At 41.9% G+C, this 249,785-nt stretch overlaps 6 protein-coding genes and 1 pseudogene across 10 annotated transcripts in view; 5 read left to right on the plus strand and 2 right to left on the minus strand.

Moving 5' to 3' along the window:
- Nucleotides 1–13,683, plus strand: part of blmh (bleomycin hydrolase) — a 43,701-nt gene extending 30,018 nt beyond the window's left edge. The window contains exons 7-12 of the mRNA XM_083985851.1: nucleotides 102–257; nucleotides 1,030–1,188; nucleotides 1,304–1,371; nucleotides 5,192–5,309; nucleotides 5,636–5,702; nucleotides 13,384–13,683. Of these exons, the coding sequence (XP_083841977.1) occupies nucleotides 102–257; nucleotides 1,030–1,188; nucleotides 1,304–1,371; nucleotides 5,192–5,309; nucleotides 5,636–5,702; nucleotides 13,384–13,532 (717 nt within the window). The 3' untranslated portion in view covers nucleotides 13,533–13,683. The remainder of the gene's footprint in view (nucleotides 1–101; nucleotides 258–1,029; nucleotides 1,189–1,303; nucleotides 1,372–5,191; nucleotides 5,310–5,635; nucleotides 5,703–13,383) is intronic.
- A 10,892-nt stretch (nucleotides 13,684–24,575) lies between these two features.
- Nucleotides 24,576–55,891, plus strand: slc6a4a (solute carrier family 6 member 4a). The gene is made up of 14 exons (XM_083984518.1): nucleotides 24,576–24,734; nucleotides 27,982–28,983; nucleotides 31,707–31,841; nucleotides 34,194–34,416; nucleotides 36,845–36,983; nucleotides 38,630–38,764; nucleotides 39,571–39,674; nucleotides 40,180–40,307; nucleotides 40,440–40,552; nucleotides 41,695–41,826; nucleotides 47,250–47,349; nucleotides 49,895–49,995; nucleotides 50,983–51,150; nucleotides 54,176–55,891. Exons 2-14 carry the CDS (start codon nucleotides 28,503–28,505, stop codon nucleotides 54,248–54,250), a joined length of 2,034 nt encoding a protein of 677 aa, XP_083840644.1. The 5' UTR covers nucleotides 24,576–24,734; nucleotides 27,982–28,502; the 3' UTR covers nucleotides 54,251–55,891.
- Nucleotides 55,892–65,975: 10,084 nt separating this feature from the next.
- ssh2a (slingshot protein phosphatase 2a) lies at nucleotides 65,976–106,019 on the plus strand. 2 transcript variants are annotated; one of them, XM_083984875.1, is made up of 15 exons: nucleotides 65,976–66,134; nucleotides 69,978–70,021; nucleotides 91,874–91,989; nucleotides 92,529–92,593; nucleotides 93,146–93,267; nucleotides 94,356–94,421; nucleotides 94,596–94,661; nucleotides 95,289–95,483; nucleotides 98,582–98,675; nucleotides 98,876–99,004; nucleotides 99,713–99,759; nucleotides 100,273–100,419; nucleotides 101,366–101,566; nucleotides 102,385–103,351; nucleotides 103,743–106,019. In XM_083984875.1, exons 1-15 carry the CDS (start codon nucleotides 66,072–66,074, stop codon nucleotides 105,420–105,422), a joined length of 4,002 nt encoding a protein of 1,333 aa, XP_083841001.1. In that variant the 5' UTR covers nucleotides 65,976–66,071; the 3' UTR covers nucleotides 105,423–106,019. The 2 variants fall into 2 exon arrangements, with proteins under 2 accessions (XP_083841001.1, XP_083841000.1); XM_083984874.1 differs by lacking the exons at nucleotides 65,976–66,134; nucleotides 69,978–70,021 and adding an exon at nucleotides 82,652–83,229.
- Nucleotides 106,020–112,181: 6,162 nt separating this feature from the next.
- Nucleotides 112,182–173,566, minus strand: ankrd13b (ankyrin repeat domain 13B; the record flags this gene model as incomplete). Its single annotated transcript, XM_083985849.1, has 15 exons — nucleotides 112,182–112,383; nucleotides 114,788–114,864; nucleotides 123,667–123,830; nucleotides 125,557–125,745; nucleotides 126,480–126,637; nucleotides 129,550–129,686; nucleotides 132,091–132,158; nucleotides 135,957–136,038; nucleotides 137,905–137,971; nucleotides 142,841–143,081; nucleotides 145,744–145,887; nucleotides 146,344–146,389; nucleotides 149,980–150,104; nucleotides 152,788–152,923; nucleotides 173,459–173,566. The coding sequence occupies 15 exons, from the start codon at nucleotides 173,564–173,566 to the stop codon at nucleotides 112,182–112,184; spliced, it is 1,944 nt and encodes a 647-aa protein (XP_083841975.1).
- A 1,530-nt stretch (nucleotides 173,567–175,096) lies between these two features.
- git1 (G protein-coupled receptor kinase interacting ArfGAP 1) lies at nucleotides 175,097–209,658 on the plus strand. Of its 2 annotated transcripts, XM_083985843.1 has the most exons (21): nucleotides 175,097–175,331; nucleotides 183,531–183,664; nucleotides 184,040–184,152; nucleotides 187,660–187,765; nucleotides 188,265–188,351; nucleotides 188,487–188,617; nucleotides 189,785–189,879; nucleotides 189,968–190,010; nucleotides 190,806–190,832; nucleotides 191,548–191,596; nucleotides 192,098–192,170; nucleotides 192,943–193,040; nucleotides 194,761–194,872; nucleotides 195,940–196,064; nucleotides 198,070–198,222; nucleotides 200,272–200,667; nucleotides 204,003–204,083; nucleotides 204,971–205,047; nucleotides 205,176–205,352; nucleotides 208,141–208,204; nucleotides 208,326–209,658. In XM_083985843.1, the coding sequence occupies exons 1-21, from the start codon at nucleotides 175,280–175,282 to the stop codon at nucleotides 208,539–208,541; spliced, it is 2,409 nt and encodes an 802-aa protein (XP_083841969.1). In that variant the 5' UTR covers nucleotides 175,097–175,279; the 3' UTR covers nucleotides 208,542–209,658. The 2 variants fall into 2 exon arrangements, with proteins under 2 accessions (XP_083841969.1, XP_083841970.1); XM_083985844.1 differs by lacking the exon at nucleotides 190,806–190,832.
- A 4,194-nt stretch (nucleotides 209,659–213,852) lies between these two features.
- tp53i13 (tumor protein p53 inducible protein 13) lies at nucleotides 213,853–221,310 on the minus strand. 2 transcript variants are annotated; one of them, XM_083985847.1, is made up of 9 exons: nucleotides 220,832–221,310; nucleotides 220,254–220,331; nucleotides 219,938–219,973; nucleotides 219,590–219,648; nucleotides 219,278–219,356; nucleotides 217,944–218,072; nucleotides 217,029–217,244; nucleotides 215,905–216,907; nucleotides 213,853–215,103 (listed from the first exon to the last, which is right to left on the minus strand). In XM_083985847.1, the coding sequence occupies exons 1-9, from the start codon at nucleotides 220,931–220,933 to the stop codon at nucleotides 215,000–215,002; spliced, it is 1,806 nt and encodes a 601-aa protein (XP_083841973.1). In that variant the 5' UTR covers nucleotides 220,934–221,310; the 3' UTR covers nucleotides 213,853–214,999. The 2 variants fall into 2 exon arrangements, with proteins under 2 accessions (XP_083841973.1, XP_083841974.1); XM_083985848.1 differs by lacking the exons at nucleotides 220,254–220,331; nucleotides 220,832–221,310 and adding an exon at nucleotides 220,074–220,197.
- Nucleotides 221,311–222,980: 1,670 nt separating this feature from the next.
- On the plus strand, nucleotides 222,981–236,884 carry LOC310995772 (annotated as a pseudogene). The gene is made up of 20 exons (XR_014596488.1): nucleotides 222,981–223,181; nucleotides 223,593–223,703; nucleotides 224,929–225,036; nucleotides 227,361–227,451; nucleotides 228,551–228,603; nucleotides 228,692–229,230; nucleotides 229,357–229,485; nucleotides 229,941–229,983; nucleotides 230,083–230,144; nucleotides 230,732–230,771; nucleotides 230,870–230,985; nucleotides 231,628–231,741; nucleotides 231,840–231,929; nucleotides 232,403–232,486; nucleotides 232,607–232,672; nucleotides 234,960–235,064; nucleotides 235,173–235,268; nucleotides 235,360–235,458; nucleotides 235,552–235,593; nucleotides 236,504–236,884. The product of XR_014596488.1 is annotated as an uncharacterized misc_RNA (transcript).
- The last annotated feature ends 12,901 nt before the right edge of the window (nucleotides 236,885–249,785 follow it).

A 249,785-nucleotide genomic window follows, 5' to 3' on the forward strand; every position in this document is an offset into this window, starting at 1 on the left:
AAGAACTTAACTGACTGATGAAACTTTTTCTAACCATAAAGTCCAGATTTGTGATGTCTGTGATGGTTTTTGTTCAAACTGTGTGTGGTTGTTTTGTGCAGGTGTTCCGGGTGGCCAGCGTTTGTCTAGGCAGCCCGCCGGAGACCATCAGCTGGGAGTACAGGGACAAGGACAAGAACTTCAACCGCATGGGACCCCTCACCCCCCAGGAGTTTTACAGGCAGCACGTCAAACCCCTATACAACATTCAGGACAAAGTAAGTGGAGCCACGACCGCGACACGACACGACAGAATAGACCGAATCGCCTACTTCCGGGTAGAAAACCAGCACGTAATTTGAATGAGAACAGTAGTAATGAACGAGAGTTTAGCTATATATATCATATTTTTCATGCCCTATCACCGTTTAGACAAATCTGAAATGATTGAAGAAACATTACTATTTCTCTGTGTGTGTTTTGTGTTGCTATGTGTGGTATTTATTCAGTTTGGGGGAAACACCGTGTCTAGAAAGCATCAGTGGCTGCAGCTGACGGCAGTAGCTAAGCTAACGGCGGTAGCTAAGCTAACACCAGGACATCAACTGTTAAAACCCTCCCGTCGGACACGACATGAAACTACTCCAGTTAGCTCAGTCATGTTGGAACTCAGATATCCGCTGGAGAAAATATTTTTTCATGAACCGTTTATTGAGTCACTGAGTTATTAAAGTTAAACAGGTAGCTAACGGTTAGCCCAGCTAATCTCTGATAACCATGACTAATTACAAAAACATGCACACAGAAATAGTAATGTTTGTCCAATCATTGGTTTTATAAACTTTACAAACACCAGATTAGTTTAAATGGCGATATAGTAACATGAAAAATTAGATATATATAGCGAAACTCTCGTCCGTCACTATTGTTCTCATGCTGGTTTTCTACCCGGAAGTAGTTGTAAACAACAAGGCGATTCGTTCTATAGCAATTACATTACCGAACCCTTTTTGCTAAATGTTTGCGCTGCGACTTTTCCCCCGTCGTCAGGTCTGCCTTGTGAACGACCCTCGACCCCAGAACCCGTACGGGAAGCTGTACAGCGTGGAGTTCCTCGGCAACATGGTCGGGGGCCGCAGCACTCTGTACAACAACCAGCCCATTCAGCTGCTTAAAAAGGCTGCGGCCGACTCCATCAAGGAGGGAGAGGTCAGTTGGGACAAATACTTTCATACTTGTGGACACGAGTATGCAGACCAAAGATAAAAATGTGACCTTGGCTTAACTGTCTGTGCAAATTCGACTGTCTTTCTTGTTTTCCCAGGCGGTGTGGTTCGGCTGCGATGTCGGGAAACATTTCCACGGCAAGCTGGGCATTAACGACATGAATGTGTGAGTATAATTACTTATTATCTGGTTTGTGTAGTCATGAAATTCACACGATCTGACTCGGCTGAACTCCCGTGTGCTGATGCAGTTCCACCTTTAATTTACCGTGCATACCTGCTTCCTGTTGGCTTCCTGTGACAAATACACCGTCTCCATACAGGGCAGACTTGTTACAGCACCCGTACATTCCTCGTCTTGTTTTTCTTATTTGTTTTACGTGCCTCCATCTTGGTGTCAGTCCATCTTCAGTGCCTGCTACATGTTCTTCAGTCTGAGTAATAGTCCGGTCATTTTATGAAAAAAGGTTGAACAAATTGCAACAGAAGCAAACTCAACTGATTTTGTATCCTCAACATGTCCTGAGTGAGGGAAAAAGAAGCCCCGAAGAATCGCATTAGGGGAACGTTTTGAAAAAGACCCAAATATAGCCCATTCATACGCCTATTAATTATTTTTCTCACGTGAATAGGGTAAAATTTTTAACCTTTAGATATCTCCATGAAAATTACTGAGTTGATTAATTACATTAAAGCAGAAGTAAGCAGAATATTTGTGTTAATATGAGTCTTAAATAGTTATATCTTCCGACGGGAAGCACTTATATAGAGTGAGAAAACAAAAGAAAACAAAAGAAAAGAAAAATTCCAAGGCACTCTCTTACCTATAAAATGCCTTTATTAAATTATGGCATGGTCAACATGACAATTAAAAACTCCGACGCGTTTCGGCGTCTAGCCTTCATCAGGGAGTCAAATGGAGTGGGACAGGAACAATGGTTCTTTTATACAAGTGTTTGTCCAATGACAAGTGTCCACCTGGTTGCCACAACCCAGAGTGGGTGTGGTCATCAGCCCATTAAAGGGACATATCCATGGCCCAGGCCTCAACTAAGCTGAATGAAAGAATAAATAACACTTATATAGAGTGTTTGGTCCGAAACACGGGTCTGTCAGTCACTCTGCTCTGCTGTAAGCCGAGGAGAAAACTTCTTGTATACTTCCTTGTATCCTACAACCTTTATCCAATGAGGAGAGAGAACGGCATGCAGGGCTGTGTGTGCAGCCAAGGGATGCGCCTGAATGTGGTGACGTAGGGACGAGGACCAATAGATCCATGACGAGGGCGGGGGCTGCTAACTCCATTGGCTGACAAGAACGACCGGATCTCTTACTTCTGCTTTAAGACAAACAAAACAAGTTTTTTGAAATTCTCTGTTAACATGAGCAGATTTCCATACATTTGCATAGATTCCACCGTTTTGACGGCACATGTGAAGGTGCTGTGGTGGTACCAACATGAAAATTGGAATGAGTTGACTCCGGAGGTTCATAAAGGGACCTGTGTTTACTTTCACTTTTGTCAACTTACCAACTGTCGCTTTAATGAGCTAGGGCGCTTAGGATACCATGTAAAACGAGTGCTTCCCGCAGCGACGGATTCAAATCCAGTCCACGTCCTTTGCTGCAAGTCCTTCCATCTCGCCATCCCCCTTTCAAATATCTCTCTATCTATCATTAAAGGCGAAAATGCTAAGTTTTTTTTTTTTTAAATAACTGTTCAATCAAAACAACCATCAAAAGATAAGTGTCCTTCTCCTTAAGATAGGAGGTGGAGCATGTCATACCTGCTCTACTAAGGATGTGGCTGTCTTGAAAAATAGCAGTCATCTTGAAATTTAAAGTGGTTTCTTGTCGGCGGACCGATGGAGTCAACTCATTCCAATTTTCATGCTGGTACCACCACAGCACCTTTTTATATATACATGTGCCGTCAAAACGGTGGAATTTATGCAAATCTATGCAAATGTTCTCATGTGAACAAAGAATTTCAAAAAACTTGTCATACATTTTTTGTTTGTCTTAATGTAAGTAATCAACTCAGTAATTTTCATGGAGATATCTAAAGGTTAAAAATTTTACCCTATTTACGTGAGAAAAATAATTAATCGGCGTATGAATGGGCTATATTTTGGTCTTTTCGAAACTTTCCCCTAATGGGATTCTTCTGGGCTTTTTTTCCCTCACTCAGGACATGTTGAGGATTCAAAATGAGTTGAGTTTGCTTCTGTTGCAATTTGTTCAACGTTGACCCCTGTTTTAATTACTGGACTATAAAGGGAAGTAACCTCTATAACATTTACAGTATCTATGTTACTGTAGAAAAAGCGAGCACTGTCTCCTATCTTAGCTCTTGTCACACTTTGTCACATTCTTGTTTGTGTCACGTTTATGGCAAAGTTCGCACACCCCAAACCACGGTTCATCTGCCTTCGTGAGGTGTCGATCGACTCCACGGGGGAAAAGTTACTTATCTCTGCCCTTCAGGTGCAGCAGCACATGTGTCTGAGTCGCTGGCGCCAGGCTTAAATTTGCCCACTGAACCTAAACCAGCATGGTGCCGAATGTCTGGTACCATCTCTGCTGAAGCTCATCTTTCAGACAGATCTTTTCTTGTGCCAGTAGATTATATTTGGAATGAGTCTGGGGCTTAATGGAGCCTCATGCTAGAGACAGGAATGAAATGGTAAGCTGTCTTTTTTAGCCCATTCAGATTTCTGGGCTTACAAAGCCTGTGCTCTCCGACTTTTTATGGTCATCATTGCCACTCTTTTCCCCTGCACATAGAAAAAGAAACCACACATGCCACATTGTAGCATTGCTGGGAAGTTATCAAAACATTTTCTCTTCTTATGATCAGTACGGAGGTGACATCAAAGACAGAGCTTGAACTTCTTATCCTGAAATAAGAGATGTCACGATTACTCGTTTTCACAATTAATCGTATTTAACGCCACAATTAATTAATCGTAAAGGTTCATAAATACCGTTACTTTAAAAGACAAAATGATGTTGAAACCATATCGTCTTTCTGGGTCAAACTGACCCAATCTGTTCCCTTCCTCCATCCTTCCTTCCTTTCCACAATCCTTTTTCCCTTCCTTCCTTCCTTCCCTTCGTCCTTACTTCTTCCTTCCTCTTTTGATCCAATTGACCTGATCTGTTCCCTCCCTCCATCTTTCTTTCCTTCCTTTTTCCTTCCTTGAACGAATCTGTTCCTTCCCTCCATCTTTCTTTCCTTCCTTCTTTCCACAATCTTTACCCTCCCTCCCTCCCTTCCTTCCCTTCTTCCTTCCTTCTTCTTCCTTTCTTGAACGAATCTGTTCCCTCCCTCTATCTTTCTTTCCCTTCCTTCTTTCCACAATCCTTTTTCCCTTCCTTCCTTTTTGACCCAATTGGCCCAATCTGTTCCCTCCCTCCTTCTATCTTTCCTTCCTTTGTTTTTCCCTTCTTCTTCACTTTGTCTTTCCTTCCTTCCTTCCTTCCTTCCTTCCTTCCTTCCTTCCTTCCTTCCTTCCTTCCTTCCTTCCTTCCTTCCTTCCTTCCCTTCTTCCCTTCTTCCCTTCATCCTTCCTTGACCCAGGAGAACAACAGGAGAGTTAACTAACTAATTGAATTGGTAGGAATTTAGATGTTAGCGTGTCATTTTTAATTAAAAAAGCAAAACAAAACAAAACAAAAAAGATTAAGATAAACATAAACATTTGGTATAGATAACAATTTATGACCTGAATATTGCAAACACTTCCCCTGGAGGGTTAATAATTGGTCATATATTAATAGATACTGGAAATGTTTTGTGTAAACAATGAGTAATGTAATTATATTTTGACTATATTTGATCTTTTTACACATTCATAGTGTTGTGAAATTAATTAATGCATAATAATCGTGATTATTTCTCTGACAATAAACGTACCAAGAAAATATATAATCGTGACATCCCTACCTGAAATGTGTTTTTTTGTCTCGTCGTCTGTGTGTAGGTTCAACCACGAGCTTGTGTTTGGAGTTTCGGTGAAGAACCTTTCGAAGGCAGAGCGACTGATATACGGAGACTCTCTCATGACCCACGCCATGATCCTCACTGCTGTCACAGACAAGGTACGCTGGCATAAACACACGCGCTTACAGTACAGGTGTGTGACTGTTCAGTAAACTCCTGCAAACATACAGTATGTATACAAGCAGAGCGACAGGATTACACACGTGCAGAGTTTCCCAGGACTCATTGCATCAAAGCCCTGCTGCGTGTTTATGCTGCTTTAATCGGCTACAGTTTTTCATAGCGCTGTCAATTTCCCCCTCATAAGTAACCCCAGCTGTCAGGACACTTTCTGTCCTCTTGTCTCTGCTTCTCGTTCTTATCTCCTCATTATTTGCCTTTATTCCTCTCTCTCTCTCTCTCTCTCCATCTCTCTCTCTCTCAGGATGGGAAAGAAGGCTATGAGAAGTGGAGGGTGGAAAACTCTTGGGGCGACGATCGTGGGAACAAAGGTAATGCAACAACACATCACAAATAAACGGGCTAGAAAAAATAGAAGAGACTTGACCTTTAATGGAAAACCAGCAAAATGTTTTTTAACCTGCAGCCACATGAAATGGTAGGAAGGTATAATGTGTAGGAATTCCCCCCATCTAGCAGTGCGGTTGCATATCAGAACGTATTCTTGATGTTGCATTCACGTGAAATCGGGCAGACGTCAGACAGACAACAGACGCTGCATGTAACAGGATAAACAAGCGTCTATGTAAACAAGTGGTCCGCCAGCACGAGGCAAAACAATACAGGCGTGACAATATGTTGTCATGGTGATGTCGTATTGTTTCTACCTGACCCACGTTTTACCGTCTTTCTCTCGTGGAGTAAAATGACATCCGGTTGGTTTGCCGACAGCCGTCTGCCTGACTGCACCTGAATGCAACATCAGTGCATTTTTCCGTGGTTACCTACGGTCACGCTGCCACTGAAAGTAAAAAATGCCGATGCAACATGGCCGCCTCGGTTCTGTGCGTCGCCCACTTATGTATTTGTAACGACTTGTAACAACTCATTCTAAGGTACGAGAAAGCTTTCATTTGTATGCAGGTGTGATTCAACTAAAGTGAAATACGTATTTATGAAAGCAATATTTGATTTTTGCTAATAAAAAGCCAAATAAGTTACATACTGGGGCTTTAAGAAGGCACTGGTCGTTGGATGAAAAACATCTAATCTAGTTTGCTTCACTTGGGTCGCGTCCTAGAATCATATTCTTACTTTGACAACAAAAGCTCCTCTCTGTGCTCTGTATCTCTCTATCACATCTTTCTCACACCACGGTGTCTCGGGACAAACCGTCATCTTCCTGTTTGTGTCTATTGAATTATGAAGAAGATTAGACTGAGGGGTTACCCTGTGATGCTGCTTTATGAACTTGTAATTGGCTGTGTCCTGTTTCATAAAGTCTCACAGACAGACACACAGACACAAAGCCCCCTGTGTGTTTTTTCTTTTTTTCTGTTTTTCTTTTCTTTCCTTTTTTTTGTAGCACAAAGCCTCAGGGTTTAGTTGCATAAACATAGTCACAGAATAAGTTAGTGAACCCACCGTAGCTGGTGACACCCTAACCTCCAGCCACTAAAGCCCCGTTTCCACTATGTGGTACGGTACGGGTCGGTAGTGGAGAGAGAAATAAGCGGTAGCCTACGCTTATTTCAGCGTTTCCACTACCATGGAATCGTACTGGTCCCATGGTACCCGTTACCATTTTTGTAACCCTTCTGGTTGGGGTACCTAGCACACAAGACCGGTTCCCTTGGGGAGGAGCCGAAGCACTGCGAGCTGGTGACTGATCGAGCATATGGCGTCATCGCGCAGCGTGACGGATATCTGAAGCACAACAACACAGAAAAAGTCCGCTGTAGCGCTGTTAAAACGGCACTTCATTAATTTTTTATGTTTTTTTAATGCGAGAAAGTCACAGTTTAGAGTCCGAATCTGTGGTCAGTTTACCCAGCTGACGTCTGTTTGGAAGTTTGCTCCAACGTTTTGGGAGAAGTGCAGAGCTACCTGGGAGTAGCCACTGGGAGCTCGGCTCCTAGAGGAGCTATCCCGGTGGAGAAAGCGAGCAGATTGATATATGGTCTCATTGATTAGTTTGTGTAAAGCAGCGCTGACTCGGCGCTGTCTGTATGTAAAAATGGCAGAGAATGGGTTCAACTGGACCGCGAGCCAGTGTCGCTACGTAAGTCAACGTAGTGACGCTTCGACACGCACTCCGCCCACCCCTGAAGGTCCCCTTTATACAATGGAAACGCAAAGCTGACCATATCCGACCAGAACCGTACCCCTACCGATCCGTACTGTGCCGTACCGTACCGTACCGACAGTGGAAACGAGGCTTAACATGAGAGCACTAGTCAGTCACATTACCTCACTGAGTTTCTCTGCCTTGTGCTCTTTTTACTCTCCCCCTGAGAGACTTGGTTGGTCATCATCACTGTGTATTGTTTTCATTCAGAGTTACTGCAAAGCAAACAAGCTCACTCACAGTTAGCGTGCTCTTTAGTGCGGTTATTAGCTCGGTCGCTCAGGAAACGCAGTCCTCGCAGACTGATTCGCACCATTGACTTCATAATTCTGCATAACTCTGGTTCAACGCAGCCAAAACAAAGGTTCCTCAAATTGGAGGAGAAAGGTTTTGGATGATGGACTTATTTTGCCCCTTGCATGCAAACCCAATGATAGTGACGGTGATAGTTTGCTGGGAATTATCTGATTAATTCCCAATGAAATGTGACTGTTTTCAATGCTGGGGTGCGCTGGTCTTTAGGTTTCTGCAGAATAAGACTTTATATGGACAACATAAACATAAAAACTGGCCTCATGATGACTGGGAACTCTTGAGCCTGGTGGTTTATTTCTTTTTGTGGTCGGATTACCGAGTTCTTTTTTGTTTGTTTGTTTCAACCACACATCCAAAATGAATTTAACAAACTAAGTCAGTCTTTGGCAAACTCCCAGTAAGTCATTTGATGCAATCAGGGGGGGGGGGGGGGAATGAAGGTGTTTGTTCTTAAGTAAGAAGGGATGGTTTGTCATTTATTATTTAGCCCCACACAACACAGCAGGTAGCTTTCCTGTTACTGTCTCCGTCTCTTTCATCTCTGTCTCTCATCTTCCTCCGAGTCTCTCTCCCTCTCCTCTCCACATTCCACTGCAAATTATAGGAGACTATTTCAGGTCAGTCATGCATCGTCTGGCAACGCACACATACACAGGACGGACGGCATGCGCACGCACGCACAACGAGACGGAGACGCACACATTCTCACAATATTTGCTTGAACCCACAAAACCATAGTAGTCACTGTTGGGAAAACATGTGAAAACCCCCTCAAGTCAAATCAAATCAAATGTATTTCACGCATATCTTATTCCATAAACACCACTAGCAGCCTGTCCGCGGGCCAAATTAATAAAGTTATTGAGAACAAAAGTTTGAGAAGTGGATTTTCTCTTGGGAATCTTTGGTTGTTTGACAAAAAGCCCGAGGGGGGAAAGTGGAGAGAGAGCGTACAGGAGTAAGGAGAGACGGAAGAAAAATAAAAGTGTAGCACACAGGTAGAGATCAGTTAGAGAGAGAAGGAAAAACAAAAGGCAAGTATACGGAAAGATTATTTTGGAAAGATCACAAAGGAGAAGTTGGAAGAATAGCGGTAATAGCCACTAAAAGGAGCAGAGGGAGAGAGCGGAGTGTGTTTATAAGGTCTGGCTTAACGTCTCCCTTCAGGCCTTTTAATATTCCTCCTGACCCAGAAGGAGTCTCTCATGAGAGGTTTAACTTTCTGTTTCCTCCGTCTCTCAGCCCTCACACAGCTGCTGTTATGACTCCTGCTCACTCCACATCCCATACTTTTACACTGTTTTTGACAAATGCCTGGCAGGAACAGTCTGAGGTTTTTATTTTATTTTCAATTTGACAGGAGGTTGACTCCTTTTTTAACATTTGTCATGATGAGCCCTGAATGAATTTGAACTATTAAACTATTATTTCCGGGCCATTGTGGCTCTGTTGTTGAACAAACACAGGTCGATGATGTTAATGTGGATGGAAGGATTTCCAAGGAAGTGGACGTAACAGAGTCTCTGGAAGAGAAGCTTCATTAGCTTTTAAGTATGCTTCTAATCTGTTGCCATTATTTTCTACCCAAACATCGGTTACATATCTGTCCCTTCACCTCGTCTGAAGGTTCAATTTCAGCGCTTCTGTTTTTTTTTATCTGTTTGCCATCTACAGCTCTGGAAAAAATGAAGAGACCACTCCCAAAATGATCAGTTTCTCTGGTTTTACTATTTATAGGTGTTTGAGTAATATTAAAATAAAAAATGTTTGTTTTATTCTATCAACTACTGACAACATTTCTCCCAAAATTGAAATAAAAATATTGTCATTTCGAGCTTTTATTGGCTGAAAATGACTAAACTAGTCTCAATAAGACCTTGAATAATAATAATAATGCAAATACATCTTTCTTAAAAGCATCTCTACATGTATGACAGTCATTCTTTTCTTTTCTTTTCTTTTCTTTTTTAAATACCAACACAAACACAACTCATTCTACTTAGAGCTGTATTTACCACACATGAAATGAAATACATTTGCACATTTTTTATATCGGTAGTAGTAGTAGTTTTTTTCTGTGATTTCTTTTTTCACAAAGATTTAAAACTGCTCTCATTCAGTAGGAATTAAAAACAGACGTCTTCCATTCACCGTTGTCATGCAAATATTCGGAGGGTGCATTGAAATTCTATATTTGGTGGTGCCAATTCTCTGTTTGGACTTCATTAGGCCAATAAAACCATGAACTAGAAGAAGGGAGCACAACAACATGGTTTCATTAAAAATAGCTCCAATGTGTTTCTCATTAATACACCAACTTTTTCCATCCATAAAACGTATTTGTTCTTCCACAGTATTCCAGCGTTCCCACTCCAACTTACAAATGCTCTTGAGGATTGATGCTGAAGCTGGAAAAAAGCAACATGGCTGCTCCTCTTTTCTTCTTTCAGCTTACACTGAATCCATCTGTTCTTCTGAGACAGGACAGTCGGCCTATCCCTAAAAACAAATAATGACACCCAACATTCGCTGCTCGATCTCACACACCACCACCACCGCCGCCGCCATGCCACCCAACGCGCGGGTTCCAGGAAGCTCCACATCAATACACACACACACACACGGACGCCACAGTGAGAACCAGGCAACGTGCCACCTAAGATTTGCGTACTTGGAAGAACACGCATACACAACAACACACACTGACACGTCATCTCGGATACATTGTTTGGAGCTGTGGCACGTTCTTGCGGTTCCCCTGACGTCCTCGATAAGTCTGCTTGACGGTGGGAGGGAGGGATGCTCTCTCTTTTTTTTTTTTTGCTCAACTCCGAACACATGAGGAGGAGGAGGAGGAGGAGGAGGAGGAGGAGGAGGAGGAGGAGGAAGAGAAGAGAAGAGACGGAGCGAGAGGTGGCATCGGGGGGGAAAAAAGGAGTAAAAATGGGCTTGAATTCACCACAATCTTCGTGTACAAACTGAGGCATAACAAACCGTCTCATCCAGGTTTTCAAAATATGTTCCAAGGCTTTCGCCCGCCGCTCTGGTTTCACGTAACGTTTAGTCTTTGTTAATTACGTTGAAGTCCCACACACACACACACACACACAGACATCTTTGATTTTAATTAATCATTTCAGCATGGGGCTTCATCCTCTTCCAAAAAAGAGATTACGTTATCCTCAACATGTCTTCCATCCACCAGCCGAGGTTCAAGGTACGCTTTCATAACCAGCCCAGATTTGGCCACGTTGACCTTGCATGGCTTGGCTACTACACACTCCGCACACTCGCTACACACACACACTCAGGGAGGGAGAGACGCACATTGTTCAGTTTTTATCAGGGTGGACGTGCAGAGGTGATGGCAGGGGTGTTGAATACATACTGCACCCCCTCCCACCCACCCAACCTTCTGCCTGTTGAAACAATAGACTTCAGTGATAAAGAGAACTGTTGAGCAACTGCAACTCATGTGCATAGATATTACTATATCTGTGTTTCTGTTGAATTGTTCTCAGCAGCACTTCCTACTCCTCCCCAATCAGAAATAGAGGAGGGAAGCGACGATAATCGGTTTAATAAACCATTTTCTTAAAGCTGTACAGAAAAGAAAATTGAATTTGAGCCCACTATGGGTCATAAAATTAGTGTAATAACTCATCTGTCAGACGAAGTAGCTCAAACAAAATTCTATTTTCGAGTAAATCCTGGATGAAAGTGGGGTAGTTTTCTTTCGCATTGGATAATGCAGGCACATGGATTATGCGTCACACTGCTCACGATTCTTCAGCCACTGATAGTGGATCCATCATCCGTCAATCAAACGTCTGAGACACACACTCGTCTTGCCCCAAACATTGAATATGGCGCCCGCTCGATATCGACCAATCAAATTCGTTTTCCTTACTCGGGTAAACTCGTGCGGCAACTCGTGGAAGAAGGCGCCACAAACAGGACAAACGTCCATTTCTGAACACCTTTAAATCAAGAAAGAAAGAACAAAGAAATGAGTTTACGGCTTTAATCTTTGACTCTGCCCTCTTTCCTCAAATGCTGCTATTTTTATTTTATATTATCAAAGACCAACTTCAAGGGTGGAGCATTCTCACTTTTAAACTTTCTAAAATTAGGAATGCTTCGACAGGATTACCTTCATTTTGCAGTGATCGCCAAATTGTACTGGGTACTTGGCTGCATTAATTTTTATGGAGTGACCATGTTGGTTTGATACTATTGATTACTATCTGATACGAAACAAAATTGAAAAGCATACTGTATAAGAGTGCATCTCACCGGGGATTGTGAGCTCAAAGCAATAACTGGAAATTTTAATTAAATAAAAAAAACTAATTTCTAAAGTGTAGCTGTCATTTTAAAGGGGAAACATTACATTTGCGAAACCTTCACAATGAACTCTGAGTTTGGCTGCACAACATGACAACCCTCTGCTCCGACTGCAGACCCCTGAAAAGGAGGAAGGGTGAAAATCTTGGAAGACAGAGGAGAAGGATGCAAACAACACTCACTCCCATCTTAATTTAAATAAATAAACACACGGGTCTTTGTATAAATTCACTGTAGATGATTTTTTGGCCGGGATAACATAATCGTTGTATGGAATGAATTACAAAGCATTGGCAAGTGCTAATTCAATTCTTTTTTTCAGAAACAACAATTCTTATTCCCTTGTTATATACTGTATTTGTTTCTCTACAGCCATCTGCTCAATTGCTGTGTCTATGATTTTATTATTTAATTTACGCCAATATGGAGGTGGTGAAGTAGTTAAAGGGATAGTTCAACATTTTGGCAAATTGTCCTATTGCCATAATCCCTATAGTCGTAGCAGTAGGTTTGTTACCTTTAATTGTTGGTGCAAGCTATTTTTAGAACGGCAGAGCAGAGCCACAAGCTGCTCAGAGCTACGCTACGGAGGCTCATGGGATTTCTTGGTTTCCCTCATCAAACTCATCAAATACACAATCCAACAACTCCAAAACGCTCTTTGTTGTGACCTGCACATTCACCACGCTATGAGATAATAACAGAACGTTACCAGACAGAGTTGTTTTAGAGGTAAATGCAGAGACTGCTTGATGAAAAACTGCCCCTGATGGGAATGCGCATCAGCAGTTTTGCACGAATTTACCTCTAAAACGACTCGGGTAACAAACCTACTGCTCTGACTATAGGGATTATGGCAATGGGACAATTTGCCAAAATGTTGAACTATCCCTGTAAGAGCATGTCCCATGTATTTAGTGTCGGTCCCCCAGTCTCTCTCCCTACTTTCCTGTCTTTCTCCACTGTCCTGTCAATTAAAGGCAAAAATGTCAAAAAAAAAAAAAAGTATCTTTAAAAGAAAATACCAATAATTAGCTCAGTCAGTCGAATTAGGATCCCATTACCGAGCATGAAGCATATTAAAAGGTCACGTAAAACACTTTCAACACCAGATTGTGATCCAGTTCGTTCTGTCCGACTGTTGTCACTTCAGATGAAAACAAACCTAGTCCAACTTTAACAAACGATTGCTTGTCTCTCTCCTCTTGTCTTGTCTCTTTTAGGTTACCTGATCATGACAGACGACTGGTTCTCCGAGTATGTATACGAGGTCGTGGTAGACAAGAAGTTCCTGGCCCAGGAAGTCCTGGATGTAATGAATCAGGAGCCTGTTGTACTTCCTGCCTGGGATCCGATGGGAGCCCTGGCGTAATTGCAGGAATCCAGGTTTTAGCCCCAACCTCTGGTCTGTTTGACTCCGCCCTATTCCTCGGCTGCTTTTACCTCTTCAACATTTCCCCAACACCTCCTTCCAAAACAGCCTCTTCTTCTAGACAAAATAATAAAGATTTTGTTTTCTTTTTTACTGGACTGCCTGTGTCTTTTGTGTACCTTCATTTCCTCCACAGAACGGACACGTGCACAACAGAATGCTTGTTTTTTTGGGGGGGGATAATGGGAAAACCTAAACTGAAAGGTGAATTTTGTGAGAGAAAATTTGAAAACAAGCTGGCAGTGGATTTGAGGGTGTAACTGCACTTTTTATTTGTATTTCGTAGATAAGACTGAGGTTCATGTCTTATGCTTGAGCTTTCAGTTTTTCCACCATGCCAACCGTTGGGACACAAACAAAACAGCAATTCTTCTTATCATAACACTTAACACAATTCCCAATAACACGCAATCTTCCGGTGACTTCCTCTCTCTCTCTCTCTCTCTCTCTCTCTCTCTCTCTCTCTCTCTCTCTCTCTCTCTCTCTCTCTCTCTCTGTGCGAAGAACATGTTGCCCAGAAAAATACAGTAGCATAGGTGTGCATGTGTGAGAAGAATGAGTGGTTTGGTTTGGTTTTTGCACACATCCACGTATTTGTTATTATGTCCTCTGTCTGTATCCCCCCTGATTGGCTATCTAGGAATGTTAAAAGCAGGAAAAGGTCATACAGTACTTCAACAATGCTCGCTCATTTTGACACAGAACAGCTACACAGCAAAGCCAGGTGAAAATGAATACATCCTGCGAGCACGATGGGGAAAATATTCCTCACTGACTTTCAGTTCTTGCCGGTTTATTTTCTACTGTTTTAACAATAAATGCGTCTATTTAATATCACTGGTGGAAGGTGGATGGAAGACCTGTCACAATAACAGCTGTTGTCATGCGTGTGGTTTAGTTATTGAACCTTATTTCTGCAACTCACTCACTCTTTCAATAAGTCTTTGTCTGTCCTGTCACACTGCGACATGTGTTGGCGACAAATTGCCTTTAGAATAATCTTGAAAACATGAAAACAGATAGATGGGTTAAGCCTACTGCATTAACGTCTTCATACTCCTACTACCCTTAAGCCCGCATTTTCTATCAATTTGTCATCTTTACCTCTTCTGTCTGACCCTGTGCCTGGCACTGCTGTTTTTTTTCTTTGCCCGTTTCTGCAGCTTATTTACTTTGTCCTTATTTCGTATCACTTCTTCTTTATCTTTATTCTCTCTGCCTCCATCTGTCACATTCAGAAATGGTTGCGGCTGGGTTTTTGCACCTCCAACCCGAGATTTTGATATATGAATTGTATGGACACAGTGAAGTAATACAGAAAAATGAACTTGCTTCAGAGGTTAGATTGATGGTGCTATTAGATTAAAAACAGCTGACTTTTGGTAAACTGATTCACCACCAGTGAAACAATTCATATCCTGGAAATCTTCCCTCAGTGGAATGGCATTTTCTTATCTCTTACAGTATATCTCAGTTTGATTTAGTGACCACTCACTGTAAATCTCAAAGGATTTGTTAATTTAAAAAACTGTATTTGAATTAAAAGGTATGGAGGCTAAGCTGGAGTGTGTTTACCCTGTATTCACATGGTGTCCAGATGCAGCTCCTGATATCAGCTCACCAGGCTGAATGTCAGAATAAAAGGAAATTATTTTTATGTGACTCAAGATAAAACTTTTATTAAAGGGATAGTTCACCCAAAATTCAAATTTCATCATTATCTACTCACCCTCATGTCAACTAAGGGCTGGGAGAATTTTCAGAGTCCTCCGTGCCTTCTCTGAGTTACGGGGGGGTCCGCACAGCAGTATTTGATAATGGTTGTGAATGGTGCTCACTTTTCTTCGTCCAAAAAGACACACCAAAAAACATCCAAATACCTCCATAGTGCTTGGCTGTAATGTCCCTTTTGTATTGAAGCCCCGACATGAGAAATTGTTCCGAAAAAAATTAAACAAGTCTATATTTTAAGCTTGTTTGTAGCGGAAGCTCCCAGTGTCTCAGTTCACCTGCTCTTCCTGTGATTTGCACTGACCGGCGGAACAATTTCTCATGTCGGGGCTTCAATACAAGAGGGACATTACAGACGAGCAGTATGGAGGTATTTGGATGGTTTTTGGTGTGTCTTTTTGGACGAAGAAAAGTGAGCACCATTCACAACCATTATATGGACAAATACTGCTGCGCGGACCCCCCCCCGTAACTCCGAGAAGGCACGGAGGACTAAGGGCTGGACTCTCCCAGCCCTTAGTCGACATGAGGGTGAGAGAATTTTGAATTTTAGGTGAACTATCCCTTTACTAATGTTATATTTGGGTGGATTTCAAAATAATGTACTGCCATTGGATTTTTTTTTTATGCAGCATAATTCTCCCCTTAGTCTTTGTTGCCACTGTCACTGACACATAAATTATGTATGAAATGTTGAAATGAGCAACAACAGCTCTTTCCCAGGTAAACATGCACCACATCCAATGGTGGGAAATGTTTGCATTATTTAATTCTTTGCCACTAAGTATAAATAATCATTGTTATACTGCACAACACTGCTCTACCTATAGACCCTTTCAGAGAGTATAAACAAAGACAGGTGTGGCTCATTAGAAAACGCTCTGGTACACTAAATGGAATGGAGCCTTAATTAGTATTCTTGGTAACACCTGTCTTTGTTTATACTCTCTGAAAGGGTCTATTTGCACGGCAGGTGTTTGTTGTGGTTAATTAATTTAGATTTAAGCCGGTGAAACTGAGCAGCCAATCAGGAGAGAGAAGGCAATGATGCTTCTCCGTTTAAAAGTTAACGGTTCTTTCTCGTGGGAGTTCATGTCTTGACACTTAATTTAAGGTAATAAAGAGTCGGTCAACACTCAACACTAACGCTGCCCTGGGGATAAATCAAGGTTTGTGTTATTTTATCAAAACAACATTTAATATTAGCAATATATTTAGTGGCTGTTGTCACCAAACTCACTCATAAAGGCTACAGTAAGTTAGCTATAACCTCATTTTGTTGATTAGCCTTAGCTACAACAGTAACATTAGCACCAAAAATGTGTGGCCTGTTTTAATTGTGCCTTAAAAGCTGCTGAAATTATTTATTTGTAGTGATTTGTAGTCTTATCATTTCCAGAACTCTGTTTTTGTTTCACATACACAGAAAAAAAAGTTAATTATCACTAGGCTACAGGAAATAAGAGCATTTTGTTATTATTACATGACCACAGGCAAAGATAAACCGTCTTTGCCACAGGTGCGTTATCATGAGCTTTTGTGTTTGAGCCATGGATAGGTTTGACCCTTGTCGGCCACCATATTATAGGCCAGTTTTAAACTAATTTCAGGTTAAAAAAACAAAACAATTGTGCAAGCAGAAGCAGCCATAGTGAGCTTTTTAAATTAGCTAAAGGCTCTTTTTTTTTTTTTTTTTTTTTACAGTCAGTTATTAAAAAGCAGAGGTGCTCAAATCCTATGCACAGTGGATCTTGAGATGCATGACTTGATCTTGGCTTGGCCTTTAAATATCCAATAGTCCAAATCAGATTTAACCCCTGAGAGTGTGAACCCCCACATTGTGTGGTTATAGGCTTAAGTTTTTAAAAGCTTACATATAGTGGCTCTCACATGTTGCTTCTCATGCAACCCGAGGCTTACTGTTGTGGCTACTATATATTTCAGGTATGGGATGCCCGAACAAAGCAGGGTTGTGAACTGACTTACCCACAGTCGGCCCTGCATGGCTTACGGGTCCTGACGTCAAAAAGGAGTCTCATGATGGTTCCCAACTCCAGGTATGTGTGTTTGACAGCTGGAATTAGCCGACAACCACTGAACCACACTGTTCATCGCACACCTGGGCTCATTATTCTCTTCCATTTTTCCTCCCTTCATCTCCTTTTGCTGAACTGTGTGTGTGTGTGTGTGTATGTGTGTGTGCATTCCTGGTGTGGATTTGTGTGTGCTGCAATGAGGATTAACCTAGTACTTTAGCTGATGCTGATTGGAATGACGTTCAACACTGGCTGTTAACAGGAAGGGGAGACTGGACCCTAGTGCGAGATACTGTAGAGAGAACGAGGACAATGATTGTAATTTAATGTCAGCAACATGATTGACAGCAACTGTGTGTGAATGAATTAATGAATGAATGAAAGTTTATTTGAACATGGAATAAAAAATAATAGAATACAAGACAACACAAAATGACAACAACAAAATTCCCATCCCTTCTCCCTATGTTAATTCAATATACTATAATAAGTTATAAAAAAAAATAGCAATATCATACAATAATATAAATATACAGTACATATATATACATAGATACAGTATGTTAGCCCGCCCTCTTTAAATGTTATCTCACTCCCAACTCTTCAATGTAGGGAAGTGCGCTGACTGTGCTACTGTACATGGCATGCTGCCTTTTGGCACAGTCAGATGCAGGTGCAGGTAAATGGGTTAGTTAGTTAGTTAGTTAGGACAGAAGACAGACAGACAGACAGACTGGGACTTTAATAATCTCTCTCCTCGTAACATACACATTTCACCTTGTTGATTTTCTACATTTATGTATTTGTGTTCCCGTCTTGCTCCTTTGGCTTTCCTATAAATATGCATCAAGGAGTCTTGGATTAGGGGCAAGGATCCGTTTCTATGGCTCAGCATGTGTGTGTGTTTGGGTGAGAGTGTGTTTGTGTGTGAGTGCAGGGTGCATGCATGCTTGAGTATGTGTGTTTGTGTCTTAAGCCAGGCAGAGTAGAATACGGCCCGCTGTAAGCCCGAGCGAGTGTGATTTGTGTGAATGGATTTAGTCTGCTGCGCTGATAGACAGCGTCTTGGACACTAGATGACCAGACGCTCCATGGACAACGCAGGCTCGTCCTGCTAAAAATACCAAGGTAAGACCATGCATTGCTGCCTGTCTTTTTTTTTTTTTACCCATAATTTCATTCCCAGCGTGTTCATCATTTACAATCACTGTTCATTTCAGGGCTGTAAATCAATGTTGATGGCTATCTCTGTAAAATACGCACATATGTAGCACATGTTACTCATGGTTCACTGGTTCACTGACATACGCCATGATTTACTAGGTGAGACATGCTTTTTATTTTATTCATTTTTTTAAATGATTAATTTCCCTCTGAGGCCTCTCATATTAGGCATTTATCCTCATCTGTAATATTTCCATGAACTCTAGGAATTTGGAATTGGATTTATTAGTATAATCTGCCAGATTTGGGAAACAAATGAGAACTTTTCCGGATTTGGGAGTTAGTTATTCAATTAGATGTTTTATACTTTAATCTATTATTTTGCATTTTCACAGATAAAAGCAAACAAACTCCAGAGTCTAATAACAACTATTTTCATTTTGATTTGAATGAAAGAAAGAAAAACAGGGACCATATAGGATAGTTTTGAAAAAAAAGAAGGAATGGCTCATTTACTAATAGTTTATGTTTTATAGTGCACAAGAGGCTCAGAGAGGGGAGCCCACATAAAAGCTAGTTGTTTTACTGATTATCTAACCTTCAACTGTTCCTCAGATAAGATACATTTGGTTAACGCTGAATGAAGAATTGTCTGTGGGTTTTTTCATATTATCTGCTGCTTAACAGGTCAGCTGCCACGGTTCACTTGAGCACACAAAATGTCGGCATTAAGCTGTTAGGTTTTCAAGAAATCCCAAAATAATTAACACACTATAAGCCATAACAATCAGCCAAAACCCCGCAGGTCAAGCCTCGGCCACTTTTTTAAAGGGAAAGTCAGTTTTTTTTTTTTTTTTACAAAACATTTGAAATTTTCAGCTCAGATATCTATTGGACGAGGAAATACTGACTTGCAGGCAGCATAGTTGTGTCATCCATCCTGTTACTGTACTATATCTACTGGGAATAGTTACAGAACAAAGCTTTATCTGTCTAATAATCGTTTGTCATATACATAATTAATGAGGTGGTGATGTTTTGCAACTGAAGGCGGCCTGCAAAATATCTTGATATCTCAGAGATACTAAAGATCACTATCATGATGTAAGGGCATTCATTTTGGTTTGGGAAAAATGCGATATAGAATACAAGGTTCACTTCTTACCCTCTTATATACCATATTATCTTCATTTTCTTCAAGTGTTTATGCTTCAGAAAGAAATCCGGTGCATCACGTAACATTCTCCCGCATGCATGTATTTTTTTTTTTTTTACTTTACAGTAAAATTATGTAATGTTTACTGCATTTGCTCCTCCTGCTGAATCTGTAGTATTTCAACCTTTGTCGTCATCAGACTTAGATCAGCTGTAATCTGTCCTTGCTTGCCCCAGGGGGTTGTCTTTATTTTTAGTAGCTGCTGCGTGTCACTGTGCAGATAAGTTGGAAGATACTAGTCCCATCATAGAGAATTCATGTTTGTAATTAAGGTGTAAATAAAGTTGTGTAGTGGGGTGACAGTTTAGTGTTATCTGTGATAGCCCAGAGTTTCGAAGCCGTTTAGCCACTGCAGCTAACTGAACATGTTTTTGTTTTTTTCTTTTTTGCACATTTTGCCCTTTGTTAGATAGATGACAGTAGAGAGTAGACAGGAAACGGTGAGGAAGACACAGAGGAGGGATGACACGCAGCAAAGCTCCTGACTGGAACTGAACCAGAAACACTGCAGTCATGTTATGGTATGCATCTTGACTCAAATGAAAACTGGCCGAAATGCCACACACTTAACCTCCTAAACTTTGTCATATATAGTCTGCGTTAGAATATATACAGTAATATCTCCAATATGCTCATGACATGGGAAATAATTTGTAAGATACATGATCAGAAATGAACCGTTATCTCATACCATTTTTCTGCCGGATCATAATCAGCATTTCTCAGTGTCATTAGTGTACATGCACGACACGTTTTCAGTCATGTTATCAGTTTCATAACGTCTCCAGAAGGCTGTGATGATTAGTCACAGTCTCAGTAGGTAGACGTGTCCTCGTTGGGCCTGTGGGTAATGTCTGCTTAATGCATCCCGTTTTACCTCACGGATTACTGCTGCTTGTAGTTATATTGGATTATTTGGATTGCAATTTCATATTTAAGCTCAAACACAGAGGTGGTTAGAGGTGCAGTACAGGATGGCGGGGCGGGGGGGGGGGGGGGGCACAGTAATAGTTCTTCAAGTTGATTCTGAAAAAATGATGAGCTGAGACGAATGAAGACAGGATCTCGTGAATCCGAAACAGTGAGGTCTCTTTCCGTATAAGATGGATGGCACGAACATGACCGCAGGAGTACAACAACAACAAGAGAGACTACAGTAATGATGATAACTCCATCAATACACACAAAGTAAAAGCCAAATATACTGTAGAAAGCCCTTTGTTTCCATGACCACACATAATTTAGCCAATATGTTGTTATTGACAACCACAATTCTGTGTTGACTTGAAGTGTGATTGTTGTTTATATAGTTTGGAGCTGTCTAGGTTGCGTGGCACGGCCAAATAGACGGATTTTACACAGTCCTGGTAGACGTGAAAGGGCCATAATTTCTAAGTGCCCATGTCGACATTTCTCCACTTTTCATGCAGCCGTGACACGACAAATGGAAGCAGAGCCTTCCTTCAGAGCAGGTTATAACTCGTGGCGTGACAATTTGCCGCTTCAAATGTGTTTGCATGTACTTATCAGACTGCAACTCAATGTAGGACATGTAAAAAAGTGTTTTTCTTCTCTCCTGGGAGTAGTTTCCTCTAAAAGCAATAGGCTACAAGTTCCAGTGAGTTACTTAAGTGTTGTTTGCGCAGATGTAACGGGAAGTGTAAAGGCTTTCGGACTGGCAAGTAATACGTTGAATGGTTTTCTGCCCCGGTGTCTGGCATGCACTGTTTATTTTTCAATTAGCAAGGGCTCAAGTTGGCATGATGTCAGGTGGGCATGGGGAACTACAGCCCACATGTGGAGCACAGCAGGAACTCTGTGAGGACATGGATTTCATAAATTAGGAGTCTTCAATTGTTCTGTCAGGTTAGTCTCTCTCTCTCTCTCTCTGCACTCTGCTGGTCTCATTCTCTAAAACTATTGAGGTTTGAGGGACAGCACATTCCTGCAGCAAGGAATCACAGACATCAAGTTAACTTCTAAATGCACAGTATTAGTTCAGAGGACCCTCTGTTAATATGCATGTTTTATATGCTTTGAACACGTTTCTATCAAAACTACAATTATACACTAATAATAATTATAATGATTCCTTCATTGACATTTGACTGACAGACCCAAGTTCTACTGCTGAAGGGTGGCCTTACCACTAAACTAGAAACTTACAGTAAAACCCCAGTATGTAACTTATTTGGCTTTTTATTAGCAAAAATCAAGTATTGCTTTCATAAATACGTATTTCACTGAAGTCAAATCACACCCGCATACAAATGAAAGCTTTCTCGTACCTTAGAATGAGTTGTTACAAGTCGTTACAAATACATAAGTGGGCGACGCACCGAACCTTGGCTGCCATGTTGCATCGCCATTTTTTACGTTCAGTGGCAGCGTGACCGTAGGTAACCAAGGAAACTCACTGGAGCTGTCGGCTCGGCCTGTTAAAACTGTCACCACTGTGTAGTGTGAGGAAGGACGAAGGCACTGATGTTGCATTCAGGTGCAGTCAGGCAGACGGCCGTCGGAAAACCAACCGGATGTCATTTTACTCCACGACAGAAAGACAGTAAAACGAGGGTCAGGTAGAAACAGTACGACATCGCCATGACAACATATTGTCACGCCTGTATTGTTTTGCCTCGTGCTGGCGGACCACTTGTTTACATAGAGGCTTGTTTATCCTGTTACATGCAGCGTCTGTTGTCTGTCTGACGTCTGCCCCATTTCACGTGAATGCAACATCAAGAATACGTTCCGATATGCAACCGCACCGCTAGATGGGGGGAATTCCTACATACAGTATTATACCTTTAAAGAGATTAACTATTTTTAATCACTTTTTGCCTGTTTTTTAGCTGCTTGTAATGACACTGGTTGTGTGAATTGATTATGGCACAAGAACCAGAGGTGAAGCTTCATTCTGTATTTTTACAACATGTAACAGTGACACTAATTACATTCAATAATTCATTGTTTTTATGAATGTAATCATATGTCTGTATCTTTTTATATTTTTTATAGCTTTGTTATTTATTGATATATGGGCCAATATTAGCTTATTGTGGCTCTATATCGGTGTAAATGCTAGCCAGTAAGAAACTACTATACAAAAACTAAATCGCGTTTGAGGTGATTTAAAAACATTACATCTCCATTACATATTTTATTTCTACCAGAGAGCTCTGATAAGACTCAAGAAGCCATGTGTGGGTGAGATAGCACATTCTTCTGTCCTCTATCAGGTATTTCACATTGAGATTAAAATAAGAGCAGGAAAGTTGGCTAATAATGCTGAAAATCTACAACTGTCAAGAGTCCAAGAATGATCCAGGAAACCCCCCCAAGAGCTGCCAGAGACTCTGATAAGCACATTTTATTCAACCATTCCAGACGTCTTTATCCCGGACTATAGGGTGTTGGTCTCTGTTTAAAAACAGCTAGGTTACAAAGCTGGCACAGAGCCCGAAGCTTTACGAGTTGTTTTAGAGTAAAAGATACACTGAACAGACGCCCTTCTGGGACCTCGTGGGGATTTCAGAAGCAAACGCTCCCGAGTTGATGTACGGCTCACGATGGGGAACTTTCAAATTCCACCGTGAAATATGGTTTAATTACTCGTTCAACATTTCATAAATGATAACAGGGATGGCTCTAACTCAAACGTGTGATTGCAAATATAGTTTATGGGTATGCGTGAGAAAGTCATATTACGTTCATGCATGCTTTTTGTTTGTCTGGTGTTCATGTCTGTCTGTGTGCTCGAGTCAAGATTCAACACAGACAGAAAAAAACTTGTGGCCTGGTTTACATTTGTCTCAAATGTCTATAGTGTTTGTTTGTTTTTTTAAAATCTATATCTGTGGGTGCAGGTACTGTCTAAAATAAATAATCTACTGGTTTAAAGAAACACAGCGAGTTCATAGGGAACAGGGGTCAAGGAAGCAAAAGCCTAATCTCTCTTTAGCAGGTGTGCATGATGACATGAGGAAAGAACTTGAAAAGTAGAGGAGGAGAAGTGAGAGGAGGGAGCAAAGATTGAAGGATGAGAGCAAAGTGGAAGCTTTATTTATTTTTTTATTATGCAAAAGTTCCAGTTTATTCAGCATTACAGATACATGAATATTGTAAAGTTTTACCACCTTGATCGGGGTTTCCCTGTCCATGTCAGTGCTTCCTTAGTCCGAAAACATTTTTAAAAAGTGTTAATCTATGACATTGACAACTTTTATATTTTAATGTGGTGGGTTTCCATCAGAATACAAGTTAATTAGGCAAATAAATACAATCTACACTGTAAAAAAGAAAAGAAAAAAGGAATAACTGGACTGAATACATCCTTTGTGTTTAAAATGCTTAGTCCAGCTTTACTAAATAGCCTCAATTTGAAAAAAAAAAAAGTGGAAGCTTTATGAGTTTATGAGGAGGACAGCTACTCATGGGTAGGACTTCCCCTGCCTGCAGTGTGTGTGTATGTGTGTGTGTGTTAATGCCCACAATGTTTTCAGAGCTGTTCCACAGTTCATTATTGCTCTTTGTATTGTCACTTTATCAAAACAAAACTTCAAAGTGTGCATGTCTGTGCTCGCATAATGTTCCCCCCTTGCATCTTCTTTGTCTGGGCGCGTGCATCCACCTCTCTCTCTTTCTGCATACTGTACTGTACGTCTGCACGGCCTTGCGTCTGTGTGTGTGCAGTGTGTGTGCAAGTGTACGCGGTTGCAAGTCAGTGAGAGAGGGACAACAAGGGAGGAGGGGGGAGAGAGGGAGGGAGGGAGGGAGGGAGAGAGAGAGAGAGAGAAATGAGGGAGGTTTGAGAGCTCAATGGGCAAACACAGTGTCGTGATGTGTGCTGCTTGCACACCGTTTCTCTGGCAAGTTTTTTTGCAACACCACAGGATTCTCTTGAGTTTTGAGTAGAAGTTGCTGCTGCTGCTGCTCTTTGTGCAAGTTGTAGCCGCCACAGGTTCGACTTGTTCTCTTTGACCATCTCCAGACTAGGTAATGTACGATGTGGATTGGGATGAAATACTGCTGCCCTTTATACTGTGCTGTTTATTTTAAGGGAATTACCTCAGAAGTGCGAGTGCGGCGACTAATGATTTGTCTGTGGTTTAAGCGGAGTTCACCGAGAGGATGAATTGCTCGAAGGAATGCCCACATTTTTAATTTTGGTTGTTGAATAATGTGTGATTATATTTTCCATGCATGTCCTCTTTCAGTCAATCTATGAGGAAATCTTGATGTTATCTCTTTCTTTATTAAAGTCTACGCAGTGGAACAGAAAAATATAAGAAAAAAATGATAATAACTTATTACTTTAAGGTTAACTAAACTAAACTTTATTCAGACTGGTTACTGTAATGACACTTGCATTAAGGCTATTTACCACTGTTTGCTTTCTTTATTTGTATTGTGAGGTATAATGTGACAGCTGATACAGCATGACTTATTCAGATATCTGTGACTTTACTGTAGTTGGGAAGATGACATTTTACAGCTATGTAAATTTTGATAAGATCAAGATAATGAGCAGCAGCTTTCACTTTATTCTCACGTTTCTTTGAAGTCGCCGTCCCTCAGGCAGAGATGTCAGATTTCTGTGAAGTTTAATCTTACGTTGTGATGCATCATAGACTTCATAGGCAGAAAAAAAAATATTTGTGCGGTTGTTGAGTCAGTGTTTTCCTCTTAGAGTCCAGGTACAGGAGTTTTGATTGTGTGGTCGTCAGATGTGGATATCGTGCCGTGTAAAACAGCTGGACACTCGTTCTTAATTAAGATAATGGCATTCCATGTAAATTGAGTCTTCCTGCATTCTGGCATTCATTACTAATTGAGGTAACACTATAAACAGTCTAATCCACTTTCAAACATATCTCTCAGTTTGAGCCATTACTCATATGACAGCTTTGTGGGTCGCACATTAAGTATTTGTAGATTTTCTGCTGCAAACAATGTTGTACCTGTAATTTTATTGCCACTGTTAAAAACTATGAAGCTGCTAAAGAGTAATTCGTACTCCAAGTATTTAAAGTTCCCTCCGCCTCAGTGTGCTCTCACATAATTCACAAAACTGGATAAAAAGGTATTTTATTCAGGGATTCTGACATGGAATAACACTTCATGCACTGATGTTGACAGAGATGTAGGTTTTTATGGTCTTGTGTATGAATTATGAGTTAATGTGCTTCACTCCCACTATGCTGTCTCCATACTGTCTGCAGATATCTGAAATCCAGTCTTCTAAAAGCATAAAATAGTATTACCGATTGCGGCTAAAAACAGTTGGTTTTACAAAGTCATCATCATCTGCCATGTTTGAATTACAGTAAATGAGCTCATTTCAGTTTCCTGCTTTGCTTTGTCTGCATGCCACATCTAAAATAATAATGTCGACATTTATTCTTTGATATTTCGATTTTTTTTCTCAGTGTCTTTCACTCAGTGTGACAATCTGTTGACCACATTTTCACGCTTGTTTTTTTAATTTATCATTCTAAGTGTTTTCAGCCTTCACATGCTGCTGGTGCTTGTATTTATTCTCTTTATTCTCTGTCTCCCTACTTTATGGTTTTTATCAGATAAGCGTGAAAACAGGTTATGCAACTGAGAGAAAGCGTGCGATGAGAAAAACACAACACAATTCCAAGTAAATTGGCATGTCCCGGCACAATCCCCCTTTTGATTTCCTAGAGTTTTCAATGTGAAGTGTATTTTTCTTGCAATATCTGCGTTACCCGAAGCAAGAACATGACTGACGTGACTTGATGGTGCATTTCAAAACTTTTTTCCATCAATCATCGTGATTCAGGCAGTTGCGGCATGTGTAGAAAAACAGGAAGACTTTATAATCTGCACAAGCTTACCGTAAAAGTATTTATTCCAACCAAGGCAATTACACAATTATATCTAGTCACATATCTAATTATTCTAGAAATCTGTCACTGAGCAACATTCTTGCCATAAAACATACAAAACAAAAGAAAAGAAGAACAACAACAACAACCAATCAAACAGAAACAGAGCTTCAAGTTGGCATATCTGTCAGTCACTGTAGTCTTACCATAATGTGAACAAAACAAGCTAAAACTACTGGTCAAAATTGACTCTGTTACAAATAAAAGTAGCTCAGTCGACATGTTACTCCAGTAAGAGTAAAAAAAGTACTTGCTCTTAAAGGTACTTAAGTATCCAAAAGTACATGCTTTTAAATTTACTTTAAGTAAAAGTAAGAGTAAGAGTAAATTTCTTATTTTTCACATCAATGAATTACTATAATTTTTTCTAAATGAATTTAAGGACCTTTTAACTCTTGTTTCTGAGAATTAACTCTTTGAAACCACCTGCACTGATGTGCTGCTTTTAGGGGTTAGGGTTTCCTTCTTTGACAAACACAGCTTAAAAAAAAGAAAGAGCAGACCTGAAAGTAACGAGTACTTTTCAGCCTTCCGAGAAATTAACTCGAGTAAAAGTAAAAATATTTGTCTTGGAAATGTATTCAAGTAAGAGTAATAAGTACCAAAGAAATCTAATACTCAAGTAAAGTACAAATCCTCTGGATATGTAGCCACTTAAAGGGACAACGAGGAGTTTCTATTTGGTTATAAAAAAGTATCACGTTAATGTGGATGAATCTACGTTACCCACACTTGTTAATGGCTCCATTTCGATAAATATATCGTTTTGTCTCTATCGTTATTTTGTTATTATTAGTGGTGGTGGAAATGCTGGTCGAGCCGACCAGCGTTTCTTTACTTTCGGTTTCGTGGCGAGTCATGAGAATATCGCCGCCGAATCGCCGTTTATGGTCAGAACTACGACGGTATGTGATCGTCTTCGAACCTCTGACTTTAATTCTTGATGAATGAAAACATGAGTCTGTCTTGCGCCGGTCAAAGAATTAAATGACTTGAATTTATTACATAAATGTAGTGTGAAAACGCTTTGCTTTTCCAAAACTCCTCGTTGTCCCTTTAAGTACAGTACTCAAGTAAATTTACTCCGTTACTGTCCACCACTGAAAAACAAAAAACAGCATTTCAAGCTGACTTTTCTACAAGAATCATTGGCTACTTTTGTCATAATTTCTGATTGCTATTTCCTTTAGCATTTTCTTGGCTTGGAAAACATAAGTACAGGTCTTCAATTCATTACTTTGATAGTTCCATAGTTTGACTCCAACTCAGAGTCTTGACTGTGTGTATTTTCTGTGTGTGTGTGTGTGTGTGTGTGTTTTTTTTTGCAGTGTGGCCATCTCTCTGTGTGTGTCCCATCCCATCATCATCGCTGAGTGTCACAGAGAAAGACAAAACAACCATTTGTGGAGAAGATCCAAGATTCTTGTAACTTTTCTGCCGGCCACATCCTGTTCAAACACATCTCCTCTCCCCTCCTCTCTCCTCTCTCCTCTCTCTGTCCTCTCTCTGTCTGCTCTCAGCCTCTTCTTGCTCAACACGACTCCCCTGACTCTGGCCCCATTTTCTGCTTTTAGCTCTCCTCTCCTGTTCCCTTTCTCCTCCTCTTACCTGTCCAAGAAGGACAACCCCCCACATTGGTTTGGTTTCCCCCCCCAACATCTGTCCTACACCACTACTACACCACCACTACGGCACAATTACCCCCATCTCTCCTCCTATAACCCCTCTGTTCCCCTAATGGGCGCCATATCACTGAGAACCTATCTCCACCCCTAACCTAACCTAACCGCCTTGCCTTGCCTCGCTAACGACGACAACGACAACAACATCATCATCAACACCAACCACAATGGAGACAAAAGAGATGATGATGACCAGCATGTTGACAACAACAACGGACAAGGGCGAGAATGAGGGAGACAGGGACAAAGGGAGCGAAGAAGAGGTCGTCGGAGGAAGAGGAGAGGAAGGTACACAGCAGGAGAACGGTCGACTGATGCTGGTCGACGGCCTCGGACCCAAGACCTCTGGCTCTCAGCAAGTGTCCAACGGCTTCACTACTACGTCGAACCCTCAAAGCCCCAGGGAGGGAGCGCCGGGGACTGTGGCCGCTGGGGCAACGACCTCCTCTGGCGGCGGCGGCGGCACGGGGTCGTCCGCGGCGCCGCTGACGACGGGCCTCAGGACTCTGGTGGTGCAGCAGACCAGCTTGGAGAGGCCCCGGGAAACCTGGAGCAAGAAGATGGACTTCCTGCTGTCCGTGATCGGCTATGCTGTGGACCTGGGGAACGTCTGGCGCTTCCCGTACATCTGCTACCAGAACGGAGGAGGTGAGGAAGCAAAAAGGATGTTTGAATTAATTAATTAAAGGGATAGTTCACCCAAAATTCAAATTTCACTCATTATCTACTCACCCTCATGTCGACTATAAGGGCTGGGAGAAGTTTCAGAGTCCTCCGTGGCTTCTCTGAGTTACAGGGGATCTCGGCGTAGCAGTGCATGTCCATATAATGGTTGTCAATGGATACCAACTTTCTTCGTCCAAAAAGACACACCAAAAAACATCCAAATACCTCCATACTGCTCGTCTGTAATGTCCCTCTTGTATTGAAGCCCCGACATGAGAAATTGTTCCGTGTCACAGAGAAAGACACAGGAAGAGCAGTGAACTGAGACACTGGGAGCTTCCACTAGAAACAAGCTTAAAATATAGACTATATATACTAATTTTTTCTGAACAATTTCTCATGTCGGGGCTTCAATACAAGAGGGACATTACAGACGAGCAGTATGGAGGTATTTGGATGTTTTTTGGCGTGTCTTTTTGGACGAGGAAAGTTGGTATCCATTGACAACCATTATATGGACAAATACTGCTGCGCGGACCCCCGTAACTCCGAGAAGGAACGGAGGACTCTGAAACTTCTCCCAGCCCTTAGTCGACATGAGGGTGAGTAGATAATGAGTGAAATTTGAATTTTGGGTGAACTATCCCTTTAACAAAAAATGGGTTTGGGGGGGTGGTGGAGATAAGGAGCGGGTTAGAAAGGAGATAAGAGAACATGAAATCCCATTCTAAAGTAAACAGGATTTCAGGGACTAAAGGCTCTTTCATGGTTTGAATTGACTATAATTCGCAATAGCTGAGGGAAGTCAGTTTACTGCCCCGTAACTTTTTCCATCATTAAATATGGAGATAGATGGAGGCTATCGCTGGTAGATCATCAGTACAGCTGGGTCCAGACAAAAAAAAGATGTTGATGTGCAAGATCTGCCAGACTTAAAGGGATAGTTCAACATTTGGGCAAATTGGCCCATTAATCCCTATAGTCCTAGGAGTAGGTTCGTTACCTTCAATTGTCGGTGCAAGCTATTTTTAGAACGGCGGAGCAGAGCTGCGAGCTGCTTTCAAGGGATTCAAGATTCTTTATTTGTCACACGCATAGTTAAAGTGTACACTTACAACAAGCAGTGAAATGAAATCCTGACTACACCCCCCAGACTGTGCTGTAGCGATCAGGTAGGCGTCTAGGCTGAACCGCGCCATCTTGCTCATTTGTTCTTGCACATTCACCACGCTATGAAATAATAACAGAACGTTACCAGACAGAGTTGTTTTAGAGGCAAATTCATGCAAAACCGCTGATGTGTGTTGCCTTCAGGGACAGTTTTTCATCAAGCAGTCTCTGTATTTGCCTCTAAAACAACTCTGTCTCGTAATGTTCTGTTATTATAGCGTGGTGAATGTGCAGGTCACAACTTGTCCACCAGAGCGTTGTGGAGTTGTTGGATTGTGTATTTGATGAGTTTGATGAGGGAAACCAAGAAATCCCATTAGCCTCCATAGCGTAGCTCTGAGCAGCTCGCGGCTCTGCTCCGCTGTTCTAAAAATAGTTTGCACCAACAATTAAAGCCAACAAACCTACTGCTATGACTATAGGGATTATGGCAATGGACCAATTTGCCAAAAATGTTGAACTATCCCTTTAACAAAGTTGTTTATAAATAGCACTTTATTGAACTTAGTTCAAGATGAGAATGTGTTGTAACCAGGTCCATGTGGTCCCTCTGTTACCACACAGTCCTCACCTAGCAGCAAACAGGGCCTCCCTTTCTGCTTTTATTGAATTTGCAATAATAAAATCTTTGTAATTTCCTGTGTTCTGTGTGTCTCTCATGGAGCGAGGTAGAGATGGGGACTGGGAGACACTTGATAGAGGCAACAGTATTAATTGTGGTTTTTTTATGAGAACGCCTTCAGTCTCTTTCTCCTTGCTTAATAACCTGTCTCCCAGGCAGCTGCTCAATCAACCCTTATCTTTCCTTTCATGTCACAAAGAGACACAAGCGCACATGTACACACACACCACCAGCACATCTACATACACAAATGCACGCATGCACATAATATAGGTTGATAATCTGATGGCGAGAAAGAAAGAGGGAGATGTGTTATCGCACTCTTAGGCTGGAGAGTCCCAAGGTCTGGCCGTCACCCTGCTGCTCCTCTATTTGTTCTCTAGTGTTTGGTTTTCTAAATCTCCTTTCATCATTTTTATACTTTACTTACTTAGCAATAACAAAGCCAATGTCGCAGTAGTACTAGTATTTGTCAATGTAGAATTTAAGTGAAATGACCCGGAGCACATTAAATGCAGGGTAATATAAAACTGGGAAAACAATTCCTTGTTGTTTTTGAATGGACTGCGGCTATGTAAATGACAAGGTACTTGTTGAAAATTGTAATGATTTTTACAGAGTGCTTTTTAATGCTTTTGGTTCTTGTTGATTGGGAGTTATTGAGAGGACTACTGAGAGTTACAGATGGAGTGTGAACAAGTAGCATATCCCATGAGTGTAGTCGACCTTTTTACTCTTCCATAACTCTTTCTTCCTTTCAATTTCTTCCCACTTTCTCCATGTGTTCAACTTCCCACATCTGCCCCTGCATTTTTTTTCTCTCCCTCCCCACTTCCCTCCACTCGGATTTCCTATTTTTTACTGTAAATGGCCTCTCTTTTATTCCCCAAATCTTCCCCATGCCTCTGTCTAGGTGCCTTTTTGCTGCCCTACCTGTTGATGGCGGTGTTCGGAGGAGTGCCTCTCTTCTACATGGAGCTGGCTCTCGGCCAGTACCACCGCAGTGGCTGCATCTCCATCTGGAAACATATCTGCCCCATTTTTAAAGGTAACAGAGGGAAACACTTGGAGAAGAAACCAGTCAATAAAGAAATGGCTTGAGTGAAAAAGGAAGAAGAGAAAGGGGACCAAGAGAAAAAAACAAAACACATTTAGCTGCCAGAGTTTGAGAGACAGCTCATTTAACCTTCTTGTCCCCATCACTACGATTCCAGTGAAGAGCATCTCTCACATCTTGTACGTCTAGTGAGATGTACTGACTCTCTGTTATGGAAATTGTCACATTTCCATGCCAAATGCCAGATGCTCAGAAATTTGATAGTATGTAAATTATTGTTGTTTGGAAATGTCACCCACTTTGCCCAATAACAACTTGAATTCGCTTGAAAACACCAAAGATGTTGTAGGTGCAGCTGTGTCTGGGGAGTGGCTGTGACACTAGTCTGAATTTTGACAAGTGAAATTTCGGTAACACTTTATTTGACGCCTATCTCTATAACGTATTATAACCATATTTATAATGAGTTATAATGCAGTTATAACACTGTATAACTATAGTTATAAACACTTGTAAATGGTCATAATGCTTTATAACAATAATCATAACACACTATAAAGCATTTTATCATGACTTATAAGGTGAGGTATTATAATACGTTATAATTGTTAGTAACTCGCTGACAATGACCACATCGATAATGCGTTATAATTATAATGTGTTATAATTGGCTTATAGACGTGTATAACTATATATATAAACACAAATTATCATCAGGCTTTATAACTAACCTTATAAGTCATGATAAAATGCTTTAAACTGTAGTGTGTTATGCTTAAGCAATATCACACGAGAGGGAGTGCTGTTGTACTGTATATCAGCACGGCTGTGATTCGGTCGTAGGCACGAGGCCGCAGGCCGAGTGCCGCAGATAATCACACCGTGTCAGGTCCAGGTTTTAATGTTCAGGTCCGTTTATAACTGTAGCAGTAGCAGCAGCAGCAGCAGCAGCAGCAGCAGAGAGATGGGGCAGCTCCTGTATGGGGAGCTGGCTCTGACTTAGCTCCTGTCCAGCTGAAAAGCGGAGTGATTATGTCTGTAAAAAGTCGCAGTGCTGTATATCAGCACTGTGGAATGTCTCTTGTCCAATCAAATTGCTCGGTTGGGACCGGTCGGAACTAACTGTTGTATAATTATTGTTATAAAGCATTATGATCATTTATGAGTGTTTAAAACTATAGTTATACAGTGCTATAACTGCATTATAACTCATAAGTATGGTTATAATGCGTTTTAGAGATAGGCGTCAAGTAAAGTGTAAATGTACATCCAAATGGTTATAACAGGAGAGCCCAACTTCAAATATATGGATGTATATCACAATGGACATTTATAAAATTCGAGAAGATAACAATTTTTGTTAATCACAAATTGGAGAAATTCACATCATATTGGGGAAACTGGGTCAAATATGTCACGCCTCATAGGCCAGATTTTATTTTCACAAACCAGTGGCTATGATATATGAGAAAGATCACTCCCTATCGGTACATAGTTTTTTATTTAATTTAGTTATTGTTGTTGTTATAGTTGTTCGTTTTTCTTCTCATTACTTGAATATAAACTAAAATATTATTTCGGCATTTAGGGCAGACAACAGATGCGAGAAGTATGCTCACATGATGTATATGTTGTGAATGGCTGATTCGGAGTGTCAATAGAAAATAAATTACAAAAAAGAAATGTACATCCATGTTCACAGAGATGGACAGAGTACTCGACCCCAGTACTTGAGTAAGAGTACAAATACTACTGGTCAAAATTTACTCCGTTACAAGTAAAAGTAGCTCAGTCGTCATGTTACTCGAGTAAGAGTAAAAAAGTAATTGCTTTTAAAGGTACTTAAGTATCCAAAAGTACATGCTTTTAAATTTACTTTAAGTAAAAGTAAGAGTAAGAGTAAATTTCTAATTTTTCACATCAATGAATTACTATAATTTTTTCTAAATTAATTTAAGGACCTTTTAACTCTTGTTTCTGAGAATTAACTCTTTGAAAGCAGCTGCACTGATGTGCTGCTTTTAGGGGTTAGGGTTTCCTTCTTTGACAAACACAGCTTGTGTCCAATAGGATTTTAGAAAAAAAAAAAAAAAAGAGCAGACATGAAAGTAACGAGTACTTCAGCCTTCCTAGAAATGAACTCGAGTAAAAGTAAAAATATTTGTCTTGGAAATGTATTCAAGTAAGAGTAATAAGTACCAAAGAAATCTAATACTCAGGTAAAGTACAAATCCTCTGGATATGTACTTAAGTACAGTACTCAAGTAAATTTACCCCGTTACTGTCCACCACTGCATGTTCATCATTCAGGATTTTAATGTTTTTTGTTTTGCACTCATCCAGGGATCGGCTTTGCCATCTGCATCATCGCCCTCTACGTGGCCTTCTACTACAACACCATCATGGCCTGGGCCTTGTACTACCTGCTGTCCTCGTTCCGGCCCACGCTGCCCTGGGCCACCTGCACCAACAGCTGGAACACGGCCAACTGCAACCAGTACCTGTCCACGGACCGCAACGTGTCCTGGTCCAACTCCTCCACCTCGCCCGCCGAGGAGTTCTATACGTAAGTGCATGTAAGTCCGATGTAGAGGGAGTAACAGAGGCAAGCTACACAAAGGAGAAAGAGAGAGAGAGACAGACGTCAAGTGAAGGAGGAGGGAGGATGACTTCCAGAGAGCGATCGCAGGGTCGGTTCTGGTGTTTAAGAGTCCTGACAGATTTACCACCAGCAGTCTCTCCAAAATCCACTTCCCATCACAGACTGTGAAGACATTGTAGGGAGGCTAGCTTTTCAGAAAAAGAGTGAATATTGGTCTTCTGAGATGGTCAGAAGTACAATGAATAACACTGAAATAGTCATACATGTACGATGTGCCACTGAAGCACCTGTAGGATAGTTATTGTCAGTGGGAGACGGATACAAGGTATAGGGTATACACAAGCTTTATTATTCAGGATCAAAAAGCCTGCAATGGCACATCTTAATTAGTAAATTTGAGGACAAAATACTCACTTATCACATAATTTATGAAAATAAATTTCTTAAAATTCTATTTCTGATTAAATCCGGGATGAAAGTGTGGTATTTTTTTTCGCATTGGATAATGCAGGCGCACGGATTATACGTCAGCCTGCTCACGATTAATCAGCCACTGATATTGGATCCGTCATCCGTCAATCAAACGTCACATAATTGGGATGAGGAAATTTTGATGCAGAAATGATACCTCGCATTCCTAACTGAGTTAAACAATGCATTTATTGACGGTTTAAGAAGCATTAAGCATGCTGCTGCTTACACTGTAACTCACATGGTAGGGTCGGCCAGGATGTTAAAAAGTGTCTGTGTCTGTCCTGACACAAGTGTATTTTACTGTACTTAAAAATGTGAGGTCTGTGTGTCAAAACAAGGTCTTTCTTATTCCTGCCCGTGTTGGCCTTATCAGCTGCTCGCTAGACCGCGTCCATGTGTGTCCAACGAGACAGATTCGCGGTTTATCCGTAGTTGACTTTTCCAAATACAGGTTTCACAGTAACAAATTCCATAAGTCAGAGTCTGGCGCCAGAATTTCCTGTTTTCAACATAAATCATGGCTCTGCTTTATCGTCCAAGCTCTGTGTGCTTAACCTGTGACCAGATGTTAACCCCACTGTTCTTCCAGAACCTTTTTTTTAACCCCCTTCGTCTATTGACATAAATCAGCTATAAGTCAGTCAAGGTCCTCTGGTCTCGCTGTTTTTTTTTTTACCTCAGCTGAACTTTAATTTTAACTAGATATATACAGTATCATGAGCTGTGGGTCTGTGTGTGCTGCATATGTCAAGGAAAAAGGCTTTATCATTTGTATATTGGATATATTTTTTCCCCTCCTCTGTGCACCCTGTCTTATCTCTCTTTTTCCGTCTGTTTATCCTTTCGGTATCACATCTTCTTCCTTCCACACTCTTTTCTTTTCCTCTGCTTTTTCCAACATCCCATCTTTGTATTCTTACTTTTTGCTGCTCTGTCACTTCTCATTGTTTTTTTGGCATGATTCTTCCCATTCACTTTTACCTTCCTTTTCCTTTCCTCCTCTTCTCTTCCCCTATAATTTCTTCCTCCTCTCCTTGATTTTGCAACTCCCTCTTCACTGCAAAAACCAAGAATATTTGACTTATTTCTCGTCAAAATGTCTTATTTCTAGTCAAAACTAATCTCTTTCCACTTAAAATAAGACTCATTACCTAAAAATTAAAGGGATAGTTCACCCAAAATTGAAATTTGCCTTCTCTGAGTTACAGGGGGTCTCGGCATAGCAGTGCATGTCCATATGACGGTTGTCAATGGATACCAACTTTCTTCGTCCAAAAAGACACACCAAAAAAATCCAAATACCTCCATGCTGCTCGTATGTAATGTCCGTCTTGTATTGAAGCCCCGACATGAGAAATTGTCCCGAAAAAAATTAAATAAGTCTATATTTCAAGCTTGTTTGTAGCGAGTGAAATTTCAATTTTGGGTGAACTATCCTGATGACGGATGAACTTGTTTTTTGATAATTTTCACTTGTTTCAAACTAATTTTCACTTGTTTCAAACTAATTTTCACTTGTTTCAAACTAATTTTCACTTGTTTCAAACTAATTTTCACTTGAAATAAGTAGAAAAATCTGCCAGTGAAAGCAGGTTTTTTTGTGCTTGTAATAAGGAAGAAAAACTTGCTCCACTATCAGATTTTTCTACTTATTTCAAGTAAAAATATGCTTGAAAAAACAAGCTACTTTTTATGTGATGAGTCTTATTTTAAGTATAACGAGATTAGTTTTGACTAGAAATGACATTTTGACTAGAAATAAGACAAATATTCTTGGTAAGATATTTGAGTTTTTGCAGCCTGTGCTCTCCTCTTATGTCATCTCCCTGTACATGTGTTTCCATGTAATTTTATCTAACCAACATTTTACATCCCCTCTGTGTCCCCTCGTTGCTCCCTCTCGTCCTCTCTCCGCCAGTCGCCAGGTGTTGCAGGTCCACCTCTCCCCGGGCCTGCACCAGCTCGGCTCCGTCAGCTGGCAGCTGGCCCTCTGCCTGCTCTTCATCTTCACCATCGTCTACTTCAGCATCTGGAAGGGAGTCAAGACGTCTGGAAAGGTAACCGAAGGAAGGTGGCGCCTGCATGGCTGATGGAGGTGTCAGTTAGAGTGGATGGATGGAGGGATTGATGGAGACGGAGAGGCAGAGAAGAGACAGTTGTTCTCCTGTCATCTCTTTACCCTCATTATCATTCATCATCATGGTAGAAAAGTTGGTTAGAAAGGCCGTCTTACAGTTAAACAGTTTGTGGTTCAAACCTCCACAATCAAACCTTGAAAGACCTGGCAGGCCTAAATATTGAAGTTTTATTTTTTAATTGGGGGCATCCTGTACCTCTCTCTTTCCTCCACGGTTTGATGTATTACAGTTTTTCTCGATTGCTAAGACACATTTCTTGAAAGCTGCTCTCCTTTTCTCTAAAATGTGAACACAAACCCCAATTTTCAAGCAACATTCACAAGATCCTCAGACTCTTCTTGCAAAACCAAACTTTCACCTCAAAACAGTTTAATGTGCTCAAAATTGAAGTATGTTGTCAATCAAAGTCAATCAGAATTAAAATCATTATACTGAGCAGTCACTAAACACTACATAGAAAAATAGAAAACACAATGCTCAGGACATGAAGCTGTATGTTTATTGTTCACTGTGGGCTAAATGCATGTTGCAAAACAAAAAAACCTGTGCATTTAGCACTTTTACATACATAGTAAATAAGCACAAAAAACAGAAATCTTGTGCATTCACACGTACTGTAGCACTTGTACAGCACAAAAACAAACAGACATCTTATGCATTTAGCACTTGTAAACAAAAATATACAAATGAGAAGTGCATTACTCAGCCACAGCATCATTCACAGCATCACAGCATTTCTCCATACAGGGTTGGCCACAGGACTTTATCCTGAACTGGCTTACTATATGTTCCCTCACATTAGCCACAAGTGTGATCAATTTTGAGTTGTTGTGTTCAACCGGTGAAACCTGTATGATTGACGTCAAGTACACACTGCAGTTCGCAACACCCAAACCTTCCAGAAAACTCTTGTAGTTTATGTTTATTTATATTATTTTGAAAGAAAAGAAAGATGTTTGAACATGAGCAAGTGTCAGCCAGACACAAGAGTTCATTAAAGAGATAGTTCAACATTTTGGCAAATTGGCCCGTTGCCATAATCACTATAGTCATAGCAGTAGGTTTGTTACCTTTAATTGTCGCTGCAAGCTATTTTTAGAATGGCAGAGCAGAGCCGCGAGCTGCTCAGAGCTACGCTACGGAGGCTCATGGGATTTCTTGGTTTCCCTCATCAAACTCATCAAATACACAATCCAACACCAAAACGCTCTGGTGGACAAGTTTTCACCTGCACATTCACCACGCTATGAGGTAATAACAGAACGTTACCAGACAGAGTTGTTTTAGAGGTAAATGCAGAGACTGCTTGATGAAAAACTGTTCCTGAACGCAGCGCACATCAGCTGTTTTGTATGAATTTACCTCGAAAACAACTCCATAGCATAGCTCTGAGCAGCTCGCGGCTCTGCTCCACCGTTCTAAAAATAGCTTGCACCGACAATTAAAGGTAACAAACCTACTGCTAAAAATATAGGGATTATGGCAATTGGCCAATTTGCCAAAATGTTGAACTATCTCTTTAATAGAATGTTAAACCAGTGTGTATTCCTTCGTTTCTGCATCAGGTGGTGTGGGTCACTGCCACCTTTCCCTATCTGGTCCTTCTGATCCTCCTCGTCCGTGGGGCCACACTTCCAGGAGCCTGGAGGGGCGTCGTCTATTATCTCAGACCTGATTGGGAGAAACTGCTTAACCCTACAGTAAGTGAGAAGTTTATATATATACAGTATATATATATATTTATACCATGGTCTGGGTGAATCCTCGATTCTGATTGGCTGCGGGGTGTCCATTAAAAAGTGATAATTGACACCCATGAAGATGTTCCGGTCAAATTGCCTGATTACGTTCTAAATATTACTGCGCTGGCTCAAACGCTTGTTGGTAACCATGGCAACGGACACTCGGACCATAACAACTTTTTTTCAGCGCATCATGGCACTGGAGTCTGTAAACACACACAAGCGGTAAGAAGTGCACTGGCCGTCTGAAAAACTTGTGTCGCGTAACATTTAAGCCGTCACCTCACCTCCCTTCACTGATCAACTATCAGGCTGTGGCAGAGTCACTGGCTGCACGCTGCGGTCACAGCGGGCCCCTCTCTTTTTTCTTTTATCGCCGACTAGAGTTACTGTATTAAATAGTCCGCTCAGCCGCTTATTGTTAAACGTATGACTTTAACGGTAAAAAACAACATTAAATCATGAGTGAATGATTTAATATGTATTTTTCTCGTAAGTGACCATGGTATAAGCGGGATAATGCCCTTCGAGGTGTCCATTATCAGAAATGAATGGACTTCGCGGAAGCAACCGTCCGACGCGACGCCTCCGCGTCGTCCATTAATTTCTGATAATGGACACCTCGTCAGGCATTATCCCTTACATATAAACTTGCAGTTGCATGTCCTCAACGCACACTTTCTCTTACCCTACTCTTAATTCTCTCCACCTTTCTCCGTGTCCCTTCATCATTCACCATCATCGACCATCTGTGCTGCCTCAAGCTGTGGATCGATGCAGCAGCTCAGATCTTCTTCTCTCTGGGCCCAGGATTTGGCGTACTCCTCGCCTTTGCCAGCTACAACCCATTTCACAACAACTGCTACAAGTGAGATAACACATTTTACACATTGTTAGAGTATAAACAGGGTTCCTACACAAGTATGGAAAAGTTTGGAATTTGATTTTATACATTTCCAGGTCTGGAAATGTATTGAAAATGGGAAACTATTGCATGGAAATATATTTGTCTTCTTAATACTTCTGGGTAATAATCTGAGTTTGGTCTTCTTATCTGAAGTTATTTAGGTTAATGTGCTTTTGTACCATAGTAGCTATAATTATTTTGTAACATAATGGCATACAAATTCAGAATAATGCATCTAATCACTCAAATGCAACACATTATTTAAATTTTATTTACTGAGAAGTCTGGAAATTAGGGTCTTGAAAAAAGTATGGCATTTTGAAATTTCAAATGTGTAGGAACCTGTATAAAGATAGTTAGTTATAAGTCTTTGCAGAGGGTATTTAGATTTATGTTTTTCACAGTCCACCTCTCTAACGTCATGTTCCTGCATTACAACCTTTCACTTCCTCCCTCTCCCTCTCAGAGACGCCTTGGTCACCAGCTCTGTGAACTGCTTGACCAGCTTTCTCTCTGGCTTCGTCATCTTTACTGTGCTGGGATACATGGCTGAAATGAGGCAGCAGGATGTGTCTGTTGTGGCCAAAGATATTGGTGGGATGTCGCTCCGAAACAAAACAAAACACACTGAACGACAATTCAAACTCAAGTGTACAATATTTTTATCTTGGAAGAATGGAAAAAGCATGGATGAATTCAGCATCATGTCGTTTCTTTCTCCACCAGGTCCCAGTCTGCTGTTCGTCATTTATGCAGAAGCCATAGCAAACATGCCCGCTGCCACTTTCTTTGCCATTATATTTTTCCTCATGATCATCATGTTGGGTCTGGACAGCACGGTGAGTTTGTTGTTGTCGCTCTTTCCTATGCAAAAGTGAACTGTCTTGCATGTCCCCCCTATTTCCATCTGTGTTTTGTCTACTATCTCAGCCCCAGAGACAAGAGGTTTCATATTTGCAGATACTTAATTCTGTTTTGACTCGTACTGTATGTGTCTTCTGCAGTCATTTCTCCATAAAGAAGGTGTTGGGCATTATTTGTCCTCGTGGAAACAAGGAAAACAATGTGACAGGACTTTCATATCACTGTTGTTGGGTGGCGATCTTGTCTCTCCGTAAGCCTGTGGTTATCTGCTCTGAGGCAGCCAGCTGGAGAGACCTGTAAGGCTCTTATCACAGGCTGATAATCAGCGTGGAATCAGCACCGGGGTTTCTATGCCCCTTGATTCTATGACTGAGGATATTACTCCAAAATGTGCTGCGTACGTGTAGGACGCAGGATCTCCTCAACATTTTGTCTCTTAGTTTTTAGGCAGCCATGGATTTTTTTATATATACTTTATTGCAGGATTGCACAAGTCGTTAGTTCATGTTCCAGTACACATCACATTTTAAGCCATTGGAGCATTCCTACAATGTATGCAATTTGTAGTGAAAAACATCAAAAGAAATAAAAAAAAAAAGTTAATAGAGAAAGAAAAAAAAGGAATAATAATAATAGAAGGGGAAAAGAGGTGGGACAAAGACAGTTTTTTTAAAAAGCACAAGATAGAACAAAAATATATGTATTTATACATACACGTTCTCTTCGGAGATCTAGTAAACATTTCTTCAGGGCTGGACTCTTCAGTTTTTCTATTTATTTATATAATCAATCCACTTATTCCATCTTTTCAGACATTGTGGTTCTTGATTTCTGATTCTATATGTATTTTTTTCCATTTCCAAAATATTATTTACAGTTAATTCTTAGCTATGGGTTTTTGATGCACTGACTGCTGAATAAGTATTGACCTACTGCTGGACTGATCGACATCCCAGTGGCACTGTACAGTAATATGTACATGAGAAATGATCCAAACAGCGTTATGTAGTCAGCTTAACTGGCCTTTTCTCACCTTCTACCCCTTTAGTTTTCATCTAAGTACTCTAATAAGTTCTTTATTTCTTCCTCCATCTTCTACCTACTCTCCTCTCTCCAGTTCGCGGGGTTGGAGGGCGTGATCACAGCGATGCTCGACGAGTTCCCTCATATCCTGGTGAAGAGGCGCGAGTGGTTTGTCTTTGGCCTGGTGTGTGTCTGCTACCTCGGGGCTCTCTCCACTCTCACATATGTAAGTTTACAGTAACAACCGCATAACTATAAAATGCTGCTGCTGCTTTCTCTGACTCAATAAGACAAAAATAGTTTAGTAAGGTAGATCCAAAACGAATTTGTGTGGTTTGACGATGCTGAGAAGCTAAAACATCTTTTTCAGTTGAATACATTTGCATTTTCTTTATTTTGTGAAAAGGCTTGGGCAATGAGACGAAGAGCAATATATACAGTAGTTGAGTACTGAAAGTAATCTTAAATTGTTTATTTATGTCACATCTGTGTGGTAGGTAACACCAATAGGAAGGACTGTGTCTAGTCTTTTTTTTTCTTGTATTTGTCAGTAAATGTGTCTTGTAATCCCATATGGGATGGGCCACAGTGAAGGCATGACACGAAAAAAAAAAAAAATCATTAATTCATTAATGCTAGTAAGTAACATGAATTCAAGACTTTGATTGGTCATATTCTCAAATGTCATTCAAATATATCATAAAACAATAAAAAGGGTTGTGCTTTTGTCAAAGGCATCTTCAGTGTTGCCACTGAATGAAATGAATTTAGAGCAGCATGAATAATCCGTTTATCTCCAACCCTCATTACAGTTAAGTACTGACTAACATGCATCCCTACTCCATTAGACACACAACATGTTACAGGCCTGTCACGGTCAAAACATTTCTGATGAAACTTGTTGCACAAGATTCATTTGTAAATTGCTTTAAAGATCATTCTTCTTAGGTTAGGTTTAGGTTTATTTATTTAGCACATATTTATATTCAATGGTGCAAGGAGGGAACGAAGCCAATTGGCTTGTCCATAAGTTCCACCCCTGTCACAAATTACAACAAGACAAATTTCTATGGCTAACAAATAAACATTGAGAAAAAAAAGAGGAGATAAAGTGCATACAACGTTATATGAGCAAAAATGAGAAAAAATGAAGAGATAAAGAACAAAGTGATCAGTAACAAATAGAGACAAAATAAATAAGGTACAAAAAATTCATGAATTGAAATCATAAAAAGACAGAGTAAGGATGTGGGATATAGTAGTGGAGTAGATAACAGAAAAATCATGCAAATTATGATACAAGCATGAAATTTGGTCTGGTTGTTCTCTAGGGTCTATTGATGAAATCTGTCCGATTGGACATGTGAAAATCCAAGATGGCGGCCATTTTTCAAGATGGTGGCCAAATTAGCCCCCTGAAGTTCCTTTTTTTCATAGCAATGTGTGTAGTTGACTAATTTGAATGACATTAGTGATACATTGTATTGTATTTGTATATAGACACATGGATGACATTATTAACTCATTGAGTGCCAGCCCTTTTATAAAATGGTCAGTGCCATGTGCCAGCGTTCTGGGGCATTTTGAGTAATATGTCAAGACCCAGAGAATATTTTGTACTATGACTCTGAAAACACCAAACAGCTCAAAGGAAAGAGGAGACTCTCTATTTAACTAGGGAAAAAACCATTTGTTTGTACCTTGTTCCATTCTTGATTTATCTTAAGTTGAATAGAGCCTGGTTGCACCAAAAAGACCACTTTTTTTCTAGAAAGCTGAGAAAAATGCATTTTTGTGAAAGAGAGTCTCTCAAAAAAAATAGTGATTTATCCGTTTTAATTTTGGCTTCAAAAACATGTAAGACATCTGAAAGTTTCATTTCACATGTTTTTTCATTGACCCCCCCCCCCCAAAAAAAACAACAACAACAAGTACGAGCGGTTGCTGCCCCCTCAGCCTCTCCTACGCCCCCCTCCCCTCCCCGCCCTCTCCTCCCCCTATCCTCTCCTCTCCTCCTTCTCCTCCTGCTGCATCCCCTCGTCTCTGCAGTAGGGAGGGAGACGTCGTGGCGTCTTCAGCCTCTCTGCTGGACGCGGCCGCGGCAGCGACTCACCCGCTGATCTCTCGGTTCGTCGTCACGTCGGTCACTGACTCCGCGATCCGCCTCCGCTTTCGCTTCGGCATTTCGGTGCTGATCATCTAGATGAGTTTACCTTTCCTGCCTCCTCTGATCACTTCATGCTGGAGCTATGCTAATAGCATCTGTGGCTAAGCTTTCCTCCAGCTCCAAGTTACACTTGTTCCAGGCTCTGCCCGTCGTTTTCTCTAGAAATAGAAACTTTCCCCAACTTTTTTTTATCTCTGTACCGATCGCGCTCGTCTTCTCCTTCTTCTTCACTTCTTGCTCTGATCTACAGTCTCATTCGTTCTACACATCCCAGAAGCCCCAAAATTACTCAGAGTGTGCGCGAGAGCGTCCCCATTTACCAGCCGCAGAAAACTGCATTTGACGTCTATGGACGTCAATGGCACTCAAGCGTTGGATTTTGATTGACGTCCATAGACGTCAATGGCACTCAATGAGTTAATGGAAAAGGGAAAAAAAAGATTAAAGCAGAAGTAAGCGGAATGTTTGTGTTAATATAAGTCTTAAATAGTTATATCTTCCGACAGCAATCACTTATATAGAGTAAGGTGACCAGATTTCCGAAATGAAAATCGGGGAGATTTTCAGCGCGGTGGTCCAAATTTAAATGTTATCATTATGAAATGAATAACAGGGGCAATTACGTGTTAATGTATTTTACAAAGCAAATGAGTAGCCAATAAGAAGTTACCCTTAACCCTTCCAACCTCTCAGTCACTTCCAGCTACCTTCACCCTGTAAGGACGGTGCCCCTAAAATAAAAAGGAGGCGCTCTCCAGCCGGCTCCCCCGTCACTCACCTGCAGCTGCACAGACGAGCAGAGAGAGCTCTGCTGTCTGCCGCAGCACAGCGGGAGCAGCGCGCGTGTGTTTTATAAAAAAAATTTTTTTTAAAAAGAGACCAGCCGGTCGGTACAAGCCATTTACCGCGCACGTAACGTCAGCACGCTAGTTATACTGGTTTAACCCTACAGTTTAACCATAATAACTGGAGTTTGCATCCATACGCAACTTTTTTTCTCCCCCATTCAAATCGGGGACATTTTCGGGGACAGCTTTAACCGGGGACAGGTCGGCTAAATCGGGGACTGTCCCCGAAAATCCGGGACGTCTGGTCACCCTAATATAGAGTGTTTGGTCCGAAACACGGGTCTGTCAGTCACTCTGCTCTGCTGTAAGCCAAGGAGAAAACTTTCCTTGTATCCTACAACCTTTATCCAATGAGGAGAGAGAACGGCATAAAGGGGCGGTCCTCTCTGCGTGTGCAGCCAAGGGATGCGCGTGAATGTGGTGGTGACGTAGGGACGAGGAGGGCGGGGACTGCTAACTCCATTGGCCAACAAGAAGTTAGCCAAAACGACCGAATCGCTTACTTCTGCTATAACTTTACTGGAAAAGTTACGAAAAAGGACACCAATAGGCTAATAGGCTGTGTAACTTCACACTAAACACAAAAGTCCCTCAAGCTGCTACTGGTCACATATGCAGCTGCAGAGTGCTGTGCAAGGAAGCCCTGATTTGAAGCTATTGAACAATGTTTGATTTATTAAACATAAACTGGTCTTTCCTGTAGGATTTATTTTAGGCTACAAGCCTGTTTCTCAGCATAGCCACCTATTAACTATCATGACAACAAAGCACTGACAAATAAGACTGATGTGATCATTCATATCGAACTCTGTAACACTCATGACACAAGCCACACATGCTCTCCCTGTGTGATGGCCTGGGTAGTGGATAGTCTGAGGACAGAGAGCTTTCAGGTTGAAGTTAATAATAATGAAATGCAGCGATGAGACTGTGCTAGGTCTCTGCTGTACGTCTTGACCACATGTCAGCTGTTCAGCTGTAGTAGAGGAAAACTCGGCTTGTGCTCCAGTCATTAAAAAAAAAAAACTCTGGTTTAGCGACCGGGCTAAAATGTATGCGGAAGGACGCTGTAGGCTACCACTGGTCCTGCTGCATACCTGACGCGGTGTGGCACACCTGTCGCTCAGCAGCATACCTGACTGACGCTTTTATTTTGTTAATTGGGATAGTTCCACATGAGCCAAAGTAGTGCTACATTCAGCCGAGCCTGAGACCAACATACAATACGTAACACTCAGTACGTTTTTACATGACACTTAAGAAAACCGAATGATTGCCTTATCCGACTATAACTGGACAACTGAGTTCATGTAAACGCATTAGTCCAACTAATATTGGAGTTCTCCAACTCTGATTCAGACACCCAGATAATGCGATTGGAATTGGACTTTCTCCGACATGTATAAAGCCCTTAATCAGAGTTTAACTGGACAGCGCATGTGCTCATGCTCCACACCCCCCGCACTGGTGTAAGACCCCGGAATAGAAACATCCAAGACAGCCGGTGGCAGAAGCTGTTGTTGTAGCGTTACGCCGTTCTTGTCTGCCCCTGGAAAGTCACCATGACCACGAGTGTGCACCTGATCTGCACAATAAGTAACGCGCACATTACGTACGAGATGAACAAAGCTGTACAGCTTTAGTAGAGGAAAACTCGGCTCGTGCTCCAGTCATTAAAAAAACAAAACAAACTCTGGTAACGACCGGGCTAAAATGTATGCGGAAAGACGCTGTAGGACGCTGTACCACTGGTCCTGCTACATACCTGTCGCTCAGCAGCATATCTGACGCTCTATTTTTTTTAACTGGAATAGTTCCACGGCCAACATAGTGCTACATTCAGCCATAAAACACGTAACAGTGTGGCGTTGTTGCCTTCTCTTTTCACTGACAGCCCCATTCCCCCTTGTTTGCATGACAAATAACACTAGAGCATAATCGCAGCCTGCGTGTAACAAAATCGCATTTGATCATATTGCATTATAATTGCAAATGCAATTAATCATTGAGCCCTTTGTGCAGGTGACACTTCACTCATCTTTTGTTTTAATGTTTACAGTTCTTTCTTTCTCACGTCATGCCCCCCCTTAAAAACTCTGGCGCCCCCCCACAGTTTGAAAAACACTGTTGGGCGCTATACCTGTATAAAATCACAAAATCCAACTCAACAGACTTGAAAATATAGGAATTGACACCAAGATCAATAAAATAAAATAAAAACTACACACATTAATATAAAAATAGTGATTTATGATTTGGCAGCCATCTTGAACAATGGCCGCCATCTTGGATTTTCAAATGTCCAATCAGACAAATTTGATCAGAAGCCTCTCGAGAACAAATACACCAAATTTCATGCTTGTATCATAATTTGCACAATTCCACTCAAATTTTGCTTTTATCTGCTCCACTATAATAGAGAGAGCGGGAAATTCAAGAAAAGTTAAGATATATTTTTAGCTGCTTTTTAAAGAGTGAATAGGAAGATATGGATCTCTCTCCTGTCGACTCTCTCACCTGTTGACTGTGAAGCACTTTGATGCAAATGCTCTTTGCTTTTAAGGTGCTATATAAATAAATTAAACTTAAACTTAAACTTAAACTCTCTCCTTCCTACCCTGCGTCCTGCCTCAGGGAGGAGCATTTGTGGTGAAGCTGTTTGAGGAGTACGCTACCGGCCCCGCAGTCATCACCGTGGTGCTGCTGGAGGTCATCGCTGTGTCCTGGTTCTACGGTAAGCTGTGTAAGGAGTGGTGGCGATGATGATGATGTTGATGTTTAGTTAGTTTAGTTGGTAACACTTTACTTGAATAGGTATTCATAAGATTGACATAACACTGTCATAACCATGACATAAACACCAATGAATACTTATGACAGCTGTCGTTAAGTGTTATTCGGTAAGTTATGTCACTTTTAATGCAAAGTTGACATTGTTTGAGATGTTTTTGTTCTGACAACTTGACATAAAGACAATTTAAACTGTCTTAGCAGACCTAATTGCCAAACTTTAAAAATTATGTCAAGTTCTCATAACAAGGAGATCTCAAATAATGTCAACATTACATTAAAAGTGACATAACTTACCGAATGACACTTAACGACAGCTGTCATAAGTATTCATTGATGTTTATGTCATGGTTATGACAGTGTTATGTCAATCTTATGAATACCTATTCAAGTACTGTAAAGTGTTACCGTTTAGTTTAGTGAGTTGATTTCGGTCCTGTGAAACACTGTTGTTTCTATCTTGTTCCAGTCTCGAGAAATTGGCGGTTGAATATAGGTTAGTTTAGCCCAAATAAGCCATTTTGGCACCAAAATCTTGAGAAAAAGAGGTTTTGTGTTGGCCTTCTCTGTGGTGGCCCAGACATTGTGGAACAGCCTACTGTACCTCTGCATATTAGGACTGCACAAACACTCGAGCACTTTAAGTCTCTTTTAAAAACTCATCTCTTTTCCATGGCATTTTAGTTAGGTTTTATATGTTTTATATGTCTTTTGTTTTATTGTTTTATTGCATGTTTTACTGTACTGTAGCTACATTACCTGTAATTAGTTTTATTGTTACTAGTTTTGCTTGTGTGTTTTATTGCACAGCACTTTGGACAGTATATACTATACGATATAAATAAATATGTATTGTATTGTATATTTTGCTTTAGTGACACCTCAACATCTGTACAGTTGTTCTCTTGTACAGTAAACAACCACAAAATCAACACTGACAAATAGGGCCCGACCGATATGGATTTTTTGGGGCCGATGCCGCTTACGATTATTAGGGGGGAAAAAACCCGATAACCGATTAATCGGCCGATTATTATTATTTTTTTAATTAAGTTTTAAAATTGTATTACTATAATAATATATCTATATATATTATATAATATATAAATTAGGGCTGCCTGGTCGACCAAAAAATCATTAGCCGACTAAAATTTCATTGGTCGATTGGTTGCATGAAAAAAAAAAAACATTTGAAGCCCTGTCTTGTCAAAATGAAGTCAAAATCAATATGGGCTTTTATTTTGAAGGGCCAAATACAGGAAGTCATGACACGTGATACTTTTTTGTTGTTGTTTTTTTTACAAGGCACGGCGTCTCTCTCTCCCTCTCTCTCTCTCTTTTCAATTAAAAGCGATCAGCGGTTGCTGCCGTGCCCGGCACCGTGTCAAAGCGCTCACCGGCGGTCAGTCTCACGGAGCAGAGACATGATAGTCCCCGCTGCAGTCAGAGTCCCGCACCGCTCCACGCCGCCGCGGACCCCCGCCCCACCCGTCACACAGCCTCAGCTCAGTCACTCCCTCCCTCATCTACTGTGTTTATTGGTGATAAATGAGCATACTGCCGTGCCGGTATATAACGGTAAAACCCGACCCCGACCGGCTTGTTGAATCTCGGACCCAACACGGCCGGAGACGAGCATTAATTAATTAATTCACAACCCGACCGCGGTAAAAAAGAAGAAAAAAAAAAAAGGGGAAACAGAAAGCCAGTGGCAACACTGGTTTTGAGACAGATCAGTCACTCTGCTGTGTGCTGTGACTGAGGTGGTAGTGGATGGAGTTTGTCATGAGGTCGGCGCCGGTGCGGGGGAATCTTTTCAAAGTAAAACCAAGTTTTATTCCCTGCATTTTATTCCTGAAAATATCGGCGACAATCGCCGAGTTTTGGCCGATTACCGATTAGTTTCAAACGGGCTATAATCGGCCGATTTAATCGGCTCGCCGATAAATCGGTCGGGCCCTACCACAAATGACTTTTGATGACAAAAGATGATCTGTGCCCCCTACTCTTTCTTGTGTTAAGCATTTCCCATGATGCAGGGGGGATTTGGCATCCTAAGGGGAGGGGGGGGGGGGGGTTATACGTTATACTTTTACATCTCTCAATCCAAATGCGTTTTTCTGCACTTTATTTTGATGATACAAGTCTGATCTTCACAGAGGAGTGCGACAAGATATGCAGCATGACGTTGCAATTAAAAAAAAGTCGAGATAACTCAGTCAGAGAGTATAAATTGAAAACAAAACAAATGTACCTTGACATGTGGATGATGATGATGATGATGATTTGTGATGATATTATGAATTATAGTTATGGTGGGGATGAAGGTGAGGAAAGAGTGCAGAGGATGTATAGAATTTAATTTCCTCTCTTTGCTCCGTGTCCGTGTGGTTTCAGACACAGACAGACAGACAGACGTAGAGAAGAGAGATGGAGATGAACTCCTGATCCGTGGGGTTTTGTGGTGACTGTGTCTCTGTGTCTTCCAGGTACCAACCGCTTCTGTAACGACATCCAGGTCATGCTTGGTTTCTACCCCGGTTGGTTCTGGAGGATCTGCTGGGTGGCCATCTGCCCCTCCTTTCTGCTGGTGAGGCTCATGCACAGGATTCACACACATACTGTACACACAAAAACACACAAACACTCACTGTCGACCAACAAGCACATGGAAATAGAGGAGTTGCAGTTGCAGAGCAGTTGTCAGATAGTTATTATCTCATCAGCAAACTCGGCGTGCTCAACACCAAAGAAGAAAAGTGAACCGGGTGCCAGTCCCAAAAAATCAGCAAAGTACAAAAAAGTTTTGACAGCACTCACTATAAGTTTAACACTTTAAATCCTGAAACTGCACAGCAGCAAGCAAACGGACGCTTTCAGCAGTCAGCCGTCCTCAGCGTTAAAGGCTTAAAACTTTTTTGTTCAGACAGGCTTTCCTAGGTTGTTCCTAGATGTTTTTATTCTCTCTGCACTTTAATCTCCTCCTTTAGCTGTTTTATCTACTGCTGATTTTAATCGTGTCTGATTTTTCTCTTAGTCTTTTGTTTATTTTGTTTCTGGTTTCTGTAGCACTTTGAGATTACTTTATGAAAAGTGCTTTACAAATAAAATTTATTATTATTATTAACTGGTTAATGGTGTGTGTGACACCCTTTTTAACAAGAGCCAGCTGGTTCCAATTAACATTAACATGTCAGGTAAGATACAAGTACAGATCATTCATAAATAATACATCGAACAGTCGGGATACACTAGAAAAAAGTCTAAGCACCATAGCAAAATAGAAAATATTCACGTGTAAAAAACAATGACAAAAATATAAACCAAAAAACATGAGAAAATCCTTTTCTGTAAAAATCGACAAGTTGTAGACATGACCACAAGTGTCCCTACTGTCCAATAATATGCATCAAACAATAAGAATAAAACATACATGGGACCATACCAACGCAGATGACAGAAAAGTGAATGATACATCCGCTGCCTGTTAGATAGATAGTTATTATCTTTCATGACAGTTTGTCATGTGTATCCTGTAATATCAGACCTCTGTTTTTCTTCCTCCTCCCACGTCCAGTTCATCATCATCAGCTTCCTAGCCTTCCCTCCAGAGGTCACGTTGTTTCACTACCACTACCCTCAGTGGACCACTGTCCTGGGATACTGCATCGGGGTGTCCTCATTCATCTGTGTGCCTGCTTACATGGTCTACCACCTGCTCAACGCCAAGGGAACATTCAAACAGGTACAACTCCTTCCTTCTTGTGTCTTCATTTGCCTTCTTAAAGCCCCAGTATGTAACTTATTTAGCTTTTTATTAGCAAAAATAAAATATTTCTTTCATAAATACGTATTTCACTGAAGTGGAATCACACCCGCATACAAATGAAAGCTTTCTCGTACCTTAGAATGAGTTGTTACAAGTCGTTACAAATACATAAGGGGACGACGCACCGAACCGAGGCGGCCATGTTGCATCGCCATTTTTTACGTTCAGTGGCAGCATGACCGTAGGTAACCATGGAAACTCAGTGGAGCTGTCAGCTCGGGGAGAAAGTTTTCCAGGTAGCGCCTGTTAAAACTGTCACCACTGTGTAGTGTGAGGACGGAGGCACTGATGTTGCATTCAGGTGCAGTCAGACAGACGGCCGTCAGCAAACCAACCGGATGTCATTTTACTCCACGAGAGAAAGACGGTAAAACGTGGGTCAGGTAAACAATACCACATCACCATGACAACATATTGTCACGCCTGTATTGTTTTGCCTCGTGCTGGCGGACCACTTGTTTACATAGACGCTTGTTTATCCTGTTACATGCAGCGTCTGTTGTCTGTCTGACGTCTGCCCGATTTCACGTGAATGCAACATCAAGAATATGTTCAGATATGCAACCGCACCGCTAGATGGGGGGAATTCCTACATATTATACCTTTAAGTGCATGGTTTCTATTGATTTCCCAACATCTTTCCTCGTCCTTCTCTTTCTCGCCTGATCCTCTCTTGACCTTCGTTGCTTTTTCCGAAGCTGTGAGGCCTCCGTCCTTTCCTTTCCTTTCCTTCTAAACACTATCCTCTCCTGGCTGTTTTTGTCTCCCTGACACATCTCAAGTGACAGACAGGGATTGCCTCCCTTTTTTTTTCTTTTTTTTCTCCGTTCACTGTCAGGGTCTACCCTCCCCTGTGAACACATGACAGGAGATCAGGATCAAAGGAGCAGAGAAGGAGGCGCAGGCCAGAGATCGGCAAAAAAAAGAAAAAAAAAAAGCCATGATAACTTCCAGGCCCCACAGATCTTGTACACACTTACACACTCACGTAGGGTAATACCTGATGAAACACACACACACACGTAACACTCCTCACTCCCTCACTCATATAGACACACAGTTACACATTCTGCAGTGCATGTGGGTGGACGGTCCTGTTGCCAGGTTTGAGGATGAAGAAGTAAAGGCCATCAGCATCAGAATACCCAGCCTGACAAACAATAATAATAATAATAATAATAATACATTTTATTTATAACGCTTACATAAAAATAACAACACAATTAAAATACAGAAACAATGTAGATGATTAAAAGAGATATGAAACGGGATAGACGAGGATAGAAGAACAGAAAATTAGACATGTTTAATTCACAGATTAAAGGCCAGTTTAAAAAGGTGGGTTTTTAGGAGTGATTTGAAGGTCAAACTCAACTCAACTCAACTCAACTTTATTTATATAGCACTTTAAAACAACCGTAATTGAAAACAAAGTGCTGTACAGAGACATAAAACAATTAAAGACAACAATTAAATAAATAAAAGTAAAACAGTTGTTTCATTGTTTTTAAAAGCATTTAGAAACAATAAATAAAAGCACCATTGATTACACGAATCCCTAAAATACATTTAATAGACAGGTTTTAGATTCCAGTTTGTTATATTGTGTTGTTCTCTGAGCTAAGCATCTTAAATTTTTTGCTCCCGTGGAGCCACATGACAACATGTCTGCTCTTTGCACTGTATTTTAAGAACCTCACAAGTTACATAATAAATACGATTTAGAAAACAACCGGTAATTATCCGCATTATCGTGATCATTATTACCTTGTTATACCCTTTGTGAGAGCTGACAGAAGGTAGGAGGACATCACACGGGCCGGTCGACAGATCGCCTCTGGCTGCTGTCCAATGTTGACACTGCTGCCAGGCCGCACAATACACTGACGCACAGTGTCAACGCATGAGAACACACGAGGCAGAGCAGGGTCAAAATGTTTGAGTTTCTCTTGGTAGTACAGTAAAACAAGGACTGTGTGTCATTTGTAACATTTGCCCACACTCTCCCTCAAACTTACTGTAAGTGTGCGTACAGTGCAATGCTCTCAACCATTCTGTAGCAAATCCCCTGCACCGTTTTTGATAGTTTCATTTTCTTTGACAGATTGCAGCTTCTCAAATGTGAATATACAGCTCTGGAAAAAATTAAGAGACCACTCCCAAAATGATCAGTTTCTCTGGTTTTACTATTTATAAGTATGTGTTTGAGTAAAATTGTGTTTTATTCTATCAACTACCGACAAAATTTCTCCCAAAATTGAAATAAAAATATTGTCATTTAGAGCTTTTATTGGCTGAAAATGACTAAACTAGTCTAAATAACAAAAAACATCAAGTCTTTTCAGACCTTGAATAATAATAATGCAAAGAAAAAATGTTCATATTTATTCCTAAACAACACAGCAAGAATATTTTAACTATATACAAATATATAAATCAGTTTTTGTGGGATAATGTCAATGTTTAATCCCAGCAGTGTTTTTTATAATCTTCCTATAAAACCAGATGTGGTTCAGGTGATGACCTCATCATTAAGGAGAATGAGTTGTGTTTGTGTTGGTGTTTAAAAAAGAAAAGAAAAGAATGACTGTCATACATGTAGAGATGCTTTTAAGAAACATTTGTGAAAGTGGTCTCTTGTTTTTTTTTTCCAGAGCTGTAATTGATTTAGTTTTATTTTAGAGCACGTTTGAGCAAAACATGACATTTAAATGTCATAGACCAAACCATGGATCAACTGATCTGAGAAAGAATTGACAGACAAATCATAGTAATGAAAACAAATGTTAGTCCTTGCTTTTGTTTATCCTTGTGCTTTTCATTTTATAACATTTTTCAATCCTTCCAGTGCAGGTGGTTTATTCGAGCATCCCTACAATTTACTCTTTCTTTCCTTTTCTCTCCCCTCTGTCTGCCTCTGCCTCTGCCTCTTTACCCACAGCGTCTGTTGAAAAGCATCACTCCAGAGCCCGGCAGCGACGACCACAGAAACTTCATCGTCACCAACGCAGTCTGACCAAACCCTGACCAAAAGGAAGGCGCCAGTCTAGTGACCTAGAACGCCCTCTTCTGGACAAACTGCAAAACTACAGGACCAAGGGGCTACCTTTCACCGTCTTTGCCTCTTTTCATACATACATACATACACCTTCACTCATTTGTCCTTTCTCACACTAAAAAAACCTAGAAGTGGAGGTGTGGAAGTAGGTGGAGCCAGGCTGCGGTAGCTTTGTTTAGCTTCATTTTGGTTTTCTTAAGCTGGTTTTAGTTTCAAAAGAGTTTCTCTGGAGTTCAAACTCAAAACCCTAAAACTCTGTTCATGTTTCTAGTTCCTCCATTTAAAGTCATCAGCTAAGACAGTCCAAACTTCTCTTCAGGTAATAGCAGCCGTAGCAAATATTTTATACAGCTATACATTAAGTATGATACAATCTGTGCTCATGTAGACAAAATAACATGCACTCAACCTAGAGATACTGCACATTGAAAATCAAGCTGGAGATGGAAACATTTCAAAGCACTCTTCACTGTTTATGGTTGTACTTTCATACCATGCTGTTAAGTTATGCATTCTGATATGTAGCAAAAATTCAGGTATCTTTTTACATCTGTTACTGAAGCCAAATATATGATATCTGTTCTGTTTTGTATTTCTAAAGATGTTTCAGTGTTGTTATGTCGTTACGTTGTGTTGACTGGCATGTTGGACAAACGATGGATTTGAGTTCTCTACACTGTGAAGCACTGTCTGGTAGTGACGAGTGGAGTGTGTTTGCATGTGCGAGTTTGTGTGTGTGTGCGTGTGTGTGTATGTGTGTTTGAGAAAGACAGACTGTTATAATGTCCAGTGGAAAAAAGATTCACAGACAGAACCAACCTTGTGTATTCATTCTATAACTGCAATATAAGATGTTGTATTTATTTTATATATATTTTATTTTATTGCTCATTGTTTTGACTTCCCTCACACTTCAACCATTTCAACAACACATACAGTAGAGCTGATTGGTCCATGTTTTAATCTCAGTGGCGTTCTGCACTCTGCTGTCTTACTGCACAACTGTCAGTAACAGAAACCAAATATGGATCAGAGCTAATTGCATCGTCACTGCTCTTTACTTTCTACCAAAAAATAGGGTGTTTGTGTGAGTTAGTATGCACATGTGCCTGTGTGTGGGAGTGTATATCTGTATGTGTGTATGTGTGTGTGTGTGTGTGTGTCAGAGCAGGAGTTAAAAAAAAAAGGCGAGTACTGTACATCTACATATGTATTTACTAGTCAGTCTGGTATTGGTGTAATCACCTTGGTTAGTATGTTAGTGCACACGTGGATGGTTGTGGAAAACAAAAAAGGATTTGAGGCGTCCAGCCCTTTCATGTATGCATGCTATGGTGTGTGTGTGTGTATACTGTATTTCGGCGTGTGTGCGTGTGTGGGTGTGTGTGTCTGTAATGTGATCTCCTGTTGTCTTGTTAACGGCCAAAATATCTTATGAAGGAAGTAAACTCCCTCTTGCCTCTCTCTCTCTCTTTCTTGTACCTCTCAAGCTTATGTAAGATCTATATATGTCAATAAAAGACTGTATTGAGAAATACACCTGTATAGAATAAAGATATATAAATATATGGGAAATAACAGATAATAAAGATATATGGAAATAAATATCCTGTCATCTGTGAATTGTTTTACACATTAAAATTAGTTTTCTTTATTTCATCCTTTAACGTACAGTACAGGCTACAATTTGACTTTTGTTTTTGCAAAACAACAAAAGGATTTCACTTGTTGCCTATACATATTCAGAATTAGCACAACAAGCTAATAACCATATGCCAATGAATAGACTTCTGTTCAGTATAATAGTCGCTATTATTAGACCATAAGAGCAAATCTAAAAAGACAAGTTTGTTTGTTTTTTCAGATAAAAGCTGCATATCACAATAAAGAAGGACATTTTCAAGTTAGAAATTTGCTTTATTCTTGTGGTGGTTTGAAGTTTCAACCTCAGACCAACAACTCATTAAGCCAAGCCTCTGTATCAGACACTCTGATTGGCTGTGGTGTCACGCAAGGAGCCAATAGAAACTTCAGATGCGTATGAGAGACAGGAGGCAGGAATGGGCCAAAAAAAAGGGGGAAAAATGCTTTAAATTTTTCCCAATTTCTAATTGATTCAGTGTTTAAAGTCAGTGACACACTCACACCTACAGTGACTTGATTAAAAGCGCCTACAATCCAGTTTATATAGAAAAAAAAAGTCAGTCACTTTAATTAATCACAGAGGAAACAAGCTCCACAGACAACATGAAACATTGAACCATATTCACTCCCAGTTTATCCGGTCATGTAGAAACACATCAAACAAAACAACAGAATTTCAATTTTAATCACACACCATCAATTTTGACATTAACCTATGTACCAGCTGTGTAGATAGGCTATTCATTAATATCGTTAACATGCCCATGTAGCCTAGGCTGCATACAAGGTCTGATCTGATGCTGTAATAACCAGCTGACCACATTGCATAACATTTAATAACATCAGTAGAGCCAGCAGGCTGATGTGGGATTTAACGCATACAGTACATGTAACATACTGAAACATTGTATGTATAAGGATTAAAGAAAGGAAGGAGGTGTATTTTCTGCAATGCATCAAACAGGACATGACATGCTTGAATCCTGTCTGTCGGACAAACCATGTAACGGGCCAGCAACACCATCTTCAAGTCATCCCAAACCCATTTTAGGCATTTCAACACTATAGTTCCTTTAATACTTTAATATGCTGCTGACAAATGTGACACATGTGACTGGTTTGAGTGTTGCAGCTAATTTGTGTATCTTTTTTTAACCGAGCCATGGAAAATGATAGAAACTACTAATTAAGTTTGAAATCAAATTACCTTTAATTTAGATTTAAATCTTTAACCAGGCCACAGATACACACCAGTCAGCAACAACAACAACAAAAATGTCACCTGTTTCAATGTTATGGCTGATCGGTGTATATCTGCAGCAGGCCCACATTGGTGAGCACTCTGGCCCTCTAACCCCTAACCCTAACCCAGCTCTTAAAGGAATAAATTGATGAGTAGCCTAGTATTTGCCCATGTCTTCATTCAAGACAATTGTGTTGATAGTTTTAAAATGGCTACATGCCACAACAGCTGAAGGAAATTGCTCAACTTAAATCATTTGCTTCTTTTTTTTTTATATAAATAGACTGTAGCACCAAAATCTACCATAATGTTCTGGTTATAAAGAGGAAGTGGTGCTTTCACATAACCAGATTAAAACTAATACAGCAGTATTTCAACCAGATCAGAGGGTTCTTCTCCGACTCGCGTGGCGCTGCTTGTGAGGCTGCTCTGCCTGTCACTGTTTACAGTTACTGTGTTTAGAGAGAGTAACGACTCCATTAGCCGTCCTCAGTGGCTGTGTAATGAGCCGCCAGCTCAGATTTGGCGTACAGCTCGAGTGAAACAGGACAACATCTGGGATGCAACGTTTTATCTGTGGCAAACATATGGAAACAATTAGAGCACACTCAGTTATGGAAAATCATGTTCAGCCCTGTCTTATGACTTGACTGATTTAAAAGCAGGGCCGACGCAACAGCATGAGTCCCATCTTGATCAAAGGTTTCAGCAGAGCACGTAATCTGTCTGTGTCTGTGTCTGTACTTAGGTGCACAACATGATGGTTTCTTGTCAGCGCTGATTAATAATCCTGCAACTGAAATCTGCAATCAGCTGCTTCAGCAAACAGCCCTGTTGTCTTCACGCCAGGGGCGGCTCCAGAGTATTTTCTGGTGGGGGGGCACAAGTGGTAACAACAGTGAATCTGGGGGTAACAAAAATGAAGGCTGCCATTGACCGCTCTCTTGAATATTTATATTGTACAGTTACACACTGTTTACACGTCTTCATCTTGCTTTTACTGGCCACATTGAATCTTTGACCTTGTAAGGAAGATGCCTATGACATTTCCATTTTCCACTTGTAAATATTAAAATTATAACCAATTAAAGCAGAAGTAAGCGATATTTTTGTGTTAATATAAGTCTTAAATAGTTATATCTTCCGACAGCAATCACTTACATAGAGTGTTTGGACTGAAACACGGGTCTGTCAGTCACTCTGCTCTGCTCTGAGCCGAGGAGAAAACATTTCTCGTATCCTACAAGTTTTATCCAATGAGGAGAGAGAACGGCATGAAGGGCTGTGTGTGCAGCCAAGGGACGCCGTGAATGTGGTGACGTAGGGACGAGGACCAATAGATCCATGACGAGGGCGGGGGCTGCTAACTCCATCGGCTGACAAGACGTTATGGTGCGCTCAAGGCAACCCGTAACTCGTGTTTTTCTGACCTGTGAAGTCGTACCAGTTCGATCTGGTACGAGTTCACGGGTCGGAAGTTACGCGTGGCCGTGATAATGCACTTTCACAGGTAAAACAGGTCGGAAAAACACGAGTGGGTTGCCTGGAACGCTACAAAGTCGTAAGTTGTGACTTGAAGCTGTAATTTACGGTTTCAAAAGCCTGCCTGGAACGCAGCATTAGCCAAAACGACCGGATCGCTTACTTCTGCTTTAATAATCAACTCTATCTTGTAAGTCTTAGCAGAATAAGCAACACAATATTCTCAAAGTGAACATCAATATCTTATACTTTTACCCAGTAGTTAGAGCTTAGCTCTGTACAAACCTCTTAGTGTTTTGTGTAAGAGTCAGTCAGTTATGCAGAATAACCACAACAAGCATCACTCAAATGGTAAAAATTGAGAACAATAACAATCTTACTGTGCGTTCACACTAAAAGCGTCAAAAACGCTCAAGGATTGGAGAGGCGCGTGGCGCAGTGGGTAAAGCGGCTGCCCCATGTCGAGGCTACAGTCCTCGCTGCAGGCGGCCCGAATCCCGCGTCATAGCCCTTTCCTGCGTGTCATTCCCCCACTCTCTGCCTCCCCCTTTCCTGTCTATCTCTATTGTGTGCTATCAAATAAAGGCAAAAAGCCAAAAAATATACTTAAAAAAAAGAAAAACGCTTGACGGTGGGCTTCAGACAAGACAGCTCCCAAAACGGCAAATATTTTCAGCCGCTTTGGTCGCTCGTCACATGACTGATGTCAAAGTTCGATCGCGCTGGTCATTGGGGAGCCGAAATACAAAACATTTTTTAAAAAGGGAGCTCTCTATTCTGACAGGTTGCCGCCAAACCGCGTCATAGCTAATTACCCTGAAGTTAACCAGGGATCAACTTCTTTTCTGGTGACGCTTTGGTCGCTCATTTTTATTTTACCAGGCAAATTGCTTGAGATAAAAAAAATCTCTTTTACAAGCATGGCCTGGCAAGCTGTGTTTGCCGGGCTCTCATTGAAAATGAATTGACTTCTGGCGTTTTGACGCTTTTGAAGCTTTTGGTGTGAACGCACAGTTACACACTTTTCTTTATTTCCTACACAGAACACTGGGATGTTTGCTGTACAGAGTTGAGCCTTATAATTAGTGCTTATAGCTCTTTACAGTGAACATAGCAGTGGGAAAGAGCTTTACACAATGATTGACACTGCCACAAGTCAATGACCATTTGGGGTGCCTGTGCCACCATGGAAGACTCGCCCCTGCTTCACGCAGCACACACACACATAGAGAAAGGAACAATCTTCAGCTCACGCCAAAGTATACAACAGTTATATATTATGTGGCCATGCAGTGACTGCTGTGTGCACCCATGAGGTGGCCAAGAAACTTTCAGAGAGGTGTCATTATTTCAGAGAGTTATGTAATCTTTTCACACATCAGCAGTTCTATCTGCTGCCAGGTTTGAAATGAAACTCAGTGTGGCCTTTTTTTCTTATTTAGTTTAATTGCATCTCGACTGGATATGCATACACTCTGTGTGCATTCACGCTTTTGAGTTGTGTGCCAACATCTTCTCTCATATTTGTGTATGTGTGTGTGTGTGTGTGCTTTATTGTGGCAATTTCCTCTGCGCTCCCTTCCCCTGACTGACGGACACATCCTGTGTTCTCTAGTCTGCCTTGCATTATCACGGCCGATCTATATTAAACAGCGCAGCACAGCCAGCGTATCCCTCCACCTCTGCACTACCTGTCATCTCAGCATCTTTCTGGCTCTGGCTCCCTGCCTGCTGCCTCACTATCAGGTGTCTATCAAGACCTGCAGCTCATTTCATCTCTTTCTGTCCCCTCCCATGCTCTCATATCTTCTTATTTCTTCTTTCTTGTGTGCATCTGGGCGAGCCAACCTGAGCCGTGTGTTTATTTGTGTGTGTTCCTCTCCTCCTTTCAAATAAGTCTTATGATTTCTGTCATTTTCAGAAAACTCCCCATGGGATTTCATTTGCGCTGTGATAACAGTCACACTCCATAGCAGGAGTTCACTTTGACTTTCCACTTTCCGGGGGAGCAGCCGAGTTTGACATATCTTTCAACTGCCTTTCTGCTCTGTTCTTGATGGAAATATTTTTGACAGCAATCTGGAGGGTCACTCTTTTATTTCTGACGGAAAAAAAAAAAAAAAATCTGGCATTTACCTTTTCCAACTTGCGCCGTCTCTCCTCTCTCTGCCTCTCCATTTCTTCCTCCACCCTGCCTCTCTGCTGATCCCCTGATACTGCCGCTACCTCTGAAGAACAGGAAATGAAACTCTTTTTTCCCCCTTCCAATCTGTCGCTCCCACCTTTTATCACACAGAAACCTTGATTCCCCGCAATGGCTGTCTCTCACTCCCCTAATGAACTCATTTTGCACGAAGGGAGAATACCATCTTATCTCTGCAGAGTATAGGGCCTCTTCTCTCTCCCTCCCTCTCTCTCTTTCTCTCTTTTCTATATCGCTTGCTTCTCCTGCCTTCTTTAGTTCATATAATTGTTGCCAAGATACACTGAGAGGCCCTTGATCTGTTGTCTTCTCATTACAGGTGATGAAATGAGAAAGATGAGGAGCGAGGGGGAGTGAAGTGATGGTTTAATGGTAACTCTGAAATGTTACTCTACTTGTGTATTATGAACTTCAACATGAAGTGTTTGATGACCATCATCATTGAATTACACTCAAGGTGAGACTAATACTGCCCAACAAAGGCAAAGTGCAGTATCTGTAAAAAATGCCAAACTGAGAGAACAGCTTTTTGTGTTTTTCATTGTCAGGTTTGAGCATCAAATTATGAATAACTACCAAGTCTAGAATTGATTAGATAAAGGTGGACTGAATTAAATGTATTTTGTAGTTTGTCTTTCTGACCAATTTTGACCGTTTTATGGCAGATACTGCACTTTTGCCTTGGTTTTGGTGCAGATACTTCACTTTGGCTTGGTATTAGCTACAGATACGGCGCTTTGCCTTGGTTTTACTCCAACTGAATTATAGAGTAAATTATAGAATGTAGGGAGTACAGTACTCTCTGCAGATACTGCACTTTGCCTTGGTTTCACAGTGCTTTTTTGGATGGACAGCAAAATAAAAAGCCCAATAACTCTGGAAATTTTAGCAATACCAATATCAATTTCTACCAGATTGAAGCGAATATGCCACACTTTTGACAACTCTGTGACTCGCCTGGTAGAGCATGTACTGTACCACGTGGACCTGGTCCTATAGTAACAGCAGTGGCCTTGGACTGGAGTCGGACTCATGGCCTTCGCAACATTTCATCACCCCACTTTCTCATTGACTTTCCTCTTTACCGCTCACTGTTCAGAATAAAGGTGAAATATCTGAAAGCAGAACATAGCATATGTTTATTTGTAATATACAAATTTCTAATGGGCCTCTGATATTCTTCCATCTCTTTTCAGCTACACACATCCATAGGCTGCAGGTTAACAGCATATTTCTCTTTCCAGCAGATCTTTGGCTACATCTACTGTATATTCTCTTTTAACATGCCTGCTGCTGTGGCTTGAAATTACCTACGCACAGCATCACAGCACACTGAGAAAAAGTTCTCGTCTCAGTCCAAATAGGAAAAGAAGCACAAGGGAGTGTGGGCTTCTGCCAAGATTTAAATCAAATTCAAATTCACAGTTAAAAATCAAATGTGTTCTTAGGGTTAGAGGAGAGTCCCCCTCTGATCAGTGGTGTGACTTACTGGTAGACCTAGATGGAGACAAGCCATGGTTAACCAAATGAGTTGGTTTTCTTGTAATCGCTGCTAAATGCAAAACACAGTGAAAAGGTCTGTTGTCACGTTGACACAGTTACTCTGGAACAATTATGAAAATGATCTTCCACAGTTTTTTTTCTTTCTTTTTCATTACAGGGGGTCGATTTAAAGTTTGTTTTTTAAAGGTAAAGTTTGTTCTACTAATTTGAACATTTTCTCCAAATCCTAATTCACGCTCCTTCTAATATGGACCGGAACTAGAGCTGCACTAGTCTGTGACCCTCTTCACATGGGTCACAGGACGGTGACTCATGATCATACAGTAAGTGCAACAATTACCAGCTGTTCTGAATAATATAATACTGTAGCTCTGCCATAGATTAACTATCCATAGCTGCGTTGATGTCTTAGGCCACAAACTGTAGTCAAATAGACAAGAAATGCAGGTATAGTGGAGAGTGGGGTAAAATGAGCCACTTTTTATATTCAGGATCACTATATCAAGGCAATTGTAGTTTTGTTGCTAACTAACATATCTTGTGCATCCCCACAAACAAAGTTTTGCAATTTTGTTGCATCTTGGGAAGAACCCCTCATTTTTCTCTTTGGAAGTAAAGCTTGGCCTCACCATAAACAACGTACTTTTCCTGTTTTCAGGAACATACTTACTGTAATCATAAACATCCAGAACCTTGAATTAATAATTAGGACATATACAGACAAAATACATTCATAAATGTATAGGGCAGGTGGCTCAACTTACCCCACAGCTACCATATTGACTTCACTACTCAGATAAAATGGTGCAGTTTCATGCTAGGTATACTACCTCATAATGTAGTTCATAGATACCACAACTCATTTATAATTATCTCTTTTGGTCTAAACACAATTATCATGAAACTTACGATAGATGAAATTCATTTTCGAGAGTGAAAAATGTTTTTTTTTGGACATAAATGCACTTTACCAATGTGGTATTTACCTTCACAGACTCCATGAAATGATGCCTTCTTCCTAAATATTTGGTCACATGCTCATATTTTTGTTATGGTTTCCTAGAAACAAGGGGTGGCTCAACTTACCCACTGGCTCATCTTACCTACCCCGTTCTCCCCTATAAGCAATAGTCACAAGTTAAAATGTGTAGACCAGCAAGCAGCAACCTATTGTTAACTTCTTCTCTTGTAGGATCATGTGTTCATTCTAAACCCTGCAGTCTCCAGAGTAAGTTGATTTCAATGTGGTCATATCCCCCCCTGTTGGTGTGAAGGAGTATGGAGACGGCGTTAGAGGAGCTTGTGCTGAGGAGCGCTGACCACTGGGGGGACCGGAGCTCCACAGAGAGGAGGAGGAGGATGACGTGATCAGGGTGTGGACTCATGGAGCAAAAAAATAAAAAAAAAGAGAAATGGATGATGACATCAATATTAAATTGAAATCACATTTAACGTTTTTGCTAAAACCCATGCAGCCCAGACTGGGTGAAAATAACTGACAATGACTGACTCACTTCCATCCAGAGTGATTGATGATTTTGTCTGTACATTTACACATTTCTTTAAATGTGATTCTCCTATCACTTTTTAAAAAACTTTTTATTTCTTTTCCACACAGACTACCCACCCAACCTCTCTCTCTCTCTCTCTCTCTCTCTCTCTCTCTCTCTCTGTCTCAGTGTCTGTGATCCAGTCTGTGGGGAGCAGAGCTTTAATTATAAGGAGGATTGTCTCTGTAGTCCCATTGTTTCTGTCCTGGCATTAGTCCCTGAAGTATAGCCTCATCCTCTTTTCTAATCCTAATCTTGTTTTCTCCTTCACACCTGCTTCTTCAGTCTCTCCCTGCCTGCTGTGGTTACCTGTTTGCAGAAGCTTCATATGTATTTTTTTCTCCTTCTTCTCTTCTGCCCTCTGCCCTCTGCACGGCTCCTTCTCCATCCGCTCTTTTGTCATCCAACGTGCTTTAGTAAATGTTAACTGTTTGGATATTATGTTTTCTTTTAGCTAAGAGGAGGTCTTTCCTTCTGCCAAAATGTTTTGGACAGACAATTTGTCTCCACTTTTAGCAGAGACGGGATATTACCCCAAGAATTGAAAACAAATAGAGGACGTTTCATTCATACACAGCTGCTCACACACACAAACACACAGGCCTAATGGGATACACCCAAACTGCAGGGCTGAATATGTGGAGGGGGGAGGATGCGGGAGTCATCAATCATTCTGCCACTTCTTTATTTGCAATCATTTCTGCTGTGTGTTTTCTCTATTTCTATCTCAACTCTCCATCTCAGATTCTCTCATCACTCCTTTTGATGCGCCTCAAGTGCGAGGCAATCACTGCTTTTTTCTCTCGGCACTATACCTAAGGACCTCCTAATCAGTTTGTTTTATTTTGTCTCTCCTTTTCTCTCTTCTCTCTCTCCTGCGACTTCAACACAGAGGCTTATTGGATGATCAATAAAAAGGAACGGAGGAGAAAAGAGATGGAGGATGGGGAAGGAGGAGAAGGCAATGACCCAGATAATGCAATGGAGTGAATCAAAATGAGCCTCCTAGACCTCAGCTTCACACCCCAGCCACACCTTCCCTTCTGTCCCCATGCACTGCTGCTCCCTCCATCCCAGAGCATCTACTTTGATTGTGTAATAATAAATGAATGAAGTGCAGTGGCCATGAAAAGTCAAGGGAAAAGGTATTTGCTTTGAGATCTGACACCTGACATCAAGGCTGTCTGAGATAAGGAATGTGTTAGAGTGCTGTGTAGTGTGTATCCCCTCTCATCTTTCACTTCCTGCATGACCCTCTCCTGACTTTCCCTTCACCATCACCCAACACCTCCCCCCCAACCCACTGCATTTACACCCCCAACGCCATATCTCATCTCCCAAGAGAGGTGGGTGGGTGCAAAACATGGAAGCACTGAGATGTAAGGTCAGGTCTTTCTTGTCCTGCAGCTGATCATGTGTAGAAGCAGAGAAGAACACACAGAGAGATGCATTATTCATGATGCTGTATAACCTATCTAATAATACCACACACACATATACACACACCCACATTTTCACTATATTTGTATCAATCATCATTATTTCTAGTTTGATTAATCGCTTGGTAGTGATCTTTGGATGAATTGGAGTGTAAGTATCCATTAAACACCCCAGCAAACCCTATTTGACAGCTGGGTGCCATTGCGCATGCGCGTAACCGGCAAGACAGCTGCATCAGTTGTGTGAAGCCAGTCTGCGTTAGGGAAGCTAACAGCGGAAGTTTATTTTTACCTGCCAAAATAAAAGCGTGAAATTGCCCGCTCTAAAACAGACAGTATGAATCATCGATTAAGAGACTCGACAAACACTGGGTTCATTATTTTTACGTGTTTTTTAACACAATATAAAATCCAATCTCTTATTTAATCATGCATTGGCTTGGTAAATTCAGCATTTCCTGTATACGTATTTTATTTTGAAAAACGTAATAACCGGGTGGGTGTCATGATTCTGTTGAGCTCGACACAAGCAGGGGCAACTAAGCAACGGCCGGAGAAATAACCTCCGGAGCTCAAGCTGCTCGGTGGTGGTGGTGTTACTGTACAGTAGTTTCTGCCCCGAAAATAACCATCATGTCCGGCGGCGTCTCGGCGCTTCACTGTCCGATGTGAGGGAGTCTCTGACCGGGCAGCAGCAGCAGCAGCAGCCGCCGACATGGCGCTGGTCACCGTCCAGCGGTCTCCGACACCGAGCACTACCTCCAGCCCGTGTGTGTCTGTAAGTGTCCGTGAACTGGTTTGACATTTTTTTTTGGCTCAGTTGTTTTTAGTTTCTTGTCATATACACAGAGGGCAGAAGCAAACGGTCGGCTAACTTAGCTGCTAGCATCATACTAACGTTAACTTACATCCTGAAAGTAACGTTAGTCGCATACAGGCTGTGCTCTTCTAACTTTATTTAGCTTTGTGCAAAGTTAAGTGGCTCTGCTAACTTACCTTCTTCAACTTTAGCTAGATGGAGCTCATGTTTGCTAACTCACTTCCTCCCATAGTCGTTTCAAATTAGCAGTTGTACAGTATTGATGTCGTTATTGATAATGCGCACCTCAATGGCTGTATAGTATTAACATGATATTATGCTGCCTGCTGGGCTAAAAAGTTATGTGTCCGATTTGACAGTCGTGTCAGGAACCAAACTACTGTAGCCTACAAATTGGCTTTTATTACCACTCAGTCAGTGGATTGACAGTGAAGGGAGAGCAGATCCATAGAAAGCAGGTTAATGTGACAGGCCTGTCAGACCCCGTTGGACGCAGTGGGACTGTCCTCTTATCCCCTCTGACACTTTGAGGCTCTCCATGCCTGCTTCCCAGCTCCTGACACAGATCCATCCATAAGATCTATTCTCTAATAATGATGCTTTATTCTTTTTTTTTTCTTTAATGGAAACAGGCAATAGCATACACAATGTATACACGGACAATACACTAACCAAAACAGACAAACAGAAAACAAAGGACAGGACAAACCTCACAACATAATAAAACAGGACCAAAACAGGACAGAAAAGTAAAAAAAAAAAAGAAGAGAAACCAAACACAAACAACTACAACAAAAAGGGATGTAAAACTACTAAAATTAAATTAACAGTAACTACTTAATATACATTTACTCAAGCATAAGTTTTTCCAATTTTTTGTTATGCATTTCCACCTTATCTTGATTTGTTGCGATATTTTTTTCCAAAGGAAATTGGTGACACACTTTATTTCTAAAATAAACCAAGTTCAAAAATGTTTTTTTTTGTTTGGGTCTTAAATATAAATATTTTCCCCAAAAGAATGATCGTGTTTACAATCTGCGGGCATTTTGCATCCAGTAGCCTACTCCCAACAAAATATTCAGTGGTGTAAATTCAGAATTAATCTTTTTGGGTCTTAGCCACTTTTTAATATCTAACCACAATCTGAGTACATGTGTACAATAAAAAAATAAATGTAGCTGGTCCTCCACTTCTTCATTGCAAACTTTCTATTTTATTTATTTAGCCTTTATTTCGCCAGGTTAGAAACAAGGGGCTTGAAGTTGATGTTCAGATTGTAATTTGTTCCAAAAACCTAAATGATTATTTTTGCCCAGTTCAGTTTGTAACATTAGGAGCTACAGATTAGTTATATGTTGTAAGACACTGTTTATGGCTGAAGCGTTGTGTTTTGCATGGACCAGGGCCGCCCGAGGCATGAAGGCCAGTCTGATGGAGAATCACATGGGACAGCCAATGCAAATTACAGTGAATGGATTTAGGAAAATCCCCAGCAGAGAGAGAGAGAGATTGTTGACAAACATCAGAATAATATAATGGGAGCGGCTGCAGAACGACTGTATGATGGCGGCGGTGGTGGGGGAAATTTGATTAAAAAAAAAACATCAGACAACACACATGAATGGAGTCATTCACATCACACGCAGCAAAAAAACATAATTACAACATAACTCTGAATGGCATTACAGTTCAGAGAAGCTTTAATTTGATCATTGCTTTTTGGCGACATTTGAACACTTGTCCATTTAAAATCTTTGGGACCGGTCTGTGTGCCAGATCAAAGACACAACGACGAGTCCGACACACATGAGTTATGATTATAAGATGGATTTATACATAATTCTGGGACCCTGAAGGGAGGGAAGGGTGGGGGGGGGGGGTTGTAGCTTTGAGGTAGTGAAAGGATCTCATGCTGTGGTTACCAGCTGCTTGTCATGAGACCCATTCCTGATGGGAAGCAAGCAGCCATGTGAGATGTCTGGTGCAGAGAGAGAGGGAGAGAAGGAGTGTGTGTGTGTGTGTGTGTGTGTGTGTGTGTGTGTGTGTGTGTGTGTGTGTGTGTGTGTGTGTGTGTGTGTGTGTGTGTGTGTGTGTGTGTGTGTGTTTGATTGAGGAGGGGGGGGGGCGCAAACCTGGGAAAAGGACAGAAGAACAGAGCAGTGTGTGTAGAGAAGAAGCTGAGAAAGAAAAATGAAGAATCATGATGAGAGACACCGCTGAGATGACATTACCATTTGAGAATACTTTGTGACCCCTCCTCCCCAAGCTTATTATTAGCAACACTTTCCTTTTTACAGATTTAACACAGATTATTGACCCATCGATTGAAGCAGCCGGCATCGTTTGCCCTCAGCACAGTGGGGGAACGGACACCCTACAGTGTGCGGTGTAATCTGCCTAGTAGCAGCACACCAACACCAAGCCCCCCTCCTCTTCTCATTGGCTATAAGACCACTCCCTAAGTCCCTACACATCTACTGTATGCGGTGGCACGGTAACCATGGAGACCAGCCTGTGCATTACACCCTATAACCACGGCCCATGCAGGCTTATTATGGTATATACTACTGTTGTAAATCACACAGTGGAAAGTACATATAGCACATCGCGTCAGACTGAGTAGTGTGAGTGCTTTGCAGCGGTGTAATGGTATCTTGGTATCACAGTTGCCATTGAAATCTGCTGAGCTATGCATTTTTTCTGTGTGTGTGTGTGTGTGTGTTTGTGTGTGTGTGTGTGTGCAGGGAGGGTTTGGATTCATGCATGGAGTCCAATTTCTTCTGTGTCACCATATTTTGTCCTGAAGACAGGCTGTTGGGCTGCTGCTGCTGCTGCTGCTGCTGACGATGATGCAGAGAGCATCTTTCAGCCAGCTGCTTCTCCCCAAGACTAATCACATCTGTGGTGGCTGACACACACACACAGACACACCGACACACACACACACACACACACACACACACACACACACACAGGAATAGATGAACTCTATCCGTCCTCCTCAAGCCCCTGCTCCTCCTGACCTGCTGCATCCAGCTCTCCGCTCTAATCTTCCTCATCCGTCATCATCTTTTTACATCTCAGCATTAGCATCCTTATTATTGTTGTTCAGTGTCCCGTGTGTGTCTGTGTGTGTACAGTAGTGTAACTCTGTGGGTTCAAATGTACAGTTTGTGTGTGTCTTTGTGTGTGTTTTGTTTTTGCATGTATCTCTATGTATTGGTTTAGGATTGAGAGATTGATGCCAAAGAGAAAGTTCCCTGAGTTTTGTGAGGGATTACTGAGACAGGCTGGGATTAAAATTGTGTGTGTATGTGTGTGTGTGTGTGTGTGTGTGTGTGTGTGTAGTGAACTGTGCTGGTTGCAGTGGTGGGGGGAGGATGATTGCATTTTGGAAGAAGAGATAGAGTTAGGGGAGGGAGGGCATGGATGGACACACAGTCTGTTTCAGCCTTATCCTTGGTCCCTGCTCTGAGCCTCAGTTAAAATACCACGCCGCCCCTGCCTTGTGACTGAAGTCACAGATGAAAAGGTTTGATGTAGCCGCGGCAACTTTAACGCTCTTTAACACAAGGTTAATTGAGTCTGACTCAGCATATGATGCAAATAGAGACTGGTGTGTCTCTTTGGTTAATGCGATGCGGACAGTGTGCTCTTTTTGAAATGTTAGCAGTTGTTTCCAAGGTTGATCTAAAGTGACTCAGGCACTGAACATCCATTTCTGGTTTTTTTGTTTTTTGTTGATGATATATATATTTTTCTAATCGTCCGTCTAATGTCATCTGTCTGTCTCTCTAGGAGTCGGGCAGTGGTGAGGATGACCGCCGCTCCCAGCCCAGGAGGTGAGACCACTTCCTGTTTTGTCATTCTCTTGTGTGTCCAGTTTCCTGGAATATCTCTGCTGCACCTCAGTTTAACAGCGTCTCGAGAAAGTGCAGGTTGAGGTTCAGGCCACTAGGGGGAGGCTGTACATCAGATTTACAGGGTTTCCTCAATTACTGAATACAAGGAACTGTGACAGTACGAGTCCTTTGTCTCAGTTACTTTCCTCCATTTAAACTCCCACCAAAGTCAAAAAGTCAAAAGTACTTTTATTTTTCCGTTAGGAACTTCGTTGCACAAGAACATCATCAGAGCAGGAGCAGATATACTCAACACAATGATACCACACATAAGCACAAGTACTCACACAAATGGTTAAAAAAAACACATGCAAAGATACAAATTTGTTAAAAACAAGTTAATTGAAAATGTTATGATAGGAGTTAGCTGTTGAGAAGTCAAATTGAGGTGGGGATGAAACTGGATGATGCCCTCTTTGTCCTGAGTGGGAGCGATCTGTGTCATACGAGCTGTACCACAAGCACAGTAATCAACACAAAGTCAGTATTCACCAGTTTCTCATTGTCACAAGCACCTTGGCCTTGCAATAGTAGTATCAAAGGGAAATATGAAATGTCAAAACATGCTTTAACTTATGTAAATAGAGGATTTGAATAATCGTTTTCCCACTGATGACAACTTTCTTATACTGTAGATAAATACTAACCAAGGTAAACTGCACATTTCTACATATCTGTGCCTTTTCCCCCACAGTTGAAATAACACTGTGTCATTTGAGGTTTGTGCCAAAGCTACATGTTTGGCACTGTCTTTTCATGCTTTGAACAAATGGTGTTTTTATAAGAAGCCTACTTTAGTAGTCAATATTATTATGTCCGCTCACTGATGTCACAGTTGGGGTTGATTTGCATGAATCTCCCTGATGGTTGTGGTTTTGAGTTGATAATTCACTTTTGACGTGCGTCTGCGTGTCTTCATAAAAGACAAGGACGTCACCGCTGTACCTGTTTTGTTGGGATGACTCACAGAGGCGTCTTTGTCATCATTGTGCAGGATCCCGGGCCAAGGCCCTCAATTCAAATGAAATCAGAGGATTTATGTCTGCGTGTGTTTGACCCACTCACTGCCTATAACCCTTTACTATTGAACACAGAAACGCTGTCTCTGTCATTTTAAATGTAATCCCTATACACCACAGTCTGTCTGTGTTGACGTTCACATACAGCCATTAAATAGAGAGTGGAACATCAAAGCCTGAGCAGCCTTTCCATCTTTAATGGACTTTGTAAGGCGCTTTTGTTGACTAATCTAAGCTTTGAAGTGCAGTCCAAATAATTGGGCTTTGTCAATTGATTTCCTGCAATAAGCTTTTAATGTATTCTATTATTTTTATTTTTATTTAGCCTTTATTTAACCAGGTAAAAGACCCGTTGAGATCGAGATCTCATTTTCAAGGGCGACCTGGCCAAGAGGGCAGCAGCACACGTCGTCAACATTATAAAATACAAAATACATTACAATATACATTACAATATTACATTATATTAAATAGGGCCATGTTACAATAGAGGTTAAAACAAAAAGTGCAGGGAGCAGGAGGTCAAGGTGACAGGGTTGTTCAGCAAAGGCACCGCTCAAATGATTTTTGTTGTCGGACCTTTAAGAAGTGTCGAAATACACCAAGAGATACAAGTTCAGACAATTTCAGTTCAGCCTGGAGGTTGTTCCATGTTGATGGAGCGGCATAACTAAACGCTTTTTTCCCTAATTCAGTCCGCACTCTAGAAATGCTCAAACAATAGATATCACTGGACCTTAAGGCATATCGATTTTCTGTTCGACGGAGGAGTGAACAGAGGTAGGGAGGAACCTTACCAAGGAGAGCCTTATATATCATAAGCAACCAATGAGTTTCTCTCCGGGTGCTCAGAGATGGCCACCCGGACATCGAGTAGAGCTGACAGTGATGAGTGAGACGACCACAGCCAGTGAAAAACCTTAATGCACTGTGATATACAGTGTCCAGAGCTGCTAGGCTTCTGGACGAAGCACACATGTACAACACATCTCCATAGTCAACTACTGGTAGGAAAGTTGACGACACAAGCAATTTACGCACTCGCAGAGAGAAACACACACGATTTCTATAAAAGAAGCCAAGCTTTAGCCTGAGTTTTTTTACCAGGTTTTCAATATGCAATTTAAACGAAAGCTCCGTATCTAGAAGGAAACCTAAGTATTTATACTTAGTAACAACCTCGAATGGGTTTCCTTGAGCAGTTATTACAGAGGGTAAATTTTCAGTTGAGTAGGTAGCTTTTGAGAAAACCATTATTTTTGATTTGCTGGTGTTTAAAACCAGTTTGAGACTTTGTAGTCGGGCCTGTACAACATTAAAAGCAGACTGTAACAGCTCAAATGCATGCACAACAGAGGACGCACAACAATAAATGACAGTGTCGTCAGCATAAAAGTGATAAGCAGCATTTGACAAATTGACACAGAGATCATTTATATAAATAGAAAATAAAATAGGTCCAAGGACCGAGCCCTGGGGCACACCTTTAGTGATCTCGAGTGAGGATGATGTGACATTAGCTAACTGGACTGCTTGGGTCCTGTTAGACAGGTAATCAGCAAACCAGGTGGAAGCCTGGTTAGAAATGCCAATTTTTCTCAAGATTGTGATCAGTATCTTGTGATCAACTGTGTCGAAAGCTTTAGAGAGATCGATAAAAAGGGCAACACATACTTTTTTAAGATCAAGTGCTTCAATTAAATCATTAAAAACTTTCAGGGCAGCCGTGACCGTGCTGTGTTGCTTCCTGAAGCCAGATTGGAAATTATTTAAAATACTATTAGAGTCTAAAAAATCTTTTAGTTGTTCACTGATTATTTTTTCCAATATTTTAGCAACAATGCATAATTTTGAAATAGGCCTGTAGTTATTTACGTCAGAAGGGTCACCCCCTTTTAACAGGGGAAGGACAAAGGCAGATTTCCAAACTTTTGGGAGTGTATTGGTGCTGAGACTAAGATTAAAAATGTGTGTCAAGGGCTCAGCTATATAATTTGCAGCCACCTTCAGGAAGATAGGGTCCAATTTATCAGGACCAGCTGATTTTTTAGTATCCAAGCCAGTTAGGGCTCTAGACACCTCAGAAGCTAACACAGGTTCAAAGTAAAAGGAGTTCTCTGGGGGGCTATTTACAGCCTCATCCAAGGACTCCTTCGCCACGTCAGATTTTATTTGACTGGAATATTCATTATCGAATAAATGACCCACAGAGACAAAATGCTCGTTAAAGAAATTTAGCTTAGACAAATTATCTGTTAAATTGACAGAGCCATGGACCAAAAAATTTGGTAGTTCATTTTGCTGAACAACACCAGATGTTGACTTCACCACCTTCCAAAATTTCTTTGGGTCATTTAAGTTATTTGTAGTCTCTGTTAGATAAAACTCAGCTTTTGCCTTCTTAATTGATGCCGTACATTTATTTCGTAACTGTCGGAAGCAAAGCCAATCATTTTCGGATTTTGATTTCCGAGCTCTGGCCCATGCAGCATCCCTGTCTTTTATAAGATTTCCTATTTCTGGGTGAAACCAGGGATTATTACGCCCTTTCACCCTGAATTTCCGAAAGGGGGCGTGTTTATTAATTAAATTCAGGAAATCTTCATAAAAATAGCTCCAGGCCATTTCCACATCATCAAATAAGGAGATCCTGTCCCATTTACAATTATACACGTCACGAATAAAAGCTTGTTCATGAAAATGTTTAAAATCTCTCTTGTATATAATACGTGGCTTGGTCTTGGGGAGTTTGGCATTTCTAGTTATACTTCATACTTTTAAACTACAACTGGTTATTACTGCAGCAAGAAGACTACTGTTCAGCTGAGCCAAAGACAGTTTGATGTCTCCCCGCTGTGAGGAGGTCCATCGCAGACAGGTGTGAGTGATGTGTCCGTCCATTCAGAAGGCTGTTAGACATCACATCACATTCGCAGTCAAACTGAATACGTCTCACAAAGTGTGAGATATTTGTCAGAAGCTCTGTGGATAACAACAGAATCTCACAGAGTTACCTTCCTGTCTCATCTTTTAATGTCGAAGCAGAGTTCCTCTCAGAGGGACTCAGATTGAACTTCTCCACTGCGTCGCTTTTCTTTTTTCTTCCCCCCACTTCGGTTTTTGGCCGCGGCCCAGGATTACTCTCAGATTTCACTCATGCGTGTCTTGGACCCCCTCGCAGAGAGACCCTGCCTGGCGAAATCAAACGCAATCTGGAAAAAAAAAACAGGCTCCTTCTGGTCTACAGTTGTCCGTCCTGAGCTCATACACACAGCAGGGTATTGTGTGCAAACTGTCAGGCCCAAGAATCGTTTTTTTTATTTTTTATTTTTTATTCTGCACACATGCATTGCTAACAAAAGCATAATAACATTTTGTATCTTCTCAAGCTAGATGCTACAACTGACAACAGTCACAACAAAGAGCATCTGTCTTTCTGGGGCGTCCTCTCAGATGTGTCTGAGGATAGATATGTGTTTGTGCTGCATGCTCTGAATCCGTAGTACTGGATAGTTCACAACACAAAACGTACTGTGGTGTAACTATGGATGTTTTGGCTTTGCTGTTCACCCCACCAGGATACAGACTGGTGCCAAAATCAAATCATTTCTTCCTTGATTAATGGCTGCCCTTTTATACCAAATTGTATTAGTATTCATCTTTCATTTCCAAGTTCCTGAGAAGTCCTGCTCTCCAAAATACGGACAAACTGGTCCAAGAACATGACCTCACACCGGTGACAGAAATACTACCGATACCCCGGACAAACCGTATAATAATGACTCCAATTTATGACCGCAACCGGTCCAAGATGAGCTTACTTACATCACAGTAAGAGAGCAGAGTTCAACCCGATATGGAACATGCTAGAACAGGTTTTGGGCAATGTCACAGAAATTTGATAAGTGAAACATGACATCACTCCTAACACACCCCAATAGCGCTTAGAAGGACATGTGGTCCCAATTATCCGTTAGGTAATACAACAGACCAGCAGCTGGTGAAGTCATGTCCATGGATGTATATATATACACACACACACACACACACACACACACATTGAGCTTATTCCCCATATGTCTAACATTATCCTGTTTTACCACTTGGCGCAGTTACGTACTGTAGTTGCCATTTGCTCAGCGTTAGCACAAACCCACACACTGGGTGCAGCAAAGGGCCTCGCCGAGTGACCCCTAATGTGTTACATAAGAGCCGAGGTCCAATTAACCGTCTCCTCCCCACCGTCCATACAGTATGGACTCAAGTAGCTGCACGGTTCAGGCAAAGATATTCAATATACAGAAAGATACTCCATGAGAGGCTGCTCCAATGATAGAAATGGTATACACACTTCCTGTCTCTCTAAATGGGCGTGGCCAACCGTCACCCCACCTTGTCTGTGATCGTGTGTGTGGATTTATACAATTCGATGAAAGTGAGATGTTTATATTTTCTTATGATAACATTAAATATTTACACTACTAACAGTCATATTTAGCATGACAAAAATAATTTAAATCATTTTCACGGGAGTTCGCGGCCGTTTGTTTGACGTTGCCTAGGAGATCTGTACCAAATCTCGCGAGAGTGTGTCGTAGAGACAGAGACAGGTCTTGAACAAAGTGGATTTTCTCCTGATGTGTCCGTCTGAAAATTGACATTTTCGTGTCTGTCAAACTGTCCAGAAGAGATGTGGCTTGTGAAAAATGAGTCCAAAATTTACTTCAGTGACTGTGGGGAGAAAGAATCGATCGTAATCGGTGTTCACGTTAAATTGTCCCATTGGAGTCAATACACTCCAGGCTGCCTCTGGTCTCCCTAAAGGGGCGTGGCCGTGCAGAAGCCCACGTGACATCATACAGGAAGCTGACTCGTCATGGAAGGTCTTGGTTTATAAACCGTCTTTGGTTCAGGGGTCACGGAGAGTCCAGCTTTTGGCTTTTGCAGCAATATTTTCACTCTCTGTCTCAACCCTCCCCGCTGGTTTCCATCGTCTTTGTCTCTTCTTTCACTTATTTAGTGAACTCCTGACTGACTCACAACCCGTATCTCACTCTCTCTTTGTAAATGTGTCTTTCACACGGACTCACACACAAACAGCTGTCTGTACCCGCTGCACCACACCAACCAATGAAGTATAATGTTACTGCAGCACAATAATGAATCTCTGCCACACACTGCGCTGCCTCAGGACTGACGCTGTCAAGGACAGTGGAAGGCAGTTTTTTTATTCTACGGCAGTGTTATAAAACCAACATTTAACATTTAAAAAAAAAATTAACATTCAGAAAATTGTCAAAGCTACAAATACATTTTGTTTTGAGAGGTGCTTCTTCTTACCCCACCTCTGGGTGCCTGCAGGGCGATCAGGTGACGTGGCACAGCTGCCAAATGTCGCAGGATCACAAGATTGAAACATACTGTTTGTATTATATGGTGAAATGTGTGTTTGATTTCTGCCAGTGCACCGTTCAAAAACTTAATCAGTGATCATTCATTCACTTTAAACCTTGTGCACAAGAATATCTCCAGTGTAGTGGGATTTCAGAGATGGGGCATAAGACCTACTGTGCTGTGCATGCAACAGGAACATGAAGCAGAAAAAAAAAAAGATCAAACAAGAGGAGAATGAAAAATTAAAAACAACAGTTCCTGCAAGAAAACAAAATGTAGGCCATGAGGTTGTTGAACCCTGGTGTCTCTCTGTGTCCATTGTTTACATTGATGCTCTGCTTGGTGTGTTTCTCAGATCGCTAGTCTGATTTCTTTGCAGTATTTCTTATTTTTGCACCTGTTACCCGAGGGCGGAGGTGCGGAGGACGCGTACTGTACGAGCCAAGGGCAAACAATGGAAAGAGGAAATCGGTTTGAAAAGCTGGTTATGCCATTAAACGACATCATCAGCGCTGTAAAAGCAAACCTGTAACGACCCATTTGAAGCGTCCCCGTCAAAGTGACAGTTTTTGCTTTCAGTTCTTTTCTCTGTTTGGTTTGGAAAGTTTGTTGTGCGACTGCCTGAAGGGGAAGTTGTTGCGGAGTCGGGCCCGGGTCAGGGGATTGTTGTACCTGCTGTAGTCAAACTAGGCTGTGGAGGAGAAAAGAAAGAAAAGCCTCATGTGAACAAAGGAGCGGAGTGGTGTTACTGTTGAGTTCTTCTCGCTCTGACGTGGTTCGTCCATTGTCTCCTTACTGTGCAGCATTTCCTTTTACATAATACAATACAGTACAGGTCAGGCTGTTCAATAAGAGCAAAGGTCTTTGTCAAAATGTAGGCTGTTTGGAGTATGTTAAAGGGATACTTCACCCAAAACGCTTTAGGAGTTCCAGGAAGGGGTCCAGCTGGCAACGGATTTTCATATAATGGTGGTGGATAGAGTTCACTTTTGAATCGTCTAAAACACACAACATCCAAATACCTTACTGCTTGTCTGTACTGACCCAAGTGTCCTGAAGCCGCCACATGAAAAAGTTGTTCGGAAAAAACTAATTTGATCTCTGTTCTTAGCCTTGTTCCCAGTGGCTACGCGCGATACACATAAAGATGTTCTTCCGTGTTTACATCATACATCCGGGTCAGAGAACTCAACAGTAGAGGGACTGAAGGCTGCAACTGCTGAATTTGAGACATAGCGTCTGAGGCATTTGTTCTCTGACCCGGAAAGGAACAATGCGGAAGCCGCAGTAAGTCCAAATTTTGATTTAATTTAATTGTAAAGCGAATTTTAAAATTTAAATGATGGTCAAAAGGATGTTATTTGCAACCATAGAGAACAATTTTAAAATTAGTCCGGAGCCCATTAATGAACATTGAAAAAATGATAGATTCTTAAACAAAAACGAATATACATAAACATCCACACACTGCAGTTTGGAGGATGGATGGTATGAAATGAACTGATCATAGGTGACCTGATATCTGAGGTAAACATAGATAGATAGATAGATAGATAGATAGATAGATAGATAAATAAACTTTATTGTAAGTACAATTGTGCTACAAAAGAGGAGGGGGCTGTTAAAAGCAGCAAAGTGTTCACCGTCTGCTCTACAAGCCTTCTTTTACTCTCTAATATCAATGTCATGAACTGGTGCATCAGCTGTGACCCAGATGAACACGAGTACAGCAGGTTCATCAGGTCAACACCTCCATGGGCGCTGCTAGTACTGTAGAACAAGAAGCGAAGGGTGCAGCCAGCAACCAACTCCAACCCGAGGGCAAACTGCTCGTAGCATCGTGCGGAGACATGCCTCCTTAGGTTTATAGGGTTTTCCTCTGTCATTTACACCCAACGCTGGATACCACACCTGCCTCCTCTCTTCTCACACCTGCTGTTAGGACATGGAGTACTCCCTTTCCTAGATTAGTGACTACCACATGGGTTATGTACAGTAGATCAGTTTCCCACCACTAAAAAGAGAGACTGTACCTGTGCTGGATTTTCTGCACAGAATGTAGGTTATGCAGCACAAAAGGACATTTGTGTTTGCAAAAAATATGACACAGTTTGTGTGCTTTTTTCCTGCAGAACACAGAAAATGCTCACTCACACATTCATGTAACAACTTTAAATGGTACGAAAGAATTAACGGACTGCACATTCATTCTTGATTCTTGTAAAAATTGCCGTTATGCACATGCTTCATAGGACTATGTCACTCCATGCTATGTAAATAGTGTTATCCTAACAAAATCACCCAACTTGTAAATATATCTTTGCCAAATATGTGACCGAGCACTGGAAAATTACAAGTATAAGGTCTCAGACCAAGAGCAAGATTTTCAGCTCGTGCTTTTCAGTTGCAGTGCATGTCAGGTTACTGTGCACACAGGATACTAACACATCTGTCTTTGTCTTATCCGGCTGTTGCGAGGGCTCGCTGCTTCTCCAAGGTTAAGTGCTCCTATCGCAGCTGAGTGGGCTGAGTAGTCAGCAAACATTTGTACTGAAGGCGTTGCTGTTCTTCGCTTTTGTTTTCGCTCTTGAGAAGTGGTCGTTTGTTGGAGGTTGTGCGGCCAGTTGTTTAGCCACCGCTGCAGCTCCATCACACTTCGGAGAACGGTCGGCATTTTGAGATGGAAGATGGATGTTTGTTTTTAAAAGCAAGGCACATTATACATGGATCGCTTGATATACAGTATATTGCTGTAAATGCTGTATAGACTTAAAGGGATAGTTCGACATTTTGGCAAATTGGCCCATTGCCATAGTCCCTATAGTCATAGCAGTAGGTTTGTTACCTTTATTTGTCGGTGCAAGCTATTTTTAGAACGGCAGAGCAGAGCCGCGAGCTGCTCAGAGCTACGCTACGGAGGCTATTAGGATTTCTCATCAAACACACAATCCTAAAACTACAAAACGCTCTGGTGGACAAGTTGTGACCTGCACATTCACCACGCTATTAGATAATAATGCGTTACGAGAGTTGTTTTCGAGGTTCATGCAAAACCACTGATGCGTGTTCCCGTCGGTGGCAGTTTTTTGGCAAGCAGTCTCTGCATTCGCCTCGAAAACAACTCTGTCTCGTAATGTTCTGTTATTATAGCGTGGTGAATGTGCAGGTCACAACTTGTCCACCAGAGCGTTTTGGAGTTGTTGGATTGTGTATTTGATGAGTTTGATGAGGGAAACCAAGAAATCCCATTAGCCTCCGTAGCGTAGCTCTGAGCAGCTCGCGGCTCTGCTTCGACGATCTAAAAACAGCTTGCACCGACAAATAAAGGTAACAAACCTACTGCTATGACTATAGGGATTATGGCAATGGGCCAGTTTTCCAAAATGTTTAAGTATCTCTTTAACCGGTGGGATCTTCTGTTGCAGCCCATTTCCAGCTCAGTACATGGTAAACAGCTGCATTGGAGGTTTCTTTCAGCAACAGAAACATACACACTCGGCTCCATAGCTACAGCTGACCTGCATGCCTCTGCCCATTCCCATGAAGTGACGGACGAAAACATATAGCAGAAAGGAGAAAAAAAAAAAAAAGTTGTGCAACTTGTCTAAGCCTCAGCTGAACGCCACAACAGACTCTCACGTTACCACCAGCCCACAGACAAATAAGTTCCTACTGAGCGCTGGTAAATTTGACAACGCTAAACAGAACCACATGACAAGAGCAACGGAGCGGCCGTGTGAGTGTGAATTTTTGTGGTTACAGAATACAGACTAGAGCTCAGTGGACAGTCTGCCCCCGTGACACAAGAAGAGTAGTTATTAGGAAGGTGAGAGGAGGTAAAGTGTAGCGTAATGGCAGGAGGACAGGTGTTGGTATGTGTGTATACGCTTCCTCTGTGATGTAACCGGTGGAATCCAGCGTGAAATATACGCACCGTCACCTGCTGCACAGTCGTTGGCTTCTTGAAAATGAGGGAAAAAGCCTGCATGCTGAAACAGAACATGAATTATTCAGGGAGAGTACACCATCTGCGAAAATGTCGATGTATCTTGACTCGCTTAAATGACTCATGCATGGATTGTTTTTGTTGGGTCACTTGACTTGGAAAGAAAAAAAGAATACAATTATAAGTAATGAGTTCCCAATGGTGAAAGTTTTAGGTATGAAAACCAGAAAATGACGCTTTAAACTTTTTAGTATTTGTTACACAATTCACTGTGGCAAAAGTGAGTTTTGGTTTCTTTGGCATCTTTCCTTAGATATTCCTGTGTAGACTCAACAACTAAACCATTGAATGGTATTAGATTATTACAGCTGCATCAGTCAGTGTACGTCAGTCGACAAGTATCAGGAAGCTGAGTATCCCAGAGTATGTTTGAATTTCTTTAGAAACAGAGTCACAATTAAGAGGAAGGAAACACGATAATCTGTTCATTTATGGAGGGGGTGTCTGACACTGACATGATGCATGAAAGTGGTTCAAAAAAATACATTAATTAGACCTTATTGATGTGTCCTCAGTCTTGGCGCTCATGCCATGAGGTGAAAAGTCTAGGATCAATAGTGAGTTCATTTTCAGTTTTGTCCTCACAGTTCTCCTTTCTGGAGTATGAGCGTACATACTGAGGGGAAACGGCCATCAACAATGACCTGGAAAGTTTGTGAACTCTCTAGATCTGTGTTGTGTAACAGCAGCATGTTTTAATAGTGCCCTATTTTTTTTTTTTTCAGTCTGACTCCTCATTGATAATATAACTGCTCCGCTCTGGAAAACAGCCAGAACATAAAACCATGAACATTGTTGTAAAGCTTATAGCTGCTGCTCAGCCCTAGAGGTCATCGTGCTGCAGATGTTTTAGTTTATAATATAAGCCACTTAGTACGAGCTGGTGTGAAGTTGAAGTATGATGTGTGGGCTGTAGTTTTTGTTTTTTAAATGTTGTCAGCTTACAGTACATAGGGCCCTACGCCTGCAGCAGAATATATATAAAAAGAAGCTAATAGGCTATAAAAATGAGTGTACATCTTACAGCATGGGGTCTGTCAGCTGGTGTATCCTCATCCTCACTGTACCTATACACCACAGGCCTGGATATCCTCTGCCTGTTTCTCATTTGCTCTCACTCCTTATGTAACCAGGGCACAAGGTTTCTGCGCTGGGAGAAAAAGAGGGTGGAGAGGGGACAAGTGAAGTCTCCTCAGAGCTCACTCACTGCCAACCCCCCCCCCCCCCCCCCACTCCAAAACAAAAAAAGCCCATGTGGGTTTAATTGTCCTCCACTGACCTTGTTGAACCAGGACACTCGATCAGCTGCAGGACAGCAGAGTTTATTCTAACAATATTAAACAATGATTTAGGATGACCAAACCGTTTCATCCTGACCCACAGTTTTATATAATCCATCATCACGGATTGGCAACCATGTGCCACGAAGCACCGAGACTATGCAGCTTTTAACCAAACACTGCAGGCAGGGAATTTACTGATAATTTACTCTGAATTTACCCCCCCCCTCCCTCCGGCTCCCTGTTTAACAATGAAGGAGGAACTAGGCAGCCTCACCTGTGGGTGTAAACACCTGCACAGAGCTTTGTGTGTGTGTCAGTGGGTTTGTGTGTACACACACTGCAAAAGATTTTTGTCTTATTTCTTGTCAAAATGTCTCATTTCTGGTCAAAACTAATCTCTTTCCACTTAAAACAAGACTCATCACCTAAAAATGTACTTGTTTTTAGATCATTTTCACTTGTTTCAAACTGATTTTCACTTGAAATAAGTAGAAAAATCTGCCAGTAAAAGGAAGTTTTTTGTGTGCTTGTAAAGAAAAACTTGCTCCACTATCAGATTTTTCTATAGTGAAAATATGCTTGAAATAAGTAAAAAAAAAAAAAAAAAAAGCTACTTTTTATGTGTTGAATCTTAATTTAGGACAAATATTCTTGGTAAGATTTTGAGTTTGTGCAGTGCAGTGCAGTGCTACAGTGCCAGCAGAGAGGAGAGGGGAGGGGAGGGGGGTGAGGCAGGGCGCGCGGACTTCCCCGTCCTCCTCATTGGCTCCCTGCTTTTCCCAAAAAAAAAAAAAACCCACGTGTCTCCGGCTCCACCCTCCTATGACTTCTGTGGAAGGAGTTTGACCGACACATTATGTCTCAGTACTGTACACACTAGTGAAGGATCCGGGGCTTTGGGGACAAGCCATGTTTTGAAAAGCGGTACGGAAACTTCCTTTAACTTAACATGGCACGCGCCTCCGCTGTATTATTGGGACATCCTGGGCAGCCGGGCTCTGCTGTCGGGAACCGCAACGCAACGTGGTTGTTTTAGTTAGTTGCCCTTTTTTTTTTAAGTTATTGTAACAGAATTAAGGTTGGGAAACATCTCCTTTTTTTAATCTTTTTTTTTTTCGGAGCCTATTTCGTCACTTTGTGTGTCCGTATTACAACAATTTAAACACCGAAGGAAACCAGCTGTTCGCCTCTTCGCCATGCCGGAGCACATGACAGCGGGAGAGGAGTAAAAAGTTCTCCCCTCGGACCAGGAACACTTGACACCCCTCTCTCCTCCTCTCCTCCTCTCTCCTCTCCTGTCCGCTCCCCCTGCACCGGCATGACTCTGGGTGCAGTGTCCGGCTCCGACAGCTCGTCGGCGGTCAGCTTCTGCTCCTGCTGCGGAGCCAAGATGGTGCCCTACTTCAGCGACGACGCGGTGGTGTCAAATAATCAGATCAACCAGCTGTAAGTTTGAAAAGTGGCAACTTAAAAAAAAAAAAAAAAAAAAAGTTGATATACTGTAGGCTACTCTGGGGGAAACACTGATGTAGTCTGAGAATATTTGGTAACACGTTACAATAAGGGTCCCTTGATTAACGTTAGTTGGTACATTATTAAGCATTGATATATTATAATGTTTTAATTAATGCTGAGTAATGCATACATAATGATAACTAATTACATTCTTCAACTTTTAATTTATTAACCAACTTTGAGTAGTAAACATTAACTGCTTACTAATAGGCTACATTAATTCATGTGTTTCCTAAGTGATTCATAATAATGATTGTTAATATATCTGTAAACAGTTAATTTATGCTTAATAATGTACTAACTAAGGTCCCTTATTGTAAAGTGTTACAGAATATTTTATATATATCATTATAAATGTACAAAAGTATAGCTGCTATGAAATATAAGGGTCTCCATTCAGACAGCCCCTGATCACACACGAGTTCTTGTCATTGGTTGAATTATGGATGATTATACACTTCAACACTGAGTGAAAAAGTATGGAGTGAATGCTCGTGAACATATTTGGAGATTTCAACATTGTGACGCTGTGAGTAAGCTGACACACTTATTGCACTTTTGCAACATCAGTGTCAAATGTATTTCCTGATGACGTCGCAGCCTCTTACTCATCCTCGTGCTTCCTTTTGCCCTTACTAAGACATGATGGTGTGAATCATCCTAGATCCTACCTGTCTGTCTTACAGGTCCAGACACACACAACTGCTCATAGAGGGAAGCCACATGGCCGGTGCATTAGTGAGCCATAAATCACCTGAGGCTCATAACAATGAGGCCTTATTTGTCCATCCTTTATTTGTTTAGTCAAGGCTGGGGCATTGTTCACCATGTGAGCGCCTGGAGTGATGATTATAATTATAGTTTTGAATGTTTTTTATTGAATAAACAATCAGAAAAATGAGCTAAATAAGATGACAGAAGGAGAAAAATAGAGCAATACTTCTCAAGTCTCTCTATATCTATGTATGAAATCAAAAGATAATGTTTCTTATAGACTCTTTGCCATTGATTAGACACCATTCAGGGACCTCAAAACACAAATTCTCCTCAATTAACATCAACCCCTCTGCTCCACAGGTCAGTAGGTTGAAGTTAATACGATATATGTTTTGAGGTCGTCTCTGTCCAGATGTGAGGGGAGTAACAGTTAATGTATCTGACGGTGATCTTATCTGTGATCTGCAGTGTCTCCAGACATCAAGGCGAAGCGAGGCAGCGGCTTCTCTCTGCTTTGTGAGATGTATAAAGGATTTAGTTGACTTTGTCTATGTGCGGCGAAGACAAGGCTGCACTTTCAGGACCGATCAAAGACTAGTCTGTCTGTTGCAGTGTTTTCCAAGCTCTCATGTGGAGCCGCCAAAGATAAGTTTTAGAGGGTGGGGAGGGGGGGGGGGGGATCAATGCATACATTACTACAACTAGATTAAAAGATGATCAAATCAGCGTTACCCAATTTTCTTTTACAAAATCAGTTTATTTACTGTAGGTCTACTCTAGTGTGTTTGGTTTGCCGTTGTTTTGTAACGTCGACTCTTCGTGCAGCCGCTAATTGGTCGCACCCTGCATGAGAACTGGCCCCGTGTCAGTGTTTTCAGGAAAGTCAAGGGCAGCCTCCGTCTTAATTGCATTGTTTTTCAGCTGTTTAACACGTGACTGTGCTGGGAGCTTACTGAGCAAACTCAACATTTAAAGTCTTTATTAGGACTGCTGCACCCAGATTTTAAGGAAATTGGGTTTTTTTTTTTCAACTGAGTTTGCACAAGGAAGGTTTTATGGTAAAATGTTACTGCAACAACACACACGCACAGTGCAAACTGGCAGGCGTGTGTGTGTGTGTGTGTGTGTGTGTGTGTGTGTGTGTGTGTGTGTGTGTGTGTGTCTGGTAAATAGCAGCAGATGTGGGAATCGTCTGACTTCCTGGTAGTGTTGTTCACATTGCATGACGCCTGTTGATTGTGTTTATATCGCCACTCCTCTTTGTATTGCTCAGGATGATAGACTCATGCGCTCCTCACAGCTCCGGCGATTTCGGCATCCTTTGATTTATGAGACCCGGTGTGTGTGTGTGTGTGTATGTGCGCTTTGTTTATAGTGCGAACGCCTCGGTGTGTCGGATTGTGTGAGCACAGGAGGACTCTAATGATTAACCAGGGTTTGAATGCGTAATTACAAGGCTGGAGGCTGTTGATGGACTTAAGTGTTACCTGTAGCTAAATGGCATCTAAACCACCATTGTTATCCCACCAATTTTGGAAATACCAGCAAACCCATCTCTTCCGCTCGCTCCGCCTGACTGTGTGTTTGTGTGGCCTAACATTGTTTTTCCAAAGAGAACTGATAAGATTGAAAGAAACGTGACAAAGTCAAGTGGAGGGACCTTGGCAGCTGAGCCGGGGGATATTATATAGGCAGCTGGATATAGGTCAGTCAGTCGTGTGGTGCATCTAAAATCAAATCAGCCACATAACTTTGTTTAAGTTTGTATAAATAGCTTCAATAACCGACATGCGATTGGACCTACCTGAGGTCCAGCTGTCCATATTTGCTGAAAGTCATTTGATAGTGTTTATAAATGGATGTGTGTCCTTTACTGTAAGTTCATTTAGCTATAAATTACACTTTTTTCTCTTTTTTTTAACACTTTTTTTTAATCACAAGCTATAAAAGTGGGAATGGTTCCCCTTATTTAGCCACTGTTTCTATGCACTGAGCTTAATTTGGCCTTGTTTTTTTTTTTTTAATTAACCAAGCCTCTTTGCTGCACTACTGTATCTCCGACTGTAGTTTGTCTTAAATTGTGAGTTAAAATGTAATCTGAGTCTGTCTCAGAATAGTGCTGCGTGCCTGGGCCAGGTATGTTTAGATCACCAAGGTGGCTGTTGCTCAGGATTACGACTCGCTTGCTGGTTTACCAAGGGGGGGAAACTGTAGGAAAAAAACTTGTGTTGTGTCATCCACATACAGAAAAACACTGGGTCTACTCTGGGCAGTATGTCAGCTGGCATCTGGATAGCAGTTGATGAAAGTCTATCTTTAGTATGACCTGCTATCCTTTTCTCTTTATCTCCTCTGACCCTCCTCTTCTTCTGCCGACCTCATCTGCTCTTTTCTTGTGTCTCTGGTTTACCCAGCAATCTGTTCTTGGATATTTTGCTTGTGTTGGACAGTAGGGTGTTATGCAGAGAGAGACGGAGAGATGACGTGTGACAGAAGTCTCTAGTGAGACTTAAATGAGGACACTGCATCGAGGAGTTAAAGGGATAGTTCACCCAAAATTGAAATTTCACTAATTTTCTACTCACCCTCATGTCGACTAAGACAACTACGAACCAGGGTCCGCCCTCTTCCCAGTTCATCTGAATCTGACGAACCGGGAAGAGGAGCTTCCACTACAAACAAGCTTGAAAAATAGACTTATTTAATTTTTCTCGGGACAATTTCGGGTTTCGGGGCTTCAATACAAGAGGGACATTACATACGAGCAGCATGGAGGTATTTAGATGTTTTTTGGTGTGTCTTTTTGTTACGAAGACAGTTGGTATCTATTTGCAACCATTATATGGACATGCACTGTATGCCGAGACCCCCTGTAACTCAGAGAAGCCACGGATAACTCTGAAACTTCTCCCAGCCCTTAGTCAACATGAGGGTGAGTAGATAATGAGTAGTAGTAGTGAAATTTCAATTTGGGGTGAACTATCCCTTTAAGCCCCCCATGAACTTGACTTTCCTCCTTGCTCGCCCCGGCCGCCGGTCAGTGTCGAACTTCTGCTTGTGACACAATTTTCCATTTCTGTGCCGGGGAGCTGCAGGGCAGATTGTGTTAACTCCCTGTCTTTCCCATGGGCCGTATCCATCTTGGGTGCAAACTCACAAGGCCTTAGCAGGGCCTGGCCTGCCTGCATGCAGCCAGCCCCTATATTTATCCCACTCTCCTCTTCAGAGTTACTAATATGGGCACGCAGAGGGAGGAGGGGGCAGTGGTGGTGGTGGTTGGTGGGTCACCCAGTTATCTGCCCCACACTGTGTGGAGTGGTCCTTACATAGTGATGATTGTGTGTGTGACTGTTGCCCTAACAAGTACCTACTGCTCTCTGACTGGGTCTTCTTTCTTTCTCTCTTTATCAGCCATACTTCACAGCCCACCCCTCATTCACATACTCTGTGGAGTCAGATTCATTTGAACTTGTTACCCCCCATCCATTTTTTTTCCAGTTATCTTTATTTATATACTGTAACTGTATATAACTTTTATTTATCAATGCCAGACACAGTCATAAAGGAATATCATTTCTTTTTTTCTTTTTTTATGACATTCAATGAACTTAAATGAACAGCCCTTGGTAATTTTATATGATTAAAGTATCCACCTTTTTCCGAACGTCAAAAACGTAAGCCGGTTTTGCTCTTCCGGTGGAATTTTATATTTACGTTTCCATGGTTTCGGTAGTCGCGGTAAATGCATGGATTTTTTTTTTTTCAGTGAAAATCTGTAAAACGCATGGATCATCACACCAGCTTTTAACAATGGATATCACACAAATTGACGTCATCCGTGTTAAAAGCCAGCGATAATAGATCCATGCATTTACCGCAACTATGACAACTACTGAAAACCATGGAAACGTAAACGTAAAATTCCACCGGAAATGCAAAAGCTGGTTTTGACCCCATATAGTGACGTTCGGAAACTTGTGGATATCATAGATAGGCAAATGGACCTACACACTCTCTAAATAAATAGGCTAAATAAAATAAAAAGATATAGAAAACAACAAAGAAAGACAGAAAGAGAAAAAAAACAGTTCCAGTTATCTTGATATTTCTTTTTCTTGATTTCATAACTTTTTCCTGCAACAACATTGATTCAGCGTACACGTAATGTCGTTAATCAGCGTACATTCCAGCAGACTGGTTAATGTTATCAGGCCCTCATGCTGCGGCATTACAGCATTACAAATTTATCAGCAAATCAGTTGAGTTTAGCTGCATTACGTAAGCTGACGATGCCGATGTCATGACAGGGTCTCTCTCTGATGCTCAGATCTGCAGAATGAGTTCAAGTCAGCCTGAAAATATGTTGATGGTGTTGTGTGTGTGTGTGTGTGTGTGGAACAGGCCGTCCAGCAACGGTTATCTTTATCGGAAATATTCCTGATTGATAGATTAATCATTTTTATCCGTAAAATGCCAGAACATAGAGAGAACTGATATGGTTTTCCCACAGCTCATTGATATTTATTGCTTGTTTAATAAGAAAATTCAGCAAAGACAGACAGATATTGAGTTTAATGCCATTTATGACAAGGAAAAGCATGAAATCCTTACATTTAAGCGACTGGAACCAGCGTTCGTGTGGCGGTTTTGCCTCGAGCAAATACTTAAACAATGATTAATGATAAAAAAAAGTGAATTTAATCGATTAGTTGCCCGATCGTTGCAGTGTGGAGTCAGTGGTTGGTGGTATGGATCTGTGTGTGTGTGTGTGTCCCATCAATCAGAGAGAAACCCACACAGCCATGTACAGTAGGTTGTCTGTTCTCCTTTTGAATACAGTCTGTTAATAGCTCAAACTTTTTAAAGGACGACTGTATTTTTAGAAACTTTATTCGAGAGTCGTTCACACCCCCCCAACCCCCTCCTCCACCACCACCTCTCCAACCATATGGCTTAGATTCCACTTTCTCAGTGTGTCCGTTTGCAGGCGTGCACGTGAATGAGTGTGAGTGTAACGTTACAGATGACATTGTACAGTAGCACTGCTATACATGGTCATTGCCAAGTACAGTACACACACAGGCCCGTGCTGCTCAGTGGGACTTAATGCAGCAGGAATTTGGGGAGAGAGTGACGGAAATTTAAAAAAAAACAACTAAAAAAGTAGGACGAGAGCCGGAGTTGTGATGCAGAGAAAAAAAAGAGGAAGCGAGAGAGGCAGAGTGAGAGGAAACAGCTGGGTCAAGGGTGGCTGGGTTATGGGAAATAAGCTCAGCACTGCACAAGGCAATGGCACTTTGGTTGGGTTTGTTTTCTCGCTCGTCTCTTGTCTCCTCATCCTGAACATGCGCGGCCTCAGCAAAATTCAGGAAGGACAGTCGGTCGGACGGCTGAGAGGATGAAGAGATGGAGTTACAGTGAAAAAAAGTATAGTGGGGGGATGTTATGACAGGAAGCCTAAATGGCAGACAGACAGCACCGGCCTGAATGTGAAACTTGAAGAAACCGAGTTCACCGAGTGTAAGACCTGCAGCCTGTTGCCAAGGACGAGGATAGACTCTCCAACTCTGCTTGCATAACTTCGGCAGACATACGTACGTGGCTTTTGATGTCATGACCTCCCTTCAGATTGATCTCGCTGATCCTCAGTGTGTACGTGTACGTGTACACTTGCTGGGTCCTTTGTTTGTTGCCCCGGAGGCGACGAAACTGGCCCCTATTCATGTTTAGTAGAACAGGTCGGCCGACTCAACTCCCCGGATCAGTGTAGCTATCTGTTGTCAGCTGTAGCTTTTATTGACATTTTACTGTTTTGACAATGAAATCATACGAGCATAATCTAGGTTAGCGTTCTGTTTAAAAGCTATGTTGAACAAACAGCTGGAGATACTCAAGTCAACAGATAATTAAAAAAAAAAAAAGAAATAGAGTGGGAATGCTATAAAAATGGGGTTTCTGTATAAATCCTAAGCTTTAAGACCTGTGGGTTTGGCTGGATGTCAAGGTTGTGGCTGCACATGCTTCTCTTCCTAGATGGACCAGATCTCTGCCAGTTTGACCTGAGACGGGGGTGGGGGTGTCTTATTTCTGCAAAAACATGCACCGCCATCACATGCAGTGTGTTTTTGTTGACAGATCATCTGACCTCAGTCTGCAAATGCTGCTCTGAACTCAGACTTTCAAATGCACGCCACGGTTTTGTTTTTCTCACAGAACTTCATGTGCTCTCTGCATCCAATAAATAAATGTTGGTGCACTGCCCGCCCGCTGTCTTACTGGGTGACTTCTCCTTGCACTGCATCATGGAGGTTATGGTTTACTAGTCCCGTGGCAGTCACTTGACACGGCCATAAGCAGCTGCAGAAGTAGATCTCTCTCTACTCTCTGGCCTGCTTTTTTTTCTTTTATTGGTGTTTTTGTGTGACATTGGTTAGTGTGTCACTGTGAGAAGAATCTCAACAGAAACGTAGTTATTCACACACGCACGCACACTCTCACAGTTTGGTATCCAGTTGAAACACACTTAATAATGTGTCCTCCTCGACGCAGTGACCTCAGTCACAGTTAATAAGATTAAGTGTTCCAGAGAGAAACAGAACCCAGTTTAACCCTCCTTTTACCCCCTCCACCTCTCACACTTTCCCAACTCCCCACGGTCAAATGAAAGGTCACTGGGGCCTGATTTTTGGCAAGGAGGTGTATCTTTGGGTAAACTCTGGATGTCCCAAATTTCAGAATGAAAGTCCAATTTTTGGACCCGTAATGAATCTTTACTACACCCATGACCGTTCAAGTGGACAAAAATGTCCAATGGGTTTTTTTTTATGTAAAAATAAAGTAGAAATTTTAACTAACAGATATCACCATGAAACTTCCCAAGTTTATTACTCACATTAAGGAAAATATTTTTTGTATTACAAGTTTTGTCAAATTTTATGTGAATGAGGCAATATCTAATGAAATATGCGCTAATTTTCCAGAACTGAAATCTGAACAATGGATAAAGCAAAATCCAAAATTCTTGTTTTATTTTGTTGACATACAGTATTATAGTCAGAAGTTTTCACTGAGAGGATTTTGGATAGCTCTTGTTTATTTATCACTAAATATACTGTCACCAGCCATAAACCCCATAGAGCCCCTTAGAAATGTTGTGTTTTTGCAGCACAAACAACTGGCCAGGAAGGGGTTAAAACTGTTGAAACCCATGTCAAAAGTGATTTTCATGTTTAGTCAAGACTCAGCCCCATATGTATCACAAATATTTTGATGTCTAAATTTTGTCCAGGGGTCATGGAAGTGGTACAAATTGAAGGATCATCCGAGGGATAATATAAGACTTGCTCTGGTGTCTGTGCCGCTGTGTGCTGGCCAGCTCTTATCTCTGCTCCAGCGTTGTGGAGGAGGGAGTGGGGGGAAAGTGTTTGCTCCGTCTTCCCTCCTGGACCCCCGGTCTCCTCCTCCCAGTCCTTCCCATCCCTCCCCGCTGGCAGCTGTTAGCGCGAGTCAGTCTCTCTCTCTGTGTGTGTGTAATCCAGCTGTGTGGAGGAGCAGAGAACATTGTGTTCCGAGTTCACGTCGGGGCTCGGATCTTGTTATGTTCGCGTCGGTCTGTCGGCTCCGATTTGGGGAGCCCGGCTGAATGGAGCATTGTGACACTGACATAAGCACCACGATGACAACACTCCCGTCTGTTCCCTGCTGTCCCCCCTTTCTTTTCTTGTGCATACTGAGGAGCTGCCGGGCTCAAAAACGGTTTTACGATTACATAAAAGAAATAATTATGATCAGATACATTTTTGAAGCCTCTCTATTCATGTTTTGTTTTGTTTCTCTCTCTTTTCTCTTCTCCTCCCAGTATCAGTGAGAGCTTCCTCACAGTGAAAGGTGCAGCCCTGTTCCTTCCCAGGGGTAACAGCCCCACGCCTAACTCCGCACCTCGCAGCATCAGCCAGCGCAGGGACAAGCACACAGGTAAAAAGACGGCGGGACAGCTGCATCGTCTCTCCCCCCTACTTCTTCTGTCCTCCTCCTTTGACTTAGAGATGAACTTCATCATGGAGGAGGTTGAGATTAAATAGCAAAATGAACATTCCTGCACAGCATCATAGCTAACAGCTGGTGTTAACTGCACTGAGACTCTTTCACAACAAGGCAGATCAGTCTTTTTGTTGCTGCAAGCCAAGCCCTTAAATATCTTGCCTTTTTTTTTTTTTTGGTTAATGAAAATTAAGAAGTCAAATCAAATCTTGTATAAAAGGCAGCCTATGTGTTGTGTGGGCTGATGGCTATATAAAAAAACAGCATCAATGCTTTTATTTGCTTTTCTCTCAGTTGTATTCGGAGTTGAGGTCAGATAACAGGAGACTCCAGTGTGAACGCACTGGAAACTCGCCGTAGGGGAAATGATACATTATCTGGGCTGTTATGTTGACCTTTTTTTTTTTTTTTACATGAACAAAATGTCATAGTTCTCCAAAATACAGTGAAACTGAACAACGCTGTCTGTCCAGGTGACCTCCAGAAACATCTTCAGACCATGTTCACTGTGCTGCGGCCGGAGGACACCATCCGACTGGTGAGTAACACACACGAACACACACAGTGGCATTGTTATCAGGGAGATCTTACTCCAAACAAACTGGTTTTGTTTCCTTATCAAATGTAAAGAGTAGAAACTTAATGGATTTTTTAAAAGAAAAGTTGTTGGCACATGTTCCTACTGGACCCTGCAGCATCGCTAGCTCATTACTTTGGAGCGTAGTCGTCCAGCAGTTTAGTATTGGACTCCTGAGTCGGAGGATTTTGTGAGAAACACATAAAACATTGATCAAAATGAATCCCAAGTTTGGAGCTGACTCCAGAGAACCTGACCCACAGTGCACCTCCTCGGTGGTGTGTTTTATTAAAACGCTCCCTTCCAAGTAAACATCCACATATTTCAAACTCCACAGCCGTGGATTTATGATGCCAACTTTGTGCTGAAAATCTGAACTCTCCAAAGAAAACCCGCGATAACCCTGATTAGTGTTTTCTTGGACTCCCGAGCCAAACAAGACACGATACGACTGTTCTCACAATCCTCCTCTCTTCTGTCTGCTGATCTCTCTCTCTCCATCTCCTGCTTCAGGCCGTGCGTCTGGAGAGCGCCTACCCTCAGGTAACCCGCTACATGGTGGTCGTCTCCACCAACGGCAGACAGGACACAGAGGAGAGTCTCGTGCTTGGCATGGACTTCGTCTCCTCTGATAGGTTAGTACCACGGCGACCGTACACTGCAAACTCTTTTTTAGTGTTACGCCAGCTCTCATTAAACCCCCCACTTGTGTCAGCAGCTTAGAAGAGATAGCACTTTAAAGGGATAAGCCACCAACATTTTTTTTTTACATGTCTTGCCTCACTCCTGAGTCCATGACCAGCAGATAGACACCATCCTTTCGACTGTGCGTGCAGTAACAAGGGGCAGAACTGGCGCTCAGCTTAGCTCAAACACTGGAAGTGTATAGGTAGTGTTAGCCTGCCTCCACCTAAAGTCATCAGAGAAACTCTTCAGCAACTCTAACCAGAAACCGGCGGGCCGATCTTCATCTCAGAGCTGACAAAACTCTCCGGTAAGGCATCTTGAGCGGTCAAATGCCGGTAACGGGACGAGATCGGTCAAGACGGAGGGTTCAAGCAAAGACGGTTTATTTTGGTTCAAGCTAGCTACATCGAGGGTAGGTTAGCTAAGTACAAATTCTATCGTCATGGTTTTCTGTATGTAAAGGGCAACGGGTGTTTTATTTTGTGAAAGTAACCGGAAGTGCGTTGATCACAACGGCTAGCTTGAGTAGCGCCGAATTCGTCCGAACAAAATTGTAAACAGCTGGTATTTAGACAAATTAACGACACACTGCTGATCTAAACGGCTACTTTCTCACCTAAAAATGTTTGAAATGTCGATAAAGTGATATATTTACAGAGTTTAGAGCTAAAATGAAATCAGCTTCTGACTGCTGATTTCGGCTCGGGTAGGAGGCAGGCTAACGCTACCTATGCACTTCCAGCATTTGAGCTAAGCTAATTAGCGGTGCACCAGCTCTGCCCGTATCTCCCTTGTTACTGCACGCACAGTCGAAAGGATGGTGTCTATCTGCTGGTCATGGACTCGGGAGTGAGGCAAGACACGAAAAAAAAAAGTTGGTGTATCCCTTTAATGTCTGTTTCTAACTTTGCAGTGTGTCTTTGAAGCTCCTGACTGTAACATAGGACTGGATAGGACGAGGATAAAGTCTTTTTTTTACTCTGCGTCTCGTCTCCTTGTGCTGTCGTCTGACATGTGTTTTTTTTCTTGCTGCCAGCTGCTGCACCGTGGGTCTGGTTCTACCTCTGTGGAGTGACACTCTGATCCACTTGGATGGAGACGGGTAAGACGCCACACCTACGTCCTGCTTCCTCTTACCGCTCCCAGGGGCGACTGTTCTGACGACTTGTTTACACGTTATTCAGCTGTGTTTGTGTTGGTGTTGTTGTCAGACTGTTATGAATAATTAGTGTATGTCCAGCTTTTAATCCCCCCCCCTCTGTCTCTGCCTCCTCAGTGGTTTTAGTGTGTCGACAGTGAGCAGGGTTCATGTCTTCAAGCCAGTTTCTGTCCAGGCCATGTGGTGAGCAAACCTCTGATTTTTGTTCCAACAAATGAAGCTGCAGCCTTAAAAAAGACCCATCGCATCGCATGTCCCCCTTGACTTTGACCTCTAGTGTTTTTTTTTTTAATTTTTATCACCGTGTCTTATCACGTCTGTCCTCCTTGTTTTCCCATTATCTTTCTACTTCCCAGTCTCGTCTTTATCTCTCCCTGTCTCACATGCCAGCGCTCGCCTCTTCATTTCCGTGCTCATTGTCTTCATTTCCTCATTTTCCTCTTTGTTTGTCACTTTGCTCTTCTTCCGACCTCCCTCTTCCCTCAGCGCTCTCTGCTACCTTCATTTATCTGCAGTTACGTATATCTTCGCATGATCTCTCTTCCTCTCCGTTAATCTTTCTATTCGCCTCCCATCTGTTGTTCCCTCATTTTTCTTGCTAATTATTCAACTTACCTCGCCGGCTTGATTTCTCAAATGCAATTTATCATTCCTGTCTGTATCTTTCTTATCTATCATGTTTTTATCCCTTCTCCATCTCATGTTCTGTTCACTCCAAACTTCACGCTTCCTCCTCCAGTGTATTTTTTTGATATTCTCCACACAACCTCTAACATGTGAATCTGCCTCCCTCTCCCCTCTCCGCTTCAGGTCAGCCCTCCAGTCACTCCACAAAGCCTGCGAGGTGGCTCGTTGCCATAACTACTACCCAGGCAGCCTGTTCCTCACCTGGATCAGCTACTACCAGAGCCAGGTCTCCTCCAACCAGCTGTGCATAAATGAGTGGAACGCCATGCAGGACGTCGAGTCGCACCGTGCAAACTCACCTGTTCCCTTCACAGACCTGTGAGTACAGGAATGGATGGGGACGAATACACACACACATACCACATAAATGATGATAAATCAGGAATACCGTTTGGTTTGTGTTACCTTCCGTATAAGGACATGAGATTTCACTCTGTAGCACGGCCCCCATTGATGTGTGGTGTAAAATTCCTGTGGAGTGAATACACACCTCTCAGCATCGTCACATCTCCCACAAGAAAACCTTTCATTGGATCCCAGAAGTTAGAAAACACCAACTTTAGATAAATATCATGACTGTTATGCAGTTGGTACATTTTTTGGTGTGAATGTTTTCTAAGAAAACTGATAGAAAACGTAAATTAAAGTCAAGGAGAGTAAGAACTTTGACCTGCAGACTCTGAATGTAGCGGCTCTTGTGCAGTTTATCAAAACCTTGACATGAGCCGATTGACTAAAGTGATAAACCAAGAAGGAAGTTGTTACTTAGTGTGGACGGAGCTAATCCTAACTTTATAGGAGAGTCTTGGAGTTTTACAATGACTGCTTGCACACATGCGACATACTTCAGCGTTTCAGCAAAATGTGCACAAACGCATGTGAACCCAGAAATGCACAACTGAAAGCAGCTGAGCGCTGTTCTCACGGACAAGCACCATACTTGCATCACAGATTCACAGAAAGCTCAAGCTGATTCATAGCGTCTGCGTTTCCAGTAAGATCAGACGTTCTCAGTCACAACAGCATTGCCCAACTTCTCCTCGTGTGCAGACAGCATTGCTACATCTCGGCGGCATATCGTTCCTCACAGCTCTGGACTCTGGACTCCCGGGAGGTCACGTGCTGTCTGCGACCTCTCGGGGTAACTAACGGGAAGCGCCAGAGGAAGAGCACAAACAAAAACAAAAGCAAACACGAAGGAGGCATGGCTGAGCTGTGTGTGTGTGTGTGCACACGGGGCTCAGGATCACTCACACATGCAGGAAGCTGCAGCCTGTGACACAGGGGAGACGACATTTCCACATGGGAGCATAGAAAACACTGGGAATGACACACACTGTAAAAACTCTAAATCTTTCCAAGAATATTTGTCTTATTTCTAGTCAAAATGTCTCATTTCTAGTCAAAACAAATCTCATTATACTTAAAATAAGACTCGTCACATTAAAAAGTAGCTTGTTTTTAGACGCTTTTTACTTCTTTCAAACATATTTTCACTTGAAATAAGTAGAAAAATCTGCTAGTGGAGTGAAGATTTTCTTTCTTATTACAAGCTCAAAAAACATGCTTTCACTGGCAGATTTTTCTACTCATTTCAAATGAAAATTAGTTTGAAACAAGTGAAAATTATCTAAAAACAAGTTAATTTTTAGGTGATGAGTCTTGTTTTAGGTGGAAAGAGATCATTTTTGACTAGAAATTAGTCATTTTGACAAGAATATTCTTGGAAAGATTTTGACTTTTTGCAGTGCAGGCTGCTGGATTTATGTCTTTACTAATAGCAGGGAAATCCCCCTCCCTGCTGCTTTAGTCACGTGTCTCGCTACCTATTTGGAGCGCCTGTGTCTCTCTCCCTCTCCCTCTTTTGCTCACTCACTCTCTTCAGATATCCTTGAGTGTCCGAAATAGCTGAGGCTTTCACCAGCTCGATTTATGTTTGCAAAAAACAGACGAATGGGTAGAGGGACAGAAACAGGTGGCAAGAGGCAGAAGGAGGAGGCAGAGGACGGAGGAGTGATCAAGACAAAGATATTCTGCCGCTTTGCTGCGTGCACCTGACGCTCCCGCTCCTGCATGGAAAGAATAATAAGTTCCCACCTTCAACTTGGCAATCAAGAATATTTACTACACCCATATCTACTGTCTTCCTGGAAACTGAAATGGCTCACAACTCCCTCTATCAATAAGGTGTGTTTGGCATCAAATGGGCTTATCGCGATCAAGATTACCACCCACATACTGTGAAACTTTAACACACACACACCACACACAAAAACAAATCCAGCCGGTCATACAGTAAAGTCCCTGTTAGTCTTCCAGCAGTCACAGGGCCAAAGCTGCATGACCAGCTCATGTTTGTTGACATGGCAGCAGCAGCTCGTTTCCTTGTAAAAACCATTGAGTGAGAGGTTGAGATAGCGGGAGGCGGCTCGACGTCAGCCTGTTTTTGTGTCGTGTTTGATTTATGGGACTTCGTGCGAATTCCCGTAGGCTACATCTCTGTCACGGCTCTCTTCAGTGGAGCGGCAGAAATTTCCCTTCCTCTGTTATTCATTAGCGCCATTACTCATGTCATCATGCACTCGTCACACATTTAATGCTGCTGCTTTTTTATTTTTTTCTCTCTACTTCTTTATTTTTCTGACGGGCCGTCCCTCCCTCAGGCCGTCTCCAGGCAAGTTCAGACTTGTTGTGAGGTAAAAAGTGTCGCCGATGTCGGTAACTGCCCGGCGTTTGTTTGTTGGCAGGGGTGAAAAGGTTTTTCTTCCTCCCTCAGTCCCTCCCTCACCCTGTGGACTCTGTCGGTCTCTCCGGGGGGGTCCGCTGAGATATTCAGCTGCGAGATAAACAAGGCGACCGTTTCTAGGGTCCCAATGCAAGATAAATGCTGTTACACACCTGTGCCCCCCCCCACACACACACCTCCTTTGTAATCGCTGACCCACTGAGGAATCGGCCCCAAGCGAAACAAGAGAAATTAGTAAGAATGAGACGCTCGCAGACAAGCCGAGCTCTTCTCCTCCGAGAGGTAATTAGGCCACTTGTTGGTATCATCAGCGTGACGTCCGAAGGCTAAATGCGTCTCCCCCAGCAGAGTGGTTAGAAACGGAGCCAGGCACAACAACAGGCATATTCTACAAGAGGACTTTGTTGTGGATCGCCGATGAGCCACGCTCTCAGATTTTCTATTCCCCTCTCCGGTTTCTGAGAATCAGACAAAGTGGCAATTCTCTTGTGGAACAAGTAATCTCATTGAGACCAAAGTGAAAATGAATCAATGAACAGAAGGCAGGGGCCGCCGTTACAGTGGCTGCGACTGTGAAGGTGGTTCTTTGTGTCCAGATTTGTTGTTCGGGCCAATAGAAAATGTGTTAAAGGTGTTTTTAATAAAGGTGTTTGTGTGTGTGTGTGTGCAGGCCCACCGAGAGGGAGCGCACGGAGAGGCTGATCAAGATGCGCCTCCGAGAGATCATGATGCAGAAGGACCTGGAGAACGTCACCTCGAAGGAGGTGAGAGGCACATTTAGCATAAATCTGTAGGGATTCGCACTTTATGTGTTTGGATATTCAAGTGCAAATTTTTCACCATTGTTCTTCTGTAGTATTTTTACTTTCTGATAAGTTTTTATTAAATTTTTTTCGGCCACAGACTTGAGTCATCATTAACACTCATTATGCTTTCCTGAATTGTTGTTATCGTCCTCCCCCAGATTCGAACAGAGCTGGAGATGCAGATGGTGTGTAACCTGAGGGAGTTCAAGGAGTTCATAGACAACGAGATGATCGTCATCCTGGGGCAGATGGACAGCCCCACCGAGATCTTCGAACACGTCTATCTGGTAAGAACCAACAACCACTTGTTAAAGGACAATTCTGGGCAAATTCAATTCAGGGCTGTATTTTCCTAACATTTTAGGTCTAAAAGAAGGAATCTGAAGATTTTCAGTTTAATTTGCTCCTGTTTTGCGGTAGTTGTGTCTGTCCCCGCATCGCCATGGCAGCGATAAATGGGAGCGGATGGAAGTCCCGCTGCTTAGGCTGTTTACAACCCTCAAAGCTGCAATTTCTTTCCACAGACATATTCAAACATGCACCGAGAAGTTTATTTACTAGACCCAAGTTGACGCGCTCGGTGTGTTCACGTGCAGTCGGAAGTTCCCGTTTGTGTCATAAACACAGGAACATCAACTCTTGACTTGCTTGAAGTAAATAAACTTCTCGGTGCATGTTTGAGTAGCCGTCTGATGAAAAAAATTGCAGCTTTGAGGGATGTAAACAGCCTAAGCAGCGGAACTTCAATCCGCTCCCATTCATCGCTGCCATGGCGATGCGGGGACAAAATCTTCAGATTCCTTCTTTTAGACTTAAAATGTTAGGAAAATACAGCCCTGAGTTGAATTTGCCCAGAATTGTCCTTTAAACCACCTGGTCAAATCTGCAGGTAGATGTTAAGAAAGCCTTGTAATGTAGTAACGTGAAGCTGGTTAAATCACAGTCTTGAGTATTGAATGATGATGTGATGTTGACTGGACCGCTGTCATCTCCAGGGCTCTGAGTGGAACGCATCCAACCTGGACGAGCTGCAGAACAGCGGGTAAGAGATCAGTCGCTACAGTTCCCCAGTGTTAATTAACTCACCCTACAGTACACACCGCACTTAGTCGAATGCACACTCAAATGCACACTCGCTAATCTCACTGTCACGTAATGGAAAGATTACGCTGCATGTACTAAATATGTTTCCTAATTAAAATGAGGGAATCTATTACTGCAAAGTGTTAATGTGCAAATGTTCAGTCACTGGATTTAATCACTGTATCCTCTATGAATTAGTTGTGCATTCATTAATTAAATTGATTCTGGATCCAAACACGAGGTCTACTTGGTTACTTTTTGGGTGTTTTTACCAAATATATCAAACCTGCAACATGATTCTTTCAAACCTGCTGTTTGTTTATAGTCTACACAGTGTTTGACCTGTGTGCCGTCAGCGATTCATCGTCTCAATAACCTGCATGGAAATATGAATTGCTGATAGTTATTGTTGACAGTTATTGATATTCAAAGGTCAGCAAGTCAACCTGCCCTCTCCCCGTCTCTTACGCAGAGTGCGCTACATCCTGAACGTGACCAGGGAGATCGACAACTTCTTCCCGGGGATGTTCGAGTACCACAACATCCGAGTGTACGACGAGGAGGCCACCAACCTGCTGGAGTACTGGAACGAAACCTACAAGTTCATCACCAAAGCCAAGTAGGCAAAAGCTCTCTCACACACACACACACACACACACAGCTTAAAGGGATAGTTCAACATTTTGGCAAATTGGCCCATTGCCATAATCCCTATACTGTAGTTTTAGCAGTAGGTTCGTTACCTTTAATTGTCGGTGCAAGCTATTTTTAGAACGGCGGAGCAGAGCCGTGAGCTGCTCAGAGCTACGCTACGGAGGCTCATGGGATTTCTTGGTTTCCCTCATCAAACTCATCAAATACACAATCCAACAACTCCAAAACGCTCTGGTGGACAAGTTGTGACCTGCACATTCACCACGCTATGAGATAATAACAGAACGTTACCAGACAGAGTTTTTTTTTAAGTATATTTTTTGGGTTTCATGCCTTTATTAGACAGGACAGTTCAGAGTGTGACAGGAAACGGGAGGCAGAGAGGGGGAATGACATGCAGGATAGGGCCGTCCGACGTGGGACTCGAACCGGGGCCGCCTGCAGACAGAGACAGAGTTGTTTTACAGGTAAATTCATGCAAAACCGCTGATGTGCGTTCCCGCCGGGGGCAGTTTTTTGGCAAGCAGTCTCTGCATTCGCCTCTAAAAACAACTCTGTCTCGTAACGTCCTGTTATTATCTCATAGCGTGGTGAATGTGCAGGTCACAACTTGTCCACCAGAGTGTTTTGGAGTTGTTGGATTGTGTATTTGATGAGTTTGATGAGGGAAACCAATAAATCCCATGAGCCTCCGTAGCGTAGCTCTGAGCAGCTCGCGGCTCTGCTCCGCCGTTCTAAAAATAACATGCACGGACAATTAAAGGTAACAAACCTACTGCTATGACTATAGGGATTATGGCAATGGACCAATTTGCCAAAATGTTGAACTATCCCTTTAACTCTCCAGTGATTCTCAGTGTTGTTCCTGTAATGCAGCACAGTCCTCACTCCTCTGCCTCCGTCTCTGACAGGAAAGCCGGTGCAAAGTGTCTGGTTCACTGTAAGATGGGCGTGAGCCGCTCGGCCTCCACGGTGATCGCCTACGCCATGAAGGAGTACGGCTGGGACCTGGACACGGCCTTCGACTACGTGAAGGAGAGACGGAGCGTCACCAAACCCAACCCTTCCTTCATGAAACAGCTGGAAGAGTATCAGGGAATTCTGCTGGCCAGGTGAGGTTTCCTATACAAAAAGTATTAAAAGGTGATCAATCAATTTTGGGAAAAGTCTTTTCACGACTTTATAAATTCTTATATTTTGAAGGTATTTTTTTCTGAATTAGCAAGAGTTTGAGTCCTAAAAAACATTGTGAAAGTGTGTGAATTTATTTGTTTTATTAAAAAAACAAAGATGAACCGGGCAAGCGAGTATTCGAGTAGTGTAATGGCACTCGGATGCCGCCCAAGTCGAGCGAGTACTCGAGTACTCGGATATCGGCTACAGCCCTACTGGAAACTAGACCAAAGAGCTGAGGCACATGTCATGACTGTCGTGATTGTTGTTTTTTGTTTTTTGAGAGTGGAGCAATGTTTTTTTTTTTTTATAAACTTTGCCCTTTGATTTATTATCCCAGCCTATTTTGAGTTCTGTTGTATCATAGTGGTCATAATCTTGATAGTCTTTATCACAAACTAAAACTGTTGCGTACAAAGTCAGTCATTGATGTAAATGGTTACAGTTTGAAGCGGCGGTGAGGTATTAAAAAATATTGAGAAGGTCTTGAAAAAGTCTTTAAAAGGTATTAAAATTAACTTGAAGATTCCTGTATATACCCTGCTATAGGCACGGCAAGGCAAGGCAAGGCATCTTTATTTATATAGCGCATTTCATACCAAGGCAACTCAATGTGCTTTACATAAAGACAAAATATTTTTTTTAACAGAACAGCATAAAACAGCATAAAAACAAAAAAAAGAAGCGTTCGTACGGCCGGTATACAACATCCTGCAGTCAGCGCCAACATAACCATTGTTTTTCTTTTCCTCCACAGCAAACAAAGGCATAATAAGCTATGGCGCTCCCACTCTGAAAGCGACCTATCGGTTCGGCCGGAGTCGTCGTTGTCGTTGTGCAAGGCTTCCTCCCACTCTCTGGGCCGCTCGGACTCTCACAACAACAACACCACCGCCTCCTCCCCTTCCCTGCATCACTTCCTGGGCGCGGCCGTGCTGCAGGCTCTCGGAGCTGCCGAGCCCGGGGAAACCGCCAAACAATCAAACAACAACGCTCTCACCTCTGACTCACACACCAACGGCGTGCGTGACTCACCGGTTCAGGAAGAGGTCGGATCAGATTGTGCCGACGAACTCCTCCTGCTTCCCCTCCCCCTCCCCCTCCCCCGGCCCCGAGCGGCCACCGTGGTCCCAGAGGAAAGACTGGACAATTCGGCGAGTGTGGCCGTCACCGTGCCCGTCGCTCTCCCCCACCACCCGCCGCCGGCGCTCCACATCCTACCTCCTACTCCGGAGCTGCAGCGCGCTCGCCGGGCCCCTCCCACGCACCTGTCGCTCTCGGCGCCCAGAAACAAACCAGCAGAACTCTCCCTAAGTTTCCCCGAGCGCAGCTGCAGCTCAGAAGAAATCTCGCCGCTCACCCTGGGATCCACCGACTCGGATACGATAGATCGATCGCTGTCTGATTTAACAACAAGTGACAAACACAGCCCCCTCAGCCCCCTTCTCCCCCCGGCTGCCAGCGACGACAACAACAACCCCAGCGAGCTACAGACGGGCGGTGCCTTCGACAGCCGAGGCGACGCCGACGGCTCTTCGAACCACAGCGCGGACAGCATCGACTTCTTCAGCGCCAGAGAGAAGTTTCTGGGTTTGGCTCAGGACGGGAGAACTCGGACGCTGTCGGAGCAGCAGAGGACGTCGTGTCTTCTTCTGTCCCAGGAGGAAGAAACGGAAGATAAGGAGGAGGAGGAAGAGGAGACAGAGTCGGGGAACGGGAGTCAGGTAACAGACTCTTCCTTCTATTCACTGTTATGTTTCAGGCAGACAATAAGCAGCCGAGAGGCCAAGAGGCTGCGTGATGATCGATCAATTAGGCTTTATTTGTAAAGCACTTTTCATGCCCATAGCAGCTCAAAGTGCTTCACATGATAAAAACAAGGAACATAGGGGACACATTTTGGGAGACACACATACAGAAACGCTATCTTAACACTCAATCATTTCACAGTGACACCTGCTGGAGGCCGAGAAAAGAGTCAAAGACACTAGAGGTTTAACACGCATTAGTTTGCACCTTATTGTATTAGTGGTGTTGTATGTAGAGGATAAAATTGATGTCTCTGCCTATGACCGATGACTAACACAGTCTCCATGTCTCCTCTCTGTCTCGTAGGTTTCTCCGAATTCTGAAGACGGCGTCGACAAAGCCAGCCCCGACCGAACTCATCACCCTCCCCATGACAACGGAGTATCTGTCCGCCATATCGTCACCGAGATCGAAGCCATATGCCACCCGGCGTCCTGCCTCTCTCCCTCTCCGTCCTCCGCCTCCTCCTCCCTGTCGCCGTTTCCCCCGTCCTCGTCCTCCCACAGCCCCGAGCTCGTCCGGCCGGAACATCAGACTTCGGAGGAGGCCGAGTCCTCCGAAGTCGCCGTCGCGCCGCGCGGCTCCTCCACCCCGCCCTCGCCCTCGCACCCGCAGTCTCCCTCAATGCTGCCGCGCGACTGGCCGGCAGGCTCGGTGAGGCGCGCCACCGAGCAGCTGGAGCAGAAGCTGAAACAGGAGATGGAGATGGCGGCGGTAAGTCAGCGGTCGCCGCTGCACTCCCCCAGCACAGAGCATCCCCCGCCGCCACCGCATCATCACTCCACAGAACTACGTATCACTCAGGGAGAGATCACGGCTGAATCCAAGTCCAAAGACAGAGAGAAGCACACAGGGTCAAAACACGAGCCGCAAAGACTCGACTCCTCAGGCACGGACGCACTCCCTGACCCGTCGTCCTCCTTCAGCTCAGATATCAGCCTCGTCTCCGGTGCTATACCCGTCACTGTGCACACATCCATAGATAGCCATATGCCGACATCATCACCACCGGCCGCTACCGGTCCGGCGGTCGAATCGTCTCTAAATACCTCAGCCCGGCTCCATAGCCAAAACCAGCAGCAGTGTCAGACCGCGCCTCACGCCCGCCGCTCAGACCTAATGACCGTGGACGGAGTGACGGCGCAGGAGACGGACACAGATGAGAGACGGACGGAGCGCGGCGACGGTCCGCACGGCGAGCGCGGGGGCGGCTGCGTCCCCGGCTGCGACGCCCAGAGCAGGCTGGCTCGCGGCAGCCAGGAGCTGGAGAGGATTCAGCAAACGCTCAGAGAGCTGCAGGCTTTCCTCCACGAGGGCGTCGGCCTGGAGACGGCGGACGGCGACGACGCAGCGCAGGAACCGGAGCAGCCTCAGGCGCTCAGAGATGCCATGGACACGGAGCCGGGGCCCGGTAAAGCGGCGAGTTGTGAGCAGCAGAGACCTCGAAAGCGGCGAGAGGGGAAGAGTTTCCTGGAGCCGAGCGGCTGGCACCGAGCCGTGGAGCTGGAGGCTCGCATCCGCCAGGCCGGCCTCACCCCGCCCTCGCTCATGAAGAGGTCGGCCTCCTTGGCCAAACTGGACTGTCTGGAGCTGTCGGCCAACGACCTCAGCGACCTCGACCGGAGGCAGCCGCACGCCAGGACGACGTCGACGTCCTCCTCGCACTCGCAGGACTCTTTCAACGCGTCGCCGTCTCACCACGACGACACCTGGAAGAAGCAGAAAGTGTTGGCCGGAAACACTTGTGCCGAAAAGACACTTTCTCCTTGTGTAACTTCTCCGATCGGCGACGACGACTCCTCCTCCTCGCCGCCCAGCCTCTGTCCCAAGGAGGAGACGGGTCAGAGGGAAGAGCCAGACGGTGGCGCGGTCGTCCCGTCGCGCCAGCAGGGGAGAGGACACTCGTCGTCGAGACGTCCGCGGAAAGCGTCGGCGGCGGAGAAGAAGCAGCAGCGAGCCGTCACTGTGCTATATAATACCATGTAACCTCAGTGCAATAGACTGGAAACAAACGGACGCAACTGGAGATGTGCACGTGCGTGAGAGAGAGAGAGACGTCGCATGAAGCAGAAGTATGAATGAATGTGTAGCAGTATAACCTCCTGTTGTATGTACAGCGTGTAAGAGCAGAACGATGAACTTGTGTTTGCATGTGAACCACTGGATGTGCTTGTGTTTGAACTGGAGATCAGGTTTGTATGTACAGAAATGAAATATGAATGTCCAGACTGAGCAGGTGCAAAACTGTTCACACTCCACTATGTCCCCCCCTTTTTTTTCTTTTCTTTTTTTAAAGAGTTGTTTGTTTCAGTGTGTGACCCTCGCTACCTGTGTCAGAGGGGCTTTTTCTCAAAACATGCACTTTACTGTTTCAATGATTTTCTCTTTTTATTTTGGAAAAACTCTTTCTTACCCTGCAGAGGATTCGTTTGCACTGATCTCAGTAGACCTGTCTCTTGTTTTCAAAGCAGACAAACATGTCTTTATTCAGATTTTTAATTAAACCAGGACAAAGCTGACATGATGCTTTTGTTTTTTTTATTCAGTGTTTTAGCAGTAAATAAATATGAGTTTTTCTTTTAACCACGATGACATTTTTCTTGTGTTCTGCCTGATTTACAATGAGATGAGTGTTACAGGCTTGAGATGTAACCTACAACGTATCATTGACTTTACCGCCACCTGTTGGACACACACAGAACTGCAGCATTGTGAGGCACAGGAGAAATGTAGTGAACATGTGTCACAACAGGAACTCTGTTGTGGAGAAAGAAAACACTTAAAGGGATAGTTCACTCAAAATTGAAATTTCACTCATTATCTACTCGCCCTCATGTCGACTAGGGGTTGGGAGAAGTTTCAGAGTCCTCCGTACCTTCTCGGAGTTACGGGGGGGTCCGCGCAGCAGTATTTGTCCATATAATGGTTGTGAATGGTGCTCACTTTTCTTCATCCAAAAAGACACACCAAAAAACATCCAAATACCTCCATACTGCTCGTCTGTAATGTCCCTCTTGTATTGAACCCCGACATGAGAAATTGTTCCGAAAAAAATTAAATACGTATATGTTTTAAGCTTGTTTGTCGTGGAAGCTCCCAGTGTTGCCCTGCCAGAATCTCACGCGATTTGCGGAGCCGTGAACCGGGTGTCAAGGCAAATCGCGCAAGATTTGCACAGACATTGGCAGAGCAGTGAACTGAGACAATGGGAGCTTCCGCTACAAACAAGCTTAAAAATATAGACTTATTTAATTTTTTTCTGAACAATTTCTCACGTTGGGGCTTCAATACAAGAAGGACATTACAGACAAGCACTATGGAGGTATTTGGATGTTTTTTGGTGTGTCTTTTTGGACAAAGAAAAAATTTAGCCCCGTTCTCAACCGTCATATGGACATGCAGTGCTGCACGGACCCCCCTGTAACTCAGAGAAGGCACGGAGGACTCTGAAACTTCTCCCAGCCCTTAGTCGACATGAGGGTGAGTAGATAATGACTAAACTATCCCTTTAAACTACCCACACACATAAAAAAAGACAAAAAAAAACACTACACTGTCAGTGGTCAGATGGGTGGAGATCCAACTCTATAACCTTGAGAATAAAACAGAAATATATTCCGCTTGTCATGTTTAACTACAAGTCGCTGTGTCTTTGAACAAGTCAGTCCCATCTCCTCAGGGAAACCGTCTCTCTGCAGTTTATTTCAGGCTGACATTTTACCTACTGTTTCATGTGGGTAATTAAACAGGGAGATGTAGGCCACCGGGGCCCCTGCTGCGACACAGACACACACACACACATATGCACAAACCTGCCACTGACCTGGAAAGAATGACATTCAAGAAATGACCAGACTTAAAAGGACATCTAAGCTTTATGTTTTCTTTTTTTTGTAGTGAATCAGCAGCCTCATCAACCCCTGATGATTTCACCAGTTAAATCCACGTCTGCAGAGAGAGTAGGGTTGGGAATCTTTTACTATCTCACGATTCTATTCTCATTTGTGGGGCTACGATTCGAGTCAAAATCGATTTTCGACTCAAAACGATTTGATTCATAATGATTTCTGCTTCAGTCTATCGGTGTGCAAAGGATCCGCATGATCTACTCCAGTCTGCTTTGCAAGACAGAATGACTGAAGTGTCTTTTTCACATTTATTGAGTTTTAAACATTTATCCATGCTTAGATGGAATTGTTGAAACTGTTGCATAAAAGCAATATCACATAAAAAAAATTGTGCAGTTAAACATGCTGCCTTTTAAATTCTAAGGAAATGGAGGCCGACAGCCAGCATTTTATATCGATTCTGAATTGTATCAAATGAAAATTGCGATTCTTATGTGAATCGATTTTTTTGGCACACCCCTAGCAGAGAGTGTAGGGTTTTTTTTTTTTTTTTTACAGTGCATGTCCTAAAACTGAACTGTCATGAACAACTGGTTGAAACCACAAGGAATAAAAATCAGTGGAGCAGAAGAGAGAGGGTTATTCTGAGTGTTTATCTGAGATTAGCATACGTCATCTTTGCACAATACTGTTGCTATCAATTTCTCTCCGACTCACACACACTTACACACACACATACCTTGTGTTTTTTGTGTGTCTGTGTGGCTCTTTACGGATTCCCTTCACACACCCTTGCGCCCCGCTGCTTGCTTGCTTCCACCGTACTGATGTTATTCATAATGTCGGGGCTGAGTCAGAGCTGCTGATTCACACAGAAAAATTATATTCATTTTCCCCTATTTTCTCTCACCCACCATGGAAGCTGCCATGGTGCAACCGACGCCGCCGAGTGGGGTTTCTTCGAGGGCTGACAGTCTCTGAGCTGTCCTTTTCTTTCCTGTCACGCCTAAAATAACTACAGGCAAAAAAAAAACCCTAGGATCTGGCTGAGGTGCTGGGAATCCATGTCACAGGGAGGATGATGGAGGTGGAAGCTGCTAAAAACAGACCGGCTCTCTCTGGTGCTGCTGAGTGACACCCCAGCTTTCCATATCTTGTGAGAAATTAATTGCTTTTGTCACCGTCCTTCACTGGAGACGACCAGAAGACTAACTTAGACTAGAAAGCTGCTGCCAGCCAGCACTCAGCACTCAGGGTGGGGTAAGAAAAAGGTCTGAAGGCAGGTGGGGGGGATTAGAAAATAACCCACTGTTTTACTACATACTGCTCTTCAGCTATTCAAGTTATAATGGTTCAGCAATGTTTTAAAGCTGTCAGTTTTAAATATATTTGAGTACACGTCAGCGTTTCAATTTTCTCCATACTAATCTTAAACAATTCAAACAATTTCCAACCATTTCATTCATCCTCTGTCTTCCATAAGCCGGTGCATATTCTCATTTGTCCAGGTCATAGTATTTCAAAGGAGGTTAAATCGAAAGCAACTGGACTTAGTTATTTGTCTAGGAAGACGTTTCACCTCTCATCCAAGAGGCTTCATCAGTTCATGTACGCAGCTGACCAGGCTGGGACTGGTCCAACTATCTGGTGTGGAGACTCACTATTTAACCTCTTGTGTGGGCGTTCACAAGGGTGATGATGTCACTGGTTCCCTTTTGTGCTCCAATTTATTCAGCTTCTAGCTTTCAGCATTCACCCGCATTTCCTTCAAGAAATGCATTCTCTAGTTGCTTTTGTCACCGTCCTTCACTGGAGATGACCAGAAAATAACCCACTCTTTTACTACATACTGCTCTTCAACATAAGTTATTTCCAACCACTTCATAGCCTCTGTCTTATATGTTCTACTTTTACTCTTCAGATATTGTTTCATCTTGTCAAGATTGCTTCAGCCGTTTCCTCACTTAATTCAGCATTATTTCAACAATTAATTCAGCTCATTCACCTTCCAGCTTCCAGCATTCACCCGTATTTCCTTCGGGAAATGCATTCTCTAGTTGCTTTTGCCACCGTCCTTCACTGGAGACGACCAGAAGACTAACTTAAACTAGAAAGCACTCAGCACTCAGGGTTGGGTAAGAAAAAGGTCTGAAGGCAGGTGTGGGGGGGGGGGATTAGAAAATAACCCACTCTTTACATTGCTGCTGAAAAAAGATGTTTCTTTATTCGAATCATTATCTGAATTCATCTCCCAGCGTTACACCATGAAAACATTCGGCTGCGTCTCTTTTTCTGCAACATTTTTTAAAAAGTAAAAAAATGAATTTTTTTTTTCTTTTCTGTCTTATCAACCAGGCAAAGCTCGACTATGAATCACGGAGGTGGTCCTCCTCCGTTTGTGCTGATATTGGAGTGTGAAACCTTTACATTTCTTTCAAAGAAATGATATAAAAAAAGAAACAGGAAGAAGAAGAAGAAACATAACAAAAAAAAAAGCTGGTCCTCTCCTCCCATCTCTTGCAAACAAAACATGTTCCCCATGGTTTGGCCTTAGCCTTGAGCCCTGCAATAAAAGTCACTTGCAATTATGAGAGCTAAGACTTGAACAATCTTTGCCAATCCTTTGTTTAGTTTTTGGATGATTTTACACTTTTTGTTTCCAGCTCATTGTGGAGAGAGGCTCTTGGGGGGGCAATAAAAGCTGAACCCTGCCGCATGACAGTGACTCTTCCTCCTCGTGATATTGCAGGTCTCCAAGGCCGGACTCAGGATCAGACACAACGGGCCTCACGCAGAGTGCAGGCCATGCTGAAATATTGTACACACACTGTACCGTGACTACACAGAAACACAGAAACCATCCGCTCAGTAAAAGGTGAGAGGATGCAAATATACAAGAAAATCTCTTTCGGATACATTTCTACTCCACAATTCACTTACTTACAAACCACAAGCGTTGTCCCTTTATTGTTTGGATTAACACACACTCACACACACTCACAGAGGCCTTTTTTTTCTGCATTCGTATTCACATTCACATACAGTATAGTTATTACACCAAGTGTTCGTTCTGTATCTGTGCTGCTGCAAGTCTAAACATCAGGCTAAAACTAGAGCCGGCCTGAGTTTACTTTGTGCTCAAACTTGTCGTCTACATCCATTAACAGTCATATATGTGATCCACCCACAAAGCTAAGTACAGTACATCTGGATTTTGTGCAAATAATAAAAAAAAAAAAGACAGAAAAAAGAAATGTATCAGTTTTTTTTGTGGTCTTTTTTTTATGTTTAAGTTGTTTTTTAAACGTTTCTCATTAAAAACTGAGGAAGTCAGATGGTTTGTCGACATTCAACTCAACTTGACCGTCCGTTACTGAAGGAGCGACACCGGCTCCTCCTCCTCTTCCTCGTCCTCTTCCTCGCTGCTCCGTCCACAGTTAAAGACTGAAACTCACACAACTCAGTGGCAAAAGGACTCACAAAGAGTGAGCATGTGTTAGTGCTGGAGCAGAGAGTTGGGCCTAACACACACTACTGTACCTTTAACAGGACACATGGTGACCTGTTGACCCCTGTGCGAGAGCTGGTTTTGAAACACACACACACACACACACACACACAGACATACACACAGACAGTAATCACTCATCAAAGGAGGCATTCATTCTGAACTTGTTGTATTGGATGTATTGTTGTTGGTTGTAAACTGGCACTGGTCAAGAAAAGTACCTTGTGGCACCAGAGAGAGGAAACCTGGACAGCCGCGTCACCGTATGGCTTGGTGGGAGGAGTCCTATGGAGGTACTGTACATTTGTGTCTTTATTATTCAATCATAAGAAAAGTTGGTAGTATATTTTCATTTTTTTTCAACATATTTGAGACCCACAAAATTGCATTTGAACCCTTTTTTCTTTGATTGAAAAGGTTTTTTTTTAATGGAAGTGAGTTGTTATTTGATTGAAAATAGCTTTTTTTGTTTAATCAACTTTTTTTTGATTGAATAATAAAGACACAAATATCCTACCCATAATATGGCCTAAATACAAAAAATCCCCCAAAATATTTTCAATCAAATAATAACTCACCAAACAAAACAAAACTTTTCAATCAAAGAATAAAAGGGTTCAAATGCAATTTTTTGGGTCTCAAATATTTTTTTGCATTCAAACCCTTTTTTTTATTTGATTGAAAATAGCTTTTTTTGTTTAAATCAACTTTTTTTTTGGATTGAATAATAAAGACACAAATGTACCTCCACAGGAGTCTGGCTAAGGCGACGGAAGAGAAGAGGAGGGGTCGATTTGATCGCATGAAACCACTAAGATGATTATATCCAGCCACTTTAAAGGGACAACGAGGAGTTTCTCCAGTGGCAGAATGAAAAATTCCGCGACAATAAAAAAGTCTCATATTAATGTGGATGAATCTACGCTACCCACACTTGTTAATGGCTCCATTTTCGATAAATATATTGTTTTGTCTCTATCGTTATTTTGTTATTATTAGTGGTGGAGGAAACGCTGGTCGAGCCGACCAGCGTTTCCTTACTTTCGGTTTCGCGGACGCTGCCCGGCGAGTCATGAGAACAACGCCGCCGAATCGCCGTTTATGGTCGGAGCTACGACGGTATCTGATCGTCTTCGAACCTCTGACTTTGATTATTGATGAGTGAAAACATGAGTCTGTCTTGCGCCGGTCAAAGAATTTCACGGTGCGCGCGGAGGCTCACAAATGTAGTGTGAAAACGCTTTGCTTTTCCAAAACTCCTCGTTGTCCCTTTCAGTGTGCTTTAAACTTTAAAGTCGTCTATTACCGGCCCTCCTTTTTCTCCCACCTGTCCTTGGTCCAGACCCCTCCCCTGCCCCACCCTACACCCCCTGCCCCTCCTCCAGCCTCTCATTTCTCCATGAGTGACAGCTGGATGATGCGCTGTAGCTCCTCCTCCTCCTGCCGCCGCCGCAGCACCGCCTCTTCCTGCTCCCGGGCCGAGATCTCCATGGCGATGCGCAGCTGCTCGTCATAGCTGCAGCTGTTGGGCTGCTTCTTGGAGGGGGTGGAGCAGAGGCTGGAGGGGGGGCGGGGCTTGTGCTGGGGGGTCCTAGGAACAGTAGTACAGGATAAATTAGATGGGCATGTTACGACAACACGTTAGAAAACTTTGGAGACAGCTTATAATTGATTACCATTGGTTAATAGATAATTTACTGACGTCTTAAACCTTTAATAAGAACAACTTTTGGTAAACTCTTGGAGTCTCTTCTTTGTTCTTCTGGCAATTGAACCTCGTCTAGAGAGGAGCAAAAGCGTGTTAATGATCTTTTCTTACAACAGTAGAGCTGATTGATTGTCCTGGAGGCCATTGTCTAATGATAAATGAATGTTTAATGCTGAAATAAATTGGATTTTGCTGTTGGTTTATTAGAAAAGAAAAGAAGAAAACCTCTGTGACTCCTCAGCTTTGATTTAATTTACATTTATAGTTTGAGAGTTAGAGTTTCACACACAGAGACAGTAGAAAGTTAGATCAGTCATAAAAACTTCAGCGTGACGTGGAGGAGGTCGTTAAAGACAGAGACAGATATACTTGTAATTCACAGTGTCATTTGGTCGTACAGCTCAGGCAGCGATAACATACAGACAGTTCATTAGTGGCTCCTGCTGGACCATAAATGTAGGAACAGGTGAAGAAAACAAGACTATGGGGAACAAGAATTACTGGAAACCAGTGGGCTTTAGTGCTAGGAAACACAACTAAAGTTTAGGAGAAAATGATGGTAACAACCTTTTTTCTTACTGTGTTATTAATGCAACAAAAAGAAAGACAGCATCCCATGCATCTTACTGTGTAATTTAAACATTTCAATAATACCCAATAGGTTAAAGAGACCCCGAGGAGTTTGCTTTTGGTTATTAAAAGAGTCTCATATTAATGTGGATGAATCTACGTTACCCACACTTGTTAATGGGTTACAAGACGGAGTTGTTTTCGAGGTAAATTCATGCAAAACCGCTGATGCACGTTCCTGTCAAGGGCAGTTTTTCAGCAAGCAGTCTCTGAATTTACAATATGAAAACAACTCTGTCTTGTAACGTTCTGTTATTATCTCATAGTGTGGTGAATGTGCAGGTCACAACTTGTCCACCAGAGCATTTTGGAGTTGTTGGATTGTGTATTTGATGAGTTTGATGAGGGAAACCAAGAAATCCCATTAGCCTCCGTAGTGTAGCTCTGAGCAGCTTGTGACTCTGCTCCGCCGTTCTAAAAAAAGCTTGCACCGACAAGTAAAGACAACAAACCTGGTAGGGATTATAGCAATGGGCCAATTTGCCAAGATGTTTAACTATACCTTTAATGATTAAACAATAAAGATTAGCCATGATTGACGAGCTGTTTATCATTATCAAGATTACAGTTAAAGCTGGTTTTATTTGCGTATCTTTAATATGTCGTTCTTGATCTTTTAAAAAAAAAGCATTCATATATAAATTTAGACCTTTTATTAATAGTTCATAACATTCAGTTGCAGAGCAGAAGTTAACTATCAACTCCAAATCCTGGGCACAACTTTAGTTAAAATAGTAAATGATTTTCGTTTTCAAGTTGCACCAACTTAAAAAAAAAAAAAAAGTTTACTCATGCATACTATAAAAGTCAATAAACCTGATTTAGTTCAACATAAGTTTTTTTTTTTTTTTTTAACGCAGTCAACAATGTTTCAACACCCAGTTTTCCTCAAACTTTATAACTTTGCCGTACGTAAACACTGCAGCAGCGACATCTGTATATCCATCCTCTCGTCTACAAATAGGGACGACAGCGAGAGAAAACACAGTCTGAAGATAACAGGCTAAAGTCAACAGCAGCACTGTCGACTGTGAAAGCAGGAAACTCTCTCATCCTCCCACTCTCTCTCTCCAAACACACACACACACACATACAGATACACTGTGTAGTGAGCAGTAGATAGGAGATGAGGGGAGAATGGCAGGATGGATAAGAGAATAGAGGAGGGGAGGATAGGACAGGAATACAGGATGTGAGTCAGGGATGGAGGGGAAGAACTGCAGGATGGAAAAAATACAATGGAAGAGAGCAAGAAGACACTGAAGAATAACAATACATAAGAGGAGCGAGAGGAAGTCAGAGACAATATGGGTGAAGGAATGGCAGGATATTTCACTTTTGTCCTGACACTCATGGAGATTTATGTTTTTTTTGTTTTTTTTGTTGAGGATTCTCGCTCTTTTGAAGATAAAAGTCCCATTTATTTTTAACAATCGGCTCTTTCATCCAAGTTTATCTGCAAGTCCCTCGTTGATTTACTGATCACAGAGGGGTTGGATTTTGGATGGAGGAGCGAGGAGCGAGGGAAATGATGGGTAATTTACTGTAGAGAAGTGGGTGGATTAAAAAAAAAAGAAACACAACAGAAGAGGAAGAAGAGGAGGAAGAAGAAGACGGCTGAATGGCATCAAAGAGAGAAGATAATTTGAAGCCTGACCTCTCCAGGCGACTCGGGTCACAGGGCAGGGGGTGCGTCCCCGGCTTGCTGTTGGTCAGCGCCTCCCAGATGGTCACCTAGACACGGAGAGAGAGAGAGAGAGAGAGAGAGAGAGAGAGAGAGAGAGAGAGAGAGAGAGAGAGAGGGAGGGAGAGAGGAGAGAGAGGGAGGAGGAGATCGCACAGGAAGTCAGAGAGCGAGCACAGGAAGTGGAGGGACAGAGGCATGGACGGAGAGACGGAGAGAAATGAGATGCATTGTCCTGCTAATGCAGTGGTTCGCAAACTTTTTTGGTCATTCAAGGGGGGATTTTCAAGCCCCACTTTGGGGAGGATCCGTGGTGGGGGTGGTATTAGGTCACGTCATAATTTCTTAAAGCTGTACAGAAAAGAAAATTGAATTTGAGCCCACTGTGGGTCCTAACATTAGTGTAATAACTCATCTTTCCGACGACGTAGCCCAAACTTTGTGCAAAATTCTATTTTTGATAAAATCCAGGATGAAAGTGTGGAATTTTGTTTTCACATTGGATAATGCAGGTGCACGGATTATACGTCACGCTGCTCACAATTCATCAGCCATTGATATTGGATCCATCATCCGTCAGTCAAACGTCTGAGACACACACACACACACACACACACACACACACACACACACACACACACACACGGAGCTCGGTCTCGCCCCAAACTTTGAATATCCCGCCCGCTCGATAACGACCAATCAAATTCGTTTTCCTTACTCGGGTAAACTCGTGCGGCAACTCGTGACAACTCGGCGCGACAAACAGGACAAACGGCCATTTCTGTACACCTTTAATCAGAAACTAGAGCGTATGGTGCTCAGCGTTTATAATCAACATATGACTTTTTACAAATTCAACATCTTGTTTGTCCAATACGAAGTCTGTGAAATGTCTGAGAAAAACTTTCGTCTGTCTGTCAGGACAGACGTCCGTCCGTCCGTCCATCTATCTATCTATCTATCTATCTATCTATCTATCTATCTATCTATCTATCTATCTATCTATCTATCTATCTATCTATCTATCTATCTATCTATCTGTATGTGGCTGCTGACAGTGACAGTTTCCTCATTATGCCACCATCCAATCCTCCTTCATTCACGGGACAAAGTCTATTATGTTTTTCCTCTCTTTATTTCTAACCGACTGGTTTCCGTTTTTGCCCGTAGGTAAACTAAAAAATCCCACGCACCTGATTTCACGTTTGCCTACTCTACTGGCAAAAACTGAAACGTGAGCGAGCGAGCCACAAGAGAAACACTGGCCATCGGTGTTTCTCTCGCGGCTCGGTCACTCTCGACCCAAAATAAGGAATGTTATATGAAAACCGGAAATGGAGAGAAAAAAACTATACGCTGACACCACGAAATGGAAACATGACAGCGTGTCGCGCCCCACCTGTCATATCGCTATTCCCCACCGGTGGGGCGCGCTCCATAGTTTGAGAAGCACTGTGTTACTGTAATGTAATGTATGCTGAAGCAGCTCTCAGTCACACACACACAGCTCAGAGACAGCCAGCGGGCCTGACTGTGAGTTCTGAGCTGACTGAATGTAAACTAGCTGCTGCCTGGCTCCAAATATTAACACAGCCCCTGATGCTGCCATTAACATTGATGAGAGATATTTAAAAACAAGGTTAGCACTCCCTACACTGCACAGGAGGTTAATATTAATGTTGGAAGCTCAGTGGATGTATGATGTATGACGGCTTACGTTTTTGTCAACGTCAAAAACGTAAGCCGGTTTTGCTCTTCCGGTGGAATTTTATGTTTAGGTTTCCATGGTTTCGGTAGTCGCGGGTTTTTCAATGAAAATCTGTAAAACACATGGATCATCACGCCAGCTTTTACTGTAACAATGGATATCATATCACACAAAATGACATCCGTGTTAAAAGCCAGCGTTAATAGATCCATGCGTTTACCGCAACTATGACAACAACAACGACTGAAAACCATGGAAACGTAAACGTACAATTCCACCGGAGATGCAAAACCGGCTTCCGGTTTTGACCATAGATGACGTTCGGAAACGTGTGGATAGGATTTCACTCTTCTATTATAGTCTGGGGCCGTCGACTCGCTGTTTTGGTAAGGAACTGGATCCAGGGCGAGAGAGAAAGGCCTTTCCGTCAAAATAAAAGCACCAAGCTAATAAAATGCGGTGAAACTCTTTAATTTAAGGAATATAATTTACAAGAAAGTCCCAGAGCCATTAAGTTAACCGTTTGCTTCTATTGTATTACAAGTTAATGTCTATTTTATAAATGTTGGTGAACACTTTTACTTGGGTGAATTTGGTGATTTTGGTGAGTTAACAGCAGGCTCTTCGCCTCTCTGAAGAGCTACTTCTATTACTACTGATATTTTGTGTTATATTTCTAGTCTTATTTCCTGACCCTGGATTATTAACCACTGGGCACAGAAGGCGACTGCCCCAGGGCCTCAGACCCTCAGGGGCTCCAGATGCCCCGGGGTTGTTTGTGTTACAGTTACTTTGAGGTAATTACAAATTTGTTCGGTACAACACTAAAGCAGAAGAAATGCTGAGCTCCAGGCAGCGACTCCTGGAGATATTGGTTGGTCTGTGGGGCAAATTATTATGAATTATGGGGGGGAAAGATATGTTGGAGCCCGCAGCTTTTTTTATTTTTACCCTGGGGCCTTCAAATGGGTTACAGTTTTTCTCTATTGGTTTGGCTCAATTCTTGAAACAGAAATTACATTCTCAAAATAACATGGACAAATCTCCAAACCACCTTGCAAATGTTCTCAACAGAATGGCATTTCTCATTGATTTCATCAAATTGCAAATGTCTTAGTACATGTCTCAAGTGTCTTAGTGCATCTTTGCAAATGGTTATGTACAAGTACCCTAGAGTTAGCACAATGAGCATACATTTAGCACATTTTCCAAATGAATAGATCTTGTGATCTAAGCTGATTAGTTGATTCTCAGTCTAATGGTTGCTCTCTCCAAAACATGTCAGCATGATTTCACTGTGTAAATCATCATATGCACAATAGTCTGTTCAACTGTCAAAATTAGTCAACATACTGTCGGCTAATACCATGAAAACCATATGAATTTCTTGCAGCATTTCATAAATTCATGACAGTAATTGACAGTCAGGTGAAATTAGAACTTGACTAACGAAGGAGGAGTTCCTACATCTCAGATGACCAATCAATCAGGCAAGGCAAGGCAAGGCAATTTTATTTGTATAGCCCGCTTTTACAAACAGTTTGTCTCAAATGGCTTTACATGGCATCGTAACAACATCCTCTGTCCTTAGACCCTCACATCGACTGAGGAAAAACTCCATGGAAACCCTTTTACCAGGGAAAAATCTGAGAAACCTCAGGGTGAGCAACAGAGGAGGGATCCCTCACCCAGGACGGACAGACGTGCAATAGATGTTGTTACAGACAAGAAAACAGTTTACAGTTTCAGTTACAATCAGCTGTTTAGCTACCTGACTGGTGCTGTCTATGATTGTGAATGCTGCCAAACGCGTATATATAGAGCTTGGCTAGGGCCTGTACCTTTTGCAGTATAAACATGGAGGTACCTGGCCAAGAAAATTATCATGAGCAACTCCCTGCTCAAGGAAGAGGAAGAGGAGGAAGAAGAAGAGGAGGAGGAGGAGTGCGGATGCGTGGTGGAATAGGCGGATTTCATACATGTACATGTATAGAGAACTGTAGGCCTATACATTTTGTTTTTACAGTACATAATCTTGAGTTACTTTATGTAGGCTATATGTGAATAAAAATGGTTACAATTTCCTTGGCAATATGAGTGCAGTGTGTGTGATGTCAAACTTTGGAGGCTGCTCTTACTGTAAAGTCCTTTTCTTAGGTTTTATACGTCTCTGCCATAGTGACAAAACATCTAAGCATTTTGACTTGCAGTGCTCACAGAATGCCACAGGGATGATGCATTTTGGGGGCACTGACTACTTACATGAGAAAGAAGTTTGGTTTTGACACATAAGTAAACTGTTTTGGGAGAGATATGAGGTTCTGCAGCTCATCCATGGTGTTATGCTGAACCATCCAGTTTATTTTTGGTAAAAGCACTAAGTGAATGCAAATGAGCCAAAAGCAATTGAGAAAGATCTTTGCCATTTTGATGGTACTGACACTTTACATGGTAAAGGAATCTAGTTTTGAAGCATGTGTGAACAGTTTTGGGAAAGATATGCGCTTTTGCTAGTGAGCTGTAATGTTGTGCAGAACTGTAAGACTGTTTGGCCAAATGGTCTTATAGTTTTAAGAATGTAATTTCTGTTTCAAGAAATGAGCCAAACCAACAGAGAAAAACTGTAATATGGCCCTGTTTTTAACCTCTTCCTTAGTTTATTTATTTCAGCACACTGGCAAAAGATACATATCTTTTCTGAGTTGTTATTACAAAGTTTAACATCACCAGAGTCAAACTCAGCACAAGGAAAAAAATAACAACTACAATTATATCACAAAATCCTACTGATGAAAAAGTTGTTTCCTCATTGTCAGTCAATGTAAACAGAGAGTCCACAAACCCAAAATCAATGATCAAGTGCTGGACAAAGACGTTAGAGGTTGAAATTTGGTTTTGTTTAATACAAAATTAAATTAATTGAGGAATATATCCAGTGTTACTTTAATTTAAGTCATGGTTTTGTTTAACAAAACCATGACTTAAATTAAAGTAACACTGGATATATTCCTCAAAATGTGGCTTTGTAACATCTTTCCTTAAACCCCGGGGATTTCAGACAAGGCTGCAAAACCAGAGGACAAAAACACGGCTTTTTATTTACATTTAACAAAACAGGCTAAATCAAACGGCGCAACTTGTCAAAACGAAGACATTAGCAAGGACACACACCAGTCGCCCGTCTGATTTACCTCAATAACCCAGACATCAAGCTGCTTAAGTGCCTGATTTATGTCTCGTTGGGAAGAAGGAGAAGAAGTTGTGTTCTACAGGAATACAAATACAAGCAGCGTTATTGTGCTAAAACACGAAGGACAGTACAGAGGGGGAGGAGGAGGAGGAGGAGGAGGAGGAGGAGGAGGAAGGGGAAGACAAGCTGTTAAGAGCTTGAAAAAACAAGTGCACCAGAGTTGTTTTTTTTAAGTGGCTCGCCCCTAGGAGACAACAACACGGCCACTGGGCCCGAATCTGCAGTTGAGGCTCCTGCACTCGACTCTGTTGTCTGCTGGGTAAATAAAACACGTCTCTCAAGCTCCGCACCTCCAGGTTAAAAACACAGGTTCTTAATACAACATCCTAATTTTCTCTCTCTGTTTCCTCTGCGCGCTGCTTTTGTCCTCTACCTGTAGAAAAACATGGCCAGATATGCACATCTGTACTCTGCAGTCAGCCTAATGAACAATGCCCCGGTTCACCCTAAATAACCCCAAACCTATGGACAGTCACTCTGCACTACTACAATAGTTTGCACAATAACTTATTTAGTAGTATTTCGTATATATCTTTATTCTATTCTTTGAAAAGTTGTATAAGTATAAAGAAGTTAAAGAAAATGTTTAAAAAAGAAAAGATAAGCGCCTACTAAAAAGAAGAAGGTCAAGGTCAAGGTCAAGGTTTCTTTACAGTAATAGTACCAGACGGTAGATTTGTTGTGCAGACGGGAACTCAGCAATCCCAATATAAAAAGACACAAGACATCATGACAGACGAATCATACAATAGAAGAACAATACAGTCTTCCATAAAAGGAAGAAAGAAAGAAAAAAAGAATAAAATAAATATGGTCATAGAAAAGTGCTTAAGGAGAACGAGAAAAGGAAGGGGGAAAAAAGAAAAGATATCTATCTTTTTTTTCTGTGGTGTCCACTGCTATTTTGCTTGTTTGTTTTCTTGTTATCATTATATGTTTAATCATCTTTCATTTTTTGAAATACAGTATAGTATTGGTGTTGATACTAAGCCAATGCAATTATAACTACAGAAAGGGGCAGGTACTATAAGTTTTTCTTCATCCTGCTCCTTTTCATTTAGGTGACTACATATGTGCAACCATGTATAGTATGTGTATCATAAATGGAATAGATCAAAATGAACAATGAACTATATATATATGTGTATTTAAAGTATATGCATATTTTTTTGCATAATAGTATGCGTATCTTTTGCACTAGAATATTTGAATTTATTCTATTCTTTTTTGTTTTATTTAAATTCTTAATTCTCTACATTCTTACAGTATTTTATTCTATTTTTGGTACCTTTATGTTTGTACCTGACACCAAGACAAGTTCTTTGTGCTGTAAAACTGACCTTTACTGCTCTTGGCAATAAACCAGTTCCTCCTCTCCTTATTATCAGCGGGCTGTGAATGCGTGACATCATCTATCAGTGCACAAACAACCGCAAGACCAACACAAGCTTTTCTGACACTGCACTGCACGGGTGTGAATGAGATGTGGGCTGTGGTGTCGGCTGTGAGACATTCAATGTCAGCGGTATATTAATACGGTCCTTTGACACCTGTCTGGCTTCAGGATTTGAATCGTAAATAAAAGCTTCATCACCTTTTTTCATCCCCGTTTGAAGCAGCCGCCGGCGGTCGCTCTGCTGGGCGCGACTGTACTTAAACTACTGTACGACACAAATCCTGAGCTGCAGCCTTTGCCTCTTGTCTCCTTTACATTCTCCTCCTGTTTCCCCTCAGACCGTGTTCTCCGACCTGTCTCGCTGGGCCTATTTATATATTTTTTCTTTCTGTACCTCTCGAACAAGACCAAGAACTATCAGGACCAACACCTCTGGGAATTCAAACAGGCACCTACACACAGACAGAGCGCAGTGTTGAATATATGTAGAGGCAGCGTTGGGTCTCCGCTCACACACATCACAGGCAATTTATTCTACTTATTGATTTTACTTCAGTATCGATTGTTTTTTATTTTGAAACTGGTCGTTCTTTTTCCCCACCTCGCCGTGTCTTGTTTGTCTGGTCGCACTTGACTTATCGGTGGATTTGTTGCCGTAATTTTGTGCTGGTTACAGGGACAATATTAATGTGAACCTCGGCTGAGGCGCCAACATGACTCTGTGAATCTTGAAAACTTTAATTAAAACTTTTGCTACAATAGCTACAATATTTCACACAATCAAAGGTGGGATAATTGATTGTTATTATCTATAGCGACAGTAACAAGACAGGGCAGAGGAGACTGGATTTACCATTTAAATCTGCATTAACTTAAAATTTTGCAGTTTAAAGGTATAATATGTAGGAATTACCCCCATCTAGTGGTGCAGTTGCATATCTGAACGTATTCTTGATGTTGCATTCACGTGAAATCGTCACGTGAATGGTCACGCTGCCACTGAACGTTAAAAATGGCGATGCAACATGGCCGCCTCGGTTCGGTGCGTCGCCCACTTATGTATTTGTAACGACTTGTAACAACTCATTCTAAGGTACGAGAAAGCTTTCATTTGTATGCGGGTGTGATTCCACTTCAGTGAAATATGTATTTATGAAAGCAGTATTTGATTTTTGCTAATAAAAAGCCAAATAAGTTACATACTGGGGCTTTAAATAAGTTGGGGCATAAGAAACAAAGTTGTGAACACACTACTAACACATAACCACATTTTGGTCGACGGTTCAGCACTTTATCAAGTGATTGAGTGACAGAGTTTATGGCCATGTGTTCCTTTTTTTGTTTTTGTTTTTTTACCGCTGGTTGTTCCTCTTTCAAAATGATTTTGATGCGAACATTTTCTCTTATTATATTCAGAGGTGTGTGTTTAGGGAATTGACAACAATTTCATTTTCAGAACCCTTAAGTGGCTTTTAGCAACGACCCTACAACCTTTTTGGACAAAAAGTGCTCATTTTCTTAGAACACAGCTTCTATTATGTATTTGATTCTCTGCACCTCTAAGCCAAAGACAAGTTTCTGCCCTTTGAAGAATGGTAGAAAATATAATATTTTATATTGTATAATATTCTAAACTTTTGCTACTTTCGAGAAATGCCAGTATTGCTCTGTGTGTTAGAGGTTTGTTACTCAGATGGAGGCTGGATGCTGGCAACTCTAACTGTCTGTATGAGTGATCATTATACAGTTTCAATAACATTTAGGTTTATCTCTTTCATTGTTATAAAAAGCAAGAGTTTTTTGGTTTCATGTGCAGTCACGTGATCACGGCTGTCAATCAAGATACACCAGCTCAGACATTTTTATATGCTGCATTTTATTTGAACTCGATTTATATTGGAGAAAGTGAAAGTATAGAATACAGTTGTTTAAGATTGTGTGTGTGTGGTGTTTTTAATCAGAGTTACAATTCAGTTATAGCACTGTATAACTATAGTTATTAACACTCATAAATTATCATAATGCTTTATAACAATAATCATAACACACTATAAAGCATTCCATCATGACTTACTGTATAAGGTTAGGTAGGTTATAATTAAGCAAAATCTCAATTATCACATTCACAGTGGAGTGGCATACTGTAGGTTAATAAACAAAACTGACTGACCCAAAAAAAGAAAAAAAAAATTATATATTGTTATAAAGCATTATGATCATTTATGAGTGTTTATAACTATAGTTATACAGTGCTATAACTACATTCTAACTCATTATAAGTATGGTTATATTGCATTATAGAGATAAGCATCAAATAATGTGTTACCAAATATTTTTATCAGTATTTTTTTTTTCAATTACTAGCCATTTCAGGCGACCCCATTTGAATTACAGGCGACCCTGTGCGGGGTCCCGACCCCAAGGTTGAAAAAAACACTGGGCTAATGTATTTCAGTCTTATTATTATTATGTTATAATTAAAGAGAAGATGATCTCACCTGGTCGTACTCAGAGCCGGCCTCCAGCAGACTCTGCTGTATGGCGAACTGCAGCAGGTCCTCCTCCTCCTCCCGCATGCTGTCTCTCTGTTTGCCACCTAGCATGGTGTATCCAGGCGGGGCCTCGAACACACACGGGGGAATCTCTCCGGCTCGACACGACACTACAGCACACAGGGGGGAAAGGCAAAAGGGCAAGAGACGGGGGAAGGGGGGAAGGAAGGAGTGTTATCTAACAGTGAAGGAGACTGAAGGAGAAGCACACGGAGGAAAAAGAAAAAAAGAAAAGAAAAGAGCAATTCCTGAGTGAAAGAAAAAGAGAAATCCAGACTAAAACAAGCAGTGAAGGGTCATTTCTCCTCCACACTGTTGTTGGTATAAAACATCGACCACTCAGCTATGTATATAACCCAGCGTAGGACACCTCTGCAAGATAACATCAAGGATTTGTATAGAGGTACTTTAACAGTGAATTATAGTATGTCTGCTCTCCTCTGCATGGCTGCATATTTCAACATGGCTGCTGTGTGATGCTGATGAAGTGATAGGATGATGAAAGTAAGTCATTATCTTACAGACGGAGAACATAACCTTGCGTTGGACGCCTGTGATGATAAACACCGCTCATAATAACTATGAAGCGACAGTAAACTCCCGGCTGTTATCCGAAGTGCGATGCAGTAAAATGTTACGAAGATGTATCTGCAACAAGATCTTGTTGAAACAAAACATAACAACGGAGGATAAAGTTGTCCAGCTGAGTGGATCGGTAACAATAAATTAATTCTCAATGTTGGCAAAACAAAGTCTATATTGTTTTGTTCAAAGTATCAGTTCAAACCTGAATTAACACTGGCATTAAATATAAATAATCATCGTAATTTGTCATGGTCCAAACAAATTGATACTGTAGTTGGCAAAATGGGAAGAGGAGTGTCAGTAGTGAAAATCATTTCTAAATGTTTTATCTCCAGATGCCAGGAGGCAGGTTTTGAATGCTTTGGTTCTGTCGCAACTTGATTATTGTTTAGTAATTTGGTCAAGTACTTCAGTTAAGAACTTGAGGAAATTACAAGTAGTAATTTTATTATCGAACCAATGTGACCAGCATGTATGATAGTCTGGGTTGGCTACCTATATAAGACATACTGTAGGTCTACCTATGCTTTGTTGAATTTTTTAAGAAATACACTTGTGACACGAGTACCAAAATTACTGTATGACAGATTACATTCCCGTTTAGCCCAACATAGTTATCAAACAGGGGTCAGAAGGGAGGTTCATACTGCAGAGAGTGAGCAAGTAACAAAGATCGGTTTAAAATGCTGTTAATACAGTATCTCTTTGAATTTAATGAATTATGATTTAACATATTTAGTCTATAAAGAGCACTGGTTTACAGTTTGAATGGAGTTGTGGTTGTACCCTTTTTTTTAGGTGAAGTGCATGGTTGCGGTCACTTCAGACAGTTAATGCTTATTAATGTGATTTTTTTTTTTTTCTTATTTACTTTGTGTGTGTATTATACTAGGTTATTTAAGGTATTGAAGTATAGAATGAAATCTGAGTGTAGAGAAATGGTGATGTCTGTGGTGTCAAATGTGTCAGATATTATTATTATTATTTTTTTATTATTATTTTTTCTGTGGTTTGTTTATTATTAGGGAGCTGTCGTTGTTTGTTTTTGTTGTGTCATGTATAAATGTATGTTTCTTATATGTAAGTGTGAATGTTGTGTGTATATCGGACCCCAGGAAGAATAGCCGATGCTGCTGCGGGTGCTAATGGGGATCCTAAGAAAGAAAGAAAGAAAGAAAGAAAGAAAGAAAGAAAGAAAGAAAGAAAGAAAGAAGAAAATGTGCGTTGCATGTGCATGTGTGGAGCTCTCACTGGTGGAGCTGGAGCTGGAGACGCTGGAGGAGTCGCTGCCGGGAGATGGCGTGTCCGTCCTCGGGGGGTCCCTCTGTCCGTCCCCCTCCACCCCGACTTCGTTGTCGGCGCGGACGCCCGTCCCCTCCTCGCAGCCGTTGAGGTTGCTGAAGGTGATCCTGGCGTTCAGGATGTGGTAGAGAGGGATCTCTGCAGAGAGGGTGGAGGAGGAGAAGAAGAGACGAACCGGACGACAGTTTTATTGCACTTATCTGCCCTCTAGGAGCCAAAACGCGTGCTAAAGCGTCCTCAAGGAGCCAAAACGCACGTTAAAGTGTCCTCTAGGAGACAAAATGTGTGCTAAAGTGTCCTCAAGGAGCCAAAACGCATGCTAAAGTGTCCTCATGGCAGCCAAAACGCGCGTTAAAGTGTCCTCTAGGAGCCAAAAGGCGTGCTAAAGTGTCCTCTAGGAGACAAAATGTGTGCTAAAGTGTCCTCTAGGAGCCAAAACGCATGCTAAAGTGTCCTCATGGCAGCCAAAACGCGCGTTAAAGTGTCCTCTAAGAGCCAAAAGGCGTGCTAAAGTGTCCTCTAGGTCTAGGAGACAAAACGTGTGCTAAAGTGCCCTCTTCAGTGCTATACTGTACAGTATGTGCCCTTTTTTTTCCTTTTCGCCCCTGCCCTTCAAAAAGTCTGTGCACGCCACTGCTTATCTGTTAACCGTGTCTTTGTCTTAACGATGCGTGTCCTTGCTTCACGTCTCTTACTGTTAGTGGTCAAATTTTCCCTCATTTCTGTCCAATTCTTTCCATCCGTCTTTGTATCTGCTCATTAACCTCACATCATCCCCTTTCATTTAAAGCCGTCATCATTTCCACCTCCCTCCTTCCCTCCCATCATCCCATCATCCCTCCATCCATCTCACTCTCTCTCGCAGTGCTCACCGATCTTGACGGGGAAACCAGGCGGCAAGCGCAGAGTGATGAAGTCACGCAGCTTGGCGAAGAGGGCATTGGAGATCGCCATGAGATCGATGATAGGCACCACTTGTTCTGCCAGGGACAGAGGATGGGACTCGCACAACCACAACTTGGCTTTAAACCTGGAAACACACACACATAACACACACACACAATCTGTGAACACTCTGATTATCTGGACAGTAACATAGGAAGAGTTTGTTGATAAAAAAAGGACCAAGTACTATTCTGACTTCAGCATATAATTGAAGCAATTTATGCTCTCATTCAAGCAATTAGCTCTTTTGCCAAAGCAACACAAAGGCATTGATTGCATCAGCTAACTGAGTGTGTCCACAAGCCGCTGAGTCCTGTTTAAATTGAGCCAAATCAATGCTTATATTTTAACTTGTCGATAATGAGCACAGGATCGAGAGGCAGGCTCTGCATCTCGATCCGACAACTTCATCCCCGTGATGCTCTGTCAATTTATATTAAGTGCTGGTGAACAATGGGAGTGACGGGCCGACAGTCAGTTAGAGGGACGCGGAGAGTTTGCAGGTGGAGGAGAGACGAAACTGATGGGCATGACACCGAAAACCAATAAAACCAGCTATATTACAAAAAAATATCATCTTTATATTTATTCTGGGAGTAGTTTTTCATGATTCACACTTCCAAAAAAAAAAACTTTATTTGTCTCATGCTGCCTGTTAAACAGCACATCAGCTCTGCTCTACAAAGGCAAAGAGCAGTATCTGTAAAAATGCCAAACTGAGAAAAACAGCTTTTTGTGTTTTTCATTGTCAGGTTTAAGCATCAAATTATGAATAACTACCAAGTCTATAATTGATTAGATAAAGGTGGACTGAATGAAATGTATTTTGTAGTTTGTCTTTCTGACCAATTTTGACCGTTGTATGGCAGATACTGCACTTTTGCCTTGGTTTTGGTGCAGATACTTCACTTTGGCTTGGTATTAGCTGCAGATACTTCACTTTGCCTTGGTATTAGCTGCAGATACTGCACTTTGGCTTGGTATTAGCTGCAGATACTGCACCTTGCCTTGGTTTCACAGTGCTTTTTAGCAGTACCAATATCAAATTCTACCAGATTGAAGAGAATATCAAATTCAAATAGCCTTTATTGTCATTGCAACAAACAAAATGCAACAAATTTTTGTGGTGCCACATCCATTCCAGGGCTAAAAAGGACTAAAAAAGACTAAAAAGGACATGTAAAAGACATCCTCAACGACACACATGCATACTCACACAGGAAAAAAAAAAAAAAATCATCCAGTTATTAAAATCAGTATTATCGATAGAACTGGTAAGAATAAATAGATATTGCACATTGATATTAAAGCAGAAGTGAGTGATATATTTGTGTTAATATAAGTCTTAAATAGTTATATCTTCCGACAGCAATCACTTACATAGAGTGTTTGGACTGAAACACGGGTCTCTCAGTCCCTCTGCTCTGCTCTGAGCCGAAGAGAAAACATTTATCGTATCCTACAGTTTTTATCCAATGAGGAGAGAGAACGGCATGCAGGGCTGTGTGTGCAGCCAAGGAACGCCGTGAATGTGGTGACATAGCGACGAGGACTGTTATGGTGCGTTCAAGGAAACTCGTATTTTTCCGACCGTGAAGTGGTACCAGTTCGATCTGGTACGAGTTCACCGGTCGGAAGTTACGAATGGCCGTTATAGTGACTTTCACCGGTAAAACAGGTCGGAAAAACACGAGTGGGTTGCCTGGAACGCTACAAAGTCGTAAGTTGTGACTTGAAGCTGTAATTTACGATTTCAAAAGCCTGCCTGGAACGCAGCATTAGCGAAAACGACCGGATCACTCACTTCTGCTTTAAGAAAGTGCTTTAAAGTGGTTTAGTGCAGTGGTGCAGGTTGCTGTGGTTAATAAGTCTGATGGCCCAGAGGTAGAAGCTATTTTTGTGTCTGTTGGTGCGTGATTTGCCACACTTTTGATTGGTCAAAAAAATAAAAAAATGCAGATACTGCACTTTGCCTCTGTAGGGCAGAGCTGAGACGGTCTCTTTATACTGTACCCCCCTCCTCCCCTCCCTGAAGGCCTAGTGTCTTCTTACAGGTGCAGGGGTTCATGAAAAGAGCAACGTAAACTTAATAACACAACATAATCGATCGGAAACTTCAAATTCTCAAATCTGCACATGTTCAAGTGTGAATTTGATCTGAAATCTAAAAGTTAGAAGCTCAAATATTCACAGCACTAATAAGGATTAACGGAGGATGTCTCTATTTCGGTTATTACCAGCTTCTTTTGTGATATAATGATGGATTTAATCTTTCAAAACCAAAGAATAATGTTGCGAGAAACACTTCATTTATATAGTGCAGTACAGTAAATGCCTATAAAACTACTTTCATTCACTTGTTTGGGGAGAATCGGCTGTTTTTGGAGTGAAAATTCTTCCGTTTATCTCATAATTTGAAACCACGGCCATGTTTAATATGAACATCTGACACTGTAACATTATAATTATAACAGGGAATAAGAAAAGCACTAAAGTCCTATGTTGATTTCACATATTCACACTTTTTTTTTCTGTCCTCACAGTCTCGAAGGGAAACTGTCGGGTTTCTTCACTCATACAGTAGCTGTTGTTCTGTCTCTTTAATTGTGAAGTAAAGATGATTTGTCATGAGTCACCAAGCCAGAGCGGAGTGATAGACTGCGGAGACAGACTGTCTCTAATTGTCTGTCTCCTCCAGTTTTGTAAAAAAAAAAAAAAAAAAATCTACTCCTGAGCTGCCGTGACGACGTCTCTGTGTGTGTTTGTTTATTGCCCACTTCCCCTGTCTTTCACCTCTGGAGCGCTGCTGGTCAGCTGTCACAGACGGCTGGTTTCACTCCGCCTGTGTGTGTTTGTGTGTTTGTGTGTCTGTGTGTGTGTCTGTTCCACGTTCATCAGTTTGTCAGCTCTGGCACTTGGCGGTGAGTTTGGAGGGCGACTTCACTGTATATGCATGGCTGTCTGTCTGTCTCTCTCCTGTCAGCCTGCGTGTGTCACCTCTGGGTCTTGGTGGTGAGCTGGCACGGGTGGCCGATGTCCCTCTGCGTCGGTGACAAGCCGGGGTTGAAGTATTCCTCAGCCGTCAGCGCCGCGGGGTTGGTCACCGCGGGACTCGACATCTGGGTCACCAGGGCCTGCAGAGAGTAAATAATAAAGGACACAATGGATTTCACATTCCTGCTATAAACCACATGTTATCAGGCACAAAAAGGCCTTTTTTTTAAACTCATTCGTGATAAAAAATCTGCAGGGGGAAGGACTGTTAATCATTACCAGACACTTCTCAAAGCGCAAAGATCTCAAGCTTTTGAAACTCTGCTATGTAACAAAAAGAATCTGCTCCCACTGGGGTTTCAAGGTTTTCTTATCACCTCCTGACATTTTCAACAGCCCAGAGAAAAAGGAAAGATTTCCTATGGTCTGAAACTAAGAACAAATGACAACATTTTTTTTACTTCAGTATTTTACATCATTACTGTAAATCATTTATAAGCTAGATAGCTTTAGCCTACACCTTTTCGATCTATTTATGAACTAGTTGAACGAATGATGGTATTGTGGAAGGTTGACTGACTGTGATTGATGCTCAACTGTAAATCATTTTGTGTAAAAGATTGAATAAACTACTACAGGTCTTCAAGGTTTGTCAGGCCAAGGACCCCCAAACTGATGGAGAGATGAAGCAGGGACCCCCTACTTTAAATATTTATAAAATTGTGTATTATATTAAACTAGGCCTACAGTAGTAGCCTACTATGTATAAACGTACCCTGGATTCAATACTCAGCTATTCAATTAATACACAGGTTTGTTCATTCATGGTCATGCCACTGCCATTTATAAACAGACCTTGTAGTCGTACCAATGCCAATATCAACAATGTCTTTCAATTGAGTGATAATCTTGCATACAAGCTATTCAAATTGACGTTTTTATTCTAAGCAGAAATGTGGAAACAAAAAAGACCCCAAAAAACAAACAAAATTGTATAATCAACCAAAGGTTTCATGGCCCCCCTGCAGCACTTCTGCGGACCCCCAAGGGGTCACAGACCCCCTGTTGAAGACCTCTGCTGTAGCTACTGTAAATGAAGCTGTTGGGTCACTGTGCTAATTAGTCCCTCACTCATCAACTGTTGAGCGTGACTTTAGTGAATCTCTCGGAGGTGGGCCACCATTACAGGAGGAGGGATGACTTTCTTCTTCTGGCTGCAGATAATTAGAGTCGGCGGCACTTTAAGAGTTTTGAGTTTGGCAAAATCAAAACTAAACTACAGAACAGCTTTACACTTGAAGAAGAATATCTGTGGAGCAAACATCAAACTGCAAAAAAAAGAGAGACTGGTCTGGAGGGAGACAACAGAGAGGCCCAGAGAGTTGAAAAGAGCAGAGGCAACAAAGAGGGAGGGGGCAAGTAAAAAAGAAAAAAAAGGCAGAACACAAAAAAAGAGGAGTAGGAGGGAGGGATGAGTCATCGATGCTCTCCAGCAGAAACAAATTAAAAAACATAATCAATATTTGAGAGCAGGCTGAGTGATTGTTTCACTCTGCCGGCGTGCTCTCCTTGTTGACACAGTGGACTCATACACTCGCTGTCCGTCTGCAGAGCGCCGAGGCCACGCTCGCCATGCTAATAATGAAGACGATAATTCACTCACAAGCACTATTGTCACGCTGCTGATTCTGATTACTATTATCACTATAATGGCTACTCACAGAGTGATTATAATAATGTCTGCAAATACCTCTCCAGCCCACGTTTAATGTCAACACCAAACATATCATATATACAGTATATTTATATACTTAATAAAACCTTCCTCCAATAGATTAAAAAACATCTCAGCAAACCAGAAAAAACGGATTAACCACCAATTGTTTTTTAATTTATTAGATCAGTTTTTTAGTAGTTGTATCACATTTTCACAACCAACTGAAAAATTCAACCTCTTAAATTTTAAGATATTCAAAATAAGTTTAATTGTCATAAAGCTTTTTTTAAGTGATGTTAACACTTCATCTTTTATGAAGCATCCCTCCTACATTAATACTAATTAGTATGTAATTTCCAAACACAGTGATAAATGTTTAACTCCTGATTTATAACCTCATCTAAACTGTGTTAAATTATTGTTTTTCATACTTAATAAATTATGGATTCATTATTTAAAAACCTAATATTATATAAGTTACAAAGCAGTAATTTAGGAGATGACAGTGGTTAATTAAATCATTTATAAAGTGCAAGTACATTACATGTATGTTACATTTATTCATGCACTTATACATGCAATGATTTGGACCTGTGCTAATGGTAAGTGAGAGTATTAATAGATGTTTTATTATAAATGAGCAAACGTTAGAAGAACACTTTATAAATTCAGTATTTAATAATAATTACAGAGCCTGTGCATATTGTCATTGGTCCAGGTCATAGTATCTCAAAAATGAAATGAAATTGAAATAATTACAGAATGCTTAAAAGTGTGTATATTAAAACGTGCTGCTGCCAAACTGAGGATATCTAAATTTGACTCACCCCGTTGTTCGGCCCCATGTGTTGCTCCGCAATACCAAGGAAGTTCTGCAGTGGAGTCGTCTTCCCACCTGCCCAGAGACACAGAGACAGCAGTGACGGGCTGAACCAAGAAGACACTGTTTACACACATACACAAAGTCTCAGTCGTGTTAAACTTATTACAGTCCTCAGGTTCATGCTCACTACAGATCACTTAAAACCTGAAGCGTTGGTGCCCATTCATTAAGAGATAGTGGAGCTCCGGCTCACTTATCTGTCTGCAGAGTAAATTTAGCTCTACACTGTTTCGCTCAAGATAGGTTATCGCATTTTTAATCAAGCTTTTGTGTTGTGGTCTTATGAAAGTGAGCTGAAATGAGCAAAGCTGTACTTTACCAAACTGAAAGGAAGTGAGACAGAATATGTTTTTATGCAAGAATAATGAAGTAAAGCATTTTAAATAGTCAGTAAAAAAACAAAATCTTCTTTTCAACACCCTCTTTCGACAACTAAAACTCAAACTGCAAACAGACTGTTAACAATATGAAAAAGCTGAATGTAGGAATGCTGCAAGTTTTCAATTAGGCTGCATATGCTTATTAAAAAAAAAACAGAGATCTCTGTTGAGTTGGGGATTTGTTAGACACGCAACAGCTACGTGATGATAATCCAAGTTATGAAAATGCATGGTGTTTGAAGAAGTTTATTAAACCCTAAACATTTCTGGGATTCTTTGGATTGTGCCTGAAAACTTAAAGTTAAATATTCATCAATTAAACCTACAAGAAAAACATCTTCAGGCTTAATTTATAAAGGATTTAATATGCAAAAAAACATCAGCTTGATCATTCTGGATTGACAGTGATCAAACCATCCTCAAACTGTCACCAGATGTGTGACTGACTGGTGCATGAAAGCGCATGACGGCACATTTCATTTTCTTCCCAGTGAGGAGAGGGTGGATTATTAAGAAAAGCTGAAGAACGTACGTATCGTGGGAAAAGCTCAAAACTGTTTTTACTTGAACCAAAAATAACATGTTCGTGTATAGGATCCCATCACTCACAGTAAAGAAGCAGCTGACTGAGAAGAACATACGGTTTAAGTCTCTTTAAAAGCAGCCACAGTGAAGGTGCACGTCTTTTTTTAGAGCGTGTGTGGGAACAGCAACAGCAACAGCCGGCTGCTTTCGTTTATGACAGATGTGAGCAGCTTATTAGTGTTTGTCTTGTATTTTCAGACAGTGCTGGTGCTGCACTTGTCCCTCACTGACTGTGCCGCCAGTGCTAAAAGCAATCACTTACTGTTAATGTCGGCGGCACTGACCTTTGGACAGCTGATCTGCAGTTTGACTCAAGTCTGTCTTTGGATATACAGCTCTGGAAAAAATAAAGAGACCACTACTCCAAAATGTTCTTAAAGGGATAGTTCAACATTTTGGCAAATTGGCCCATTGCCATAATCGCTATAGTCATAGCAGTAGGTTCGTTACCTTTAATTGTTGGTGCAAGCTATTTTTAGAACGGCGGAGCAGAGCCACGAGCTGCTCAGAGCTACGCTACGGAGGCTCATGGGATTACTTGGTTTCCCTCATCAAACTCATCAAATACACAATCCAAAAACTCCAAAACGCTGTCATGCACAAGTTGTGAGCTGCACAATCACCACGCTATGAGATAATAACGGAACTTTACGAGACGGAGCTGTTTTAGAGGTCAATTTAGAGGTATGGACCAAATCTTATTTAATGAGGAAGAAAGATTATAAATAAATTTAAAAAAACACTGCTCCGATTAATAATTGGGATTATTCCACCAATTTTGATTTCCAAACTGTTCCTAAGTTTTAAAAGTAGTGTTTTCTTTGCATTAGACAAGGTCTGAAAACCTTTGACCTGTTGCCATTTTCTGCAAATAAATGCTCTAAATGACAATATTTTTATTTCCAATTTGGGAGAATTTTTGTCATTAGGTTATAGAATGAAACAAAAGTGTTCACATAGCCTACCTATGAATAGTAAAACCAGAGGAACTGATCATTTTGAAGTGGTCTCTTAATTTTTTTCCAGAGCACTTTGAGCTTTCTACAGCAGTAACCAAATGATGAAAAGTATCACAAGGCGAGGGCAAACGGAGTGAGTCACTCATTCAGGAGTCAGTAGCGCTTCCAAGAACACCTCACTCCTGCATATTAACAGGGAGCAGATGGGGATGCGACCTGGGGAGAGCGGGTTTCTCTCTCCGAGGAGCGTGTGACGGTTGATCCTGCCTGACAGTGACAATTCGGGGAGGGAAGCCTGCTAATCCTGTTTGATTTATGATCTGAACCAGAAAATGAGACAGATCCGCCAAGTGAACGCTAACAGCCTGTTAGCCGGAGCCTCGGGGTGAGCTCATCGGGCTCAGGTGAGAGGGATTACTCATCAGCGACTCTTTCATCAGACGTGTGTGTCGCAGCGTTTAGGCTGGAAGTTGCTGCTGCGGCACAGCTACGATAACGGAGGAATTTAACTGCTGCAGCTGTGATGCAACTGCACGGGACGATCATCCTCAAGTCCCAACTCAGGGGCTGCATCCTTAGTTAAGAGGCTGCTGTTGAAGGCCAGTTGCATCACATTTCTCAGAGGATCCGCCTGTTCCATCCCTTATAGCCTGACATATCCCAGGATTCATTGCACACCAGCAGTGACAGCAAACAACATCACTAATCAGTTCAACAGTATTTGTCCAACCACAGGCCTTAAAGGGATACGCCAACATTTTTTTTTTTTTTTTTACGTTTCTTGCCTCACCCCCGAGTCCATGACCAGCAGATAGACACCATCCTTTCGACTGTGCGTGCAGTAACAGGGGAGATAGAGCCGTATCGCCCGTAATTAGCTTAGCTCAAACGCTGGAAGTGTATCGGTAGTGTTAGCCTGCCTCCACCTAAAGTCATCAGAGAAACTCTTCAGTAACTCTAAACGGACCGATCTTCGTCTCAGAGCTGACAAAACTCTCCGGTAAGGCATCTTGAGCGGTCAAATGCCGGTAACAGGACGAGATTGGTCAATGCATAACATCGGTTTTATGCTCTGTAAGGTGACCTTGGGTGTCAAGAAAGGCGCCTATACATTAAATGTATTATTATTATTATTATTATTAAAATGGAGGGTTCAAGCACAGACGGTTTATTTTGGTTCAAGCTAGCTATATCGAGGGTAGGTTAGCTTCCTATTTCAAAGTAAAAGCACAAATTCTATCGTCATGGTTTTCTGTATGTAAAGGGAAACTGGTGTTTTATTTTGTGAAAGTAACCGGAAGTGCGTTGGTCACAACGGCTAGCTTGAGTAGCACCGAATTCGTCCGAACAAAATTGCAAACAGCTAGACAAATGAACGACACACTGCTGTGCTGATCTAAACGGCTACTTTCTCGCCTAAAAATGTTTGAAATGTTGATAAAGTGATATATTTACAGAGCTAAAATGAAATCAGCTTCTGACGGCTGATTTCAGCTCGGGTAGGAGGCAGGCTAACACTACCTATGCACTTCCAGCGTTTGAGCTAAGCTAATTACAGGCGATACGGGCTCTATCTCCCTTGTTACTGTACGCACAGTCGAAAGGATGGTGTCTATCTGCTGGTCATCGACTCGGGCGTGACACAAGACACGAAAAAAAAATGTTGGCGTATCCCTTTAAAATCTGAAGTTTCTGTGGAAAAAGTTATGCATTGTTAAAGTCGCTCTGTGAGAAGAACCTTGTTATGCAACGCAATGGCGCCGGCAGACAGAAGGGCCACAGAACCCTCAAAGGCCACGTCCTTCGCTATATTGGGACACAGCTACCGTCTAATGCTCAGTTGGCAGACAAGTAAAGGATTTCAAAATGAAAATGGAGCTACTTGCCTTTTGTCTTGTTCTTGTTCTGGTCAGACAGATGGTCAGTCCTGGTCCTGGTGATCAGCTCCACGTTGGATGCGGCATACACCTGAAAGAGAAGGAGGCAACTCGCTCTTTACCAGCTTCACTTCCTTCCTACAACCTTTTTTTCCCCCCTTTAAATGTCTTATATTTTCTTCTGTTGTAAATAAAAGCTGATGTGCAGAAAAACAAAAGCCTAAAAGTCGCTCACAGAGAATGAAATGTACAATATGTTGTTATTCTACACAGTGATATACTGTAACTCACTTAAAGCCTGGGTTGGGGAAGGGGGCAAACTCCATCTTTGCTAGAAACTGCAATAACACACAGAAATCCCTACAGACCTATTTGAGATTTGGGAGGGGTCGTGTTTTATAGAAAGAACTGTAAAAAAAAAAAAAAAAGAAAAGAAAAGAAAAGAAAGAAAGAAAAAAGAAAAAAATCAATCATAGACATAGAGCAAATGAAATCTTCTGTACCAAACAATGTTTTACAGCCAAGGTTAGATGGGGTCTACACCTAAAGAGCCAAAACGAGTTCTCAGAAATTTAAGAAAAAGTCACGAAACAACAACCTGAAGTCTATTTTGAGCTGTTAAAGAAGACACAAGGTCAGGACATCAAGAGAGATGTTTGGATAAAAGACTGATGCTGGCAAAGAAGTGATTAATTAGCAAAAAAAATAGATTGTGTGTGCCCATGTACCCCTGACCCCCCTTATGCCTGCAGGACACAGGCCAACTTCTTCACATTACAGTCCACGGCTCAATTCCTCACCGGCGACCATAAAAGGAAAAAATACTGATTAAAAATTGAGCAGGATGCTGACTCCACTTCACGACAGATAAAGGAGAGGAAGAGGTAAAAAAAAAAAAAAAAAAAGGGGAGGGGAGACGCTCAACAGGAGTTGCCTGTTTACGTTTGTGACTCTAAATCAATGATGCAGAAAATAGATGCTTTTCAGGCAGAAGTATTTTACTGCAGAGCCTGTCTGAAGTGCTTTTAAACCACTAGTGACAGATGGTCTGGGGTGTCTTACACTTGTCTTGCATCGATCCCTCCAGGGGGTCAGGAAAACAAATGGGGTCAAGGTAATGTACATGAGCCTTTCTCCACTGAGGCTGAAGGATTTCTGCTTAATTGTTGTATTTAAAGCCCCAGTATATAACTTATTTGGCTTTTTATTAGCAAAAATCAAATATTGCTTTCATAAATCGAAGTCGAATCACAGCTGCATACAAATGAAAGCTTTCTCGTACCTTAGAATGAGTTGTTACAAGTCGTTACAAATACATAAGTGGGCGACGCACCGAACTGAGGCGGCCATGTTGCATCGCCATTTTTTACGTTCAGTGGCAGCGTGACCGTAGGTAACCATGGAAACTCACCGGATGGCACTGAGGTTGCATTCAGGTGCAGTCAGGCAGACGGCCGTCGGAAAACCAACCAGATGTCATCGGTAAAACGTGGGTCAGGTAAACAATACGACATCACCATGACAACATATTGTCACGCCTGTATTGTTTTGCCTCGTGCTGGCGGACCACTTGTTTACATAGACGCTTGTTTATCCTGTTACATGCAGCGTCTATTGTCTGTCTGACGTCTGCCCGATTTCACATGAATGCAACATCAAGAATACGTTCAGATATGCAACCGCACCGCTAGATGGGGGGAATTCCTACACATTATACCTTTAAAGAAAAAAAATGAATCCTCAAATGATAGGTTCCTGAAATCCATCTGCCGTCATTTAAAAATGTAGAACGTTATGACCTCGAGAGTCGAAAGCAGCGGTTTAAAAAAAAAAAAACTTTGGGAATGATTCACTCTGGAAATTAAACCCTTCAAGTGAAGTGGACTTTCAGGAAATATCAAACTGAGCCCTGACAGCTGTGGTTTTCCTCTGGACAGTGTGAGCTCTGCTTCTCTACCTTGGCTTCGTATCCGTTCACCGTCTCCGTCTTCTCACTCCTCCAGCCCAGGATGCCCGTCTTGTTCCTGCGACACAGATCAAGCACATCTCAAGATCAGTCGGGATCATCGGTACATGGCATGCGTGACTCTGCTCCAAACTGTTCAATCCACAGCTTGGTGTACGTAGCTTATTGACCCCGTCAGAGAGAATCATAAAGATGACACGCTGGAGAGTAAAGTCAAGTCTCTTTACTATGTGGCCTGACAACAGTGCAGCCACTGTCCTTGTTTGTTGTCAGTGCGGATCAGCTGTTAGGTGTGCAATTAGAGAGTCTGCCCAGAAGTTAGTGAAGCGTATCCCATCTTCATGATCTATTCACATCACTGAGCTCCTTCTAGACCAAACAATAGAAAGTTAAGTGCTAGAGGGCAATTTCCCTCTTATATTAGCATGTATATTTTTGAATACTGTAAAATAACATTTTTGGAGTAAGATCTGGTATTTTTCAATTCCTTATCATTTTGAGAGATAGGTGTGTGATAGGAGTGGGCACAGACTATCATGGTATCTCCTTAGGATGGTTTGTCCAACTTTTCATCTTGCAATTTTTTAATTCAAAATTTGCTCTTTTGTTGTTTTAACCCTCCTGTTGTCCTCCTGGGTCAAGGAAAGAAAGAAAGAAAGAAAGAAAGAAAGAAAGAAAGAAAGAAAGAAAGAAAGAAAGATGGAGGAAGGGAACAGATTGGATCAGAAGGGAGTGAAAATGATGGTGGGAAGAAGGAAGGGAGAAAGGAAGGAAAGAAGGATGGGCAAAGGGAACAGATTGGGTCAAGGAAGGAAATAGAAGGAAGGATGAAGGGAGGGAAGGGCGGGCGGGAGGGAGGGAGGAAAGAAAGAAAGAAAGAAAGAAAGAAAGAAAGAAAGAAAGAAAGAAAGAAAGAAAGAAAGAAAGAAAGAAAGAAAGAAAGAAAGAAAGGGAACAGATTGGGTCAAGGAAGGAAGAAGGAAGGAAAGGAGATGATGGTGGGAAGAAGGGAGAAAGGAGGGAAAGAAGGATGGAGGAAGGGAGGAACAAAGAAAGGAAAGGAGTGGAGAAAGGAGGGAGGAAGGAAAGGATGGAGAGACAGAAGGAAGGAAGGGAGGAAAGAAGGAGGGCCACTGGAAACAGACTGGGTCAGTTAGGAAACTGTCTGCTCATCCCATGATGTTGATAAAGCACCGTGTCCTAATGCAGCCTCTGGGTGTCACTACGGCGACTGTTCCTCCGTCCTACCGGTGTCACGTATAAAGTTATGTCTCGAATATTGCAGCTCAATTACTGAGGAGGCCGCTCTGTAAACTTTTTCCTTGTTAACCCAAGCCTGAAACAGCAAAACTGCAGAGCTGTAGACGTATTAAAGCAGAAGTAAGCGGAATTTTTGTGTTAATATAAGTCTTAAATAGTTCTATCTTCCGACAGCAATTACTTATATAGAGTGTTTGGACCGAAACACGGGTCTGTCAGTCACTCTGCTCTGCTCTAAGCCGAGGAGAAAACTTTCCTTGTATCCTACAACCTTTATCCAATGAGGAGAGAGAACGGCATGAAGGGGCGGCCCTCTCTGTGTGTGCAGCCAAAACCAAAACGACCGGATCGCTTACTTCTGCTTTAACTCCAGAGGTGACAAAGTGGTTTGCTCTAAAGCATCATAAATAGATTATTGGCATGTAGAGACAGAGAGTGCTGACCAAGGAAAATGCACAGAGGTGACACTGAGGTACAAGTCTGACAAGGAGATGATTACACCTCCCCCCTTCCCCCCTTCCTCCTCCTCCTCCTCCTCCTCCTCCTCCTCTCTGCCACCTCACTTCGCTGAGTCGTTCTCCTCTTCGCCTTCTCACTCACTCACTTTTTTTTTATCTGTTAACATTCACTTCCAGCTTCTGCATCTCTATCTATCACCGGGTCACTTCGCTCCGGAGCCTATTTTCCTCCCCGTCTCCCATCTCGCTTCTAAAACCACCAATTTTTAGCTTACGTATAGCGCTTTCTCCCCCATACTCCTTGTGTCTCATTCATCTTTCCCTCCCCGCTCCCCCCCCAAAACCTCTCCCTCTACATCCTATTTGTTTTATCGCCCCTTCATCCTTCTCTTTGCCATTTTCTCGCCTCCATCCCTCTGTGTCCAAAACTTCCCTTGTCCTGTCATCCCTCTCTCTTTCTCTCTGTCACATCAGTCTTATCTCACAGCCTGACCAGAATGAGATCAGTCCCGTTCCTCCGTGCCCTTGCTCGGGCCACCTCTCCTCCCTTTTTCACTTCCTTCACATCTCTGCATCAAAGTCGCTTTTATGCAAATGCAAGATATAAAACTCAACCTTTAGCATATTAAACAGCGCGTAAATTGACTGATCCCAATTTCTTTTTACTGCCTTTTTCCTCCCCGTTCTTTCCCGTTTTTCCCCCTCTCGTCAGCTGGTAACGCTGTCGTCCTCTTTCATGTCTCTCCGTTCTGCTATCTGCCTCTCCATCTTCATGTGCACTGGTGCGTTGTCTTTGCGCTGGAGAGTTGAGTTTTTTATGAAGTGGTCTGAGTGTGAGTCACACAGCCTGGAGCTAATTTGTTCCCACTACCTCCACATCATGCTTGTTCCTGACACTAATTTTTTGTCAGGAACTGTGCTATTCTTTTTCCAATATGCAAAACGAAAATTGTAAATGAGCAGAAGTTGGCCTAAACTGTAGATCTAATTACCTCTCAAATTCCTGGCCAGATAATAAAAACTTTGCTAACTTCAGCCACAAGTGACATCATGACCTAGTGGGCACAGCAGCAAAATCCCAGAGTATTTGTAACTGACCTTTGTATTTAAAGGGATAGTTCAACATTTTGGCAAATTGGCCCATTGCCATAATCCCTATAGTTTTAGCAGTAGGTACGTTACCTTTAATTGTCGGTGCAAGCTTTTTTTTAGAACGGCGGAACAGAGCCGCGAGCTGCTCAGAGCTACGCTACGGAGGCTAATGGGATTTCTTGGTTTCTCTCATCAAACTCATCAAATACACAATCCAACAACTCCAAAACGCTCTGGTGGACAAGTTGTGACCTGCACATTCACCACGCTATGAGATAATAACAGAACGTTACCAGACAGAGTTGTTTTAGAGGCAAATGCAGAGACTGCTTGCTGTAAAACTGCCCTCGACAGGAACGCACATCAGCGGTTTTGCATGAATTTACCTCTAAAACAACTCTGAGCGTTTTGGAGTTGTTGGATTGTGTATTTGATGAGTTTGATGAGGGAAACCAAGAAATCCCATGAGCCTCCGTAGCGTAGCTCTGAGCAGCTCACGGCTCTGCTCCGCTGTTCTAAAAGTAGCTTGCACCAACAATTAAAGGTAACGAACCTACTCCTAAAACTATAGGGATTATGGCAATGGGCCAATTTGCCAAAATGTTGAACTATCCCTTCAAGCTTTAAACTACAGCAGGTTTTTATTATCACCTCAGGAGTTTAATGCACTTTCATCACAGGAACGTCTCCTCAGCTCGGCTCTGTTGTGGATATATCAGTAACATGATCTGGCAATTAGTTCAACATGAGTTTTTGTCCCTTCTGCTGCTGCTGCCTCTGTTAGTGTTTTCCTGCAGTTTGTGAAATGCATTTTGACAGCCACCGGAGAACGTGGCTGAACTTGTTCCACTCAACTGTGGTCATGTGAAAGAGGGACAGAGAAGCAACAACAGTAACAGCACAAGAGTTATTTTCTCCACTCGGTTACAAAACAAAACAATAAAAAAAATCAGAGCGAGCACTCAGAGCAGAACATGTCCTGTGGCTGAATTGTATTGTTTTGCAGTACAGCTAGTGCTGGTGGAGAAAATTATATTTAGCCATGATTGTTAAACACGGTGAAACAAAATGGGGAGGCTAGAAAAAAGCCCCACAGATGCTCCTTCAATTTTCACATGCACACAACAACATCATCTTAGTTTCCTTATTTATACACAAATGTCTTTATCCACAAGTTTCCGAACGTCTTCTACTGTAGGGTCAAAACCGGAAGCCGGTTTTGTAATTGTACGTTTACGTTTCCATGGTTTTCAGTCGTTGTCATAGTTGAGGCAAATGCATGTATCTATTAAAGGGATAGTTTACCCAAAATTAAAATTTCACTCATTTTTTACTCACCCTCATGTCGACTAAGGGCTGGGAGAAGTTTCAGAGTCCTCCGTGCATTCTCGGAGTTACGGGGGGGGGGGGGGGTCGGCGCAGCACTGCATTGTCATATGACGGTAGCGAACGGGGCTCACTTTTCTTCGTCCAAAAAGACACACCAAAAAACATCCAAATACCTCCATACTGCTCCTCTGTAATGTCCTTCTTGTACTGAAGCCGGAAGAGCAGTGAACTGAGACACTGGGAGCTTCCGCTACAAACAAGCGTAAAATATAGACTTATTTAATTTTTTTCGGAACAATTTCTCATGTTGGGGCTTCAATACAAGAGGGACATTACAGACGAGCACTATGGAGGTATTTGAATGTTTTTTTGGTGTGTCTTTTTGGACGAAGAAAAGTGAGCTCCGTTCGCAACCGTCATATGCAGTTCTGCATGGAGCCCCGCTGTAACTCAGAGAAGCCTTGGATAACTCTGAAACTTCTCCCAGCCCTTAGTCGACATGAGGGTGAGTAGATAATGAGTGAAATTTGGGTGAACTATCGCTTTAACGCTGGCTTTTAACACGGATGAATTTGTGTGATATCCATTGTTAAAAGCTGGTATAATGATCCATGCATTTTACAGATTTTCATGAAAAAAAAAAAAATCCATGCATTTACCACGACTACCGAAACCATGGAAACATAAACATAAAATTCCACCAGAAGAGCAAAACCGGCTGACGTTTTTGACGTTCGGAAAAAGGTGGATAAGAAACCGGACTGTACAGTGTCAGTTTAGTGTCTGACCTCTCGAAGGCGATGTTGCGGGTGTCCAGCTGAGTGGTCACCACGGCGGCGGACAGCCTGGCCGCTACCTGCTCGTCGCTGGGCTGCGTGGCGCCAAGGAGACCCAGACTGGCGGCGTTGCTGCTGCAGGCGCCGCCGTTGCCCCGGCCGGGCGAGAGCGCCGCCAGAGACGAGACGCAGAGGGTCTCGCAGAACACCAGCTGCCTGTCGTGGTCCACCTCCATCACTTCTGCGCTGGAGTCTGCAGAGGAGAGGAGAAAAATGAAGTTAAAGGGATAGTTCACTCAAAATTGAAATTGCACTCATTATCTACTCACCCTCATGTGGACTAAGGGCTGGGAGAAGTTTCAGAGTCCTCCGTGGCTTCTCTGAGTTACAGGGGGTCTCGGCGTAGCAGTGCATGTCCATATAACGGTTGCAAATGGATACCAACTGTCTTCGTAACAAAAAGACACACCAAAAAACATCCAAATACCTCCATGCTGCTCGTATGTAATGTCCGTCTTGTATTGAAGCCCCGAAATGCAAAATTGTCCCGAAAAAAATTAAATAAGTCTATATTTCAAGCTTGTTTTGTAGCGGAAGCTTCTTGAAGCTCCTCTTCCTGGTTCATCAAATTTGGACAAACTGGGAAGAGGACGGACCCTGGTTCGTCCAAATTTGACTAACTGGGAAGAGGAGCTTCCGCCACAAACAAGCTTGAATAATAGACTGATTTCATTTTTTTCGGAACAATTTCGCATTTCGGGGCTTCAATACAAGACGGACATTACATACAAGCAGCATGGAGGTATTTGGATGTTTTTTGGTGTGTCTTTTTGTTACGAAGACAGTTGAGTTGAGTTGAGTTGAGATTACTTTATTTATCCCATAGGGCAATTCTGTTTCTACAGCTGACCACCGCACCAAAATCACATACACAAGCATACATACAATTGAGGAGGAAAGTGCAAGGACAGTGCAAATTTGAGATCAAGTAAGATAAAAGTACAAAAATATAATATAATAATACATGAGAGAGCAATATACGTAAAAACACATGTCAACAACAGTACTAAAAACTACAGCTTCAAGCCAGCTGAGCATTCAACAAACTAATGGCAGTTGGTATCCATTTGCAACCGTTATATGGACATGCACTGCTATGCCGAGACCCCCTGTAACTCAGAGAAGCCGCGGAGGACTCTGAAACTTCTCCCAGCCCTTAGTCCACATGAGGGTGAGTAGAGATAATGAGTGAAATTTCAATTTTGGGTGAACTATCCCTTTAATGTTATTGAGCAAGTGAAGAGGCTGGAGGACACGAAGATGAAAAAAAAAAAAAAAACACACTTGTAAGGAAAAATCAAAAGAGATGATGAAGGACGCCAAGGGACTGCAGATATCGCAGATTGACCGAGAGAAGGTGAAAACAATTTAACAGTCCGAAAAGGCAGGAAGTAACACAGAGGGGGGAGGATATTATGCAGAAATCCAAAAAAAAGCCCAAAGAAAGGTCAGTTGTAGACTAGAGGAATACATTTAAAGTGGTGAGTAAAGGGAAAGATACAAATAAAAGAGGAGCTGGGTGTAACAATGCAGAGAGGAGCCAATACAGAGGCAAGTGAGTGGAAAGAGCAGCATGATGAGAGAGAGGGAGGTGTAAAATGTAAAAACACCTGCACTAGTTTCTGTGACTGTTTGCTCCATATCACATTTGCTCGAAACGAACCGAGAAAATCAACAGAGTGTTCAGCTTTGTTCAGCTTGAGACCTAATGTAGTGGGAACTCACATGATCGCCCAATAGAAACAGTGTTGTTGTTATAGCCACCACTGTTGTTACACTGCAAAAACTCAAAATCTTACCATGAATATTTGTCTTATTTCTAGTCAAAATGTCTCATTTCTAGTCAAAACTAATCTTATTATACTTAAAATAAGACTCATCACATTAAAAAGTAGCTTGTTTTTAGACACTTTTTACTTCTTTCAAGCCTATTTTCATTTGAGATAAGTAGAAAAATCTGATGGTGGAGCAAGTTTTTCTTCCTTATTACGAGCACAAAAAACTTGCTTTCACTGGCAGATTTTTCTACTTATTTCAAGTGAAAATTTGTTTGAAACAAGTAAAAATTATCTAAAAACAAGTTCATTTTTAATGTGATGAGTCTTATTTTAAGTGGAAAGAGATTACTTTTGACTAGAAATTAGACATTTTGACAAGAAATAAAACAAATATTCTTGAAAAGATTTTGAATTTTTGCAGTGTGCTGATTCTGGCATCGAAACTCATCCTTTTTTACAAGGTCATAACCCCGGAGTTCAAACTGCAACATTGCTGCTGTACTGACTGTACTGACTGCATGGTGTTTCTGTCCAATGATTCATTATAAACTGTAGCTATGTCTGACCCCAGATATTACTGGATATTTTTTTGGTGATGAATTAGAGTTACGATGTGAATAGAAAAACCAAGGAGACATTGAGGAAAAGTAGAAATAAAAAGGAATAAAAAGATCCAGTCAAAGACAATGTGACAGACACTTAATATGCATTTATAAGCCAGTGCTAATTTATCTTTCTTTCTTTCTCTTTTTGGAGGGGGAGATGGGGTACAGGATCCTGGAGTGCAGATTAACCACATGTTAGCTCTCTAATCAGCACAATGTAATAGTGACTCAATGTGCAGTGGCTTTCTGAAGTATTCTCTTTTAACTTTGGATATAAAATGAATAAATCTATTTTCCTAAATGTGAAACTAGTCTTTTAGAGTACAGACAGTGCATTTGCTCTCATAATTCACTCAAAGCTTTATTGTCTTTATTGAATACTTAATGTCTGGTTGAAGTGCTTTAGCGCTAAACTCTCTCTCACACACACACACATAATCACACAGATTGAGGCTTGAGCGCGATCTCTGACCTTGTCCCCTGAAAATGAAGCTCCGGTTTCCTCTCTGCCAGGTCATCTGTTCAAACCCCATCAGGGTGGTGTCAACACGCAGACACTGGCCACTCTTCCAAACTCTGTAGGTGTCGCTGGGGCAGATACGAGACACCAGGGGCACTGAGGGGCAGACAGAGGTGTGCTTTGAATCCAATTCTGACATTTCTAATGAATATACATACAGAATTTAATCCCAGCAGCGGTTCTTAGCGATCGCAGTTTCTCTGTAATAGATTCAAACCAAAACCACTCTCACAGGCAAATTTGAGTAGCTATATGTAAGAGCGGTATTTGCATAAACATACTGTACAGTTTCTCCCGATTCCACTACAGAGGGCAGGCTTATACCGACAATATGATACAGCGCGTCCACTTGCGGTTTTCGCAAAGTGCTTTGGATAAAATGCCATTTACATTCTGCCGGGCAGGAAGTGTGTGAGCATCAGCGTCCAGTACAACAGGAAGAAACAGGCTCTTCGGCCCCCAGAGGGACAAAATAACGAGATTAGGTCTGACGTGGTCGACGCTGGGATGTTTTAACCGACTCGGATGACACGAGCAAAAAAAGAGACTCACCCCAGCTGGTGAACTCCCATTTCATCTCCACATAGAAGTCCTGGGCCTGGACAGACAGGGGAGGAAGAGAAGAGAGTGAACAAATGCAGGGATTCTGCTTCATTGTCTCTGCCAAAGATGGAGGAACTGGCACAGAGGAGTACACTGCAAAAACTCAAAATCTTTCCAAGAATATATGTCTTATTTCTTGTCAAAATGTCTCATTACTAGTCAAAACTAATCTCTTTCCACTTAAAATAAGACTCATCACATAAAAATGAACTTCTTTTTAGATCATTTTCACTTGTTTCAAACAAATTTTCACTTGAGATAAGTAGAAAAATCTGCCAATGAAAGCAAGTTTTTTGCTTTCATTGGCAAGAAGAATAATATAAAAGTGATGGATGGAGGGATGGAGAGGAGAGTGATGTGAGTGAGAGCAGCAGCAGCAGATGAGGAACATTGTGATGTAGGGATGTCACAATTGTTTTCACAATTAATCGTTGTATTAACCCTCCTGTTAGGAAGGGAGAAAGGAAGGAAAGAAGGATGGACAAAGGGAACAGATTGGGTCAAGGAAGGAAGAAGAAGCAAGGATGGAGGGAAAGAAAGAAAGAAAGAAAGAAAGAAAGAAAGAAAGAAAGAAAGAAAGAAAGATTGGGTCAAGGAAGAAGGAAGGAAGGGAAATGATGGTGGGAAGAAGGGAGAACAGAGGGAAAGAAGGATGGAGGAAGGGAGGAACAAAGAAAGGAAAGGAGTGGAGAAAGGAGGGAGGAAGTAGGGATGGAGAGACAGAAGGAAGGGAGGAAAGAAGGACCACTGGAAACAGACTGGGTCAGTTTGAACCACAGAAGGGTTAACCACAATTAATTGATTGCAAAGATTCCTAAATACCGTCACTTTCCAAAAAAAGATTATGTATGAACCGTGTCGGCAGATGTGCGCCAAAGTAAAGGTAAATGCACAGATACTGGTCCTTTTACCTAACGTAGCATTGAATTGGTAGGAGTTTAAAATACTAGAGTGTCATTTGTAATAAAAAAAAAAAGAATAAAATTAAAGCAGAAGTGAGTGGTCCGGTCGTTTTCGCTAATGCTGCGTTCCAGGCAGGCTTTTGAAATCGTAAATTACAGCTTCAAGTCACAACTTACGACTTTGTAGCGTTTCAGGCAACCCACTCGTGTTTTTCCGACCTGTTTTACCGGTGAAAGTGCACTATAACGGCCACGCGTAACTTCCGACCGGTGAACTCGTACCAGATCGAACTGGTACCACTTCACGGTCGGAAAAATACGAGTTTCCTTGAACGCATCATAACAGTCCTCGTCCCTACGTCACCACATTCACGGCGTTCCTTGGCTGCACACACAGCCCTGCATGCCGTTCTCGCTCCTCATTGGATAAAAACTGTAGGATACGATAAATGTTTTCTCCTCGGCTCAGAGCAGAGCAGAGGGACTGAGAGACCCGTGTTTCAGTCCAAACACTCTATTGGCGCATTTCCACTAGCACGGTTCGGCTCGGTACGGCACGGCTCGGCGCGCTATTGCGTGTTTCCACTAGCACACAGTACCTGCAACCGGGTACATTTTTGGTATCACCTCAGCCCTGGTTCCAAGCGAGCCGAAGCGTTACTAAAACGTGACGTCAGCCGACTGCCTTCCACTGATTGGCCGATGAGTGTCGTCACTGGAAGCGACGACCGACAACAGAAATGTTCCTGCTGAAGCCTGTTATTACCAGAGAATTTCTAATATTGAGACTGGCTCTGTTATTACGTGACTTTATTAAGTTTTAATATTTTTTCATGCGAGAAAGTAACTGTTTAGATCCCCATGTGCGGTTAGTTTATCCAAACGACGGCTGTTTAGAAGTTTGCCCCGATGTTTTTCGAGTGTGAAGCTCCAGGTCCGAGCAGCGACCGCGACATCACAGAGGCAGCAGCCCGGCTCCTGACGTGCTCCGCCGGCCAGCCTACCACCGTCACCCCGAGGAGAAAACGACCGCTAATTAACTTACCCGATGGCTTTTAGAGGTTTACCACCGGCTGGTTAAACTCTTAAATGTTGGTCTCATTGATGAAATCTAACAATTGTGGCTGTAGCAGAAGTTTGTTTGTGGTTAGACAGAAGAGCAGCACTGCCTTGGGGTCTGTACGCACAGAAAACACCACATTTACATCAATAAATAAATGTTTTACAATGAACCAGGCCGATCTCAGAGCTGGCAAGACTCTCCGGTAAGGCATATTGAACGGTTAAATGCCGTTAACGGGACGAGAGCATAGGAGTCAAAACGGCGGTTTAAAGCTAGCTACAACGAGGGTAGGTTCACTTCCTGTTTTCAAAGTAAAAGCACCAATTCTATCGTAATGGCTTTCCTTATGATAAAAGGCAACGGGTATTTTATTTTGTGAAAATAACCGGAAGTGCGTTGCTCACTACGGCTAGCTTTAGTAACGCCGACTTCGTTGAAACAAAATTGTAAACAGCTGGTATTTTGTCAGATTTTCAACACGTTGGGGATCTAAACGACTACTTTCTCGCCTGAAAATGTTTCAAATGTTGCTAAAGTTATATATTTACTGAGTTTAGAGCGTTGCTCGGCGACGTGTAAATGACGTCACGGCGGTACTAGTGATACTCAGTTGTAATGGAAACACAACCAAACCGAGCCGAGCCGTGCCGTGCCGAGCCGTACCGAGCCGAGCCGTGCTAGTGGAAATGCGCCATATGTAAGTGATTGCTGTCGGAAGATATAACTATTTAAGACTTATATTAACACAAATATATCACTCACTTCTGCTTTAACTTAAACATTTGGTATCGATGACAATTAATGACTTGAATATTTCAAACACTTCCCCTGGCGGATTAATAATTGGTCATATTTTAATAGATATTTAAAATATTTTATAATTAGTAATGTATATTTTAACTTTATTTGATTTTACACATTACTAGTGTTGTGAAATCAATTAATGCATAATAATCGTGATAATCGTAACACCGTGATTATTTCTCTGACAATAATCGTACCAAAAAAATCTATTATCTATCTACTGTATTATATATATAGGGTGTTGTGTCTACCATGTGAGTATGCTAGGCTGTACGTATGTGTGTGTGAGGAAGACGAGAGTCTGTGAAGGCGCAGCTCTCTGCATCTGTTCTCTGCAGCAGCTTCACTACGATCTATTGCACCTCACATTTTCCTCTCAGGATTATAATCAGCATTCAGTCTCCCCAGTGTGGGATTCTCCATTACTGCTATTGTGGCTTTAAGGACGACGTGCGCTCCTTCCTTCCCTCTTTTGGGGATAGCGATGAGTCAGATTGCCCAGTTTTGCAACACAGAGACATTTACGTGTATTTCCATTACCGAATAGTAAACAAAGTTATTCATACCTTCAAACAAATCCTCAAACAAAAATAAACATTAAAAAGATTCATCTACAATTCAAATGAATGCAACTTTTTGATTTGCCTTTGTTGTTTGTGCATCTTTGTGTTTTATTCCATGTATGCAATCTGCATATGTGCTTGTTTGTATCTGTGTGTTTGTATCCATGTGTGGTCATGGGAGAGTATCATTTTCCATGTGTACATCAAAGTGCTGTATACGTGTGTGTGTTTGTGTGTTTGTGTGAAATCCCACTTGGCGCAGTTGCTCCAGCAGGACGGGGATGCCCGCCAGTCTCTTGGCAGTCCTCTGGTAGTCACGGTAACGAAGCACGAGACGCACCAGCTCCGGATCTCTGGTGCTCACCGCCTCCTGAAGAACTGAAAGAGAGAGACGGAGAGAGGGAGGGAAGGAGGGAGAGGAAAAGGAGAGTAAAACAGAGCCAATCACTCAGGCCTCATCTAAAATTTATGCACTCGAGCAATTTAAGGGGGCCGTGAGAATTGAGGAGAAACTGAAGTAGGCCAACGGAAAAGCTGGTACCACCAATTACTGCAGCTCGCCCGTCATTCATCAGACCGCCACTTTGCTGTTAATCTAACAGGCTGCTGCTCTACGCTTGGACAATTATACATCAATTTCCTTTCTTTTTCTTTATTAGCAAACATGTGAGTGAGGCCACACACACTGGTCTCTCTCCACTTCAGAGGACACCTGTTGATGTAATGCGTTTCTGTGCTCTTTATCTTCACGTCTAACCCTCATTAAAATGTACTCACCTTGATGGTTTCAAACTAAAAAAAAGTTGTCCTCACAACTACAGAAGGACTTGTACGTGTACACACAAAATATGTAATTAATGCTTCACTCTTAATTCATTCAATCCATTAAAAGCCTGACCTGCCATGTTACACAATTAAACAGTGAGGGACAACAACAACAATAAAAAAAAAACTCAGAATGAAGGTGAGATATCGGACTCCACTAACTGTGGGTGTTGTACCAATGTAATTTCACGGTTAAAAAAATAATTGATTTCATGCTCAGTATCTCATAGCCAGACTTAAAGGAGAATTCCGGTCATTTTTGACCCCTAAATCGTTGTCCTGATGGTCACCCAGTGTTGGGGGAGCAAAAAACGACAACTAAAATCCTTACGAGACACCACTGAACTCATATAGTGTACAGTATAAACAGTATAAACTTTGTGTTTTTGTATGTAATCACTCACCTCAGACCAGCCGAACTCTGAAATGTCCTGGAAAGACATTACTATCCGATCGCAGAGCAAACAAACACTTTTTCCTTGTTGTGATGATTTCTTTACAAAAATAAACAGTCAGAGACATTTTGGACATTACCACTGCACTGCTCCACCGTTTATTTTTGTAAAGAAATCATCACAACAAGGAAAAAGTGTTTGTTTCTGTGGCGGGGAGAGCAGGCGCTCTGTGATCGGATAGTAATGTCTTTCCAGGACGTTTCAGAGTTCGGCTATCTGAGGTGAAGAACTACATGCGAAAACACAAAGTTTATACTGTTTATACTGTACACTATATGAGTTCAGTGGTGTCTCGTAAGGATCCGAGTCATGTACCATAGATATTTGATTGTTTTTTGCTCCCCCCAACACTGGGTGACCATCAGGACAACGATTTAGGGGTAAAAAAAATGACCGGAATTCTCCTTTAATTCATTCAATCCATTAAAAGCCTGACCTGCCACAATACACAACTAAATAATGAGGGACAATGACAACAAAAAAAACCACCTCTGAATGAAGGTGAGATATCGGACTCCACTAACGGTGGGTGTTGTACCAATGTAATTTCACGGTTAAAAAATTAATTGATTTCATGCTCAGTATCTCATAGCCAGACTTAACTCCACATCACACTGCACTAGCTGCAGAGCGCCAGCAGAGAGGAGATGTCTGGCAGGGGCCACCTGGAGAGATTTGTGATTTTAAAAAAGCATTAAGGGGCCAAAACTGTGCTAACCATCAACGCCCAAGTCCAATAGAGCCTGTGGGAAACATTACCGTGGGCTATTTTGCAAATATAGTGTATGCGGTGTATCATATATTACATGTTATTATAGATTTCTTATTGTGGCCAAGGGGCCCATTAACAAAAAACTGCAGCAATTGCAGGACATTTGTGATTGGGTCTTTTTCACTGACAGGCAATGCTGGGCAATTTACACTGTCTGTTATACAAACAAGAAAAAACCAAGGCCTAATTTTTTTTTTCTTTTTTTTTTTTTACTTTGAACAATAAATTACAACACAACACACGGACAGAGCAAACAGGATTACTGCTTGGTAGTGCTTTGTCAAATGTTTATCAAAGGTTTTTGACGTGTAGGTTGTTACACTGCTCGCTGCTGTGGCTCTTTGCAATGAACAATTTGACTGCTTCAACACTTGCTTATCTGCCGAGTGTGAGGACCCACAGAGGCTGGCACACACCCAGGTACAAGTACAAGTACAAGTACAAGGTAGCAGTTAAACGTCTATACAATAAATGAGCACTAATTCCCAAAGACCCATATTTACCAGTATAATGACAAAGGAACAAATCAGGCACTAGTTAATTAGAAACTCCTTACCAGCTCCTGATTTGTTTTATGGTAATTGGACTGAATCGAAACAACCTCAAAACCCATAAAGCATAAGGCAAACCCCATAAGAATGTCAGTATCCTGGTCTAGACTGTGAAACATTTCTGTGTGAAGGATGGCACACTTTAATTGTTTTCGTTTCATTTATCTGCATAAATCCAAAGCATTTTTTTTCCAAAGGGGGTTAAAGGAGTTTCCATGGTAGAAATGTGGTTATAATATTCAACCACCAGTGTGAGACCGAATCTACTATTCCTCTCCACTGGGTCCCATTGTTTACTCTAATTATACCACAGTGTCATAATTAGTTTGACAACAATATATTATTGTATACACATGAATCCCCCTTATCTTCAAACACCCAGCAGACAACTTAATAATGAGTTCTGTGTGCTATACGTTATGGATGATATCACTTGCACACACAACACACATACTCACCGGTCCATCCATTGCGGTTCTCCTTGCTAACATCAGCTCCGTGCTGCAACAGGACCCTGGTGCAGTCCAGGTGTCCCAGTGTGACAGCCAGGTGGAGGGGGGTCCGACCACGAGGGTCCAGAGTCTCTAGATCAGTCTGGATGGAAGCAGAGGAGAGGAGACAGAGGGTTGTTGTAAAGAACAAAAGACAGGAGAGCATAGATGAAGAGGGAGGACACTGCAAAAACTCAAAATCTTACCAAGAATATTTGTCTTATTTCTAGTCAAAACAAATCTCATTCTACTAAAAACAAGACTCATCACATTAAAAAGTAGCTCGTTTTTAGACACTTTTTACTTCTTTAAAGGATATTTTCACTTGAAATAAGTAGAAAAATCTGCTAGTGGAGCAAGTTTTTCTTCCTTATTATGAGCAGAAAAAAACCTGCTTTCACTGGCAGATTTGTTTGAAACAAGTTTGAAACAAGTGAAAATTATCTAAGAACAAGTTAATTTTTAGGTGATGAATCTCATTTTAAGTGGAAAGAAATTAGTTTTGACTAGAAATGAGACATTTTGACAAGAAATAAGTCAAATATTCTTGGAAAAATTTTGAGTTTTTGCAGTGTAAAGGACAAAAGACAGGAGAGCATAGGAGGAGGAGGAGGAGGAGGAGAGGAAACCGGGGGTTAATTGTGTATCATTGTAGTGCTCTCCTTGCTCAGACAGAGGAGGGAGGAAGCAGTAAAATATAATAGGAATACAAGTGCATGCAGCAATGACGACAGAGAGAAGACGGAGACAGTGACAGGTGCTAATTGATCTGTCACCACTCCAACATGGCCGGGTGCTGCACTCCTGCATCCCACCTTTTCTCTGAGCCGGGTGAAATGGGTTAAGGGAAGCACTATGCTCTTTTATCCTGGCCTTGGGGATTTTTTATGCAGCCTTCTTCTTCTATGCTAGTCTTTAAAACTTCAGGTTCAGGCGAAGACAGTCTGAATCCTGGCAGGAAAATGTGGGCTGATAAAGTAAAAAAGAGCAGCTCTCTGTTGGGCCAGCAGAGAATCTAACCTACAGCATTTTTGTCACATACTGTAGCTACATGCTTTTTTCTTTTTCCTCTTCTGAACATGTGTAACTGTGAACAACATTGCTGAGCAGGAAGCATAGGCCTAATTAACGCTGGAGTCTTTGCTTCAGCTCTCAGCTCCACTCTGTTTTCAGCCTGTCAACAAGACCTCATTTGTCAGCCGTATTACATTAGTGTTAATCTTTCATATCAATCATACCATTACTGTGATGCACCAAATTAAAAGGAATTATTGCGGTCGGCTTTTTAAAAGCCTCTCAGACACAGTAAAAATATATTTGGAAGGCAGCTGGAGATCACGTTTGATGCTCTGAATACTAACACACTGATGCCTCTGCCTTTTTGGTGCATGTTTGTAACAAACACATGAAAGATGCGTGTTATTAGGACATGCCAGACAATGTTTTTGCAAAATGTATCTGTGTCGAGAAGTCGAGAAGCTGTTCACTGGAAAAACATTTGCTCTTTTGACATTGGTTCAATGAGAAAGGCGGTATAAACTAACCATGTAGCTAGAGTTAGCTTAGCATAAAGTCTGGAATAGAAATGACTAAAATAATAATTTTAGCATGTTACTCCCCATAAATAAACAAAGCTATTAATTTTTTACATATCTGTTTTCCTTTACCTTTAAACAAAGGTAGGCAGGGTGTCTTATCCCTGTGTTTCCAGTCTTAAATGCTAAGCTAAGCAGGTTTTTAGTAGCATCAGTGTCCAATTTCTGGTACAAAAGCATTGTATTGAATCACAGAAGATGGATTATAAGGGAGTTTTTGGAAATACGAATACATTAGGCTACAACCTTGTGGGCAATATGTTATGGGGGGGATTTTCCATTTCAGACATGTGAGCTGAATAACTGTGCCACCACAGTTGGGAAGTGCTGGTCTATTGCGGGTCCTCACATGTATTTATAGGCGCGCCAGTTCAAGTGTGATGGGAAAAAAAAGAAGAAAAAAACGACTGGATGAGTCACTCGGTATTGGCACCCTCCGCAGTATCATTTGACACAGTAACATGTCGTAATTGATCAGCAAGACTCCGACAAATCCAACAAGTGTTAAACCGTGTCAAACAGCGGCAGTGGCCATGTACGTTACATAAAATTTGTTTATTACCACATGAACTGTGGTGCTGGTAATGAGATGTCATGTCTCCATACAAATCAATTGACTTAATCAACTACTTGCTTTATAGCACTGCATGAAGCTGCCCATCCCTCTCTCTTTCTTTCTCTGTGTCTATTCCCCTGGCTGTTCTATGCACCACTGTTGTGTTGCCTCTCTCTGCAGTGTGCGCTCCCCCCGAAATCAGCAACTTTTACAACACCGATCTCAGATCTGCCATCCAATTAAACAGAGCTGCTGACAGCCACCATTATCCGGCGTGTGGGCTGATCCAAGGTCAGTTCTGTCAACCCGTTGTGGGCTTGAATTCTAATTAAGGATTACTCTAAGAGATAAGTGGCGTGACTTAGAATCAGCACTTTAATGAAGACCTTAAGGAAGCTGTGGGCAAGGCCGTAGCTACCATTGAGGACACCGAGGTCATGACCTCGGTATTTTTTTCGGCCAAATGAATGAAAAAAAAAAAAAAAAAAGTGCAAAGTATTAGGGAGGACAGATGGAAGGTGACTGAGTGACTCCTCTCTTGTCCAAACAATTCCGGTAGGCATAATGCTCTTGTTTATTGACGCCCTCACGTACGCTGGTGTTTGTTTACTGGTCGCGGGATAAAAGACGATTCATTCGGAAAAAGCGAGTGATACAGCGCGTCGCGGGGCCTGTGTGCATGGAGGAGAATGCTACTGAGTGAGTCGGCTCTAGATAAACTCTTTCCAACCAGTTGTTACACTGTAAAAGTTTCGTACATACGTGCACTTGAAGCGCTGTATTATTTCGGGACGGAACCTCATGTATGCGGAGAAAACAGCTGTTTAATAGCGTCAATTCAGCGCCGTTTACTGTCTGTGTCCTGCACTATGCACTAGTTGAGCTAAGTGGGGGAGAGCAGAGACCTCTTTCCTGCAGATACTATACTGAGGGGGCATCTGCACTGTCCATTCTTCCATCAACTTTATGTGAAAAGCACAGTGACATGATACATTTTATGTTTACAGACAGGGGCGTCACTAAGTTTTAAGGACAGGGGGGGCTTAGCCCCCAGGAGATGCACAAGATGTGAGCATATGTGGTGCACAAGCACAAATATTTCACAAACAAAGACTGTGAAATTGTTTCTAAAATTTTTTGGACAGATTTAACAATTAGCATACGGTGTAAAGTTTAGGCAACCATTAGTTTTATTTCAGTCTTTTTTATTTATTTATTTAAAGAAAGCTAAGACCGGTGAGATTACTACAGACATGTCTGGAGTAGGCTACAGTAGAAAATGTAAATTTTTCATCTCTGCCTAGTAAGAATACTAACAAAAATCACATTAGAGTAAAATCTACCTTTGAATCATGGGATATCAGGCAAATGAATAAGTAATGTGTAGGCTAACTGTGTAAAAGTAGATGCTAAAAAAATGAACCTGAGCAATTTTGCAGCTGTTTTATTATCAGAGATACGTATGTCCAGGTGGAATTTGACCTTTGGAAAACTAATTAGGCTATATTTCACTAATAGCCTGTGTCATAATATTCACTCCATCCAAATACAACTGTTTTTGGCTCATTTTGATTTCACCTAGACCTCTTCATATTATCCCATTCAAAGAAGACCATACAACCGAAATGAAGTTTGACACCAATATTTTACTAATAAAAAATATGCATAGAAATGTGAAATACTACATAGCTACACAACGTGAATAACCAATTATAACACAAACCAAAATTTGCTGCAACAAGGAGCAGTCAGATGTATGTTTGTGGTAACTATAAGGAAAAGCAAACAAACTTCCTGGGCCTGTTTCAAAGTGAGGAACACAGCTGACGCTCCAGAAGGAAGTCACCCAAAAATAGTAGGCTATAGCTATGGTAAAAAAAAGAGTGCACACTTCACCCTAGAAACCTGTTAATCTTTATGTTAACAACCAGGACCTTCACATTGCATTTCAGACTTTTTTTTTTCGAGCTGGAATTAAACTTTATAATATAATATTTTTGCTACTCTGTGGCTGCTACGAATGTGAGGTCTACAGTCTACTGTTTGTAATATGTGGTGTGTTCTCATCAGAATTCAGTGAAGTTGGGTCTTCTCTGGATGATCACTAGTGATGATAATATCATAAAAATGGCATTAATCTAATATGATGTGTGTAGTTTTTATCTGTCAAAGTGCACCAGATTGAAGCCTTTTAATATAAAATTGCCCCAAATTTCTGACGCCACCCCCCCGCGCACCACGACTATGACCTCGGTATTTCAAAAATCCTGGCTACGGCCCTGGCTGTGGGAACTGCTTTCTAGGAAAAGAAACAAGACCATTTGGAGTTGGGGTTTTTAACAGTGTGGCTAATACCACTGTGAACAATATATCAGAAAAAAATGTATTGCTGAGCAAAGGAATAAAAGGAGAAGGTCTGAACACCATATTGATCCACATAAATCCCTAAATCAAAAGAGAGGAGAGGGAGGAAATGTATTGAAGATTAATTTTTAAGCAACTGAAAATACACCAAACAAGAGAGCAACTCAATACGAGGAAGCTGTTTACTGTGGCCACTGTATGATAGGCTATCCTGCTATGACATACAGCTGCTGTCTAACACAAGTTAACCTCTTAGGACCTGAGCAGAGAGAGGGAGACTCAGCAGTTCGGGGCAATATGTTGAGCAGTTACATTTGAAGGAAATGAGGAAAACCACACACAAACATGGTTGGAGGAGTACGAATGCAAATGCATTGCAGACACAATATACAAATCTTCATACATGACACTCACTCACTCCTAAAATGTTTAAACATCTTCCGTTCAGGAAAGCAAAACTCAATAACAAGAACATGACACCATGGTTTCTGTGTGTTACAGTAATGGATGTTTCGCTGTGAAATCTCCAGCTCCGTCGTCGAGAGATCTTTACTCTGCGTCGCTCTTTTTTAAAATGCAACCCTGAAGAAATTGAGTACGAGACTGAAACAGACACAAATAATGTGGGTGGAAAAAAAGGTTTTATTGTAAGAAAGTGCCCATCAGCATCAAATCTAACATGTAAGACACGTGAAGATGGGCAGAGAGAGAGAGAGAAAAGGCAAAAAAAACAAGGGATTGCAATGAGAAACAAAGCCCGTGGAGAGGGGTGAGGAAAGAGATGAGAAAGAGAACGACAGGGAGAGGAGGAGAGGAGGATAGCTGAAGGAGAGAACAACATGGGGTGTCCCTCAGGAGCCGCGGAGGCTGGGGAACAGAGGGATGGAGCGTCATAGCAACGCGGGCAAAGATAGCAAGCAGTCAGCTTTGTTTGTGTGCAGCGGATAGCGAACCGAGATCAGGTATATAATATGTAAATACACCACTCTCAATGCTGCGTGTGCATGTTTGACACAAGCCACATCTCAAAGGACACTGTGGACAACATGTGTTTAGGCATCAAATGGATGATTACAAGAGTCACAGGGATGAATTTGTATATCTAACACCAGGGGTTCATCATTTAGCCTTCGTCTTGTGTCAGCTTTCTACTGCCATCTATGGTGTTCGGGTCAGTTTTGACCCGTGTTTTAAATCAGCTGTAAAATACACTAAAAACATTTATTTTCATCCAATTTGTTTTTCTTCTCTTGGTTACATTGTTAGGCTTCCTTATCCATGAAAATGTTGGTGTTAATATTTTTTGGTGTGGGTCTCTGGACCTTTTTTGTCAGTATACCCCTTGGCTTCAATTGAACCTTCCTATTGTCAGCTTTCTGCTACCATCTATGGTGGTAGGATCAGTTTTGACCCGAGTCTTAAATCAGCTGTAAAACACACTAAAACAATTATTTATCATCCCATTTGTTTCTCATCTCTTGGTTACATTGTTAGGCTTCCTTATCCATGAAAAGTTTGGTTTTGCAGGTTTGACTCTACTTATTGTTCTTATCGTTATAACCGTGTCAAAATTGACCCTAACACCACAAATGTCATAATTTTAACCAGAGCATTTTAGAAATTTGTGAAACGTTTTTTTTGTTTGTTTTAGTTTGTTTAAATAGAGGTTTCTGACAAAGTCAAAAAGCCTTGATGCTATAAACAAATCTATGTGGTACTTTTATGCATGTAAAACCTGAAAACGGGTCAACGGTGACCCGAACACAAGAGAAGGGTTAAAAAACCCTAACCCTAACTGAATATTAATAGTGAGACTTGGAAAACATCTCCTCCCAACATGGATGTACGAGCAAGAGATTGAAACAAGCTGATGGTAAAAAAAAAAAAAAAAAAAAAAAAAAAGATTACAGCTGTACTCAATTTCAATTACTCTGCATGCAAGAGCTGTGGCGCTGAAATGCAGCATAAAGACACACAGGGAGCTGGAGGGATGCTAACAATGAGAAAGGAGAAACAGAAATATGTGGTGAGGTAGAAGGAGACAGAAAATAGGAAAATAGAGAGAGGGAAAGTATAGATGGGACGGCAGTGGGATTATTACAGAAGGAAGGGGGGGATATGGAAGGAGACAGGTTGGGGAGAGTGCACGGCGCTGCCAGAAAACAGTCTGTACAATATACAACACAGGATGACAAGGAGACAACACAGGAATCCAATGAAGTGTAGCCTCACTAGCTGCCTCCCCTTGCTCCATGTTTCCTGCAGTTTCAGGACGCTCAGTCCTTAGACCACGTTTCTAGGACTCACCACAGCAGCATACTGATTAGATTTATGGTTATATAGTTAATATTAGAGTAGGATTACATATGTTTGGGACAGTGTTGCAAGAAACAGTGTCCTGCAAATGTGTCCCTAGAAAACCAGAAACTGTAGTCTCCTAACATAGCATATGTAGCTCCTTTTTCTCAATATAAGACTGATTAAAAAACAGAAGAATATGAGAATATAACCTCTCTTCTTGGCTTATATTTTTTCATTTAGCAATAAACTGTGGTGCATTATACCATAGGCATGCAATGCAATTTGCTGCATTTATTATCTTGGTAAGTGAGCTTGACAAACTATAGCCCGCATATCAGCATTTGGGTGTTTCACATTAATCTTTGTTCCTGTGTTTTGACCTTATTCAAAGTCAGAACTTGGTAACTGAGACCGAGGAGCTTCGCCGCCACCTTCGCTGTCAGTCCTGGACGTTTTCACAAGTTGCTCAAAGGGAATCAGACATCTCAAAGGGTGAGATATCTTCAATGTGGACTGACATTTTGATCCAGCAGCCGCTCTGCCACCACTTCTCTTTCAATATAATCGGGAACCACCACCGCGGTGCAACACATACAGTCAGTAGGCTACCCTGTGTCAAACTTGTCATATCAGCAGCAGAGCTGACATTTTGCTGTGATGACACCCTGCAACTCTATCAGAAAGCAGTGTCTGTCACAAACTGCAATTCGCTGCTGTTCATTTGATCCAATTTGCATGAGAAGGAGGCGGGAAGAAGAGTGACAGACGGCGGTCAGAGTTAAAGGAGAATTCCAGTCATTTTTGACCCCTAAATCGTTGTCCTGGTGGTCACCCAGTGTTGGGGGGAGCAAAAAACGTGACTAAAATTGATGCAGGCAAACCCGCCGCCACAGAAACAAACACTTTTTACTTGTTGTGTTGATTTCTTTACAAAAATAAATGGTCTAGCAGTGCAGTGGTAATGTCCAAAATATCTCCTTTTTGTAAAGAAATCATCACAACAAGGAAAAAGTGTTTGTTTCTGTGGCGGGGAGAGCAGGCGCTCTGCGATCGGATAGTAATGTCTTTCCAGGACGTTTCAGAGTTCGGCTGTCTGAGGTGAGTGACTACATGCAAAAACACAAAGTTTATACCGGTTTATATTGTACACTATATGAGTTCAGTGGTGTCTCGTAAGGATTCGAGTCATGTACCATAGATATTTGATTGTTTTTTAAGTGTTTGTTGTGGTTGAAAGAATTGCCCCATGGGTTAGCGTTGTCGCTAGCGCCAGCGCCGTCTAGCCACGTAACTCCGGTTTGACTGCATCAATTTTAGTCGTGCTTTTTGCTCCCCCCAACACTGGGTGACCATCAGGACAACGATTTAGGGGTCAAAAATGACCGGAATTCTCCTTTAACCGAGCGCAGAGAGACTTATAATTTACAGTGAGCTCTAGATGAAGTTCAAAACGTTGCAAACTTTATTAAGGGGGAGGAGAAGTGTGGGCAAGCAGCGGCTCGGCAAGCATTGTGATGTGCTTAGCAGCACAGCACAGTAACACCAGTTGTGCATACACACACACACACACACACACACACACACACACACACACACACACACACACACACACACATACACACACACACACAGGAGCACCACTTAAGTCCACTCAGAGCTAACTTCCTCCCACCGCTACACAGTGACCTGCAGACATGCTGACATACTTACTCATTCACATGTGAACAATGCTCAGTTGAAAAAGAAAACACACACACACACATACTGTACAGGCACACACACACACACACACACACACACACACACACACACACACACACACACACACACACACACACACACACACACACACACGGTCTTAGAACTAAATCATGATGAAGAACACTTTAAGTTCCCCTTCCCCATTAACTAAAGAGGAACTATGGAGGAGATATTTGTTTTCAGCTAATGGGCCATGTGTCTCTCTCTCTCACAGACAATCTCATAGGCATTGTGTTTGACTTGTGTGGTTCGGTAGTTACAGTAGGGACATTATGTCATCCCTGTTCGTCTCTTGGCTCTCTCTCTCTCTGCTCACTCGACAATGACATCACAACAGAGGGCACACTGTGGTCACACAAAGAGCACGGCGAAGGCAGGGTGTGTCACACGGCGGCTGCTGCTGGCACATTATGTACGGCGGGTAACTTCTGGCTACACGAAGACACATTGATCAGATTTTTAACGGCTCATGTAAATATGAAACCCCGCTAAATGGCCCCAAAATGGTTTTAATCTATTTCCACAGCCAAGATTAATCTTATTTTAAACGTTATGTCATCAGATCTGGGATGTAGCTGTGACTGAATTAATGGCAATGTATCTGATGAGCCTTTTTATAGAGCGTGCAAGTCACAGGTGTTAAGTGTTCAGACATTAACGAGGCTCTGCTATTTTAAAGTGACATTGTAATCACAACACCAGGACTCTGACAGTGAAGCAACTATCACTGTAAATGGGATTCAGGGATTATTGATTCATAATTTATCTCTTGTTCCGTGCACTAAAAATACAAGAATAAAACAGAGTAAAACATAGTATATAACTTGTAGGCATAATAAGATAAAGCCAATTTCAACATGCAGTGTAAATTAGCATATTAGCTAGCTACATTAAAACAGTTTAGGTAAACTGTAGCTAGCTGGAGCCAGTACCCAGTTAGCTTAGCACAAGGCTGAAAACATGGGGAAACAACAAACCTGGCTCTGTCGTTATAGTAGCCTATTATATTTTCAAAAATATATGTTTATCTAAATATTGAATAATAATACAATCATAATCCATATCAGACGGCTTAATTATGTAAGTGAAGTTGTGCTGCTGGCTGGTGGGCGAGGGAAATAATGAATCCACTTCCTTTTTAGTGGTATATCTGACCTATTGCTTTTGTTGCAGAAGACAGATGACATTATCATGAAAGTGCAGAAACAACAAAAGCAGCTTGTCCCATTCTGAAAGAAAGTGACGTTATAACGTGGCCGCGAGACTCTGTGCCCCTCATACAAAAGGATAAAGTCTCTGCATCAGCAGCATCACGTCACACTGTTGCATTGTAAAGAAGAAAATATTCCCCTTATCATGACATACAGTACAACTCCTTGTTATGAGGAGAAAAACTTTGCATTTATAATGAGATGTAAGTATTTCTTCTTTTCCTGACTGTGGCAGCTCTGCATGTGTTTGCATACAATTGCGACTTAATGGGACCACAGTGTTCATGTTTTCTCTGACTAGCCTCCATTTATCTTCTCTCCATACTTGTATGCCTTCATCTTCTGGTTCCCTAAAACTCTCTTTAACACCTCCAACACTTTCCTCTTTTAATTTTTCTTTTCTTCCAGATCTGCATCTCTGTCTTTGCTAGATTTTTCTTTTCTTTGCACCGTTGACGCTTGATTTCACCCGTCTCCTTCTCCCTCTACTTTGTCTCTCATTAACCCATATCTGTGTCTTATAATCAAACTCTTCCCAGGTTATCCTCTCCTTCCCTCCCTCAATAGTGAGCCCAGTGGAGGTTGCATTATTGATAGGCATCTCTATCTGTGGCATCTGCTCCTTCCCTTTACCCCTCTACCCCATCCTCCCTCTCTCTCCCCCTTGCTATGTGTGTGCTTGGTCTGATGCAGCTTGGCAGGTACTTAGGCCAACATCAATCTTTCATACAAACACCATACACACACATATACTACCCACGACACACACAGACACACACAAAATTGTGCATATACGCATACAGCAGCTTTCCCAAAATGTTTGTGCATGGGGCGCACAGGAGCAGAGGGTGGCGATGGGAGGGAGGAGTATAAAAATAACTTTTCCTCCCCCCCGCTGCCTCCCTTTCTCGCCTCTGTGATTCTCCATCCAGAGGAGACTTTGACAAACGCAAGGCTGCCATGAAACCCTGATCCATTTTCAATGTGACACCGCTTCAGAAATAAAAAGGACAGTACAAAACCTGCGTCACAGATGATAGAGTGAGCAGAACAAACGGTGCTGATAACCCTGCAGAAGAATAACAAAACCTCTCGCAAGCAACGTCTCGCGCTCATCTTAACGCAGCTAGCGCCAGGATTCATTTCCACCTCTGCAGGTGCATGAAAGGACTGTGAATTCGAGCAGTGGAAATAAGACCAAATGCACCAAATCACGAATAGAAGTGAAAACGCTGACCTACATTCCAGCATATTTAATGTTTCTCTGTTTCAGTGCACTTTGTCTATTTACTGTCAGAGCCAATCTCTACGGATAGATAGGGAGACAGACAGTCAGAGAGAAGACAGGGAGAGATAATGAAAGCGCAAATGGGCGGCGTGATGATGGACCTGTCAGAATAGCACCGGGCGCAAAGAGAGAGTTTCTCTGATGTTTATCTAAAGGTGCTGACACCTGTTTGTTGCAGTAAGCAGACAGTGACAGACCTCACCAAAACAACCAGTGGAGACGACGTGCACCAGGGCCGACATGGAGATAGAGCGAGAGAGAAAAACTCAACTTAGTCTCACTCGCAGAGATCCAAGCACACTCACAGATGGAGGGAGCAAATCTTGTGTTTGAATGAAGCAGACAGTGCATACGCTATAAAAGAGCATAATCACATAATGTAGCCTATTGGAGTGAAACATCACAGCTGTCACTTTGTTTTTTTGTGGCTGTGTGTGTGTGTGTGTGTGTGTGTGTGTGTGTGTGTGTGTGTGTGTGTGTGTGTGTGTGTGTGTGTGTGTGTGTGTGTGTGTGTGTGTGTGTGTGTGTTTGCGTGTGTGTGAATTATGTAGCAATTTCAGGTAAACCCAGTGGTCTGGCAAGTAATGGTTGTGCTGCTCAGTCAGGACTGGTAATGAAATTATAGAGTCATTTTCGCTGTCACATTTAGCAATTCACTGCCAGATGTGCGGGTCACATTTAGCAGATACCACCATGTTTTAAAATGCATTTGTTTACACTTCACTTCATGTATGTGCACATGACAACATGGATAAACTCAAGTGCACCAGTTATGCTATAACTGGTGTGTTTCACCATGAAACTAAGGGCCAATGCAGCAGCACAAATCCATACGAAATGTCAGCATATTGATTCAGGGGTAATTTCCTACATCTCATTTGAAAAAAATATATAGATTTGTTCAAGCACTACACACCGAAGCTCAAAGGTCTACAAGTCTTTAAAATATCTGTTTGCCATCGAGTCCAGCACCACAAATGTGTATTCGTGACAAAACACAAACAACAATCTGAGAAAGCCTTTATTAATTCACTATACTGGCTAAGTAGATGTGGGCATTTGTTTGTCATTGCTAGATGTTTATAACAATTTAAAAGGAACATACTTGAGCTTGGCTATATTGAAGAGCCGTGTCTTTATCTGCAGACAGCTGCCGACAGCACAACGCACTGCAGCCTCAAAGAGTCACAGTCAGCAAACCACGTCTTCAGTTACAAAACAACTCCAAACCTTGGGAAAGAGGCAAATAACCATCCATCTATTACTTGCTATAGCTCCCGGTTGGTGCACCTTTACGAGGGAACATGCAGGAATATCCCAAGGGATTTTTTAGAGGATACACAGCCAATAACCACAGGTGTGGACTGGAACAAGAACTGACTGGAGAATCACAAGCCTCAACTTAAAGGGATAGTTCAACATTTTGGCAAATTGGCCCATTGCCATAATCACTATAATTTTAGGAGTAGGTTTGTTACCTTTAATTGTCAGTGCAAGCTATTTTTAGAACGGTGGAGCAGAGCCGCGAGCTGCTCAGAGCTACGCTACGGAGGCTAATGGGATTTCTCGGTTTCTCTCATCAAACTCATCAAATACACAATCCAACAACTCCAAAACGCTCTCGTGGAAGAGTTGCGACCTGCACATTCACCAGGTTATGAGATAATAACAGAACGTTACGAAACAGAGTTGTTTTAGAGGAAAATGCAGAGACTGCTTGCCGAAAAACTGCGCCCGACAGGAACGCGCAGCAGTGGTTTTGCATGAATTTACCTCTAAAACAACTAACGTTCTGTTATTATCTCATAGCGTGGTGAATGTGCAGGTCACAACTTGTCCACCAGAGCGTTTTGGAGTTGTTGGATTGTGTATTTGATGAGTTTGATGAGGGAAACCAAGAAATCCCATTAGCCTCCGTAGTGTACAGTAGCTCTGAGCAGCTCACGGCTCTGCTCCGCCGTTCTAAAAATAGCTTGCACCGACAATTAAAGGTAACAAACCTACTCCTAAAAGTAGGGATTATGGCAATGGGCCAATTTGCCAAAATGTTGAACTATCCCTTTAAGGCTTCACTCCTATCCAATGCAACACTAGTATTACTACAGACACAGTTGATGATTCTGCCAGTGGCCAGTTTTCATTCCTGCATAAACTTGCCCCAAGGTTCCTTAGAAATATGAATTCCTAATAATTATATATTATTCAATGAGAACCCATCCTTGCAATTCTGGACCACCACTCTTAGCAGATTATTTCCCCACACAAAACCACAGTCCAACAATCATAACAATCCTACAATTCTTAGTTTATCATTGATGCCGTGTTCAGGGTTTTTGATGGCGTCTTACAGTAGATAGAGGTCAGGACATTTGCACCCCATGCTGAAAACCGCCTGGGTGACGACGAGGGTTAGCTACTGCCGATCCGTGTCTCTTTCTCTCTTTACCTCGCTCTGATAAAAGCTTTCAGCAACTTAAACATATGTGACCCCGACTCATATCGTTGTGGAGTTGCTGTGCAGCAATCAGCACCCGAGTTCCATCACTCTGAGGAGAGTAGGAGGGGTGATAGATGAACGGTTGGAGGCAAAGACGGATGGAGGATACCAGAAGAAGCAGATGAGGTAAACTTTATACCGTGGGTGGGTGTGATTTGAGGGGACAGGGAGAAGACGGCAGAGAGGACATGGGGTGCAAGGGGAGAGAGGAGGCTTATAGCAAACAGGTGCAGGAGGAGAGCAGATGGTTGGTGTAAAGATTCAGGCCTAGAGTGAAGGCAATGAACATGAGAGCTGCAATTTATGGCTCCATTCCCTCCAGCCAGGAAGAACCTAGCATAAGATTTTATAATGCTGATTTAACATTAGCACCTTGCAGAGGGCCGAGGGCATCATAATCAAACCACGCAGCGAAGGAAAACGACAGAGCCGGGGGTCAGTCACAGAGACACGAGAGGGGACAAAGAGCAGCAACAGAGACAGAGAAAGCAGAGATGTTTGTGTCATTTCCTGCCTTTGTCTTGAGATAGACCATTACTCCTTACATGGTCCTGTTCTTTTTCAAACGCGCTCAGCTTGTACGTCCGTGTGCAGCTCAGACAGAATCTGTTCATGGTCAAAGTGTGTCATTATTTACACCCCACCTCCTCTCCTCTCCTTTACTCTCTGTGATCACTCCCGTCATCACTTTGTTTGTGCCCCGACTACTTGGTCCAGTCCGTCAGTGAATGTTGCCTCCTCGCACCTCCCATTTTTCCTCTCTTTGTCTGGATTCCTGTAAGATCTCTCCTTAACATTAACCTTATTTTAAAGGGATATGCCAACATTTTTTGTGTGTGTCTTGCCTCACTCCCGAGTCCATGACAAGCAGATAGACACCATCCTTTTGACTGTGCGTGCAGAAACAAGGGGGAAAGAGCCCATATCCCAGTAATTAGCTTAGCTCAAACGCTGGACGTGTATAGGTAGTGTTAGCCTGCTGATTTCATTTTAGCTCTAAACTCTGTAAATATATCACTTTATCGACATTTCAAACATTTTAGGCGAGAAAGTAGCCGTTTAGATCAGCAGTGTGTCGTTCATTTGTCTAAATAGCTACCAGCTGTTGACAATTTTGTTCGGAAGAATTTGGCGCTACTCAAGCTAGCTGTTGTGACCAACGCACTTCCGGTTACTTTCACAAAATAAAACACCCGTTGCCCTTTACATACAGAAAACCATGACAATAGAATTTGTGCTTTTACTTTGAAATAGGAAGCTAACCTACCCTCGATGTAGCCTAGCTAGCTTGAACCAAAATAAACCATCTTTGCTTGAACCCTCCGTTTTGACCGATCTCGTCCCGTTACCGGCATTTGACCGCTCGATGCCTTACCGGAGAGTTTTATCAGCTCTGAGACGAAGATCGGCCCGCCGGTTTCCGTTTAGAGTTGCTGGAGAGTATCTCTGATGACTTTAGGTGGAGGCAGGCTAACACTACCTATGCACTTCCAGCGTTTGAGCTAAGCTAATTACGGGCGATACTGGCTCTCCCTTGTTACGGCACGCACAGTCGAAAGGATGGTGTCTATCTGCTTGTCATGGACTCGGGAGTGGGGCAAGACACGTAAAAAAAAGAAAAAATGTTGGCGTATCCCTTTAAGGCTCAGGCTAAAAAAATAATGCAATCTCATCCCATCTTTTATCGTTCACCGCTTGTTATTCTTCTCCATCTTCCCGTCTCTGTCTTCCTCCTTGTACAGTACTTTCTCCGTGGTCATCTGTGTGTCTCTGGCATTAATTCAATCACTCCTCCTGTTACTATGTTCAGTTTCCTCTCTCTGGCTTTTCGTCCTAACATTGATCCAATGTACAAATTATTCAACTGTAGCCTGGTGTGGCGGCGTTTTTGCCCGAGCCACACTCCCGAACATGCAATCTGTTACAAGCTGCTCATGGAACATTGGGCAAACAGTAAAAGTTTCACACTCCCAAATCTTGACAAAACAGGCATTTCTAAATACTTTCAGCACTAATCTCGCACCAGCCATGCACTGCATTGTTGTGCTGGAAGGAAATAAGAGTGCAATCAGAAGCCGTGCCGGATATTTGATGTGTGCCCATAGTGAAATGAAATGAGTCTCATCGTTTCACCAAAGGGCAGCCAGGCTTTAAAAAGCTCCGATATGGAGATGGCTGTAGATTACCTTTATTTTACTGTCGCATAATGCAGAGGTCAGTGATATTGCACTGTCCCTGGCTGCACGGCTGAGCGGGAAGTGAATTCAACAGAGACCGAGCATTATCATACAATATTTGCACAACACTGCCTTCCTTATTTGGCCTATAACAGCATGGCCATAACATGATATCCAAATGCATATTGTGTGATATCATTCTTGCAATAAGTATTATGCACATGAATCTCTAATATTCTTCTGCAGTGAAGCCCCTGTTTTTTTTTTCCTTCTTCTTCTCATGGCTGCTACTCATAAAATGAATCTGCTTCTGTCTTTGCTCGCTCTAAAGGTGAATCAGAAACTCATCCAGTTCAACAAGTGTGTATGTGTATATGTAAAAATGAGGTTAGAGTCTCTCGGTTGGCTGTCCAATCCATCAAAAATAAATAAATAATGACAACTTGTAATATTCATACGAGACTATATCTGCCAGACCTTCCTCCACATTTTTGGTTTCATTCCTTCGTCTGCTGGTGCAAGACTTCAACTAAATCCATCTGGTTGCACTAGAATCAGGAAACGGTGTACAGTTACAACAAACTGTTACCCATCATATAACGCCAACAACAAAAAGGTCACGGTGGTTTTACCCAGGAGGAACTTAATGGCTAAAGCGCATGATTTACCTCACGCTGTATCTATTTTCAGCAGAAATTATATTTGTATAATGACAATCACCACCTTTATTGGCCCTGCTCTATATTTTGCCTCATTTGGTTAACATATCTGGATGTTGCCACAGTAGGTCAGTGATAAATGCAGGTTGGTGGTGGCATTGATTTTCATACTGGCACCATCCCGATGCTGAGCTCTCCAATCTAAGTCTAAGCCAGTGCATGTGATAAAGCCGGCCAGCTAAGGCTTGGACAATCTTGGCCAGATAATATCGGTGTCCTGATTTAATAGAGTTGGCACTTTTAGAGGCTGTAGAGAGATTTACATTTTGCATTTAAATCACAGTTAACTTTCTTCATTATTCCTGCAGTTTTCAACTCGCATCTCCAGCCTGCAGCTATTAAATAAATCCCTGTGCTGTCAAAATGTGTTGCGCTGGCCAGAGTCGTGGGAACGCTACAGACGGTTACCCAGAGTTCTTCTGGACACCTGTCGCCAGCATCGCACATGTACATGCATGTGTTTTTCATGTGTGTGTGCGTGTGTGTGACTGGCAGAGGCAGAGTGTCCTAGTTTAAGCAGCGTTGTAAGTATAAACCAAGGATTCGGTTTACAATTTACACTACGTTATAAAATAGATGTCAAATGAGTTATGGATGCTCATGCTAAAGTGATTATTACTTCAGGACGTGTAAAATGTTTGCAAGTTTGCTTCAACAAATGCAAAAACTATGATGCATTGCATACTTACATGTGCATACACCCACACACACACAAGCACAAACAGACACACAATAAGCAAGAGAGTAAAAGATAAGGAGGTAGTTTGTAGCTACAGTTCTAGATGAGGCTGAGCAGAAGTTCATCAACATTGAGAAGGGAACAAGAAAAGACAGAAGTGAAGCTTTTGTTTTCGGCTGTATTCTACTCTCTGTCTCCTCACAGCTAGCTCTGATCTGCCATCAAACGAGGAGAGATGATAACTGAGGTTTATGTCTAGAAGAGAGGTTGTTGTGAAATATAGGGAAAAAAAGTATTATTTTGTGCCTCACTCCCTCTTTTTTTCTCTCACTTCTTTGTTCCTGTTTCTTTTGACACAGTTAAACAGTTTTAAAGCTGTGGCACCTATAAAATCTAGTTTTGTCACGAAGCCAGGGGATTCATTGAAATAGATGGTACGGGGTTGGCAATAGATCTAAATTTTGCATAGATCTAAGGAAATGTTTCGTAAATTTCTACCCTTGGTGAATATATCAGCATCAGATCATTCTCATCAGCAACTTTTCATCATATTAGCTATATCAAAAGGGGAACTACACTAGGAGGTAGACTGGTTGGCTCAGTTTATGAAAAAAAAAAATATTGAAGATACGTTATAAAGGTCCTTGGTTCAAACACACAGCCAGAAGAGCAATAACATTTGCATCATAAAATATTTAGAGATACAAGACTTCCTAAAAAATGAATGACTGTGGGGTCAAGAGGACTAATTTATTGAGCCTATCTGTGAAAACAAACACAGCCGAAAGCCTCACTTTAGAGAACTTCATGCGAAAGTTTACCTAAGTATGCCCACATCCATAATTTATATTTTACAAACACCGCCTGCAAATTACAGTTGATTTTTGTTCGATGTTTGGCGCACCAATAAAGAACAGTATCACTATCTACTGAGGGAAGAGATCAATAATTCTACACTACATTTTTTCTTTTTATTTCACAAGTACCTTAACAGAAAGGGTCTATAATTGTGTATGATGTGTAGTGTTTATTGGGTAAAATACAGTGATGCTCTATGGGAGAAAGCTGTATAGGAAAGAAAGTATCATATATACGTATATAAAGTAAAGACTGTTTTTTTATGAAAAAGGACTAATTATTATATTGAGATGTATGGCAATTCATTTATTTTAGAACAGTTGGTTGAGCCAAGAAAAGAGGCACCAATACATAGGCTGTCTGGGCTGCAGAAAGCACAAACCATTTAAGAGGAGGGATTTTTTTGGCATATATAGCCTACTGTGAACTACTTTAATCAGTTGGCACCATCACTCAGATGTAGTAAAAGGCCACACCCATTGTTATGCCAGATGCATCTTTACGCGCTGCAGCAAACAAACCTGTTTGCGGGACTGACAGAGACAATCCTGTGAACCAATAAAGATGTCCTTACTCTGTCAGCATTAATGTCAAAATACAGCTGAGGCAGCTGGGAACCTGGTCACTGGTATAGGACAATGTGACGTTGGCTTTAAGGGCACTATTTACCCTCACCTGTCTAACGCCGTTTTTCTCCACTGTAGTTTTAACTGTTTTCTATGTGAGTCAAAGGTATCTCTGTGTTTTTAATGTCATTCAAATGTGTACAATTTATCATCGTTGAGCCTCCTGACAGAGGAATAAAGTCATCTTGGTAGCTTGAATGTTGAAGCTTGAGTGACGGGCCAGTTTTGGATTTTGTCCAGTGGGCTGGTGCTGTCAGGACAGACCATCAAAGTCACTGCATTCACCTTCTGGGGCTCATGACTGTCTGCTCCGTGTCAAGGGTTCAAGGCAATTCATCCAGTAGTTGTCAAGACATTTCAAACTGGACTAAAGTGTCAAACTGACAAACTGCAAACTGACGAATAGTGTAGCTACAGTATACTGCTAATAATTGATCTTTTCTGGGGAGTCTGCACTGAACCTATTCATTCAATATTAAATTCCAAACCGAAAAACCAACGAGAAGTTGTCTTTTTATTACAGTGATGAGCAGGAAGGGAAAGAACATGAATATTCATCACTGGCACAGCTACAGGAGTTTGAAAAGGTTTTTCTGTCTCCTCTGCCTGTTCATTTCCACCTCCTCTCTCTATGAAACAGAGAGTTATACCTCTGACAGTGATTTGAATACCAAAGGTCTTACTTGGTTCTTATTTGAGCCTCTTTTTCACTGTGAGGTGTGATCAGTTCTGCCATTTATTTCCCAATCGGCATAATTATGGTCAAGAGTCAAATAGTAAATGCCACCACCACACTGGCTTGTACTGTAACTGTAGGGATTGTGGTAAACCAGTTGATGGCTGCCTTTGGGATTCTTGGTGACCATTTCGGTGTAACCGGCGGCGGGCTTCCTGTGTTGTCATTTTATAACCACAAGAAGGTAACAGAGTGCATGGTGTGCAAGCAAGTGGACATAAATGTGTGTGGGCAACTGTGCGTGCATGTGTGATGTCTTGAGACCGATGCATGATGCAAGCACTCAAAAATCTGTTTAGTTGCTATAACCTGCAGAGCATCTCTTATGTAATGGCAAAGCGCTTCAGTACATCTGCTAAAAAGGAAAAAAAAAGAAGAAAGAAAAAGAGAAAATGACTGGATTCACACACAAACATGCTCTTGTATAGTCACTCTGTTTCTATACACAACCGTGTGATTCTTATCTTCTTGCCATCGAGTCCTAGAAGAGCTCTAATTTTTGCTTTTTTCCAGTGGGTGAAAAATAATTCTGCATGTTTTGGATTATGACAAACACCTCCTCATGGACGCCTAATACGTTACCTTAATGATTCCATTACTGTATTTACTGTGGTGGCTGGCAACTGCTCACTCACACACATGCTTAGTATCCGCATTGTCTCACCCACTCACAAATGGTTTAGGTGCAGGTGGGAAGGTATAGACAGCCTACAGTTTTGAGTAGATCACGCAATAATGCTGCTGCTTACACACACAGGCATAAAGCACCACTGACTCTGACACACATACACTCATGTAGCTTCCACAGTCCACACACACTGCAACACCATTAGACTTTGCAAATGCACTCGTTTGCACTTGGGTTTTTTCCAGGAATAAACTCCTCATACAACTTCCTATATGCATATTAAAAATACAGGGGAAGGATTATGAATATGTTTAGCCCCAGTGCAGCAAATAACACAGATCACTGGCATGTGAAGTCTGTGATTAAAAAAAAAGAAGAAAAAAAAGAATGACAACACGAAAACAGTCTAAATTCAAGTGTCATGACATAGTCTACAAGTGTCTCCCCTCCACCCAGCCAGCCACCCAGCCAACATTGGACAATTAACTGCGCTATAGTCAAATTCATTAACCGGGTTCCTGATCCATTGATGGTATCTACAACACCACCGACCCACACGCCCATGTAATCGCTTATAATAAAGACACAGGCCTGCGTCTATGAAGGGGGGATATGTGTTTGATCGCTCCTCTCTTGTCTCACCTGCTCGTTCGTTGCCAGCTCTTTCTCCAGCTGTCGGTGTTTGTTGTGCCACACCAAATAGTGGATAGGATAACGACTCTTCTCCGGAGTTTTCTTAGCAGAAATCATCCTCGGATCATAGTTTGCCTTCTCCTCTGTCTTCACTGTGGATTGTAAGGATACTTTTGTTATTAATTCACGCTATATAATCAAGCCTATCATCCTTTTTATCGGCGGTGATGATGACCAAAGGCGTATATAGGGGCAGCCTTTACGCGTCAGGAACAGTAAATGATTCCCCCGCTCGCTCTGCTTAGAATAAACGGCAAAGCCCCGTGAAAAAATCATTTATAGGAAGAAGAACCCCCTTCGTTTGACTGTCTCGGTAGATTAGGCTACACCTTTATTTCTTCTTACCAACCGCTCCTCCACCTCTTGCCTCCCCCTCTCTTTCTACCCCTGCCTACTCTAACACATCTATCCTCCTCCTCTCCTCCCATCCGGTGGTGACTGAGGAAAGATGCGTTGACAAGCTGCAATGAAATGTGCGCACACTCAGCCAATCCGCTGTCATGCTGCCCCACGAAAGAAAGAGCACCACAGAAATCACACACAAATGTTAAAAAGAAAACTACATAGCGGTATTATAAAGGAAAGTAAAGGAAAAAAGATATAAACGAATCGATTAATTAAAGTTTGAAAAATGCAGTAGCCTACTTTCCCCCCCTAAGCCCCTATCTTCAGTTAGCCTATATTCATATAGCCTATAATAGTCTACGTTGTTTAATCTAATTATTAATAGTTAGGTTTCATCTACGTTGTTTAATCTAATTATTAATAGTTAGGTTTCATGCAAATCATTATTTCACTCACCCACTACACCTGTCGTCCAAAAAAAAAAAAAAAAAAAAAAAAAAAAGGATATGTAGGCCTATAGCAAATCGATGGATAGATGTCTAGCTGCTGATGTAGGCTATATGACATTAACAAATAGAAAATGCAAGGCGTGAATACTAGGCTACTTCTACTAATAAAATAATAAATGCAGTTATTAGGCTATTATTATTATTATTATTATTAATAATGTAATCTAAATGTTACATAGCCTATATTGGTAGTTATATTTATTTGAAAACTATCGACTCCAAATCAACCATAAGATTTTTTTTTTTTTTTTTTTTAAGTAGGCTACCCTATGCTCATAATAAGGTCAAAGGGAACCATGTGATACCCATCTGTGGCTCCTTTGCCAGTTTAATCATAATTTCAGAGATGTATAATAGCCTATCTGCAAGATAGGCCTATGGAGTAGACATTAAATATATTGGCGAATATGTAATGTTGATGTGTCTGAAATTCATCTATGACAGGATTATTATTTTCTTTTTGCCCCCACCCCCCTGCGACCCCCCTCCTTGCCCCTCCATAGGTAGGCTGCAGGGATGTTGGGCGTGTGTGCGGAAACTGACAGGTAGAAAGCTGCCGTCTCTCGGCGAGTTGCAGGCAATGCGGCGAACTGATTTAGTAAATATTCCGATATGAGGGTTCACACAGAGTAGACAGTCAGTCACATTAACTATGTGCACACAACTTGCCGCTAGACTTGGAGTTCAGAAGTGAACGTGGGCGAAGAAGAGACCGCAGGAACGAAAAAAAAAACGGGAAATTCAACTGTCAGCTGGCCGGGAAAGCCGATCACACCACCCGGCTTCCGGGGATTCAGGGGCCGCATCGGTTGACGGCAGACGTCGGTCGGTCGGTCGGTAGCTCGGGGGGGAAAAAGGGCGAGCAACCACATCATCATCGCCGACATCCACCTCTCGGTTTCAGCCACTTTTCGAGATGTCAAGAAAGCTACAGAGGACAGAAGTCTGCGCCGACTGCAGTGCGCCAGGTGAGGGAGGAGGGAAATAAATCAAAAAATAGAAACACTGTGCTGGAACAATACGTCGAGAGGTCCGACATTGGTGGGACAAACGGGGCCGGGGCTGCTGTCACTGTCAGCGGGTCCGCAGAGCAGGAAAACGGCCGGTGCTGCTTCCAAGCGTCGCCTAGGCCCCAAAATAAACAGTGAAAAATAGGCGTTATCACAACGGGACATATCCTGAGCTAATAGCCGCTAAATGTTAAGGTATCCGAGCTGGCTAATGGAAATGTGTAACGTTATTATTATTATTTGTTTTAACAAGACCATATGTGAGGAGGGTGAGCAGCAGTTTGTTTGTTTGTTTGCTGCAGTGGAAGATGTGAGTGTCAGATTTATGTCGCCTCAACACTTGGAGAGACGTTTGTTTTGATTTCTCAACACGTTAGCTTAGCTTAGCCTGGCTAACTAACGAGCTGCCGATTTTGTCTCTATTGGCTTTAAAAAAAAACGTTTTGCGCTTACTTTAATGGACTAAAAATCGCCACCAATGGGACGTTTATTTCTTCTTCTTTTTGGCCATTGTTAGCACACTACTGCGGTGTGTTTTAGTCTGTGTAGCAGCTGGCTAACGCTGCTAGTTTAGCTACGACGTTAGCTCGTCTAGCTAACTTTTGCTACAAGGCAAGTTGTTGCTAAGCTGATTCAGCCAACAGCGTCAGTTACCAGCCGGTCGTTTTGGGATGGTACCTGACTCAATTCACACACATTTACCAGTTTAAAAATAACACAGAAATATGTAGATTTTAACCATGCTTCTATATTCATACAAGTCAAATGTTGTGTTTTTAGCTACAAACGCTGAGGGGATGCAGATGAGCAACTTTATATGTAATTCTTTATTTCAGACACATAGCCTAGTCCATATGACAATTAAGAAAATTAAAAGACAGACAAAGAATGGGAGGAGGTGCATTGTACAGTACTTAACCGTAAGTTACCTTTGCCATTAAAATATCCTTCATATAAATATACACAAACCATACATAAAGCACATGACAGCATTTACATTTGGAGCATCTGAAACTAGGATATTTAGCCTAATTGAGTTGGAAAGAAGAAATATAGACTAACGTGTTATCTTATCGACACTTTTGATAACGAACAGTCATTTTTGTTGGGCAGATTTAATACCTCGTTGCCCCCCCATCTGTGTTTGTCCTAAGGTGAGGCAAGAGGGTGTGGGGGGCTGCTGCTGCTGCTCCCCTGCCTCTTGCCTTGCATTTGTAGCCTCACATGCCCTCATATTCAGTTTGAAGCACTTTTTTTTTATTGGTGTGTATGTGTGCTTTTAGTCTTTGCATTCATCCATGTGTACATGCATTACAACAGCTGCTCTCTTCACAGCTGCTCCCCCTGATAGCTCTGTGTGTGTGTGTGTGTGTGTGTGTGTGTGTGTGTGTATGAGTTGTGCAAAACTGTCTATAAGCTTTAGGGCCCTAATGTTCAAAAATAGCGTTCAAGAGCTTTGCTGGCTACACCTTGCTACTGATTTCATGACCCAAACCTAATCTCTGCTGCTGCTACCTTCCTACTCCAGCATCTGTTTCTCTGTCTTCCTGCTCTCTCGGTTGCTTCTTCTTACAATCTGACCAGCACTAACCCCAGTTGAACCACTTTCCTTGATTGCCATAGCGACTGAAACTATGATTAATGTGTGATGTGACGGCTCTGACAGATTAATTCTGTCTAGAAAAAGGAAAAAAGATCCACGTCTGTTTAGTGTTTACTCGGGGCGCCTTAGACGAAGTGACTTATTTTTCATTATGGTGGGGCAGCTCTTTTGTGTCAGCGGACCTGTTACTGGCTGTATATCTCCTCTACCATGAGGTCTCTGCATGTAGCCCCTCCTTACGACAACATGCACACACACGCAGTGCGTTCTGCAAAATGCTGACCTAGCCACTGGTGACAGGCCACCTCCCTACTACCCAGCTTTGTGTCATACTAGGGGATAACTTGATGGCATAGCTACAAAGGACAACCGATACTCCCAGTCTCAGCCAAGCCACAGAAGGGTTTAATGTCACGCCATCATGACAATCTGCAGGATTTATAGCAACAGTGTGAATCATATTATCACGATGGTAAACTCTTTATTGAAGACATATGTAATTGTATAAGCTTTTGCGCAAGCATTTAAAGCAGAGTGTATGTTTTTTTTCCACGTTGTCAAGTCGGTGCTGTTGATTTTATGCTCAGTGTTTGGTTTTGTTTAAGAAGCACCTCCTTTGAAATACTATGACCTGGGCAAATGAGAATATGCACCGGCTTTAAGAAGCAGACATGAGTGTACGAATTGAAACATGTTGCTTCTGGATATTACAATATTTTTTTATGAATCAACCTGAGGAAACTTGTCAGCCAACAGTGTTAATTTCAGCTACATTCACCGGTAAAAGTCAGAGCACACATGTTTTGAAGTCGGCTTCAAAGTGACAGTTTAAAAGCAAATGTCAATGCTGTATTTACAAATTAGACCCAAGTTTAGGCAAAATTATGTCATCCTGCAGATTTGGCCAATGTTCTGCTGCCAATAGTCTATCCAGGTCTAATAGCTTAATGGTGTAGCCTCATATTGATCCAGTGAGCCAAGCAGATAGCATAGCCTGTGGGAGTTTTTATATTTATTACACAGATTAAGGAATTAAATTGCTGCAGTCCGGCCTTTAAAGCCTACGGCCTACTGTTCTAAACTAGGCTATAGCTCTTATCAAAACCATTCTGGATCTGCGGCTACTTTTTTTTTTTCCTGCAGGCAAAATAACTTACAGCATGTCAGTTCATCTGATGATGGACAATTTTAGCTCCATTAATACCCTAAGCCCAGACAGTTTTATCCCGGCCTGGGAGTGACTAATGCAGATAGTAGATGTGTGTGTGTTCATGCATGCATCAACTGCATGTAAGTGTATTTGTTTTGATATTGCTGCGGACTGTGTTAGTTGTAAGCTGCTCATCACATCAGGGTCCTGAGGGCATGAACATGACCCAGACTCTGTGACTAGACTGCCTCCGTCAAGTGGACTGACATTGGCCTTAGTTGCCTCCCCTCCCAGGCTCATCTCGTTCACACACATTAATTCCTATCCTAATTAAAAAACAAACATAAAAATTCTTTAGTGTGTTTATGTGTGTAAGAGCATGCAGTGCATTCAGTAAGTACGCAGACTAGGGATGTCACGATAATAGATTTTTTCGGTACGATTATTGTCAGGGAATTAATCACGATTATTATGCATTAACTGATTTTACAACACTATTAATGTGTAAAATCAAATATAGTTAAAATATACATTAATAATTATAAAATATTTTAAATATCTATTAAAATATGACCAATTATTAATCCGCCAGGGGAAGTGTTTGAAATATTCAAGTCATTCATTGTCATCGATACCAAATGTTTATGTTAATTTGAATCTTTTTGTTTTAATTACAAATGACACTTTAAACTCCTACCAATTCAATGCTACGTTAGGTAAATGGACCAGTATCTGTGCATCTGCCTTTACTTTGGGGCACAATCTGCCGACACGGTTCATACATAATCTTTTTTTGGAAAGTGACGGTATTTAGGAATCTTTACAATCAATTAATTGTGGCGTTTAATACTGCGATTAATTGTGAAAACAAGTAATTGTGACATCCCTAACCCACACCCCTTCACTTATTCCACATTGTTATGGTTGAAACCTTATGCTGAAAGTGTTGAAAGGTTTTAATGCAAATGTCACAGTATTATTCAGATCTTTTGCTGTGATACTTGGGATTCAGGTCAGTTTTCCAGTAACTCCCTCGATCAGCTTTGAGATGTTTCCACAGCTTGATGGGAACCCACCTGCCGTCAGTCGATTTAGTTTTACTGACATGATTTGAAAAGACACACACCTGTCTGTCTATGCTACGGTCTCACAGCTGACACTGCATATCAGAGTAAAATCCAAGCCATGAGGCGAGAGGAACTGCCTGTAGAGCTTAGAGATAGGAGGGAGTGTGTCGTCGTGGCACAGATCTCCAGAGGTCCTGTGTGTGGAGATGTTGAATACTTGAGCACAGGAAAGGAGCTTGTTTTGTTTTGTTTGAGGAAAGAAGCACCTCTGAGACTGTTGCACACTAGATTCTCTATTTTCAAGACACCAAGATTGAACTGTTTGGCCTGAACTCTAAGCATCATGTCAGGATGAAACCAGTAGCTGGTCATCACCTGCCCAATACCGCCCCAGCAGTGAGGCAGGGTAGTGGCAGCACGATGCTGTGGGACAGTTTCCAGCAGCAGAGACGGGGAGACTGCTCAGCGTGGAGGTAAAGCTGAATTGAGAAAATTACAGCTCTTAGGAACAAAGACTGAGCCCAAGATTAGTCTTCCCAACAGGACAATGACTGTAATCACAAAGCCAAGACAAACAGGATAGACCTGAAAATGGCTGTCCACCAAAGGTCCCGATACAACCCGACAGCCTTAGAGGATCTGCAGAGAAGAATGGCAGAAAATCCCTAAATCCAGATGTGCAAAGCTTGTCATGCCATGTCTCAGGAAGGCTCAAGGCTGTAATCGCTGCAACTTTAACTTAAGCACTGAGGAAAGGGTCTGAATACTTATGGCAACGTGATATCTCGGCTTTCTCTGTTTGCAAACATGTCTAAACTTTGGTGAAAAATTAGGGGGGTGAATATTTTCTGAATGCACTCACTGCACTCACACATACAGACTTGAGTCCTCTATTGGAAACTGAAATGTCTTGAATCTTAAGATGTTTGATCTCATTACCATTTTATAATATTTTATCACTGTAATATTTAGTAAAACTCAGATGAATTTTGCTTTGACTCTGACCTTCAGTTCTGCTTCTCGTCGTTTCTGCATTTTCTTCAACGCTGAGGTGACTGACTTTACATAAAACTTCTACTATCAACCCACCCACCATGGGTTGGCATTTCATCAAAGCTGGGCTCTGTGTATGCATTGGTTCATTATGGAGTAACAACTCGCAGAGTGAGCTGAGCTATGGGGAATTATACAATAACTCAGCATATAATATACAGTGTGTGTGTGTGGTCCAGTTTTAGCCAGGTACTACTATAAGCATCTCACGACTAAAGCGAAAACAACCCACAAACGCTGGCTGATGATTCCTGTAGCCTACTGTGTCTTCATGCACACGGCATAAACCACAACACAACCATTTGACTCAAAGCTGCGTATCCTGTAAAATGCATGCCCATTTATCTGTCAATGCAGAATGCGCTGTAAGATTTCACATGCTTTTGTGATTTCTAAAATAACGGATTCTCGGTGACAGAGGATCATGGTACTTTTGCACATTATGCCGTTACACATATTATATTCATGCTTTGGTGCTGTGTGTGTACATGGATATAAAAAAAAAATCCTGTCAGGAAAGAGCTGTAGGTAGAGCATGCGTCTTTCTGTACACTGCTTGGATATCATGGATTTTTTTTGGTTTGTTGGAAGGTTAAAGGTCATAGCTACAACTTTTTCATCAGTGATTAATTTTTTCAAAAATAATACATCCAAGAGGGGTGCAGAATAAAAGTATTAATTTTACTGAATTTTTTTTAATAGTATATAAATAATTGTTTTATAAATTTTGACGGGTCCAAAATAGATAAATATTTAGGCTACATCTGGTTATGTTGGCAACGTCGGCATGAAATGATCTCGGCGCCAACAGCATTAGTACGTTAATGTCACATGATGTGGAGCTCAGGGGGGAGCCAGATCCTGATAGCTATGTGGAGAAATGGCATCGTGCTAGTGCTAATGCTAATGCTAACTAACGGTCAGCCGGTACTGTAATGTTTCCGGTGCAGGCGTGATGCTGCGGGTTTGTGGGGTTTGTCTGCAGGTGAGTTAGTGTGAATGATTCAGATGTGTTTCCAGTCTGCTGTCAACACCGGAGCTGCTGCTCGTTAAATATGGTTAGCGTTAGCTTAGCTTTAGCTACTAGCCGCTCCCTATAGGCGTACCTGGCAACCAGTACAATTGAAGGTTGGCTGTATCATTGTGCTGTCCTTTAATGCTTTTCAATGTGCTGTTCCATATGAAAGTATACCTTGTTGTAAAAAAAAAAACGATTGAAGGTTGGCGCAAGAGTGGGCGAGTGTGAGTGCGACACCTACTGGCCGGGAGGAATTAAACTTATATCAGCTAACCCCTTTAAAGGTGTACAGAAATGGCCGTTTGTCCTGTTTGTCGCACCGAGTTGTCACGAGCTGCAACACGAGTTTACCCGAGTGAGGAAAACGAATTTGATTGGTCGTAGGGATGGGCATGATTAATCGATGATTGATTATTGATCGTTAAGAATTTTATCGATCACGTTAATTTTTTATCAATTTATTATAAGGGATCATGTAGAGGGCAGATGTTGTTATGTAGAACTTTTTTTTTCATAACAACCAATAAACTTATTATTACATGGTTTAAGAGTGAAATCATTCATTAAATATGAAGGGGCGCTTGTGTCGCTGACTCGGTGCAACGGAGACGTGAGCTGTGACACCGCGGCTCCGCCCGCTCTGATCAGCAGGTTTGGTTTTCAGCAGCAGTGTGGAAGGAGCCTCCACTCTCTGTAAGTTACAAGCTACAAGTAATTTATCTAACATCACAATTAGTCCGAAGCTGTTTAACTACGGTTAAAACGAAACATAAGGTAAATATCCTGCATAGTTCGTTTCTCTTCTCTGTGCTCCTGTGATCAGAGCGCCGCTCCGCCGTGTGTTGGCTACAGAAATAACAATAAAACACACGCGTTCACATTTTGAAAGTGCTTGCGATTTCTTTGTACAAGTGCAGCCAAACACGAGGCTGAAGAGAGAGGGACAGCAGAGCTGCTCTGACAGCTCAGCTACAGGTGAGCCAGGCAGCGCAACTGTGCTTTTTTTTTTTTTTTTTTTTAATGCCGGTGTTGGCACTGTCTCTACAGGTGAAGCACAAGCACACAGACGTCCGTGTAGGTTGTTGTCTGACCTTCCTAAACGGGGACTGCCCTGGATTACTGGCACACGCCATAGCCGCATGCATTCTGTTATTAAATTGAAAATTAATATTCATATTAATATGAATATTAATATTAACGATTAAATCGATAGTTGATCGTTAAAGCAGAAGTGAGTGATCCGGTCGTTTTCGCTAATGCTGCGTTCCAGGCAGGCTTTTGAAATCATAAATTACAGCTTCAAGTCACAACTTACGACTTTGTAGCGTTCCAGGCAACCCACTCGTGTTTTTCCGACCTGTTTTACCGGTGAAAGTCACTATAACGGCCACTCGTAACTTCCGACCCGTTAAATCGTACCAGTACGTCTTTTTGTACAGTCTATGTACCAGATCAAACTGGTACGACTTCACAGGTCGGAAAAAAATGAGTTTCCTTGAACGCACCATAACAGTCCTCGTCCCTACGTCGCCACATTCACGGCGTCCCTTGGCTGCACACACAGCCCTGCATGCCGTTCTCTCTCCTCATTGGATAAAAACTGTAGGATACGATAAATGTTTTCTCCTCGACTCAGAGCAGAGCAGAGTGACTGACAGACCCGTGTTTCAGTCCAAACACTCTATGTAAGTGATTGCTGTCGGAAGATATAACTATTTAAGACTTATATTAACACAAATATATCACTTACTTCTGCTTTAATTTCCCCGATGATCGATCAAAAATATTTCTTCAAATGCCCATCCCTAATTGGTCGTTATCAAGCGGGCGGGATATTCAAAGTTTGGGGCGAGCCCGAGCTCCGTGTGTGTGTGCGTGTCTCAGACGTTTGAATGACGGATGACGGATCCAATATCAGTGGCTGGTGAATCGTGTACAGGCTGACGTATAATCCGTGCGCCTGCATTATCCAATGCGAAAAAAAAAAATACACACTTTCATCCCAGATTTACTCAAAAATAGAATTTTGCACAAAGTTTGGCCTACAACGTCTGATAGATGAGTTATCACATTAATTTTATGATCCAGAGTGGGCTCAAATTCAGTTTTCTTTTCTGTACACCTTTAAAGAGAGAATAGACTTGTGCAGCCTGGACTACAGTGAATGTTGTGGTGAAGCAGTCAGGATTCGTTGTAATGTTTAAACAGTCTAAACAGCCCTAGTGTCTACAAAATATCTGATACTATCTCTCTGTTTGTCTGTCAGACCCGGGCTGGACCAGTATCAACCGAGGGGTCCTGATCTGTGATGAATGCTGTTCAGTCCATCGCAGTTTAGGTCGTCACATCTCCATAGTAAAGCACCTGAGGCACAGTGGATGGCCTCCCGCACTACTGCAGGTAAGGCTGAGGAGTGAGTAGTGAGGAAAAAGAAACGGGAGTGGGAATGGATGGGGAAAAAAATAAAGCAAAAGCGGTAGAGAAATCTGACTCAGCAAGATGTTAATCTATTTCACAGCTTTCGTACAAAAGTTTGCTTCTCTATCAATTTTAAATTCACTGCCTAACTCTTCCTGTACATATTTCCTTTTAAGCTTTCTGATAATTTTAATGGCAATGAGTTGAGTCTCTCAAATTTAACATTTGTGCTGCAGCGTGACATTACGCAACAATATTCTTGTGATGGTGCTAATTTTCTTGTGCCTGGTGTACCCTCACCGAGTCACGACTTTGCGTGCGTGTATCCGTGTGTGTGTGCCTGTGTGTGTGTTTCAGATGGTTCAGACCTTGGCCAGTAATGGGGCCAACTCCATATGGGAACACAGTCTCCTGGACCCTGCTCAGGTGCAGAGCGGCCGTAGGAAACCCAACCCCCAGGACAAAGTCCAGTGAGTATACTCCCTGCAGGCTCCAGATACACAGAGCAACACAACACAACACAACACTCCCACCCCCTGCCCCTCATCCACCCACCCACCCTCCGCTGTCACCTTTACAGGGGGAAATTATTAGGGCCACGGGCAATCGCACCGGGCACTGATCCCTACAGCTATGAAATAGCTGCAGGGACCAGTGCCCGGGCGAAGCCCGGGCACTACTGTTATTGTGTGGATTTTTTCTTATTATTTTTCCACTTCCGGCCAACTTTCGGTTCGCTACTAGTCCTGCAACTCGAAGAGTTGCAGGCCAAATTATATATCAAAACGTGCGGCTTGATTGGGATCGGTGTGCTATTACTTTTCTCAACAGTATACGAATTTTTCGCGACGTAAGTCGCGAAAAACCGTGCAAAATTTTTGCATTGAAATGAATGGGACGGGCGGGAAAAAAAGAGCGAAAAAGACCAATCATTGGAGTTTAACAAACGTCTACTGCTCAGGCATACTTTCACCTAGAGACTCCATTTAAACTTTAAACAGTAGACACAAGTCTTGTGTATTGGCGTATTACTCCACGTTTTGATAGGTCATATAGTTTTTGATCAATCCCTGATCAATGACCATGATCATTTTTGGAGAAATTATGAGATTATAATGGGTGTGTATTGCACGGAATGTTCGTGTCAGAGTGGGTGACATCATCGGTTAGAGTGGGAGAGATGCCAGAAAAACTCCAGATTTTTTCTCTTTCCAAACTCGGCCCGGCCACAATTTACACTCTACACACATAATTTTTTCAGAATTTGTAAGACAAACTTGTCCTGTCACTCATCATCTGCTCAAAATATCAGAGAGACTTACAGAATTTAAACTTGGAGCCTCTAAGTGCGGCCACGTCTGTCTCTGCTCCTCATTGACTCCAATACAAATATTTTCTGAGAGAAGCAGAACGGCCTGATGTTTTAAAACTGCCAGCGTCGCCAAAATATTTACTGTAGAAACACCAAATCGTACCAAAATTTTCAGTAAGTCCTTAGAGCAACGTTGATCTGTGTTTTGTTCTGATAGGAGTTACCGTTTTGTCATGCTGAGCCTAAATGTGAGACCGGTGCAGAGGCAGAAAATGGCTCTTTTTCTCCACGTTTCTGTCTGTCTCAGCCTGGGGGGCCCCTATCGCCGTGGTAACCTCTTTGATCCTCAGGCCAGAGCTCGTTAACTTCATAAACAATCCACCTGGCGCTCGTTTAAATGTTTATAAACACCGACACAGCTAAATCAGACTGACACAGGATGCAGCTACTAACTAACTATGTGTCAAGTCAGTCACACACACACACACAGACTCTAGAGCCAGCTTCATGTGATTACAGTCACACACACACACACACACACACACACACACACACACACACACACACACACACACACACACACACACACACACACACACACACACACACAAACACACACACACACACACACAAACACACACACACACACACACACACACACACACACACACACACACACACAGGTAACCTAATGTGATTACAGCTCCTCCATATCAGTGCTTATAGAAAGATGATCATGTGTCTGTCTGATCAGCTCTGTCTTGACCTTAAGATCGTGGGTTTGATTCCCATGTTGACAGAGATGGCACAACCCGCAGTAGCTCCCGTGGCCCATTCAAAATTTCCCGAGAGGAAATTTTCTAGTTGTCTCTGCTGCACAGGAATGTTACATAACCTTTCTGAACATAATTGGTGTTTTCATCGACAAGGAGCGATTGCGTCTAGTTTTTTCTTAATGCCCTCCAAACTGTTTCCTCTTAGTCATGGATCACCTTCCTAATTGATCCTAATCTGATGTTTTATTTCACTAATACAAGGATAGGGTTTGCCTTGTTATGTTGTAGTACTTTGTTTGAAAAATGGCTAAAGGATGGTCAAGAGATCAAGAATTACACCTGCTTATCTTCAAATGTGCTGTATTATACACAGTGTCTCCAAATCCAAAAGTAATCTATCAATTCTGTCTCATTCTGGACATCAGTTATCTCCCCCATCAGGAGGGAGTTCCTCTATTTTTCAGCAAGGTCTATAATTAACAAGTAAAATGTGAAGGAACCACGCTCAAGACTTGCTAAGAAAGAGCAGTCTTGCTGGCATCTAGTCCTTTACTCAAGACATCTATTTGTTAAGAGAGTGGGTGTTTTTTTCTTTTCTTTTCAAACTACAACAAAGGCTCAAAACGAGAAGGAGGGGGAGAAAAATGAGAGATGATCTTCCTTTAAAGGGATAGGCCAACATTTTTTTTAATGTCTTGCCTCACTCCCGAGTCCATGACCAGCAGATAGACACCATCCTTTCGACTGTGCGTGCAGTAACAAGGGAGAATACGGGCAGAGCTGGCACACCGCTAATTAGCTTAGCTCAAACGCTGGAAGTGTATAGGTAGTGTTAGCCTGCCTCCTACCCGAGCCGAAATCAGCAGTCAGAAGGTGATTTCATTTTAGCTCTAAACTCTGTAACATTTCAAACATTTTTAGGCGATAAAGTAGCCGTTTAGATCAGCAGTGTGTCGTTCATTTGTCTAAATAGCTACCAGCTGTTTACAATTTTGTTCGGAAGAATTCAGCGCTACTCAAGCTAGCCGTTGTGACCAACGCACTTCTGGTTACTTTCACAAAATAAAACACCCGTTGCCCTTTACATACAGAAAACCATGACGATAGGATTTGTGCTTTTACTTTGAAATAGGAAGCTAACCTACCCTCGATGTAGCTAGCTTGAACCAAAATAAACTGTCTTTGCTTGAACCCTCCGTTTTGACCGATCTCGTCCCATTACCGGCATTTGACCGCTCAAGATGCCTTACCGGAGAGTTTTGTCAGCTCTGAGACAAAGATCGGCCCGCCGGTTTCTGTTTAGAGTTTAGAGTTCTCTCATGACCTTAGGTGGAGGCAGGCTAACGCTACCGCTACACTTCCAGCGTTTGAGCTACACTAATTAGCGGTGCGCCAGCTCTGCCCGCATCTCCCTTGTTACTGCACGCACAGTCGAAAGGATGGTGTCTATCTGCTTGTCATGGACTCGGGAGTGAGGCAAGACACGGGAAAAAAAAAAGTTGGCGTATCCCTTTAAGTCCAAATAGAGTGGTGTTGCATGGACACGGATGGTCTGCATTCATGTGTAATCGAATGACAAATGCAGTGGTGTTGTCTGTAGCTTCTGAGAGGATGAACCATTAGCGCGTTAGCACAAACCTCAGCTTGTGTCAGGTTTCAAATTCCACAGGGTCCTGTGCCGACAACAGTTTTGTGTACAGTACACGTCCGTACACTTGTGATGGTGAGAATGCAAAAGAAGTGTGGCTCTAATGGCATAACTAAATTAGCACATTGACGGGAAATTGTAACAGTCGTTATAATATTTTATCGTTAGAACAACTTGTTTTCCTTATCAGTGTGGATTTGTGCCTAACTTACTCACCTTAACTTCTCCTCCTCCTGTGCAGTCCCACTAAGTCAGAGTTCATTAGAGCCAAATACCAGATGCTGGCCTTTGTGCACAAGCTGCCCTGCCGTGATGATGATGGCGTCACTACCAAGGACCTCAGTAAGGTGAGCGCTCGCTATTTCACAGCTGAAGGGCAAGATTTAATGAGTGCAGGTTAATTAGCTTACGCAGACATCGCCATACAGTGAACAGCATGTGTAAAAGCGCCAAGGATGGTTCTTTTATAGATGTCAGTGGGAGACCTTATCCATAAACAAGCATACTCATGGACTTACTTGCACAAACTCACACACACACACACACACACACACACACACACACACACACACACACACACACACACACACACACACACACACACACACACACACACACACACACACACACACACACACACACACACACACACACACACACACTCACTGATAACACCCCCCGGCAGGAAGCGATCTGAATGACACAGCAGGATGTAATAATGATCTCTAATGCTGTGGAGCTCCACTGGGCTAATAAAGGGATTCTGCCTGTTTCTGTCTCTCCACAATATTTAATCTTTCCACCCCCCTATATCTCCATCCCTCTCTACTTTTCTTTTTCTATTAGCAACTTCACTCCAGTGTGCGGACGGGGAGTTTAGAGACGTGTCTTCGGCTCTTGTCCCTGGGCGCTCAGGCCAACTTCTTCCACCCGGTCAGGAAAAAAAAAATCTACTCGCTGACTCACTCCATCTAGCAATTAGCCTTTCTGTTCAGTCACTCTCTCTTTCTGCCATGCAATCTTGTCCTCCTGACTCTTGTGTGTGTGTGTGTGTACCTGACCCTTCAGGAGAAAGGCACTACCCCGCTCCATGTGGCGGCCAAGGCAGGGCAGATCTTGCAGGCTGAGCTGCTAGTGGTGTACGGCGCAGACCCCGGAGCGCCCGACATTAACGGACGTACGCCCATGGACTACGCAAGGTACAACACAGTCAGCGTTTAATCTGAATCTCACCTCACTCTGCTTTGGGAAAATCATGTGGGTTAAAGGAGAATTCCAGTCATTTTTGATCTGATGGTCACCCAGTGTTGGGGGGAGCAAAAAACGCGACTAAAATTGATGCAGGCAAACCAGAGTTACACCATGGCTAGACGGTGCTCAGGATAGCGAAAACGCTAACCCATGGGGGCAATTCTTTCAACCACAACAAACACTTAAAAAACAATCAAATATCTATGGTACATGACTCGAATCCTTACGACACACCACTGAACTCATATAGTGTACAATATAAACCGGTATAAACTTTGTGTTTTTGCATGTTATCACTCACCTCAGACAGCCGAACTCTGAAACATCCTGGAAAGACATTACTATCCGATCGCAGAGCGCCTGCTCTCCCCGCCACAGAAACTAACACTTTTTCCTTGTTGTGATGATTTCTTTACAAAAATAAACGGTCGAAGATATTTTGGACATTACCACTGCACTGCTCCACCGTTTATTTTTGTAAAGAAGGCAAGGCAATTTTATTTGTATAGCCCGTTTTTACAAGCAGTTTGTCTCAAAGGGCTTTACATGGCATCACAACAACATCCTCTGTCCTTAGACCCTCACATCGACTGAGGAAAAACTCCATAGAAAACCCTTTTAACAGGGAAAAATTGGAGAAACCTCAGGGTGAGCAACAGAGGAGGGATCCCTCACCCAGGACAAGCAGACGTGCAATAGATGTTGTTACATACTAAGAAAACAGTTTATAGTCATCACAACAAGGAAAAAGTGTTTGTTTCTGTGGGGGATCAGATAGTAATGTCTTTCCAGGACGTTTCAGAGTTAGATATTTGATTGTTTTTGAGTGTTTGTTGTGGTTGAAAGAATTGCCCCCATAGGTTAGCGTTGTCGCTATCCCGAGCACCGTCTAACCATGGTGTAACTCCGGTTTGCCTGCATCAATTTTAGTCTTTTGCTCCCCCCAACACTGGGTGACCATCAGGACAACGATTTAGGGGTCAAAAATGACCAGAATTCTCCTTTAACTCTGAATCTCACCTCACTTCTGCTTTGGGAAAATCATGTGGGTTAAAGCAGAAGAGTTGAATGATAGAAGTAAGAAAAATGGGATAATCTGTCTTTGTGTGCTCCAGGCAGGCGGGTCATATAGAGTTAGCAGAGCGGCTGGTGGAGTGTCAGTATGAGCTGACGGACAGGCTAGCCTTCTACCTCTGTGGGCGGCGTCCAGGTAACTCACTGCACCAGTTCACACGCAGTTCACGTGCCCTTAAGCATGGCAATTAATCCTCTCCTCTCCTCTCCTCTCCTCTCCACAGATCACAAGAATGGCCATTATATCATTCCTCAAATGGCAGACAGGTATGGCCCATGATATTACCGTTTTGTGTCACAAAATGACTTTGCGCACCCAGTTGCATGCCGTGGTTTGATTGCACGAAGCGTCTTTGTTATCACTGAACTTAACTGTGACCTGACTTGTTAAACTTCCATCACGACTGCTTCTTTCCTCTGCATCTCCCTGGCTTTGATTAATTGATACCGATGCAGTTTAGTGTTCTGACCAGAGGGTGGCACCATTGTATACGTAACCCCACCCCAAAAAAAAAGAAAAGAAAGAGTTAGATAAAGGAGGATGTTGGCACCTCCATCAAAAACTGGCCATTTATTGTAAATGCCGATCTAAGCTTTTCCAGGTAGATCCGATGATTTAGATACTTGAGGTGTGTTTGGTTTATGAATCCTGGACTGCAGGTTTGATTTGGGAGGTGCAGAAGTGCCCAGTCAGGCCATCATAAATCAAGTTAAGTATTACTTGGCTCAGCTTCTTTCACATATTTGATGGCTGTTGGGTTTTCTCAGCTGAGGCAAAGAAGGACTTAGAAAAATATGTATCACTCAGTCAGAAATGTGCATGTAAGGCAGCTAAAGCAGGCGCGCCTCTGTCCTCATGTGTTTGTTACTTAAGTGGGTCTTTTGCTCCTGAGCTGCCATCTAACTCCACCTGCATCTGTTCTGTTCTGGTGAATGGTTCCTCTTGATAATAACAACTAAAGCGTGTTTTGATGTGGCTTCTCTATCCCTCTTTCTGTCTGTTTCTTCCTTTTTCTCACTCGTTTTCTGTTCTCTCCATTTCGCTGCGCTTGGTGGAGCCAGAGCTCGTCCTAAGTGCCCGACACAGAGGTATCTTTACTTTCCTTGTTCCTTTTGCTTCCCAGAATCTCTTCCTTCATTTCACCCCCCCAACCCCCACCCACCCACTCTCTGTCTCTCTGCTACCCCATCGTAGATTTCCCTGTTTTTCACTAGAACAAACCAACATCTTCTTCAGCCGTTTCTTCAAGTGTTATCAGGAGAAAACAAATTTGTAAAGTTCATTCTGAGAGGAGAATAAGAGTAGATGAGTAGAGGCTATGAAAGAATAGATGTTCACTGGGCTTCAGTGTAGCATAAAGTCTTGCTGTGCTCAGGAGAGTCACACCAGACATTTCCATTTATTAAAATTGTTCATTAGCATATTTCCCAAGAGAACATTTCTGGCCACAAATGCAAGCGCTCGTCCTGCAATAAGTTCAGTTTTTCTTAAATTAAATTTCAAATAATGCAGTCTAGAGCAGTGCATAAAGAGTGAGTTTAATTTGGATTAAATACCTGCTGATATTCTACAGATCTTAGATGTCTGATACCCAACACATCCCATCCCAAATGTTCCCTCCCTCTCCCTGTCCCCCGTCTCTAGTGAAACACCTTTCCCAATCCAAACCTCTCGCTCCTCTTTCCATCTCAACATCTTCCTCTCTGCCTCCCTCCCCCTCCTCCGTCCCTTTATTCCCTTGTATCCTTCCAATTCCGGTCTGACTGTTTTCATCTGTGTTTTTTTTTATTATTTTTTTTATAGTTTGGACCTCTCGGAACTGGCCAAGGCTGCCAAGAAGAAGCTCCAAGCGGTGAGTTTGGTTCAAGTGTAAGATTAGAAATCAAAGCTTACATGACAGTTTTACCAACAGGTGTGAGTTACAGTCGCAGTTTGAAATTTCAGCAAGTTTTTGAATCTCATGTGAAAAGATTGAGTGTGTGGGAAATTTGGTGTAACTGCTCGATTTTCAGTTCCATGCCAACATACTGTAATGTCTGTCTGCTCCAGAGCCATCTGTTTAGGCCCACGGACTGATAGTAATCCAGAAACTGAGCCCCAGTGGTCAGTTCTCCACATAATGAAGGACTTTAGTCAGAAACCGTGACACAAAAGTTGTTGGGAAAATTGGAAAAAGATGGTTGAGACAACATGCCAAGTAAAATCTTAACCACGCACAGCCCAGATATTTGTCATCATGCCTGTTTCATTCTGTTCTCACTCAGTTTTACACAATAGTGTTTGTTAGATTTGCTATGTATGTACAAATACATGTTGATATATCTTCTATATCTAATTTATTTGTTTGTGACAGCTCAATAATCGGTTGTTTGAGGAGCTAGCGATGGATGTCTACGACGAGGTGGATCGCAGAGAAAATGATGCAGGTAGGCCTCGTCTCCTCCCTGCTGATCACTGCCTTGTTTTATCCTCTATAAAGTAGAAATATCTGCCTGTGTTTTGACTTTTTTCCCTACATGGAAACTAAATGTTGAAGAAAAAAGAAAAAGAAAAAAAGAAACACCTCCACATGACATCATTGACATGACCTTTGAGAAGGAAAAAGGGGGCAGGAGAAAAGAATTCACAGAGAAAATAGATTCTGTTTGGACATTGAAATCTGAAGGACACAGCGAGGAGAAAGAGGAAAATGACTATTAAAGAGGAAGGCCAAACGGAGAGAGCGAGCGCGTAAAGGCGGGAGGAGGAGAGTCAAGAGTGAGGAAGTGCCTCAGAAATTCTTGAGTCTCTCTCCTCCTCCTCCGCTCGTTGTCGCTCTCCTTTTCTCTCTTTTCCTTTTCACATCTTTCCTGTTCCTTCAGTAGCAGTAGCAGTCATATTGTGCCTTCTGATAGAAGCACTGCAGGTAAGTGGCGAGAAGAGAATACACAAACTCAGCGGGATGGGCCAGAGCACGACGGTTTTAGAATCTACTCTCTCGCTCTCTCTCTTCTTTTTTTTTTTTCATACTGTACTTTGTTTATGTCTCTATGCATGTGTGGGCGGATGGACTGTTTGGCAGCACATGTTCCAGCCAACACGGCCTTGTGGCTTCAAGACACCCTCACACACACACTCACACACACACACACACACACACACACACACACTCATACATACACAGGCTTATTTTTTGCTTCATCTGCTTGTCTCCTCCAGTGTGGCTTACGACCCAGAACCACAGCACTCTGGTAACAGAACGCAGCGCAGTGCCCTTCCTACCCGTCAATCCTGAATACTCTGCCACACGCAACCAGGTAAACATACACACACACATACACTCGCACAATGCAAATAACAGCAGGTGGCATGTGCTTGCTCATATTGTTTGTTTGTATTGGTTGATAAAAAAAAAAGAACGCATGCATACGTTAGGGAATAAAGTCATTTAAAACCTGAAGATGATGAGAAAACTGAGAAGAATAGATAAAGGTAAAAAAAAGTTGTTAAAGGGATACGCCAACATTTTTTTTTCCATGTCTTGCCTCTCTCCCGAGTCCATGACCAGCAGATAGACACCATCCTTTTGATTGTACGTGCAGTAACAAGGGAGATACGGGCAGAGCTGGCGTGCCACTAATTAGCTTAGCTCAAATGCTGGAAGTGTATCGGTAGCGTTAGCCTGCCTCCTACCCAAGCCGAAATCAGCCATCAGAAGCTGATTTCATTTTAGCTCTAAACTCTGTAAATATATCACTTAATCGACATTTCAAACATTTTTAGGCGAGAAAGTAGCCGTTTAGATCAACAGTGTGTCGTTAATTTGTCTAAATACCAGCTGTTTACAATTTTGTTCGGACGAATTCGGCGCTACTCAAGCTAGCCGTTGTGACCAACGCACTTCCAGTTACTTTCACAAAATAAAACACCCGTTGCCCTTTACATACAGAAAACCATGACAATAGAATTTGTGCTTTTACTTTGAAATAGGAAGCTAACCTACCCTCGATGTAGCTAGCTTGAACCAAAATAAACTGTCTTTGCTTGAACCCTCCGTTTTGACCGATCTCGTCCCGTTACCGGCATTTGACCGCTCAAGATGCCTTACCGGAGAATTTTGTCAGCTCTGAGACGAAGATCGGCCCGCCGGTTTCCGTTTAGAGTTGCTGAAGAGTTTCTCTGATGACTTTAGGTGGAGGGAGGCTAACACTACCTATACACTTCCAGTGTTGGCATATCCCTTTAACACAGTGTGAAATCGACAGGGGATGTTCCTCAGCTGTGAGAGAGGAGAGACGTAATCCATCCGTGTTTCTCTATGTCTCCTCCTCACTCCCTCTTCCCTCCAAAGTGTGTGAGTGTGAGAGAGAATTCCCATATGTCCTCTCACATAGTTTCTCCTCATCCGTGTGGCTCATTAGTGTAAACATTGACTTTTTAACACAAGCATACACACGCAGAAAAAACACCCACATCGCCACGTTTTGCTCCGCTCTGATAGGGCAGTTCACTGTGGTTAGGGCTCTACTGTCTATTTATGGAGGCAGAACACATTTAGAGTTGAACTTTTTACCTTCTTTTGTTTTTTTTAAAGCGCCCCGTTGTGAATCGCACATCACTAGTCTGTGCGTAATAATAATTCCAGTCCAGCACTTCAGTGGAAACTGACCTTTTTTATCCTCATACATGGATGCCAGCACGCTTGTGTAATTGCACGGTTTATGTTTCATTGCTAATGTTTGTGAATGTATGAGTGCAGTTGTGACGGTGTGTGTGTGTGTGTGTGTGTGTGTGTGTGTGTGTTGTGAGTGCTCAGTATTACTGTGTTTTTCCACAGCACATGGTAGCTGACCACAGTAGTTGCAGAGGCATTGAAGCACTGACTGTGGGCTGGATGTTTTTGTTTTTTTTTCTCTCTCGATACTGCACCACTCTTGATAGATCTTTTAAGACATTTTTCAGCTGGTCGTGTCATTGTGTGCATGTGTGTGGATAATAACACAAGTCCTGTGTCCTGTCCTGTCCTGTCCTTCTCAGGGCCGTCAGAAGCTGGCCCGTTTCAACGCTCGGGAGTTTGCCACGCTCATCATCGACATCCTGAGTGACGCCAAGAGGAGACAGCAGGGAAAAGGTCTCAGCAGCCCTACTGGTGAGACACTGGGAGGAAATCACACACAGATTAGCACTGAGAGCTCAAGAGGTTTATAAAGCTTTTTCAAGAATAGCAAAAAAGAAGGGACCTTACTTAACCTGGTTACAAATAATATATATAGACACAAGTCAGTTTATTGATGAAGCAACTGTGATTATGGCTGTAAGCAGAAATTGATTCAGTCCAGCAATTTAGTGAAGTCGGGGAAGAGATTTTCAGGATTTATTGTTAGACAGTTCAAATCTATACCACACCAGGTGGTATATGTATATTTTAAAGGAATATTTCAACATTTTGGCGAATTGGCCCATTGCCATAATCCCTATTGTCTTTGCAGTAGGTTCGTTACCTTTAATTGTCGCTGTAAGCTATTTTTAGATCGGCGGAGCAGAGCCGCGAGCTGCTCAGAGCTACGCTACGGAGGCTAATGGGATTTCTTGGTTTCCCTCATCAAACTCATCAAATACACAATCCAACAACTCCACAACGCTCTGGTGGACAAGTTGTGACCTGCACATTCACCACGCTATGAGATAATAACAGAACGTTACCAGACAGAGTTGTTTTAGAGGTAAATTTATGCAAAGCCGCTGATGCGCGTTCCCGTCAGGGACAGTTCTTCAGCAAGCAGTCTCTGCATTTACCTCTAAAACAACTCTGTCTGGTAACGTTCCATTATTATCTCATAGCGTGGTGAATGTGCAGGTCACAACTTGTCCACCAGAGCGTTTTGTAGTTGTTGGATTGTGTATTTGATGAGTTTGATGAGGGAAATCAAGAAATCCCATGAGCATAGCTCTGAGCAGCTCGCAGCTCTGCTCCGCCGTTCTAAAAATAGCTTGCACCGACAATTAAAGGTAACAAACCTACTGCTAAAACTATAGGGATTATGGCAATGGGCCAATTTGCCAAAAATGTTGAAATATCCCTTTAAACTGTACAGACATTTGACAGTCTTATCAGTTTGAGCCGTCCCAAGAGGCAGATGAGAGCGCAGAGGAGGGCTGATAATAGCCCGTACTGAGAGAACTGTAATGAATGAGCATATTCTTCCCCGTCGCCAGACACACTGGACCTGGGCATCGACGATGACCAGCACGACTACGACAGCGTAGCATCTGATGAAGACACAGACAGCGAGCTCACCACCCAGAACAACAACAACACGCAACGCAGCAACCGTGCAAAGGTATCCTACTTGACTGCTTCCACTTTTTTTTTAGCTGTAGTAAATATGCAGCACTGCTTTGTTACCTCACCAGGAGTTTTTACTCAACAAGTCAGCCCCTTGATTCTCTCACTCAGTGTCTGAATATGAGCTAGCAGAGGCTTTTCCCCTGGTTTCCTCTTTAAGACTGCGTGTCCCAGCATGCTTTGCGGGGAGTGGCCACAGTCAGAGCTGCCACATAGCTCCTGAGTGACATCATCAGCTATTCTGGGTCCCTGTCAGAGAGGCATTGTTCATAGAGAGAGACTGTGTGTGTGTGTGTGGAGGGAGGGAGGGAAGAGGAGACAGAGAAAGAAAGGAGAAATGGTGCAGCAGTGGGAGTGGTGGAAAAGACAGAGTAAACAACAGCTAAACCAGTAACTATCCCCCCTTCCTGTGCACTTTTTTTTTTTAGCTCAGTGGACAAAGTACTGACAGACCACAAGTCAGAGGTTCACACTGCCACGCTTAAAATATGTGCATTCATTCCTCTGGTGTGTCATCTGATGTCCTTGCGTGTACAGTACAGTATGTATGAAGTGGGGGACTTAGGAGTAAAAATTGACAGAGTTTAAGTTGGAGGTGGATGAACTGAGAAGAAAGAGCTCAGAAGAACAGTGTGTGAAAGATGTTTTTAAAGGTTGGGTGAGGGAGTGGTATAGGACTGAGTTGGAGCATGTTCCAGGGTCACAGGAAGTGGGGGTGGATTGCATATTGAGAGTAGAACTGGGACTGTACTGTCTTTATGTACTGATGTGATCAGCTTTAGTACTGTTCTGCAGCCCTCTTCCTCTCAGTCAGCAGTACGGTCTGTTTTAAAGGAGAATTCCGGTCATTTTTGACCCCTAAATCATTGTCCTGATGGTCACCCAGTGTTGGGGGGAGCAAAAAACGCGACTAAAATTGATGCAGGGAAACCGGAGTTACACCATGGCTAGACGGCGCTAGGGATAGAGACAACGCTAACCTATGGGGGCAATTCTTTCAACCACAACAAACACCCAAAAAACAATCAAATATCTATGGTACATGACTGTAATCCTTATGACACACCACTGAACTCATATAGTGTACAGTATAAACAGTATAAACTTTGTGTTTTTGCATGTAGTCTCCCACCTCAGACAGCCGAACTCTGAAACATCCTGGAAAGACATTACTATCCAATCGCAGAGTGCCTGCTCTCCCCGCCACAGAAACAAACACTTTTTCCTTGTTGTGATGATAAGATATTTTGGACATTACCACTGCACTGCTAGACCGTTTATTTTTGTAAAGAAATCATCACAACAAGAAAAAAGTGTTTGTTTCTGTGGCGGGGAGAGCAGGCGCTCTGCGATTGGATAGTAATGTCTTTCCAGGACGTTCTAGAGTTACGCTGTCTGAGGTGAGTGATAACATGCAAAAACACAAAGTTTATACCGGTTTATACTGTACACTATATGAGTTCAGTGGTGTGTCGTAAGGATTCGAGTCATGTACCATAGATATTTGATTGTTTTTTAAGTGTTTGTTGTGGTTGAAAGAATTGCCCCCATAGTAAGTAAGTAAGTAAGTAAATTCCTTTATTGTCCCGAAACGGGCAAGTGTTTTGCAGCAACTGCTTCAACATTTAAAATACATAACAGGCAACAAGGACATTGTTAGCGTTAGCGTTGTCGCTGTCCCTAGCGCCGGGTAGCCATGGTGTAACTCTGGTTTGCCTGCATCAATTTTAGTCGTGTTTTTTGCTCCCCCCAGCACTGGGTGACCATCACAACAACGATTTAGGGGTCAAAAATGACCGTAATTCTCCTTTAACCCAGCTGAAATGCCAGATATTCATACTGTATGTCTTGTTTTACTGGTACAAAAAAAATGCATTGAAATAAGTTTTACATTATGAGTAAATTTAATGGTTTTCATCCTATGACAGCTTCACTTCTGTACCTCACTTTCCACTTCTTGTCTGTTTCTGTCCGCCTGCCCGTGTGTCCCATCAATCCAGAGCATGGACTCGTCAGACTTGTCCGACGGTCCCATCACCCTGCAGGAGTACCTGGAGGTGAAGAAGGCCCTGGCCTCCTCGGAAGCCAAGGTTCAGCAACTCATGAAAGTCAACAACAACCTGAGCGAGGAACTGCGGCGGCTGCAGAAGGAGGTAGGGAGCACGAAGGGGTTAGGGATGAATCAGGCAATAAAGGTCACAGGTTATTTATGATATGCTGAACTTTAGAACGTACAGAACCGGGGATCCACTTATTTTACTCGTTTATTGACATTTAAATCTTATTTGATAGTAGTGGAGAGCAATAAGGAGAGAGATGGGACGATGCAAAGAAGGGTTGGCATAAAGTCGTCCTCTGAAAGATTGGAATATAAAAACAGAAAGCAGATGATGGGGGCGTGCCGAAGACAAACAAGACAAAGTGACAGAGATAGGTTGGCAAAGCGAGAATGAGCGAGCGATTCAGACAGAACGAGGGCAGGATGATGGAGAGACAAGTCAATATTTTAATATCTTTGCAAGCTGATGTATTTCTCCTGACAGGGAGTCAATTGAGTACACTGTTGTCTCTGGAAGATGAATTCAGTGACAGGTTTTTCCAGTGTTATCTTAGAACTAAAAGCAGCTGTCATTCTCAAGGTGCCGCGAATACCCACTCTTCATTTTTAGCTGTCTTTTTTTTTTTTTTTTTTAGTTTAGCTTTAATAGTGCTCATCTATTAATTGTCGCTTCATTTGGATGCTTGTGAGTCATCATCATTAGCTTAATGTATTCATTAGTGTCAGCTTATGTGACCCATGATCCATGATTCATTCATGTCTTCTTGTCGTCCCGTTAAGATTTAGCGAAGAGTTGAGTTGCAAACACGCGCGCACACTCGAGCACACACTGCCAGTAACAAAGTAATAATGGATGTCTAATGAGTCGGTAGTCAGCGCTACATCAGAGCAGGTGAACCCACGTAACGTTGCCCCTCACTGACCCCGCTAAACTATGTGTATATGCAGGTATGTATGTATAGGGATGTCACGATTACAAATTTTCTTGGTACGATTATTGTCAAAGAAATAATAACGGTATTAAGATTATTATGCATTCATTCATTTCACAACAATATGAATGTGTAAAATCAAATATAGTCAAAATATAATTACATTACTCATTGTTTACACACAATATTTCAAGTATCTATTAATATATGGCTAATTATTAAATGTTTGCAATATTTAGGTCATAAATCGTCATCCATACCAATTGTTTATGTCTATTTTAGTCGTTTTTTGTTTTATTTTGTTGTTTTTTTTAATAAAAATGACATGCTAATATTTATCCTACCAATTCGATGTTACGTCAGTTAAATGGACCAGTATCTGAGCATTTACCTTTATGTTGGTGCACATCTGCCGATACGGTTCTGACATAATCTTTTCTAGAGAGTAACGGTATTTAGTAGGGCTGGGACGATATACTTTTCTTCCGATTCGATTCTTCTACGATTTTTTGGATGGCAATTCGATTGAAATTGCGATTCTACGATATTGCCGATTCTCTCGGTTTTTAGTCTGCATTTTTAACATTTATCTGCACACAAATACTGTAGGAGCCTATAAATTAACATACTCCATTATAAAGTGAACTTAAACCCTTTTCAAAACCTGTACTCTGTATGTAAAAAAGGCTAACAAATGCACATTGCACAATATTTAAAAAAAAAAAAATCGATTTAAAAATCGTCAAAAAAGATATCGCGATGTTTATGTGAATCGATTTTTTCCCCCACCCCTAGTATTTAGGAATCTTTACGATTAATTAATTGTGCCTAAATGTGGTTTAATACCACTATTAATTGTGAAAACAAGTAATCGTGACATCCCTAGGTATGTAGCCTTCCCTCCTCCCCTCCCCCACTCCCCAAAACCTAACCCACCTGCTTTGACATCTGCCTTACTAAGGATTTTGTTACCACGCCCCCCCCCCTCCCCTCCCCTCTCCCAGGACTGATGTGAATTAATACATGAAGCCCCTGTATGAGCCTATAATGTACATGCGATTGTGGATGCTTGTTTTTTGACGATTCAGTTGACCCCCCCCCCCTCCCCTTCCATTCCCTTCAACCTCCCCATGTCCCTCCCCTCCATCCTCTCACCCCCTCCCCCTCCTCCCCCCTTGCTCCCTTGCTCCCTTCCTCCTCCTCTCCTGTAGATCACACGGATGCAGACAGAGAACAGTGCCCTGCGGGGGGGCCAGCAGGCTGGGGGGGCAGCCGGCCATGGGGTAGGGGGTCCTGGTGGTGGAGGAGGAGGAGGGGGAGGAGGTCATTGGCAGGGGGGTGTGATGCGAGGAGGAGTAGGCGGAGCGGGTCTGGGTGGGGGGTTTGGGCCAGGAGGAGCGGACCCCCCGGGGCTCTCGGTGCCCTCCTCGGTCGCCCCCCACTCGCATCCCCACCACCACCACCACCACCACCACCCCCACCCCCACCGGAGGGACCGCCAGGCCTACTCAATGTACGAACCGGGCGCGGCCCCCGGCCCCACGGCCCACGGCCCCCCAGCCCTGGACTCCCTGGCAGCCCGCCTGCAGCCCCTCAACACACCCAGCGTAAGTTAGAAACTCCCCCTTGGCTCCCTGTACTTCCCACCTAGAGCACTGGAATAAGAGAGTAACGACACCACCATCGACTCCCGTGGTAAGCGTTTTGCCCCCCGAGTGGCAGGATATGGGTATTGAGTGCCGAAGCGGAAGCAGGAAGTAACGGTCACCATGGGTCCTCAACTCGGAAAAAGGCTCCATGTAAATGAACGGGAGTCAAAAAAAAATTACCACTTTTTAAAACTTTTTTGTGAAAACTTTACCACTATTTTCAGGAAATGTTTCAACCTTTTTTTGAGAAATTGTACCACTTTTTTCCAGAAATTTCTCTATAATGTACGCCTAATTTAAACGTACATTGATCGTTTGTGTATTTCTGGTGTTTGCTTCAAACTTGTGTCCAATGGGGGTCCGTGGTCTAATTTGTGTCAATTTTGGGTCCTTGATGTAAAAATTGAGAACCACCGGTCTGTGTGATACAAGTATGAACAGTTTACCACCTAAAAAGCAGTTTACCCACTACAAAACATTTTTTTAATTTTTTTATTAAACATACAAACATACAAATATACAAACAATAAACATACAATGAACAAATAAACAAAAAATATATAAATATACATTGAAAGGGTTATTATTATTATATTATATATTATAGGTATTATTAAATCATATAGTTGTTTGTAATAATTTATAATATTTGAAGGTTTTTATAGCTTTTCTGTCTTTCATTTTTTGTAATAGTTGCATGTAATATCTTATTTCGTGATCCGATTGAATTGAGAGAATCATGAGAAAAAAATATGACCTCTACCTGTTTAAAACATCACGTTTCATGCCGAGAAATCAGCAGTTAGTTGTAAAACTATTGTAAAATAAAATTCCGAAGAATCCGTAACCAGAAAGACTACAGGTCGCGTAGGTGACGTCACCACATTTCCCGTGTCAGTTGGTGACATATTTTTTGTGGGACACCAGATTTGTAGTCCTAGAGCGGTCGTCACACAAAATACATTCTTCTGTTGCCGTTTTACGATAAACTGCTGATTTCTCTGCATGAAACGTGATGTTTTAAACGGGTAGAGGTCATATTTTTTTCTCATGACACAATTCAATGGGATCACGAAATAAAACTTTGACTCCCGTTCATTTACATGGAGACTTTTTCAGAGTTGAGGACCCATGGGGCCGTTACTTCCTGCTTCCGCTTCGCAAAAGCGCCCAGAAAACCCATTCACTCCCATGTATGTGTGTTGCCCACTTGCTTGTAAATTGATGAAAACGGCCGTGTTTTTGTTTTTAGGTGTCTTGGTCATATCAAATTATATCCGTACTTATAATTTGTTTATTACAAAATGTAGATTGAAACATTAATGTAGATAACTGTTTTTTTGTTGTTGTTTTTTTACTCGCCTATGTGTTAATGTTTATCTGTAAGGGGTCCTCAATGATGCTATAAACGTGGGTGATCTATAAATGTCCTTAAAATATTGAAAATACCACACTTGCTCATTCACCAACAATGCAGAGATGTCAGTTCTCGGGCGCTTTTGCAATACCCATATTCCGCCATCAGTAGGCGCTTCCATTGGACCAATGCGTGTCGTTACTCTCTTTTCCAGTGCTCTATTCCCACCCACCCACCCACTCTCCTTTTGGTGGCCCCCGATTGGCTGACTGATGGGTGACAGTCCGACCCTCCACTCTATTTTCCCTCCGACTTTGCCCCCCCCCCCTGCATCTCAGTTCCAGGTCCTTCTCTTTGAAAGGTCCAGTTGTGCATCATCTCCATTTAAAAGTTAAATCATTAACTGGAAACTGGAAACATGCTTTTTTAGCACCGTAAACTGGGGAGAAATGCACAACTGTGACCTGAGGGAGAAAGATGGAAGAAAAAAAGGGTTTGTCTTGTCTGTTTGGTTGCCTGGTAACGCATCTGATGCTCGCCTCTCTTAACCTGCTCTGCACCCTTTGACCTTTGCATTTTCAACCATTTTTTGACTTCACAGCTAACTTTTCCTGCTGCTGGACAGCTACTTAATCTAAAGATGCTTGACACACACACTCACAAAGACAAGAAGTACAACGACCGTCTATATCCAGTTAAAGGGGTAGTTCAACATTTTGGCAAATTGGCCCATTGCCATAATCCCTATAGTTTTAGCAGTAGGTTCGTTACCTTTAATTGTCAGTGCAAGCTGTTTTTAGAACGGCGGAGCAGAGCCGTGAGCTGCTCAGAGCTACACTACGGAGCCTAATGGGATTTCTTGGTTTCCCTCATCAAACTCCTGCACATTCACCACGCTATGAGATAATAACAGAACGTTACCAGACAGAGTTGTTTTAGAGGCAAATTCATGCAAAACTCTCATAGCGTGGTGAATGTGCAGGTCACAACTTGTCCACCAGAGCGTTTTGGAGTTGTTGGATTGTGTATTTGATGAGTTTGATGAGGGAAACCAAGAAATCCCATTAGCCTCCGTAGTGTAGCTCTGAGCAGCTTGCGGCTCTGCTCCACCGTTCTAAAAATAGCTTGCACCGACAAATAAAGGTAACAAACCTACTGCTATGACTATAGGGATTATGGCAATGGGCCAATCTGCCAAAATGTTGAACTATCCCTTTTAAAATGTCCAATAAGACAGAGGCAGCCTGTCATAGCATTTATCCTACAGCAACATCTATGAAGCTTCAGCATGCATTGCACACAATCAATCACCATGACACAAAAAACCTCCACAGACGATAAGCCAGCGTCCAGTTCCTCATCTCTTTGCACAAAGATTTACCTGTGTGTCTGTTCTCTTTCTGTCCGTCTGTCTCTTCACCTGTCTGTCCCTTTGCTCACTGCAGTGCAGCCGTGCATCCTCTGGATGTAAGCATTCTGTCTGTCATTGCATTGTTCCTCATTTTGTCCTCAAGTGTAGGATTTTCTCACCGAGCACCACCTCTGCCTATTTTACACCCTAGCACTGGAGATCAGCAGCAGTTTATAGAACCAGTAGTCAATCGTAGAAACGCTGTGTGATGTGTAGCTGTTGATGATTGGTTAGTGTAGCCGACCGTGTGCTCTTTCAGTGTAGTCATTAGAAACTATAGAGGCTTGTAGTCTTGATAGGATGATGGGTGAGCTACTGGCGCTGTTCTCACCCGCTCCTTCATGCTGTGTTTTTGCTGTTAATATAAACAACTCTTCTCTCTGTCTCCACACTCTGTTTTTTCTCCCTATTTCATCATCTTTCCTCTCCGCAAATCCGTCCTTTCCTTCCACCTCTTCCTCATCTCATCTCATATCCCTCCTCTGTCTTCCCTCTGTCCTATCTTGTCTCCCCTTCTCTTCACAGGTAAGGAAGGGTAGCATAGGAGGTCCAGCGCCGTATGGAGGCCAGCATCTGTCTGGATCTACAGAGATGGGCAGATACATGGTGAGTTCTTCAGGTTTTTCTTTTTTTTCTTTTTTTTTGTTGATTTTTTCTCTCTCAGATGGATTTGTTCCTACTCTCACGATCCTGCACTCAGTCCACTCAGGAAGTTGAGATTAGAGGCTTATATTGCAGGCAAATACAAACACTGCAATGCCCTGGAATCTGGGCCAGAATACAGATGTTAAGAAACCATTGAATAGAAGGTTTTCCCTTTACTCAAATTTAGTTGCAAATAGGGATGTCACGATTACTTGTTTTCACAATTAATTGTGGTATTAAAAGCCACAATTAATTAATCGTGAAGATTCCTAAATGCTGTTACTTTCCCAAAAAGATTATGTTGGAATGTTGTCGGCAGATGTGCGCAAAAATAAAGGTAAATGCACAGATACTGGTCCATTTTACTAACGTAACATTGAATTGGTAGGAATTTAAATGTTAGCGTGTCATTTTTTATTAAAAAAAAAAAAAAAAACTATCAAAGTAAATGTAAACACTTGGTATAGATAACAATTTATGACCTGAATATTTCAAACACTTCCCCTGGGGGTTAATAATTGGTCCTATATTAATATATACCGTACTTGAAATATTTTGTGTAAACAATGAGTAATGTAAATATATTTTGACTATATTTGATTTTTACACATTCTTAGTGTTGTGAAATTAATTAATGCATAATAATCGTACCAAGAAAATGTACAATCGTGACATCCCTAGTTGCAAATCCACCATAAAACAATAATAAATCCAATTTGTATAAAAATAACTTTTTTTTTTAATATAAAAAAGCAAAAGCCTTTTCAAAATCTGCGCTTGAGTGTTTTGGTGAATTTTGTGACAATTTTTTGTGACTGAAGGTATTGTTGCTGTGTTTCCCTCCCCAGGTCTCTAAACCAGAGAAGCATGGCAGCGGCACAGACAGCGACTATGACAACACACAAACGTACGACCTCTCACTAAGGTCAGACTCACAGAAACTGTTGCCACTGAGCACACATGGTGTTTTTTGTTTTGTTTTGTTTTTTCCCCCACTGTCAGCTCTTAAGTCCAAGGTGGTCTTTACTAAAAAGTGTGTCTCCTTGCTCTCAGTATGGGCCGCAGCAGTGAGGAGGAAGGTCGCGGGGAGTCTGAAGAGGGAGGTGGCGGCGACGCGGGCGAGCCAGACCCCACCTTGCCCTGCACAGAGGACGTCATACTGAAGACCGAGCAGGTGACCAAGAACATCCAGGAGCTGCTGAGGGCCGCGCAGGAGTTCAAACACGACAGGTGGGTTGACTGACACACACTCCAGGTTACTGTTGCTAGGTTGGACAAACAATGGTCACGGAAGGGTTAACTCCCATTGGAAACCATTGAAAATTAGGCAGATTGAAATTGCTTGTAAGGAAACTTTGAATTAACCTATACATCAGAAAAATGGTGTCTGTGATAGAAGACAGATGTGGCTAAAGAGCGTCTGAACTAGGGGTGGGACGATATGGGTAACTCACGATTCGATACTGTGGCGATATTTGGCCCACGATAATGATAATATCACGATACACGATATCTGCGATATTCGATATATTGCAAGAAATTTCATCAACGATATATCACGATATATGTGACTGAAAAAAAAAACATAAAAAGGAAAAAGTCTCATGCATTTATTCCAAAACTTTGTACAATGTACAAATTAATAAACACTGTACAGCTGGAGACATTAAAGTGCATGAACATTAATAACATGTCTTATGTAAACCAAGACAGTGCTTTATGATACTGAAAAGTCAGTAGCAACTTGTTTTATGTAGTTTCTTATGCTTTCCATTCATGGTATTTAAAAAATCAGCTGTCAGAGAGAGAGCAGCCTCTTTGGTGATAAGAAGAACAAGTTCTCTAGTGTAGGACATGAGGAGAAAAAACATGCAGGTTTTCTGTAACATTACTGTATAAGACAGCGCCAGCGCCGTCAGTGTATCGATTATTTATTGCGACAGAGAGCACAACAATATATTGCAATATCGATTTTTTTTCCCACCCCTAGTCTGAACGGGCATTACCTGACTTTTCCGAAAATTGGGGAAAAATCGTTGTTTTGGTCACTCACTAGCTAGTAGCTAACGACGCTAGCTAACGTTACCTACAAGCTAACGCTTAATCTCCGCCGATCTCCCGTTTCTACTCGTAAAACTTCACAAAGTTCAAAAGACATTAGCAACGGTAACGTTACGTTTGCTGGATAACTTTGAAGGTTAAAGTAATATGTTATATACATAGGCTAAGTATGTTTATTGATGTCTTGGGTTTGGGGAATGGGATAAGAATGACTCTGGGAATAAGTTCCAGATATCGTGAGTCGCTATTGCAGGTACCCCAGGCACACATTTTAACCATATTGAAAAATTATAAAGTAGTTTTTGCCGAAAAAAATGCTGTCTGGTCTACCTATCCCGTTTCATAGGGTTTCATCCCAGGGTTGTCCAACCTTAGAATGTTGTGCAACACGTGACATGGAGAGAAGCGCTCTGATTGGTGGAACAGCAGACCAATCAGAAGGCCAACAAAGGGTCATTTACTATTCAGTATATCCTTGTTAACAAATGCAGGCTGGTCCTCCACCCTACATAGAATTACAATAACATTCAGCACCAGAACCATTTTCAATCAGAAATTCCAGCAATTGTCATCCTGCAACATCAGGGGAATAAATTAACGTTTAACTGTCAGCAAGTCAGAGGCAGGAAAGTGACATCTCTTTCAGATATGAGGGGGATTACTGTGGGATTAATGTCACAAACTTCATGCAGACTTCATAAAGTTTGAACTGTATGAACTGCCCCAAGTCAGATACAAACAAACATAACACACTGCAGGTTTACCTACTTCTAAATGTGTTATTGCTCAAGGAAAATAACCACATGCTTACCAAACGAATTGCAGTGAGTGTAGATATTACTTACACTGCAGGCTGATCTGTTACTCACTTAAAGGGATAGTTTAACATCAAATTGACCCATTGCCATAATCCCTATAGTCTTAGCAGTAGGTTTGTTACCTTTAATTGTCGGTGCAAGCTGTTTTTAGAACGGCGGAGCAGAGCCGCAAGCTGCTCAAAGCTACGCTACAGAGGCTAATGGGATTTCTTGGTTTCCCTCATCAAACGCATCAAATACACAATCCAACAACTCCAAAACGCTCTGGTGGACAAGTTGTGACCTGCACATTCACCACGCTATGAGATACTAACAGAATGTTACCAGACAGAGTTGTTTTAGAGGGAAATTCATGCAAAACCGCTGATGCGCGTTCCGGTCAGTTTTTCTGCAAGCAGTTTCTGCATATGCCTCGAAAACAACTCTGTCTGGTAACGTTCTGTTATTATCTCATAGCGTGGTGGACAATAAAAGATAATTAACCTACTCCTAAAAGTATAGGGATTATGGCAATGGGCCAATTTGCCAAAATGTTGAACTATCCCTTTAAGATGTCTTCTTGAACAGGTCACATTAATTAGATGGATTTAATAGTAATTTAGGCTTTGACTTCATTATTAAAGCAGAAGTAAGCGATCCGGTCGTTTTGGCTAACTTCCTGTCAGCCGATGGAGTTAGCAGTCCCTGCCCTCGTCCCTACGTCACCACATTCACGCACATCCCTTGGCTGCACACACAGAGAGGACCGCCCCTTCATGCCGTTCTCTCTCCTCATTGGATAAAGGTTGTAGGATACAAGGAAAGTTTTCTCCTCGGCTTACAGCAGAGCAGAGTGACTGACAGACCCGTGTTTCAGACCAAACACTCTATGTTAGTGATTGCTGCCGGAAGATATAACTATTTAAGACTTATATTAACACAAACATTCCGCTTACTTCTGCTTTAAATCAATCAAACTCAGTTTACAGTGTCACACTGGCCCTAAACTAACTAAACCAAACAGGAAAACACACCAGAGTTTGGTTTAACTGAAATAAACAGATTTGGCGAGACGGCACGGCACCAAAAACAACATCCTGCCTCAGGCTTTGGCTTTGTGTTTGCTGCCAAGGTAAATAATTCAGTTCTCTCCTCCATAGCTTTGTTCCTTGTTCTGAGAAGATCCACTCTGCTGTGACTGAGATGGCCTCGCTCTTCCCTAAAGTAAGATTCACTTCTCCGTCCTTGTCCGTCTCTCGTCTCTCCCCTCCTGTGTACTGTACATTCTTGCGCCGTCCGTGAGCTTTGATCTCTCCTCTTCCTTCTTCTTTTTCTCCCTCCACAGCGCCCAGCTTTGGACGCAGTTCACTGCTCCCTCCGCCTGTTGGCTTCCAGTGCCTCGCGGTTGCAGGTGGAGTGCCGTAAGGCGGCGCCGTCGGAGCCCGGGGCCCCCGCCGTGGACTACCAGCTCCTCACTCAGCAGGTCATCCAGTGCGCCTACGACATCGCCAAGGCCGCCAAGCAACTGGTCACCATCACCACTCGCGAGAAGAAACAGTGACCCGAGAAGAGACGGATGGTCGGATGGACGGAGAAGAAGGGAAGAGGGAGAGAGAGAACAGATCGATGCATGGGTGGGCTGAGAGGGATGTGAGGGGCTTCTGGGAGAGGAGAAAAGAAGGATAATATGATAACACTAAAGATGGAAGGACAAAGGGGGGGGGGGGGCGCTGCGTGGGAAAAAAGAGGGAAGTTTGGAAAATGCATGGAAAAGGAATCGAAAACGAAAGCTTGAAACGATTGTTTAAGTAGAGACACTACAGATGACTGAAAAAAAAAAAAAAAAAGGAGGAATTCCACAAGTGTGGAAGAAGTGAAAGTGAAAGTAGGGTAAGGACGAGTGGGAGGATCCGACATGGGAGCGAGCTACAGCCTGGAGCAACCGGAAAAACAAAACAGTTGGAATCAAGATGTGTATAATAAAAAAACCGTCAAACTGTGATAAGCGTATGTGAAACACAACAACAACGGTGGTGGTGGCGGCGAATGGCGATGTACAGTGAACTGGATCCTGAGATGTTACCGCTTTATTTATTCTCACCTGTCACTCGTCGTCCCTCCCTCTCCCCTGTTTACTCCCTGTCGTTCGGGGAGGGAGGAAGTGTACGCTGCGAGAGAGGGAAGTAGATCATCAGACCAACCAACCAACCACGACACAACTCCACAACCATCTCCGTCCTGTGAGGAGTCGGGACGTTCTTCCTCCTCCTCCTCCTCCTCCTCCTCCTCTTCTTCTCTCCTCTCTGCTCCGCACCTTGGCCCCTCTTTCCCTCTGTTGTCGGTGGTACACAGCATGATCTGGCATGTTTTTAATTTCTTTCCTCTCTCTTCTTTTTCTTTTTTTGTTTTTTTTTCTCTTTTGAATATGCAGATTGGTTTGGTCTGCGCCTCTGAGGACAAAAACATTACTGACTTAACAGAAACAAAACACTTACACTGGAATAATTGTGATTTATTGTTATTGTTTTATCATGCCTATTGTTTTTTTTTCTTTTTGTATTGATATTTTTACTGACTGTCATCTTGATTTAACTGTTTATGTATGTTTATTTCATTGTCTCGAATATGATTCTCATTTAGTGGAATAGGGGAGTGGGGGGGGGGGGGGGGGGTACAGGCGGGGGAAACGTGCACACACACATAACACGTACAAAAAAAAAAAACCTGTGAAATGGTCCTCAACATTTCTCGAAGTGCTCCGTTTCTAGGTGACAGTTGTTTGGTGTTGTAAGACGTCCTGTGACTTAGAGGTTGAACAGTTGCCAAAGTGGGTGGGGAATGGGGGGGATTCTCCCCCTTGGTGTATTACGACAGGACTTGGATCAAAACACTTTTTTTTTTCTTTCTTTCTTTCTTTTTTTTTGTTTCTCCACGTCTCCTCAGCTGTCTTCTTTCTTCTCTTTGCGCTTGATTTCTCTCACAGTTTGCCTCGTTTAGTTGAAACCAGTGGAATCATCTCAGAATCAGTCCCAGATTCATTTTGTTTGCTGTGCCAAGCAGGATAATAATAATAATAATAATAAAAATCAAGCGCACCACTTGGTCCAGCTTGTGTATGAGGATTAACCCCTTCCTCCTCCTCCTCCTCCTCCTCCTCCCACACACACTCACACACCCCCTGGTCTTTGCTTTAAAGCGGTATGTTATTGACATGGCTGGTGTGCTCCTGGGTGCTTTTGTATTACACACAGCATCCATTATTTACATGCATGTTAAAAACAGAAGAAAAGAAAAAAACAATACTGACTCAAATTAAGTTGACACGACGACATACTGGTATGTTGCAGTTAAGCTTTACGTAGACCTGTGGAAAGCAGCAGACGTATGGAGGAGAGATACTCGTCGCATCATGGGAAAAAAATTAATGAAACTGATTCATCCACCTCAAGTGTGCTTGATTTTTACTTTGCCATGTATTACCTTCACTTCTTTTTGTTTTGTTTTGTTCTAAGACTGTGTGGCAGGCACAATCAAGCCCACAGTCTGTTTTACCGATTGATTCTCTGTCGCGGCCTGCTGACTGACCCCGGGCCACGGAAGTTGTCACTTCTAGCTCATTGTCTCTGAACTATGCTAATGGGAGACAGCGTTGGGAACAAAGATGTTTTTCTGTTTCTGTTGTTTTTTTGTTTTTTTTTCTGTTCCTTTTAAGATAGCGCACTTAGCCTACTGTAGGTTTGAATCTTTGTCGTACTGTGTGTGCCGTACAAAATATGGTCATATCTGTAACTTAAGGATTCAGATGGGATCTTCGAAAAAAAGAAAAAGTTGTTTGCTAGCTGCCACGAGGACCGTCCTCTTCTCGTCTTGACTCACCTCTACTCTGACCTTTCTCTTAACGACCCTGCAGCTCTTCTCTCAAAGTGTCTGTGGCTCCGTTCTTGGCGTCGGTCTCTTCTATAATCCTGCTCGTCGCTCAGAAAGGCTTCTTTACATCGCCTGAAACAATGACCTCATCCTTCACACAACAGTTACAAGTACATCTCAACTCTCTTTCTTCTTGTATTGCTGCCTTTTTCTGCAAAGAGGCAAAATCAGACCGTTACAATAATTGCCCCAAACACTTTGAGAGCCTCAGCACTTCTCTGTCCACTTTTATTCATGTTGTTTTTCACCGTCAGTGTTCCTCAGTCTGTCGTACAGTTGCACACACAGTGACTCTGTGGGACGAGGCTGTGTTTCTTTTTTTTTTTTGTGTTTTTTTTTTTTTCACTGTTCCCTGTCGAAGCAAATCATGTCCAGAAGACTCTTGAAATGTATCATTGTTTGATATTGAATGCCTTTGCACATCATCATCATCATCATCTCTCTGTTTGACTGGCTGAGTTACAGTGATGTTGTACTGACTGCTGAAACAACAGAAAAACACTGACACGCAAAAAACACACACACATAACACGGGGGCCAGTAGTAGACAAGCTTGTCCCTTCAATCATGATCGCCCAGGTTTTTAGACTAGAGCCATATATATGAACATATATTTTCATGCTATATTTTATATTAAACTATATGTTAGGGTTATGTTTGCAAGATATTTATGTCTATTTCTTGGCCCAAGTGAGCTTCAGGCCACATCTTCATTCACCTCTCAAGTCTTGCCACCTGTACCACATGTACTTGTAGATGTTTTAAGTCTTGTTGTGAGTATGGTTAAAGGGATAGTTCAACATTTTGGCAAATTGGCTCATTGCCATAATCCCTATAGTCATAGCAGTAGGTTTGTTACCGTTATTTTTCGGTGTAAGCTGTTTTTAGAACGGCGGAGCAGAGCCGCGAGCTGCTCAAAGCTACGCTACGGAGGCTAATGGGATTTCTTGGTTTCCCTCATCAAATACACAATCCATCAACTCCAAAACGCCCTTGTGGACAAGTTGTGACCTGCACATTCACCACATTATGAGATAATAACAGAACGTTACCAGACAGAGTTGTTTTAGAGGTAAATCATGCAAAACTGCTGATGTGCGTTGCCTTCAGGGACAGTTGCATACAGGGACGGCAAGCAGTCTCTGTCTGGTAACGTTGTGTTATTATCTCATAGAGTGGTGAATGTGCAGGTCACAACTTGTCCACGACAGCGTTTTGGAGTTGTTGGATTGTGTATTTGATGAGTTTGATGAGGGAAACCAAGAAATCCCATGAGCCTCCGTAGCATAGCTCTGAGCAGCTCGTGGCTCTGTTCCGCCGTTCTTAAAAAAAGCTTGCACCGACAATTAAAGGTAACAGACCTACTGCTAAGACTATAGGGGTTATGGCAATGGGCCAATTTGCCAAAATGTTGAACTATCCCTTTAAGCTGTGGTATTACCCCCGACCCACCCTTTATGTAGTCATATTGTACATAGTACTGATCCTACTAGAATCCACAGGGAGTAAAGAGCGAGAACAACAGTTTGATCCAGGTGTGGGAGTTTCATAGTTGCACTATTTTTCAAACACCAGCTGGATGAAGTAGGATCTTCATTATGTACTGCACTCTCTCTTCCAAAGGTCTTAGTTCAGGTACACAACACGGTGCAAGACGCAGGTGTAGGGCGATTAAGAAAGGTCTGAAGTGCACTTGGGCTTAGCACTACAGTCATCTCAAAAACGGCGGGAGGAGGGGCTAAAACGCACATGGCCTAGTCCTTACCCCAAGTTTGGCGGACACTACGTAGGGTGCCTCTTAAGAGTGAATGTTAAATGCTTCCGTCAGTCCATGTCCAACGCTCTTTGTTATAAAAAACAAAACAACAAACGCCTTCGCCATGTCCAGAATGCAGCACGTACTTTTTTTCCGACATCAAAACACACAACATCCTCAACACTTTAAAAAGCTGGACCAAGCCTTCCACAAGTACAAACATTAAAGTTGCAGCCAGTGAAAACACACACACAGACACACACTTCTGATACTCAGCCATCGGCGGCACAACGATGCCTGTACTGTTGCTGTCCCTGTGTTTTCTTCACAGCTCTACACTTTTGGGAGATGGGTGACGGGAGAGTTATCTTTTAACAGAAGACGTTAAAAACTGTATAAAGTAGAGAAAACAATGACTTAAAAAAAAAAAAAGGTCAATCGTAATGGAAACTCATAAGCTGTACATTTGTAATAAAATAATAAAACAAGTTAATTGTCTTGGGTCTGTCTGCATTTCAGTTTCCAATCAATCATACCTGTGCTACTGAGTGTACTTATTTGATGACATTAACCTACATTAAATTGAATTTGAATTGATTGTGAATAATTATATATACGTATATCTACCTCCTGCCCTTGTAAATGCTCATGTGAAGATCTTATTATCTATCAATAGGGTGAGATTAAATCACCTTCACATTTTGCTGATATATAATTTATATAATGAAATGTGTGTTTATTTTACTTGACCTGCCCGATTTTTCAACTTTCTCCCCTCAAAGTTATATCTTTTGTGTTTAGCTGGTTCTGCATTATGCCTTTACATAGTAAAGACATTGTACTGACTGATAATTCAGGCAATACATTGGAATCAATGTGTGTCAACCAGTGAGTCCAGAAATACATTGCAGTAGAGAAAAGCCGAAGGGTAAAGAAAGCATCATACTGAGGAATCCCTACCAAATAAAAAAATAATAATAATTTTTATAAAAAAATGTATTTTGATATGTTTTTAAAAGGTCAAATGTCAGATATCAATATCACTATTAGCCTCAAAAATCAAGTATTGGCCCAGTTGAGTTTGAGTTTGATTTGTAATAAAGTTGTTTGTGGTTTTACCAGATATGAGAAAACATCAAACAGCAGTTCACACACTCGATTCTTGCGTCAAGGGATTTATTGTCTACATAAATCCTTCTCTAAACTCCGTCTAAAAACAACTGTCCATGTGTGTGCGTACCGTTCAGTGACATTACATACTGCACATTGTTGCTTACAACAGCAACTTACATTTTCACATATTAAATGTTCACAGGTAAAATCACACCACAAAAGCACTTATAAAAAAAACACGATAAAGACAAAAAGCAACACCTATAAAAACCATCCTTGGGTAGAAAGATTGACGAGGCCAGAGCAGAGAGACTTAATATTGACTGTGCTGTATGGAGTGTGAAAAGTGAAGCCTTATAACTTTATACTGAGTGCTGTCTGTGAAACCCATCGGACAAATGTATAGTGAGAATTTGTTGAAATGTAAAGGATATGCACTAAAAACCTGAGGGCTTCTCTTAGACTCTTTGACAGTTGTGCTTGTGGACTGCTGATGCTGGTCTTAATATATATAGAACTTGATGAGGAACCATTTCACTCAATGCTCTGGCTGTTAATAATACAGCACCACCCTTGGATAGTTTTTTTTGTCATTGCCAAATTGGCCCATTGCCATAATCCCTACATTCATAGCAGTAGGTTTGTTACCTTTAATTGTCGGTGCAAGCTGTTTTTAGAACGGCGGAGCAGAGCCGCGAGCTGCTCAGAGCTTCGGGGCAGTTTTTCGGCAAGCAGTCTCTGCATTTGCTTCGAAAACAACTCCGTCTCACAACGCTCCGTTATTATCTCATAGCGTGGTGAATCACAGGTCATAACTTGTCCACCAGAGTGTTTTGGAGTTGTTGGATTGTGTATTTGATGAGTTTGATGAGGGAAACCAAGAAATCCCATGAGCCTCCCTGAGCAGCTCACGGCTCTGCTCCGCCGTTCTAAAAGCTTGCACCGACAAATAAAGGAAACAAACCTACTGCTAAAACTATAGGGATTATGGCAATGGGCCAATTTGCCAAAATGTTGAACTATCCCTTTAACAATCTAGCTGCAACCAATGTCAAATTATTTTCTGTCCACTTTGGACTCAGTACTTCAGCTTCAGTCAATTAGTTCATCCAGCAACACCTCTGCGGTTCTTGATAGAAGTGGTCGGGCCCAGCTCTGACAGATAAACACCCGATATCTGTTTTCTAATCTGACGACATCCAAGTCCAAACTTCACCTCAGTCTCAGTCTTCATCTGAGCTGGAGGAGCTCGGCAAGAGAACACACTCCTGTCTTCTGCCCCTTTTCCGCCTCTTCTTTGCAATTTGCAGCCTCCTGCTGATCACATCTGAAAGACAAATGCATAAAAAAAGTTTGTCCTTGTTAATGAACATTACTTAAAGGGATGCGCGCGCCAACATTTTTCTTTCGTGTCTTGCCTCACTCCCGAGTCCATGACCAGCAGATAGACACGATCCTTTCGACTGTGCGTGCAGTAACAAGGGAGATACGGGCAGAGCTGGCGCACCGCTAATTAGCTTAGCTTAAACACTGGAAGTGTATAGGTAGTGTTAGCCTGCCTCCTACCCGAGCCGAAATCAGCAGTCAGAAGCTGATTTCATTTTAGCTCTAAACTCTGTAAATATATCACTTTATCAACATTTCAAAAAATTTTAGGCGAGAAAGTAGCCGTTTAGATCAGCAGTGTGCCGTTAATTTGTCTAAATACCAGCTGTTCGGATGAATTCTGCGCTACTCAAGCTAGCCGTTGTGACCAACACACTTCCGGTTACTTTCACAAAATAAAACACCTGTTGCCCTTTACATACCATGACGATAGAATTTGTACTTTTACTTCGGCCCGCCGATTTCCGTTTAGAGTTGCTGAAGAGTTTCTCTGATGACTTAAGGTGGAGGCAGGCTAACACTACCTATGCACTTCCAGTGTTTGAGCTAAGCTAATTAGCGGTGCACCAGCTCTGCCCGTATTGTTACTGCACGCACAGTCGAAAGGATGGTGTCTATCTGCTGGTCATGGACTCGGGAGTGAGGCAAGACACGGGGAAAAAAATGTTGGCGTATCCCTTTAAAAACTTCTTCAAACAATCTGTGAAATTAGATGCAGTTAGAACACATCTCCTCTTCTTACCTGCCACGCTGTCGTAGTCCTGCCGTGGGTCGTGCCAGTACATACTGGGCGTGGTCCTCCAGTGGCGGTAGAGGCGAGTGTGAAGCACGGAGAGCGTCAGGAGAACCAGCAGGAAGCCCAGAGCCGCCGCCGCCCACACCGCCTCGTCCGTCCTGGGGGTCCTCGGCAGCCCCCCCTTACTCACAGCGGCAGCAGCGGCTTCAGCTTCGGCCTCGGCTCCTGACGCCTTGGAGCAGTCACAGTGTTCCCCCGCCTTGCAGCTGTCACACTCGTGGTTGTTGGGCAGGTACATGGCCGGCTGCGGCTGCGGCTGTTGTTGCTGCTGGGATTTGGAAACAGAATCGAAGCCACTGTTTTCCCCTTTGTGGTGAGAGTGTGATGGCTTTTGCTCCAGCTCTCTTTCTTTTACATCTACTACTTCATTATCCCTCATCTTGCTGTGATGTGCTGTGATGGCCTTCTCATAGTTTTTCTCTTTCACACTGTGTTTAGAAGACGTGGTACCTTCATCTTTGACGCTGAGAACCAGTTCCTCGGGCGTTGTAGTGTCGTTGTGTTGGCTGTTCACACCGTCAGCGAGAGCTTCCATGTCAGCTGAGGGATTTGTGTCTTTGTGGTCAGTAATTTCAAGGCTGAGCTTTGCTGTTGCAACCTGTATCGTTGTGTGTGCGTACCCTAAAGGAGCAGTGGGATCCAGATTTTGGATCTTAGATTGAGCAGCAGCTTCCCCCGGACCAGGAGGATCTGAGATCGTCCTGTTCCCTGGAGGAGAATCTGACGATGGCTCAACAAGAGTCGAGGTCTGTGTTGTGTTTTCTCTCTTGCTCTCATTCTTATGTTTCTCCATTTTTTCTCTGATGGCGGCTCGTATCCGTCTGCTCTTCCCTGCCATCTCCGTCTCTTTCAAGTGTTCCTCCTTCCTGCTGAACTCCAGCTCGGCCTCCTTTGCCGCACTCTGCACTGCAGCCGAGATGGTCCGCTCACAGCACTGCCTCAGGGACTCCTGGGGATTAGTAACAGCTACTTAAACACACCAAAATGACTCTTAAATGCTGCTTTTATTGCAAAAAATTACTGCAGATTAACACGTGAATCAATAAAATCAGCAGTTTCAGTCTCCAAACCTTCATTTTCGTTGGGCTCCGTTCCTCTGGACTTGCGTGTTGCTGCCGCCTGTGCTGCTCAGCTGGCCAAGTCAACAGCAGGTTGTACCCTCTGATGTGATTCCCACCACTGAGCTTGTTTCCTCCCGTTGTCATGGTCTCCAGCCCATCACAGACGTCTGAGGAGGCCACAGTGGACAGCTCCAAAGTGCGACCCCAGGACACCAAAGCTATGGGCTGAACACAGAGCCAGCAGTGAACACTCACCCCCCTTCTTCCATAAAAGCTTACCCTCTAATTTAGTAAGTCATTCATCTTTTTTCCCCCCCACAACTCTCTTAAATTCATTATAATGATTTTATTCCTTTTACCATGTAGCTACATCTTATTGGTCAACATGTGCAACCTAAGGATTTATTCACTCTATTCAACTATTGATCCTTGATGACACTGTATTCCTTGGCATTCTATTTATTTAGTCTATCTTATTGCCTATCGATTTATTGTGTGTAGTGTGTTTTTGTACTGTTCCAGTATACAAGATGCTGAAACCAATTGCCCCTGGTGGGATTAAAATAAAGTTGATATAAATAAAGTTGTCCGAGTCTGACAACATGTAACTCAGTGCTAACATGCTAGCATATGCCATTTTATGCATGAATGCCTAATCAAAATGCATAACAAAGAAAAAATTACATCCACATAATGGTTGTTAATCACTTACATGTGGATTAACAGATACCTGATAGGCCTGCTTTTGCTTGAGTGGGATTAAATTACATGTTCGGTTATTCTGTTTAAGTATTTAAGCCGCTAATGATGTGTAATCAAAGTTTACAGAGTTTGAAATATTTCAACAAGCGAATGGAAAAAAAAAACCTAAAGTTTAATCTCCCTGATTAAAAGATTAAAATATGGAGAGATGGTGTTTCTTACCGTGTGTTTACTGAGCTGTGGATGTGGGGTAATGATGTAATCTGACAAACAGGAGCGGGCCAGCACAGACAGAAGACGACGCTCATGGAGAGGAGCACAGGGGTGGTACAGAAAAACAGTAGCTCCATGCTGGGGAACAAACACAACAACATAACAAGTTACTAAGTATTTATAATTAAGAAAAACAATGTACTCTCTGCTCATCTTATAATGTTTTCAGATGGCATAGGGACAAAGAAAATCATCTGTGGAGAAAAACCATCTGAAAACAAACAACTAAAATCAGCTGTGATCTGTAGAACATGGGATAAAGATCACTGACATGCGATACATGTTTCTTAAATCTTGAATAAGCTGCTACTAAGAATCCAAACTGTGAGTGTTGGCAGACCTCCATGTGTTACCGTTGATGCAAGCTGCAAGGAAACAATATATTGATTGTTTATCTTAAAGGTACATTGTGTAGGAATTACTCCCATCTAGCGCTGCGGTTGTATATCGCTAGCAACTCAATCGTATTTTTCATGCTGCATTCACGTGAAATTGGGCAGACGGCAGATGGACGACAGCCGTTGCACGTAACGGCATAAACAAGCCTCTATGTAAACAAGTGGTCCGTCAGCACGAGGCAAAACAATACACGTGACAATATGTTGTCATGGCAATGTCGTATTGTTTACCTGACCCACGTTTTACCGGCTTTCTCTCGACTTCTGTGACTAAAATGACATCTGGTTTGTTACCGACGGCCGTCTGCCCGACTGCAGGTGAATGCAGCATCAGTGTAACGCTTCGTTCCTCCTCACTGCGTTACCGCGGTGACTTTTCACAGACGCCACCTCCACCTGAGCCGACAGCTCCGGTGTCTCCGCTGAGTTTCCGTGGTTTCCTACCGTCACGCTGCCACTGAACGTAAAAACATGGCGACACGACATGGCAGCCAGCACCGAGCTTACCCGCTCCATGTAGATATGAATGATATGAACGGCTAATTCAGAGCTGAAAGGAACACTTCAGTTTGTTGATGGGGGGGATTACTGATTAATGAAAAACATACTTTTGAACCAAATAATCAATTTTCATGAATAGATAACAGGAGAAGTTACACAATGTCCCTTTAACTCTGCATTTATGGTTTAAACAGATTACAAGACTGAGAAATAATACAGCAGGGACTTGTGTAAACAAGGTAAGTCTATTTTATTTGGTGTATTTTAATATAGGCGCAGTAAGAAGGTATTTTTCTTTCTTTCTGTGACTCAAAATATCTAATGATTTGACAGATGTCTATGATTTTTCTATATGCAGGTTCGAGTGATGACGTTGCAACTTACATGCAAGTTATTGAGCCATCGTTGAGGAGGGCAATACAAGTATTCTCCACTCTCTGCCCTCACTGGTCTGTACACGCCACTACAAGACACACAAGCACAAACAAAGACACGCATCTTAACACCATGGTAACTCTTTTATATGTGACAAAGTGATGCCCGTTGGTTCCTTTATGGCAGAATTACACAGCAATAGATAAGGACAATAAAGATGCTGTTAGCTTGACTAAAGGTGTTGGAGACAACAGAGCAACTAAAAGGTCTTAAACTTGAGTGTGATTGTCCAGAGAATGACTGTCCCACACTTGACCTTACCTGTTGGGAATGGTGCGGTTGTAGGAGATTGGTTTATCCATACAAATCTGGCTGGCTGGCTGCAGTGAAAAAGAAATTAGGTCGAGTTTAATTTTATTTCCTTATTGCTGTGTTTGTTAACTCTTAACAGTCACCGGGCAACCTTTGCAGTATGAAGCTTTTGGCTCGCTCTATATACATATCTATATAAATTTGTGAACTTTCATTTTGGATGTGTCGCTGACTGTTGAACAGATTGTCATTTGATTCTGGGAAAGAGCCATGTGAGGTTTAGCATTTGGAGGGTCAAAGATCAGGGGGGAGAATATTGGATAAAGATAACAGTTGCTTGGTAAAGTGTTTGCTCACCTCGGGATCATACACCATGTCAATACTGGGACGTCTCTGTAGATATAAGGGAGAGCGAGCACTGGTTAAACAGCAGATAAAGCACAGAGGTGGTCAGAAGTGCTGCAGTATAGTTTGAAGAACAGTAAAGTTATACCCAGTGTCAGACTGTGCAATAGTTACTACAATAGTTTCTTTCCTATGATTGTTTTTTAACTTCTGGGCACACAGTGTATTGCAGCACACCCCACCCATCTGAGTCAGCGAGGTTATTGTGTTCAGCAAGGAGGAGGATGATGATGATGATGATGATGATGATGGCAGTAGCCATGGTTACCTTCCTAGACTCTGGCCATGTAGACCCTGAACAGTACCAATAAACAGCATCCGCAGGCAGGTCCATGTCCAAAGAGAGCTATTAAAACAAACACACAGACAAGGAAACTGAATAGGCATACCTAACTGAACACTTAAAAGTTTGTATTTGTATTTGTATTTATTTATTTGCACCATAATATAAGACAATTACAAAAAACAGAAATGAAACAAGAATAATAAGTGCGGGAGAGGTTAAAAAACCCTATATGGGCTTATAAAAAGCACCTCCCCAAGAAATATACAAAACTCAGAAGATAAATCAACAACAATAGGAGAAAGCAACAACAAATAACAAAAAAGAAAGCAATACAAGTGCCATTTTATAGCACACACTGAAAGAAGTCAGAAAAACGGGTATGTATAAATATAAAATAATTGTATTTAACTGAGTGAGTGTATGAGCATGTAAAGAGATCCAATGACAATTAGGCTACTGGAAAAGAAACTATTAGGAATCTTTAGGAAAAGTTATTATTTTTAAAACACTGTGACACACCACACATAAAACCGACAGATATTAAACTGTAGTTAAGTTACCTTTCCATTGTCACATCCTGGTCCCGGAGGCTCGGAGACCGCACACCGACCCAGACTGAGCCACAACGCGGCCACGACAGTCACCGTCGCTGGGCTCGGCATGGTGACAGCAGCCCGTCAGTCATCCAAGGGACGGGACAGCGGAGCCACGTTTGTCATATTAGGTTCCCCCTCGGTCCTCTAACCGGAGAAGGACGACTGACAAAGAACTGACCCTTCACAGACCCACAGCAAAATATGTTTCGCAAAAAAAAGTCCCATAACAACAACAGCAGCAGCAGCAGCACAGTCAGCGCGGTGAGACGGACGGACGGACGTCGGTTGGAGTTGTGTGCGCGCTGCTGTCCGCTTTAAGTTAAGATATAACATTAATAAGTTGTTCTACATCATTAGGGTTAAACCACCGAGGGAGACTCACTCATTTGGTGTAAAATGAGGTGATATAAAGTGCAGCGGAGCGGACTTCCAGAGCCGCTGCTCCACTTTGCAAACACAGGTGTTAAGTTGTCGGTGCTGCTGAAAGACAGCGTTTCCTTTTTTTTTTTTTATTGTTAAAGCCTAGCGTCGTCAGCTATGTTGACATGGTATAGCCTAACCCATCTTACTATATCAAATTATTAATTTAAGTGTGACACTCTGTGGATATATAAAATCCAGTGTTTGTTCCCCCTTTTTTCCTCAAATAACATTGCTTTTATTTTGAAAATATTATGTCATTTCCGGAATTAGCTGCGTCTGGATTTTTAAACTTTACCAAACTGGTACTACGGAAACTGCGAAAGATCAAAAGATTAAAGTTTGACTCCCGTAGTAAAAAAAAAAAAAAAAAGACCCCGTGGTTATACCTCTGAATGACCTCTGGGAGGCGACACAAGAGCATGACATGACTAGTATAAAGCAGTATTGATTTTATTATAAGATCCTCTTAGTTAGTTCATTGTTTTAGAGATAGCGAGGAGGAAACGACTAAAGCTATATCGGCGACCCAATTCAAGGGCTCAAAAAGTAAAGATATAGGTCCTCAAAACAATGGTAAATGCATAAATCTTGCCTTCCAATAAATGCATAGTTTAATGTTAAGTAGCCTACATTTTAGCCTTTTTCATCTGGACGTTGTGCTTATGCAGATATGCTGCACACAGACTACCCAGTCACTGCAAGCAACGAAACAGGCATTACCTGTTGGCACAGGTAAACCACAAGTCAGTAGCAGCCAGAGTAACAATGCGTCGTTGCTTTCAAAATAAAACTTGTGTAAAACAGCTCGAAATGAAGCGTGCAGTCTGTAAATTGTTGTTGCTTATATATTAAAAAGATCATTCATAAAACGTCAGGCATTGTATAGGAAAGTTACCAGTTGGCATATTTTTCCTAATAGTAGAGCATTCATTTCAATGGGGAATTTATTTTGAAACGTGTACAGGGAAGTGTCTGATGTTGGCCTCCTGATACTTTTCCTGTTTCTCCACCCATAACAACACCAACTACACACACGACACACCCACACACCCACAGTTTGAGAGAAAACTGCACAGGTGGATCTGTCAGAGGATACCTGGGTCCCTGGGCAGAGACATCTGGACCTGCATGGAGTATCACCCGCACAAAGGTTTGATTAACTGTCTTTTACACTATGATTTGTTTAAAAGTTTACTCAGATTATAGTTTGAGTAGTGTGTGATAGATGAAAAATTGTGTTTCTTTCCTAAAAGAAAAAGCAGATACCAGTCATTTCAATATGGTATAAAGTCCAGTTATTCCTGTTTGATAGATGTGCTTCTATGACCAACGTAAATCTGTTTACACCAAAACAAAGACATTGCTCTCTTTCCTTGCATTGTCAGGGGTGTGGCACCTTCCTGGATTGCTGTAATAATTGCCTTGTTCATGGCAAAGGTCGCCCGAAAGGCATCAACCTGCAGGCATCATTTTATTAATTTACTGTACCTTTTGTTGGTTTAATACTTCTCCATTTAAACTGGATGCCTATTTAAAGGGGTGAAGCAACAAGGAAGTGCACTCACACTCTTCCTTTAATTGTTCCAATGCAACCGGCGTAGTCAGTAGCTGCAGCAGCTGATCCTCAGTCAGTGAAGTTTGTTTTAAGAATTGTGAAACAAAAAATCTGAGTAATGTCTGTCAGCCAAACATGTCTAATCCTGCCAAACCAATCCTGTGCTCTTCAGCTCCAGGTGGAGCAGGCGCTGCAGGTGTCCAGCAGCCAGCAGCAGCAGCAGCAGCAGCTCCAGCTCCTCCTGCTGGTGTGCAAATCGTCACTTTGGTACTAGAACCTGCAGAAGTGGGAGATAAGAGTCGGCCCGGACCATCCTCAGGAAAAGGAGATGGACAGGTGAGCAGCAGAGACATTCGGAGGACAGAAAATGATTTCCATGTACTGTATCATTTCATTATATTCAGGGAGCTTTAGTTCTAACTAAAGTTGCAAAATGATACATGATAATAAGAAAAGTGTTAGGCTATTTGTGCACTCTTTTCACATGCTTATAGCTCTTGCTCTTTAAACTTTATCTATTTTCTTTTATTTTACTTTTATTTGCTCTTGCTTTTAACTCTGTTTTTAGTGTTTGTTTTTATTCAGTTTTATGCTTCTCTTTTTTCTTTTTTCTTTTTTTTAATGTTTTGTCTTTAAAGCACATTGAGTTGCCTTGGTATGAAATGCGCTATATAAATAAAGATGCCTTGCCTTGCCTTGCCTTTAGACTGAACTTATAATAATCTCTGCTCTTTGTCTGTCACACAGGAAGTGTACTCATTTGACAGCTCTCTGTCGTCTTCAGACAGTGAGGATGAGGGCATTGGCAAGAAAGAAAAGAAGAAAAAGAAGAAAGTAAAGAAAAAGAAGAAGAAGAAGGTACGTGTTTTCCAAAAGCTTATTTTTACCATGAAACAAGCGATATTTACTTTTTTAAGTTTTATTATTACAGAGTTTTCTCTTAAAAATTTGATCAGTCTAATGTGTTTTCACTGCAAAAACTCAAAATCTTTCCAAGAATATTTGTCTTATTTCTTGTCAAAATGTCTCATTTCTAGTCAAAACTAAACTCTTTTCACTTAAAATAAGACTCATCGCCTAAAAATTAACTTGTTTTTAGATAATTTTCACTTATTTCAAACTAATTTTCACTTGAAATAAGTAGAAAAATCTGCCAGTGAAAGCAAGTTTGTTGTCCTCGTAATAAGAAAGAAAAACTTGCTCCACTATTAGATTTTTCTACTTATTTCAAGTGAAAATAGACTTGAAAGAAGTAAAAAACTGTCTAGAAACAAGCTACTTTTTAATGTGATGTTTCTTATTTTATACGATACGATACGATACGATACGATAAACTTTATTGTCCCGTTCAGGGAAATTTGTCTTGGACACTGTAGCTGCGCCATAAATGCCTTAACGGCCACAATGACAAAAACAAACAACAAAAGAACAATACACCTCAGCCATATTTAAGTATAAAGTATTATTTTAAGTATAATGAGATTTGTTTTGACTAGAAATGACATTTTGACTAGAAATAAGAGAAAAATTCTTGGTAAGATATTTTAGTTTTTGCAGTGTTATTAGAAACTGAAACAGTTTGTTGATCTTGTTGCTTCGTGAGGGTGTTTCCTTCATTGGAATCAACCTACACCCACGTGAGTTCACTTTGCAGAAATCATGAGTTTGCACAGTCGTGACATCTGACAGAGGAGGGAAGTGCAGTGCGATGCCAATGCTGCACTTTGCAACAGCCAGTCAAACAGCAGAGAACTAGGAATGGGATTCATTTAGATCACCTGCCACTGTTGCAAAAGGTCTAATTGATTTACGACATAGTTGCGATGGGTGTGTGTGTAATTTCTTTTTTTGTAAAATGGTGACTTGTGTATAGTTTCTTTTGTGTGTTGTGTGCCAAGTGTTGGAGGAGCCCTTCCCTCCTGCTGCCTCCTCTGACAAAGCCTCGCTCCGCCGTGTTTGTAGTGACTCATTCATTTAGATTCTCGTCCACCACTTTCCCCCGACAAAAAGGATTAGTATAAATAAACCTGTTCAATGTGCACACCGAGTTGAGTAATAACATTCCCGCCCTGTTTCTCAACAGGACTCCAGCTCGTCCTCGTCTTCATCCTCATCCTCCTCCTCGTCCTCCTCTTCCTCCTCCTCTTCTTCCTCCTCTTCCTCCAGCAGCTCTTCAGACAGTGACAGCGAGGTAAGTCATGGATTTTCATTCACCACCACAGAGTCTTTTTAGTTAGTTGAGTTTATTTCGGACATGTTAAAAGAAATAAAACACAATACAGTAATGGACAGACATAACAAATAAGATAGATAGAATGCCTTTATTGTCCCATAAGGGAAATTCATCTTCACACTCACTGATCAACATACAGCACTGAAATAAATACTTTGCAAAGACAACACATGAACAAAAATAAAATAATTGAAAATAAAGATAATTTGATTTTTTGTTTTTGTTTTTTTCATATCAGAAAAGAAGTGGGAAGAAGTAAAACTTATTTACTCCCACCCCTTATTCATAAATGATCTATCAAGCTTTCTTGTCATTATTATCTATACAATAAATTAATTTATGAGTTCATCTAGCTGGATTTATTCTAATATATTATCACCAATCTTTATCTCTCTGATATATAAGTATATACATATACAGCAGTATAGATCTTATTCTAACATATTATCACTAATCTTTATCTCTCTATAGTCATATACATATACAAACACATACATTCATACATACAGTCTTGATGCACGGCTTTCAGCTGAATCCTTCAAACGAGCTGAACAAACTGTAGATCTGATGGTTTGACAGCAGCAGTTTTGTTTATGTTAATCCTTTAGATTTAGAAGTATTTCCCGCAGCACTGCTAAATTAAGTCATTGGCCACGAGCACAAACAATTTCTCATCAGCTCACAGGGGATTGATGGTCCCTTCTAACTATGTCGCTGCCTTAGGTGAGGATATATGAGTTTGTGAGAGCTGACAATAACAAGCTGTTAGGAGAGTATTTAGGGTGGATGGGCTGTAAAATGGAGTACATTTAGAAATAATAAAACAGAGCTTTTATCACGTATTTTAGCGAGTTTGGGGGGGTAAGTGCTTCAGCCCTCTGCAGAGCCGCTGTGCCAACAGTTTCAGTTTTGAAAGTAAATGTAAATCAGAGAGCAGCACACAGGTGCCTCAAGCATTCCCCTTCTTGTCTAGTGTGGTAACATTTTGCCTCAGGTGACTGCACTCACATGACGCCATGATGTCTTGCTCATTTTCTGAGGGTGTGGGTGGAAAGTCAGGAAAAGCGAGAAGGTCTCACAAGTTTTATAAAGACAAAACACAGAAACAGGTGAAAGATTTTGGAATTTATGTCACCGCAAATCTGTTTTCTACATCTGAAAGGAACATTTAAGTGAGATATCTCAAAAGCAGAACAGCCAGTGGATATAAACCAGGAATACATTTCACTGTGGGCGCTATAGGCGGAGACTTGAATATCCTGTATCTGATAGCAGTCGGTATCTGACAGTAGAGGAACACACCCAGTGACAGCGTTAACAACACACTCTGTATCGACCAGAGCAAGTCATGACAATAAAAGCTGGAGTGGATCTGGTTGTGTTCTTTACTGGGAACTCCCCAGAGATCACAAATATACAGCTCTGGAAAAAAAATAAGAGACCACTTTCACAAATGTTTCTTAAAAGCATCTCTACATGTATGACAGTCATTCTTTTCTTTTCTTTTTTAAACACCAACACAACCACAACTCATTCTACTTATTGAGACACTGATGAGGTCATCACCTGAACCACATCTGGTTTTATAGGAAGATTATAAAAACCACTGCTGGGATTATAAACATTGACATTATCCCACAAAAACTGATTTATAAACTCTTCCTGAGTTAAAATATTCTTGCTGTGTTCTTTAGGAATAAATATGAACATGTTTTCTTTGCATTATTATTATTATTCAAGGTCTGAAAAGACTTGATATTTTTTGTTGTTGAGACTAGTTTAGTCATTTCAGCCAATAAAAGCTCTAAATGACAATATTTTTAATTCAATTTTGGGAGAAATGCTGTCGGTAGTTGACAGAATGAAACAAAAAAAAATTAATTTAATTTTACTCAAACACATACCTATAAATAGTAAAACCAGAGAAACTGACCATTTTGGGAGTGGTCTCTTAATTTTTTTCCCGAGCTGTATATGTATACTGGTGTAACTGTTTACACATGCATCCATATCTGTCATATGTAAAGTCTGTGTATATCATGGGGTGGTTTTGGCTGCATGGTTACAACAGGTGTGGATGTTTGTTATCTTACTAAGGGCAGACAGACAAGTCTTAATCTGTAACTAGTAGGAGATACCCCACCCTGAACACAGTGGTTTTATCTTTATTAAGACTTTATGGAGCTGATGTAGCATGTAGCACTTTGCAAACAACATTTACACATGTCGATATACAATAGAATGAAACATACAGTGATAGAAGAATCAACAATTTCTTGCAGGATGACAAGAAAAAGAAGAAGAAAAAGGATAAAAAGAAAAAGGAGGAGCAGAAAGAGTACGTCTGGAACAATGTCGTCATATCTCACGTTGGTAAGAAAAACACAGCGTTTCTCATTTGCAATGTAAAACTGTGATATACTGTAGTGTGTGTATTCTGGTAAAACCATTGCAGCTCTCACAGATGCTTCACGTTGGCAGGTAATTTCTCCTCTGCTGAGCTGGATTGAAACTTCCAGTTTGTCCAGACCATCCAGTTTAGCACAGAGCAGAGTGGGCCACTAGTTTGCATTTAAACACGTGAACATTTAACATTGTCCTTGCGGTCAACAAATGTCTCTGAAGTTCTGTGTTTATAGCTGCTCACAAAAACCTCTTCATTCAGATTTTTATTTATTTCCATGACTTCAAAAATTTGATGGTTGATTTTGTGAATAGATCAACATAATGACATGAAACAATCATTGATCAAATTGTATATGTAGCATATTTTGCATTTATTTACTATATGCTTAAAGGGATAGTTCAACATTTTGGCAAATTGGCCCATTGCCATAATCCCTATATTCATCGCAGTAGGTTCGTTACCTTTAATTGTCGGTGCAAGCTATTTGAAGAACAGCGGAGCAGAGCCGTGAGCTGCTCAGAGCTACGCTACGGAGGCCAATTGGATTTCTTGGTTTCCCTCATCAAACTCATCAAATACACAATCCAACAACTCCAAAACGCTCTGGTGGACAAGTTGTGACCTGCACATTCACCACGCTATGAGATAATAACAGAATGTTACGAAACAGAGCTGTTTTCGAGGTAAATATACAGAGACTGCTTGCTGAAAAACTGTCCCTGAATGCAACGTGCATCAGCAGTTTTGCCTCTAAAACAACTCTGTCTGGTAACGTTGTGTTATTATCTCATAGTGTGGTGAATGTGCAGGTCGCAACTTGTCCACTAGAGTGTTTTGGAGTTGTTGGATTGTGTATTTGATGAGTTTGATGAGGGAAACCAAGAAATCCCATTAGCCTCCGTAGCGTAGCTCTGAGCAGCTCGCGGCTCTGCTCCGCCGTTCTAAAAATAGCTTGCACCGACAATTAAAGGTAACGCACCTACTGCTATGACTATAGGGATTATGGCAACGGGCCAATTTGCCAAAATGTTGAACTATCCCTTTAACAGTATGAAATGTTTTCAGGTCCGAATGGAGAGCTTGAGCAGGTTTCTGCAGAAGGCCTGAGCAAGAGCCAGGTGAGGCAGAAGATAAATAACTCTATTTTAAACATGCTGTTTCTGTTAAACCTTTACTTTATTCTTAAATGTATGATTTTTATTTCAGGATTTGTCCTCATCAGATGAGGAGGATGACAAGAAAAAAGAAAAGAAAAAGAAGAAGAAGAAAGATAAGAAGAAAAAGAAGAAGAAGGTGCTGCTCAAAACAACCGAATTTCACAAAAAAAATCAAATGATGTCACGAGGACAATGAAAACTTTTATATTACTAAATATCTCTTCCTGTGTTTACAGGACTCATCCTCTTCCTCATCTGACAGTTCATCATCTGACAGCGAGGATGACAAGAAAAAGAAGAAGAAGAAGAAGAAAAAGAAGAAGAAGAAGAAGAAGAAGAAGAAGGCAAAACAAAATAAGAAACCTTCGTACCAAACAGACACAATAACAAGTGTCTCGTCTGTTTGTTCTGTCTCTGTGTAAAAACAAAACAAAAACTGTTTTGTTTCTTCTCCGTCTTCCGCAGGACTCCAGCTCCTCTTCCTCAGACAGCTGCTCCTCTTCGTCTTCCTCCGACAGCGATGATGACAAGAAGAAGAAGAAAAAGAAGAAAAAGGACAAGAAGAAGAAGAAGAAAGACAAGAAAAAAGTAACATTTCCAGCTTTATTATTATAATTAATAATGCGTTAATAGATAGAATTAAAAAGTTACATTAAACTGTGAGTCACATAATGAACAATGCATGACCTTTGATCTGCACGTTTGTGTTTACAGGATTCCAGCTCCTCGTCTTCATCCTCATCCTCATCCTCATCTTCTGACAGTGATGATGATAAGAAGAAAAAGAAGAAGAAGAAGAAAGACAAGAAAAAGAAGAAGAAGAAGAAGAAGGATAAGAAAAAGGTATTTTAAACAGCCTGTAAAGGTTTTCAGGTCAGGTCACATTTTCCACTTTTGTTTTCCGCATACATGATAATTAGGTGAGATAGTTACTTTCCCTTTTTAGTGCATGACTGGTGGTGAAGGTGTGTTTTTTTTTTTTTTTTCCCTTTCAAGCATTATACAAACACATTCCCACAACAGTTCACACGCCTTCGGAGAAAGTTAGTAGTAGCCTGTTCTTGTCAGGGCCTGCAGGAGAATGGCATGTCACGGTGCAAAGTTTCACCACACCTCGCCTCATACTGCTGATCTTTATTCAAATCTTTAGCATGAAAGAGACAATAGAGGGGTCTGTGCACTGGGATCTGGATATAACGGCTGTGCTGTTGTGTTTTTGCATGTATGACTGTATAAAGAAGGGTATAGTAGACGCCATAATCCTGACTGTATCTGAGCTTGTTTGTGTGTTTCCACAGGATGAAGAGGAGCCCAGCGGTGTCAGTGCTCTCTCAGCAGCTGGTGAGTGTTTCCACTTTGTGGTGGTGACCAACACACAATAACACACAGTCGTCACTGGTGTTGATGCATCTATATTGGACTTTTCTCCCTTTTGTGCAGATGGTGAGAGCGCAGAACCATGTGCTGACGGAGATAAAAAGAAAGATGAAGATGCTGCTAAGGTGACACACTCACACATACAGTACTATTCTGCCCTACTGTACAAAGGCAAAGTGCAATATGCCAAACTGGGAAAAACTGCTTTTTGTGTTTTTCATTGTCAGGTTTAAGCATCAAATTATGAATAACTACCAAGTATATAATTGATTAGATAAAGGTGGACTGAATTACATGTATTTTGTAGTTTGTCTTTCTGACCAATTTTGACTGTTTCATGGCAGATACTGCACTTTTGCCTTGGTATTAGCTACAGATACGGCACTTTGCCTTGGTTTTACTCCAATTGAATTATAGAGTAAATTATAGTATGTAGGGAGTACAGTACTTTTTGCAGATACTGCACTTTGCCTTGGTTTCACTGTGTTTTTTTGGATGGACAGCAAAATAAAAAGCCCAATAACTCTGGAAATGTTAGCAATACCAATATCAAATTCTACCAGATTGAAGAGAATATGCCACACTTTTGATTGGTCAAAAATAAAAAAGGGAAAAAATGCACTTGATACTGCACTTTGCCTTTGTACATGCACATATTGCACATAACTGCACAAGCACACTGAAAGTCATTTCTGTCGTTTTGTCGTGACAGAAAAAGGCTGCAGAGCTTAAAACAGCAGGAGCATCAGCTGGTATGTGTTCCTCTCTGGATCTTCCACAAATCAAACACAAATAGGAGGAATTGAATTGAAGTGTCATTTTTGTGTTTGTAATTTGGTTTCGTATCCAGCAGGGGGAGCAGAGGCATTCCCTGATGAGGGCAACCTGAGTGACGATGAGGGAGAAGGAGGCAGTGAGTCGGATAAGAAGAAGAAGTTGAAGAAGAAGAAGAAAGAGAAGAAAAAGGTAAAGTGGAGATATGTTTCCTTTAAAGGGACATTGTGTAACTTCTCCTGTTATCTATTCACGAAAATCGATTATTTCGTTCAAAAGTCTGTTTTTCATTAACCAGTAATCCCCCCATCAACAAACTGAAGTGTTCCTTTCAGCTCTGAATTAGCCGTTCATATCATTCATATCTACATGGAGTGGGTAAGCTCGGTGCTGGCTGCCATGTGGTGTCGCCATGTTTTTATGTTCAGTGGCAGCGTGACGTTTTTTTTGCTGCATTCACCTGCAGTCGGGCAGACGGCCGTCGGTAACAAACCAGATGTTATTTTAATCACAGAAGTGGAGAGAAAGCCGGTAAAACGTGGGTCAGGTAAACAATACGACATCACCATGACAACATATTGTCACGTGTATTGTTTATCCGTCTGCCGTCTGCCCAATATCATGTGAATGCAGCATGAAAAATACGATTGAGTTGCTTGCGATATACAACCGCAACGCTAGATGGGAGTAATTCCTACACAATGCACCTTTAAACATAGTGTAGTTGTTAAGGTGTATTATCATCACCATGTGCTGATGCATTTAACAGTATTTACAGTTATATTACCAGATATTCAAGATTTGAAACTTCATTTTGTTTGATTTGATCCACAGGATTCCTCCAGCTCCTCTTCATCTGATAGCTCCTCGTCTGATAGTGAGGATGACGAGAAGAAGAAGAAGAAAAAGAAAAAGATGAAGAAGAAGGCGAAGAAGAAGAAGGATAAGGTTTGTGTCTTCACAACACATGTGTGTACTGTAGTGGTACAGTTGTGTATTGTATTTATAATATTAAACAACACTCACACTGTGCTTTTGTTTCACAGGACTCCAGCTCTTCCTCTTCATCTTCTGATAGCGAGGATGACAAGAAGAAGAAGAAGAAAAAGAAGAAGAAGAAGAAGAAAAAGAAGAAGGTAAATTATATGCAGAAAAGTTTAATGCTATCTTCTAACAGTGTTTCATCTTCAAAGTACACTGCAAAAACTCAAAATCTTACCAAGAATATTTGTCTTATTTCTAGTCAAAATGTCATTTCTAGTCAAAACAAATCTCATTATACCTCAAATATGTATATTTATACATATACTGTACATACATTGTACATAAAAAGTAGCTTGGAAAATTAGTTTGGAACAAGTGAAAATTATCTAAAAACAAGTAAATTTTTATGAGTCTCATTTAAAGTGGAAAGAGATTACTTTTGACTAGAAATGAGACATTTTGACAAGAAATACGACAAATATTCATGGTAAGATTTTGAGTTTTTGCAGTGTACGTTCACTTTGCCCAGATTGCGTTGATTATTAACCAGTTAAACATAGAGATTATTTGATATTCCATGACGAGGATGCATTTCTGTGACTAATTCTGATTTATAAACTTGTAGAAGTGCAGCTCTTCTGATGATAGCTCTTCTTCTTCATCCTCATCATCGCCCTCCTCCTCTTCTTCCGATAGTGATGATGACAAGGTGAGATGACACATACTACGCAAGCAGCAGCAAACACTGATACGAGTGCACTACACTTTACAGAGGCAAACAGCTGCACAATTCACAAGGAGTATGTTGTATGTTTTTTTTTTACTTCAGAAAAAGAAGAAAAAGAAAGACAAGAAAAAGAAGAAGAAGAAGGATAAGAAGAAGAAGAAAAAGAAGGTGAGAAGACTGACTCATCTTTCCATTTCAGTGTCCAGGAATGATAATGAGTTACAATATTTAGAAAAATATTTGGGAATGTTTTCAGAAAATTGAATTTGTCCAAAACCCTTTTTAATTTATTTGAAAAAGACGACAACCTAAAGCATATAGAGAGCTTAAGCGGAAGCAGGAAGTAACGGTTGCCATGGCTCCTCAACTCGGAAAAAGTCTCCATGTAAGTGAACGGGAGTCAAAGTTTTATTTTGTGATCCGATTGAATTGTGCCAAGAGAAAAAAATATGACCTCTACCTGTTTAAAACATCGCGTTTCATGCCAAAAAATCAGCAGTTTGTCGTAAAACGGCAACAGAAGAATGTATTTTGTGTGAAGACGCTCTACGGACTACAAGATCTGGTGTCGTACAAAAAATATGTCACCAACTGACACGGGAAAGGGCGACATTTGGTGTGTGACGTCACCTACGCCACCTGTAGTCTTTCTGGTTACGGATTCTTCTGAATTTTATTTTTCAATAGTTTTACAACAAACTGCTGATTTCTCTGCATGAAATGTGATGTTTTAACCCTCCTGTTGTCCTCCTGGGTCAAGGAAGGAAGGAAGAAAAGAAGAACGAAGGGAAGGAAGGAAGGAAGGAAGGAAGGAAGGGAGGGAGGGAGGAAGGAAGGAAGGAAGGAAGGAAGGAAGGAAGGAAGGAAGGAAGGAAGGAAGGAAGGAAGGAAGGAAGGAAGGAAGGAAGGAAGGAAGGAAGGACAAAGAGAAAGATGGGAGTAAAGAAGAAAGGGAAAATGAAGGAAAGATAGAAGGAGGGAGGGAACAGATTGGGTCAATTGGGTCAAAAAGGAAGGAATGAAGGAAGGGAGGGAGGGAAGGAGGGAGGGGAAAAGGACTGTGGAAAGAAGGAAGGGAAAAGGGAAGTAAAGAAAGATGGAGGGAGGGAACAGATTCATTCAAGGAAGGAAGAAGGGAAAGAAGGGAAGAAAGAATGGAAAGATGGAGGGAGGGAACAGACCAGGTCAATTGGATCAAAAGAGGAAGGAAGAAGAAGTAAGGACGAAGGGAAGGAAGGGAAAAGGGATTGTGGAAAGAAGGAAGGAAGAAAGGAAGGAAAGAATGAAGGACGGAGGAAGGAAGGAAACAGATTGGGTCAATTTGACCCAGAAGGACAACAGGAGGGTTTTAAACAGGTAGAGGTCATATATTTCTTTCTCAATTCAATCGGATCACGAAATAAAACTTTGACTCTTGTTCACTTAACATGGAGACTTTTTCTGAGTTGAGGAGCCATGGCGACCGTTACTTAAAGCAGAAGTGAGTGATATATTTGTGTTAATATAAGTCTTAAATAGTTATATCTTCCGACAGCAATCACTTACATAGAGTGTTTGGACCGAAACACGGGTCTCTCAGTCCCTCTGCTCTGCTCTGAGCCGAAGAGAAAACATTTATCGTATCCTACAGTTTTTATCCAATGAGGAGAGAGAACGGCATGCAGGGCTGTGTGTGCAGCCAAGGAATGCCGTGAATGTGGTGACGTAGCGACGAGGACTGTTATGGTGCGTTCAAGGAAACTCGTATTTTTCCGACCGTGAAGTGGTACCAGTTCGATCTGGTACGAGTTCACCGGTCGGAAGTTACGAGTGGCCGTTATAGTGACTTTCACTGGTAAAACAGGTCGGAAAAACACGAGTGGGTTGCCTGGAACGCTACAAAGTCGTAAGTTGTGACTTGAAGCTGTAATTTACGATTTCAAAAGCCTGCCTGGAACGCAGCATTAGCGAAAACGACCGGATCACTCACTTCTGCTTTAAAGGCCCCATGGCATGAAAAATGTGATTTTGGTTATTTTTTCGTGCTTGGGGAGGTCTTTGGGCCACGTATATACTGCCCCATGCATCAAACTGGTCATAAACAGAGAAACACACACCGCCCATTTGTAGGAACATTCTCTTTGAGACGAGCAGATAGCACTTCCTCCTTTCTGTGATGTCACACACAAGGTAACTCCGCCCACCGTGACCAGTTGTTTTTTTTCAATTTTTATGAATGCAGCTTAGGTTGCAGTTACTTGCCTGTGATTGGCCCGACCACATGCAACTCAAAAACAGTCAGCCAATCAGAGGAGAGGTTCTCATTCTCTCTTCTGATTGGCCAAATGACCTGTGCCTGCTAGAACTCCAGAAAGAGGCAACAGAAAGGGGCAATATAAAAAATAATTCACTCTCTACTTGATGAATGAAATGTGACCGTAAATGTGTATTATAACAATTTCACTCCTCTTTCCAGGACTCTTCTTCTTCTGACTCCTCGTCTAGTGATGATGATAAGAAGAAAAAGAAGAAGAAGAAGAAAAAGGACAAAAAGAAGAAGAAAAAGAAGGACAATAAAAAGGTCAAACAATCTGCATGTTTTGTATCTGGTGCTATTAAATGTGTTATTTTCTGTTTATTATTATTATTGTGGCAGTGTAGTAACACAGTTGCCATGTTCACATCCCAGGACTCAGATTCTTCTAGCAGCGATGACGACAAGAAGAAGAAAAAGAAGAAGAAGAAAGACAAGAAGAAGAAGGAGAAGAAGAAGGACAAAAAGAAGGTAATTTAGTGTGTGATACATATACAGTAAATACATCTTGATGAACACTGTTCTTGAAATACATAATTCACATTATTAAAAATCTGAACAGGACTCAAGCTCCAGTTCATCGGGTTCCTCTGACAGTTGCAGCGGCAGTGATAAGGAAAATAAAAAGGACAAGAAGGACAAGAAGAAGAAGAAGAAAAAGGTACATTACTCATATTCTCAGTGAGAATAGGGACACCTTTTCCCTTAGAGATGAAATGAGTGAATCTGATTGGTTCCCTGTTTGCCCCCACAGAGTTCTGGTTCATCAGGAAGTGAAACTGAGGAAAAAAAGATTGTAAGTTTGCTCAGATGTGAAAATTGTGTGAAAAAGACGACGGATGATGATTAAAGGTTTATGTAATCGTTGGGTGAATCTCCACCCTTTGAAAGGTTAAAGGATAATTACCATTTTTTTTTTTACAATCTGGACCTTATTTCTAGCATAAAATACGATCATTTACTCACCCAGATAACTTTGGTGTCATTACAAGTCGTTCCGTCGAAAGCCTCTAAATAACACATTATCCGCCGCAAAACTTGTTCATTTCACCAATATTTTGTTATGATACGCTAGTGCTATTCCCCTCCGGGGTTAGCTGTTATCAACATCCATGGTCTGTAGGTTGACCTACTGACCTCTGACCTTGATGATGTCATCTCCGAGCGCTTGTTGCTACTGCTAATACTATGGTTCATTTCTGCGTGTTTCTGACTTGTCATAATAAAATGAGCAGCTGGACGAAGTTCAGCTTCCACAGGCTTCCTCTCCTCAACCTGGACTTACTAAAGCTCCGGCTAGTTGAGCTAAAAATGGACCCGAATGCTGAAGTGGAATGATTATTATCAGAATGAGCCGGGCAGCGCTCGGAGATGACATCATCCAGGTCAGTTAGTAGGTCAACCTACAGACCCCGGACAGGTCACCCCGGTTTCGGAGGGGAATAGCACTAGCATATCATAACAAAATATTGGTGAAATGAACGAGTTTCGCGGCAGATAATGTGTTATTTAGAGGCTGCATTGCGTGCCCCATTTACTTGCATTATACGGATATACGGGGCTCTCGGCTGAGCTAATTTCGACTTGTAATGGGTGAGTAAATGATTGTATTTTATGCTAGAAATAAGGTCCAGATTGTAAAAAAAAACGCAATTATCCTTTAAGCTGGTTTTCTATTTGAAGTATATGTGTTGATGTCATTGCAGGAGAGCACTGAAGGTGGGCAAAGCAGCGAGCCCAAAACAGGGGCTTCAGGTTCAGGAGGACTTTCTGCTGCCACCACCACCACCCCCTCCAGCAGCAGCAGCAGCTCCAAGCCGGGCGTTACTACTGTCTCCTCCTATGCATCACTCCCCTCCAAGCCCGTCCTGAAGCTGGATCCTCTCTCTCCTCCAGCTGTCTCCAAGCCCCCTGCCCCTGCCTCTGCCTCTGCCTCCTCACTGAGTGTGGGAGAGAAGGGGTCTCCCAACCGCCGGCCTCTCAGCCCCATGGAGTCCCTGATGGGGAGCACCAGGAGGTACGGAGACGCAGGGACCCGTTCCCACCTCCCAAGTGATCTACTGAAAGGCCCCAGACCCTATCAATGATGACAAGTCATGAATAAATCGAAAATAATGATGTTACAGATTTTTTTTTTTTACAGTGTGTTTTACATGACAATTAGAGGAGGTTGAATGTGACGTTCCAGTGCTGCTGTCACTGCCCTGATTTTATGCAAGAAAAACATGATTATTTGATTGATGATTATTTATTATTTGTTGGAATTCAAAGGTTATTAGGGAATTATGCCTTCTGACATGATTAAAATGTTCAAGATAATTATAAAATGAAAAATTATTTGATCTGTTCTGTTGTTTTTTTGAAAAAAAAAAAAACACAGGAGGAAATGTCTATTCACAATCAAAAGAACTCATTTCAAATGCTTGCTTTTGGGGAATAAAACACATGTAATTTGCTTTGTGTCTTGTGCCTATTGTTGTTATTATTATAAGTTTCACAAGTTGCCTTCAAGTACTCCTTCATCTCAGATTCTTCAAACAGTGGAGTAAGAACCAACAAATTGATATTTCCTGGCAGCATCTGATTGTTAATGTTTGTAGGCTATTATTATTGTTTTTATTTGTCTGTTTGAGTGTCCATTACTTTGTTAACAGCCCATAACTACTGAAGTTTAGTTGGCAGACTAGTCTACAACTTTAAGAACAAGTCTGTTTCATGATTATCTGTTATTTCCGCCTGCCCTTGAACGTAGCTCCCTTGCTAAATGAATTTACTTTATGTAATACTTGGACGTTTCACCCAGGTGGAATGAGGGGGCGTGGCCCGGTGAGTACACGTCACGTGGTGTAGGTGCGGTCAGTCCAGATTTCCTGTGTGTGCGAAAAGCAGCCTGACGGTGTGTTTGTTGTCACTTATTTGGAAAAGCGCAGGAGGAACAGTCAGCATGGATTTCGATCTGGCGTCAGGTACGTTCACACTCACACTGCAAAAAATCTAAATCTTTCCAAGAATATTTGTCTTATTTCTTGTCAAAATGCCTCATCAAAACTAATCTCTTTCCACTTACAATAAGACTTGTCACCTAAAAATTAACTTGTTTTTCGATAATTTTTACTTGTTTCAAACAAATTTTCACTTGAAATAAGTAGAAAAATCTGCCAGTGAAAGCAAGTTTTTTGTGTTTGTAATAAGGAAGAAAAACTTGCTCCACCATCAGATTTTTTTTTACTTATTTCAAGTGAAAATATGCTTAAAAGAAGTTAAAACTGTATGAAAACAAGCTACTTTTTAATGTGATGTTTATTATTTTAAGTATAATGAGATGACATTTTGACTAGAAATAAGACAAATATTCTTGGTAAGAGTTTTTGCAGTGCAGATCTTTGTTAATGCCTCATGAGCTTTGCTTGATTTCAACTTCACTATTTAAGAAGCAACAAGGAGCTATAGGAGCAGGATTTGGACCTCCAATATACAGAGGCTCTGCTTGATAAACAAAACCCAGAAGACAGTAACTTCAGTCTTGTAGACTCAGATTCTTGATGACACCATTATTACAATGTACAACTCTGTACATTTCTGTTTTCTGCAGCTGTGGATAAGGAGGAGAAGGTGAAGGCTGAGGATGCTCAGAAGGATGAGATCAGCTGGCCTTGGGGCAAGGACAAGGATAAGGATAAGAACAAGGTAGGATCTCTATGTGCACGTCCTTACACAGATGTCCATAAGTGTAAAAAGTATAGCTAGTTGAACCAGGCATCACTGTCTTTCTTTTGCTGATGAAACTAGTTGATTTAGACTAGTTTTATTTGCATCAAAAAGCTTCCTCTACTGTATGTTTCATCTGCTTCCTCATTGACACAATATTTAAATTGAAAAATTTAACAATTTAAATCCTTGCTCAAAACCCACCTCTTCTTGCATTTAACACTCCTAACTCACTGATTGTTTTATCATGACAGTTCTTATTGTTTCTTATATTTTATGTTTATTTTATTGGGCTTTTATCTAATGTATTTAATTGCAATTGTATTTGTTTGTAATTGTAAAGTTCCTTGGCTAAAGGTGCTATATAAATAAAGCGTGACTTGACAATAGACCATTGACTTGCGCTAATAGAATTGATGATCTAGTCAAAGTAAACATCTGACATTATTCATCATTTTAGAGCGGCGACAAGCACAAATCTGGGAGTAAGGACAAGTCTGACAAGCACAAGTCCGATCACAAGGATAAGAGCAAGGACGGACACAAGGACAAGAGCAAGGACGGACACAAGGACAAGAGCAAGGATGGACACAAGGACGGACACAAGGACAAGAAGGACAAGAAGAAGAAGAGCAAGGATGGAAAGTCATCAGGCACTTCTTCATCTTCCTCCTCATCCTCATCCTCCTCCAGCAGTAACGAGGTAAGGCCCAGCAGAGAGAGAGCAGCTTCAGGTTGTTTTTTTTTTCTTCACTAAATTTGACTTTTGATTGCACTAAACAGTTTTAGTCCAGTCTTTCACCTGGAATGTGTGAATGGGTGTTGTCACAACTTAAAAAAAAAAAAGAAAGAAAGAATGCGATAAAATGCAGCTGAGCAGGTACAACGTACAGCAGCCGTCACACCTCGTGACAAAGGTTGACAGGTGAATAATTAGCTTGTGTGTGTGTGTGTGTGTGTATATGGAGCATCCACAAACAGGTCTTGCCAGCAGCGCGAGTTGTAATCACGCCTTGCACACCACACCCTCCTGTGTGTGTGTACACTATTTTCATCTGTCGCTCACACTGTTGTCAAGTGATTACATCTCTCTGTGTATCTATAGACACATTGTTAGGGTGTCAACCGGCGACCAATCACAGAGCGACGTCTACGATCTCATCACCTTGAGGCTGAATTCCTTCATACTTTATTTGCAGCTTATTATTGTCCTTAGAATCAGGACAACACATCAGTCATAGTTGTATGAATAATAGGTTTTACACGTAAGTGACCAAAGCAAGAAACAGGAAGAGCCCAACCCAATGTGGGGGAGAGGAGACACTGGTTAGATAAGGGAGTCATAAAAGAACTGCTCCTATCTAATCGGTTGCAATGGTTGTGAAACAGTGGTGTAGTCTAATTTTTTGTAGTGGATATACTGCTTTTTAGGTGGTAAACTGTACATACTTGTATCACATAGGCCGGTGGTTGTCAAACTTTTTTATATCAACGACCCCAAAATTGACACAAATTGGACCACGGACCCCCATTGGACAAAGTTTTGAAGCAAACACCAGAAATACACAAACAATCAATGTACGTTTAAATTAGGCGTACATTTTTGAAAGATTATAGAGAAATTTCTGGAAAAAAGGTGGTACAATTTCTCCAAAAAAGTTGAAACATTTCTATGCAATATATATATATATATATATATTAGAAAAATCTGGTAAAATTTCTCAAAGAAATTCTAGCAGTGGTAAAATTAAAAATAGTATATAGTAAATAGTAAAAAGTTTTTTGTTAAATGAGAAGAAACTGGTAAAATTACTCAAGAATTCTAGAAAAAGTGGTAAATTTTTTCAAAATATTATAGAAAAATGTGGTAAAATTTCAAAACAAGGGGGGGGGTGGCAAACAATAATACAAAAAGGGGTAACATTTCTTTAAAAATAGTAAAAAAGTAGAACAGAAAGATTGAGAAGAAACTGGTAAAAATGTTTAAAAAAATCTAGGAAAAGTATTTAAAAAAAAAAGAAAGAAAAAGAATTAAAACAATAATTAAAAAAGTGAAAGAATTCTAGGAAAAAGTGGTAAAATTTCAAGAAAAAGTTGGGGGCTCCCTTGAACCAACCCTCAACCCTCCCACTTTGAGAACCATTGGCATATACTTTAGTTAGATAGTTTTGTTGTACTGGGTATACTGAAATATTTATGCATTTTCAGTGGGTATACTGAGTATACCCGAGTATCACATAGACTACTCTACTGTGGTGAACAGGCTGATCTCAGACCTGTCACAGTCTGTCTTCACTACGCTTCAGAATATTCCTCCTCCTCCAAAAATGGTGCTTGTTACGGCTCACGCTGCTGCAGGACGATTCGTACATTAAAGATGGAGAAGGAGCCGCGGCACTTAAGACGTTCTTTAATAAATCATGTTCCCTTTCTGCAGTAACAGCATTCTCCTTTTTGTCATTTCAGGACTGATGCTTCCTGAGGGACGGGACTGCTCCGTTAGTCTCTTATGATGTTGCCCATTGACAAAGTGAGTGTGTGTCTATGTGTGTGTCTGTGTGTGTAGATGTGCTTGAGTGTGCAGTTGTACCAACTTTTCTTCTTGTCTCGCCACTGGTGTCACAGAAACATAATGGTTTTGTGTAAACAAATCTGTCGATTCCTCGAAGTGAATGTCCTGACAACAAAACCAAAACAACTGAAAGTTTCCTGTTCCACAAAATTCTCCTGTCTCATCAAGTGTCTTTTCATCGCCACTAGATGGCGACGTTTTTTCATTCTTAAGGTCGGCCAAAGTTTAAGGAGTTTTATTTTTAGGATTTACACTTTTACATAAACAATGTTAGTGATTGTCATTGTATTAATATTACTTGATGATAAAAACATTTACAGACATTATAGAAAAAGCATCAAACTTGCACTTGTTAAAATGACAAAATAAATAAAGAGGCAATTATTGTTTTATCTCTTGTGTGGTTTGTATGAATAAGAGTCAAAGAGTTTGTCAGCTGGAACTAGTGAAAATGAAAAACCATGTTCCTCAATGAAAGTGTAATGGCTGCAGAGATCTTGATTGGACCTGACGTGACATCTCCTGCAGGTGGACCAGCTAGAAGATGCTTCACTTATATAAAAGTACCAACTAAGAAAAAGAAAAAATACTCCACTGCAAATTAAAATTCTGCATTAAAACTGTATCTATGTACAAATACTGATATATTCTCAGCAAAATGTACTTATGTATGGTGTAGAGGTAATTATTATGCAGAAGGACTCAGTGTTATATTGATAAATTATGGATGTATTAATGTATAATCAGCATTTTTACACTACTGACAAAAAGTTGGGGTTCTTCAGCTTTCAAGATGAAATTTCAGACTGCATCTAAAATGCACTTTACAGGTGAACTTAATTTGACCTTCTCTAAACCTTTGAATGCACATGCACCAACTGTTTAATGTTTTAGTATTTATAACCTAACGTCTAATCCATGAATCGTCCACTAAATGTTCTGGTTCAATGACAGTTTGTATTGAAACGGTCGTCTTCATCAGGCACATTCTGATCATGAGACTCAAGACCACACCTGTATAACAGTAGCAATCCATCAGCAGCACCTGGGCATGTCGAGGCTTCAGACGATGGGATGTTGCAACTTGTCAGAGGGAAGTGTCATCAGCAGGTTGAACAGAGACACAGAGACTGAGAAAAGTCACAGAAAGGCAGAGACATGGACGTCCATTGATCCACATGACAACGCACTGAGACACAGACATTTTTTGTTATACCTGTTGTTAGCTCTTGTTTCTGTACATTGTTTGAGATGACATTTCCATTCCATACTTCTGCTTAAATACCATACTTTCATGAAATAATATCACTGTAACATGAATTTTTTTTTTTACATTTTCCATCAATTCTACCTGAAAGTCAAATATCCCTAACTTTCTGTGTGTATGTGTATGTTGTATATCATTGAAGTGGAACAGGGGATAAATACACACTGCTGGATGGCGGAGACATTCCTTGACATGAGATATATTATAGTTTGTATGTTAAATCTCAATCTGCAAAGTAAAAAGTAACTATACCAGTGAGATAATGTGGTAAAAAGTACCTTTCTCTTTATTAAAACGTGGAGGAATGTCAGTATTAAGAAGCATCAAATGCATCCACTGGCTGAGGTGGACACACTTAGACCCAGTTCAACTGATCGAGAATAAAAAAATAGAATAGCATGGGGGTAAAAATTTAAACCCCAGCGGTAATAAAGGGTCCAACACCTGGAAGAATGCATGATGCAGCACTAAAACACAAAGTTTACCCATTTACCTCACATCAATATTCAAGTTATTGTGAACTCCAGCCAGGACTGACAGGAGAGGGGAATTACTGCATTTAGCACTGAGGATCTCCTTCAGGTCTTTTGAATCTTTCATGGGGGTGCAGAAAAAAGAAAAATGGAGCGGTTTCAGAAGGGAATTAATAATAAATCAAGCGTGCATCTTTCTGTGGCTGCTGTAGAAACCCAATTTAACCCATCCATCATGTTCAACCCCTTATTTTATTTAACCTATGAGGGAATATTGAAGGGAGAAATCAGCGTGTGATTTCCAAGGATGTTGACCTGTTGACGAATTGATTCGGTCGGAGCAGAGCAGACCGACGCATGCAGTTTTCATTTGTACCAAAAATGTGAATCTCTTTTCAGAGTATTAGAACATTTTGTAGGAGTGTAGGAGCTCAGGGCGCGTGTGGGGAAAAGTTTAAAGAGGCAGAGAGCGGGAGATGAAGGAGTGATTTGCAGGCCTCGGGACATGCTTAAGCTCTTCTAACTTGCACCTTATTTGTCTGCAGTGACAGCTAAACGTCTATGAATTCCTGCCAACAGCTTTAGGGCCAAAGAAAGGATGGAGGGATGGATGGATGGATGCATGGGAAGATGGATGAAGAGGGCACTGCCCACATCATGTTTCCCTTTGATTTTACTTTTCTTGATGTCTAAAAATCTAATTTTAAAAACCCGATGCAGTTTTTCGTTTGATGTGTTGAGGCGTCTTTTTTTTTTTTTTTTTTTTTGGCTAAGTAACTGTGTGCAGTCCTGTAAGGAGTCATTCAGTGCTGAGGTGAGCTGAGTCTGAGTGTGATGAGTGGATCACAGTGATCAGAGGACTGAACACGGGCTGTTTGATGCCGTCTCCTCTGCTGCTTCTTTTAATCACTGAGTGGCTCCTTTAGCCCACAGCAACTCCAGTGTGTGTGCGTCTATGTGTGTGTGTGTTTTCCTGCTGTGCTTCACTAAAAGCCCTTGTCTTTGAACTAGCAGATTATCCTCTACAACGTGATTTAAAATCTTTATGATTGAACTTTCCAGGAGCGATGATGCCTTTCAGTGTCTTTCGCACACAGTTGTATGGATGCACGTTGTTCCATTTGATTCCTGGTGTCAAAATTATCACAAAAAGTGTGTTCATTCGTCTTTGCATCGTGTCTGGTTTAGGAGTTATTATGAAAATTGACATATTATTAGGGCCCGAGCGGCGACTGCAAGTCGCCCAGCGAAAGCCCTATTGTAATTGCTCTGTTTATTATTATTCTTTCATTCTTTTTCTCTCAAAAGGATCGCATTTTTGGGGGCTTCAACATGCCCCAAAACGCGTAAATTTTGGCATGCACATCAGGACTCGCGAAAAATTTGATATTTTAAAGTCGTTGGGAATGGGCGTGGTCAAATGGCTAAATAGCGCCCCCTAGAAAATTTCAAAACATCAGCCCCGCCTTTGTGTGTCACCTAGACGCATGAAATTTGGTGGGCTTATAGAACATGGCAAGACACACAAAAAAGCCTCTTATGTCATGGTGAAATCACAACAGGAAGTCGGCCATTTTGATTTGAATTTTTGACCTGTTTGATCTATCTCCTCCTAGGGATTTCGTCCGATTGACTTCAAATTGGCTAGAGACCACCGAGATGCCACTCTGATCAAAAGTTGTGCTCCGCAGGTCTCTAGGTCAAAGGGCGTGGCTTCTGGGGCCTTGAGGATTTTGGCGACTTTTCGTTTGCTCGCCATTTCACCTTCGAACAGCTCTCATGCCCACATACTTTATCTGATCAACTTCAAACTCACTGGACATGATGATGGCTCCGCCCTGAACGCCCCGATATATTAATTTCCTACGTCACTCATAGCGCCCCCCGGTGGTAACAGGAAGTGGCCAGGTTTTCCTTTAACGTGTACTGATGCCACATAGTTGACCCCATCAACTTCATTCCACTTCTAAAACATGCAGACTAAGGTGGTGAAGCTACATCATGAACGCTGTGAAGCTACGAGTAATGGCGTCCGTGTGGCGACGCGGCGACCATTCCTCGGCATGAAAATACGTTTGGCTTTATGATGGCTTTAATGAACTCGTATCATCATGAAAATTGGTACACAGGTCCAGGGTCACGACCTCAACGTCTCCATATGCTCATAGGCGATCTCACTCATGTTGCCCCCTAGTGGAAACAGGAAGTGGCATATTTTACATCAACATTGTCCGATTTCCACGAAACTTCACATGTGTGATGAGGGGCTGACCCTGAACACACCTGCACGCATCCCATTACTGCCCCCTAGTGGATGAACCATTAACTGCTCATAACTCCCTCATACTTTGTCCGATTCACTCCAAACTTCACATGAGTGATGAGGGGCCGCCCCTGAACGCACCCACCCACAACTGCTTAGCGCCACCTGGTGGATGAACAAAACATTGCAGCCCCAACATGCCTCAGGCCCCGTGGTCGCATGGGTGAGCGAGGGCCCGTCATCGCCGCTTGCGGCTTTAATTGGTGTTTGAATTTCTAACAATTCTAAATTGGTCGCTCCCACGCGTTTAGCTTTGTCGCTCATTCCATGAATACACAATCCTTACAAGTTGTACCTCGTTGGAAAGGTGACTAATCAGGCTTTCCATCCATCTGAAAGGCAGCACTAACTAGAATTATTAAAAGGGAGAAATTATGGACTGAAAAAACATTTCTGAACTTTTTTTTGAGTAAAAATACTAAAATACTACTCAGAGTTCATTTTTCTCTGATAAAGATTGGTTTTATCATCTCAGTGACCTTTCCATTTGATTACTGGTGTTAAAATTATCAGGAAAAGTGTGTTCTTTTGTCTTTGCATGATGTCTGGTTTAGGAGCTGTGAAAATTGACATTTTCGCCATTCATGCGGACATAAATTCAAAATGGCCACCAAAAAAACCCCCATGGAACATTAGTTGACCCGGGCAACAAGCAAAAATCTTAAGTAGACACCTTAAGGGTCCTTAAAAACCATGTTTCAAAAATGTTTGTCTCTGGGACATTATGGGACCCCTCCTTCCTACTAGACTATTGTGACTGCTTCTCTTGGTGCCACATGAATAGGCCTAGTAGCCTATAGCCTAGTCGCCTATTTAAAATGCACAACCCAGATATAAATAGTCTTTTGAACTTGGCCATTTTATGATATTATTCCCTGTATTTATCACCTCTAGAAAATGACAGAGGTGTCACCAAATGATTATTTTCTATTGGTGGTTCAGTGAACGCACCGCAGGAGGGCATGAACGTCTCTCTCACCTTCTTTCTTATTGACTGGCGTCAGCGGTCTCCCGGCAACAGCCTGGCTCCGGCTCACCTCAGCCCTGCGCCGCTCAGCTGCGTCAAGCGACGCAGACACACACGGACTCAAACAGGAAGCCGAGTGGATTTCTGCCTACAAATTAAAAGCTCAATTAACTCAGGTGTGTTTCTCGCGGTTCCATTCACGGTTAAGCCTATTTCACCACCAGGCTTATCCCAGTGCAGACCATACACTGTTTTCAGTTAAGTGGAGTTTTGTAATAGTCTAATAGTGAAGAGCGATCAGATTTTAAGATGAACTGCCTCATCAAAGATGTTCAGGCTAAAAAACAACAACATTTTTTCGGGATCTATCTATCTATCTATCTATCTATCTATCTATCTATCTATCTATCTATCTATCTATCTATTTTCGTTGGGGGCATAATGTTAGATTTGGTTTCATAATGGAGGACAAAAAAATAGAATACAACATAAATAACTTGATTGTACTCGCCAAATACTTTCTACACAAATGCAAATTCTCAAAAACTTCCCCATGATTCTGTATTAAAAAAAAGAAAAAGAACTGCAACTTTACTTTTATTCATTAAAACTTATGAAATCAAAGAAAGCCCTATTTGTCAAGATACTCTCTGCCAAATGTTATAGTTGTATGACTATTTATGCCATTGTAGTGCCTAAATATTTGCATTTACATCATTTCGCCAGGAAAATGACCCCAGAAAGGGATTTTGGCCCCCTGTAGCTTTCCAGCAGCTAGTTGACCGGGTTGTCCACCCAGGTTTTAATCCTTGAAGTTCCTAGATATCATTTCTGGTGTCAAACCTTTTACAACGCTCCGTGTCCGTTTTTCAAAAAACTGGGATTTTGCCCCCTGGGTATATTGCTGTATGACAGTTTATCAACTTTTACTTAAAGCAGATATCAGCTTCACGGCCGTTTCGGCTAATGCTGCGTTCAAGGCAGGCTTTTGAAACCGTAAGTTACAGCTTCAAGTCACAACTACGACTTGGTAGCGTTCCAGGTAACCCGTAGCTCGTGTTTTTACCATCCTGTTGTCTGTGAAAGTTCCCTATAACGGCCACTCGTAACTTCCGACCCGTGAACTCGTACCAGATCGAACTGGTAGCCTATGACTTCACAGGAAGGAAAAACACAAAGTACGAGTTTCTTTGAACGCACCATGAGTTAGCAGCCCCCGCCCTTGTCAGGCATCAATTGGTCCTCGTGCTACGTCACCACATTCACGCGCATCCCTTGGCTGCACACACAGCCCTTCATGCCGTTCTCTCTCCTCATTGGATAACACTTGTATCCCACAAGGAAAATTTTCTCCTCGGGTTACAGCAGAGCAGAGTGACGGAGAGACTCGTGTTTAGGCTGAAATACTTCATGTAAGTGATTGCTGACGGAAAATAGGACTATTTAGGACTTATATTAACAAAAACATTCCACTGATATCTGCTTTAATCCCCTTTAAGAATGTATTTATTAGGGTCCGGGCAGCGCAGCTGCCAGGACACTATTGTATTCCTAGGAATTCTTCTTCTTCTTCTTTCTTTCTTCTTCCAAGGAAGTCATACTTCCCATGGGCAAAAACTCACCAAACTTTGCACAAAGGTTCAGTCCCATGCCAGATTCACTCAACTCCAAGGACATGTGCCCCCCCCCCTCCTAGGGGGGGCACAATAAGCGTTTAAATTTAAAAACTTTAAAAATTCCTACCAAACCAACGGTAGATGCTACAGTGTTGAAACTTCACCACAATGTAACCTCAATACTGCTGAAACTTTTGTCCACTTAAACTCATTACAAATTATGAAGTCCATCACTCTGTTTTTTTCAATAACTGTAAAACTTTTAAAATGTATCTCCTCCCACAATTTTTGCTCAATTGACACCAAACTTGCTACAGAGCATCTCCAGACTGTCCTCCACAAAACTTGTTTCTCAGATTTTTGATTAATCAAAAATTGAGCCTACAGTGCATGAAAACGTTTGACTGTAAACACTACTGTAAACATATACCATCAAATTCTTGATAAATACATTTTCAATCTTCCTGAAAAAAAATGACAATATTCTGGAGTCATGGTTGATGAAGTTTGGCAAATATCAGAATTTTATCTCAAAAACTGAATTTTTGAGAACATTTTGAATTCTGCTCTCATGGGAACAACTGCAGTCAATGTGAGAGTGGAATTTATAAACATCATATTTTCTCTTATGAAGCAAAACACTTATCATTAAAAACAAATCACCAACATTTCCATGCTGTCAAGATGCAATTTATGTATTATCAGATTTTTGTTTAGATGACTGAATTTCTGAAATTTTGACCATTTCATCACAACAGCTGCCTTCACCTGAGTCGATAAATGAAGCTACACAGCAGGTCTCACTACCAGCCAATTAGCTCAGCGAGTTAGGAGCTGGTTCTTGGTGTCAGAGATTGTGAGTTCGAGACCCAGCAAGGGTGATGATGATGATGATGACAGATCAAAATGTCAGATGTCTTCAAGCTGTTTTGCTGTCTAAATGCAATTTATGTATTAACAGATTTTTGTTTAGATAACAGAATTTCTGACTTTTTGACCATTTTTTAAATCTGCCTCTACAACAGCTGACACTGACTCCATGAGTCTATTTGAGAAGACACACACCATGTCTCACTTCCGGATAATTAGCTCAGTGAGTTAGGAGCTGGTTCTTGGTGTCACAGGCTGTGGGTTCGAGACCCAGCAAGGGTGATGATGATGATGACAGATAAAAATATCAGTTGTCCTCAACACGAAACACAAGACAATTGTCCTAATGGTGGCATCACAGCAAGCTTCTAAATTTAAAAATCCAAATAGCTTGGACTGGATCATGTGCGAAGGCTCCTAACATCTTAGAGTCACAGTAGATGTTTAACAAATACATATCATTACCTCAAAAACTGATTTTTCTTTTTACTGTGGTTTCAAATCTGCCTACACGACAGTGAATGGCTTACTCAATTTGTGAAGCCACTGTTTAACTGCTACTTGTTAATTAGCTCAGTGCGATAAACGTCGGTCTTTGGTTCCAGAGGTTGTGGGTTCAATCCTCAACTAATGCAAATTGGAAATTATAAGGACAACTGTCTTGTCTTCCTATTCTCCTGTTTGTTGCTCAGAATTGCCTAAATTTGCCCAAAAGTAGCCCGGACCCGACCCATCGCTGCGCAGCAGCTATAATTTATTTATTTATTTTCTATTGCTTTAGGCTACTTTCTATTATTGTTCTGCTTATAGGCTACCCTATTCTTTTTTGAATGTAAGAAATGCTACGCTCAGTTCTGAAAGCAAGGACTTTACTTTTGTAATTGCATTTGAATATGCTTATTTGTATTGTATTTTGCACTTTGCAATAAAGAAAAAAAAAATGTTGGGGGCGGGGGCTATTCACCTGGTGTAGCCCCGCCTATAACCTACTTCACTCACTTCCGGGTAGCGCGCCATAAAATCCGGACTTCCGTAATGGGCCTAGCTAATTGTGAATGAACAGATGCGACCGTGGATCGAGGGGTTCGATCTCCTCATCAAATAACTGCCTAATAGGCTACTATACAACAAACCAGGTGTCAAGAGAAAGTTGAAGCACAGTCGGATGTGACACCCAGGTCACCTGAGAAGC

This window comes from Trachurus trachurus (genome assembly GCF_905171665.1).
Source record: "Trachurus trachurus genome assembly, chromosome: 13".
NCBI lineage: Eukaryota > Metazoa > Chordata > Actinopteri > Carangiformes > Carangidae > Trachurus > Trachurus trachurus.

Coding starts and splice junctions, on each gene's coding strand:
- slc6a4a (XM_083984518.1), top strand. CDS start 28,503: ATGGAGACAAAAGAGATGATGATGACCAGCATGTTGACAACAACAACG. Junction 47,350..49,894: donor CGCTGTGTCCTGGTTCTACG/GTAAGCTGTGTA, acceptor TGTGTCTTCCAG/GTACCAACCGCTTCTGTAAC. Junction 51,151..54,175: donor CCAAGGGAACATTCAAACAG/GTACAACTCCTT, acceptor CTTTACCCACAG/CGTCTGTTGAAAAGCATCAC.
- ssh2a (XM_083984874.1), top strand. CDS start 83,102: ATGACTCTGGGTGCAGTGTCCGGCTCCGACAGCTCGTCGGCGGTCAGC. Junction 93,268..94,355: donor GACTTCGTCTCCTCTGATAG/GTTAGTACCACG, acceptor TCTTGCTGCCAG/CTGCTGCACCGTGGGTCTGG. Junction 99,005..99,712: donor TCTTCGAACACGTCTATCTG/GTAAGAACCAAC, acceptor TGTCATCTCCAG/GGCTCTGAGTGGAACGCATC.
- git1 (XM_083985843.1), top strand. CDS start 175,280: ATGTCAAGAAAGCTACAGAGGACAGAAGTCTGCGCCGACTGCAGTGCG. Junction 175,332..183,530: donor CGCCGACTGCAGTGCGCCAG/GTGAGGGAGGAG, acceptor TTTGTCTGTCAG/ACCCGGGCTGGACCAGTATC. Junction 208,205..208,325: donor TGGCCTCGCTCTTCCCTAAA/GTAAGATTCACT, acceptor CTCCCTCCACAG/CGCCCAGCTTTGGACGCAGT.
- tp53i13 (XM_083985847.1), bottom strand. CDS start 220,933: ATGCCGAGCCCAGCGACGGTGACTGTCGTGGCCGCGTTGTGGCTCAGT. Junction 219,649..219,937: donor ACATGGTGTATGATCCCGAG/GTGAGCAAACAC, acceptor TTTTCACTGCAG/CCAGCCAGCCAGATTTGTAT. Junction 215,104..215,904: donor GGACTACGACAGCGTGGCAG/GTAAGAAGAGGA, acceptor TTTGTCTTTCAG/ATGTGATCAGCAGGAGGCTG.